The 282,500-nt window shown below is 35.3% G+C and overlaps 9 protein-coding genes and 1 non-coding gene across 10 annotated transcripts; 6 read left to right on the top strand and 4 right to left on the bottom strand.

Annotated features, from left to right (window-relative positions):
* Positions 1-46,230: 46,230 nt before the first annotated feature.
* LOC132565010 (uncharacterized) lies at positions 46,231-53,805 on the bottom strand. The gene is made up of 2 exons (XM_060229615.1): positions 53,784-53,805; positions 46,231-47,777 (listed from the first exon to the last, which is right to left on the bottom strand). Exons 1-2 carry the CDS (start codon positions 53,803-53,805, stop codon positions 46,231-46,233), a joined length of 1,569 nt encoding a protein of 522 aa, XP_060085598.1.
* Positions 53,806-98,943: 45,138 nt separating this feature from the next.
* On the bottom strand, positions 98,944-103,943 carry LOC132565013 (rRNA 2'-O-methyltransferase fibrillarin-like). Its single transcript, XM_060229618.1, has 9 exons — positions 103,870-103,943; positions 103,197-103,403; positions 102,944-103,009; positions 102,628-102,722; positions 102,005-102,175; positions 101,293-101,425; positions 100,780-100,892; positions 100,143-100,288; positions 98,944-99,625 (listed from the first exon to the last, which is right to left on the bottom strand). Exons 1-9 carry the CDS (start codon positions 103,880-103,882, stop codon positions 99,607-99,609), a joined length of 963 nt encoding a protein of 320 aa, XP_060085601.1. The 5' UTR covers positions 103,883-103,943; the 3' UTR covers positions 98,944-99,606.
* Positions 103,944-104,451: 508 nt separating this feature from the next.
* Positions 104,452-104,580, top strand: LOC132565059 (U4atac minor spliceosomal RNA). Its single transcript, XR_009554916.1, has one exon. It is a non-coding gene; the product is annotated as a U4atac minor spliceosomal RNA (small nuclear RNA).
* Positions 104,581-120,664: 16,084 nt separating this feature from the next.
* Positions 120,665-207,044, top strand: LOC132565053 (dynein axonemal heavy chain 8-like). The gene is given in 89 exon segments (XM_060229659.1): positions 120,665-120,817; positions 122,265-122,399; positions 123,779-123,869; positions 126,450-126,601; positions 130,240-130,435; positions 130,762-130,931; positions 131,538-131,714; positions 132,246-132,359; positions 132,738-132,845; positions 133,041-133,289; positions 134,143-134,340; positions 134,510-134,586; positions 134,899-134,992; positions 135,562-135,681; positions 136,619-136,754; positions 137,046-137,236; positions 139,991-140,071; positions 140,316-140,432; positions 140,824-140,943; positions 141,320-141,499; positions 142,652-142,824; positions 142,934-143,042; positions 143,723-143,927; positions 144,730-144,899; positions 145,172-145,298; positions 145,639-145,874; positions 146,684-146,788; positions 147,111-147,224; positions 147,525-147,587; positions 148,253-148,491; positions 148,748-148,988; positions 150,888-151,087; positions 152,147-152,300; positions 152,682-152,845; positions 154,627-154,729; positions 155,055-155,159; positions 155,780-155,941; positions 156,149-156,373; positions 162,545-162,717; positions 164,156-164,334; positions 164,717-164,904; positions 165,267-165,461; positions 166,320-166,454; positions 168,027-168,188; positions 168,479-168,725; positions 168,978-169,219; positions 169,426-169,566; positions 170,825-171,056; positions 173,951-174,093; positions 174,794-174,928; positions 175,741-175,863; positions 176,207-176,420; positions 176,956-177,062; positions 177,437-177,600; positions 177,843-178,035; positions 178,354-178,476; positions 178,687-178,817; positions 181,301-181,454; positions 182,021-182,185; positions 182,425-182,651; positions 183,076-183,298; positions 184,648-184,824; positions 185,164-185,331; positions 185,820-186,035; positions 186,531-186,668; positions 187,445-187,572; positions 187,887-188,055; positions 188,400-188,555; positions 189,150-189,305; positions 190,999-191,088; positions 191,474-191,566; positions 191,921-192,025; positions 192,530-192,668; positions 192,898-193,012; positions 193,464-193,654; positions 194,121-194,242; positions 196,953-197,071; positions 197,610-197,812; positions 198,257-198,330; positions 198,973-199,125; positions 199,971-200,126; positions 200,630-200,746; positions 201,526-201,627; positions 201,767-201,927; positions 202,995-203,151; positions 203,778-203,930; positions 205,427-205,616; positions 206,003-206,124; positions 206,757-207,044. Coding segments are annotated over 89 exon segments (13,908 nt in total).
* A 1,226-nt stretch (positions 207,045-208,270) lies between these two features.
* Positions 208,271-215,140, bottom strand: LOC132565024 (BAG family molecular chaperone regulator 1-like). The gene is made up of 7 exons (XM_060229629.1): positions 215,101-215,140; positions 214,541-214,675; positions 214,173-214,255; positions 213,779-213,892; positions 213,276-213,446; positions 211,948-212,003; positions 208,271-209,286 (listed from the first exon to the last, which is right to left on the bottom strand). The coding sequence occupies exons 1-7, from the start codon at positions 215,138-215,140 to the stop codon at positions 209,271-209,273; spliced, it is 615 nt and encodes a 204-aa protein (XP_060085612.1). The 3' UTR covers positions 208,271-209,270.
* Positions 215,141-222,066: 6,926 nt separating this feature from the next.
* On the bottom strand, positions 222,067-223,755 carry LOC132565058 (CST complex subunit TEN1-like). The gene is made up of 2 exons (XM_060229663.1): positions 223,667-223,755; positions 222,067-222,454 (listed from the first exon to the last, which is right to left on the bottom strand). The coding sequence occupies exons 1-2, from the start codon at positions 223,753-223,755 to the stop codon at positions 222,181-222,183; spliced, it is 363 nt and encodes a 120-aa protein (XP_060085646.1). The 3' UTR covers positions 222,067-222,180.
* A 268-nt stretch (positions 223,756-224,023) lies between these two features.
* On the top strand, positions 224,024-237,527 carry LOC132565020 (ubiquitin carboxyl-terminal hydrolase 2-like). The gene is made up of 13 exons (XM_060229625.1): positions 224,024-224,075; positions 227,038-228,063; positions 229,087-229,143; positions 230,698-230,824; positions 231,700-231,811; positions 232,154-232,267; positions 232,471-232,535; positions 233,147-233,250; positions 234,146-234,223; positions 234,426-234,504; positions 234,944-235,042; positions 235,318-235,444; positions 236,334-237,527. The coding sequence occupies exons 2-13, from the start codon at positions 227,164-227,166 to the stop codon at positions 236,422-236,424; spliced, it is 1,953 nt and encodes a 650-aa protein (XP_060085608.1). The 5' UTR covers positions 224,024-224,075; positions 227,038-227,163; the 3' UTR covers positions 236,425-237,527.
* An 11,127-nt stretch (positions 237,528-248,654) lies between these two features.
* LOC132565032 (uncharacterized) lies at positions 248,655-250,072 on the top strand. Its single transcript, XM_060229638.1, has 3 exons — positions 248,655-248,760; positions 249,106-249,284; positions 249,465-250,072. Exons 1-3 carry the CDS (start codon positions 248,675-248,677, stop codon positions 249,557-249,559), a joined length of 360 nt encoding a protein of 119 aa, XP_060085621.1. The 5' UTR covers positions 248,655-248,674; the 3' UTR covers positions 249,560-250,072.
* Positions 250,073-253,960: 3,888 nt separating this feature from the next.
* Positions 253,961-256,370, top strand: LOC132565034 (uncharacterized). Its single transcript, XM_060229640.1, has 3 exons — positions 253,961-254,074; positions 254,618-254,781; positions 255,438-256,370. The coding sequence occupies exons 1-3, from the start codon at positions 253,992-253,994 to the stop codon at positions 255,566-255,568; spliced, it is 378 nt and encodes a 125-aa protein (XP_060085623.1). The 5' UTR covers positions 253,961-253,991; the 3' UTR covers positions 255,569-256,370.
* Positions 256,371-261,506: 5,136 nt separating this feature from the next.
* On the top strand, positions 261,507-262,718 carry LOC132565052 (uncharacterized). Its single transcript, XM_060229658.1, has 3 exons — positions 261,507-261,607; positions 261,808-261,959; positions 262,474-262,718. The coding sequence occupies exons 1-3, from the start codon at positions 261,537-261,539 to the stop codon at positions 262,698-262,700; spliced, it is 450 nt and encodes a 149-aa protein (XP_060085641.1). The 5' UTR covers positions 261,507-261,536; the 3' UTR covers positions 262,701-262,718.
* Positions 262,719-282,500: the final 19,782 nt, after the last annotated feature.

Genomic DNA, 282,500 nt, shown 5'->3' with positions numbered 1-282,500 from the left:
TATAAAAAAAATACAAATTTTGAAAATAAGGAAATAAATTAAGATAACTGTATATATTTTTGAAAATTCTTTTTTACGTACAAATGCTACCATCAACCTGTAATTCGACTTCAGAGGTAACGAATAACTATGAACTGAAAGTAAAATATATTTTGTGTTCTTCTTTTTAGAGTTATTGAATATTAAGAACCAAAATTAGGATTTACAATACAGGATAAAGTTACTGAAGACTACAAACTTTACACCAATAATGGTGTCGTTAGGTAATAATCTACCCATTGAACAGCTTCGAAGGCGAGGTTTGAGGTGTCATAAATATATATATATTTAAAGATAAGATTTCCTAGCACATTAGGGACAATGTTAACAAGGTCTAGTAAAAAGGATTCCCCTCTTAGCATTATCATTTCTGTTTAAATACTTTTTACTGTTACAAGTAAGTACAAATAACACGGATGTATTCCACCTTCTTCCGTATCAAACATTTATATATAAAACCTTCGTGTCATATCTTCACTCTTATTTTTTTTTAAATCGTCTCGTGTTCCTTTAAGGAAAGTTCACTCACGCGTATGAATAAATTAGGTACATGAAAACAAAATCTATCGGTGGATGTTTTACGATAGTTGTGACAGCTATATCTGTATTATAAACCCTATATTACTGATCTACAGATAAGGTCGGTATCGTTATGATAGGTATTACACACCAGTTGTTATGATTGTAAACAGTGATAGCGTCAAATGTCAGCTGTATCGGAAGTGCAAAAAGGGACCTGGGGGATGTGACAGTTTGTACCATGTAACCCTGACGTTAAAGTACTCGTGTTATAATTAACGTCATTTTTCTAGTTCTTTAAGGATTTTTAATATGGTGTCTGTGTCCATTTTTGATAATCTATCAAGAAAAATGACTTGTTTGTTAATATAATAGTTTTTTTTTTCATTTCTTGTTTATTGTCGATAACGAATACATCACGTACTTCTCTTTGTGGTGTAGTGACAGCAGAAAATCGTGTTTCATTTGATAGATTACTTCTGATGAAAGATTTCATTTACTTGTGTGTCTTTTGTATATCTTTGTGCTGAAAGGTACTCTTCAATTGTGTGTCTTTTGTATATCTTTGTGCTGAAAGGTACTATTCAATTGTGTGTCTTTTGTATATCTTTGTGCTGAAAGGTACTATTCAATTGTGTGTCTTTTGTATATCTTTGTAGTGAAAGGTACTATTCAATTGTGTGTCTATTCAATTGTGTGTCTTTTGTATATCTTTGTGCTGAAAGGTACTATTCAATTGTGTGTCTTTTGTATATCTTTGTGCTGAAAGGTACTATTCAATTGTGTGTCTTTTGTATATCTTCGTGCTGAAAGGTACTATTCAATTGTGTGTCTTTTGTATATCTTCGTGCTGAAAGGTACTATTCAATTGTGTGTCTTTTGTATATCTTTGTGCTGAAAGGTACTATTCAATTGTGTGTCTTTTGTATATCTTTGTGCTGAAAGGTACTATTCAATTGTGTGTCTTTTTTATATCTTCGTGTGTGTCTTTTGTATAAAAGGTACTATTCAATTGTGTGTCTTTTGTATATCTTTGTGCTGAAAGGTACTATTCAATTGTGTGTCTTTTGTATATCTTTGTGCTGAAAGGTACTATTCAATTGTGTGTCTTTTTTATAATGTTTGTGCTGAAAGGTACTATTCAATTGTGTGTCTGTTGTATAATGTTTGTGCTGAAAGGTACTATTCACTTGTGTGTCTTTTGTATATCTTTGTGCTGAAAGGTACTATTCAATTGTGTGTCTTTTGTATATATTTGTGCTGAAAGGTACTATTCAATTGTGTGTCTGTTGTATAATGTTTGTGTTGAAAGGTGCTATTCACTTGTGTCTGTTTTGTACAAAGTTTGTATTGAATGGGGTCATTCACTTGTTTGAATTTTGTATAATTTTGTTTGAAATGAAACGATAAACAAAACATTAATACTGTTTTCTTTTAAATAAATAAACCTTCATATATCGAGCTTAGAATGACTTTATAACAAAGGATCCTTAAGGATAATAATTTGACAAGATCACCAACAAAACATAAACACATGCGCTATTAAAACTATGGCAAAATATGATAAATGGAAGATTTATACGGAGATTCCACTAAAGCACTAGGAGAATAAGACCATGTGATCCGGAAGAGTAAGCGTTTTCTGCTCCATCGACGACACCCGCCATGTAAATCCGGTTCAATTGTCACATTCTCCAAATGTGAACAAGCTATACAAAGTAAAAAGGTTACTTCAATACAGATTCGTCAATATATATTGATGCACATATCCCTACCGTGATACTGATAAATGTATACAAATTGTTTGTCATTTTTATTATATTTCGAAATCTTATATATTTGCATTACATCGTTTATCAGGTTGAGACAAAAGCTGATTTTTTTAATAATGCAGAGTCTGATGCACCTGTTGTTCTTGATATTTAATGTATATTCTTACTTTCGATTTTAATGTTTTAGCCTTATTCCAATATTCTCCTATTTTAGTGTTTAAATATCTTATGAAATGATATGTAAAATAAAGTTACTTACCCATATTTAGTGGTGAATTCTTGTCCCGTAACGTAAGTCGAAACATCAGCTTAGATTGAAAACAATCTACTCTGGGCCGCCATACATAAGGTATTCTTGAATGTTCAAAATTATTCTTTAACGTTACCTGCAGTCTAGATCACGGGGCGTGTCTCCATTGAGTAGCTTTCAATTTATGGGGAAAAAAGACGGTTAAGTGATTGTCAATTGTAAAAAGTCATCATTAACAATCATTCTCTTCCTTTGTTTGTTTTTTTTAGAAAAGAAACAAGTAAGAGTAGTTTAAGTAACAGCTGCAAACAATTAAACTATTGTCGGTGTGATATCACGTGGTGTTCACCTGTTGTAGCGGGGATAATTAACCTACAATTGTTTAATGTCTCCGTTTCCTGTTTTTACATCAAACAGGAAGCATGCAATGCACGTGATTTAATATTATAATCGTTATGACACACATATCACGTGCACTTTTCAAATACAAATCACTTTTTTGTTTAAAATGCAGCTGTACCTAGGATTTCAGAGAGAATAAGTGAAAATCATTCACCAAGCAACTCTAACGTTAAAGACGTTTTCAGATATGTCTCATACCTTTACACAAGTATCATCAAAGATCCGAATTCTCTTTAATCTTACGACTGAAAACATTCAGATAAAGGCAAAACAGATTTCGAAATTTCTGTTTGAACGTCTAAATCAAGATTTCCGAGTAATAGTAATGAAGAACTTTATAACCAATCTGTAATATGATGTTTCACATTTGCATTTAAATTGATTTAAAATAAAAATTTTAAGTCAACATCACTGCTTATGGTAAGTCGATAATATCAGCCTTGCAGGTTTTCTTGTTCTGAAAGTCCAAATGCTGTAAACGATTCTCCAGTAGTTATCATTTTTATAATCTGTGATAAAAAGAACTTTATTTTTTGTTAAAAAGCTGGCATAGCAAGATGACTCGTCAAAAGCTTAAATAAAAGAGGAATTGTTTATACGAAGCAACCATGGGTAGCGAGCATGCTAAAAATTTAACGAGCAGAGTTGACGATCATCACTAGGTCTCTATCTCCTGACTTTTACTATTTCATCAACTAAGTCCCTTACCTTTTGGTTTGAAGCCGAATTAATGTTCTTTAACAAAGGACTGTGCTTTATTATGAATGGAAATTAATGTTAAGCGTATTTGTTCTTTTGATGTTTGTAGCATGGCGTTAGAAATATTAATGGATATTTAATCATTGATGATGAAATGTGATAAAATATTTCTACAGAGAGACTCTTCTTTTCTATAACTGTCTACAGATTATCATGATTGTGACAGGAAAAGATAGCATTTTTGGATTGAAATTTAAAAAATAGGAAAAGGCTGTTCTGGAAAAGGATGATTTTATCTTTTCCCAAAGGCACTGTGTTTAATTTTGACATTGTGAGGCACACCGCCTATCCTTTATCATCACCATGACATACGGTATGATACAGATTTGACACAAAAAATGTGAGTTTTCGCCCCAAAGACATACAGTAAGCGTGCTTTATACACGGAAGTTGCAGTCAGCTGATGACCTTTGACTTTTCACTTTAGTAACAAACTGTCAAAACACCTCGTGTAGTAATCTCTATTATATAGCAACGCGTCTTAAAATAATCATTCAAGAAATCTGAGATAAGGAACGTTATGTTCTAATATTTGTTTTTTGTTGTTGTCCTCCTCCTTGTGTGTGTGTGTGTGTGTGTGTGTGTGTGTGTGTGTGTGTGTGTGTGTGTGTGTGTGTGTGTGTGTAGGTGTGTGTTTGTGTGAGTGTGTGTGTGGGTGTGTGGGCGTGGGTGTGTGTGTGTGTGTTTGTGTGTGTGTTTGTGTGTGTTTGTGTGTGTGTGTGTGTGTGTGTGTGTGTGTGTGTGTGTGTGTGTAGGTGTGTGTTTGTGTGAGAGTGTGTGTGTGGGTGTGTGGGTGTGGGTGTGGGTGTGTGTTTGTGTGTGTGTATAGGTGTGTGTTTGGATGTGTGTGTGTGTGTGTAGGTGTGTGTTTGTGTGAGTGTGTGTGTGGGTGTGTGGGCGTGGGTGTGTGTGTGTGTGGGTGTGTTTGTGTGTGTGTAGGTGTGTGTTTGTGTGAGTGTGTGTGTGTGTGTGTGTGTGTGTTTGTGTGTGTGTAGGTGTGTGTTTGTGTGAGTGTGTGTGTGTGTGTGTTGGCGTGGGTGTGTGTGTGTGTGTGTGTGTGTGTGTGTGTGTGTAGGTGTGTGTTTGTGTGAGAGTGTGTGTGTGGGTGTGTGGGTGTTGTGTGTGAGTGGTGTTTGTGTGTGGTATAGGTGTGAGTGTGTGTGTGTGTGTGTGTGTGTGTGTGTGTGTGTGTGTGTGTGTGTGTGTGTGTGTGTGTGTGGAGGAGCTGTCTCTCCTCCAATACCAGATCGGTTTTTCTTTATCCTTCCCGTTGGTGTGTTAAAATACAGTATTGTTATTCGTTTTACCAATTTACTATTTCTCTTATCACAGGTATCTGATATTAATAATTAAGGGCCTATATTATGGAGCCTCGAAAGCTCGGTCTGTAGAACGACATTCCCCACCCGCGGTGGTCTGTGATTCTCAGAAATCTAAGAAACGGGCCAGTGTGTGCTACCGTGGCGGTGTCCTTGGGCGTGGCACTTTACCCTTATTTGATATGCGAGGAGCCTCCCGTTTGTTGTACAGTGAGTTATCTACGAGCTACTACAAGGAAAAAGTAACCTATCATGAACTCTCTAATCATAGGGACAAGCAACCAAGCCTTAACCTCTTGTTCCACCTTGTTTTATTTACAACGTGCTTGCTGTATTGACGTAGATATGTGTATGTTCTTTAACCGACATTTAAATCTTTAAAACATTACTTTGCCTTTTCATGTCTCAAGGACACCGTTACAAAGTCATAATAACACATCGACTTTCCTTGTAAAAATTCATGGTCTGATGAACCGTAAGAAAAAATGGCTTTGGAACATCTTCTACTGGTTGTGTTATGAGAGATTCTATTCTATGACAATGTGTATATTTCGGAACATCTTCTACTGGTTGTGTTATGAGAACTTCTATTCTATGACAATGTGTATATTTCGGAACATCTTCTACTGGTTGTGTTATAAGAACTTCTATTCTATGACAATGTGTATATTTCGGAACATCTTCTACTGGTTGTGTTATAAGAGATTCTATTCTATGACAATGTGTATATTTCGGAACATCTTCTACTGGTTGTGTTATAAGAGATTCTATTCTATGACAATGTGTATATTTCGGAACATCTTCTACTGGTTGTGTTATGAGAGATTCTATTCTATGACAATGTGTATATTTCGGAACATCTTCTACTGGTTGTGTTATGAGAGATTCTAGATATTTCTATTCTATGACAATGTGTATATTTCGGAACATCTTCTACTGGTTGTGTTATAAGAGACTTCTATTCTATGACAATGTGTATATTTCGGAACATCTTCTACTGGTTGTGTTATACTTTCTACAATGTGTATGGTTGTGTTATATGACAATGTGTATATTCTATTCTATGTGTATATTTCAATGTTGTATATTTATTCTATGACAATGTGTAACATCTTCTACTGGTTGTGTTATAATATTTCGAACATCTTCTTGGTTGTGTTATAAGAGATTCTATTCTATGACAATGTGTATATTTCGGAACATCTTCTACTGGTTGTGTTATAAGAGATTCTATATGACAATGTGTATATTTCGATCTTCTACTGGTTGTGTTATTTCTATGACAATGTGTATATTTCGGAACATCTTCTACTGGTTGTGTTATGAGAGATTCTATTCTATGACAATGTGTATATTTCGGAACATCTATGACAATGTGTATATTTCGGAACATGGTTGTGTTATGAGAGATTCTATTCTATGACAATGTGTATATTTCGGTTGTGTTAACAATGTGTATATTTCTTCTACTGGTTGTGTTATAAGAGATTCTATTCTATGACAATGTGTATATTTCGGAACATCTTCTACTGGTTGTGTTATAAGAACTTCTATTCTATGACAATGTGTATATTTCGGAACATCTTCTACTGGTTGTGTTATGAGAGATTCTATTCTATGACAATGTGTATATTTCGGAACATCTTCTACTGGTTGTGTTATAAGAACTTCTATTCTATGACAATGTGTATATTTCGGAACATCTTCTACTGGTTGTGTTATAAGATTCTATTCTATTGTGTATTATTTCTATGACAATGTGTATATTTCGGAACATCTTCTACTGGTTGTGTTATAAGAACTTCTATTCTATGACAATGTGTATATTTCGGAACATCTTCTACTGGTTATGTTTTAAGAACTTCTGTTCTATGACAATCTGTATATTTCGGAACATCTTCTACTGGTTGTGTTATGAGAGATTCTATTCTATGACAATGTGTATATTTTGGAACATCTTCTACTGGTTGTGTTATAAGAACTTCTGTTCTATGACAATCTGTATATTTTGGAACATCTTCTACTGGTTGTGTTATAAGAACTTCTGTTCTATGACAATCTGTATATTTTGGAACATCTTCTACTGGTTGTGTTATAAGAACTTCTGTTCTATGACAATCTGTATATTTTGGAACATCTTCTACTGGTTGTGTTATAAGAACTTCTGTTCTATGACAATCTGTATATTTTGGAACATCTTCTACTGGTTGTGTTATAAGAACTTCTGTTCTATGACAATCTGTATATTTTGGAACATCTTCTACTGGTTGTGTTATAAGAACTTCTGTTCTATGACAATCTGTATATTTTGGAACATCTTCTACTGGTTGTGTTATAAGAACTTCTATTCTATGACAATGTGTATATTTCGGAACATCTTCTACTAGTTGTGTTATGAGAGATTCTATTCTATGACAATGTGTATATTTCGGAACATCTTCTACTGGTTGTGTTATGAGAGATTCTATTCTATGACAATGTGTATATTTCGGAACATCTTCTACTGGTTGTGTTATAAGAACTTCTATTCTATGACAATCTGTATATTTCGGAACATCTTCTACTGGTTGTGTTATGAGAGATTCTATTCTATGACAATGTGTATATTTCGGAACATCTTCTACTGGTTGTGTTATGAGAGATTCTATTCTATGACAATGTGTATATTTTGGAACATCTTCTACTGGTTGTGTTATAAGAACTTCTATTCTATGACAATCTGTATATTTCGGAACATCTTCTACTGGTTGTGTTATGAGAGATTCTATTCTATGACAATGTGTATATTTCGGAACATCTTCTACTGGTTGTGTTATGAGAGATTCTATTCTATGACAATGTGTATATTTCGGAACATCTTCTACTGGTTGTGTTATGAGAGATTCTATTCTATGACAATGTGTATATTTCGGAACATCTTCTACTGGTTGTGTTATAAGAAGTTCTGTTCTATGACAATCTGTATATTTCGGAACATCTTCTACTGGTTGTGTTATGAGAGATTCTATTCTATGACAATGTGTATATTTCGGAACATCTTCTACTGGTTGTGTTATAAGAAGTTCTGTTCTATGACAATCTGTATATTTCGGAACATCTTCTACTGGTTGTGTTATGAGAGATTCTATTCTATGACAATGTGTATATTTCGGAACATCTTCTACTGGTTGTGTTATAAGAACTTCTGTTCTATGACAATCTGTATATTTTGGAACATCTTCTACTGGTTGTGTAGATTCTATGACAATCTGTATATTTTGGAATATGTTAAAATGGTTGTGTTATAAGAACTTCTATTCTGTGAAAAGCTGTATATTTCGGAACATCTTCTACTTGTTGTGTTATAAGAACTTCTATTCTATGACAATGTATGTAGCATATAAGCAATGGTTGTAATATACATTCAGACAAAAAGTGAAATTAATCAATGATTTACATACTGTATAGTTCGTAATATCATCGGGGGATTTAATAAAGCCATATTCACGTTTAACAAACATTGCATGAGCATTAAAACCCAGTTAACTTTTAACATAAATCATAATATAAGTATTTGTTATTTACCTGTGTACACGACTACCTAGGTACAGACAGGTGCGAAATTTGATACCCATCAACAAGTCAGGACGTACACGTGCTGATACAGCGGATTCTTAACATAACAGAGGTAACAGCCAGTGACTTGTGGAAAATACAACTTTTTCATTTCATTTATTCTTTGTATGTAATATTACGTCTATTTATTAACAATACTTACATATGTATATTAAAAAAACAACACGAAAATATCAAGATGTCAACATAATCAAAACATGAAATCACTAAAACTACAAAGGAAGATTTGCACAGAGACTTACGAAAAAAAATGCCCGTACATACATTTTTCATCAGCATGTGTTTAAACTTTCGTGCAGGATAGAGACATATATAACGAACAGAACATGACAGCATGCTACTGAAAATATTTCTAATTTATTTTCAATTGTGAGTAAAAAAAACATTAATGTAACACTTCATTAAAACACGTACTTCACAGCGAGTTGATAGATCGAACACAGATAAACACTTGTTCTGTGCACGTGTTTGTGTAAAACAAGTAGCGCCCGCCCGTTTGTAAAATACAATAACTGCTCTACGTCCTAACAATTTGCTGTGAAACCTGAGGGAAGGTAAGACCCTTAGGTCAGATTTACCAAGATAAACAAATATTTCTGGTGCAAACAATATTTCACAAATGTTTGTTTAAAGTATAAAGACTTCAACCTTCCCTGACAGTATATTAAACCACACAACATCAAAGCACTCTAAAACAGGTACTGGGAACCTATAGTTAAGTATACACAAGGCTACTCGGAGACAGCTCCCGGCATTACACAGCAGAGAACATGTCTGATTAACTTAACAAAGCAAATTCATTCTCGTTTAATACACATTTTGTAACCATGCAAACCAGATCACAGTATCACTATTAATTTGTTATACACGACTTCTCATATTTCATTTTATTGTAAAATATAAAAGAACTGTAGACTTGACATGAAATTAGTCCATGTCTTACAATTGTAAGATAACAAGACTAAAACAATTAACTGGTAAAACACACCTGTGTGTTACCTGTGAGTTTATTTTGTAATAAAGACCTTTTACATGTTGGTTAAATCCAATGCTCACTTTACAATTTGAATAGTGCGACTTGTTAGCTTTTTGAACAAGAATTATTCTGAAATATTGACTTGGATATTTCAGGTGTGCACCGGTTCTGTAGTGCATAAAATGAACAAGTGACGTCAGCAAAATAGCGGCCATGTTAAATGTACAAACAGTGGTAATTAGGAAACGTTGTTTGTTTTCATTTCCCATGTGTGTCATCACATAAATACAAAGATTAAAAGAACACACGTGATGATAAAATAACAAAACTACAGAAATGTCAACAGAATCTTATTTCAAATTTAGCTTAGACGAATCAAGAACAAAATATGAACAAAACAAGACTTACATGGAGACATCTACAAAGAGTACAAAGAGAATAGAAGAAGACCCGATGTTCCGGAAGGGTGAGCATTTTTAGCTTCATACACGACAACTGCCTTATAAATCGTGTTCAGTGAGTAATGATACGTTTCCAGATGAGAACAAGGTATAAAACAAGATAATATCAAAATGTTAATATATTCTCTATCCGAACTCAAATTCAATAAACCAGGCCAACAGAACTGCCTGTTTCAATAGAAAAACATTGATATTGGATTCAAATGATCAAACAAGTGAATGAAATATTTCAAACAACATTAAGCCGATATATTCTGAAAACGCAGCTCGGTAGGAATCTTAACCCAAATTCATATAAATAAAATCTAGATTGTAGAAAAGACAAACAGTAGGGCCATACAAAAACTAAAACTGCATCATACAGCTGTTTCGTCACTTTTAGGACTCGTCATTGATGTTACAGACTTGAAGTTGGAAGTCCAGGGGGCGACTCTGGAAAAATAAAAATGAGAGCTGCACTAGCCCCATAACTTAAAAAAATACAACAACTGAGAGAAGCCATTGTTTATCTCGATTAACAGTAAAAGTTGAAAACAATGTAAAGTGGTTGATGAGAATAAAAAGCAACTCAATACCAAATATACATCATACACAGATTTTAAAAATTAAAACGAAACGTTAACACATATTTTATTTGGCATTTTTTTTCCTTGGTTTTTTTTTATTATTATTTATTTTCTCTTAAAGTTTTTGATTTTCGAAAATTTTAGATATGGAATAAGATCGTGTGTTGATATCCACGAACTGGAAAAAGTAGATTTATTTAGCTCTAATAAACCACGAAACCAAAACAGGTGTCCACGGAATAGTATTTCTGTTGAAAAACTATGAAATCTCAGCCTCACGAAAAAGGATTATTCTACAGTAACTTCCAAATAATAATATTCAGAATATATTAAACTTCAGAAATTCATTAGAAAGGCTTTTCAAAATTTTAAAAGTTGTACAAAGCAACATTTTATACAAATTAAGAGCTAGAAAGCGTAGAGCTAAATAGTGTATAATACTTGAGAATAAAAACAACATGAATAACAATTGACGTTAATTACACTTAAGTAATGGAACATATCTTATCAGGGTAATTAACTGAACCGTTAAGCAATCTAAGTTATAGAATATTAAAGTAAAACAAAATTAGCAGTTCCAATGTGTACTGACTAGACTTTGTAGGAGGGATCTTATTTCGTGGTACTAGTCAACATTCAGTACAATATGATATGCTAACAATCAGATATAACATCAATATTGACAAACGATGGTTTAACCAATATTTGGATATACCCACGAGCAAAAAATCGAACTATGGACCAATTTTCAACAAGTAGAATTAGTTATGTATACTTCCTGTGTATAAAAATAACGAAAACAAGACAATTATTTTAAAAAGCATTGCTAATATTGATATTTGGTATAAATATAGAATAAATCTGGATTCTACCTTCGGTGACTATGGAAAAAAGTGGATCTAGTGACGCATACTTCCTGGTCACTTTTTTATGATTGATGACACACTGACATTAAGTAGATACACATAGGATAGAAGTTGTTGATGAAGGTGGCCGTGTAGTCATCGTCACACTCTAATCTTATACTGGTTGTGTTATAAGATGGACGTGTCCGTGTAGTCATCAAAACGTCACACTCTAATCTTCTACTGGTTGTGTTTAAGAACTTCTATTCTATTGACATAACCAACCTGAAGAAAATGTCCCAAAATGTACAGTAGATAAGTGTATAAGATATCGTCAGAAAGACCATTGAAAATGCACCGATGTTTGAAAAAACATATTAAATCATTAATTGTCGAGGGAGATTCATTTTCATCGGTTTCATGAGCACTCTTAATCCACAAATTCACAAAATAAGTATATTTATTGGTATGTCTTTACCTACCTAAGTCAGTATCGACAAAATAGATATTTAAAATATATATAAATTCTAAAAGCTGAAAATTAAGTCCCACGAAAATATATGAATATACAGTATTTTCATTGATTTCATTGATTTCTAAATTCAGAAATTCATATGATCAGAAAATTTCTAATTCGTTAGACTTTATCTATATTTATCCGTGAAATGAAATGTTCACAAAACAGTAATTATTTTGGAGAAACCCCACGAAAATTGAGCCTCACTAATATAAGATTTTAAATCATTGCGATATACACTGTTGTGTGGGTATTATCTTAAATAATTATTGATATATTGAATGTATGTTAACATACGGAATATTTATCTTTGGTTCTTAACATTACAGCTGGTCTTCAATGATCGGTATCGCAAATCTACAGAAAAAAAAGGATATTACAAGTTTCCTGTATATTTATTTGGCGTTCTAACAACAGATAGTAACCAATGATGATACGTGACACATAAATATCAATTTGATTTTCTACATCGTGTCAGAAATCAATCAACACCACTGTTAGGCTTAGCTGTCTCATCTGATCTTATTTACTACAAAATTTGAATTTCTCTTGAGAAAGTATCGAATATATTATTCATGTTTATATGTCTTAATTGCGCCTATGTACTGACATCTGTTATTTACTGCGGGACTATTTCAGGTACCACTTCCGGTTTCAGAAATAATCATGTATGCATGAGATATACTGAGTGCAAATGCCAAAAATGTCTTGTTTTTAGAAGTGTGTTGCTATTGATCGACAGGTTATTCTGGCACTGCACGAAACCAACCGTAACTCTATCACATTAAGGAGAATTGAGTTGCAGGATTACCCGTGCTAGTCAATGTGCTTTTAGCGGTTACACAGTCGTTCTAATTAATACATCATGAGATTCAGCTCTTCATTCTCATATCGAGTATATCTACTCAGTCTTCCGAAGGGATTGTCCAAGAGACCCACCAATTAATAGCAGTGTTCGATACAAATTTAGAATAAGGAACAGTAGAGCCAAATAACGCAACATTCAGTTTTGGCCTTCCGGGACTCGTCAATACTGATAAGGTCTTTAGTGATGAAGCGATTTAGGAAATAAAAATTAAGAAACAGTGCAAATTATGCTAACAACATACTATTAAGTTAATACAAAATATGAAAATCACAGAAAAACTTATTGTTAACTTCAATCTTACAAATCTAACCATTTAGGCAACATGATCATACTAAAATTTCAACTCTTTTAAAAACTGGCTTCATGTCGATGTATTGATTGTTCTTTTGTCTAAATTTTACTTACCATCAAAAACAGCATTTTTTCTTTACACAAAGTTCGGGAGAAACCAAGTATAAGAACTTGCAGTAAGCTGCATGTTTTAAATGAGTAAAAAGGACAAAACGCCTAAGTTAATTCTAACAAAATTACAAATACAATTTCAAATAGTTGAGTGTTTTCTGCGTTATTAACAGATAGCGAAGAGATGTGCCAAATAAACAGTGTGTAACTAATGAACAAAAAACACAATATTCTTAGCATCAATGCAGAGGAATGTTGTGTTGTAAGAAAAACTCGAAGTGAGCAGCTAATGTAGATTCTGTCATGTCCGAATCCACATACTTAATTCATTTGATTTTCATCAAGGAACTCATATAATTTTGTTTATTTAAAAGTGGAATTCAAGGACTTGAAAAGGTATATGGCAATTTGAAAATTTTACTGACATTTTTATTTCTTTAGAACATATAATATATATACTCTATTAACTAGCTAGTATTGTGAATAAAAGCAGAATGATTATAGAATAAAGATATTGTATCCGGTTTCTAGTATCAGTCTGTACATGTTGGTACCTTTTTAACGTCGTTATCTGTGATATTTTGTTCCGAGACCTGATACCATGATTATCTTTCAGGTAATTCACTGTCTTCGATGACCAAGGACATATTTCACCTAACACCTTCAGTTCGATATCAACCAATCGATAGGTAATTTTTATACCAACTAGAGCATGCCCTGTATTAGAAAGGCCGTCACAAACTCGCACATTATAGCTCTGTTATCGCCTTTAAACTCTTCCGCTTTGGAGGCGAAAAACAGGAAAATGTCATAAAGAAAAAACAATGGCGTCAAACCAACTTCCGTCGTCAGATATTGTAATTTGTGTTGGTAGTGTGCGAACCTGCCATTAATAGTGAAGTATTGTCGATAGATTCTTGTTTTGTGGATATAATCTTGTAACAAAATATCGACTTTTTTCTTTTTCTTTTCAGGGCGGGAATTAAGTCTACCTGTATTGGTTATCTCCACATGTAATCGATGCTGGGTAAGGGATAATTCTGATTCATGGTCGCAAGGTCCGTGACTCTAGAAATAATATGTAAATTTGTACAGAATTAGACATAGTTCAAATGGAAATTAATGTTTAATGTTATCTGGTCTTATATTGATGTCGGGAATGTTGCCTTTATTTTGATGACAAGGAAATGAAATTGGAACATCTGTTTTTTTCAATTAAATATTTCGTCATCAAACTTTGAAAGCATATCAGTCACATATGTTTCAATATCTCCTGTATCACTGTAGAATGGAGGGAATTAATTAAGATTGTCGTCCTTATAACGCACATTACATTTAACAGTAAGATCAGTCTGTGAGACGTTGTAATATCTGAAGAGGAACACCTGGTCATGTTCTCTGTGTAAATCATTCTTCTGTTCATATTTAGCCTTAGTTTTATCAGATTTGAGTTTCAAATAGATGCATCAAACGTATTTGAATATCAAATAAAAGGATTCGTTATAATTCCCAGACAGGTTCATTCAGGAGGGCAGGGTCTGGTTCTACTGTGTATTAAGTCTACCTAAAGTGAAACTAAAACTCCTTTAATATCCCATTACAAGACATTTCTTGATCATCCATGCTGGCGTTCTAGATTTGGCCCCACACGGTGCCGTTAAACATGACACTTTTTAAACAATGGTGTATGTTTATACTTTCGGTGTATTAACAATAATATTTAGCCGTCGTGTTTACTTAACCTCACACCATTGTCAAAAACCAGGCAAACATGCCACTTGTCTGAATGTTTAATAGTTAGTACAAACCACATGTAAGTTTTCCTGATTCACGTTGTTATCGCTAGCAGTTTGTCATTCACAACACCCTGTAGATCGATAGGGGAAACAACATAATACTTTACAGGATGATGTGTTATGACTGGACTTTCAATAGGTTTCAGTAATATCAATTACTAGCCATTAATACCATATTTGGTGGTATATACAATTACTTAAAGATCTTAAAACGCAATGCAGTCGTCAGTGAAAATGAAAATAAGTCGAGATCAATTTTAGATTTTTTTTAAATTTTTTTTTCTGATTATGTTTATTTCTGATTATGTTTATTTCTGATTTTGTTTATTTCTGATTTTGTTTATTTCTGATTTTGTTTCACAGTGATGTCATATTCTGCCTTTGCACATCCTACTTCTTCGGACATACATTTCTTGCATATTTCCTTCTAACCAAACAGAAATGTGGGAAATGAGACATTTCTTGCGGGGATTTACAAAACTTTACATGGCAGGTGACAACATAAGACGCTTACCATTCCGGAGCATGTGGTCCTATTCTCTTGTACTTCAGGGGTTTCCATGAAAATATACCGTTTGGTCATTTTTCTATTGTTGACATGTCGGTATATTCTCTATTGGTCGTGTAACCCATCCCGTAGTTGGTAATTTTGGCGGAGGTGATATTTTCGCTATTTCGCGGTATATTAACGTGAAAAATTGAATCCGTGAAATAATGAGATACTGTGTGTATGAGTCCGTTTACATATATATAGTGAAAATTTTTATTCGTAATTATATGATTCGGTAGTTTTATTAGAAAACCGCGAAAATTTCGACCCGAGAAAATTAACAGCTATTTCGTAATAATACACGAAACGTTTGTAATTAGATGGAACAACGGAAAAGGTAGACAGAAAATGTCGTCAGATATCTGTATCACACGCAATGCAAGAGCACAATATGTTTGTGTTTTGTTCTGGTACCGTCCTATTGTTTAAGACATAATTAGCACTGAACATCCGGCCGTACTAGATTCGAGGGTTAATAATGTTACTGAAACTTGTGCCCAATCCTTTTGCTTAACGGCAATAAGATTTATTTAAACATCATGAGACATCATGTATATTGTGGTCACTTTCCGTCCAACCTGTCCTTCTTAATGTAGTCGTTTGTAATTTGTTTATAATTTGTCGTCAAAACACAGGCAGTTTCCAACAAGTATAGAGATTATCAAGCTTAACGATATCCTCTTTCAAAATATTGACTCATCCTTTCAAGAACTCTTCACTAAAGATATAGAAAGCTGAATCACTGTTACGAAAGTACAAGAATTGTACACTAATAAAAATCAACTCGTGAGAAATGTGAAAACAATAGCTTCTAAGAATAAATAAAGTTTACAAGGCGTTTTATAGACGTCTACGCTGAAATTACAGCTTTAAATAAACACTAAAGAATTATATGGTGTTTAATCAAAGAATTAACACAGAAATAACACATCGCGTCTGTATCTCTTATTCTTAAAGACATGTAAAGATTAATTATAGCCAATATGCTTTAAAAGGAATCTTCAATGCTATACCATACCTTTAAAATTTGTACGAAAGTACGGCTAAACTAATTTATAATTATACATAAATTTGAAATACGTGCAATTTAATAGCTATGTCGCTATATAGTCATTCATTTATCTCAATACCTGCCTTTTGAAGCCAAGTGTATAATGAAATAGTTTATCGTCTGATTTTGAAATCATGAAAAGATATAAGGAAGTCATTTTCTAAATTGTAGACTAGGCTATCAGCAGATTGTACGACATAGATTAACGATAAGGTTAAAGTTGAACTGGCATGTCGACATCTGGTCTCCCAGTCACAAACACAAAAAATAAACATTGTAGTCACGGATTCTATCGGCGTCCGAGATTAAAGAGCAAATCTTTAGTAATATCAGTCAAAAGTTATTATAACTACAGCAGAAACCATGATAGTCACTGAAAATATTTTGTTTAAATACATTTAATATATAGTTGATTTTATATATATAGTTAAAATATATATCATAAAATACAGTTAAAAATTTTATTCAAATATTGATTTTTTTGTAAAATTTAATCCAGACTTAATTAGAATAACCATTTTCGTGTTTTTATTGGCGTGTTTTGATATCTAAACAACACACGTGTTTGAATTGAAAAAGTTATAAATATTTATTTTTATCAGTTTAAATCAATAGATAGAATATCATTACTGATTAATTAAACATTAAACTGTGCAATACAGGATTTCCTAGACAATATGAACGATATAAACTTTATTCATTGTACAATTGACAAGCTATTGATTCATGTTAATCAGTCTTGTTTGCTGAGATTGAGGCGCACGAGGGATCATATTGTTGGAGGTAACTGGAGTACCCGTTGAAATCAACGTGGTAAGGAATGTAAATGGTTTTTTTTCTTCATTTTACAACAATTGCGAAACAATTTTTAAGCTTATATCAGTCAATATTTGTGGCATGGACGGGACTAACCAGATTACCCGTGGAAAACCTAGTTGGTCAAATGTCCCCCCCTTTTTTTTAAGTTAGTTCTGGGAAAGACGAATGTGTTACCATTGCACGATTAAACCAATACACCCGAGTCAAGCATACATCGGAGATGGTTTATAGTTAAACTTCATATTTTCTCTAATGGTGAAGTATTCCTTATACGGTTGTATATCTGCTGTAGTATAGACAAATGAACAAACTGCCCGGAAATCAGTAATTTTTAACTTGTATGTTTGGGTTCTTCTTCTTCTTCAAAAACAAATGAAGCACCCATTTTGCCGACTTGTGAACTTGGTTTTCACAAATGAACAAACTGCCCGGAAATCAGTAATTTTTAATTTGTTTGTTTGGGTTCATCTTCTTCTTCCAAAACAAATTAAGCACCCATTTTGCCGACTTGTGAACTTGGTTTTCACAAATGAACAAACTGCCCGGAAATCAGTAATTTTTAACTTGTATGTTTGGGTTCTTCTTCTTCTTCAAAAACAAATGAAGCACCCATTTTGCCGACTTGTGAACTTGGTTTTCACAAATGAACAAATTGCCCGAAAACAGTAATTTTGAATTTGTCTGTTAACAGAACAGATAATCATTTTAAGAACTAATGAACTAAAATAAATATTAACAAATGACTTCTCTTTGAAATAAATCAAAGGAACATGACAAAGTATTCAAAACGGTTCCTGATTGGCTGATAACTGCAAATAATACCACGTTATCAATAGGAGAACCGTGTTAACAATAAAACTACCTGGCGTAAAATTTCCAATGAGATCACAATGGCATTTCTGTAAAATATAACAACGAAACACAGAAAATATCTACTGCTTAGAAATGAAAAATTCACATATATAAGTAGACATCCACGCGTTATTGTTTGGTTGTGTTGTCAGTAAAATAAACGTCTGTCGTGTCACTGATTGAAGTTGTGGATAGTATGTCTGGTGTACGTGATCAATTCATTTTTGTAAAGTAAATACATTTTTTTCTATATTTGATGGTAAAAAGAATCTCTTTTGCATTTTAACTCCATCTGATAAGTTCAAAGGAATATGTATGTACTGGTAATCCCGAACAGATAATAATTTGCGAAGAGAGAATTACATTTTTTTTTTAATTAATTTTTTTTAACTAATGTAAACAAGCAGTAGACTAAGAAAATGCACAATATTGTCTTTTCAATTTCATTCTTATTATTTTATTATTGTTATTTTGACTGCATGGCTGTCCTTAAAGAAACATAGAAGTTGTTGGTTTTCTGTTCCATAATGTTTTTAATAAAGTTATAATTAATAATAATTAATTAAATGTCATCCTTTTAAGTACGTTGGCCTGTGTCACTTCTAGTGAAGATTGAAATGCTTGATTCAACACTCCCTTTCCATTTCGGTTTGTAACTCACAAAAAGCAGAGAAATGGTCTGGTCTGTGTTATTGTGTATTGCTCTGAATGGCTTTAATGGGCTTCCATATGTTGATTCAGAGAGGAAGCCAGCAGCTACCATAAGGAGACCCCAACTCATTATGACCCTGTTCAGGGGGCGATAAAAACAAAAAACCAAACAATCCATTCTGATATACAGGTAACTACTTTTAAAACGAGTACCATTTATGCTTCTTCACTGTATAAATAATTATGTCATGTCTTCGTGGCGGTTTTTTTGTTAACCCCACATTGACTTTTTATAACTACTAAAAAGGTTGTTTTTGTCCATTTTATGGTTTATGTAACTGTGAGATATGTTTTTAATTTCATGAATAAATACAAAGTCGCCCTCTCAAAGGGTGGTTTTTTTCATTCATCATCATTATTGTGTCGTTTCTTGTCGTAGTGTGCAGATACATAAATAATCTTACATTGCTTTAATAAGATAATCTGCACTACTGTATCATATTCTAGATTCGTATGAAAAAGTGCTATTCATTTGATTTGTGTGTTTTTGTACAATCTTCGAGATTGCAGGTGGGAAACACTGCTGTTGAACTATTAGTCCTCGAGGTTTGCCGTAACCTGTATGTCACGTTTTGATTTATTCCAATAGATGCACGGTTCAGAATATAAACATGTGCTTGACGTTTCTCAAAAATTATCAGACAAATGAAAATTAAGAAAGACATTCAATTATGTGTCAACAGCATCTCCTTATCAATATTCTAATCGATTACTTCGGACTTCTGAGTCGCCTCCGCGGATTCAAAATTTAAGTCCTTAACGTCACTGATGGGTCCAAGAAGGACAAAACAGCTGTATGGTGCAGTTAAATTTAATTGGCTGTAATGAATCTAAATGTAAATTTTTATCAAATATTTTCTTCTTTTGTGCAATATTAGATAAGTACCTGTGCTTTTTACATCACGGGAATTTACTCAATCCGGGTATTTTAATCCGAATTCCATTCAGCTTTATCCTATTCATGTATCCTAGCTGTCCAAGTGTACAGAGTGACCATGTAAGTGTTTTATTCTGAATTGCTGTTTTGATGACGGATAAAATTTACTGCGTCAGTCTTTAAAGTGGAAACGTGTTAAACAGTCCCTATCACTTATTAGTTAACATTAAAATGAAGTGCACAAGAAACCCTGTAAGGGTCTTTAGTCTCAGAGAGTGAATAGATGTTTAAGTATCTATAAGTACATTTATAGTCAATACTTGTTACAATAAACAAGTTTTAAGGACATCCAAATTTCGTCATTCCTGTTACTTCTATCAATGGACACTTTCTCAAGTTGGTATCTACCACTTGGCTCAAAGACCAGATTAAAAGTCCCGCTAAACCAAAGCGTCTCTCTATATTGAGTGTTCAAATAATTCAAGCATAGTTAGCTTACTAAAACAAATTCTGCAATTTATTTTACAAGGGTTTCTAATTTTATTGTTTTCTTTTTTGTCTTTGGAACCAAATATTAAGACTATCTTGAACATTTGCAAAATTTACACCATTGAAATATCGTTTTATTATAAAGATTTTGATTTTTTTCTTTGCTTTAACAATAGGAAGCTAAACTAACTTTACGCTGTAGATGTTGAATAGAAACTAGACATTTTAAGGGAATGAGCACGAGAACTTATTGGGTGGTAGAGAATGTAAACAAAGCATTAGAGAAAGTCGTATCGGGTTATAGTTTGTATAGAATTGTGTTTAACCACATTTACAGAAGGTGTGAAAATAAAATAAAAAATAAATATAGAAAGAGAGGGAGTTGATAGAGTGCCTTACCAAAGTCCTCTTCAGTCTTTTCACTCACACACATTGAAATAATACCTGTATACTTCCTTTTACATATGGAATAAAACATATTTTTGTTGTACTGACTTCAACGATTTTCTGTCAAGTCAAATTGTGAAAACGAATAACACAAATATATGCTTATTTTTTTACAAATTCTTTAATCTTTTCTATCATTTTTTATTTATTTTTTTTATTTTGAAAGCTCAGCATAATTAGAACGAAATCTGTATGAGAAGTGCAAAAAGTAGTGTACAGGACATACAGCTGACTTTGGGGTTAGTTTTAAACTTAAAAGGACAAGTTTATCATATATCATTAAGAAATAGGCTAATCGTCTGCTAAGATATAAATCATGGCGATTCTTTTATGTATCTTTGGAAGAAGCCTGTAAATGTTAGTTCTGAATTACTTCGTTACGGTATTTGGTGTTGGAATTTCCACGTAAGTGTGAATGCTTCAGTCCTACGGCATTGGCCTATCGTCCCCATAATAACTGTATCTGTGATTTAATATGTATGACTGTAAGTGTGTATGATTTAGTCCCTATATGATATTGACCGGCCTCCATACCTTACTGTGTGTGATTTTGTCCTAGTATGATACTGACAGGCCTCCTTACCTTACTGTATGTGATTTAGTCCCAGTATAATATTGACCGACCTCTATACCTTACTGCGTGTGATTTAGTCTCTGTATGACACTCTCAGGCCTCCATACCTTACTGTGTGTGATTTAGTCTCTGTATGACACTATCGGGCCTCCATACCTTATTGTATTTGGGATGAAGCTGGAGTATAATATTGACAGGACTTCACAACTTTACTGTGTGTGATTCCCAGTATGACATTAACTGGCTTCCATACCTTATTGTGTGGGTGGTTAAATTCCTGTATGGTTCTTATCGGCCTCCCTAGTTTACGGTGTAGGTGATATTACAAAATGGGCGTGACACTTAACTGGTGCTTTTTGGTCAAAGTGAAATCAAAAACCGTGGTTAAAAATACTTATGTCAATATAGATATAAATGGGACGATCCCGAATTAAAACGTGTCGCTGGTTTCCAGAAGCGTATACACATAATGTGATATAACGAACACTCAAATAGATTGAATAAAACCAAGGACACCAGCAAAATCTGGGTTAACACCAAAAAAATATCATAGTGAAAGCAACTTCCATTTTTTAAAGTATGATAATCATTCTTATATTTACAAGATGACAAAAATGATGAATATTTCGGGTATCATGACGGCGAAAACAACCTGTAAAGCCCGCCATGTTATATACAGGGTTCTAGAGGATCGTTTGTAAGCTGCATCGGGACCTTCATCGTTGTATGTCGCCTGAATCGAGGGAACAACACCTCATAACACCTGCTTCATACAAATGGACAAGGTTAAGGTTTTTAAAAGTCTAGTTTTCCAAAATACTTTTAGTAATTATGTTTTGTTAAAAATTCGAAATTGTGAAATAATTCATTTTCGTGTGGTTGAATTCCGTTTGATTTCGTGGGTAATTTTAATCTACTGATTTATATGTCCGCTAACAGTTATAAAAACTAGTGTAAATAAGACCTGTTCAGCTTAATTATCCACGAAATCAAATGTCCACGAATAACGAAAGGGGAAAATTAAGCCCACGAAAAAATATGATTTTACAGCACTTCTTACTATATGTAGAGGATGTATAAACAATTATAATAAAACAATAAAACCATTGTATATTGTAATTTCATTTCAATTGTTTCATATTGGAAAACATAATAAATATATACCGTGCTGAATACTATGGAGTTAAAAAAGCAGGACTTAAAAGCAGGGCACGATTTAAATATTCAGTTCGGACTTAAATTATGGTTACTACTCTCAGGCCCTTAGCACTGATAAGAACGAACTAAAAAGAAAAAAGAAAAGAATCTACACTTAAAAATCGACATTCCCACCTATGTGATTCTCTATAGCTCTTAAGGGATAGTAAATAACACTTAATGGCTTGAAATCACGCCAAAATAAAATGGAAGGCAACAAGGACATAGTATGTTTTTGCGACCTACAACTGCACGTGTACATAGTGTACGGATATTCTAGAACATTTAATAAATACGTATATTCAGGACGAGCTGGTGATTCATTTCTACTTATCTATACTTACTATGAGGTAATACAGAAATTATTAATCCATTCATGATTGACGATAGGTAATTGCTGTACCGGTGAAGTGTGTGGTGATTTTGACAATTAGCATACCTGATAAAAGGCAGGTGGTATGTCTCTGTGTAATTGTCGGTTATTCAACCTATAGATTAAATACTGTGTGAACAACGATCTATGTGGCCATCAGACGTCCCCTAACAATAGACCACTGAATACACATACCTAATCCAGGCTGGAATTAGATAGGTCTACAACAAAATTTATATAAAAATTGTACAAAGACATTTTTGGGTGAAAAATGTGGATTTGTATCTTTAAATTTCATATTATAAATTTTTCTTACACCATTTCAAGAATATAATTTCACGTAGACTATTTAAACTTGAATTAGTTGCGTCAAACGAATTTTCTAAAACTAACTAAACTTTTGAAGTGGATAGAATGTAATTGGTATTGCAGGTAAGTCGATATTTAACACCAGAAAATACACTAGACAGAAATATAATGACTAATACTGACGAGATAATGCTGATCTTAGATATAATTGACCCACATTCAGTTCAGAATTCCATCTTAAACAGTCACTCATTACCATGTCACAGTGTAGGGAAAACTCAATAGAAACGATTCATTCATAAAACCCGTTAATTTTCTCACAAACACACCTGGCTGTCAAATTTTGTGCAATGAGTGCTAATGACAGTGAGTGTTAATGCGCAGTGTGTTCTACTTTTAGTTTCCTGGCGAAATCAATCCTGTCTTTAGTGTTACCTGTTTCATTGCTCTGGTTATCGTTTATGTCGGTTTGAATGAATTTAATGAAATTCATCGTACTAGTTCACCTCCCCATTTAAATATTAACATTTTCCTCAGTCGCCTTCCAAGTTTCAAAACTAGGCCCGCATCATCACTGACGAGTCCCAGAAGGACGAAACAGCTGTATGATGTATCATCACTGATAAGTCCAAGAAGGACGAAACAGTTGTATGATGTATCATCACTGATAAGTCCTAGAAGGACGAAACAGTTGTATGATGTATCATCACTGATAAGTCCTAGAAGGACGAAACAGTTGTATGATGTATCATCACTGACGAGTCCTAGAAGGACGAAACAGCTGTATGAGGTATCATCACTGACGAGTCCTAGAAGGACGAAACAACTGTATGATGTAGCATCACTGACGAGTCCCAGAAGGACGAAACAGCTGTACGATGTAGCTAGCACCACTGATAAGTCCTAGAAGGACGAAATAGCTGTATGATGTATCATCACTGATAAGTCCTAGAAGGACGAAACAGTTGTATGATGTATCATCACTGATAAGTCCTAGAAGGACGAAACAGTTGTATGATGTATCATCACTGATAAGTCCTAGAAGGACGAAACAGCTGTATGATGTATCATCACTGATAAGTCCTAGAAGGACGAAACAGCTGTATGATGTATCATCACTGATAAGTCCAAGAAGGACGAAACAGCTGTATGATGTATCATCACTGATAAGTCCAAGAAGGAAGAAACAGCTGTATGATGTGGTTTATTTCATTAGTTGACTGTACTGTATCTTACATAAATTGTGTTTTAAAATGCCGTTCAATTTTGCACGATCTTTCTCTTTTTGTCTTCCCTTTTGTTTCGGTTGTTGGCATTCTTGTGGTTTCCGCTTTTCTCTGTGCTAACTGATATTGACTTGTCTATGATTCAATTACTGTCTTGATTTTTTACAAAATAAATTCTCTGAAATTGTGATATATGTTGTTTTCTTTAAATATAAATAAATAATAAAATTTATTTGTTTGACAACAATCACGAAGCAAGGTTTTTTTCCAATTTGTATCAATCACTCCGGTTGGTCACCTACGTCACCCGACCACCCTTTTGTTATGAATCCATATTTGGCTGCTATCCGGAAAGAAAAATCTTTAAAAGCGATGTTCCGAGACGATATTCTAAAGTTTAACATTCTTGATAAAGTCATACTGTAAAATAATTCATTTTCGCGAGGGATTATTTTGTTGACTTCAACGTTACTCATAATCCGCGAATTAATTTTCGTGAGGGATTATTTTGTTGACTTCAACGTTACTCATAATCCGCGAATTAATTTTCGTGAGGGATTATTTTGTTGACTTCAACGTTACTCATAATCCGCGAATTAATTTGACCACAAACTGTCAAAATTAGTATAAGTAGCTTTCTCATGTATCTTAATCACGAAATCAACAATCCGTCGTTGAATAAAAGTATTTGCGTTATTTTTTTGTTTTTTTTTTTTTTTTTTTTTGAATTCGTAGAAACTCTTAATCCACGAATTTATATATTCACGAATCACAAAAAGAATGGCTAGGTGACATGGATTTTGTGAGCAAGATTTAGTCACGAAATCAAATGCCAATAAAAATGTACATTGTATTACCACGAAATTTTAGCTCTACGAAAATATATGACTTTGCAGTATTCTACGTCTACACTTCGTGCACCTGGTAAATTTTCTGATTGGTCAGTTGCATTAAGCATTAAACATCAAATAAAAATGATTCAGCAATTTATCTTAAAATAGAAGCATCCATTTATTTATAGAAACGCACCTCATCAATGATGTGGCATGCAGATGGTGTCTCTACTGAAATCATTGTTATTACGCTAATTTTACATTTGTCTGTATTTGATGTCATTTGGTGATATCTTATCATTCAAGATACGAAAGACAATCTACTACTTCATCATTACGTTACGATCTCTAATGTAAAGTTCTTTGTGAAAAAAATCTAATGTTCACTGATAACCTTTAGCTGCACATCAATTGACCTTTCACCTCACTCTCTGTATCACGTGACATTATCAACCTTTTAAGTCACATGACACAACTGTGTCATGTGATATGCACCGACCACCCATGACTAGTTTACATAAAACGGTGGTATATTCATGTAATAGATATTGGAATTAAGATGTATTCATTTCTAATGCGAGTTTTATGACCGGAATCAAATTTTCAAATCTGTACCTTACACTTCTATAATAGGAAGCTTGTATGACACGCTCTGTTCTGTCAACCGTGGATTAACTTACATGTTTGATCATGAATACATCTAGGTGCAGTATAGTGCAGTTTGATTTCGGTTTTACGCTTGGAAACATTTTGCTGACATTTCAAACACTAATTTATGCACATATACAAAAACATAATTATGCAGTTTTTTTGCAATGTTCAGATTTACATTTATTTGAAGTGAAGGCGAGAAGATTTTTATCAAAGACTTTTATATATAGACGAATATATCAAACACCATTTGTTATGTAAGATTTTACAATGGGTCTGTGTACAACAAGTTTGCCGTACGTACTTGTGATATTTGATGGACGAGGATTAATTTTCCATGCGATCGGTTTCTTTGTAAATAGAGTTACTAATATTTCAACTTATAGTTAACCTGAGATTTTTTTTCTCAAAAACTTGATATTAATAAATACGCCATTTTTTTTCTTCATTGATATAAAACAGGCGTCTTTGTATGGGATATTTGTTTTTCTTATACAAATTCTAGAATTTACTAACCTTCTCACAGGACGTTGATTAAAAAAAACATTTTATTAAAAATACTATTTCCGTCCTACTGTCTCCCTTTACACTGCCTCACTGTTGCCTTTAGTTGAGGGTTTGCCCCTTTGTGGAAGGTTTCCGGCTCAGCCCCCTAAAAGGGACCACAATCTTTTTTAAAATGGTAGAAACTACTTACAGGTTAATCATAGGTAGCATTGTGGTAGTGCAATGACTGATTTGCCAGTTTTCAGAATGAGAAGATACCCCACTGGAGGCCTCTACGTCAGTGTGGTAGCATTATAACGTCGATAGTTCTGCAATGTCACAAAACAACCACGAACAAAATGGATCCTCCAAAGCAGCATATGCACATGCACTCATCACGTGACATTATATGTTTACATGAAATTAAAATCAAACCAAACCATGTTATTTTCTAGGATAAATGACGAAAACGAAGTGAATCCCATTAATTTAAATGACCAGATTTAGGTAATTAAGACATTTGTTTTCTGTTCTGAACGTAATTATAAAAAAAATATATTTTAATCGATTAGTATTGCCTAATAATGAAACAATTGAAAAGAAACATTCAACCTCTTATCATCCCCCAAAACCCATCGCCAGAAATCCACGAGAGACTCTAACGACGAGTCGAGATGGTTCCCGGTGGTGTCTAAAACCATGCAGCATGCTCTCGTTTCTATGATCTCAGCCAAACACAAGAAATAAATATCTACTATGATTTAACACGGATGTCCTAGACTGATACTAATTTATTAACGAATTTTCTATCTTTCATTTTTGTACCAGACGTTTTTGTTCCCTGTGTGTACGTTCCACATGAACGCTATATAATGACTCGAACTATATCGTCCACGTGCAGCGTTAATTAATTTCATATCACTGAGCAGTTACAAACCGGAGTCATTAAAGGAAAAAAGATCACCAGGGGAACAGCTATTGGAAATCAATTGTTAAAAACCCGTGACCACATTCTATTACATTAAAATCAGCAGGGTGTTAGAACTAATGACGGTGGATAGATTTGGCTTGTATAGGCTGGCATCGTAATCTATAATCTAGTTGGTATCACAGTTTTACAAGCGTCTCCAAAACACGGATTTATAATCTGCTTCTTTCGAGCTCTTGATGCTGACAACTGCTTCATCCCATTCATGGACCATCATTGATAGGATGTTCATTTTGTACACGAACTCGTTACAATGCTTTCATTATGTCAAAGCATCATTATGCTTTCTGTTATTATACGCCACTGTTTACCACTAAATATAACATCGAAAAATATATTTCCGTCTTTTTTCTTTCTTAAAATGTCAAATGCGAATATGTGTTGCTGATAGAAATCACGATTATCATCATTTAAATACTGTTAAGAAAGTGGGGGATAAGATAAAACGAACAGACAAAAAAAGAACAAAAACAAAAATTATGATAAAAGGATGGACCACGTCCTCTGTTACAACAGTATCATCGTTAGGCTCCAGGTTTGTATCATCTTCCTGACAACCAAACTTGCACTGCGAAAGGTCAATACTTTTCCTTCACGGTTCTGTTGTAATAAACAGAGACAGTTGTTGGTATGTTGTTCTTCGAGTCGTTTGGAAAGTGACGTCATTTATAATTTATCTATTAATAAAATAAGAGATATAGATGTGAGTCCATGGTGTGATGAGAATTGTTTGTTATTCTAATGTTACGATTGCTCTGCAGGTAGGGTGTAAGAATTGTATCTACCGTCCCCATAGCATGACCATAAGAGGCGACTAAACATGAGATATCTATATTTTCTCTCATTTCTGACGATTGTTCCTTCTACTAATGTCTCCGTTGACACTGTCTCATTTTTACCTTAAGTTGCTCGTTCGCCCTTGTAAGGAAGGTTTTGTGTTCTCTTCCCTTGCCGGGACAAACTAGAGTATTTTAAAGTGGTATTTACTAGTTCCTGTCTAATGTTCAGTCCTGTGGCCGATGTCAGTATAAAGTAACCGAGTGGTACGCTTCAGTGTGATAACACTATAATCGCAGCATCACAAACGCACATGCATATACATCAACCTCACGTGCATCGGGAGGCCGTACTTAAATGACCCCGAGAGAGATGTGAAGCAGTATACCAAACCAACCAACAATGGGAAATGTTTGGTGCTCATTAGTATGCCTGGTAGTTCCTTACTTTGATTGACCAATATTTCGAGGCGAGTATTGGCGACAAAGCAGGAGACGCTTACTCTTCCGGAACCCCTTGTACTTTTACAGGAGTTTCCGTGTAAATCTTTCTTCTTTTTTATGTTTTTTTGCCACGGTTTCATAGGATTGTTCAAAAAGATAGTCCAAGTCAAAACAGTACAATGAGAATAAGACCAGGTGCTCCGGCAGAATAAGCGTCTTGTAAACTTGTTCAAATTTTTTTATGTTAAATATATCTTATTTATATAGTAATACTTTAACGTATATACAAAAACACATTTAAAATATAAATGAGATGTGTTAAATTTAATCATTAAATCACTTATTGTATAAATGTGTGTTTTTACCAACCATTTGTGCGTGTATTTTGGGCTCACGGAAATCAAGCAAGTTGATATACACATGACATACGAATTTCATTGTCGGTAAATGGTGTGTTTAATGAGCTAATCATAAAAACGATTTATATTATATAGATAATAACTAGAAGTATGTATATACAATAATTCTACCTGTATCGTTCTTCAGCTTTCACCAACCTGTTCACTTGCTCCTGTTAATTTGGATTCTTTTTGGGGACAACCCTGAATCAAACAAAAAAATGAAATGAAGAATATCGTATTGAGAATGACAACGATGACAGCCCATTGTTAGAAATGTATATTACTACAGTACAAAAGATGCACTGAGTTGCTCCATCCTACATGTATTTTCACCTGTGGCTACCTGTATTTTACCTATGTTATCTACCTGTAAAATCTTGACATCGGTAATCACGTATCAATTTACCTTACAATGTACATGTTAAGGGTAGTCAGGTACAACGTTATTTGTAGAATACACCTGGGCATTGTATGGTACTTTGGCGATAACAATAAGAATAATTAATGATTTATATGTATAATTAATATGTATGTGGTGTTTTAAACGAAGTATTGACTTGTCGAGATACAAACCCTATGAATATTGGTTTTTAAAAATCGTTAAATTATACACTTATCTGCTCTAAGTATCTTGTTTATAATTACGTGTAAAGGTGGGAATCGGCACATAGGTATGGTTCCTGTCCATGATATTGTGACGTATTTTATTTTTTAGGTCATGGTAGGATCGGGCTCGTAGGAACAGGTGTAGTATGAAACTACCGATAATTTAATTTGAAAACCTATGTACGCATTATCATTCAATTTTCGAATTGATTCCACAAAAGTATTTGTAAAAATACATTTATCATCAATTATTTACTATGAGCGATGATTGCGAAATTGTTTGCTTAGGGAAATTGACTTAAAGACAAGATTTTGGTTCGGGACATCATACACGCATTTAGAAGTGTTTTAAATGGAAAAGGTGGAAATTTGTTTAAATATTGCCTTAGTATTTTCCGGTTTTTTTTGTTAAAAATCCATTATATTTTTCATCATATTATGTAATATCTCTGTGTAATATGTAGGTTACGGTGCTATAGGTCTGATTTTTTCCATTAAATATTCAATTTATTGACTGCAAAACTGTACATAAATCTCACAGTATACCACATATGATGTATGGAAACACATTTTGCAATAAAGATATGATTGTACAACACGCGTAAATGTTTTTCAAGCATTAATTGTAAATAAATCATTATTCGCTTAGATGAAATCAAATAAAACAGGATTTAAAAAAACTGAACAATGCAATGCCTGACTTCGCTACCCTACAGGGGATTTTACTGACTTATGTCACTTCGTGTTAAATCGACTTCACTACCGCAAGCACGTGCTCTGCATGGGTATTTGTAAATCATATGTAATCACATTATGTATTGTGACGTCATGAATATCTGCCGGCAGAACCACATTAATTCGACATTAGTTTATCTAACCGCCAACGCGGGCAAACAAATCAGCTTACAAAAACCAACGTCTACGAGCAGACAGACTGAGAGGCTCCGAGCCCCTATAGAAATAAAAAAAAAGGTAAAAAATATTTGACTTTATGAACGATAACTTTATTTTCAATATGTTTCGTGTTACTGGGTAGTATACAATATATACTATACTGTACGTTAATAACTAAGGAAAACAAACGACAGAAAGGCGAGAAAGTATGGATATACCTACCTCTAAAAAGGACCTTGTTTTTTTTATAAATATGGCGGGAATCGATCCGTGATTAATGAGATTAATTCGTTTGTTGGCTAGTCCGGAAGTGACATCCGGTTTTCACCTCACTAGAGGGCGCTCGAGTCAGGACCTCATAGAATCTCGTCTTTTGACATTTTCCACGTGAATAACTTCGACACTAAGTCAGACACATCTCTTTACAAATTACATGAAAACGATGTTAAGACGAAGTGAAAACGAGATAAAGATAGGATTAGGTTTTTGGAATTTTTGTTCATTTTTCATTGATTAATTTCGGGTTGTTTTTTTGTCATCTCCTTTAACTATACAGAAACCAATTAGACATCTACAAAATAAAGCATTGAATTAGGAAAAAACACCTTACGGTGGGCGGCTCGAAATTCTCTGTAAAAATCATTTTTATATTGGCATGTGGCAATTTAAAATGTTTTTGGCGTTTTTTTTATAACACCAAGACAGCTTGGACTTTGTTTATGATGTGATGGCTGTATAGTAATTCTAAATTAAGATCAGGGATCGTCCCTTGTCATTGTGTAGACTGATTTCGGTATTCACAACTCCCTTGTAGGTGTTCCACACTTTTTGGTCCTCAGCAACATCGGCTGTGTGAACCAGTATAATTCATTGTACAGCATATTCTACATACATGTATGTTAGTAAATCAGTATAGAAAATTGCTATTCACGTGAATGTGTGTACATTTATTTAAATTCTATTTCACTTCCGTGTTATTTATAGTTACAATTTAACAATACTGAATAAATATGAATTACCTACTGACAAGTTAAAAGTGAACATATTTATCAAATAAAATTAAGGTGTCAAAAATTTTCAAATCCGTTAACTTTAATGTGTAATTTGATATAAACATGTACTTAATTTGGAAACTCGGGGACCATGAAAAATTAATGAATAATTACACTTGTGGAGCATATATCTACTACATTTTAAAGTTCTACTTTTGAGTGTGTTTTTTATTAAAAAATCGTTTGTCTTGTTATGAACATTGAACACTATTCCCCTGTATGATATAGTCACTGAATACGGCATTAGTTAACGTTGTTTACAAGTAGTCCACATCACAATATCTAAACATATTTATTGTTTAACTAAAACGATTTATTGGTTTTTTTTTATTAATTTATCAAAAAATGAAAAGTAGTATTGTAAAAACTCAGGCTTAACTCTTGAGAATATATGAAACGTACCACAAAATGTTCCAGTGTGTGTCAAGTGAATTACAAACACTTGTAATTAAAGCTGACAAACATTTGAAAGAAGCATACCTAGATAATTATCATACCTCTACACAGATTATGTAATACCGATGAAGTAACAAGATATCCTTTCAGAAAAGTCTTCCTGCCTTTAGAAATATCTACATTCTATAGAATCTAGTTTCTTGTACTACATGTATAATACAGTAGATTCCGGGGGTTTTTTTGACCAGACAATTCATACACTTAATACAAGTTGGCAGACAGTTTGTTTCAAGTGATAGTAAGTCGGCTTCAGTGAAACACAAGGAACAAGATTACATTTTTCTGGCTAACTGATACAGAAAAATGATGTATTTCAGAAACAACAAAAGATTTCGTGAAATGTACACCGACCATATTTTTCTATGATTATGTCCAGGCGTTTTAGTCTTCAAACGAAACACTTAACACAGCTAATTGTACTTAATGGGACAGCAACAGCCTTTTTGGCAGCATTAGGTTTGTAATAGACAAACCTTTCACCAAAGTCAAATGTTAATAATTCTCTGCACTGCTTTGTTTGGACAGCTATAAGAATAACAGATTATTTGAATCAATCCATTTACGTTTTAGTGGGGAGTGTCAAAATGAAATTGTGAAAGACGAAGATATGTCAATAAAAAATCACGTGATTTAAATAGAAAGGAACCATATAATAAAAGTCGAAATTCTCGGAGAAGAACCAGCGACCTGCGGCCAGTGCCTGGCGAATGTCCCACGTAGGTCTCGAACCCGTGACCAAGAGGTGGAGGGCGAGTAATTAAGACGGTCAGATGCCTATAGCGGTCCATAAATACATTTTATAAAGGATACAGCGGAAGGTGAAACGTGTACATATATATATATATCGAGACTACAGAACCCATTTAGGAACAGTAATGTTATATTTGTAAACGTCCTTAATCATCACTTTTCAGCAAAGTAACACGATGAGAAATTATATCAACAATATGCAGAAACTGTAATTTGCACAATTGTAATACGATATTTTCTGCGATAAAAAAAGCTAAAGTAAGTTTACCGCTAAAATGTGTGCGTTTTATTAATCATTACCCACAAACGGGTGCGGCTGTTAGGTGTAGCGTGCCAGAATATGGATTTCTTTCAAAAGCTGTGACATTTATAACGACAATAAAATGTCAAATGGGAAAAAAGTAATTGATTAAGCTCACAGTTTCCACATTTTTGGCTGTTTGAAGCATTTTTATAAGATCTGTTCCAGCTCTTTACTAAGACATTAAACGCTTAAGCAACAATTGTACAACGGTTACCATGGTTATAATACTGTAGGAGATTGATTGATTGCATTATACAATAAAAAAACGCTGTTAAAATGTGGATATTATTCATTTCATTCACGAATTCATATGTCCACAGACTTTTAAAATATTTATCCACGAAATCAAATGTCCAAGAAATTATGTTTTGGAATACCGCGGAAATTGAGCCCCGCGAAAATATCTAATTTTCCAGTACTCACGATATTTGTTCATTGGCTGTGCTGTCTTCATTTTTATCCCTTTGTGTTGGTCATGCACAGGATAGTAAGCAGGACTCGGGGTAAACTTGTAAACCTCTACACCGTCTCTTAATATATACGTGTTTTGTTTAACGTATAACCTCAGTCTGGAATTAGTGTTCCCCCAATCAATTAACATGTATGTAAATTCAAATTAATCTCCGTTATTTCCTTGTATAAATAAAAAAAAACCAGCGTTACATATATACACCATCTTGAATAAGTTTTCATGTCATATGAGATTTTATGAAATGAGTCTAGCTTGTTTCTATTATTGCTAGTCTTAACGGACAAAAATTAAAAACTGAGTTTCACAAAATTATATATTAAATAAAAAATAATTTAATATCACTTTTTTACAGCACAAATCAGGTAAGTGGCATTTTGACAAGTTTTAACGAAGAAAAACAGATGACAAAATCAAACGTATGCAGACATTTTTTTCCGCCATTTTCAATTAATGCCGTAACGTCATTATCCATATATGGCGTGACAATCGATTATTGACTGGTACAACCAATGAAAAACGCTACAGGGCATATTACACTCGTGACACAAACACAATACATGGGAGAATTCACCGGATAACACGTATTAAGTGATAAATACATTTACTGCATTCAATAGATATCAAATTTCGCAGCATACGTGAAAAACATATAGAATAGTGTTTATGCATTATTTAATTTTATTAATTTATTCATTTCTTTATCATTACTAGTCTACGTGTGCAACATGCATTTTATTCCAATAGAATACCGGATCAATATAGCCCGCGTTCCGCTCTAAAATTATACTGAGTATATTGTATGATGTCGTCAAGAGATTTGTCGTTTCAAATTCACCCCAAAAAGATAACAAAATTTATCAAGTGGTATCACATTCAATAGAGACAGCCGTGTTGTTATATAACCTGTGAAATCATTAACTAAAAGGATACCGGAGATTTAGAAACGGCACGAATACATACAAATGTTCCTTTTGTGAGGGGACGTGAGCAGAAAGTGTGAATATGTCAAATTCTTTTATCATCATAGATTAATTCAAAATCTTTTTATCTGATAAATATTATGTCTAAGACTCTCTCCTAGCGAATATTTGATAAAAGTTAACAGGTAAGCAGTTGGCGCTAAGATAAGACAACAGCGTCCGCGGAACATCCAAAATATACGGCATGCTGCTAAAATTTCAAAGTAATATCGACTTAATATATAACAAAGACAAAAGCTACCACAGCGTCAACACACCAGGACAAAATATACCACAGCGTCAACAAACCAGGACAAAATATACCACAGCGTCATCACACCAGGACAAAATATACCACAGCGTCAACATACAAGGACAAAATTCACCACAGCGTCATAATACCAGGACAAAATATACCACAGCGTCAACACACCAGGACAAAATACACCACAGCGTCAACAAACAAGGACAAAATACACCACATCGTCATCACACAATGACAAAATATACCACAGCGTCATCACACCAGGACAAAATATACCACAGCGTCAACATACCAGGACAAAATCTACCACAGCGTCAACACACTAGGACAAAATATACCACAGCGTCATCACACCAGTACAAAATAGACCACAGCGTCAACTCACTAGGATAAAATACACCACAGCGTCAACACACCAGGACAAAATATACCACAGCGTCATCACACCAGGACAAAATATACCACAGCGTCAACAAACCAGGACAAAATATACCACAGCGTCATCACACCAGTACAAAATAGACCACAGCGTCAACTCACCAGTACAAAATATACCACAGCGTCATCACACCAGGACAAAATATACCACAGCGTCAACACACAAGGACAAAATATACCACAGCGTTAACACACAAGGACAAAATTTACCACAGCGTCATCACACCAGGACAAAATATACCACAGCGTCAACATACCAGGACAAAATATACCACAGCGTCAACACACCAGGACAAAATAACCACAGCGTCAACACACAACGACAAAATATACCACAGCGTCAAGAACACCAGGACAAAATATACCACAGCGTCAAGAACACCAGGACAAAATAACCAAGGGTCAACATACTAGGACAAGTATTTGCATCTATTCAAAAGTTAAAACAAAAGGAGGGACATCCTGGACATTAATGTTTTATTAACATATCTGAGTTGCGACCCTAAATGTCTCGACTCCTCCCTGTATCAATAACGGTCGTGTTTATACCAACAAAAGATTTATCTGTCTAAATAGTCCTATCCTTGTCTGTCCCAATACTTGCACACTCTTACGTCGTTACATAGTGAAACAGAAAGGTAAATAAACTACAAGTCCGGATAACTCGGGAGTTTAGACACTACACGGTCATAAATTCTAACATTGAGACCGGAGGACGGCACGTGAATCTCCGGATTTGTCACAACGGGGTACACAAGTACCATTGAACCGCCGAGTGTCAACAATGCAAAACTCGTTTATCGTATACATGTCCGAGTGTTGGTTGCACCAGTCTGAATTTGATCCGGCAGTTTCATTTATGCTAGTGAGAAAGTCATTTTATAAATAGTGTTTTAAATTATGGGAGAGGGGGGTGTATTTTACCTATCTCTTACGTATATTTCGTAACGTTATCTACCACCTGAAAATCACTCAACATGTATAAATGTGATATTCATAGTACAGTTTACCAGATCTGGTATCCTTATACCGAAATCTACTGTGGTGTTGATATTTACTTATTTATCTATATGTTTACAATGAGGAAGTTTTAAATTGAACATTATATCCTATCGCCAAATCAAAACGACGTCTAGCATCAGGAACTAGTGTTATGTGCAGACTACCAAAGAGTGAAAGGGTAACGAACGAATGTTTTATAGTGCTGTCACACTGAAATGTCATAACCTTGATACGGTATCATGACACCCCTTCCAGTTATATCATACTGACAAAGCCAATGGTCTAATGAGTATGAATTAACGTTGCAATGTCTCTATAATTTTATGTTTAGTTTCCATTTTACGAGCTTTCAACTGGATCAGTTGTGCTTTGCTGTATGTTTTCTCGACGCCGAGGCAATTGATGATAATTATATAGTTATATAGATAACTTTGAGATTATTAATTTCGGGGACGCGGTGGGGAGTTTGGAGGAGAAGGGAAAAGGGGGAGATTTTCGTCCATTTCGTGTGTACTTATCCTTATACTCACGAACTATGAAAATTTGTATAAGGAGATTTATTTAAATATGTTTATCCACGAAATGAAGTGTCCACATTTGTTTAAACCACGAAAATTCAACTCCACAAAAATATCTGGTTTTCCAGTATTATCAAAAGACTCGATGAATAGGTGTGCCGTTAGTTTTGTGTGACATAAGACACGTGGTACAAATTATGTAAATTATAAATAGATTAAGGTTTCTTTTGCTCCATTTCATTTATAACATGAAATTTCATTTATACTTGTCAACTTTTTTTCGTCCCATTTCTAAGTCATCATCTCATTCTTACATATGCTTACTTTGTTAATGGCGTCGTAAAATTTGTCATTGTCAAATTCCGTAAAAATGACAACGCTGCTTATTTAGTGTCGTCATTGTTAAAACTAGTACGTTATAACGACAGTGCAGGGGAAAGATAACCCAGCCACTAGTCGTTCTGTTGTTACAGTAAGTGTCAGTCTAAATAAAGTTCACGAAAAAAAATGTCTCTGAAAAATCACGTGACCTTAAACTTCTGTTTTTCCCCCTGGGCGCAGTTAAACGGATTACTCTATACAAAAGTGTGTCACAGTTTTGAATGATGGCAGTCGTCAGTCACTCACGTGAGCACGAGGAACATTGTTTCTAAGGGTGTTATATAGTTAGATATTTGTGGTAAATACACACTGACTGATCAGTCTTAAAGTATTTCTTTTTCCTCTGTGTTCTGTTCTTGTTTCACATATTTACCATATCCTCAAATAAGAAAACAGACAGAATTACTTCAATTTCTTCATGAACGTAATACCGTAAACAAATAAGTATGTGATGATGTACAGACTATGCAACTGTAGGCTCCATTGACCTAATCAAGTATCTAGCTCCACATTCACAAGTTGACTCTCAAAATATATCAATTTGACCTGCTACAGCAAATCTGCAGAGGTGAAATGATAAATAATGTTCTTTGTTTTGTTCAATTCATGTTTGAAAAATTCCACTAACATCTGATAATCTCAAACAGTCTTTTTAACAAACGAGATTTCTTGTAATCAGGTTTTCTTCTTTCTTTCTTCTACTCCTCTTTCTTCTTCTTCTTGTTCATTCTTTTTCCTCTCTTGCCTCGAACATCTTAAAACGGAACTAAAATCGATAGCTTTCCTATAACTTCAAAGATATCATTTTCTATTTGGCCATTGGTGAATTTTCCTATACTGTACTGTAACACTTCTGCTTCACCAATCTATATGTTCACAATTCGTGTTTGATGCGACCAGTTCATGCCGACTCTCGGGACAGTACATGGTCGCCTCTCCAATCCTATTTATAAATCCTATTTATAAATATCTGACATGTTTTGGCGAGATGAGATTCGGTTGACAGATATCTGTGCTTTCTCGTTCTTCACCCTTTTCCACTCAAAAAAAGACCCAGCTAGCTAGGCATTTTCCCTAATTTTTCATTAATCAACCACTTGCTTTCCTATGTTGAATGGTTGTCATAGTATATATATAAATCTACTGTAAGACACAGACGACGAAGTCTTCCATCTTCGAAGACACGATCCTGCAAACATGAGGAACTTAACTGTAGCAGATTTAGTTAGACTGTCTAGTGGCTTGTTAACATATAAATGTGAGTGTTAATTAAATTATCCTGTTGTTTATAGCCTTCGTGTAGTGTTTTGAAAGGACACTTATGAAATATGTAAATACAACGTACTTTAATTAATACGTTTTCTGTCCTCATTTCCATAATTAACTTAGGTACACGATCTGAACTTTCTTGTCAATAGGTTACCTCCCCTGCCTGTAATTAATTATTGGCATTAAGTTTACAGATGGCTGATGACAGCTTTTTCCTTTTGTACAAATTCGTTTCGTCTTTTCATAAGAATGACTGAATGGACCAAACGATTTTACGATTTTGTCTTCGTGTGTCGGTAGCAACTCAAAACCTAAAAAGACAAATCACGTGACGTTATATTCATTCAAAGTGACCTCTATCAAGGGACAGTCAGTGAAAACCTCACCCCTGTCAGACACACCTGTCAAATCAGAATCACACAGTGGGGAATCGTGTGTCTTCAAATACAAGCATGTAGTCCAAAACGTTTTAGAAAGCTGTGCACCTTATCTACTTGTCAGATCTAAAAGCACATGGTATCTTATTTATGCTGTAAAATCAAACCATTTCACGGGGCTCAATCCTGGAAAATGATATTTCATGGACATTTGATTATGTGGATTGATACCTTCTGGTATTACTTCTTTAACCATAAAATACCGCGAAATCGCTGAAAATAAATCCCCGCGAAAATTAATGATCTTGAAGTAAGTCTCTAATGCCATACCAAGTGTGCGTATACAACTAGATTTGACGGAGCGACACGATACCACCGCCATGCAGCCGAGGACAAGTTTGAATTTTTCAACGTTATTAGCTTTAAGGGGTTTTAATAGTAACAACTGGAGTTAGACAAGCCACTTCAATATTGGTTTTACCGTTTTTGTTTAAATTTTAATTAAAACTGTCAGTTGTGAATTGCCAAAACATATACAGTAACTCACTTGTGTCGAACACGCATGAGTCGAATACATCGGATGAGTCGAACGTTTCGTTTGGTCCCGATTTTTTCTCCTCTTTATCTTCGTAAATTATTCAGACATAAGGAAATAAGACAAATTCTGTATATCATCAGTTTGAAACTACATCCAACAGTTCAATATCTACATCAGCATTAGAGTGAATGAGTGGAAATGAAATTATGATGGAATGATGGCCAAAGGACAATTTATGACCAAGACCATGAAGTGGTGGAGGCATAGTCCCGTCTTTTCGAATATCTGCTCTTGTTATCAGGTATTGATTGTCACACCATTTGTTATTGAGAGAATGACGTCAGAACTAATGACGAAACAATCAATACCTACAGACAAGGGGAGATAATTCTGCATTCTATATGAACCTTTATGGATCACATCTGGCTAAATTAACCTGACAAGTCTTACAACCTGCTTATTCTGACAACAAGACTATTCCGACCCCCAAAAGGACAGAACAAATCGGTCAATTCAACCTCTCATATCAAACCCCATGTAAAACATGACACGTCTGTAACGTTTACCTGTAACGTTCACCTGTAACGTTTTCCTGTAACGTTTACCTGTAACGTTCATCTGTAACGTTTACCTGTAACGTTCACCTGTAACGTTCATCTATAACGTTTACCTGTAACGTTCACCTGTAACGTTCATCTATAACGTTTACCTGTAACGTTCACCTGTAGCGTTCATCTATAACGTTTACCTGTAACGTTCACCTGTAACGTTCATCTATAACGTTTACCTGTAACGTTCACCTGTAACGTTCATCTATAACGTTTACCTGTAACGTTCACCTGTAACGTTCATCTATAACGTTTACCTGTAACGTTACAGGTAAACGTTCATACAGTAGAACACATTGTATTGACTTCATTTTTTTCTAATTCGACAAACCGGGAACATCAAAAATTTCATTAGACGAAACAGGAAGTCGAAATACACCGGTTGTGTTTTTTTAATATGAATTTGTATTTAAGTAAATCGTTTTGAAATATAAAGATTAAAAGTTCGCTGGAGTGCGTCCAATGTATTTTTATTTTTTGTCTTTTTATTTTTCAGACTTAACTTTAGAGCTTCTCAAATATTGTAACATACTACTGTTGATCACTTTGAGGTGGGGTCTCCTTGTAGCAGTTGTTGCCCTATACATTCAAAGCGAGGCTTGTCGCTTTCCAACCAGAGTATAAACATAAAGAATCTTGCCCATAGACATTACAGACCGGCCCGTTTTTCATCTTCTTCAGAAACGCAAACCGCCACGTCGAACCACTCACCTAGGATCTTCACCTGTAGGTAGGTAGGCCAAAACGACTGAGCAACCACTGCATTTAAAACAGACACCGTTTAATGTCACGTGTAATTTATCTGATAAGTTCAGAGGTTAAATGTAGATCACAAATAAATCAAAATATAAGTTTGCTAATTTGAAAATAAATACCGCGAAATCAGCGTAGAATTTGATTTATCAACCCTTTTCAATAATTCTTTTATCAGATGATCTGAAATTGGGGACATAAATCACAATAGAATTTATACACTGTCTGTAACTTCATATAAATGAAACTTAATCCATATAAAATATGACCAAACATAGGTAATAATGAATTGTTTCTACGGAAAAAAACTGGTCTCAACTTGTGCTAGATATGGCTTCATAATTTGTCTTCGACCCAGTAAAAAACTGCCTGAATTACAAACCGACACTTTCTTAACCTTTTGCTTTATAATGATTGCTACTGTCACAAAAGTTTATTTCATTCAAAATCATCTTTGACGCGTGATCCCGTGTCATCGCGAGATATCGTCACGTGATTTGGAGACATCACGTGCTGGTATTCAAGGGAGTTATCGAGTCTGGAGAATCTTATTTCAGTAGATCTATTACCAGAATTATTTAATTGAAAATCCTTGTAAGGACATCTTATCTAAAAGACGGCATTGATCTTTGTCATATGAACGGTTTGGGATTTAAACGAAACAATAAAATATCGCAATAAATGTGTATAATTTTATACACAGCTCATATTATGGTTCTTTCGATCAAATATCTGCTTTATACAACAGATGTATAGTAGTACATGATATCTATATCATTTGCTTATCTTTGTATATCTAAAATCATTCATCATAAGATGTCTTAAGAAAATTAAAAATAGATTTATAAATTCTCTTACGATTTAATTTGTTTATTTAATCAAACTTGGATTAATTTGATATTAATTATTTTCTTGATATGTTTCCAAAAACGACGGGATGTTGACGGGATGTTTTAACTTTGTGGAAAACATTGGGAAATGTCTGTAATGATCACAATACTCCATACAGCTGTTCCACTACGTTTCTGCTGTCACTATGACTACAATGTAAGTAAAACCGGTGAAACTCTATCTATCAACAAACAACACTTTTTAGCTTGATACGACCAATTTGATTTTATTAGTATATACTGTACATATGATATGATCTAGCGGGGTTGTGAGAGACTAAAGTGTCCATTGTGATGTCATATTATTATGACGTCAAATGTATTATTACGCCACAAAGAAGCGTAGATATCGCCAATTAAGATTTTATATAGGCTGTTCTTAAAAAATATATGAAAAAATACTGACGTTCTGTGATAAACAGTTTCCTTAAGGAGTGTAAAAACATTTTCTAGGCAGCAAAAGACATGTCTTACATCGAATAAGAGGAGAGAATGATCAAATTATAATTTTTTTAATTTCAAATTATATAAAAAAAAAAATATGAATAGGGGAAAAAATAGCATGTTATAACTATATCAGGTAACCCTTAGAAAATAAGCTTTAATGTTCTCTCTCCTGTTTTCCTGCTGTTTTCCTGATCAGTGAGTGTTTGTTTTGCCAAAGTACTTTTTATCGTACTCCGCCGTATCGAACATATCCGCAAAATAAGGCCTCCCTCCCACTGTTATCGTATCATCTCTATTTGTAGCCGAATCAATAGGCAGGACAACGGAACAATAACACAACCATTACACGTAATCAACGTAGCAAACACATCTCGCGATAACGAGATCTGATGATTTGAGAATTTAAACATGGCCGCTTTGACGCATATGATTTTTACGCCGACAAAATTGAAAATGATAATGGTAAATTATAACACGACAAAAAATTACTGATTTTTAGATAAAAAATTCATTTACGACAGAATTAAATTGTAAAACGTATATTGAAATTGAAATGTTTCTGATAAAAATGTCTATCTTAGATATGCGTTATAGTTCCGAGGTCATGGTAACATTTAAACACATAACCTGACTAGACTTTTTTGTCCCGACCCTGTAATATTGTTAAGTATAACACTAGAGGTACATTAAACAGGATCAGATAACTGACAAGTCGATACAAACAACGATTAGAGAACCCACTATAACACACTAACACCTTGTACAATTACTTCCTGTCGCTACATTACAACAATTGGACATTTAGTTTCGTATCTAACTCTGGCTTATTTGATTTTAGCGATATTTTACTACCTCAGACATTTAGTTTCGTATCTAACTCTGGCTTATTTGATTTTAAATATTTTACTACCTCAGACATTTAGTTTCGTATCTAACTCTGGCTTATTTGATTTTAGCGATATTTTACTACCTCAGACATTTAGTTTCGTATCTAACCCTGCCTTATTTGATTTTAGCGATATTTTACTACCTCAGACATTTAGTTTCGTATCTAACTCTGGCTTATTTGATTTTAGCGATATTTTACTACATCAGACATTTAGTTTCGTATCTAACTCTGACTTATTTGATTTTAGCGATATTTTACTACATCAGACATTTAGTTTCGTATCTAACCCTGCCTTATTTGATTTTAGGGATATTTTACTAGCTAAGACATTTAGTTTCGTATCTAACTCTGGCTTATTTGATTTTAGCGATATTTTACTACCTCAGACATTTAGTTTCGTATCTAACTCTGGCTTATTTGATTTTAGCGATATTTTACTACATCAGACATTTAGTTTCGTATCTAACTCTGACTTATTTGATTTTAATTTTTACTACATCAGACATTTATTTCACCACCCTGCCTTATTTGATTAAAAAAATTTTAACTGCCATGGACATTTAGTTTCGTATCTAAAACTGACATATTTAATTTTAGTGATATTTCACCACCTAGGACATTTAGTTTCGTATCTAACTCTGGCTTATTTGATTAAAAAAATTTAAACTGCCATCGACATTTAGTTTCGTATGTTACTTTATTTGATTTAAGCGATTTACTGCTGTGTGAAAGAAGTTAAAAATCTGAAACTTCTTTGTCGTGTGGAAGCTGGTGAATAGTCAACATGAAGACTGTTGTTGTAAATGATAGGTTTCGTTCGAGGAATAGACAAAGTTTGTAATATGTTTTCCCCAATAACCAGAGAGCAACAGCTTATTTGTACAGCATTTAAAGTTACTTATAAGCAAACATCACTTAACGATGGTACACTCAAAATCCAAGGGTCCTGTTTTCATATACTTATATAATTTAACATCGTCGAAATTGGATGTCGTCAAAAGATCTAAAAAAACATTTTCCTCTTCATGAATCAGGACACATAAATAACGATCTGAAGACGGGAGTCTGTGTAAAATGGTCTGATTCGCTAGGCTGTATAGAAGCAAGAAAACAAATCACCGAGAGAACTGCCATCTCGGTTTGTTGGTACATTAATCTAGATTTTCATATTCTTGCAAAGTACAAACGATTTCCATAAAAAATAACAAGTGCAAATCGGACTTGAAATACTTAGAGCCGCGGTCGACCATAAAATAAAAAAGCCATGCGCTTCATATTAATTACAGATTTACGTATGCGTTTAATTTGTTATTATCCGGATCCCTAGACCAGACAGCCAGACAACTCTGTGATCTCGCGGCCATAAAACCCGACATAAAACAGTGACGTATTGATTCTTTGTGCAGGTGATCTTATTACGTAACCTGGCCGTGCACTTTTGCAGCTTCAGACACCAGCTGTGTGGGATTTATTGACTTTTTTCATGTAAAATATCTGCCCTGTCAGAAACAGCATTCAAGTTTACATGGACTAAGAATCTATGATATACCCGAGTTAGAAAAGTTGTCATTCACGATAAAAAAACCCAAAGACTTTCGTTCAGAGTAAATTACTGAAATTGCATCTTCAAATAAATTCATATTTTATTCACATTTTCTTAGGATGATATACTTAAAGGATTTTTTTATTAAATGATGCGGATTTAAGGAGCATTTTGTTATGATTATTGTTTTTTGTTTTGTTTTAAGGGAGTATGCTACTTTTTTCCAAACTTTACATTACAATCTATGCTAAACTTATGACGCAGTTTAATCATTTCCCATTCTATGATTTATTCAGTCTAGGTAATCAAGTGATAACACTTCATGAATTTTCATGACGTTTCACATCTTGATTGCATTTATTTACAAATTGTGACTCTGTTTCTAAACTTTATAGGATGTAGCATACATCCGATACGTTCAGATCATTTTGAAAATTATATTAGATCAATGGATTTTACATACAACGTACAACAGTCCTTGCTGAAAATTTAGTGTGATTTGATAAGATACAATGGATAGCTAGAGTAACTGTGGTAGAACAGAGGCATCACACACATAATTAACCCGCGAGGTCTCTGAATGTGTGATATCCGACAAGTCAACATCACGACAACCCTAAAGTTTCTCACAGTATAAATAATCACCAGATCAGTGTCTCCGAGATGTTATCAGTGTATGTGTAACTATATCACGTAAATCAAGATCTCCCCTGGTCCGGATCAACAGTAATTTAAAATTACTGACTTTTAAATATGTATGAAACGATACCTTGTCGAGCTGACTTTTGTTGCGTGGGTCGTGTAATCTTTCTTGTGAAAATCACAATGATTATGTGTAAGATATGAACACAAACCCGTCAGTGATCTTCATTTAAAACTTTGTAGTGGTTATTTAGAAAAGTTGTTTACCAAACACAACAAAGGAGTAATGAAAACAAAGAAATAAAATTTCAGTTTGATTTTTATATTTTAATAGCGTTAACTTCGGTCGCATTATTGCAATTAATATAAAACATTAATATATTACATGTATTTGTATACATAAATTCTCACATCTTCTATTAAGCTTTTTTTCCCTTCCCTTACATACATCCATACAATCACTACATGTTTTCTTTTTCGAACACATTTAATATTCTATTTCTCCAAAGTCATTCTCACTATCGTTATTATCCATTTAAATACAAACAATCCTGTAAGCACAACACCATGGTTAGACGTGTCACTTTGAGTGTAAACTAACAATACTTCTGAAGGAACATGTAGACATTTTTATATGTCTTCGGTATTTTCTGCTGCTATTCTTCACCGTATGTACATGAGTGATGGTTTGAATACTTTTCACTTTTAACCACAGAAGCACTTCAGAAGTTAATTTGAAAACGTAAAATAAAGTACTCCACACATGTTCATATCAATTTTCGTTGTCTGCATTAGTATAAAATAGATTTTAAAGTGTGGCTAATACAGCATTCCTTGCCAAAAATTAATTCAATTTTCGAGTTAAGTCTTTGATTTCAGTCCAAAACACAAATATCGGTATTTTCCACTGTTTCTTGCGTAACCGGGTTACAGCACGTGCTACCACCGGCCACACAACACACGTCACACGTGCATGTGCCAGCCGAAAGAAGCACGTGCAATGAAATTGGCCACACATCACACGCGAATCATGTGCTGTTTGTCATAGTTCATACGAATCAGATCCCCCAAAAGTCTATTTCCGTTTCTCGTTTTAGATCGGTTCGGATCCTGGTAAATCACTGTTTGTTGGGGAGGGAGAAGTAATGGCTTTCGGTACACTCGCACGTTATCACATTCGGAGTCTTTCTTACTTGATGGTAAAAGATACATTTCTGTATCTTCAAGTATTGAGTTCTTCACCACAGTTGTGTGTTTGTGTTTAGTTTTCTGTGATCTGTGTCTGTGATGATGTCTGTGAGATTCTGTTTTCGAGGATGTCTGTGCATGCGCAGAATCATCCGAACAACTGTTTCCATTTCTTTCCTCTGAATATTCATAATATCCACTACTATCGTCAGATTCTGATTGGTCAGCAAGTACATCCGGGTCAGACACTTCCCCACTACTAAGTGTGGGTTGTGACGACCGTCCGGACAGACTAGACACCGTTCGGACAGATTCTACATCCGAACCCCTTTCCAATGTATTTGAACTATCTTCCGTCACATTTCCACTATTACTGAGCGAGTGGATGATGTTCCGAACCTGCTCCTTGAGAATCAAGTTCTGTTGTACTTTGTCTAAATAAGATCGATATTCCTCCGCGATATCAGATTCACTTGATGTACTCATATCATACTCACAACAAGTATCATTTCCGTCCATATCCGGTCCAGATGACCTGGAAGCAATTGAACTTTTGGCAGAACTAGAGCTACACTCACTCGAGTTCGATGTGACGTAGGAGCGCGTGCTGTCGTGACGTTGTGTCTGGGAGTTGGATTTTTTATCACATGACTTTTTGCGACTCACGAACCGGACGGAACACGCACTCTCACTACTATCCCACGGCTCGCTATAATTTGACTCAGGCTTTTGAAACTGATTCCGACACTTGCACGTGCATCTAAATCTGTCCGAAACAATGGACTTATCACATACACAATCAATGCATTCTGATTTTTCTTCTGTCTTACACACAATGGGCACAACCATGTACGGTCCCTCTGTTGAGTTGACATTTGACCTTGTGGGTAAAAATCCATCCGCTGAATCATTTATGTTTGACCTATTTTGTATATGTCCTTCCGCCGAAATCCGATTAGATTGATTGTGTAAGGAAATCGAACTCCAGGAGTTAGCGTTCTGATTATAAACACCATTGTTTTGTGTTTGTGAATCTTTGTTATCTACTACAGATAAAGGTAAGTCTGGAAGATCAACTATTTCCTCGTAAATATGATAAGCAGGGTCACTGTTCACTGCCGGAACACCATTGATGGGAACTCTCGTTGGAACTCTCACACATGTAACTGGCCTCACGATATCTGTCGGTATTCTCATGCATGTCCCGTTGTTGAATCCGTAATCAGCGAGAAACTCGGGGAGAGCATCGGTTGGATTCCTGGTTTGGCCTTTTCTAAATCCATAATCGTCTTCAAGGGATTTCTCTTTGTCGCTCGACTTTCTGGGCTGTTTTTTCTTATCTTTTAACCAGCGAAACATCTTTGTGACTTGGAAACCTGGAAAGATAAATTAAAAATTAAAATCATTAATAATATTTTTACCGTGAAGATTATGATGACTATAAAATATGTTTCAACTCCTTAATCAAAAGTAAATAAACAGACAAATAATCACACAGAACTACAAATAATTCCCAGTCGTAAGAGTTACAGGTAACGTTAATCAGTCGGTAACAAGTCAGAACGTTTACCTGTTAGTTCATACATATCGACTACCGAGTGTTAGCCTCGAGTGTGTACACCCGTCCGATGTGCTCGCTCACTACAGCCCGACTGGTCTTACCTGGTCTCCAACAACGTATTTATACAGCACGTTACTGAATAGCGATAACCTACTCGCTTACTTAATTAGAGGTCGAGACTACACCTCGCATTGTGGAGATGAAAATCTAGTCTAGTGCTGTTCCTTCATCTGTAAAATACTGGGTGACAATGGCGGAGACAATATCTGTACCGTGTAGTAGAGTACTGTGCTGCACTGAAAGCATTGTGCTACCACTAATTTCTACCAAGAACATCTATTTATTTTGAAACATTATCTGTCTGCTTCTAAATTCAAAGATTTGTCAGCTTAAGTATCTTCTGTAAAATTAATACATGCTCTGAGATTTTTTTATTTTTAACGTCTTACGTGCGATAAATATCGCTTAAAACTAAATTACTACAAATATTTGTAAAAGTCGAACATTCAATTATATTTATCATTTATAACTTATAAAAACTAAAGACATGATTGTGTATGTGTATTGTGTGGTGAGTGAAAAAGGACTACCACAGTTTGCTGACGACTCAATCTTATTCATGCTACTATCCAGGGTTTCTTTGATCGTTTGGCTGGTGTGACACAAGGATGGATGATTTCTCGTCGCCTTTTGTGTAAAACACGAATGACTTTTTAAATGTAAAGCATGAGCAGGGTATTAAGCCCTGAAATAGTCGGGTAGGAGTGTGTGCAGTGATTCGTCAGATGTGGTTAACGAGATTTTCACAACAAAATTACTTTATTAGTTCAGACTCAAAACTCTCGATCATTTATATAACCTACGTTTATAAAGCTATTCAATATAATGACTTTTTATCTGAATTAAAATTTCATCGAAAATGTAGATAAACGTGTCTGTGCGCTCTACTGTTGGTTTTACCTTCTGAACAAATATACGGTTTACAGTACAATATCTGAAATTCGCTACGCAAACGTTTTCCTTTGGTATAAAACTACTGATAAAGTTTCCTTTTATCTCGGACTCAAAGATGAGGAAATTATTTCCTTAAATCATTTGCGATGACAATGCAGATTCTTAATCAAGAATATAAGGATAGGGGTAAAACCCGTTATAGGATGGAAAAACCGGGCATCGGTCACAATAATTTTTCCTCTTTTACTCGGAAATGGTTTTTAAATTTGTGGCCTAGTTATGTCGAAAATGGGTAAACAGCTGGATTTGAATTGATTATGATTAAGACTTAACTGAAATGAGTCGCTATGAAAAGTTTAACATACAACATAAATACGAGAAAATCTCTATATAATTCTCTACACTGATCACCACGTCCGTCTATCCCTCGGAGACCGGAAGTATCGCTGTTGTATCTATTTAAATGGACGGCGGGAATATCGGACGGACCGTAAAAGTGCAAATATCCTATAACGATAAAACACCATTCTACAAACAATGGCTCGTTTAAATAATGGTGTCCTTTAATTGTCAATACGGCACCCTTAGGTCGTATACACTGAAAGCGATCAAAATCAGCATTTAAGGGATAACGGCCAGCAACAATGGCTGGGTATCTGATCAGTTGGAGACCGTCGACCCGGAAATATCTGATGATGGGGGATTTGAGGGTCGATAACACACTAATATGACCTCTTCTTCTGTACAATGGCGAGCCCTTTAAGGCAGAATCGGGTGTAGGCACTTCTTGTATTGTTGGGTACAGTACAGCAGTTCCCACGAAATTTATCTATGGACTACAGGGGCAAAAAAATCCAAAAGTATACGTTTCCGGCTTAAATGGTATTCATACACTGTAAGTCTGTGTCGTATGCGAGAGAGCCTTTGTATTCCGTAGTCTTACTGGCCGGATCTCCGAACACAATACATATGTATAATCTAGACAACCTATTGACAAAAGGGAATCTGAGACCGAGGGACCAGGGCGTTAGCCATATCACTTCAAACACAATCAAGTACATATTAGTTAGGTTTTTTGGTGTAATAATGCGAATTATTTTTTAAAAAATGTAATTTTTATCGACTCAAAAGTACAAAACGACTATTATACCAATTGCCCAGACACTGATACAAAGAAAAATGTCAACTACGCAAGGCTCGGTTTTTAATTTTGAGAAATCTTTTTGTTTATTTTTAAAATATCAAATATTATTTCATGTCTTTTTTCTTTTTGTTACATTTAAAGATGCGTGTAAGGTGATGATATCTGAACTGTATTTAGTTGTCAGGTGCGTCTTTAAGACGTCTGGCTAGATATACTGGCGCTAACTGTTACCACGGAAGTATACATTTTCACAAATTCGTCGTCTACTCATAAAAGGATACATATTGTACAACATTGCGTATTTAGCTCTAACGAGACAGAAAACGCAGAAAGACTTGAGTAACAGACAAAAGCACGTGACTGACGCCTTATAACTTCCTACATGTATGACCAGGAAAAAAACTATGTCGTAATCTGTCATTCTGACAGAAGGTTGAACGGGTGGGGTGTCTCAATGTGGTTTTTCACCTGGCGAATTTTACCTGTATAGCGAACTTACCTGACAAGATATATATTTTTTTCTTGTCCTTTACCTGTAAAAACTGTGATCTGACAAGTCATATATTTCACACACGTCAGGGCAGATTTACAGGAAGAGAGATAAGATATCTTGACATTGGGTCATCTGTCATTGGCCCAATTATACTGCCCAACTGACCAACAAAAATTATGGCCATAGTTTTTTTTTTACCAAACACGTAACTCATTGACCTTAACTGGCCTTCAAAAACCTAGCCAACAACTACCAGTAAATGCCCAGGCTAAATTTTCTGTACATGTTTTATTTCGCAAGATTTAGAATCCAGAAAAATTGTTTGTCCTGAACAAACTTTTGAATAACCACATAATGTCCAGGCTACCGAAAACACAGGTGATCCATTTTCATGTCATGTTCGCTTGTACAAACGAAACCAATGTATACATGGAAAACTGTCCGTCAAATTTAGACAAGAAAATCACGCCGTATGTGACTACTTACACACTACTACAGTGAAACAGTGGTACAATGGGGTACCAGGTCCCCTCACACCCCTCCCCGTCGGATCAATATCGAAGGATTAACCATTACAAAGGGTAACCGGATTCCAAGTTCGTCCCACCGATACATTTTTATGCAAACTGGTTTCTTACGAAGTAGGCAGATATTGGTATGAAGGTCTAATTAATAGAAACGTTATTCCGGCTACCGGTGGGCACACAATGACATACTACCACCAAGGACAATAAAAGGTTTGGTGTTAAAGACAGTGACGGATCGTGCACGTGTTTCGAACGTTGACACGTGCACTGTGTAATTTTACATTTAAATGATTTATGAAAAACTGTCGTTAAATACTTTTTTGGATAACTGTGTTTCTATTGCCATGTGTTAGACACAAGCTTTTTCTGTGCCTAGTTGAATCGTACTTGAATGTGGGGTAGCATTTATGAATATATTTATCATAAGTAAACAAACTCATTTACTCTACTCAAGTCATAGACACCAAATTGAACGTAAGTGATGTCTCGGTAGTTTTATAGTACTTTTAAACTATCAAATTCCGGATCGTGAGCAGTAAATCGTTTCCTGCATTAGTATGTTTTAGCCATTTCCTGCAATGTTGATAATTCAATCATGAAGACATTTGAATCACTAAAAATGAAGTCATTAAATGAGTCTCGGGGATGTCACGGGATATCAGAAAGTTGATAATGATTCTAAAGAAGGGACGAGCACAGAAAAATGTAAACCAGCTTATGATAACCTTTTTTTTGTATATGCGAGAGAAGGACTGATAAGATAGAAGGTTCGTACCAATCCGTGCACAATACGAGTCCCTTACACACATTTACATCCTGTACTTAAACATATTCCCAGAAGCTTTAATGAATTAAAAAGTTTTATTTATAAAATGTATTTTCTTTCGTAAAGTGACCAGGATATCCCCGGGGTGTTTATAGAATTAGACAGTAGGTATACTGGTTAAGTCTGCATACCTCGAGGTGACTGTGAGATGGTTATATATTAGTTGTGTCGGTTTATTTATTTTTTCTTCCCATCTGATAATTTCCATTTTATAAACATTTCATTTCTAAATTGTGGCCGTAGGTGTTAGAGCGTTATCATATATATGCTTCCGAATTTCACCTGTTCCATTTTAAAGATTCACCCCGCGGGCACGCGTTTGATGTATTTTGAAAACTTTTCTTATCCTTTGAATCCGTCATTGTTTAAAAAGTGAAGTTATTTCCGACAGCCCGAGGAAACTATTGTTTCTTTAACTTCCATTTATTTATATTAATCATTGAAATCGTGATGTCATTTTACGCAATTTGAATATTATCTTTCAAATAATTTTATCAAGTATTCCTCTTAAATAGCCAAAAGCTAAATAGTTACATTTATTCAGGTCTTCAGTATACAAACGATAATACACATATTAAGGACAGGTTATCTTCAATAGTGTTTATATAAAGTGTATGCTTAAAAAAAAAAGAAAATTTTAAAGAATGTTAATTTTAAGTTAATGTTTGGTCTTTATCACACATGCGTAATAAGGTTGCTGACCCTACAGGTGAGAGACAGCGTGGCACGTGATGTGCTAGAATTTACACCCATCGTCGATCTGTCAAGACTCAAGTGACGCGGATGACACCGGATATGAATTACAGGCACGCGAGCGTTTGGTTTTATTGTTTTTTGTGGCAGATATAAAGGGCAATAACTATAATTATGGAGATGATATATATAATGGTAATAATAAACAATTATCCCACGAACAGAGAACTATTGTCTGCCTGTCTAAATATTTATTTATTTATTTGATTTCTTTTACTTATCAATTTAAGTAATACATCGTTATTGACAGGTAAAAAAAGAAAGAAACAAATTCTATTAATATTTAAGAGTACATTAACGAAGATGAAATTTTAAATGGAATTAAAAGAATAATTAAAATGTATGTCTAAATGTCAAAACGACGCCGGAGCCTGACTCCGGTCTGACTAGATGTCAAAATGTTCACTTTTAATTAATTAACCTTGTACTTTCTCACAATTAATCATTTGCCTTCCACACAATACATCGCTACTTTAAATAGGTAATTGAAAAATTGAGATGATTTTAATTTCCGGAGTTTTGTTACGGGTCCATGCTCTTGTTTAGTATGCACTTTGTGAAACTTCTCTCTATGACGCAAGACCCCCTTCCTGCTAACAATTATTTATCAAGTGCATTGGAAATCTAAACCCATTAAATTGTCCAGCTCTCAGTTACCTTCCTCTTTTTAAAGTACATGTGCCATTATATACATGCATCACGTAAATCTTGTGTACAGGATTTAACAAGTCTTAAAATATAAATAAATTCAATGTTTTTATAAGCAGTGTTTCTGTAGGTTTAATATATAGATACTATCAGGGACCTTTGGATTTTAGTGAGAAGACAGTACAGACAACCAATTTTACTATTTCCTAATACCAACTGCTTTGTAAATAAGGTTTAATTTCGATAGCTGAGATTATGCTAATGAATCAAGCGCCTAATTACGGTATTTGTTTTAAAATTTCCTGAAGTTGTAAGTATAATTTGAAACGTTTACACCTCCACGTGTGTAATGTCCACTTCACATAAACACATTGCATAGAAAATAGATATGGAAAAAATAACATACTTAAAACAGAATAAATAAAATGATTAGCCATGACATAAATATTTAAATTAAGTAAGGAATGTTCGCTTACCACTTTTCCTATTTCTTGCCATGTTGATTTTGCAAAGAAAAACAGAATTTTATAATCCTTGATGAATCGCCCCCAATGTCATAAAATATCACATACAGGAGCTGGTGTGTTAACTAGACCGGTCTGAGATAGAATGATGGAGCACCTTCTATCTCTAAATTTATATATACATAATAACGGCCATAAAACTGTGTTCAGCTGTCAGTCACATCCGTGTCAAACACGCTCTAGTACCAGACCCCGAAGCATTGTCTATGTCTCTCAGACTCTTACTGCTACAGAAACTAACCAAGCGCCTTGACGATTGGGTTTTGTAAGTCTGGAGTGCACCATATGCAATTTGATGTCTAGCGCTCTGAAGAGTGTGCCCTGGGGTCAGAATAAATTTAACAGACTGTTTTAATTGAAGGCAACAAGTTCTAATGGAATCTGTTTACCCCCGAGGTAAAACCATAGGACAAGAGTGCGCCATTTCTAATATTTACAATCTGTGTGGAAGAATTTGACCTTAAGGGGGACATAATTAGAAATTTTCCTGATGTCCAACGGGCTTAAAACAATATTGGAACGAGGTGCGAACCAGTCCGCGTACAAGTGTCACAGCTGATAGCATCAAGATCGATAATGACATATTTTGTAGTACAATAGTCTTGTCGTAATATTCATTATATATAACATATTTTGACAATTGTGACACAGTTGTCGTCTTAAATTAAGACATTTAGAAGAAATAACATTGAACCTGACCTATACAACATCATATACATTCGAAGTGAAATTTGACATTCCGAACACGTGCCAGGTGTATAGAGGTAAACCACTAAAGTTTCAACATGACAGCTTTCCTGTCGAAGGAAACTAAACAGACATAAGAAAGCAGTCAAAAATTTTTTCTCTAATTTTTTCAAACCAAAAATATACATAAATAATATCCAATAATTCTTTACAACACTTTTCAAACATCGTATGACACTTTTCAAACATCGTATGACACTTTACAAAGTTTTTTAAAGTTCATTTTAGATCAAATTTGCACCATGGAGATTGGGATGATGGTTTGTACTCAACACTTACATAAAGTAACACGTTGCATGATAAGTTATATTTAGGCTCATGCTACTAAGTGGCCATGATATGTAATTTTTGAACTGACAGTTTTACGTGGTAGTGATGACCTTATGGACAACCAAGCAGAACAACAATTTTTTTCCTGTACCAAACACAACGTCGAAGAGTTGAACTGACATATATCGATCAGACAAAAGCCGGATGCTTCACGTCAAACACTTACAAAACTGCAAAGCAAGAAAAATACGATATGTTGTTTACGAATGAAATTTAAATGACAAAAACATATATCTTGTCAGTATGTCTGACAGTGCGGTGTGTAATATGATATTTATAGAAAACCGTTTTCGTATTTGTTTTGTATTTTCCGAATAAACTGTAAAAAAATCAATGAAAACATTTTTTCATCACTAGATCGCGTTACAATACTACGCTTATAAAACCTTTTAACACCTACACAGGACATTACTACATACGATCTTATTCTCATCACATTGTACAATACACCACGAAATTTTTTTTTATTTGTTTTGTACTGCCGGACTAATCCTATTTAAGAGATGACGTCAGTCGGAGCTGTGACGGATGCCAGACACAGCTGCTGTCTGAGAGATGATAAGACCAGCTCATAATACCATTACATAACGTGATATCTGTAACATCTGGTTCATATAAAACTGGTAATAGATACCACTAGTTCTAGAATTTTGTTTTTTTATATCTGTTGTAAACTAATTCTTTAAGAGTGTATACTCTCTTTTCGAAATCCCAAAAAATAATGCTGAAAATCATTAATCAAATGCTTCTAAGATTTACTACTTTTCAAAATCCGATAATTCCCAAAAAGAGCCATCCAATTTAGAAGCAAACTAGTCTTATCATAAACGTTTTCATGCCTGAATAATTTCGTTTCGTTTACATTTAAGAATCATTATTCAACCAACACTCCAGACCAATCCCATACAACGCAGACAGTTACGCCATAAGTTATCACGAGAAAATTACGTCGTTGTTTCATGACCTGATTCTCACTTATCAATGACGTAACAACCAATACCTCCACACAAGAGCAGATAACTCTGTATTACTAAAAGACGGGATAACAAACGACAAAACCAGAGCGGCGATAAGATTATAAAACTCTTAGTGTCATTTTTATTTTTTTTTTATTTTTTCCCTGATCCAGCCTAACCAGAACTCCAGAGCGATAACACAGGTATTTCATCATGTCGCTTTATCCTATATAATGTATTGACTGTTATATTGTGATTGACTATGAAATAACGAGTAGGCGAAGACGTATCTAACAATCCCTACAAAGATTGTAGAAAAGAAAACGCTGCCATGACCTTTATAAAAATCCCTGATAATTCCAAACAAATAGACAACAAATTGTTGAGGTAAGTCCGAAAGATTACCTGACTTCCGGTTAAGAGAATTCGAGGAGCATCTACAATCTGGATTTCAAGAATAAAGCACAGCCATAAGTTTGAAGTGTTGATTTAGATCAACAGAGATAAATACAGTCTTTTTATGGTCGTCAAAATGGAGAAAGCCGATTTACATGTGTATGCGCTATCACCGGGCACCACATATCTGAGAAGTCGAACTGTTTGAACACAGCACTGAGGATTTGTTATATGGCAACTGCTCTTTTATTGTCTATTTTTAAGTATATTTCGTTTCGTTTTTTCTTACATTTTGCAAATTGACTTACATTACATAACACCAGTAATGGTGTGACGTCACTTCGGCACTGATAAGTTGGGAAAGACTCCTTTTATCATAAAAGAGAACTACTTGCTAAAGTTCAGTGTTAGTTACATAAATTATCCTCTATTTCCTGGTGTCCAACTTCGCGAGTTTCAATTTCGCATGATAATGATAATACTCCACTATCTATGTTAGAAGTGTAGTGTTCTTACATGCGCGAGTTCATATTAAACACAACACATCACAGCAACTTCCTGTTTTTTGGTGGGTTTTTTTCTCATTTTGGCGATTTCCCCACGCAATGATAACGAAGACAGTTAAAGGCACTACCGGACCATCATTCCGAAACAAAACATATGTTATTTCTTTATCGAAATACTTATTTTCCGTCCACAATTTAAGATATGTTATCAAAGGTAGTTGTTTTTATTTTTAAAAAATGGAATGAGGGGGAGAGGGGTTTGGCTAAATAATTCGTGATATAAAATTGTCAGCATTTTTCAACTTTTACGCAGACTGGAAATATATTTCCTACAAGAGAAAAAAAAATTATACATTTTATTCACAGGCAAATTTCATTGAAACCGAATCAAAATACTTTTCAGATTGTGTAAATCTTCTCTGAAACCATTTCGTTACAATTTAGGCCGCAGTAAAAATGTCTTCCCTGAAATCTTAAGTGTAGTAGTTTCACACAGCGCTTATCAATGTGTGTCGGTTTTAGAGGTGAAGAGATCACAGACTAAAGACGTACGGCGTAACCAGTTGATTCGGAAAGATTTCGACAGGTAAAAACTGTCAGGTAAGTAACGTGTCGCCTGTCATACACAGGTGTCCAAATATGCAGATGTGTAAAACGAGGGGAGTGGAGACTGAGAGGATTAAAGTAAAGCAGGGATGACGGGTTTTCTGAAGGCAAAAATTAACAAGTGTCGTTCCTAATTAGGAGTATAATATTATTCATTTACATATATATTAACACTGGATATTCTGAAAATTTAAAAACGTAATTGTCCTTAAATTGTTAGTATCAAATTTATTTAATGGAGAGGAATGGGGCGACTGGTAAAGAAAAGGGACTGTACTTTTGACAGGAATATCTTTGACTGCACATGCGCATGTCGATTAATCCAATCCATGCACAATGCTGCACTATATAGATTTGTGATCTATGCCATGAATAAAATATGACCCGACTGATCTTGGTATTCATTGATTCAGTCTGTTGACACCACGCGTGATTTATGATTTTTTTCAACACGTGCATTTGCAAGTGAGATATTTAGCACGTCACTATTCAAACTACATATAAAGCATAGGATTTAAATCTTATTTACATCTCGTCAGCTTAAAAAACTATTCTATCAGTTATGTACGAGGTTTCATGATATAAGTCAAAGGAGATAAGAAGATTATACAATATCTATTAGTAAAGTCGAGCCTCGTTACCTCGAAGTCGTGTAACTCAAAAACCCAGTTTAATTCGAAGTTATTCGTCAGTTCGAATGAATTTTCACACCGAGGATTCAATAACTCGAACACTCGGATAACTCGATATATGTATATTATATACTTAGGCATTGTGAGAAAAGGAAAGGTGCGTCTCTCCAATCTGAAGTCAAAAATGTGCATTGTCATTGCTTAAGTTAGCAGGAATCGTATGTCATTTTTTTAAAAATGCTGTGTTTTAATTTTTTCCAAATAGTAGCATCAGATGCATTTCAATACAACTAGGTATGAGTAGACATATGTGAACACAAGCTCAAGCCTACTTTACCTGTGTTACACCAATATCTGTGTATCGTAAATGTATCTACATATTAAGCCCACTTAAGGAGGCTGTAATTATTTTCTCCAGTGACGTTATCTAGATAGGTTTGAAAGCCTATATATTTTCACATTCACAGGTGTCCGCTATCTCAGGAGATGAGAAGAAGAGGAGTCAATGATTTTATAGATGAAACACATTATGAGATCACCCGGGAAATAACCATAGAAAATGATGAAAATTTGCCAGTTTTCACGCCTCTGTGAACATTGACAATGACGGGACGAGACCGTAACTGGTGCATATATATGTTATAAAGTATCTACTCATAAAATCGTAAACGTCGGCGTGTAATCCACTTAAGACTTTTCCTATAAAATCATTCATGTACACACTGCCCGCGGACATTAGACAGTGCGGGGGTCTCGAAACCTCGGATCCAGATGCGTAGTGATACAAGGATAGGAAATGATACATATATCAACAAAATCTTAATTCCACGAAACTGGTTCAAAATATAAACAAAAGAAAGATTTACAAGGAGAATAAGACCAGGTGTTCTGAAGTGGTAAGCGTCTTCTGCTTCATCCACGACACCCGCCACGTAAATGTTTGTCAATCCAAGTAAGTAATGTCACGTTACCAAACGAGGACAAGTTAAACAATACCAGAGCCAACCACTTGGAATACTGATGACCATCAAACACCTCAGAATACTCAAGGAAGACAGGGTGGAATATGTTAGACGTTTGAAGGGCGTGGTTAAAAGAAACGATAAAAGTAAAAAGGGTACAAGATAAGAGCTGTATCCCAAGGGTTGGGAATACTGAGTTGGTGTCCACCGTTCGGGCCCCTGTAGAATGAAAGTCGAGACAACTGCCTTAACTAAACGCATAAACAATACATAGTTAAAAGTGGGTTAGTTTCTGTCACACAGGATTAGACACCTGATTTACGTTACTTAAGCACAAAATGACAAATTTTACTCGTAACTTGACACGGAATCACAAGTAATTCTTTGCCCTGTGCACATTTCATCAGTCCCATAAAGTAACCTGAGATATACGTTATTTATTACGATAAATCTCAAGATTTTTCAGGCTTTGTTTGCAAAGTTTTCCAAAAAGGTATAAATTAGATGTAATATGACTTGACAGATACCTAATAATTTCTTTTATTCGCGATAAAAAATGATTTGCTTTTTTCCAATGAAATGAACACAAGATTAAGGTAAGAGAAATGACGTATGTCCCTCCCCTCTATCCCATCCAGTTTACCTGAGTTATCTATCTGTCAAGCTATTACACCTACATAAAGGTAAGAATGTAAATGTGTAATACACTTAATAATTTACCTGTTTAACACCTGAGTTAGTCTTAATGACAACGGAGCGTAAACCAAGGAACAAGAGAGTCTCGAACGACTTGATAGTACACTCCGAATGTCTACAATCTGTTATGTGAAGAATATAACGACAGAGGAAGTCCGAACGTACCAACATTTACTTCATAGATATTTCAAATACTGTGGAATTTTCCATATAAAGTAACAACAAATTGTTAGATACACACGGTTGCTGTATATTGGAATTCAACATAAGTCAGCGCCAAACCTGATCCGCTAAATATCGACAAAATTGACTAGAGAGCACCGGATGCTGTTTTGTATAAGATGCTTGAAGAGGGATTCCGAACAGTCGTGAGAATCGCTCCACTGAGCTAAAATTACATGTTCAAAGTACGACTTTAAATGAAATTTCCTGAATATTGTATCTCAAGAAGTACAAAAATATTGTGATCACTGACAACTCTTATTATATTTAATTTAATACTTATGTGGAATACCAATTTGTATGAGTCCGAGCATTGCTCGCCATAAACCCCATCCCTGCCAAATGATGAACGAGACAGGTAAAATCCTTCTATCTGTTTATTCTATTTATTTTTTTTTTCATTTCTTCTCTCGAATGAAATTTAAACCAGGTTTTAGTATACACTGAAGGACTAGTGTATAGAGGCAAGCATTCACACTGTTATCGGGATCATTATCATAATTGTTAACCTCATTTCTCCTAACCTTCACTTCCGTGACGCTGGCGACGACGGCAAGTTATTACTGGGTTTGGCGAATTGTTTTCAGCACAAAGTGTATTATTGGTGACAAGATCAAGTTCCAAAAATTACCCCCAATACACCATTATTTTGTAGCAAAATCCGACAAGTCGCCAATAATTTGTTACGTTTAAAATATTTTCGCATCGAAAAGTACGAAAGTTTTTTTTATTTGTAAAGCATTGTATTTTTAAAAGTACTCACCGAAATTCGTAATTATATCTATTCTCTGTGTGTGTGGGTTGTTTTTTTTTTTCTTCTTTTCTTTAATAACCGTTTTATCGGTCAAATAATTTGAACTATGTAGGTGTTTGATGAGAATACTATAGAGCGCAAGAATTAGCATTCATTTTGAAGTGTCTATATTTGGCGAATTTATATATAAGTCACGTGTACTCTTTTGTTGGCCTAATGACATTTAACAAAGCAATAATCATGTTACTGCTGTTATTATGTGTATGGTTACGTGCTATGAAAGACTTCTTCTCTAAAACGACTGGTGTTTCATTAACAACACTCTATCTACTCTTATATACAAATACGCACAGCAACGCCATCTGTCTTTTAAAATTGCACTAGGTGATGCCTTTAAAACACACACACACACAAATCATTTGAAATTGAAGTTGGATTTTAAAAAGGACAATAAATCGCAGATTAATATCATTTTTAATAGCCGGGAGAAAATATCAACCATAACATCTAACAGATATAAATTTCAAAGTCGAGAGGAAATTCGAACCATTACAAATCTATTAAACGAACACAAAACGTTCTTTTGATGACGACGAACTATATAGGATAGGCCAATCATATTCTACACATCTATTTGAGGTAGACACCGCATCCTCAACATCTTAAGATATCTATCTCTCCATTACATTCTGCAGATTCCGGAACATTTTTATCTGTTCAATTAAGAAAGTTTGAATATTTTCTATCCATCATCTTAGTTTTAAATCATTTTTGAATAAGAGGGTGGCTAATGACAAAGGTGGGGTAATATGTAAACAGAAAACGGTATTACGGATTCCGGAATCATAACCGCATCGGTCTAGATTGTAGTAATACAATATTTTGTACTCAGGACATTTAAAAAATAATAATAATACAGATGATATATTTAAAATCGAATTTAAATAATTACATAAAGAACAAACTAGCATATCAACAGATTTTTTTCAATATTTTATATTAAAGAGTAAATGTTTTAGGGGAGGGACCGTAAAACTTCGCTATTGAGGAAACTCTCTCTATTCCATAAATAAGTAAGCAGTCGCGAGTGCTGAACTTGTCTGTGATCTGTTGATAAATATAAAACATATAAATCCAAAACTACATTATACGGTGTATATACATGAACGCTCGTCACAACATACTACCAAGCAATATTAATATCCAATTTCATGCAGTACAATTCAGCTAATGACACGTCTATAGCTGAAAGCCCCGGGGTGAAAGTTTTTTTCAAACCACGACTTGAAAATTGCAGCCTTGTATTATTCTTACAAAGTTATGACCATAATTACAAAAATCATCAGACCGACTCATTTGATCTTTATCACAAAAGTGGAACCTGCTTTCAAACTCTACTTGCCTATAAAAACGATAAAATTTCGACAGAGTACATATAGTTTTACCGCAGGGACACATATGGACTCGTAAAGAGCGCAGCTGGTCAATATTAACCGACTTGTAACCTAGGGGTTGATAAATATATATGTCCATAGGTTACCGTCTTGGTAATAAGGCATGCGACAGCTTCAATAGCTATTAATAGCCACTAGTGGTCAATGGTCAAGTGTCCATAAAAACGTTTTATTGATGTGAAATCAAAATATTTCCAGATCAGGGATTTATTGCTACGGAGACGAAAGTGTTTACGCGACTAAATTTAGATAATAAACATGATTTAATGCTCTTTTTCAATTATTTCATTCATTATTTTCAGTAACGCTTTGTGAATAAAGAAAGTTGTAAATGTACGCACGTGCGTTTGCATCTGTAATGTGTAATATTTTGGGGATGAAAAAATATGTCACTACCAGGACGAAAATGAAATTCTGTACATGTGTAGATATCCCAAACAGAAACCTATATAACACATTTCTGTCCTAAATAGAACCGGAAATACTTTATCACGTGACGTAATAATCTCTGATTTAAGCTTAAATAATCTAAATTACTATCAGGTTACTTTTGTGTTAACAGATTTGACAATTTCCTATCCCGGAGGAAATGACCTCCTGTCTTATCGCATTACACACACATCACTGCAGAGGTTTATGATATACGTATATAAAAGCTGGGAATTCCTGGCTTTACACAGTGGCAGTTCCGCAAACCTCCTCAAGTGGATTGTAAACATACAAGAACGGCACAATATTACGAGGCCATTCTTTCCTTAAACAAGAAAAGGCCACGGGAGAGCTTCTGCTTCAGTGTTGGTTTACATGGCTTCAGTTTGGGGGGTTGTGTCTCCTATCTGACAAGGCATATAGTACAATGACCCAGTGTTGACAGAGATCAAGAAGGGAGATAATTAATGTAACGAAGGGAGATAACAACAGATTATCAATAATTTATGAATATTGTTTATCATACTGAATTAATTTATATTTCACTTTTAAAGGAATATGTTATATTAATTCATTACTGTCCTGCTAAGAAAGGAAGATAATTCCATATTCATATCGATCAACATTTCAATTTAACATCACACTTGTAGATATATATAAAAAATCCACTAAGACTTAGTAAGCTGAAAGATCTCAACTCTTAATCTTTTCTGACAAAACAATATTTAGGGCCGATTTACAATTTCAGTGTTATGGTCCATCACTGACCAAAAAGTCGAAATCATCGCGATCATTTTTGTCCGTGCTAAAGACTCTATTTCAGTGTTAATAAATACATTTCAAAACGTGATACCCCATAAATTCCCCCCATCTTTACAAACACGAAAAGTTCATAACAGACAGACGTGTTTTATAGGTCTGTCAGGTGAGGACAGGACGGATCATGATTTCAAATCAAGACAACTCACTTTACACAGGACAATGCTTGGTCATGGCTTTCCCACAGAGCTTTAACACATTAGACTGACCAATTCACGCGCGAGTGGTCATCGCTGACCTTAGGGTCGAGTGGTCACTTCAGTCCATTTAAACAAATCCCAAACCTGTCTTTTACCGACTTTATCCTTACAATTGACCACTTAATTGAAATCCATCGACGTATGAATTTGAGCTAAAAGTGTCTCGAGTTTTGATTGTTGTCACACCAGACTGGGTGTTCTACAGGAAGGACTGACATTTTTACGAGAGTGAATACAGAACCTTCTCTTACATGGCAAAGAAAACATTACATTCGATTGCGTCAACAACGTAAACACATACAGGTGACGTGGAAATGAACGATAAAGAAATCCACCATGGAAATTTGAAATAAACTGATTAGATGACACAAAATGTGATTGATCGCGCTACTTGCATTAATTGCCAGATTTATAGCACGTGACTGTTAATTTCATTTTATCTATAACAGAAAGAAATGTGGACGCTTCACGTAATATTAGTCTTGGAGATCAACGTTAATTTCTATCTCGAATTTAATTGAATGATTATCACAGAGGTCATTTTGAATTCAATGCTTCCAACATGATTCGAACTCGGGACCCTTGGCTTACTATTCCAACCGATCGAGCTAAGGAGAAGTTAGCTCAAGCCGAGCAAAAGACGTTACACACATGACATTTTCAGACCATCTTACTCTGCAAAATTTTGAAATTCTAAAATGCCGTGACATGAATATCTCATTTTATTTGAGATTTATATATATACCGCAGTACGCTGACTGACACCGCGAAATGTATCGACAGGATTTTTTGTTTTCTTAATTAGCCTTACCTTAATTAACGTAAAATACACGTTTATTGCCTTTTTAAACTTTAGATTTTTGATAGCTGAAATTGGCAACCATCGCAAAGATATATTCCAGGTGTGTATGCAAATCATTTACATTTTATATTTTGAGGGCGCTTTGTCGCCATTTTTAATTTTAATTTAGTGTCCTTGACGGAGACGGGTGATGACGATTTACTGGTACGTTTGATATTTTGATAACTCCCGCAACGTGAGAAGACAGCTCCGAATCTGATTCCGGACGTCTATACAAACAGATGTAAAGTTGTTAAAATCGTAACAAGATAACCTACGTCACGATGACATTAATAAATCTCACAATTATTGCATATTATCACAGCAAGATTGCACTTTACAGTATTGTCCACTTGTATTCTGCAATTGGAGTAACCACAAAAAAATATATGAGAGCGCTTTCAATCCGTGTTGAATTTTAGAGTTCGCCCATTTTGAGTTTTTACCCTCATTCATGGACAATGCATAACAATAAATTAATTTCTGTCATTCTTTCTTTCCTATTTTTCTTTCTTACATCCAAAAATGTTGAAAATTGTTTATCAAATTTCATTTCTCGGCGAGATAAATATATATAGATCTTTGAAAATAAAGGAGGTATATCGTAGCGAAACTATCCAATGCAGGGCTGTGATTTGATCCCGTATATACAGGCAATATATTGCCATCTGACATGGGTAAGGGCTGTTAAGTTTACAGACCCCTTTCATAGCCCTGTTAATACTAACACAAGGGTTCCACAAGGTGTATTATTGCTGCTTATCCTTTTATAGCCCGGTAGTGGGTCGGGTTATTTAACATGTGATAAAGGTAGTCTGGCCACGTTACCTAAGAATGAAATCGATTTGGTGTGCAGGTGTGTCGTTATCTGGGTTATTCAATGGTCAAGTGTCGGTTGACCAATGATGTTTATCAACCTGGAGTTTTATTCTCTCTCACTGTGTTAATTGGTAATGTCACACTAAATGTCACACTAATTTAACACTTGACACGAGTCTTGATAAAACTTTTTCGCTCCTTATAAACGGACTTCGGCATCCAACCGAACGAAGAGATTATCAAAACACTTTACACTATCATTCTCGATTACAGATTTACGTTTCACGTATGCGATGCAAATTATGTAATATTTTGTGTCTTGATAAAAGAGCTGATTAGCTCGCGAGTACGACTTTATTGAACACTGGTCTAAATGAATGTATATATTATGTAAAAGGTTCCATAAATGAATTTCTTACGGATTTTCCATAACTCAAGGCATTGAAATGGATATCAAAATGTGTCGAATTTCCTGAACACACATATATATTATTTTAATATTGTTAACAAGTCTCCTGTAATAAGTCAATGTTTCATCTGTAATGTGGCGGGGGAAGTAGCAATTAACTGACTGACGTACCCAAATAAAACTCAAATTTTCAAAAAGTGAAAGTACAGAAAAGCGATGACGTCGATAACAAGGGGAGATAACTTAGATGTATACACTAAGCACTAGAAACGTACAACAAATGAATTAGTCAAGTTAAGAACCAAACTTCAAAGAGGCTTCCTGATGTAAACCAGATCTATTTTTAAAGGTTCATGAGAAAATGATTCAAATTAATATCACATTAATCTGTTTTAAGATTTAAAACTCTTATGTCGATTTAAACTTAAGACTGATTCATTTAACTTTTTAATCCTCCGACAGCTTTTTAAATCGATTTTCTTTTATATTGATTTAACCTTATTAAAGTATTGACTTGTGATGTGTTTATTTCCCACGCACCTCGTGGATAGTGATTAAAACTTAATTCTGTATGTCCTGGTTTCATTTTGAAACCTACCATGCAAACAGGGATGTTTATATTCGATTATGATGCAAGACAAAACCATATGACATCCATTAAGCGCGCATGGAACCTATTTTAACATTCAAGAAAATAATCCACGAGTTCCATTGTATTTTTAACTATATAGTTGCATCTGAATAATCCGGCTTTTTATGATTTCCTGTATGGAAACTTAACCACTTGTCATTACATAACGAATTGGTGAGGGGGCGCGATAGCCACTTTGAGCCTAACGCGTTGACTTTTTTGCCTGATTCGACGCCTACCCGAATTGGTGTTTCATCCGTATGCTGAGATCAGCATAGTCTTAGGTTGTTGCTGTTGTGCACTTCGACAAGACATTTTTTCTCAGCAGCTGATCTGTGACATGTTCACGACGTGCCGTTATACATAGAGTGACCTGACACACATAATATGAAAACAAAGACGGACAATATATCCGGAGCAGACCATAAAATATGAAACCATACACACAGTATATAATGAAAAGTTCCGGAGAGGATACAACACTGAAAATTACAGATGCTTATATACTGGCCGGGTCTAATAAATGCAAATAAGATACGGTTATAAAATCTATTTGGTATAAATTTGAAATCAGATCCTTGTGGTGTTTCGCAAATGAAGGATTTTATATCTGTTGACCAGTATGCGGGACAGGTGGTTTTGTTTGGCCAGCTGTTCGTTGTTCTAAACACCCACTAAACAGAGCCATTCACTGGTAATGTATGAAAGATAATTTGTATCCTTATCAACGTACTAGGATCAAAGTGGTCGATTTCCCGAGAAAACAATCGGTATGTAATATTGCGGTGAGACATATTGACAAGAGATATTGGGTAACACAAAACACAAACTGCGATGTGACTCAATTTATAGGATTGGACCGTTAACAATCAACAGATTTATTTCGATTGAATTTTTTAAATGTATATGTAGTGACCAGTTATTTTCGTTAAAGCTTTTGATTTTTTTCAATACCAACTATTTTTTTTTTTTTACTGATTCCTCGTTTGATTCAATTGATATTTGGTTTATCTTTCTATGAGATCTCTTGTATAATTACATAATTTCAATCTTCCGTTTTATTATAAATTCGTCAAGGCATTCAAACTCATGTGCGTATTTAATCTCTTGTGTGGTTAACAATCAGTCTTGGGGTTTTCACATCTTTTCATCACAGTACAACGCATATAGGTACACACAGGACATAACGATATGCTTATCTTTGTTTCTCGAGACAGGAAGGATATATATACATGTGTTTGTATTGTATAGGTAATTTTGTGGTCGACTAGTGATTCAGACTCGCCGATATCCCAACACTGTCACACGTATCTCAAGTTTCAACATACACGGGGGTAAAATTCCAGTCTTACCAACAGAAAAATGGTAACCTTTCATTGTAATAATTCAAAAGTATTTCACACCAAATGTTTCAGTGATTCACAATCAGTCACTGGGAAATTCAATACACATTCTATCTGATGTGATAAGACTGATCATACAGGTAGCATGTCAACACTGATTACAGGTAACAAAAGTAGAATTAGACATATCTTACCTGTAATGCTTCCTTATACCGAGGCTAAATTTATGAACTGTACAGTAGAAATGCGTTGAATTAGCAATTACCACATTGAAACTGTTTTATCCTTAAATGACCTTGAGAATTCTCACCCCCACCCAATCCCCATCCCAGCCCCCCAACCCCACTCCTGAGCAAGATGGAAAGAAAAGGTTTGTTTTCGCATTTGTCGTCTATGTGAAAAAAACTTCGGGAGCAGAAAAAAATCAGGAATCAAGACAAGAAAGAAAAAGATTGCTCTCTCAAATATAAACTAGACGTTTAAATAATAATTGAATGGTTCAAAGAGAAATACGACAGTGAATGATTATTTCCCGGTAACGTGTATGTAGGTAGAAGACAGGTATGGTCATTATCACACCTGAGAACATTTACCTGCCCAGAGAGGTAACAACTAGCGACCTTGTCATGTCCAGAGTGTCCAGTAATGGTCATCTACATAACTCTATGTCTAGTATTGACCATTAACCGGACAACGAGTTCATTACAAAACGATAAGGTAATTATACCTTTGTTTACAGTATATATAGAACAAGGTAACTTAATTAGATGTATAGCCGGTTTACAGGTGAGTATCAAATACATGTATATATCTACATAGGATGTACCATCGGACAGGTGTGTACAATTTATAGGCAAATAACAAATACCACTGCTGAATCTAGCCTACCGTTGAGTTTACGCACATAAGGTTTCTAGGCAGGTAAAATGAAAGCTGATAGATTCTGTGAAGTATTAAAGGACTGTAGGGGTAGAGGCAAGACTGGAGCGTGTCTCTTACCTTATACACCTGTAAAAGGCATATTAGGTAAGGTTTTTCGGGGAAAGCAGAATCTTATCTGTACATGATATATACAGTACACTATGGACTTCTGTGTAACACGTATATCTTACATATTACAGGGATATGCGAATATACACTTACAAAATATATATCTACCCTGTAAGATATATAACATATTATTAATTCCAAAGTGATATTGTGAGGTATCTGTGTCATAGACCAGGGCAAATCCATAGTTATCTAGACTATAAAGAAATGATCGGGTCCCTGTGTTACAGACCAGGGTAGGTCCATATTACCTAGACTGTAACAAATTCTCGGGTCCCTGTGGTACAGACCAGGGTAGGTCCATATTACCTAGACTGTAACAAATTCTCGGGTCCCTGTGTTACAGACCAGATTAGGAAAGAATCTTTACGTGTCTATACTATAACGAATGATCAGGTCCCTGTGATACATACGACCAGGGATGTGTAATATAATAATTGCATGTTCCTGGTTTGACGGATCAGTGGTTGATTACATATATTATTGTAATACATGTTTTACGTTATAAAACATGTACTGTAAAATTTACATTACAAATGTGACCGAGTATGTAGATTTGATTTGTGTTTGTATTTGGAGCCAGTTAACACATATACGAGCTGACAGGTGATCTATTACATACATTTTTCGGTAAAGAACGTTATCTTAAATTTTACCTGTATTTCTAGCGAGAATCGACGAGATAGGAGAAACCTACATATATCTCAATAAGGGGTGACGAGAATTCCCAGTACAACACCATAAGGTCTCCCAGACATTCCGTCTTCATTATCAACATTTCAACGTCGTTTAATTAATTAGTCACAACTTAATTTAAATAGTGCAGCATTATGTCGTTAGAGGCATTTCCCTAACTGTCGTTAGCGATATTTGTCTTATAGTAGAGAGATATTGTCTATCGTAGGAGGTATTTGCCTAACTATCGTTAGAGCAAGTTGTCTTGCTGTAGTTTGGGGTTTTTGCCTAACTATCGTTAGATATATTAACCTACCTTTGATCAATCTGCTGTGTGTAAATCCATGTAAGGTTTGGCTTCTCAAAAATCACCAACATCCATACGTAATATTGTGTCATAGTCCAGCGTTTACCTGTACCGTGGTTAGATACGTGAACGACACACAGGTAACACACAGGTAATAAATCGATAAACACCTATTTGTCCGTATTGTTCCAATACACAGATGTAACAATGATAGAACACAGGATAACATCCTCATAAAAAAATGTGAAATATAATTAAGACTGATAGACAACTCACCTTCCATGCGCGTGCAGTGCACGAGATCCCGACACGAAAAAGTCCTCTCATAAGACCGTTATTCCGTGCTGTATAATATCCGATGCACGACAGTGTCCCACAACTATCTCTGTTAGTGTAGGAGATAGGTTTCTGTTTTTAGTTCATACACAATCTAAGGTGCCACGGTTGAAGGAGTACAAATAAGGGCGGGACTTCGCACGCGGCTTGGCCCATTAACGGCTCGCGAATCCTGATCTGTCCCGTGATTGACGGCGTGGATTAGCACCGCCTTCCAATGGAGACAAGAAGATTGTAAAGAGGGGCCTCAACACAGTGAGATTGTTATAAAGTACTGTAGATAATTAAAGGACATTATAAAACTACATAGAACTATTTCCTAATGATAACGCTGTATATAGGCTATAGATAAGACTGGTATCTGTGTTCTTATCGTAACGCAAACCTTTATATATAACATTGTAACGGCCATGTTTATATAGACCTATATTTTCATGTACACATGTAAAAACAAAACAAAAACACACAGTTCATTGTAGTTTCAGTCAAATGTCCCTTTTAGATCGTAAAACACTGGAAAACATATATTCAGTAAGTCTTCTTAAAGACAAAAACATATTTTAACTAAAAGGTGTTCCTATTTCTTGTCTGTGTTAAATACAGGCGAAGACACCATGGTGCAATAGTGTTCCTTTATTGTGACGAGAGAACGGATCAATGTAAAATCTTTCATAATAACGAGGATTAGCGGGGCGAAATACAGACGATTAAGAAACAATAAAAAAATCATTTTTTAGATTCCCCGTGAATACTCGCTAATTGGACCCACCACTGCGAAGAAATGACGTTTAACAAGGTTGATTCAGGATAACTTCCGTTATTTAGTCGCCAAATATTGAAATGATGCCTATCAGGCTCCATACGGTCACGTGATCAGTACACCCGAGCTGATGAAACCGACGTTAAGAATCATATTTATTTACATTTACGACAATAAAGGAAACCGTGAGATATTCGACAAATTTCCAGCCCTACTAGGGTCTCCTATCGGCTTGTATGCTAGGCGTTGAATGTTTCAGTTTTTAACGGGCGGACGCTAAGATTTTAGATTAAAAATAGTAACGGAAAAAAATGATAAAGCTATATGCAAGAATGTTATATTAACTAGATAATTGAAAAAAATCACAACACAGGGTTTTGAAAGCTACAAGTTTTAAGGATTGTAGTAACGTTTTATGGTCTCCGACATTTAATTTGGAAATACAAAATGTATCCTTTTTTCTATTACTGTGTGTCGTGAAGTTAGTTGAAGTCAGTTGTGATAGTTGGGGGCGTACGTCCATTTATCTATGCATGCCACATTGGAAAAAAACTATTTTTGTTTCGGAGGCACATTTACCTGTCGTACAGGTAACCTGGAGAATGCGGTACAGATACAGATGTACAGGTAGAAACAATCTGTTACAGGTGTCTTGTGATGGGTAACGTGACACTAATGTCGCGATTTGCCGGACACTTGGTGTCACCAGCATCCGGGACGAAATGACAACGATGTTCTCATCATCTATTTATATCCTGACATAAATATGAGTGGTGTAACCGCGGATTTCTTCCTAGTAAAACAGAATATAACTTATCTTTAATTCAACGATGTCTGTATGGCTTTGGTGTAGGTTTTAACTTAAGAGATATGATTGTAATTGATGGGAATATTAATCAAGATAAAATCGTCCTGGTTCGGGAAAGTTTCGCGAAGATTAAGAGAGGTTTTCTCATTTCATTTCCTCGAACAACGCAAAATGAAATTGAGAATAAATAGAATAAACAGCTCACAGTGTAAGTATGGTGTGTTGATCGATCTGTTTGTTTGGTTAGTTTATCGCCCCAATGATCAACTGATGGTTACCTCACTGAACAAAATACGGGAGGTTCGCCTACCGACACAACTTTAACAGAGCGGTCCGTTTCTTAGTTTCCTGTAAAACACAAACCATCCCACATTGAACAAAATTATACAACAGGTTTCAGGGGGTAGATCATTTTTACCGAATATTGGTCAATATTGACCTAGCTTCCACCACCAAACATCTTAAAATTTTATAAAACTAGTCAGGATATGTCTAAATACGCATATAGCTTATTCCCACGTCTCTGTGATAACCGAGAGGACACACAAACCTTGTACAGAAACAAGCCAGGATATGTCTAAATATTCCCACGTCTCTATGATAATGAGAGGACATACAAACCTTGTACAGAAACAAGCCAGGATATGTCTTAATATTCCCACGTCTCTATGATAATGGGAGGACACACAGACCTTGTACAGAAACAAGTCAGGATATGTCTAAATATTCCCACGTCTCTGTGATAATGGGAGGACACACAGACCTTGTACAGAAACAAGTCAGGATATGTCTAAATATTCCCACGTCTGTGATAATGGGAGGACACACAGACCTTGTACAGAAACAAGTCAGGATATGTCTAAATATTCCCACGTCTCTGTGATAATGGGAGGACACACAGACCTTGTACAGAAACAAGTCAGGATATGTCTAAATATTCCCACGTCTCTGTGATAATGGGAGGACACACAGGCCTTGTACAGAAACAAGTCAGGATATGTCTACATATTCTCACGTCTCTGATAATGGGAGGACTCACAGACCTTGTACAGAACAAGCCTGGATATGTCTAAATATTCCCACGTCTCTGTGATAATCGGAGGACTCACAAACCTTGTACAGAACAAGCCAGGATATGTCTAAATCGGACACACAGACCTTGTACAGAAACAAGTCAGGATATGTCTAAATATTCCCACGTCTCTGTGATAATGGGAGGACACACAGACCTTGTACAGAAACAAGTCAGGATATGTCTAAATATTCCCACGTCTCTGTGATAATGGGAGGACACACAGACCTTGTACAGAAACAAGTCAGGATATGTCTACATATTCTCACGTCTCTGATAATGGGAGGACTCACAGACCTTGTACAGAACAAGCCTGGATATGTCTAAATATTCCCACGTCTCTGTGATAATGGGAGGACTCACAAACCTTGTACAGAACAAGCCAGGATATGTCTAAATCGGACACACAGACCTTGAACAGAAACAAGCCAGGATATGTCTAAATATTCCCACGTCTCTGTGATAATGGGAGGACATACAAACCTTGTACAGAAACAAGCCAGGATATGTCTAAATATTCCCACGTCTCTGTGATAATGGGAGGACATACAAGTTGAGTGTGTTATGCTTTACATGGTCCTCATCTTGAGATTTTTCCTTCTTTTCTTCTTACTATCCGTTCTGTTCGTTCTTTCTTTTGAAAACGAAAATGACCACAACTTGACTCCATTAACAGACTCACGCGCACAAAATTGATACAGAACTAGGTAATTCTTTGATATTTTGTTATAATTTTTATCGCCAGCTAAAGTAAAATAGACTGCGATGCTGAGAGAGAATCTAGAAACAACGAAGAAAAATATCTCAGTTTATGACAAATCCCACTCTCTCCTATCACTCTCTGCTTTTCCTTGTCTACCCACTTTTTAATCGTCCAATGAAAAGTCGAATATTGGACGTAAATAAATAAATACACGGTCATAATTCATTTGTATTTCACCACAGATCAGAATAATTTCACTCGTATATTCGGGTATTACAGAATAAAAAAATCTGTAAAAATCTATTTGTGGAATAAATTTATAGTGTGGTATCAGAAAGTATTAATCGAGTTTGATTCCTCATAGACGAGGGAAACTTGTTGAGGTATTTAATATACATTTTCATTCGTATATACAATCGTCACGAGAAGCCAAACACATCGCATTGGCCTTCGTTTTGTATAATAATAGGCCATGTTTTGCCGCGTATGGACATAAGATTACATGTTTAATTATGAATCAGCAATGCAGTTGAATTAAGAATATAATATTGCGCTTTTGTCGGGTATTTATAATGGACAAAGGTGATCATTTTATGTACCTATTGTATATATAGTACAATGACCGTACAATGGGTGGGCGGGGTGTTTTTATAACTGATCGTCGCTTGTTACGGGAATTAATTTATCTAATTACTGTTTTCTTGGATATATCCTAATATTGTGTCTTCATCGCGACAACTCAAACTATAGAGTAGGTGAGTTCTTTAAGCCACGTTACCGCACAATCGTGACGTATCGAGGGACTGGAGGATTCCACGCCCACCCTCTAGGTACCACGGGGCTTAATTATAAACTCATGACATTATCAGACTTTCTAACATACTGAGTAGTCTTGTCAAGGTATTTATATAATTACTAACGGGTTCTGAATAATCAATTTTTCACGATAAATATTGACTTTCAGTATTGGTGGGTTTACTTGCAAGCCTGGTGTTGATACGTCGACCTGCATGGCTAATATTGACAGGGTTTACTTACATATTTTAGTTACACCTGTCAGAAGTAGACATATCTGGGTAGTTATCGTTTATACTGGACAGCATATAGACACTTAAAGGTCATTAATAGGTCCTTTCAAGGACACATTCTCATTCCCGCGGCTTTTGTCATGGACAGAAAACGCTCACAATTGCCTGGCTCAATTCCACAGTGATACCCGTCCTTGTCCCTCCTCTTCAGTTTTAAGCACGGCTTTATGTATTTATAATAATACAAATATCCAGACTTTTTAAGCATGGATAAATCACTACATCCCCAATATTTTCTCGGACTTGAGCAAAACTACCTGTCAAATTTCAGTTTCAAAACGTGTTAACACTTTTGCTAAAATCGTACTACTTTCTATAGAGATCTGGTCAATACAGGAGAGACAACACAGATTATCTACAAATAAGTGTGGAAGCACTTTTCGCTAATTTTTTGTTTATTTATTTTGTAATTATAAGTAAAAACTTTTGTATACAAAGGTTGCTCATGACGTTACAGGACGCATTTACAAGGGCCCTTAACCTCAAGGTCCATAAAATGGTTCAGAATTGTATATCAAACTGGGTTTTACCAAATACTGGACAGGTATAGAGATAGCTAAATGGAGCTACGCTTAGTTCTCTGATCAGCCAGATTTTTATATCATATGCTTAATGATGTTTTACTTCTTTTTTTAAATCAAATGCTGAATGATGCTTACTTTATTTTTTAACATGATTTGTAGAAATCTGTGGGTCTGTCACACATGTTATCGTGTACAGTAAGATCCAGCCTGCTAAGAGTCTACCAGTTATCAGCGAGGTGTTAAAAGATTAATTATGGTCAATTTATATAGTCTTCACGTGCATGCAAGCACGTGTCATTACTTAGATTCTAATAAATTATGTTAATGTTCAATAAAACTGCCAGGCGTGCCTTTTATCAATGTCCTGAGAACAACTACAGGAAAAGGAGGGATCCCTGACTGACTCTACAGCTTGTTTGCAATTGATTGCATAATGTTCTATCTAAATTGTATCATAAATTATTGTATGTAGCATTTACTTTACTGTTTTAATTATACTGTATACTCACGTTTTCTAGGAGGAATAAAAGAAATTCATCCCCTTAGAGGCAACACAGATGGATCTCACCCTAAGGGAAAGGATTGTTAAGTTAGCAAACACGAAACTGCTAAGTTATTACAAGTTAAACATTGTCTAACGGCTTAGATCGCTCTCATCAACAAGGGGGTGAATGTAAAGGATAGGTTTTCTCATTATTTTTCGTATGTGGTTTTGTTGTGCTAATGCCTCGCATCGTTCACGTGCTTTAATTGTTGACGTCAGTGAATTGTGACTCAGTACTCTGACATCATATCAGTGACAGGAGAATCCTTCCTCCTCCTGCCTCAAACCTAGACTAGGAAATACCAACGGGTTCAGAATTTAATGCAGTTGTTTGTAAGCAATTTATCAAATTCATGTTTAATTTTTACACATCTGATTATCTAAATTTCGCATTATCATGCAAATGATACCTACGATTCTTCACAAGTAGGACTGAAATGGCCATTTCATTTAAGATTTTTCTTTTGTTTAATTTTCACCAATAAACTCCTTCACAACATTTGGCCGATATTTTTCCCGGGGTGGGGACTTGTTTGCGGTAAACTAAGATATTAAAATGATATACACCAAAAGCACGAACGAGACTTATTTGTAATAATGGCTTAAAATAAATTTGGCTAAAATATCATTGCAAGATTTGAATTAAGAGCAAGTTGTTTATTTTGTCTTTACACATGTAAAATTTTTTTAAAATTTCATTAAATCCAGTTTAATTCTGATACGATGATGTATTTATGTCTGTGTGTGAAAATATAAAATATTTAAGCTTCTCTTTATAAATATATTTGACTAAAATATCATGGCAAGATTTTCATGTCAATTTAAAACTATAGAAACCGTTTTAACGAGTGAGCTGTTTTTAAAAGATTAATTACTCTCTAATTTCATCGATACCACACTGCTTTAATTTTATAAAATATCAGAAAAATTGTATTGCGCCAAAAATTCAAGTCGACATTTTTGGTGTATATTTGGATAAGACGTTCTCCTGACATTAGTCGCGCCTTTTGTCCGAGTGTCAAGGCGAATGTTGGTATTTCGTCTTAGCTAGGTTATAAGAGAACAATGACATAATCCTTTAACGATCTTCAGCAGACATCGGTGATAACGTCAATGATCAGGTAAATGTTTGTCGTAAGTGGATTACGGCGATAAGAGAAAGAAAGACGGAAAATTCCGATTTAAAATTTATGGCCGGGTTCCGGAATGTGTCGAAAGAGACATCTGGTATTATATACTTCTTGAAGAATGGGCGCACGTGCCATGACGTCGATTTATTGACAGACTGTTTTGTTATTTCTTACATAAGAAGTAAATCTTGGATAAGTACTTGGTATAGAAACGATATCCGGGGGTCTGAAGTTGGTTTCCAGTTCCTAGTATCTAGATCCCTTTAACAAAAACGTAGATGTTGGCAAAACAAAAAGCCCAACGCGCATGAATTTTTGAAAATTCAGAACAGAAATCGAGGCTTTCAGATGGAAATTAAGACTATCATAGCTTTTTATTAAGAAATTGGTCTTATACGGAACTGAATCCAAATTTTAGTTACGTTTTACGTTAGACCTTAAACGGATTTGGGGGCCTAATTCTCAGTTAAAGATAAAACTGAACTAGGATCTAGTTCCCGGCTCCGTTTTTGTTAAATGGAACTAAGAACGGGGAACAAGCGTCAGGCCTCCACGATGTTCAACGCCCTTAATTCTCTTTTCTATCTATCGTAGTTCTCGTCTTCCTGTCGTTTTATTTTTTTCACTGTTCTGAGCTCTTTGTCTTGGTTTTACTGACATGTTGTATATATCCATTTTTCTAAACATCTTTTCAATGCTGTTTCATTTTTACTAGTTATATTTTTCTGTAAATATCATTGCTCCAACACAACCAGCCTCCTTATTTTTCTTTGCTTAAAATAATATATCTGGTTTGAAATGAGTTTTAATTTCATGCGATATTTAATAAATCGATTCTTAGAAAGTTTTATCTTTGTGAACCTTGGCGAGCAAAAATTAAAACTTCGAGGCGAGTTTCATAAAAATCTCATATGAAATAAAAACATATTGAAGATTTTTTTCATATGACTCAGAATAGTTACATTGTGGCAGATTTCAACATAAAAATAGAGAAAACAAAATCAAACTGAGACAGCCATTTTGTTTCGTTATTTTCAATTCATGACGTAACGTCATTATCAATATTTTGACATCACAATGGATTTCAGACTGACGCGACTAATGAAAAAGGCCGCAGAGAATATTGCACTACCGACAAATTCACCGGACAACAAGGCGGTTGATGTGACAAAAGTGACTTTTCTGTTTCATTATAACCTCAGACATAGTGAAGTCATATATCCCCGACATGGAAGTGTCTACTTGTTATTTAGGAATGAAAGGTTATTGAGTTATCAGTTTCATTTCTCGAATAATTTTTATCTATAAATGTACAAACACTGAAATATGATCTGGCACGACCCCTTTTTACTCCACCTGAAACAGACAAGCCGCTACCCTACATCACGGGTAACATGTATAAGCGGCTCTAATGCGTTTCATTTTATTCTGCCGACGAATCCGCAAAAATATATATATACTTCACTTCTAAAGTCAGTGTCCTCCGGTAACATCTCCCCATAAACCGGCTTCAAAATTTCCGGCTTGCGTCCGGTTTTTAATTAGGGTATATCGCCTTTGATCGTATCTTCAGAACTCTTGAAACTCAGCTAGCGAGTAAATAGCGTCCGTGACAGGAGTTGTACAAGTGGATGATAAATTTGAAAATAACACGCTACTTAAGATAGAGACGACAGTGTAATTGAAAACACATTTTAATGAAAAATCACACTTTCGATCTGCCTCTCACTTTTAACAACGATTGGTAGTGTCAGTACTTCAAAAACACCGATAGTGTTAAAGTTACCTGTTATCAACAATGTCTTTTTTCCGTTTTTAATTCTTATGCAAAATACCCACATGCATACTTAGTAACATACTGTTATACATTTTTATACAAATTGTAACGTATTGATTTTAACTTGCCAGGGGAAGATAGATAAATCCACAGCTATGTAGGATCAGATACAGAGTAAAACCCCTTATAAACAAGTAAATGTTATCGGAGGAAGTGAAAGAGCAATAAACAAGGAGAACAAGACAACAAGCTTCATCGGCCACGTCATTTATGTTAATCCAGATAAAATACGAATAATATCGCGCTCTCAAAGTGAGCGCCGTGTCAGTAACGACGACGAAATTTAATCAACAATCTTTATGTAATATCTGTCATAAAACAGACTGGAAATAACCTGCACACACTTCTTGGAAACACTATACCAGTTTTAGTCGATAAGTATTCTTTAATTGTGTTAATTATTTGATATTTTGTATCAACCTTTAAATATTGAAACGACAACACGTGAGGAAAAATCCGATAAATTAGTGTTCCAGAAAAAATAAATTTAAAAAAAACACACACAACAACAAAAACAAATAAAGAAAACAAATAAAAAGATAAGAAGACACACAAACTTTATTGATTTGGAAGATCCTAAGATGTTAGCCAAGCCGTAAGTCAAGGCTCCGACAAGTGATTATAACAAACAGAATGCAGTATTTTTCGATTTCGAGCAGATCAGCTGAACATGAAACAAAAGACTGTGAAATCATTTTCATAATTCATGAGAAAATGTCTGGTTTTTACTATGACTGATTAGACCCTTGATAAAACTTTAGATTCTGTTACGAGTCTGTTTTAGCTAAATGACTAGAGTTCTGTATTATTATGCTAATAGGTACATTAAGAATTTACAACAATAAAATGCCTCATACAATAAACGACATATCACACAGCAGAATGATTACATAAGTTCGGCGTTCCATAGTTACTTGTAATGTGAACCTCCGTCAAATATCGATAATGGTACACAAGAAATTTACTCTCTGCAAAATGACCTGTGATAAACAAGGACCATAACTCTGTATATTGAGTAGAGCGAGAAACTAGATCATGTACACAAGCAGATATTGAGTGACACGAAGTAGTCCTGACCACCCGGGGTTCTGTAGGGCAATTCTTAAAAGGGGGCTAAATTTTCACTAAGCAAATGAATATCTATAAATTCCGGTTTTTTTTCTTCTCAACCGTCCACGAGTGTTCAGTTCAAAAGGAGCGGCTGGATTTCACAAAAAATGTAATCACCGACTAAGCGTCCGAAGATTTTAGCAAACAGAGTGTTCATTTCAGTACGACGTAGTTTAAGGAAAATTGTACTCATAAAAAAATCGTTCACCGCAGATCTCGAGGAATTCTAGACAGGCAGTGTTTTTAACCGGGAAACGGAGATATAACATGGGCTGTAAATCGATCGTACAGATCAAATAAAAGAAAATCTCAAGACTTGTGAAGTTGACCCTTGTTGACCCCTAGGCAGGTTACGTGAGCAGACACCGGAATTACACATTAAAACGAAACACGAATCTGACGCCATGTTCAAACAAACAGGTAAAATTGTGTAAAGATGTTTTTCTCTCTGATAATTTAGTTTTTAAATTCAAACTCAATTCTTGAGGGTTTTTATGTGATAAATTACCAATATTTTAAGCACGTAAATCTAGTATTGGAGTGAATTACATTACAACAAATATCGATAGAAATATTTTAAAACAGAAATCAATAAACACAAACTCTCCATTAATCTAAAAGATTTTCACTTGCTTAGATATATCCGTCAGATAGAACCAAACTACCGCCTACGGATTATTTGTCATCCCAATGATTATATAGTGATCTTTATTGTCAGTAGACAAAAAATATGACTTCAGGATTATAAATTCGATAGCACACACTCATTTCCATTCCAAGGCACCCGGTTACATCCATATTTATGTATGTAGTAAAGAGGATTTCCAATGATGTAAGCTACGTCATTCACGAACCAGTCACAGATCATATTCCGTCTTTTCAGAATGTAGAGTTATCTGCTCTTATGAGCAGGTATTGATTGTAACGTCTTTAGTTTGCGCGCGGAAATGACGTCATTTTCTCCTCACCTTGCACTTGAGAAAAACTGAAGTAGCAATCGGTACCTTCTCACAACAGTAGATAAACCGATACCTTCTCACAACAGTAGATAAATCTATACCTTCTCACAACAGTAGATAAATCTATACCTTCTCACAACAGTAGATAAACCGATACCTTCTCACAACAGTAGATAAATCTATACCTTCTCACAACAGTAGATAAACCTACCTTCTCACAACAGTAGATAAACCGATACCTTCTCACAACAGTAGATAAATCTATACCTTCTCACAACAGTAGATAAACCGATACCTTCTCACAACAGTAGATAAACCGATACCTTCTCACAACAGTAGATAAATCTATACCTTCTCACAACAGTAGATAAACCGATACCTTCTCACAACAGTAGATAAATCTATACCTTCTCACAACAGTAGATAAACCGATACCTTCTCACAACAGTAGATAAATCTATACCTTCTCACAACAGTAGATAAACCGATACCTTCTCACAACAGTAGATAAATCTATACCTTCTCACAACAGTAGATAAACCGATACCTTCTCACAACAGTAGATAAATCTATACCTTCTCACAACAGTAGATAAACCGATACCTTCTCACAACAGTAGATAAATCTATACCTCACAACAGTAGATAAACCGATACCTTCTCACAACAGTAGATAAATCTATACCTTCTCACAACAGTAGATAAATCTATACCTTCTCACAACAGTAGATAAACCGATACCTTTTCACAACAGTAGATAAATCTATACCTTCTCACAACAGTAGATAAACCGATATCTTCTCACAACAGTAGATAAATCTATACCTTCTCACAACAGTAGATAAATCTATACCTTCTCACAACAGTAGATAAATCTATACCTTCTCACAACAGTAGATAAATCTATACCTTCTCACAACAGTAGATAAACCAATACCTTCTCACAACAACAGATAAATCTGCATTACGAAAGAACTTAATAAATTATCGGTTCTTGTCTTTAGCCATTCATAGTCATATGAATACATTTTATCTGGTGCTGATGATGATATCGAAAGGAAAACTGCAATATGCAAATTTAAAACTGGTTATTCCATTAAATTATAAATACATAATTAGATAAATAAATAAATGAAATAAACGCACATTTCTGTGACTGTACAAGTTTATCTTTTCCAGACTTATCTGCAGTTTTATGCCTATCATACTGTAAATCTTACAAATTGGCTGTTGACATTCAGCGTTGAACTCGGACCTAGTTTAAATCGTCTCTAATTGCGCACCTGTTCTGATAAGAATATGATTTATAGCTTATAACCCTTTCATTTCATGGTCATTAAATACAATTACGACTAGAAAAAAAAATCAATACAGTGTAGTAATAGATACAAGTGTTTTACTTGTGTTATCTGTAGGGTATGTACAACATAGACGTTGTTGGGCAAACGTATAGGTAGATATACGTAAGGTATATGATACGTAAATCCGACAAACGATCGACGGCACCAATTGATAAATAGGTGTGATAGCAAATCTTGTTGGTCCCAAAATAAACCCTGAAGTGACTAGCACAACATATTTAATGATTCTGGCGAAGACTTTGTGTGTTAGTTTGCATAAAAGTATTCGAAAACATGTTATTTATATTTTAATATCATATTACTAGATGTTTAGGAGAAGTCTTAAAGCGAATAAGAATGTTACACAACCCTGCAGATCGCCCATAACGTATAGAGCGTTTCAGACACAAGTCAATTCTGTTTAACATGCCGGGTCCAAGAATGTTTAACAATCCTGCAGATCGCCCAAGAGATACAGCGTTCTACAGACCAAGTCTGTCGAATCTGGTTAACCTGAAATGCTATAATTTCGTTCTTTTTGTGTTCACATTTGTGAGAGATTCTTCAACATTAATGTATCGAAATGAACTCAAGATGGTATTATTTGTTATTTCATAAGATAATTTGTTATTTCATAAGATAATTTGTTATTTCATAAGATAATTTGTTAGTTCATAAGATAATTTGTTAGTTCATAAGATGAATGTAACAATATTTAAGAATTATTCGAAGAAAGTTGATAAACTCGCAGACATCTGAAGTTAAAGACCCGTCCTTTTTCTGAACCCGTTTGTCTTTTAGGTGACCAAAACCGCGATAGTTTATGGGTTTATAATTTGCCTCTAAAGTACAAGACGTTGTAAACAATATGTTAACATTTCGTTTCTCGCGGTGTATCGGTAACAAGTTTTGTAACTTATGTATTTTTCAGTGAAATTTAAGTCAGCTTTTCATAAAAATATAATGCAAAAACAACTCCTTCTTGAACGAAAAATGTTGATTATGCATGAAACTGTAACATCCAAAGCATTAAATATCACACCAAAAGAACTTGTCGCTTTTGTGTCTGTGAAACAATTCACTCATCTTTTTAGTTAGAAGTCTAGATAAGAAGTTAAGTTTCACCAAGATGAGATCTTTTTGTCGGCGATTTCTATCTGTGTTGTGTTACGTTAGAATGCATGATACAATTTCTGTTTTATAAGACATGTGGTGAACATCCCCTGGACACAGAAAAAAACACGACGAACCATGTGTTTAAAACTTGCTATCAGCGATGATCTCATTGTCTGCGAGATCTCGTCACAATGACTTCGCAAGATTAGCAGTGTTTATCGCTTTATCTCGCACGCCATCAATTGTTTACAATATGGCGGCTCTTTTCAAATCACCGGAAGGCAGGGCTACGCAGTGAGATTTCTTTGTGAAGGTGATACAAAGTTATATTTTTCGATTAATGAACCCTTTGGGGTATTTATGAATGAACGTAGCGAACCAACATTTTCGGGGATGCTTCGGGTTATCTGTTTGTGTAAAGGTCAAATCTCAAACACTGGGTGTAAGGTATACATTTACACATGTATGTGGCAAAGTATGAAAAATAGAAATAAAAAACTTTTACAGTCGTCTTCAAGACTTTCAAATCAACCAGTAGTAGTACTGATTTCACAATTTTTTTTAGATTTTTTTCCCCAAGATATTTTCAATACATCATCGTCATCATCATCGTCATCGTCGTCGTGATAAACATCATCATCGTCATCTGCATACTCATCAGTATGTAATTTATTCATTTGAAAATCCAATGATCGAGATTCTGAAAATATGTTGTTAAAATCATAATCCAAACTCGAATTTCATAAACGTAGATAAAAATATGAACAATATAAAGATTTACAAGGAAAATAAGACCAGGTGTTCCGGAAGAGTAAGCGTCTTTTGCTTCATCGATGAAACCTGCTGTGTACTAATCCAAGTAAGTACTGTCACGTTTTCAAATGAGAACAAGGCATTATAACCAACGAAAAAAAGTACTGTTTCACTAATAAACTCAACTGAGATACCAAAACATGTGGTACCATTTAGACGTGAAAGGTTTGGGTGGCGGAGGAAAGCTCGAGTTCCCGGAGAAAAATAACTGACCAGCGGCCAGTATCCGGCGACTGATGAACTTATGACGTTGACGAGTGACATTGTTCAAAGTACATTCTTATAGATTATATGAAGATTCCTGTCCCGTATGTCCAATATGGCCTGATTTTCTACATAAAAACTTGAATCCTAATGTATGATTGTTAATCGATTGTTCATACGTGACACGTAAATAAATTACTTTATTAGTATTATTTCTGCCCCACCTAGGTCTAGAACCCGCGACCAAGAGGTGATTGAATTTGGGGGAAAAACTAGATTCCCGTACACCTCTGCACGGTAAGCATACTCTTTACCCTTACCTGTTTAAAAAGATAGAACACTCCCTTTTGTACATTCCGAAAATGCCTTTGAAGTGTCGAGAAATTTAAAAATGTCTAACTACAAAATATAAAAAAAAACTTCAGACGTTCCTTTGTAGAATAAGTATATGATATGACTGCGAAGGTATTTCTTCTAACATCAAAAAGGCCAAGAAAATAACCCTGACCGCTCACTCTTACGTTTTTCCTTGGAATTTGAAACTGTTTTAAGCATTCATGTTTTCTTTTATTACTAGTCATTTGGAATTTGTCCGATGTACGATAACGGACGTCTGACAGATGAATCGTATTTAACATATAATATAATGTAATCTCATCATGTCTGTCGGTAATGTTTAATTCTGCTGATCCGATCCATTCTTTATTAACATTACATCACCGTCTTAAAAGTGGCCGACGTTGGTTGAGTTGTCTAACATCCGCTTTTAACGGTGTCATCAGTGTTTAGGGGTTGGGGTTGTCCTTTATCTCCCTTTTGGCGAGACAGGGCCCTGTCTGTCCGGTACGTCTGACAGTTTCTCAGGGACGGACTGACGAGCAGTAGAAATCGGAGGTCATGGGCCATTTATATAGTCTATCTATAGCCTACAATACCTCTCAACATTCGCGTTGTCGTCTTTATCTTCAGTTTTTGTCATCTTTCGCCAATCCTAGCGTTGTCGTCTCCCTCTTCCGCTTTTGTCATCTTTCGCCTATCCTCGCCTTGTTGTCTTCTTCTGCCGCTTTTGTCATTTTTCGCCTATCCTCGCGTTGTGGTCTTCATCTGCCGCTTTTGTCATCTTTCGCCTATCCTCGTGTTGTCGTCTTCATCTTTCGCTTTTGTCATCTTTTGCCTATCCTCGCGTTGTCGTCTTTATCCGCCGCTCTTGTCATCTTTCGCCTATCCTCGCGTTGTCGTCTTCATCTTCCGCTTTTGTCATCTTTCGCCCATTCTCACATTGTTGCCATCTATTTCGCGTTGTTCAGACATTTCCTCCTTGTCGTCCTTACAAAAATGTATGTCGACGATGTACGTGACTTGTAACTAAGCCAGCCACTTGTCCAGCACTTTGCCTTATAGTGAAAGCCATAATGGTTATTTCAATCTTACTGCTAACTACTTTGTAAACAAAAATATCCACATCAAGAATTCGTACTGAAAATCCAGATGGAATGTTATATTGCTGTGTTCTATAATTGACTTCCGGTACACGTATACCTATAAATATATAAAATCAATTTCGTGTTTTCTTTATATATCTAGAACGCCTACCAAGCGCTTTTGATCAGCCTCGGTGTGACAACTGCTTTAATGCCGTGTTATTAAAACGTCCAGCGGAGTTCGATTTTATTCGCCTTTCAAAAAACCCGTTGTCGTTTTTAAGATTAATGCAGTATCCCGAAAGTCTTACAGTATAAAAAGACCCTGATGTTTTGATAAAGATTGGATATATTTGATCACTGGATTTGTAAGCAAGTAGTCATAGTTAAAAAGGTGCTTATAAGGATCAAATCTTTAAAAGACACGCCAGGATGAGTTGAACTCAGCGATATCGTTAATCGATTTCATATCTGACAGCACATCGAGGAAGAGATGCTTTTTTTATAAAAAAAGAAAACGAAAAAAGTAAATAAAGTAACATTACGTTCGTGTCATTAAACGCGATATGTTTAACATATGTAACTAACAATATATATATATAGAATACATGGTCAGTGTCTTTAAATATAAGCTGTATTTACTTTTGGCGAGGGTGAAACGAAACAAAAGAGGCGAGACTATGTTTGTTTTTCTGTCACGAGACAAAATACAGCTTATATCTTAAAACCCTGACCATGTATTCTATTTACTCTCAATCAATGAAAACTTCAACAGTTTTGTTGTGCAATCTTTGTTTACCTGACGTTGACGTAATGGTGAATGTTGCGTGATGACGGACGCCAAAATTATTGCTCAGCGCAGATATATAGTTCCAAACTTCAACAGATATGACAGCGATTTTATGAATTTTCGTAAATAAAATCGCTAATTTCAACAGTTATTTTCATTGTTAAACGTAATTTTTGGTAATTTTAGAACGTAATTCTGTCAATTAAAACGCACGTGCTACGATACAGCTGTTTTCCACCAGAGCCGAACACAGCAAAAATATATGTGGCAGGTTTTATTCCGACAATGGCAATGGCAGGATAAGACTTTATAACACCATGATGTGGGTTTCTGGACTAACAAATGTGGTGTTAACAAAATTCTCAATAGATTCAGTAGTCAATGTCTTGTTCCTTTTATCAGGATTCTCGGCAACTGACCAAGAAACTCGCCGCACATGGTTTTGAGAGATGAAAGTTATGAAGGTAATGGAGAAACGTCACGGTTGTCATAGTGATCTCTTCGAGGAATATTCTGTTTCTTTGTGCGATAAGAAGCTAGGTGTGTTTGATACTCGTTAGTCTGACTGTTGGTTCCGTTGTTCTGTATCTGGTTCTCATCTGAGAACGTAACATTACTTACTTGGAATGACCACGGTTCACATGGCGGGTGTCTTCAATTAAAACAGAAAACACTCATATCTTTGGAAAACAGGATCTTTTTCAACACTTCCGAAACTCAATTTAAAGAGGAACATACATTTTTTTGGATTATGAAGAAATCATGACAATTCTGGTTATAGGGATTAAAAATAGATCAAGCACAACAACGCGGCAAATAAGCCGTCTTATACATGAGTGACATGTTGAGCTGAAACTAAATCAAACTAGTTAAAAAGCAAGCTTGATCATGTTATCGACAAAAGAAATCTTTGTAAGCAGAGACTAAAAATAAAACCCCACAGAAACACGAGATATCAGACACCGAGACACAGAATAGCATCTGATCTGGAGGACGTGAATAAAACTCCAATCACCACGGATTGAATTATACCTCGATTTGCAGGGAGTCGAAACCAAGATTTTATGATGGGTACACAAATAGTTTCAGCTTTCAGGTCGCTGATAATCTATGATACTGGTCAAAACAAATCGATTCATCTGCATGGAAACCCGTAGCAGGAAATCGCGTTCATAAGAGCGGTGACTCTTTGATCTCGGCTTTCATAGAGCCATGAACGACATCTGTATCGGGATATAATTATATGTTAATGTTCGACTTCAAATCAAAATAACGCACGGGATTCAATTAACAGGTGAGAGTCATTTAACACTCGAAAGTCATCATTTAACAACTTTTGTCAAAAATACAAACATCAAACATATCCCTTTAATTGGGATCGAGTGTGAGAATCCAATTGTCGTGTTATCTGATACTACAAGCTACCAGATAGGTTACTAGTATCAAATTCCAGGCAATTTCGCCGACAACGTAGAAACATTTATATAAATAAATTAAACGGTTCCGGAGGATGACAAATCGCTGTTCTCGTTTGTCCAATCATCAAATAATATCGTCACTGTGCCGAGTACAATTACTCGGACAGTATCCAATAAGGGGAAATTTTATCACTTACAGTATGGGGACAGATGAATCGAGATGAAAGGGGACCTCGATCACCGTTACCTGACAGTATATCTTTGTTAATGCGATGGTCATGGGCTGTAGACAAAGACGGCAACGGTAAAACGGTCAACATATGGCGAGTCTCTACGGACAATCGCTTCATCTAGATTTAAATGTATTAAACCAGTCAACGCCAGAAGACCAGCTTTTGATGTGATCAAGTATGAATGATGAAGTTTTTATCATTGTCACTTAACTTGTAACAGCAGGGGTGTTAGGCTTTAAGTGCTGGTCATTGTCCGAACTACGGAATGACCACCACGTTTGAACGGTCACGTGTGACAATTAACCCGATGAGGATTGTGAGGATACTAAAGACATCCATCTGTTCCTATGGTGACCCTAACGGTATGTCTATTCATTGGTCACGGTCATCAGCACGTGCTGAGGTGTCCACTTAGGAAGGGATTTATGACCCCGGTCATTTTGTTATCATTATTATCTCTCGTGATAGATAAACACCTGTGGGAGAGAAATGTTCGATACAAAAGTCCATCTGTTGTAACATTCTATTATTCATCTTTCAGAGCAAAATCGATACGATCACAACTACTAATCGATCCCGATGAAACCTAAACAGATTTTAAAAATACATGGCAGGCAAAGTATGTACTAATTTAACAAAGGGTCCAATGGGCCTGTATCGTGTGATTTGCAGATGAAATAAAGAAATTCATGACAGGGTCTCTTGGCTATTGAGAAGTGAAGTCGACATATTTTACATCTACATATGACATTGAACGTCGATCAAGGTCATCCAACTGAACAAACTGGGTTCAATATGGTTTCTAACGCCATTTATCATGATTCTACTACGTCTTCGGCTTAAACGGGAAATATGGTGCCATGTGAGAAAACCAAAATAACAAGTTAAGAGATCGCCTTTTTGTGGCCAGTTTTGCTTGCTTTTATATGTTGTTTAGTGTTAGAAAGTCTCTGGACGAAAAAGAACTGAGCCGAAAACATTCTATATTTAGACATGACAATAAGGAATCTGGTCAGTGTAGACTCCGGTCACCATCTCTGGTATGTTGGGACCTGACCTATGCTATCTTTAACCAGTCCGTGTGAAGTTTTCTTGTCTTTATCTTCTCCTCGTCCATCATTTTCACGTCATACGGAATCCGAGATCACCAAGCCGAATGAACGTTGTCATGACAACACTAGACAGCTCGTCACTTTTAACTCGGTTGTTCGGACAACGTCATCCTAGTAGTTTAAAAAGGATTCAGCAAAGTTGGTTTGACTGAGATAGCCTAATTACAGTACTTGGTTGTTGGGTCGTGGGTCTCGTACCACTATATGATATCCCGGATGTACGACCTCGAATGACCCTACATGTGACCTTAGAATAGCTGTGTTATCTGACACAATGAAATAAAAATGTTTCACTAGACTCTAACGAGCCACATAGATCAGCCGTTTGACCTTTCAGCCAAACATTGATCAATAATATTGCCTCACTCGGATTTTAAAATCTCGCAATCGGCCATTTTCAGAAGAAAATGACATGTTTATGACGCAGATTTTCATACTGTGTGGGTCTTACTCTATGACATAGGTATACACTAAAAGCTGTTCAGAATCAGTACATAGCGCGTCAAACGAAAGAATATTTTCCGGATTCACTTCGGCGACGCTGCGCGTGCTTATGTAGTTGAGATATGGAGGGGGTGGGGTAAAATTAGGAAACGATTGCCTTGAATCATTTACTCTCGGTTGAACTGCATTGTAAAGCTGTTTCGTCTTCCTAGGTGAACTCATCTGAAATGATAGGGGCCTAAAGTGTTCACTTAGAATCAGGTGACTGAGGGAAATTAAAATTGGCAGAAACAGACATCAAATTATTGAGTAAAAAATGCACTAACTGCATAACAGATAATACAGTTGATAGGTTATCTGTGTTTGTTCTGAATTGTACTTTTGTTGATATGAATTAACACCACATACACATCACCTGACATGAAAATGGGTCTTTGATGTTTTTATTTATGACAGGGTACAATGAAACATTCCCGTGACTAGTTGCGAAACAAGTGTAAGATTCTGTTTAACACATAACATCTTAGCGAAAATTCGTTTAACCGCATTTGCTAGACTAATACAAAATCTAAATTTCTCTATATCTTTCTTTGATAATGTCACTATGTATATGACGTCATGATGTTATGGCGTCACAATGAAAATATCGAGAATATCCAGTCAATCATAGTGTAATTTATACTGAATATATATCAGTTATGTTAATTTACTAAATGGTTGTAAGTGGTTCTGACACATGAGCTATTATCACTGCGGTGAATACTTAATTTCTTTGAATTTTCTGCTTATATGAATAGATCAAAAAACACCGCAGAGGGATTAACGACGCCATTGAGAAAATCCGAGGGGTACCGATTAAGTCCCACGCGGATTATATTGTAATCATATAATCGTCGAAATCTGATCGGGACACCTCATATGTAATCTGACTTACTGGTCACTAATCATTAAACTCACAGCTCACCATTGTAGCCATTTAGTGGTCACACGCTCTTCATGAATGACCAAAATCACTGACCATTCACAATGTTAAGTTGACCATAATTTTGCATTGTAATTGTTGGAATAAGTTGTATTTTTACCCACATCGGTCTGAATAGAATGACCATAATCACTGACCATTCACAATTTTAAATTGACCATAATTTTGCATTGTAATTGTAGGTATTTTCACCCACATCGGTCTGAATACAAATCTAAAATATTTTCTTCGTAGGACACAACTCAATCAGACAAGAATAAGAAGATATTTGTTATTAGTTCCAATCTTATTCAACTTTTATCGATCTTGATTTTGAATTGCAGATTTATTGGTGTCAGTTCTTTTACCTGGTTGTTTTGTGTTTAAACGTTATTGTGTATCTATCTATGGGTAAGCTGATATAATTGGTGTCTAGTCTTTTTGCTGCAGTTATGGAAGCAATGAAAGAGATAATATAGAATCTAACCTCTCACTAGAAAACATTGTGTATCGTCCAATTTTGTAAAACAATACAAAATATTTGTTTCGCTTATGTTTTTGTTAACGAGAGCCAATAGACTCAAAAACGATTTTGAACTAACAATGACAAACAGAATATGTTTGACCTAAAAATACATTTTACTACATGACAAATAAATAAAACATATTGGTGTAAATATGTCTTTGTGAAAAACAAGAAAAAGTGATGTCAATAAATTCTTTAATTTTATCATTGATTTGATCACGTGTAACTATAATTGATACGATTTTTAATCAATAATTAATAATTATCGATAATTAATCAATAATCTCTTTGATTATATTATTGATTTGTTCCCTATAACTGATACGGTACGCCATTCCGGGGTCACACCGACAAGTTAATACCGTGGACATTCATATACTGACTCACGAATGAATCAGAAGTTAGTCTAAATATGCCAACCTTTTAATTTATTCCAGTGACCTACTTCTTAATTCCCACGATCATACAACAATGGAAAATGCAAATACAGTAAAACTGAGAACGTTATAGGTATATATACAGTATATATACAAACATGGCATATTTGTAGCGTAAGTAAGATACACTCGGAAGTACCGAGTAAATTACTTACACCATGTTCGATTGGGGGTTGGGGGTGGGAGGGGATGTTGTCTTCAATTGTTTTTCTTTTCTTTTCCTTTCTTCCATCAAGAAGTTAGAAATTTCTTCCATTTTTTATATTAAGAAAAAGATATAAGATGATATATATTACTTCCGCTGGTTTTAAATACTTGCCAGCGCATATTTTCTCGTGTCGCACTTCGGACGAAATATCGCCACGGCAAATTAACAGTATCTTAAACATCTTTGCTATCACTCACGGAAGCATGAAATTATTCCTGGATCTCGAGGCGAAAATTTTACAGAAAGCAGGGAAGGATAATACGTATCATTTACCTACGTCCCTGTATAATGGGTTGACGACCGACTATAATCGGAGTTTGTGTTGTCGCCATGTCTGTCAGTTGTTAACTAGTGTCGGATGGGCCGGAAAAGATTCACTCACTCAACATATAGCATTATTGATTAAACTCTTCCTGGTTTTGGTAATATTCTATAAAAGTGAACTTGAGGGAGACCTCCGCTTTCCCCCTCCCTATACATTTCCTTATTCATTTACACCCCTGTCTCTGCCCTACACCCCTGTCTCTACCTTACACCCATGTCTCTACCCTAACTTTTCTCCCATAAAAATAATTCATTTGATATATAGATCTATGCTATCTTGTGTGAATATTTAAGTGTTGTGTATTATTTTTGAGAGAGGACTTCATATAAGTTAAACAACCCGATCTCTATTGTATTTATTTGACTTGACAAAAAAATGTTAATATGTATCAAATGGCAATTTCACACCGAATTACTGAAAAGAGACCTAAAGGTGCATGGTTCGACACTGGCTGTTTCTCAGGAAGGAGAGAAACGGACCGGTCTGTGTTGTGTACATGTGATAGACATTTTACCTAAGAGGTTTGTCGTGCGACGGGCATTCCGTATTTTGTTCAGCGAGGCAGTCACCAGCTTCTACAAGGAAATAACCCTATCTACACAAGGATAACTGTAGTAGACTATAGACATTATTGTATCCACAACTGACTTCGCTACTCACCCAACAAGCAACCTGTGTGTTTTTTTCTAAGTGACGGTATTCAACAAAATAAATACTGCTCGCATTCCGTACTTGAAATTTTATATTTTCTAATTTTTCTATTATATTTGATATTATATTTTTGTTTATCATTCCAATATGAGATATATATATATATGTTTACCGTATTATCGATGCAACGGCATTATGTTGATGGAAATACATGAGACATGAACGTGTATTTAAGTTAAAGTTTTCTGATGGTGTGTGTTCCATGAAATAGTGTACCACATGATATGTTTCCGTGGAAACAAAATTGAACGGAACTCTGGGAAAGCCAGGCCACGGTATTTACATTTCATATCGTTTGTCACATTTTTTTTTTTTTTTTTTTTGAACCTGTTGGCAAATCAGCGGACTTATAATATCTTCTCAACCTTTAACATGCCTGTGTCAGTTAAATTAGAAATATTTGTTAAACACAGAAATTGTCCGGAATTCTTCGTACGAAAGTCAATCAAATTATCTAAATATTGACACAGTCACGGTCATGATTTCAGACATGGACAGTCCAATATCCAGAATCGCCGGGAGTAAATAAATTTATTGTAAACAAGATTTGTCTCCAACGATGACCATCAAATGAAAAACAAATCATGTTACGTGTTTCTTTATTGACACGAGCCGTCATTGTTCTGTTCACAAAGTTCCGGTCTGAACACTTGACCACGATTCTGCACCGGACTGTGATATGGACACAACACCAGGCACTAAATCCTTGACCAGTGAGTCAATATTAGACCTATCACCCACGGCCTCCTCCCGTATTTGTTTAGTTACACTGTTATTTACATATAAGATCTAAACCATTGTTCGCAAGGAACTGCCCGGATGCTAGATTAAAGGGAGATAACTCGCAATGTTTACAATCGTAAGGCGGAGAATGAAATATTTGGTAAACATTTGGTCGATGGCATGATAATTGGGGCTTTATTAGAGTTGAATTGGCATTATCGACTATTATACAGGTATTTGTGTCAGCCTGTTGACCTTCGACAAGCTTAACTGTGTGTTTGTTTTCGTCAGACACAATTAGATTCCTAAGAAAAAGAAACGGACAAAACATATCAACAGAAAAGTGGTTAGTTGAAAAGAAAAGAAAAAATAAAGCCAGTTTTACGGAAGAGCATAAGGACTACGTAGAAACAATTTTTTTCTGTAAAAATTTGAAATTTTGAAAAAAAAACACTAACAAACAAAACCAAACAAACATACGAAATTAATTTTGTTCTCTTCGTTGCTCTAATGCTTTTCTGTACATTTGATTTCTTGTGGTGAATTATTTTTGATGCACAACAAATAAAAAAGAGTTATTATCTTTTTTATATCACCTTAACGCCTTTCGAATTGTGACCCCGACAACTACACGTTTATCCGTCTTATAGGATTTAAAAGATAACTTACAGTAATAATAATACAGTTACAAAAATGTTTTGTATGACATAATATCATTTCTGCATTGAAAAATGTAGTTTCAATACCAATAATGCATTTGGACTCCTCAGGGCCCAATATTTACACTACGGTCAATTTTGTATGCTCTACGCCAAGACAGACACAATAATTGTCTTCGTTCGTAATTTTTGTTTCTACGTCAAAATAATCATTGATTAAACAATGCATCAGATTAATCACTGACCAAAAGACATATTTCAGATTTTGAAAAGAAGTCAAATAAAAATATCAAGACATTTTTGAAAAACACTTCGCCCTCCTCGAGGGGAAGCCATTCAAGACGTTTAAGATAATCAACTGAAAAACTTTTTTTGTAATATGTAGGTGAACAAATAAGTTGTATCCAGTGAAAGGTCATTAGAAATGTGCTAAATAAGAAAGTGTTATCTGAGCGTGTTTAAGACGCGGATTGACATGGAGAATATGTGATGTTCTTGGTTTCAAATTATAGGCCCATATCATTGAAATCTAATTTAGACAAAGTATTCGAGAGAAAAAATACTTAATCACATTTCTTTTAATAAAAAATTTTTTTTAACAAAGCTTTCACTATCTTTGCAAACTTTCAAATCTTGCATAACTCCAGACCAACCACAATCCTCAGTTTAGTTACAGAAATCAAATATATTAGATTCATGACCTCTTTGTCAAATGCTGTAAATGTAATTTGTTTTGGTTTAAATGATTATTGATACTTATGGCAATAAACTATGTTTGAATCGATCGCTACAAGTTACTGAACGAACTGCGACAAAAGTATGTATTGAAGACGGCAAACGAAGAATGGGACTTGTCATTTTTATCCAGTTTCTTTTTATTATTTTCATTATTCATATCCCATTGCCCTGGTAAATTATGGATCTCATTTATAATCTCACTCAGATAAAGCCATTTGATATCAAATTTGTTTATAATCTAAACGTAAGAAATAAAGTTTTTAAAAGGGAAATGAAAAAATCATCAAGAATTTTAAAGTCACGAAACTCTGGAAAATGTTGACGGATTTTGTTCAATTCATCTAAGATTTTATATGTATACAGCAAACTACGAACTTGGTTAAAATATGATGGGAAAAAAATAACTCAAAGTTTTCCCATGGTAACCCTAAAACAGACAAAGAGACAGATCAAAAACAATCGCCCCACCCCTTCCCGATTTTCCCCCCAGGAGCATAAAATATATCTATTGTATCTATTGTTATATCTGTACTGTGCCTATCTATTTAATTATTAACCTGTAAGTAAATAGACATTTGACTTAATATATTAATTAAACACATGGATGAATATTTGTTTTTCACCACAATTAGCTAGTATTGTAGAGCTGAAGTATAAAGCTGGGACAATATGACTAATCAGCGGTGTTGGTTTCTACAAATGATAATGCCCTCGTGTGAAAGAAAGAAAAAAACATGCGATGACTTATTCATCTGTTTTCGGCGTGTTTGAAGATGGGTTCCAGGTTATCCTCCCTGCTATGCCTTCACACCTGCGATTTTTAATCCGTTATATCCGATATCTCACCTGGATAATCAACAGGTAATTCACGGTTACGTCACATCCAGGATATACCTGTTCAAACATCAAAGTGATTGACAGATATTTAGCACGTAATAATTATGGGTTTCATCATGTTTGTTTTGGAATTTATAGTTACTAAATTAAAACTCTGGTATTCCTTAGTTTGTTTTTGTTACAAACTTATATAATCTTACACAACGTGATCGACTGATGAGTGAGCTGATGATAAATATCCCACTTTTATTGATGTTTTCTTCAACGTGTACGATTAACATAATAAACTGCCAATCTTTATAATCACCTCAATTAAGTCAATGTTCTAGGATACAGGTGTTAGGAAACAACCGCGTAAAGTTACGTCACACAATCATGCATTTCGACCCCCTTCGGCTGTCAAGCATACCATTTAAGAGTGAAAACAAGGGCAGTAACTCTGGGAGATCAGAATGACAATCCTAGTACAACCCCTTTAAGAACTCCCCCCACCCCATCACCTTTTCTTTAAAAAATAAAAATTATTGACCACAGAATTCTAATATCCTCTATATCGCTATTTCGTTATATATTAGATATGGATAGATAGCGACAAATAATGTCTGCGTCCGTTTTTAACAATGAAGATTTGCCATGCTTATTTAGGTCACTTCAGCCGTGGATACAATGGTAAAAGAGAACAGATTTTCTATCTTAAAGTCAAGAAAAGGAAAAAAAACGATACGACAAAACTACGAAATAAGACTAACATAACCCGACCAGCGGATACACTCTAAAGTTAAAAAAAAATGAGAAAACTATTTAATTGAATCTCGTAACATCTATTATAAACAATGACTGTTAGATGGGAGATAACTCGCGATCGTTTTCCTGCCTTATAACATAAAAAGCCGCTCTGATCTAACTTTTGAAAAACACACGTCATGTATAAATCATAATCATCATCAAAACAGCAAAAAACTTTTCCTTACTATGTTTTATATTTTACATGTATCATGTATTTTATTAACATTGGTAGTAAGCCTCAATATATTAAAATTGCAGTACTTAAAGCTATTGTGAACAGTTGAGAATGTTTTTGCTGATATCAGTTATTCTTATCAAACCTGTGACCTGAAATGAGCATCTCTAAAATTCCAGGCCCCAAAACATGTCAAAATTGGAATTTCATGAAAAAAATTAATCCATATATGTACCATTCAACGTAAAAATATCACCATACCTTGTAGATCCAACATGACCTTGTGCAGTCTATGTATTTCAAAAAATATTCAGTGGACAGTAACATGCACACTCACATAAATATTTTCTCTAAATGGAATACTTGTAGCTTCCGTGTACTTTCTTGATGTTGAATAAACTCCAGATGATGAAAAGTGTGAGAAAGTCTTGCGTCCGTCATAGTGATCTCATTAAGCAATATTCTATTTCTTTGTTGGATAGGAAGGTGGAGATGTTTGATGTTCATTAGTGTCTTTGTTGGTTCCATTGTTGTAAACCTTTTCCTCATTTGAGAACGTGACATTACTTACTTCGGTTGACTAAAATTTACATGGCGGGTGTCCTTGATGAAGCAGAAGACGCTTACTCTCCAGAACACATGGTCTTATTATCTTTGTAGTGTTTAAGGGGTCTCCATTTGTAAACCTTCCTTTTGCTAATAATTTGTACTAGTTATATTGATAATTGTGTTGACTTGTTGGCATTTTCTTGATGTATTTTCCCCCGTAATTTATGGCGCTCTATAAAATTACAAATTAATGTCACTGAAGAATTTCACTTTGTATATATTTATTAAACAATAATGAGAGAGGAACTGTTCAAACCTAAGATATCATTGTTTAATTATAAAAACAACACCAACAGTTTATATAGCAGCATAAAATTTATTTCTCTATGATCTTTCCCAGATATTTATAATGAGTAAACATAATGAAACAATATCTAAAAACAAACAATAGATGGATCCTAACATGGCCTTACATTTTAATTTTACTGAAGTACTGCCACACAGATTTAAATGTTATGAAGGGACCAGAGCCATCATGCTTTTTGGTCAATATTTTGTGACACTAACCTCACCTCTTTTGATACACCAGTATCTTTATTCCTTAACTTTGATAAATTAAGATATTTTTGTATATCCTTTGTTAGTTAAAAAATGAATTTAAGGTTCTTCATGGTTAATATCTGACTTTGTGGAATTTCAATATCAGCCAAAATCCTTAACTGTACAGTATGCATTTGGCTTCTGTTACTTGATTTTCTTTTTTTGGGTCGAGAGATTTTTTTAGCGTGAAAATTTATGGGATTTCTAAATCCATATGTCCACCAAATAACAGATAAAAGTTTACACACCTTTAAGAATAAGTGAATATTATGAAAAAGATCTATCTGCAAAATCGAGTGCCAATGATAATATTTTTTGAAAACTGTGAAAATTTGAGCCTCACAAAAAGGTGATTTCACAGTAAAACTCAGCCCCATAATTAATAATTTACAACCACAACATCAAGCTTATATAACAATGTCCATGACCTGTGTAATTTGTTCTGGTATGGATACATAGGTTGGATTATAAATGAAATTTTACAGAGAATAATATCTCAGCGTCCCTGTTGCTGTATTTTACTTGCCTGTGATTTGTATTTTGTAATTTTATTTGTAAATATTACATATAATCTTCAATATGTTATCAAGAATACAATAAAGCCAATTCTTCTTCTTGTTATTTTCATTTCATGTGAGATTTATGGAAACAAATCTTACAGGTTTAAATTGCTAGCCTTAACAAGTAAAAATAAAACTTTGAGACAAGGTCAATAAAATCTTATATGAAATGAAAACAAATTCAAGATACTTCCTATCACATCAAAATGTTACATTTTGAAAGGTTTTAAAGTAAAAATGTGGAGAACAAAATGTAAGGGTGACAGCCATTATGTTGCCTCATTTTCAATTTTGGATGCAATATCATTGTCCATATTAGCATATCACCGACTGGTGCAGCCAATGTTATGTTACACAGGTGACTGATACGTAAGAACAAGGACCCAATCTCTAACAGGTAAATTTTGTGGTAATAATACATTTATATTTCAAATGCATCAAAAAAGTTTTAACTTTTTAAAATTCAGAACTTATAAATGTTTGCAGCTGTTTAAAACAAACAAAAAAACCTGTTATACATCCACTTTGAAAGACTTATCGTTAATAAACACAAAGCACTTGTTAGCTTTCACTTCAACATGAAAGGACCAAAATATAGCCATGATAAAATCAACATGTTATCACACTAATATAAAGATACAACAGTACCAAAGATTGATAAATCTTAAAGTTTGAGAATTTGGAGTTAAGGCGGTAAACCACAGACAGACAATGTCAGACATCAGACAGACAATGTCATGACCGTGTCACAAAAACAACAAGTATGCCGACACAGATCTGAAGGATTTATTGAGGCTTAATAATAATTTGATATATCACTGCCAACTTTACTAACGTATTTCTGCATTTAACAATTTTTTCTAGATCTGAAAATGAAGACTCTTGGCAATGCTAAAAGTCACAACCCCTTGGTTATGATAATAATTCAGTCCAAACTTCAACATGACACATATCTACTTTATGTGAACAAGTGTAATGCATCCAGCTCTCCGATAAAATAGTTATAACTACATCACTTTATTTCACAGAAATTCCTTGTTTACATACAGATACCACACAGATAACTAGTCAAACTGGAGATATGAAGTAAAACTCACACCTCCTGGAGGACAGTTTAACGCGTGTCTAATGGTGTAGAAGCAGCTCTGTTAAATTCTGATTTGTACTGTTTAAGTCTTGTTCAGTAAACAAAGGACGTCATCTATTTCAGAAGCTCCAGTAAAAAGGAGCTGTACAGTCGAACAACTTGTGAAATGAAGGTTTATGTAAATGAACACATGACTTGGTACTTTCACCATCCTTTTCTTGGTAGGAATACTCCTGCATTATCCTTTCATTCTCACCAATATCACTTCCAATTTCTCTCTCACACAATTTCATTCATATTATTGCTTTCTGTTCTCTATTTACAAAATCCTTTCATTCCAATATCTGTTCACTTCTTGGGTGGAGGTCTGAAAAACAAAACAAACAGAAAAACTGTTAAACACATAAAATTATTTTACATTTTTGAGTTTAACTGTCACAAATATAAACAAAGTTTAACTATATTGAAGTTGAATTGTCACAAATATAAACAAAGTTTAACTAAAGTTTAAATGTCACAAATATAAACAAAGTTTAACTAAAGTTTAAATGTCACAAATATAAACAAAGTTTTACTAAAGTTTAAATGTCACAAATATAAACAAAGTTTAACTAAAGTTTAAATGTCACAAATATAAACAAAGTTTAACTAAAGTTTAAATGTCACAAATATAAACAAAGTTTAACTATATTGAAGTTGAATTGTCACAAATATAAACAAAGTTTAACTAAAGTTTAAATGTCACAAATATAAACAAAGTTTAACTATATTGAAGTTGAATTGTCACAAATATAAACAAAGTTTAATTCATTTTAAAATATTTTTTCAAATACTACAAGCTCTATTTACGAAGACAGCATATTTAAATGGAGACTCAAACCTACCTGTACATGCCCACTACGACTGCGTGGTCCCTCTCGTAAGGCTCCAATGTCAGCTGTTCTGTTGGTTTAATCTTCTCTGCCTTTAGTTTATTGACCTCGCCAGCGAACACTGCCTCTGGTTCTGCTGTAGAGTCTATACAATTTGCCTGAATCATAAACGGTCGATATAATGAGGATTTCCATATAAATATATCAGAATATGAATAAGTAATACTTTGTAATTTTTACAAATTCATTGAATTCTAATCAATTAATGTTTACATGTCAGACACTAAGCCCATTCTTGGTAATAAGGCAGTTAAACTTTGTTTCACTTCCCCAAAGGATGCTTCTGACCATTTGGTTGAATTCCAACAAGTGCATATTTAAGGAAAAAAGCTAAAAGTCATGGATGTTGCATTATACAGTAAGCTCACTTGGCCCTTTCAGTCAAGTCTGCTAGAAATGTTGAAATAAAGTGAGTTTTGAGCACAGAGCCAATGCAATTGTCACAAAAAAACTTTGTTGTAGGTAACTGAGCTGGGTTCATTTTGAGGCATCTGGTATTTACCTCATTGAACTATTTATATCCGATATTATGTGAGTAAAGGCTCCCCCCAACCCCATACTAGCTGTGTAAGTGAGATACAGTACTTACCTTGATGGATATGACAATGTGTCCTTTGTCCTTGAGAAAGTTGTGTGCGTTGATAGCTACAATTCTTGCTTGATCTGGCTGGGCAACATCCGCAAATATCACGTCTACCATTCCTGTAAAAAAAAAAAAATACACTGTTTGATGTAACACTTGTGATGGAAAGTTCATGTATACATAAATCCTGTAAAACAAAATATTTTTGTGGGGCTTAATTTTTGTGGTTTTTCAAAAAATTACTATTTTGTGGACAACTGATTTAATGACAGTTATAACTCAGTAAGTCTAATTTTAACACTTTGAGGACATTCAAATTTGTGGAATAAAAGCACCCACGAAATGAACAAATATAACAAAGGACATCTTGTTATATCTTGAGACACTTTTGTCTTTCTTCACCCTTGCCAAAATACTGCTATTAATATGTTAAGACACTGACCATGTATTCTCTATATTAACCACACTGGTATATTTCAACATATGATGGTAAACAGAGAGGTTGTAGTTTGGCCTTACCCATAAGCATTCTGTACTTGTGTGGATGTCTCGCATCCTCTATGATGGGGATAATGTTCGTCCTTTTCTTTGCTACGTTAATGAGATCTCGTCCACTTCTGTGGGAGAATTCAACAGCGTACACCAACCCTTCCTGAAAATCATAACAATTTCTGTGAATTTCAAAACACACTACAAACATGGTTCTTACTAATTACTTTCAAAAATAGTTATTTTTTTAAATTTTGGTTCGGCCAACTGGAAAATTACAAAACAGTACTAAATATAAGAGACACAAAAATCACTCGTGAGTGAGATTGTTAATTTTATGGTTTCAAAGATTGAACTATACATACAGGGGTTATTTGTCTAGTCTATGAACTTTCCCCATAAAAAAGAATAAAAATGAAAATTTAATACATCCAGTTCTGCATCATGAAAACTCTTATTTACAAGTTGTGTGTGAGAGGTCTATTACATCATTTCTATCCATGGTTTGGGTTTCTATCATTTCTAACTAAATCATTAATCAAGGTAGTCCATCCCTTCTGATTTTATGGAATAAATCTCGATTAAATTACTTTTATTTTAATGGTAGATATACTTACACCACAATATATGCATAAAACACTTACGTCACTATATTACATTTACTAGAAGTACGTACTTATATAAGTACAAAAGAGGATGTACGACCCTTTACTTTCCCTGTGACAGAAGGATATCAACTCACCGGTCCTACGATATCAGACACATGACTGACTGTTGTCCCAGAGGCTGCTCCAAGATATAGAACTTTACTTCCAGGCTTCATGTGAATCTGGTCAACACCACCCAAAATGGCAGCAGCCAACTTTGATCTGAAGGGGTTCCAGGTTCTGTACTCTGTCTTGGTCTCGCCGATCTACAATAATATCAGAAGTGACATGGTACAGATAAACATAAGGACTATTCCAGTAAAACATCTACCCGACCCCAGGACTTCAATATATATCACTTTTATCCATGGCTTAGTTTACTGCCTATCATTTCTGAGTTAATTATTAATCAATTTCTAAATGTGGCACCAATACATATAACCTGGAGTGGGAGAGATGTTTTACTAGCACTTCCACCAAGGAAACTGTAACAAGCATATTGCTAAATGGTTGGTGACAGGTCTTTTCAATAAAGAAATCAGTGTTCAGCTGACATGAAGGGTTGGTCTTAACACATCCCTCTGTCTACTAGATATGTTGCAAGGACTGTAACAATACATTTCAGCTCTGACATGATGCACATCACGATACACACACCCTTCAATCTGCTTTTATCTGATACAATAACACAACTGACAGACGAAGTCTCATGACTTACCTCTGTACTAATCCTCTTCTCTCCGTAAACTGCTTCCCCCGGCACCATGTTCAGGGTTACCAAGGCATCCTCCTTCCCACGGGCAATGAAAACTCCTAAATGAAAACAATACAGGAGGTTTTTACATCCATTCAAGCAGCAATGAAAACACTACATAAAATTAGTGCAGGCTTTTACATTCTCCCCATGGGCAATGAAAACTCCTACATAAAATTCAAATTCAAAGAAGTGTGAAAAATGTTCAGTAATAAATGTCATATCGAGTAATAAAGCACTTCATAACAGATGATCCTGATTCATATCAATATCACAGTACCTTGATGTCTGTGAGGCTCCACAACTACAGTCTTGCCACCTCTCATTCCGCCACGGCCACCTCTACCTGTATTTAATATAATCATCAGTACAACTCAACAACAACTATTGACAAACAATGAAATCAATAGTACAGCAAAATTTAGCTTACCAAATCTCAATTTTTCATGACGTTTCCGCATAAGAGAAATTTCAGATTATTTCATTCACAAAATCATTTTCAAGGAAAAACAATCGATCAGTAGTGAATTTACCTCCTCGGCCTCCTCCTCCTCTTCCGCCTCTACCACCTCGTCCACGGTCACCAAATCCTCCTCTTCCCCCTCGACCTCCTCTTCCCCCAAATCCTCCCCGTCCTCCTCTACCTCCTCGGTCTCCTCCTCTACCCCCTCGGTCTCCTCCTCTGCCACCTCCTCCGAAGCCTCGACCTCCTCCGAAGCCTCGACCAGCCGGTGAAAAACCTGAAGAAAATATGCACCAATTACTTATCACTGTTAATACCAAACAAGAAAACATGTTTCCTGAAACATTTTTTTAATCTGACAAACAATTCCAGCATCAACTTTTCTTAGTAGTAAAATACTCATAAAAATGCCCCCCCCCCCCTCTCTCTCTCCAATCATACTAATACAATCATAGTAATAGTCATGAATAATCTTGTTTATTGACAATCTCTATGATCATAGCTAGTCTGTCTGAAACCGAAGCAGTGTTATTGATTTAAAACATTATTTGTATTTATTTTATAACGTTTTTGATAGAGCCAGCACACGCACCATAACTAATCTGTGACTGGCATGATCCATGGCATCCATTTGCCTTAAAATCAGAGGATAGTTAATCATGCTACACTAATCGTCGCGACTGAAATTATCAAAGAAATTATTGTTCAAATGAAAAATACTCATATGGTTTTAGATCACTCACCAGGACGTCCCATGTTTAATAATTTGTTGTCACGCTGCCCAGAATCTTTTAAAAACACGTGTTTCTTCTGTTGGATTTACCCACAGTTCTCTCCGAGAAAACTTCCGGTTAAAATAGGGGAGATAATTAAATAGGTTTGATATTGCAGCCCACGTGCATAGTAAAACATTGTGAACTAAATAAATATATTTCCCTTTTTGCTTATTTAGTTAGCTTCAAACATAATTGCTAATAATACATTAAAAATTAATTAAATACATTAGAAATCAATATCATATTCATAATGCAGTATTATGTGAGATACGTTTGAAATTTCATACGAGTTACTCCCCTCTAATGCGTGAAAAGAGTTTTGTAACAAATTGCAGTCTCAAGAATCCTTCTAAATTCTTTATAATTCATGACTGGAAACATTATATAACTCGCTCAGCTCTTGTTTTTCTATAAATGAAATATTGTTGAAAAATTGTCTGAACGTAACATCTCCAATTTATCATAAAACACAAATATCTTTATCATTTAGGCACCTAGAATATTCTACTAAAATCATTTTAAGATTAATTCTCTGACGACCCGCGTTCAACCGTCTTTATCGAGGGGTTGAGGGCTTGTCCAATGAAAGCTAATTGAGGGCAAGACTGCTAACACCCATGATTAACATTTCCGCACCGCTTGTATGAAAATACGAGTCTGGGTGCAATTTTTGGTAATTCTCGATATTGAGAAAGATAACGTGACAATAAGAAAGAAGGGAGATAACACTAACAAGCCAATCAAAGTCATGGTTTAGTTGTAAAATTGAGTCTGGATTATTTTCTTGTATTTTCGAAGACAAACAAATTTGATATGGGCAAACCCTTTTACAGTCTCCATGATTCGTTTTACTCTGTCATCTGATTCAAAAGGAATTATAAAAGATAAGATAAACAGCCTTACCGGAATGTCATCATTACCATGCTCTGTAATACCTTAGCATGTCATCCTTCCGATCAATGGCATTAACTAAGGTAGGATTTTTTCTACTAGGACCATTTTAACCAGGACCGACATGGCCAATAGCTTTTCATATTGGATCATAAGATTTACATTAAGACTTTTTTAATCTATGGTTATGGACATTGTTTCGCCATCAAAGTGGAAAACTTTCCGTATATATCAAGATTTAGCCAGCTGACGCAAAGCGTGACATTATCTCCTGCGCCCGCTGTTTAAATAAAAGCGCACAGTCATATATATGTTAATATTACAACAAGTTTAATTTCTATTTTTATTTTAAATTGTTCTGTACAAAGTATTGAAATAGAGAATTTCTACTAGAGTACTAGCTTGATGCCTGTACAAAGTTTTGAGTATCGGGTAATCAACTTGAACGATTTAAAAGAACTGGTCTGAAAAAACTGAGTTTGTGATTTGGCCTATCTGTTTCCATAACATAAAACGTATTTAAATGAAGAACTTTCCCATAGCAAACGATACTACAAGCTTAATAAGTGTAAAAAGTTTCGAGCAATCATCTTGAAAGGTTTCAGAGCACTGGTACAGAAAAATTGAAATTTGTGATGAGGGTTACCTAATTTTGTGTGGTTTTTTTTACTGTTTCCATGGTAACAGAAAAATATAGAAATGAAATGTCGTCAATAGCAAAACACACAACTAGGGCACTAACCTAATATATATACAGAAAATGTTGTGGAGTTGAGAGGCATGGTTTCAAGGTTGTATCCCGGAAATGCTTCCGAACAGAAGAACACATGCACGGACGGACGGACGGAGTCCAAATTAGTATCCCCCGCAAACGTGTTTCGTGGGGGGATATATAAAAATATGGATATTAATATCTTTATCAATTCATTATCCATGAACAAGATATCAGTGTGTAATACCAGGTTTTTTACCTAAATATTACCTGCCTATTATTTGTTATATTTATACATTTTCCTGATAAGTCAATGCCTCGTGATATTAATTTTAGCAAAAATGTTAAAGTCCCCAGTGTTATAACATATACTGCACATCCCACCAGTCAAAAGCCAAGAATCATTAGTGACGGAAAATACAGGAGGCCCCTAGGGGGGTTGGGGGTGGTTTAATGCCTGTTTGAGCATGTCTTTAATTTTGATGTAACACTTCCGGTTATGTATATTTTGCTATCGACTGTGTATAGTTTCGTTTGATTCCTAAAATATATCGTATGGAGCTATCATTGGATATTTTTATTAAATAAAAATGAAAAAAATCAAGGCCAATCTAAGATAATTTATGACCAAGTATATATCATTTGTTTTCATTAATCAGTGAAATTGAAGTATAAAATCGAGGAATTATTAAAACACATTTTCAGCTCAATCCGTTTTTTTATGACGTGGTATTCCAATATGCCCAGAGCCCAGCAAACTGCAATATGATGATTTAAGGTAAGACAGCAGTAGAGTTAAGGCATTTTCGATAGTTTTCTTTTTTCTTTTTAAAATCTAATTAAGATTTTCATTGATAAGACTTGTAAAACGTAAACATTACACTACATAATTGCTCTCAATACATTAGTCCTATTAGCTAAAATGTTTTCAAGGTATAAAGGTCACAGTTAGATTTAGTTGGATCTAATGGGGCCTGGGGGATGGGAAAAAGGAAGCTAAATTGAAAGAAAAAATAAATAAAAAGAAAAACGCTTCTTCTGGTTTGATATATACTTAGCACTGTCCAGCTAAAATCCTTTAGTGTCTATAAAAGGTGCGTAAATCTTGAAATCTTTACCTAATAGTCGCATGAAAAATTCTTCGTGGGGTAAAGTGTTCAAGTGATCAGCAAACTCCTTGCCGTAATTTTCTATGATCGATATCATATAATCAATCCTGAGACAATAGAAAATACTAATTCCGAACATTAGGACTCAAGGTTTGGTCGCTACGATCAAGCAATAATGATAGCAGGTAGTAATCTTCCCAATGACTAAAGACGTCGGTGGGATAATAGGACACATACAATTATATAGACCAATAGATATTTAGTAAAATAAAACCGTAATGATTTGTATACGACGTTCATTACTGGTGGTTTTGAATATCATTTTCACCAAAGAGTTATCAACTGAATTCATTAATTCACACGCTGATCAGAACTCTCCAATTCGCGTATATAGGGATCTGGAATAGGGATATTCATTTACCTTTAGGGAGCCCTCATCTCAAACGACCCCGATTTTTCAAGGGGCGATAACCCAGAAAATAAACATACAGGATTTATTAGCTGCGACAAAAATAACAATAAATGATTCCACAGGAGACATCAGGGATCAATTTAACATCTTAACTCTCGCGTGTCTTTAACTCCCTTTCTGGTCTTTTTTTCTGATTAGTCGAAAGAAATCTTACGCTTTCTGATTATCAAAGCCTACAGAACTAGTAAGACGGAGCTTCATAATAATGGCAATAATTATCTACGACTGTACCAGACAGGCCTATACGTGTAATATAACAGTCTATTTATCTTCTCACCTTTATCTAACGTTTTCCTCTAAAATTACTTGCGAAGACTCGCCTCGGTTTGAATGCGTGCAAATGTTTTTTTTTTATATTCGTCATGCGCCCAATCATATTCATTTTTCAACTCGAACACTGGAGTGGACGATTCTGTCTGTGATACTGGTAGCACTGTGTTGTTGTTACCTACAGATATATCACTGGAGTGGACGATTCTGTCTGTGATACTGGTACCACCGTGGTGTTGTTACCTACAGATATAACACTGGAGTGGACGATTCTGTCTGTGATACTGGTACCACCGTGGCGTTGTTACCTACAGATATATCACTGGAGTGGACGATTCTGTCTGTGATACTGGTACCACCGTGGCGTTGTTACCTACAGATATAACACTGGAGTGGACGATTCTGTCTGTGATACTGGTACCACCGTGGCGTTGTTACCTACAGATATATCACTGGAGTGGACGATTCTGTCTGTGATACTGGTACCACCGTGGCGTTGTTACCTACAGATATAACACTGGAGTGGACGATTCTGTCTGTGATACTGGTAGCACCGTGGTGTTGTTACCTACAGATATAACACTGGAGTGGACGATTCTGTCTGTGATACTGGTAGCACCGTGGCGTTGTTACCTACAGATATATCACTGGAGTGGACGATTCTGTCGGTGATACTGGTAGTACTGTGGTGTTGTTACCTACAGATATAACACTGGAGTGGACGATTCTGTCTGTGATACTGGTAGCACTGTGGTGTTGTTACCTACAGATATAACACTGGAGTGGACGATTCTGTCGGTGATACTGGTAGCACCGTGGCGTTGTTACCTACAGATATTACACTGGAGTGGGTAAGTCTGTCTGTGATGCTGGTACCACCATGATGTTTGCTACAGTCATTACACTGGAGTGGACGATTCCGTCGGTTATACTGGTACCACCATGATGTTTGCTACAGATATTACACTGGTGTGGACGATTTTGTCTGCGATACTGGTACCAATCACTTCTGCTGTATGCATAGTGGCTAATGTCACCTTGATTGCAGGACTCAAGACCCGTGGCGATTGGGATACAACTGATATCATTTTCTTTGCGTTGGCCATTTTGGATTGTCTTTTCGGGATATTCTCCCTTGTTGGAGCTTTTACAAGAATTCTGATATTCTTTGACCGTTCAACAGGCGAAGTTCTGTTTCCAATCATGATGGCAACGTTTCATTTTTTTCTTTACAACCTGCCGCCATTAATTTCAAAATCACTGACAGCATTGCTAGCATTAGAACGAACGATTGCTGTTTATTTTCCACAGAGTTTGAAATGATCTGGTCAAAACGTCGAGTGATAATCATGGTGTGGTGTTTAGTGATTTTGATACCAACATCAGGAATTCCAAGGATTTTTCAACTGAGAGGAAAAGTCCGCTATAACGATACAACCCCGTCAGCGTTCATTGTAACTCAGCTGGTAGGCAATAACGAAGACGTTTCGTTCCTTTATAATGTGGCCTACACTAACATATTTGGCACAGTACCAATATTCCTGGTATTCGTTCTTAGTCTGGCCACTATTGTTGGTCTTCGTAAGAATAACAAACGAATTGCTTCTGAAAGAAGAAACAAACAAATTGTGTGTGTACCCGATCAGTACAGATTGCAGACAGACTGGTCTTACGTCGTGACCAACATTAAAAAACCAACCCGATGCAGTTTTGGCTGTAAAACAACCCCATCATTTTCCTTACAGCAATGACAACCAGCCCTCTGTGACTGAAATTCCCAGTACCTCTGACCGTCACACGGGTTCTTCTAGAACGCTGCAAGCGTCTGTGGCAGAATCTTGCATCTCTGAGTCGAGAAGTGGCAGTAAAAGTAAGCAAGATTCCCTGTCAGTGAGTAAGAGTCACGTATCTGCGGTCATGAGAACAAATCCGACTACACATATAGATACGTCAGGAAATGGCGAAGAAAATGCCGCTCTTTTTACAAACCAAATGAAAACAATGAGAACGATTATCAGACAGGAACGTGTGAAACCATCATCCAGTGGTATGTTCACAACTCAGAAAAAGGTCACTGTCACTCTCGTTTTCATAGCTACTGTTTTTGTCGTTGTCAATCTACCTGAAGTAATAATAGAACTATTGTACATCCGAAATAGATTATTAACGAAAATACAAAAACATATTTTTCAGATTGGTGATTTTTACATTGGAATCGGTAAGTACCTAGGACTGGTGAATTCTATTGTAAATTCTATCATTTATGTCATGCGCAGTCAGAAGTACAAGACAATTGTCCGAGGAATGTTTAAATGCTTCAAATGAACTCAAAATGAAATTAACATCACCTGTATAGATTGCCGATTCGTTTAGAGTGAACTATCTGATGACGTCACTCGACAATGTCGTAGCTATGGAGATATTGATTGTTATATGTATAATACTTTATTTAATAATAAAAATGTACTTATCAAGTTCAAATAATACCAGAGTGAAAATGTAACCATACTTCCCACTGAGATTCGGAAAGAGTGATGAGTGATCTGATTCGGATGTTATCTCGGCTTCTAAAATCACATATAAAAAATTTATGATAAATTCTAGCAAAATTTTCTCGGGTTGAAATCTTTAAAGGAATGTCTCTAAATTAAAATGAAATGTAATGTGTTTGCACCATACCACTAAAATTGAAATTGATAATAAGTTGATATTTAATTCATTTCATCAAATGTTAATTGAAAACAGTTTCATCGAAGAAACACATCTTTACTTCCATTTTGATAAGAGCTCTTTAATAATTATAAGCTCACCTGCATGAAGGGCAAGTGTACTTATGTTAGTGCGACTTCCGTCGTCCGTCGTCCGTCTTCCATCCGTCGCTAGCTTGTCAAAATCGTCAGTAACCAAAAATCAAGACTACCGATACTAGGCCTTTTGTCAGCTGATAAAAAGAATTTCCAAGTTTTTGTTAGAATGAAAGACTGTCATTTTCAAGGTCACAGAGGTCAAATGTATGGATGAAATGATACTAATACCAAGTTCTATCAAAGAAATTGTCTAGATCCACTCTAGCGATCACAGGGGTCAAATATGTTCAGAACTATGTTAAATACATTAAAGAACTTTCTGAATAAACACGAGATCTATGGTACACAGACCCATTGGGCCTCTTGTTTTTAAAAGACGTCGGTATGTGTATATCATGTATAAGTTCCGTATAGCAGTTTTGGGAGCCAGTGAGATATAAAAGGTTCTTTCAAGTCGACCGACGTTTTCAGAAAAATATTTGATAACTATTAATAATGACCATGCCATACCACGACACGGTTCGGAGACATGCAGGCTGATGAAGGTTACAGTATCAATGTCACCAGAATGATCTCGTCCGGAAACATCTTGTTTCCTTGTTAGATATGAAGTTTTCTCTCAGCAGAACGTGTTTAAAACTCGTTGTTATAGGCAGTGGTTTCATTTTTGTATACCTTGTTCTTATTTAAGAACGTGACATTACTTACTTTGATTTGCCAAATTCAAATTGCGGATGTCATCGACGAAGCACAAAATATGCTTACCCGTCATGTAACTGTGGTCTAATTCTCTTTTCATCTTTTTTTTCTTTTTGGAATGATCAGTTTCGGTTATGACGCAAAACAAAACATGCAATAATAAAAAGAATTACACGTGTAATAATGAAAACTAAGAAAACAAAGATATCTGCACGAGAAAAATACAAAGTAGATGAGTGGAAAACTGAAAAAATGTCTGGATTAAAAGATCAAAGGGCAATAACTTCTTAAAATATTGTTCAATCCAAATGCTGTTCACAAGAACTCAGTCTGATGTGGTTTCAAGGCCTAACAAGTTTCAAAGAAATTCCTTAAAAACTGGATATATCTGGATAAGATATAAAAAATGTCATAACAACAAAGGCAATGACTCTTCAAAAAATTATAAGGTCACAATGCCTTCGAGGAAAGACAACTGTATGTAATGGTTATAACTTACCAAGTTTCAAGCAAACTAAGGAAGGAGATTTCCAAACGAAACGGAAGTACTTTGTGAACTTATCTTTGAAATTATTCAGATATATTTATATATTCACGTGTCCATGACAACGGTCGTAGCAACACATAAAAGTTGTGTTCAGTAATGGAAATTCTTCGGACTTTCAATAAGGAGATGCTGTACAGATACCAGAAAAAACGTTTTCAGTTCCAGTATACGACAACAACCTGAAGTACAGATTCATAACCTTGTTATCCTTATACCCACTCTGATAAACAGAACGTAACTGTTTCATATAAACAAGTCGATCGGCTTCCGGTTAGAAATCGCATTATCACTGTTTTACTGTTGCTAAACGTCAGACACACAACACATATATGTTTTTGTATGAAAGTTTGCTCATTTTTAACTTTGTATGATAAACCATAATGACTAAAGGTAAGATTTGACATATACCGTTGTGACGTCAACCTATTAAGGAAAACTCCCGCGTCTGACGTCATCGATTCAGGCATTTGCTACATTGTATACTTGCATGAAAGAGTGAAGCTTAAGGCGCAGCATTAACAAACATATAGGATAAAGTTAATGGAACTTAGCTGAAGAGATTATCAGGTAACGACGACCATTTTATGGTCAATATTTAATGAAATTTTACTGGCAATCGCGGTTTTCTGAATGAGTGTAACAGTGAAGAGTGGTTAACCAGTGTTTCCTTTTTTTATATCTCGTAATATATAGATAGGGTTTCCTTCATTATTTCTTATTTTTGTAAGCAATGTCCGAATAAAAAGTTATAAGATGCCTTCCCTGGGGGTATTATAGCATATCTATCATGTACATCATGACTGCCGATTTAACATCAGGATCAAGGAATAGACTGCATATTTCAAGCTGCGTCATCTTAATCTTAGCTTAACAATGCTTACAAGAATCTATAGACCGGAAAGACAAAAAGGGGACGTGCGTCATTCTTTTCCCTTTGTATCCCAGGAGACGAGTATAGATATGGAACCCATGATTATGAATAAATTTCGCCGAACAAAACGAAAAGCTCTCCATATATCAAGATTTACTTGGTTAATAAGACTAATTATCCATGAACAAAATACCGATATACAATGTCAGTCATTGATACTTTTCTTAACGTTTCCTGCCTACTATGACAGTAATCTTTGGTATTCTTCTGGGCGTTTCCTGTCTGTTCTAACATCTATCTTGGTTACCATGGTAATGACAGGTCAACGAGGAATGAAATATAAAACTGATGAAACTTGATACATGACACTTAAGTAAAACTGGTACCAGCAGGATGTTACCTACTCTAGAGTGGGCGATTTTGTTTACGATATTGGTACCTATCACTTCTGTTGTATGCATAGTGGCTAACATCATCTTGATCGCAGCACTCAAGACCCGTGGGCATTGGAATACAACAGATACAATTTTCTTTGCGCTGGCTATTTCTGACTGTCTTTACGGAGTCGTCTTTCTTATAGGATCCTTGACTCGATTTCTCATATTCTTTTACCGTTCAATTGGCGAAGTTCTGTTTCCAATCATGATGTCAACGTTCTATTACTTTCTATTCAGCATTCCACCATTGGTTTCGAAATCTCTGACTGCAATGCTTTCAATAGAAAGACTGATTGCGACTTGTAACCCTGTAAAATTTAAAACGATCTGGTCAAAACGTCGAGTGATAATCATGATGTGGTGTTTAGTAATTTTGATACCAACATCGGGTTTTTCAAGGATTTTTGAAATCCGAGGAGAAGTGAACGGTAACGACACAACCTCGTCAGCGTTCATCGTAACACTTACGGAATACACAAACGATAACCAAAACGTTTTACTGTTTTATAATCTTGCCACTAGGTTTGTGTTTGGCAACGTGCCAGTACTTCTGGTATTTGTCCTTAATCTAGCCACTATAGCTGGTCTCCGTAAGCATGTCAAACTAATTGCACCGGAAGGAAGAAAAAAACAAAATATCTATAAATGCCATGACAACAAAATACAAACAACCTGTTCTGCCGATTCAAAAGACACGGTGATCAAAGGGGGGAAAGCACAGTCCTCGGCAGATTTGACTTTAAAACAACTTCATGGACAGATTAAGTGTTACCGAGTCGGCAACCACAAACAATCCTCTGTGGCTGGAACTTCATGTATCCCTGACCGACAAACAGGAATTAGGAAGCAGGAGGAGTCAGGGGCTGGATTGTCTTGTACTTCTGAATCACCAATCTTAAACCAACAAGAGTCTGTGGTTGTACCCAAATCTCCACAAGTCTGTGTGGTAAATACTACACCACAGCCAGAATCTGACGTCAGAAGTACGTCACCATCTACTTCAGGAAACGGTCAAGAATCCGCCGCTATTTCTACAAACAAAATGGAGACAACAAGCACGCTTATCAAACAGAAAAATCTGAAGCCTTTATCCACTGGAATGTCCACGGCGCAGAAAAAGATCACTGTCACCCTCGTATCCATAGCTACGGTCTTTATTGTCCTCAATCTACCCGGACAGATAGTCGAGATAATATACATACAACCAATGTCGACATTTATCTTTCGAGATCTTGATTTCGATTACGGGGTCGGTAAATACCTGGAACTGATGAATTCAATTATAAATTCTGTTATTTATGCCATGCGCAGTGAGAAGTATAAGACAGTAATTCGAGGAATGTTTAAATGCTGCAAATGAATTCAATATTTAATTACTAACGCTTGTATATATTGCGATTTCCTGTTCGACGTTACGAGTGAATTATATGATGACGTCATTTGACTATATCGTAACTATGGAGATGATGATTGTTGTAAGAATGTTTTTTTTTTATTAATTTCTCGTTACAATACTATATAATAGACGCAGCAACATGATAACTTAAAGGTAAGTGCGTTTGTTTCAAATTGATGATATACACATATTGGTGGAATCCGTTGAGTGTTAGTCCTATACACCTCAGCTTTAAGAATAACATTTGAAACAGATTTGAACTTATGGTATCTTTTATCCGTCACTCGTCCTTCCCTCCTTTCGTCCTCAACGTTCTCCTTAAAATCGTGTATCTTTAATATCTGAAAGGCCCAAGGGTGATATTGGGTTTGTAGCATACTGAGATGAAAGCCACCGATTAAAATATGTTTTTTATCTTAAGTTCTGCAACTTGACCTTCATACATCTTTAAGGCGAAACTTTGTCTGGTCACCACGAAGTTCCTGTTTCTTTGTGGGGAAAATCGTCATCAAAATCGTGGTTCTCGGACAGAGATAATTTTTCCTTATCCATATCTGTTCATCTGATAAATATTTCAATGTGGCATTAATTTTGTCCGGTCTATATAAACACTAAATAGCGTTTAAGCGGAGAAATTCGAAACTACAACTCGGGGCCGTATCTTACGTAAGTGTACGAACAACAAAGTAGTTAGAAGTCGAAATAGACAAACTGATGCAAAATATGAATAAAAAACGCTAGTCACGAAATAGTACTGAAAAATAAACTAAGGTGTTCAGAAGGGTTTTAAATACTAGACTCCTCAATTTCATAAACTAATTTCAATGGATTAAATCTTATATTTGTACATTTTTTCGCTGATGTTGTTAAGACCGATCACATTTACATTTCCGTGTTCAACTCTCCGTTCCACACGTTCATCAGACTGGTCCCAGTGAGGATTCGGGGTAGGACTTGGAATGGCAATGAATTAAAAATTAGAAAGATAATACTGATTAATACTTGTTAATGAATATCAAACTTTTCATGTTTATAGTACATATTATCAAAGGTTTCGTGTTTATAGAACATATTATCAAAGGTTTCGTGTTTATAGAACATTTTATCAAATGTTTCGTGTTTACAGTACATTTTATCAAACGTTTCATGTTTATATTACATTTTATCAAATATTTCATGTTTATAGTACATTTTATCAAACGTTTCAAGTTTATAGTACATTTTATCAAACGTTTCAAATTTATATTACATTTTATCAAATGTTTCAAGTTTACAGTACATTTTATCAAACGTTTCGCGTTATTTTATCAAAGGTTTCATGTTTATGGTACATTTTATCAAATGTTTCATGTTTATGGTACATTTTATCAAACGTTTCATGTTTATAGTATATTTTATCAAACGTTTCATGTTTACAGTGCATTTTATCAAACGTTTCATGTTTATATTACATTTTATCAAACGTTTCACGTTTATAGTACATTTTATCAAACGTTTCGCGTTTACGGTACATTTTATCAAATGTTTCATGTTTATGGTACATTTTATCAAACATTTCATGTTTATATTACATTTTATCAAATGTTTCATGTTTATATTACATTTTATCAAAGGTTTCATGTTTATGGTACATTTTATCAAATGTTTCATGTTTATGGTACATTTTATCAAACATTTCATGTTTATATTACATTTTATCAAATGTTTCATGTTTATAGTACATTTTATCAAAGGTTTCATGTTCATATTACATTTTATCAAACGTTTCATGTTTATAGTACATTTTATCAAAGGTTTCATGTTTATATTACATTTTATCAAATATTTCATGTTTATAGTACATTTCATCAAACGTTTCATGTTTATATTACATTTTATCAAACGTTTCGCGTTTACGGTACATTTTATCAAATGTTTCATGTTTATGGTACATTTTATCAAACATTTCATGTTTATATTACATTTTATCAAATGTTTCATGTTTATATTACATTTTATCAAAGGTTTCATGTTTATGGTACATTTTATCAAATGTTTCATGTTTATGGTACATTTTATCAAACATTTCATGTTTATATTACATTTTATCAAATGTTTCATGTTTATAGTACATTTTATCAAAGGTTTCATGTTCATATTACATTTTATCAAACGTTTCATGTTTATATTACATTTTATCAAAGGTTTCATGTTTATATTACATTTTATCAAATATTTCATGTTTATAGTACATTTTATCAAACGTTTCATGTTTATAGTACATTTTATCAAACGTTTCGCGTTTACAGTACATTTTATCAAACGTTTCGCGTTTACAGTACATTTTATCAAATGTTTCATGTTTATGGTACATTTTATCAAACGTTTCATGTTTATATTACATTTTATCAAATGTTTCAAGTTTACAGTACATTTTATCAAACGTTTCATGTTTATATTACATTTTATCAAACGTTTCATGTTTATAGTACATTTTATCAAACGTATCATGTTTACAGTACATTTTATCAAAGATTTCACGTTTTGATATTAAATTTTGTCAAATGCGTCAGGTTCTGTAAATTTTGTGCGAATAATTCATGTTGGAAATTTTATCATAATAAATATTGTGATCTTAAGTGATTTTATTGATGGGTTGTTCTTTGATAGAGGTCAATGATTCCTAAACATTACACCATATCATCTTCATTTTGCACAACGAATTAGAGTTACCTGCCCTTGTTATCCTGAGGCCAGGAGAACAGAAAAATGTTAACACCACGAAGGCGGAGAATTACAAATAGAAAAGCTGGGGCTACTGGAGACCCGGTAGGTTCTTATAAGTGAGTATGATATTAATTTTAAATTATAGTTGAAGTGAGTGTTAAAATAATAGTTTCTGATTTTAGACTGAAGTGATACGGGAGTTTTTAGTTTAGCAATCCGGTGTCGGGGGAAATTTGTGCGTGAAAATTGTAGGACCATAATCAGAGACGTATATATCGCTATATGTATAGTTCTATATTCAAAATCCCCTAATTAAAATCTTGAAAACATTGTCATTGGAGTTGTTCTATTATTTCAGCAAGTAATCACAGACTGCAAAGTCAGACTGAGACTGCTGTACCCCCATCATCTGTTGTACCTGAGACTGCTGTACCCCCATCATCTGTTGTACCTGAGACTGCTGTACCCCCATCATCTGTTGTACCTGAGACTGCTGTACCCTCATCACCTGTTGTACCTGAGACTGCTGTACCCTCATCACCTGTTGTACCTGAGACTGCTGTACCCCCATCATCTGTTGTACCTGAGACTGCTGTACCCTCATCACCTGTTGTACCTGAGACTGCTGTACCCTCATCACCTGTTGTACCTGAGACTGCTGTACCCTCATCACCTGTTGTACCTGAGACTGCTGTACCCTCATCACCTGTTGTACCTGAGACTGCTGTACCCCCATCATCTGTTTTACCTGAGACTGCTGTACCCTCATCACCTGTTGTACCTGAAACTGCTGTACCCTCATCACCTGTTGTACCTGAGACTGCTGTACCCTCATCACCTGTTCAACCAACTCCTTCCTGTAAGGAACCTTTGGGGAAACTTTTTACAGACAAGGAAATTTTCAAAGCTAACTTTAATACCGCATTTGAGAAAAGTATTGCAGATATTCAACAAGATCCGATAAATATCTTTTTTAGTTGTGACATTGTTGAAATTGCAAAATTTGCGGAGGGTAATTCAGTCATTGAGTTGTTTTTTCTCGACTCAGTGTTTTATCTTTGTTTTCTTCTGACATAAACTTGTGTCTCTTAGAAGATCGTGAATCTTTTTTAACAAATCACATCAAGCTCGTGTTTGTAAGGAAACTGAAGAGCAGACCAAGGAACTTTTTTCTTGACAAGGTTGTTTAGAGGCTGATGCTAATGTTAATTCCTTCGTGCAGAAACTATCTTTAGACCTTGTAGAAAAACTACTCAGCTTATATGTTTCTCATTATAAAGACATTTCAACTGCTCAGCATTCCAAGTTTTCAGAATCCGATCAATCTATTTTGTTTTATATATCAGGTTATATTATTAGAGCGAATACGAAAAATACACAACATCACTACTGCACCTTTGTCAACCTACCCAGTTTCTATTTGAAAACAGTAAATACGTACACCCGCTTGCGCTGACGCCCAGCAACAGAACGAATAGTTGGCGGGACCGAAAGCCAGAAGAGGCGTGACGTAAGCAGGTGTGGAAACGAATTAACCATGTAATGCAAGTGCATTTGATTAAATGCTGAGCCTTGACGAAGATTACTAAAGTAATTGGTTTTATAACTAAACATTATTTTACAGTTCGCTTGAACCGTTGTCCGCCACAACTGCAAAGTCGTAAATCGCATGAATTTTTATTGTGAATAAATTTGATGGCAGGATGCATGCGATGGTGTTTTACTAAACAGTATTCTAAAATGTCAAAATTTTATATGAAGTCATTGCATTGAATTGTAAAAGAACTGATAACTAACAATATTATTTCGATTTTGGTTTTGCATCGAACGCACCCAACAATAGGAATCAGTTCCCCTTGAGGCGCCCCAACGGACAGAAAATGTTACACCGCCTTTATCCTGTCGCATGAGAAAACATAGTGCTGATGTAATGTGTGTCAAATTTATCTAAGACAAAAGTATCAGTGATGCATAAATAAAGCCTAATTTTGCAGAGAAATACATTGTTTTATTAAGGATAGAATATACGAAACTATGCCATGGTTTTCCACTGTCAACTGCGTAGATATTTCAGTTACAGATGTTCGAAGAAAACGAAGATGGACGCCGGTATTCAAATGAGAAACGAACATGACATAGGCGTATAGGTAGCTAAGGAAACGTTTCTGAATATAAGATAGTGTTAGAAATAGTTTAAAATTTACTTTTTGTTAATTTTGCTCATATTAACAAGATATAACTGATGGGGTAACAAGAAAAAAACGATCTTTTGAAAGGTGATTGACGTCTGTCAGATGTGCCTGTGGTCTTGCGCGGGAAATTCAAAGTAATCATGGGCAGTTATTCAGCATTTTTGCGAAATCACTTTACTAGACAAATATACAAATGGAATATATGTTTTATTGTTAAATGGCATATTCTCGCCAATATCCATCTCCACGTAACTTAACAGGATCAAATTTTATTATTAAGATAAATGTGACGATTTTTAACCGTTACGGTGCTCAAATTTTATTTTCTGAAAATATTCTGATTGACATATACTCTACAGTCATTGGACCAAACCAAGTCTTAAGCGTACACCTGTAGTAGCTTGGAGTTGTTAATGTCACCAGAGACGTATATACCACGATGATCATGTGATATATACGTCTCTGATGTCACGGAGCCCGCTTTACACTTTTGAAAGAAAAGAAAATCGTGGGGATTTTGTAGTTGTACTTTATTACATAATATCGGTTATTTTCTATTAATCACAGATTTAAGATATATGTAAGTCATCAGGTCAGCTTTACCTTTCATGTGGTGCATTTTCAGATTTTAGACTAGGTTCATACAAAATTTTCTATGGTGACATTGCTGTACCATAAATTTATTTAGACGTTTTATGAACTCACATTTTTCAACATGCATGTCACTTATCCAATAAAATATTATTCATAATTTTTGTAATTCTTGAAATATGCCAGGAATTTGTTCAATGTTTTAAAAACATTTTTTTTACATTTTGGTATTTTGCTCTTCAGAATTTTGAAATATAGTTACTGAGCAACTTTCAAGGGTAGATTTTGCTCCAAGTGTTAAAATTTAAATGCGGTAAAGTGGTCCATGTTTGGTACAATTTCAGTTTGGGTTGTAGAAGATTATGGAACCGTTATAGAACCAAAGTGGCAGGCAAAATACAGGATGTAAAAAATGTGTGGTAAATTGGTCCCCTGTGACACAAATATCCTGCCGTATTAAAAAAAATTGGGGGGAAATTGTTGAAATGAACACTTCTATAGATAAATGGTTTATAAGTTATTTTAATGCATGAAAGTTTTTTTTCGTTTTTTTTAGGGAGAAAAATAAATCAAATATTGTAAATTAATTAGTTAAAATCAACTTACTAAAGCCCCAGCTTATGGGAATTGTCATTTGGTAAAATGGTAGAGTATTCTCCTTTAGAGAGCAAGAGGTTACTGTAGTTTGACACACAACAGAGTTAGAATATGTGATGGGAAAGATTAGTGAAAAACATGTTTTGATGGATGGAAACAGTAGGGTTCTCATGTACATGACTTGGAAACAATATGAACTATGGACATTGGTTAAATTGTGTGAAATGAAACCTGAAACAGCAAAAGAGACAAAATTAAAAAGGTTTCTACCTGAAAGTGCCATTAGAAAAAACTTTTTTTTTGTGACACGAAACTGCCTTCAGTAATACAAATTTTCTGATTGTCCTAGATAAATCTAACAAAAAATTTTCAAACATCCTTTGAAACAAGTTTATTTTCAATCAGTTGATTAGCTCTTTAGACACTGTATGATTCTATCTATGTTGTAGACACCGAAATTAGAAGATGTCAGGATTTTTAGATTCCCCAGGAAATGTTGGGTATGAGAGGAGGTCCAGCTTTAATGTTGGAGCTCCTGGTGCTCAAGGTTCAAGGGGCAGAAGAAGAAGTACAATGGGAAGTGTTTTAATGAACACAGAATCAATCAAGGAAAGACAGGTAAATCAAACAGCACTTTGATAACCCAAAATACTAAGAAATAGGGCATTTAATTGTACCTTTATACCTGGTCACATGAATGTTACTAATGCATAAAATTAAACTTGTTGCTTTTGATTGGTTATTCATAACCTGAAAAAAGATAGAAACACATGCAGCAAGAAGCTTTTTGAGTATGAGTCGTCATGCTACACATCGGTTATCAGAGTCAAACAAAAAATTAATGAAACCTATGTGTTTTGCAATAGATGCATAATAAACGGCAGAAAATTGGGTAACATGAAATTGACAATGGTGACAACATGCTTCCAAAGACATGATTACTAAAAGTTTTTATAACAAAAAGCTGGAATAGGCATTTGACAAGTTTGTTCAAATAAATGACCTTAGACCATTTTCAAGGTCACAGGGGTCGAATGTATTTAAAGCTTTCAACAACCTCTCAATTACTAGAAGGCTCGGGGAACTGATCTTTTAGCTGTAGCATGCTGGGATGAAGGGCTTTCAAGTTTTATCAAATGAATGACCTTGACTCAATTTCAAGGTCACAGGTGAAATACTTTGAATTCTTTAAATGACTTCTTAGTAACCATAAGACTTAAGGTTCAGGTATTTGACCTACAGCATGCTGTGATGAAGGGCAATCATTTTTGTTCAAATGAATGACCTTGACTCTCTTTCAAAGTCACAAAGGTTAAGTGTGTTAAAATATTTAAAAAAAATCTTAATTATCAAAACCTCTAGGCTAGTATTATTGGTTCTGTTCATTAATTGAATGATGGACTACCAAATTCATTCAAATGATTGATCTTAATCCATTGTCAAGATAGGGTGTTAAAAACTTGATATTTCTTCCATCAACAAGCAATAGATCCTTGGTGATGGTATTTGTATATTAGTATATATGAGGATCTCAAGTTTGCAGAAACTGACTTCATGAACTGACAAAGTCTTCTTTGTAAGCTGTGGAACAGGTGAGCAATTCAGGCCCATGGGGTCACAATCATATGTAGGTCTTTATAGTCAGGTCAGGTGACTGTTAAGGTCCATAGGCTTCTTGTTAATAATGCTTGTTAGATGGTAAATAATGCAACAATGTAGGCCAAACTATGACTGTCTGAAAGAGGGAAAGTACCCTGGTGGTGAATTGTTTGGTCTGATAAGCCTCAGTAAGTTTTGTACATGATGAACCTGCTCACCAATGATTCATGAGCTTTTATATTGATTGATCATGCAGCTATTTTTTATGAACAGGTTGTTTCCTAGCATCCTCTAATGCATCAAGTTGGAGCTCAAATTAATGATAGAGATAATCTGACTTTTCAAATTTCATTGTGTGTAGTGCTTTTATTAGTTCAATTTACTTTCAGCTTGTAGTTATTTGCTTAATGTTAACTTAAGTACATAACAATTGGCTGTTTATTGAAATGTGTTTAATTTTCCATAGCAAAAGGCTCGAGACTTGAGGGAGGTGAGAAGATCAAGACTTCTGCCTACCCACAAATATGTGTTAGTGATTGTGTCCAATCACCTGAACCTTGACTACACTGTGATTGAGGATTTTGTCCTGGATTCTGAGAGAGTAAGTTCTTCATTTGAGGTCAATGAGACATTTTTGTCATCTTTTCTGTTGTTTTACCAAAAAAACTTCCTGTAACAAAGTTTTGAGGATGGATGGGGATCAAGGCAAGCAGGGTTGGGGATCACTGGAATCAAGGTGACTTTCAAAAGAGAACAAAATATGACATATGACCCAACTGTGTGATGGTTGGGTAGAGTACATATAGTGTTACTCTTAACCACCCTTTCCTCATTACATTATCAGTTTGTTTCTGTTTATTTGCTGTTATGTAGACATAATTTGGTAAACAGTTGTATTGTGATAGTATACAGTTAAGTTCTGATTTGGTTATGATCACTTCATTTTTATATGCCCATCAAAATTTTAACAGGATTATTATAGTATGGCATTGTATATTCATGTGTTCATTTGTTAACTTTAAATTTGTCCACAGATCTCCTCCCAAAGATTTCAACTGATCACTTCCAAACTTTGTAGTCTTGATCAACACAAGATGAGTTTTCCTGAATAGCACTTTGATACTACTGCCTCCTTGTTGTTTGTTTGGAGATCTTCTCTCTTAGTTTTCAACTGATTTCTTTCAAACTTTGAAGGCATTTTAACTATGACATATTATGTTTTCCTTTCCTGAACAGTAATTCAATTCAGCAGTTTTCAGGAGTTATTTCCCCTTCGGGTTTTTTCAGTATTTCAATCTTATATGAAATTCTCCTCCCCCAGTTTTCAACTGATTTCTCTGAAACTTGGTAGGCTTGAAAACAACAACATGAGATTGTGTTTTTGTAACAGCATTTTGGTTGAAGAATATTTCAAGAGAGTTATTGTTCTTGGTTTATTTAAGTTTGTCCAGAGATTTCTTTCAGTTTTCAACTTGTGTCATAAAAACTTTGCTTGCTTTAGTTCATCATCAAAACATATAGCACTGATTTCCTTTTCAGCATTTTGACTTGCTATTATGACCAAAATTGGAGAGCCTTTTCAAAATCCAGTGGAACTTTAAAACACCCCTTAACAAAGCAAATACCACTGAATAGTTCCAAACTTCTTGATTGTTAATGGGGCATCCAGGTTGCTCTGACACATCTAGTTTCAACAACTGTTAAACCCACATAATCTGACAGGTAGCTTTACTTTTTCACATTTGATCAAAGAATTGAACACCTGTTGCCAAGGTGAAAGCGAGGTGCAAGTTATCCCCTGTGCCTCCTGATCACCCAAAGTATGAAGATTACTTCAATGTGGAGTCGTTGCCATTGACTCTATTACAGTATTACATCTTTGTGATCACATCTTCCCAGTCAATGATAATGTTTATATTTTCTAACGTTCACATATTGTTATCACTAATGACTCATCAAACTGCATTTGTTTATTTTCAGAACCTACAAGTGTTTGACCTTTTTCTGCAGAAGGATGGGTGTAGGAGTTTGAAGTTTTATTATCAAGATGGAGCAACACCAGGCTTGGAAGGTATATACAGTTGAACAGTGCTCCAGATAACTTTTTGACATGTGGGGTTTTCACTCCTACCTTTATAAATTGAGGGGTTTTTTCACCCCTGCCTTCATCAAGTGTATGGGTTTTTCCATATTAGGGTAACACTGAATTTGTAAACATTTTTGACAGCGCCATATTTGCTATGCGACTGGTTTATAATCACGATCAAGAAAGCGCTTGTTACGAGTTTCGTTTACTCGATAAGTGTCTGTTTGACTTAGATTATTGAGTTTTCTAACTACGTAATGTTGGAGCCGGACATTGACGCAGAGTCCGGATTTCGCACGGGTTAATGACGCAAATCTTATTTTTTTCCTAGCGTGAAATTAGAAATATTGTGCGTGAAAACGCATTCACGCAGGCTATCTGGAGCACTGGTTGAAACTTGTTATTTTGAAATTCCAGGGACCATGGGAAATATTTAAGACTTATGATTTCGACTCAAAGTGTCCATGTTAGTTTGATGATATCAGTTTCCTTACATTGATTACAGTTGAAAGAAGTGTGGGCTATGATGGTATGATCCTGTGTTCTTCAAACAGTGTAAATTAATACGTTATTTGAAAGGGCTCTAAATAAACAAAAACAAATAGATATTTACTTTCTCATTTGATTGTTTATTTATCTAAATAATAAAACATGTATGAAGATTAGCAATCAACTACTGACAGGGTTTTCCATAAGAGCCGGTCGCTGGGCAATTTGACCGCCTACTTTGATCATTTGGCCGCCTACACCAATCCAGTTCCGTAATAATGTTCCGTACACGACTACACGTACATGGCAGGCCAGCCTCCTACTTTCACTACACAGCCTACTACTAACAAAATTATGGAAAACCCTGACTGACTTAGTTCCGTCTCGGTCAGGTGTACTCTCACCTTATATAGGTCATAGATTTTATGGAATGTAAAAATGAAACTAAAAATTTGCTTTTAATATGCTTCTAAAAGCCATGTTTGAAGTTACAGATCATGTCCAAATGACTTTACTAGAATAAACTATGAAATAAGCAGCACTGATAATGTTTTACTGGGGTCAACCTGTACATATTACTGTACAACTGCTCTTAATAAACCACTTCTGTTTTTAACTCACCTGGCCCCATAGTCAAGGTCCGTCTTCCGTACGTTGTCTGTCCGTCAACTTTTCATTTAAACAACTTCTTCTGAAATACCAAAAGGCGTAGGGTTATCATATTTGGCAGGAAGGTTCCATTGATAAAGCCCAACAAATTTTGCCAATAGAAATGACCTTGTCCCATATTCCAGATCACAGAGGTCAAATATGGAAAAACCTTTAAACAACTTCTTCCAAAATACTGGAAGGCCTAGAATCATTGTATTTAGCCAATATATTCCTTTTATGAAGTCCAAGAAAGTTTGCAAAAAGAAATGACCTTGTCCCATAGTCAAGGTCACATGGGTCAAATGTAAAACATGGAACATATGCACAGATAGAGTACTGTTTGTCATAAAGATCCAGGTGAGCGATACAGGTCCTTTGGGCCTCTTGTTATTTCTTCTTAAAGAAGCATGCAGTCTAGTCTACTACACATGTTTCAGGTCTAGTATGCTGATTTTAAAATATGACCAGTTTTCATGTCTTATGTAAACACATGTTTAACATACAGGTAAGTCACTGCTTTACTTTGGTGACACTGATTAAGAAGCCAATTTTTCATTGGATAATTAAACTGGTAATTAATTGTCAGAGGCCAAGTGTTGTATATAATATGGACAAATACACTGTGATTAGCCATGTATTATGCGCAGGTGACTTTCTATTCTATGTATGTATTGATCAAAGTCTTCAGAAGATATGCCCAGGTTTTTACAGAAAGTAATTTCAAGACAATTGACTTTTCACTTGCTTGACAGTGGAAGGGACTGGAAAATCATTTCAACTCAAATGAAATTTCAGTCAGTGAAATTCAATTCATCCAAACTAAAATAACAAAGATGAAGAAAGAACAAAAACAGAAATTATTTTGACTCAAACGATTTTGATTGTGTCTGACACCAGACATTTCAGGTAAAAACCCATTTTGTCTGATAAAAAATATCAGATTAGTAAAGACAGAGAAGAAATATTAGAATTTTCCGCTTCAGTCTGATTAGGCCTTTAAAAGGATAAACACACAATGATGCCATTTTAGATATTTGAGTTTTACTCTGCTAAACTACTTCACTAGGTACAATTTGGCGAAATTTTATCATATTTGGATATTCTTTAGAGGGTAGGAATTTTGAATGGACAAATTCAGCTGTATATAGCCTAGATTACAGAGAAGCTTACAGTCCATTTATTGGATTATACCCCTTCCCTGTATCTAACAAACAGTTGTAAATAAAAAGACTTTTCCCAGTATGCATAGTTTGAAGGAGTTCATTGTTTTTTGTATTTAATAACATAAATTTTACTAATTTTTTTAGATTTTGTGCTTGTGGATGTATGTATGTTCATTTCTTTGAAGCATTTGTTTTCTTGTTTTTCATTTTTCATGTAATCTTAAAGAGAACAGGTGCAGGAAAAAGATTGTGTTGATTTCAGAGTGTGGAAGAATTGTACAAGGAGCCCCTAAAGGCACAGTTGTACCTCGCATTTTAGTGACAAGTGGTTCGGGAAATGCTCTGCATGGCCAATGTGTATACTTCCTGCGCACAAAGACTGAATCAAATCTAACTGCCAACAATATTGGCGAGGTAAACAAAAGTTCTAAGAATATTCATAACTGTTCAGTCACCCTTTTTGTGTGGGTCAAACCTGAAAATTTACAATTTTGTATGAAATAATCTGCTTGAAGACAGTGACAAGAGTGGGACTGAAATTTCACAAAAAGTCTATTTTACACCTGCTGAAATGAAATATGTTTATAAAGCACTGTTACTTTACAGTTCCAGTGACTGGTATTGCCAATTTTTGTCATAACAAGCCCTCCTAACCCAGACACTGAGCCACGTAAATTGGCTCCCTTAGGTCAAGAGGATGCCCACATCTAGCAATTTGATTGACACGGTTAATTATTAATTAGGCTGTGATTATAATCAGAGTATATCACTTCAAAAACAATCACTGGTTATTGCTGTCATTCATTTATTTATTTGAAGAAAAGAATGCTCTTAACATATAGCATTTGTAATTTGTATATTTCTTGAAGGAAAATGAATTTCTGATTAAAGCACTTGATCCAGAATGGTAACCATTTTATCTGTGTGATCACTTTGTTCAGAGCACATCTCGTACATTCTTTTGCCTGTACAGTTGCAAACAGTGGCAATAGCACATGCTAAAATTAAACCTGTGCTCAACTATGGCAACAGAGTTATGGCTTTGCTGACCTGCCTATACTTCTGGAGGGTACAAAAGAGATTGACACTTCCTCAATTTGTAGTTCACTGGTGTAGCACTCTAATCACCTTGTGTGGAACATGATATATAGATCTATTATCATAAACATGTGGCATGTAGATGCTCAGATATAGAAGTGTCATACTAAAATTGTGTCCCCTGTCAGGCCTGTGTCATTGTTTTCACTTCAGATCACCATTACTATATATATATAAAAAAAACTTTAAAAACTGGAAAACATGATGAGCTGTAAAACATAAGCACTTTCATTTCTTCTTCAGATGTTTTACATTGTGTACACGTAGAATTTACCATATTTTCACTATACATATATATATATATATATATATATATTATTGATCTTATGATCAGCCTACACTAAATGTGATACTCAAAATAGGCATAGGAGTTTATTGTAGGCATAGCAGTTTATTGCAGTCATAAGAGTTTATTGTAGTCATAGGAGTTTATTATAGGCATAGGAGTTTATTGTAGTCATGGGAGTTTATTATAGGCATAGGAGTTTATTGTAGGCATAGCAGTTTATTGCAGTCATAAGAGTTTATTGTAGTCATAGGAGTTTATTATAGTCATGGGAGTTTATTATAGTCATAGGAGTTTATTGTAGTCATAGGATTTTATTGTAGTCATGGGAGTTTATTGTAGTCATGGGAGTTTATTGTAGTCATGGGAGTTTATTGTAGTCATGGGAGTTTATTATAGGCATAGGAGTTTATTGTAGTCATAGGAGTTTATTGTAGTCATGGGAGTTTATTGTAGTCATGGGAGTTTATTGTAGTCATAGGAGTTTATTGTAGTCATAGGAGTTTATTATAGGCATAGGAGTTTATTATAGTCATAGGAGTTTATTATAGTCATAGGAGTTTATTGTAGTCATATGAGTTTATTGTAGTCATGGGAGTTTATTGTAGTCATAGGAGTTTATTATAGGCATAGGAGTTTATTATAGGCATAGGAGTTTATTGTAGTCATAGGAGTTTATTGTAGTCATGGGAGTTTATTATAGGCATAGGAGTTTATTGTAGTCATGGGAGTTTATTGTAGTCATGGGAGTTTATTATAGGCATAGGAGTTTATTATAGGCATAGGAGTTTATTGTAGTCATGGGAGTTTATTATAGGCATAGGAGTTTATTGTAGTCATGGGAGTTTATTGTAGTCATGGGAGTTTATTGTAGTCATGGGAGTTTATTGTAGTCATGGGAGTTTATTGTAGTCATAGGAGTTTATTATAGGCATAGGAGTTTATTATAGGCATAGGAGTTTATTATAGGCATAGGAGTTTATTGTAGGCATAGGATTTTATTATAGGCATAGGAGTTTATTATAGGCATAGGAGTTTATTGTAGTCATGGGAGTTTATTATAGGCATGGGAGTTTATTGTAGTCATGGGAGTTTATTATAGGCATAGGAGTTTATTATAGGCATAGGAGTTTATTATAGGCATAGGAGTTTATTGTAGTCATAGGAGTTTATTATAGGCATAGGAGTTTATTGTAGTCATGGGAGTTTATTATAGGCATAGGAGTTTATTATAGGCATAGGAGTTTATTGTAGTCATGGGAGTTTATTATAGGCATGGGAGTTTATTGTAGTCATGGGAGTTTATTGTAGTCATAGGAGTTTATTATAGTCATAGGAGTTTATTGTAGTCATGGGAGTTTATTATAGGCATAGGAGTTTATTATAGGCATAGGAGTTTATTGTAGGCATAGGAGTTTATTATAGGCATAGGAGTTTATTATAGGCATAGGAGTTTATTGTAGTCATGGGAGTTTATTATAGTTTATTGTAGTCATGGGAGTTTATTGTAGTCATGGGAGTTTATTGTAGTCATGGGAGTTTATTGTAGTCATGGGAGTTAATTGTAGTCATGGGAGTTTATTGTAGTCATGGGAGTTTATTGTAGTCATGGGAGTTTATTGTAGTCATGGGAGTTTATTGTAGTCATGGGAGTTTATTGTAGTCATGGGAGTTTATTGTAGTCATGGGAGTTTATTGTAGTCATAGGAGTTTATTGTAGTCATGGGAGTTTATTATAGGCATAGGAGTTTATTGTAGTCATGGGAGTTTATTGTAGTCATGGGAGTTAATTGTAGTCATGGGAGTTTATTGTAGTCATGGGAGTTTATTGTAGTCATGGGAGTTTATTGTAGTCATGGGAGTTTATTGTAGTCATGGGAGTTTATTGTAGTCATGGGAGTTTATTGTAGTCATGGGAGTTTATTGTAGTCATGGGAGTTTATTGTAGTCATGGGAGTTTATTGTAGTCATGGGATTTTATTGTAGTCATGGGAGTTTATTGTAGTCATGGGAGTTTATTATAGGCATAGGAGTTTATTATAGGCATGGGAGTTTATTGTAGTCATGGGAGTTTATTATAGGCATAGGAGTTTATTGTAGTCATAGGAGTTTATTGTAGGCATAGGAGTTTATTGTAGTCATGGGAGTTTAATGTAGTCATAGGAGTTTATTATAGGCATAGGAGTTTATTATAGGCATGGGAGTTTAATGTAGTCATATGAGTTTATTATAGGCATAGGAGTTTATTGTAGTCATAGGAGTTTATTATAGGCATAGGAGTTTATTGTAGTCATAGGAGTTTATTGTAGTCATGGGAGTTTAATGTAGTCATATGAGTTTATTATAGGCATAGGAGTTTATTATAGGCATAGGAGTTTATTATAGGCATAGGAGTTTTTTGTAGTCATAGGAGTTTATTATAGGCATAGGAGTTTAATGTAGTCATAGGAGTTTATTATAGGCATAGGAGTTTATTATAGGCATAGGAGTTTATTATAGGCATAGGAGTTTATTATAGGCATAGGAGTTTATTATAGGCATAGGAGTTTATTTGAAGGCAATGATGATGAAACTGCAATAGATGATGGTAGGCTTATTTATCAGGCATGGGCTTATTGATGGAGAAATACTCAAATTTTCAGGGAAGCATTTGATGTTGTTATTACAGGAGGTATTGTTTGGAGTGCTTGATGTGTCTCACGAACCAGGTGTGTTGTCTGCTTTTGAGAATGTCATGTCTAACATCTACCAGTCAGCCCTGAAAAATCTGGAGAACTGGGGAGACTTAATGACTACACCTCAGGGCAGAAAGTCCAAGAAGCTTTTCCTCGACAATTTCGAGAACTTTTTACAATACCTTAGAAGTATGTAGAATCAGTAACAATAGCTATTAAAAGAGAAAGTGGACATTTTCTGGGAATTTCTTCTTCTATTGTACTGGGCACATCTTCTATCCGTGCTCCTAGCATGAACTGAGCTAGAAGTTTGAATCAGATACACTAAGTTACAGGAGAGCAAAATGACAATTTCTGAAAAGACTTTCTAGCTTTAAGTATATCAGTGTTTCACTTGTTTAAAAATGAATTGCAGGTTAAAAGATACAGTGAATTCCTTTTTCTTTGTTTAAAGGTATGTACTAAGCAAAGTTTTTGTATTGCACATAAAAGCATAACCTATTATGGTCTTACAGGTGCCCAGGCCAATGCTGGAGAGGGTGTACACCTGATTAAATGTACCAGTGACAAAGTGAACCTGTCTGAGATCTCCACTATCAATAACTGTATCGACGTAGCAGCCAACCCAGACGTTGTCAGTGACATGGAAGACCTGGCAATGGCTTGGTGCAAGCAGATTGAACAGGCATGTGTGATCATTACATGTATTTATCATTGTTTTGGTGTACACGGATGACATCTAATCTCTTAGTAAGAAAAAAATGTTCAGATGATCTGGAGTGAAACAAGCACTCTTAATTGATATATATATCTACTCTGCACAAGCTTTTGTATAATTGATTTTGAAAGAATTTTTGATGGGAGAAAAATGTTGTATGTACCTGTTCATAATTACCTGAATAGATTGATAGGGTCATGTTGTTGATAAAAAGAAATACTTTATCTAAGATAAGCTTTTTGGCTCACTGCAGTGATTGGACATATTCTCATGTTTACTGGTAGCATAATTTCTCACTGCAATTTTAACCAATTTTCCATCACATGTGTTGTCAATCTGATCTGAAAGTGAGGATGATCTGTAGCCATCATGTTTCATACATGTGTCATCTACTGTCTGCCATGTGTAAACTTTTTACATTGTAATATTCTCCTTAAGTTCCACTAGTGGAATTGAGATGAAGCTTACCTAAAATGATTTTCAGATGGTCCTGACTGTTATTTTTTGGGTCAGACCAAGCTTAGTGTGACTATAGAGAGACACAAATTGATATTTTAGTTGGCACTTTTACAGATTCTAGCTGAGAGTGATCAGATGAGAAAAGAGGCTGACGACACAGGTCCTCTGGCTGAACTAGACCACTGGAGACAGCTAATGGCTAGATTTAATGCACTCTTGGAACAAATCAAGAGCACCAAGTGCCGCATGGTCATCAACATTATCAACATTGCAAGGTCCAAAGTTCTAAAGGTAATAACTGGACATACTACAGGCTTTTCCAGGACATAAGTTAAAGCACTTGATTTTATGTCCTAACTTTAAAAGGAATCCCAGATCCAAAGATTCATGACTTTGTTTTAAAACATAAACAACAAACATAATATTGGGAACATGGTGTTGATAAGGACCATAGATACTGAATGCTTAGATATTATATAATAGTTTGCACAAGCAATTAACAAACTTTCAACTAGGGGAGTTTGTGCACACCCTATGCAATCACACAGTAGGCGCAATCATTTCACTCCAAATTCTGTCATTAGATTATAGATATAAAATCTGCATAAAGGATCTAAATGAAATATGTGTATTTGTTCTAAACAGTAATCTGAAGGGAGTATAACACCAGATCTGTGTTAAACACTGAAATAAAGAATTGTATCTTAAAGTTGGGATCTGATGTAGGTTGTCTGTTCAATTGTTATTTCCATATAACATCCTGGATAAAAAGATTATTCTGTCCTGAAATGTCTTAATTTGATACACGATTATCTTTTGTAGAAATGGAAAGAATTGGACAAGAAGATTACAGACAATGCAAATGAAGCCAAAGATAATGTGAAGTTCCTTTATACACTGGAGAAGTACTGTGCACCACTCTATCGATGTGATCCGGTATGTTAACTGTTGGCTCAAGGCGGCCATGAATTGTTTTAATAAAGGTCTATTTCAAAGGTAAAGGTTAGATATTTTCTTACAGGTCTACAGATTTCTTTGTTGTCTTTGTGTTGAATTTGCCTTTGTTCAGTTGGCATTTATATGCCCATGAATGCTAACTGAAGCAGTTCGATGCTTATATACACAAATTTCTTATGTCACCCAACTTTCTTACATTTTTTCCAGCGGAATTTAAATTTACATCCCATAGGGTGGCAGTTATCAAATGACTTTACTTCTGTTATAAAAGTGTCCGCGCCTGTACTTGGTGAATATAATGAGAACTATTAACAAAATGTGGTAGTTACTCTTTGTTTGAATATCTCTGATGGACAGGTTTCAATGACAGACTCCTTGCCTGGTCTTGTTAATGCCATCCGTATGATCCACAGTATTTCCCGTTTCTACAACACTTCGGAGAGGATGACCTCCCTTTTCATTAAGGTAAGTGACTTGACAGTTTTGCCTGGGAGGATATATTGCAGTGAAATAGTTTTTCTGTCCTGACTTTATGTCAAAATCTATTCAATTTAAAGGTATTTGCCAAGATATGGAGTGAAATATTTATAAGGAAAGATATGAAAATACTAAAGAATTTCTGTCTCTGAGAAGTGGTATATACTGAATTTTTCACTGCAGGTGACTAATCAAATGGTGACAGCCTGCAAGAACTACATCACTGACGAAGGAGTGACTAGGATCTGGGACCAGCCCCGACAACCGCTCATAGAGAAATTGCAGAACTGTGTTACCCTCTACAGAAACTACCAAGCCATTTTCCAACGCACCAAGAAAAAGATTGAAGCAACCCCTGGCGAAAAACCATTTGAGTTTTCAGAGATGTACATTTTTGGGAAATTTGAGACTTTCTGCAAACGTTTGGAAAAGGTTGTCTTTTGGCTATGTCTTTTAATTAATGTTCTTTTATTCTCCATTTTAGTGCCACATTTTAAAAAAAATTTAAGCCTTGTATTTTTATTTTTTATATAAAGTAGAATATTTATTAGATTTTCCTCTTTTTAACAAAAACATTTCTACTGATTGTGTTTTTCTGTAAAATTTCTGGGAGGCCCAATAGTCTGGTGAATGTTTGGTGTATTTCTGTAGTTAGAAGTTTCTTTATAACTCAAGAGAGTCCTTCCCATTATTACAGGCTTTTGTAGATCATGGCTATGAGAAGAGTTTTAGCTTATCTGTCCTTGTGAGCTTTTGGCAGAGCGTTTGCTGTTTCCATAGAAACATTTTTATGCTCCCCAAAGGGAGAGCATATAGTCACGGCTTTGGCCGTTCATCTGAAATTTGTCTAGAGCATAACACAAAACTATAAGAAGTATCAACATAAAACTTTCATAAGAAGATAGATTACAACAATGGGAAGTGCAGTGCACAAGAACTGTCACTTTCTTTGACATAATTTAGGAGTTATTGCCCTTTGTTATTTGGTCATTGACATCCTTTGGGTGCACAGAAATTGTTTTTAATTACAGATGTTGGGTCTGATCCCTCAGGAGACAGAGGGACATAGCTAGATAGGGAAAATATAGGAAAAGCTTTTTAAAATCCTTTCCCTTTTGCAAATAAATTACTATGGGGGAAGGGGCCAGAGAGGAGGAGCCTGATGGGGAAAGTATTATAAAGGGAAGAGAAGTATATCTGTGGATAAAGCAATTTTGACCAAAACAAACCAGTTGAATGATACAAGCCCTATAGGCATCTTGTTTTTCTTTTTTTTTTTTGACAGATTATCAACTTGCTGAATTCTATCCAGGCATTTTCAGCTCTGTCCGAGTCAAAGATAGAAGGCATTGAGTCATACGCGTCCAGATTTCAGCAGATTTATTCCAGCTTGAAGAAAAAGCCATACGACATTTTGGATCATCGAAAACTGGATTTTGATAATGATTTTGATGACTTCAAAAGACAACTTGGAGATTTAGAGGTTTTTGGTTTTTTTGTTTGTTTTTTGCATTATTTTTTCAAAATTAGATATGTCTGTATTCAATTATTGCATGGGTAAAATATTTTCGAAAAAGTAAAACACTTCGTTTTATATATTTTCATTTCATTAAGATATTTTGATAGCATTGAATTGTAATTGTGCTTTTCAGTCTGGAATTCAAAGTTTCATGGAAGGATCGTTCTCAAAAATGACGTCCGCCACCCAGGCTCTCACTCTTCTCACAAGGTAATCTCTGAGATTTGTAATTAAGATAGTCAGGACTGAAAAAGTATTGTTATAGTATATTAATGTGATGACCTTTTAAACGTGCAAAGACTATAGCACATGTTACTTTCAAGAAAAATGGATTTATTTTAACTCCGAATAAAATTGATATGAATTAGCACTTTTTTCATCGTTCATCATATTATGCTAAATGATAACCAATAATTCATGTTGTAAAATTGAATGGAGGTTGTCTTGACAAGTCCAAGGAACTACCTTGAAAGGAAAATGATGATTTATAAATTATAAGTGTTGATATCTTTTTTATCACAGATTTGAGACCCTCAACTTACCACGACTGAAAATAGAGGAAAAATATGCAACTATTATGGTGCAGTATGGAGGAGAAATAGAGGAAATCAGAAAGGTACATCACCTTGTTTGCAATGAAATGTGATTATATAACACAAATAAACCAATACACATTAGCACTGAAGAAAGTATACTATAATCTCATCTGTCTTCTGTGTGCACCCTATCAATGACATTTTTTTTTTGTATTGGTTTTGTACGAAAAAAGATTTGGAACAGATTCAACTTCATCAAAGTGAAATTTTATTAAATTTGAGTAAATACAATTATACTGGAATTTTAAGTGTCATATTTATGACTGTACTTCCATAAATTTTTTTAAAATAAGCACAATATTCTTCTTTTCCTTGTATATTTTTTCACAGATTCATTTGCTGTTTACTTTTATGATGAAGTGTTTAGTAAATATATCAGAATTGAAAAAATTTTGGTTTAAACCAAGTTTCAATATATGGTCTGGATTTCAGTGTTGTTAGCATTCATCTTCGTTTGTTGATCTTTGTTGATTAGTTTGATATTGATTGATTGCATATTACTGTTGACTTAAGATTTCAGTATTTCATACTCAAGATCAAGTGATCAGAAGTGGTTTGATTGAGCATAATGTAATTCTGTATTACACAGCTGTATATGAAGTACAAAGAAGATCCACCTATTCCAAGGAACATGCCTCCTGTGGCGGGCAAGATCACATGGGCCAGACAGCTATCACAGCGGATACAGGATCCAATGGACATATTTGCAGTGAGTATTATGTGGCAATCAGATCAAAACTTTCAGTACAAGTACTTTTCAGTTGCTACTTGGAAAACTAGCAGCTAGAGGAGCGAGTAGATTCATTAAAATTTTTTGGATTTATTAAACATAACTTACAAAAACTGGTTATGTGAAGGGAGCTATGTTTTGAAAATTGAGCGTTAGTTTTTTTAACATACATTGAATACAAGTCAAAGTTTTTTTCCCGAACTTTGTTGGGCTTCATTCTAGGAAACATATCAGCCAAATATCATGCCTCGACACATTTTAGTTCATGAGAAGAAGTGGTTTGAATATTTCAATAAATTTGACCCCTGTGACCTTGAACATAGGTCAAGTCTTTAAATGACTTCTTCTCATGAACTGAAAGGCCTTGAGGCATGATATTTGGCTGGAATGTTCCTAGGATGAAGCCCAACGAAGTTTTATGTCCCTTGGTGGTGAACAGGAATCATTGCCAACAGCTTTTGGGCATGCAGCTATTATTTGTTATTTCACAAAATGATTTAAGTATGTTAGGCAAAGGTTCCAAAATAATGAATATATAGCTACAATGAAACTATGCACTTCATTCGCAACTTTATAAAATATACGTCTGACTTTGATCATCTGATCTATGGCTTTGATAGTCAGTCTGCCAGTCTTTAAAACAAAAAAATCTGACAGATTTTCTGCTGTTCATTTAACTTGTACAGAGTGCAAAAACCACATTTTGAAATTCCCTGTTATCAGTGTGTAGTTTCTCTTGTGTTAATTGCAGTTATGAAAACCTATGGTATTGATATATCATTGTTAGGGTATATCTATCATTCAACAATAAATAAAAATTTTATGTTAAGAAAACATTGAGAGGCTTTACATAATGACTTTACCAACACCTGATTATTGTGTCGTCTAAATAGAGTTTTGAATTTATTCTTGAAAGCTGCGAGCAAGTTGTTTGAAGACTGAAGATGCTAAGAGGATCATTCGTAACTACAACAGGATGATGCGAGTACTCCTAGAGTATGAGATGCTGTATCATGATGCCTGGAAAAAGTCTGTAGCTGTGGCTACCAATTGTTAGTAATTTAGAGGTCAGATAATTGATACAGCACATTTGGAAAAATTGATTAATAAAGTGATTTGATATTCAAAATCAGGATTTGTTTACAGAAAAATGGACATTATGGAAACATTGATAGCAATCAAATTAGTAAATCTAAGGACGGAAATTAATCTTAGGTTCTGTACTGTCCTGTGTTGAATTAAAGGTCATATTATGTAGATACATATTTTATATTCTGCTAAAATTTGGAAGCAACCTAATAATTTGTAACAATATAGCTATAACAGGTTGTAATATATTGCAGTCCTACAAGCCCCTGTGCTAGTGAGACATCCTACTAAACAGGGATTATTGCTAGTGAACTTTGACCCCTACATATTTGAGGTGATAAAGGAGGCAGAGTACATGATGAAGCTTGATCTGGAGATCCCTGAAGCAGCTACAGTACTTGTCCATTCTAGAGACACCCTCAAGACACACAACAACAGACTCCAGGTGATATTGTTGATGATTTCCATAATTTTGTGATTTCTGTAACCTATTGAAACTGCATTTTTAATACATGAATTTCTCAAACCTATTGAGACTTCAGTTTTAATATATAAATCACTTTGTTCAGTGATTTGACGCTGTATTTACAGAATTGTTTCAATCAATATCGATAGAGACTTTGAGAATTGAGATTCCTGTCAGCTCTTGATGACCTAGATAAATGGCTATGACTTGAGATTTTAATCACATTGTTCATAGTGACAGGAGAGTGTTGTAGTCTATCAGAATTACTAGAGCTGTATTGATTGGTTTCACCAGTTTATTTTAATCACATTGTTCATAGTGACAGGAGAGTGTTTTAGTCTATCAGAATTACTAGAGCTGTATTGATTGGTTTCACCAGTTTATTTTAATCACATTGTTCATAGTGACAGGAGAGTGTTTTAGTCTATCAGAATTACTAGAGCTGTATTGATTGGTTTCACCAGTTTATTTTAATCACATTGTTCATAGTGACAGGAGAGTGTTTTAGTCTATCAGAATTACTAGAGCTGTATTGATTGGTTTCACCAGTTTATTTTAATCACATTGTTCATAGTGACAGGAGAGTGTTTTAGTCTATCAGAATTACTAGAGCTGTATTGATTGGTTTCACCAGTTTATTTTAATCACATTGTTCATAGTGACAGGAGAGTGTTTTAGTCTATCAGAATTACTAGAGCTGTATTGATTGGTTTCACCAGTTTATTTTAATCACATTGTTCATAGTGACAGGAGAGTGTTTTAGTCTATCAGAATTACTAGAGCTGTATTGATTGGTTTCACCAGTTTATTTTAATCACATTGTTCATAGTGACAGGAGAGTGTTTTAGTCTATCAGAATTACTAGAGCTGTATTGATTGGTTTCACCAGTTTATTTTAATCACATTGTTCATAGTGACAGGAGAGTGTTTTAGTCTATCAGAATTACTAGAGCTGTATTGATTGGTTTCACCAGTTTATTTTAATCACATTGTTCATAGTGACAGGAGAGTGTTTTAGTCTATCAGAATTACTAGAGCTGTATTGATTGGTTTCACCAGTTTATTTTAATCACATTGTTCATAGTGACAGGAGAGTGTTTTAGTCTATCAGAATTACTAGAGCTGTATTGATTGGTTTCACCAGTTTATTTTAATCACATTGTTCATAGTGACAGGAGAGTGTTTTAGTCTATCAGAATTACTAGAGCTGTATTGATTGGTTTCACCAGTTTATTTTAATCACATTGTTCATAGTGACAGGAGAGTGTTTTAGTCTATCAGAATTACTAGAGCTGTATTGATTGGTTTCACCAGTTTATTTTAATCACATTGTTCATAGTGACAGGAGAGTGTTGTAGTCTATCAGAATTACTAGAGCTGTATTGATTGGTTTCACCAGTTTATTTTAATCACATTGTTCATAGTGACAGGAGAGTGTTTTAGTCTATCAGAATTACTAGAGCTGTATTGATTGGTTTCACCAGTTTATTTTAATCACATTGTTCATAGTCACAAGAGAGTGTTTTAGTCTATCAGAATTACTAGAGCTGTATTTACTTATTGGTTTGATCACTTGGACCAGTGTTGTTTGTTTATGAAATGAGGACAGACATAATGATTTTACTTTCTTGCCAGACTTGACTGAGCCTTTAGAGGCTTTTGTGTACATTTTCAAGTCTTTCCTCTGCTCTGTTTTTAAAGAGGTCATTAGTCTGCTAGGATTCAAACCAAGAGCCCCTGGCTTACTGCTCTTGTGCTAAACTGATCAAGCTAAAGAGAAGTTCTCTATAGTGGAGCAGTATAATGGTGCTAATATCAGCAGATAAATGGTCATTGTGTTTCAAGGGATTACAACAATGCTTGTGAAAATAATGCTAAGTATTAGTCCTCCAGTCCTGACATAGGCAGCATTGTAACAGTGGTTAGTATCTATTTCAATACCTCTGCTAAGAGGCAGCATTGTAACAGTGGTTAGTATCTGTTTCAATGCCTCTGCTAAGATTTAAACCGGTACCCATGGCTCACTAGTCTTATGCTCCACAGATTGAGATAAAGAAAAGTTCTGTCTACCCGAGCAGTATATTAACCAGAGTTACCTTCTCTCTGGCTGATTGGTATATTACAGCTAGTTTTTACCATGGTTTACGTCCTCTCTATTGAACAATGTATTGTGGGTATTATTTACCAGAGTTACCTTCTCTCTGGCTGATTGGTATATTACAGCTAGTTTTTACCATGGTTTATATCCTCTATTGAACAATGTATTGTGGGTATTATTTACCAGAGTTACCTTCTCTCTGGCTGATTGGTATATTACAGCTAGTTTTTACCATGGTTTATATCCTCTATTGAACAATGTATTGTGGGTATTATTTACCAGAGTTACCTTCTCTCTGGCTGATTGGTATATTACAGCTAGTTTTTACCATGGTTTACATTCTCTCTATTGAACAATGTATTGTGGGTATTATTTACCAGAGTTACCTTCTCTCTGGCTGATTGGTATATTACAGCTAGTTTTTACCATGGTTTACGTCCTCTCTATTGAACAGTGTATTGTGGGTATTATTTACCAGAGTTACATTTCTTTATTACTTAATTACTTACAGTGATTTTGAGCCTTGATTGGAGCTTTAGTCTTTACAGGAAGGAGGTTGGTTTTTGTCAGTTTTTACATGTTGTACTTTAATAGTCTGTGAGTCTTATTCTTTTATCTTTTCTTTTGCTTTATAGCTGCTGCTGGATGAAAACAATAGTTTGAGAGCAGATATTCCACCCATCTTTGTGAATCTCCTGAGGCCATCATTGAAGAAGGTAGATTTTTACTTTTAAATCAAAAGTCTTGCCTCAGTTTTGTAAAATTTCAATTTCCTATTTGAGAATAAACATTAAACAATAACAATAAGGCATTGGTTGGTTGATAATTAATGCTACATGTACTGCAATTTTCTGAAACATGAGATGAATCATACTGAAACATTTTGTACTGAGCTACTATTAATTTGAGTAAAAAAAAAATCAGTCCCAACAACAGGAATTCTTTTCATTGTAAAACAAGGTGGATGTGGCAATACGGCCTGGGTTAGTAAACCACACATGGACATCTCTCAGCCTGCCCGTCTACTTTGATATTGTGTCAAATGCCCTGAGTGATCTTGGAATAGTTGTCAAACAGGTAAGGATTTAAGGAATAAGGCTTCTACAGAGATATAATCCATGAGCTCAGATTATAGAATTAGAGGCTAAAATTATGATAGTGAATATCTTTTGATAACTGACTTCTGTAACATTTTTGGTCTTTTATGCTTTGAATAACCTATGGTTTTATTTGAAACTTTCAAAAATGAGTTTTTTAGAAATTATAACTTAAAATCTGTTACTTGGTAGCAATTGAATAATGGTGATTGGCTGTAAAATGGAGAATAGTTGAACAGATTTTTGTATGTTTCAGGTATATGACCCGCTCCCCCAACCTGATTTTCATTTCATATACTAACAGTTCTGTTATCTCTGATATCCTTTGATTAATACTGTTTAGAGAGTACTGATTTTTGTGTTTGCTAAAGGTGAATGACATCAAGGTGACAAGGATTGACAGCATGCTTAAAGAAATCAGTGAGACCTTGCTTTGTGACCTCCCTGAGCGCACTCCTTGGACAGTTAATCAGTTCCTCAAAAAGATGGAGGTTAGATAACTTAACTTGTTTGATGTATACCATTGAATATAAAATGTTTGTGGGTAGAAGTTTGGTTGTTTTGATGGTTGTAAACAAACCACAAAAATTAAAATGCAATAAACAATACATTAGATGACAGAAATGCAGAGAAAGATTTGTTGTTTTATCTCTTATGTTTCATTTAAGAAAATACCTAAGACCTTTTTTGATGCTATAGAGGTATGTTTTGAAAGAGTTCAAAATTTTTCACAATTGTATTTGAACAACATTATATGCATAAGCAGATGAAAACACTGCAAACAGCATTGACCAACTTGTAAATATATGTGATGTCCAGAAAGTTGAAGAAAATTAGATATGGAAGTTTGTTTTGGTGTGTTTTCAGGGATATTGCAAAGACATGGGACAAGAAATCAACAAGATGAGTCACGTTATTGAGGATGCTGTGGCTGAGCTGATTCGGATTTTCTTACACAGAGCCCAAATGGGACAGAGCATTGGTGATATGGAGCCAACTGCAGATATTGGAAGTAAGACAGCATTTTGTACTTTGTTTAAAGGGGCTGTTTAGTCAAGTTTGTTAATTTTTATACGCTGCCAGAGGCGGTCATATATTGGCGTCATCTTCTCCGAACGTCCGTCCATACGGCCATTTCTTGTGAACGCAACTCCTCCTAAACTAATCAGATTTTCATGAAACTTGCTCAAAGTCACTGCTACAATGGGTAGATATGCATGTAGGGGCAATTTTTTGGTTCTTTGATTTTTGTAAGATTTATGCTATTTTCAACTTTGTATCTGTAGCTTGCTCTTAGTGGTGCCTTGTGAATACAACTCCTCCTAAAATAATCATTTAGATTTTAGATTTATGATACAGACATGTTAAAAGCGATAATTAAAAGGGCCAATCTTGATCTTTATATTTTGTGGCGGCATATATTGTGTCCACGGCACTCTTGTTTTTTTCTAGTTACAAATTCATCCATAAAAATGTATTTCTATAATCCTTATGAACTATCCTCGCCGATGTTGATACAAGTGTGTGTTTTCCATTGGTTTTTTAATTAATTATATGGGAAATTTTAATCGTCTGTACAGACACGATAAATGCAAATGAGCAAGCCGCCTTTGCACACTTTGACCTGTGGTCATGCACAAACGCGTCTGAAAAAACTAAACAAAAAAGAGTGTTCGTGGCAAACGGGTCACGTCATTGCACACAAAACATAGAAAAGGTCTGAAAAAAAGTGCCTGTAATGGCGGGGTGGTCGTAATTTTGAGGTTGTCGTTAGGTGAGGTTTCACTGTATTTTGCTATTCATCAAGGTTGCAGGTTAGTTATAATTTCAATGGTATCTAGTGAACATTGAGGTCTTAGAGTGGAGTTAAGGACTGTAGCTTCATTCTTTAGTTTGACACAGATTTATGGTGAATAGTGTTAAATGTGTTTGATTACATATGAGAAAAAAATTGATTTGCTGAAATACATTTAAATAATGCTGTAGGAAAAATGATTAAAGTTCCTCATAAATTTGGGATATATCTGTTTGCTCTTGTGTTTTAGATATCTAACATCTTTCCAAATAAAATTAACTGACAGGAATAGTTTTCTAAGTGCCTGACTAGTGTGAGATGCTTGACAAGGTATTTAGTCTGTTGCTGAGCTTGCTCACCTGTGTGTTACAGTCGATGTGACAACCATCTTTATTTCGAATGAGGAAAACTCGGATGGTCAGAGTGTGGACGACAGTGTCAGTGACATGTCTGATGAGCAAAACATTCGTGAGGCATGCGACGAGCTGAAAGAATCCTTCAACCACAGACTTGTCGAGGCTCTGCTGAAGGCCACAAGGCACTCTCTAGATGTGATGAGACGGCGCTTCTTTTCTGGGTAATACGTTTATAATGTTTATAACGTTTCATGCCATCTTAGTATCTATGAGATCTTAATTATCATAAATGTGTCACTGTTATATCAGTCTCATTTCTTGATTTTGTAGAGGAAGAAGACATGGCATGATGCATTTTGATGAAAGTGTTGGAGGTTCAAACAGTGGCAGACAAGTTCCTTTCTTCACTGCCAACATCACTTTGTCAATCCCTCATGTGGTGAGTTTTGTTATGTAGACATAGAGAAAAGGTTTCATATATGGATACAATCTACAATAAGATTCATATCTTTATTTTCGAACCCTGAGGTAGGAATATCTTCTCTTTTCATTAACATTTTCTGGAAGGTTACTTTCCAAATATGTTGGAATTAATTTCAAACAAAGTCTTGAACTTTGAACAAGAGGCTGTAAGCAGGAACCAATAGTATAAAATCCTTCTTCCTTATGGACAATAGGATTATAGTTAAACTTGATATGATAGTACTTTTAATAGGTGAATGAAAGATTTAGTGTTTTTCAATAATTTGTGAATGAAAGTTTTAGTGTTTTTCAATGATTTGTGAATGAAAGATTTACTGTCTTTCAATGATTTGTGAATGAAAGATTTAGTGTTTTTCAATGATTTGTAAATGAAAGATTTAGACTAAGTGTTTTTCAATAATTTATAAATGAAAGATTTAAACTAAGTGTTTTTCAATCAGCATTCATGCTATGAAGCATCTATTTGTACCAAAAAGTTGCATGGGCAATAGGAAGATGGTTTCAATAGGTACAAAGGTACAGAATCCTGTATGAGAAACGTCTTTGATTATATCACTTATTAATGAGAATATTTTGCCAAGAATTTAAAAATACTTCAAAGAGCAACAGTTAAAATAAAAAAAATGGTGTGTACAGGTGATGCAGCCAGGGCTGGAGGACATACAGCACGCCTTGAACAAAGCCACACAGATGGTGGTGGATATCAGTAAAGAGGTGTACCAGTGGGGACAGGACCGGTCACGTCAGTTCCAAACAGATCACAAGGAAACCAACTCCTTTCATCCACATGGTGAGCCAGGATTTCAGTTACTTATAAACAACACCTGACAGTTATTACAAGGGTCTTCAATTCTATTTCATTTCCTTCAGGTTAGTTGGGATTTAACTAAGCACATGTACAAAATATAAAATCATATTATTATTACTATTAATCATGATCAGAAACAATCATTAAACTCTCAAACTGTTAGGTCGTTTTCACGTACGTAGTTGAAACGGGTGGAAATGTCGAACCTACACCAGGTACAGATCGGCACTGAGACTGGACTGAAATATTTGGCACAAGCAGATCAAGGGGTCCAACCATACTTGTCCTAAACTAACTTGCTGAATAGCATTAGTCTTCAGAATTTCAGTATAAAGTAGGGTCGTTGCACTCACATTTCTCATTGTGCTGTTAAGTAGGAGTGAAATGGATGGTATTTAAGTTAATTGTTTCATGCTTGACAGCAAACTCCGAAACTGTTTGAGCTTTACATATATCAGTTCCAACATCTGGTACATGTGTATTCGAGTATAACGGAATAATTCCAGACCACCTGAACCATTTCAACTAGGTAATCTGAAAGCTTTCATGGTAGCTACACTATTCAGGAAAGTATTTCCACAGGGTTCCCCCATCGCTTGGGTTAAGACTGTCCGTTTTCTTGCAAATACTTCAAATGTGACAAAAGTTTTCCATTATACAGTAGATGAAAGGATTAAGAATGAAACTTTTGATTTTTTACAGGTAAAGAAAGATTTATTGCCAAATGCAATTGATAAGATGTGATGTGATTTTAATCTTCCAACTTTTTCTGGAGGATACTGTTTGTTTTTCCTTCCAGATCCCTCGGCTTATCTGACAAAGCTGCTGCCTCCACTGCCGTTAAAGAACTATCACAAGAGTATTGCAGACAACAAGGATGTGTCGAAGTATGTAATGATGATGTCATCTGCACTCAGCACATTGAAAGCGGACATCATGGAAGCCTTGCAGAGGTACTCGGACTACGCCTTTCTTTGGGAGAAAGATCGTGAAGAGGCTGTAACAGTCAGTATCACTTTTCTAAGTATTCAGACCTCACTTGATTTATCTGGTTAAAGGATATATTGTGCTTAACTCTTTAACTGTAATTTGAAATGTTCAAAAGTCATCAAATTCCATTTCCTAAACTTTTGTTTTAATAACCAATAACCTGTGTAATAACATGCTGTAGGCATGGGGTTTCAAGTTTACAAAAATTGACTTAACAAAGTGACAAAGTCTTGTTTGTTAGCTGCAGAACAATTGAGTGATTCAGGTGTCTTGTTCAACTATTGCAGGAGTTCATAGCAGAAGATCCCATTCTGTCAGAGTACAAAGCAAAGGTGGCTATGTTCAAGAAATTAGAGGACAATATTGAAGACATCCATACTTCAGAACAAGTTGGGGCCATAGAACTCTTTACTGGTAACATTCAATACATGCAAACAAATTTAAGCAATGAATGTGATAGGAGCAAAAATCTCACCTGACTGTTAGTATCAAAGTTTCTATTTCAATTTCCTCAAGAAATAATGCCCAAAGTGTGTATTTCCCAAGACACGTCAATGTTTGTTCCAAGGGTTGTTGTACTAAGTTGAAGGAATTTCAGTTCTGTTGACTTGATACAGGTATGTAGAAGATATTTAGAATTTTAGATCAATAAACATAATGCTGTTAGTTTTCTCACTTTAGTATTAATATAATAACAGTTGAGGTTTACCTACATTATATAGCGACAGTTAAGTGTACATTTATCATATTGTAGAGCCTCTTAAGCTGGCCCTGCGAGTAGAAATCAAGGCATGGAAGCTGCTGTTTGGAAAAGAACTCAACCGAAAGTATCGTAGTAAAATGGAGGAAGTCATCAACTTCATAGATGATTATAGCAAACGCTTGGCTCGTCCAATCAGAGATCTTGAAGATGTAAGGGAAGCCATGGCAGCTCTGACTGACATCAGAGAAAACACCATACAGATAGATATGACACTAGGGCCAGTGGAGGTAAGATAAGAGACATCTGGCACTGGTGGCTCAAAAGTTAACCTGAACAAACAGGAGTATCAAAGGCAAAATTAATACTCTAAATATATCAATCTGACCTGTCTCAACAAACCACAGCTGTGAAGTGATAAAATGTGTTCCAGTTATTTTTAGTTCACATCTGAAAAATTTCACTAACCATTGGTTATCTTTAACCAGCCTTGCACAATTTGGCATGTCACCTTTATTGTTTCATTAAAGGTCAAACAAGACTTGTAGGTATATCAACGTTGTAACATTGCAGGAGGAATACATGTACGTGTTGACTGCTGTTTAGAAGAACAGTAGTTGTTTTGAAACATTCTGTTTATTCTGAAAGCAAATCCTTGATATCTTTACAAAATACTTTCACAACTTTGTTAGGAGTGTTAGGTTATTATGTCAATGTAAGCTAGTCGTGGCAGTTAATGATTTTAAGGCTTCTCTGGCATGGCCGATGATGTATGTAGAAATAAACAATAAATTGCTAAGGAAATACTAAGTAACATTTTCAGCCCAGCATCATCAGATTAGTATTGTCAAATCAACATTCATCTCTTGTATAAGACAAATAAAATATGTAGGTGTGTTGTATGAAACATCAAGAGTTTTGTGGTTTTCTCAAACTTGATGTGTAGGTTCACTTGGTTGTCTGGAGACCATCTTGAATTTTGACAGTGGAAGTTTGTTATTCCAATAAAGGTAGAGAAAAGATCACTAAAGATAATTCAATGGTGGATGCCATGTCCCTCTGGGATCTCTTGTATAAGACAAATAAAATATGCATCAAGAGTTTTGCTCCTATGCTGCATGACTTTGAAGTGACCATTCCAAAAGAGGAGACAGACAAAGTGGATTCTGTTAGATATTCCTTCCACAAACTCATTGCCAGCTCAGTAAGTTGTAGCTTTCATGCTTATTTTTTGTTGTTCCTATATAATTGCAACTCATTGGTTATAGAAAAAAAGGGGTTGAGCTGAAATGCTTTTTTTCATAAAGCTAGTTAATGTATCTGTTAGATCAGACGTAATATATAGATAGAATGGTGACTTGTCAGTTTTGAACTTTATGATAATTATGAAGTAATATTAGTATTTACTGAATCATTCTTATAGAAAGAGTACATGACATTGCTGAAGGAATTTTTCACTGATTTGGTAAGGATAAGAATGTTGTCTGAATGAGCAGATAATTGTGATTTCATGAGTTGATTTTCAGAATCATGTGCAAGATGAGCTTGTCAGTGTTCAGCCAGGCTTCAAGAGTGAGTTACTTGTGTCTGTCGAAGTCTTTCATAAAGATGTTGCAGACTTTGGACTCAATTATGACACTGTAGGTATTCATCATGTTCACTGAAAGTTGTGGTCACATAGTAGTATAGTGCTTTATTACTACTGTGTATTCATATCAGATACAGATTGTGTCCTAAGTTAATTTTCATTTGATATATCTTATATATTATTTTAGTACCCGTAGTTACAGTTTTTTCAAAATATGATGTTGTGAAATAAGTTTCTTTGATTTAAAGTAAGATTAATAATTATCTTATTGGTAAAAAATTGGATTCCTGAAATGGAAAGTTACAGTTTGATGGAAAAAATGATGCACATTTTTTTTTTTTTTTTTTTGTAGGATGGTCCTATGTGTGAGGGTATCACACCTACTGAAGCTAATGACAGATTGCAGGCTTTCCAGGTAAGCAGACTGACTTGTTTCTTTCCTGTCTATATATGTATAGTTAAGAGTGTGAAAATAGAAAAATAAATGTAGGTGCATTTCAATTATCCATAAAGGAAATGCCATGATAGAATGCTTGCAAACACGGTTATAAGATTCTTTGTCTTGTTTTTGGTGCAATTACTAAAACAGTGATAATGTTATTATGAAGCATTTTATGTTAAATATTTCAATTTTTTGCTATAAACTCTAAAACTACACAACAATAATTTCCCCCTCCCTCCCTCAAATTTCTATGTAGGTTCATCTTGGTCCCTTTTGCTTTGTCTGATTTTAGGACTGATTGGAATACAACATGGTGCTTAGTTGTGCCTATTTGACTCGGAGACTAATCAGAAAAATTGATTTTTACGACGAAAGTCATTGCTATTTCTTGAGAAGGACTAGACAGATCTTTCTCAACTTTCATTTTGGTTCCTGTAGGTCCCTGGTTGTGCTATTTTGATCTTTGGACTTATCAGAAAAACACAAAATGACTGATAGATTGCTGTCATGGATTTTCACAGTGATAAATTGCTATTGCTTGAGAAATTCAAGATGGATTTTTCTCAAATTTTATGTGCACGTTTCCCTTTGTCCTGAGTTGTTTTCCTTTTAATAATGATATCATATTACGTTTACAGAGTCAGTTTGATGAACTGTATAACAAGTACGGTATCTACAGTGCTGGAGAACAGTTGTTTGGTTTAACAGTGACAGAGTATCCCAGTCTGATGAGGATCCGTAAGGAGCTTGGCCTGTTACAGAAGCTTTACAGCCTCTACAGTACTGTGATGTCTGTCATCAATGGCTATTTCGACATCCTGTGGACAGAAGTGGACATTGACAAGATCAATGGAGAACTCAGTGATCTGCAAAACAGGTAGAATATCATTTGATTAGCATAATATGATATTGTTTAGAGAGATGTGATCTTGTTAACAGAGATTTGCCTGATATAACAATGACCAGTATTCTTAATTAATTTGTATTGAATTTGTTAGCAGTGAGTTAAGTGTTAAGATTCAGTGTTTTGATGTTAATATTTGTTCCAGTTCAAGCACTTTACATTGTAAAGCTTTTGAATTGGAAGATATGAAGGATATAGATTCATTTTATCTGCTTTTTTGTCAATATAGATGTCGACGACTACCGAAAGCATTAAAAGAGTGGCAAGCCTTTCTGGAGCTTAAGAAAAAGATTGACGACTTCAGTGAATCCTGTCCTCTTCTAGAACTTATGTCAAACAAGGCAATGAAGGAGCGCCACTGGGACCGTATTGCCAAGCTCACTGGGCACACATTTGACTTTGACTCAGAAAATTTCACGCTCCGGGACATAATGAAAGCACCTCTTCTCAAGTACAAGGAAGATATTGAGGTATCAGCTTCATTTACACTGGATGTATTCTAAAGTAGCTGTTAATGAGATTGTATTTTGTGTTTTTATATCCTAAGCAGTGACACAATTATTTATATTATTTCTGACTATTTTTGATTTTCCTATTTTTTGCTTCTTAGAAAGAAAGATACAGTTTTAAGTGAAATGCAAAAAAGTATTAAGATGGTATGTCTCCAAATTACTTGTGTCTCAGTATTTAAGTGAGGAAACATTTTGGGGTTGCTTACTTGAAGTTGAACAAAATAAGTTTTTATGCTCCCCGAGGGAGAGCTTATAGTCGTTGCATTGTCTGTCCGTCCATTTGTACATCCATCGTAATTTTGTCACGAGCATAACTTAAAAAAATCTGTAAGAGGTATCAACATCAGCATCAACTTCAAAGGTAGGTAGATCTCAACCAGGAGGAGTGCAGTGCAGAAGAACCATCACGCTTTTTATGATGTAGGAGTTATTGCCCTTTGTTATTTTTTTCATACTTAAATTTTGTCAAGAGCATTAAACTAAAACTATAAGAGGTATCAACATGAAACCTCATAGGTAGATTGATCTCAACAAGAAGGAGGGCAGTACACAAGAACCATCACTCTCTTATTACCCTTTGTTATTTTTCATGCTTTAATTTTGTCTCATTCAGGTAGTATAAGTCATTTCTGATGGCCCTTGTGTTAAAACTTAAATTATTTTACAGGATGTCAGTATCTCTGCTGTAAACTAGATTACAGGATGTCAGTATCTCTGCTTTAAATTATATTACAGGATGTCAGTATCTCTGCTTTAAATTATATTATAGGATGTCAGTATCTCTGCTGTAAATTATATTATAGGATGTCAGTATCTCTGCTTTAAATTATATTACAGGATGTCTGTATCTCTGCTTTAAATTATATTACAGGATGTCTGTATCTCTGCTGTAGATGAAACTTCATAATTTCTGTATCTCTGATATAAATTATATTACAGGATGTCAGTATCTCTGCTGTAAATTATATTATAGAATGTCTGTATCTCTGCTTTAAATTATATTACAGGATGTCTGTATCTCTGCTTTAAATTATATTACAGGATGTCTGTATCTCTGCTTTAAATTATACTACAGGATGTCAGTATCTCTGCTGTAAACTAGATTACAGGATGTCAGTATCTCTGCTGTAAACTAGATTACACGATGTCTATATATCTGCTTTAAATTATATTACAGGATGTCTGTATCTCTGATGTAAATTATATTACAGGATGTCAGTATCTCTGCTGTAAACTAGATAACATGATGTCTGTATATCTGCTTTACATTATATAACAGGATGTCATTATCTCTGCTGTAAATGAAACTTCAAGATATCTGTATCTCAGCTGTAAACTAGATTACATGATGTCTGTATCTCTGATATAAATTATATTACAGGATGTCTGTATCTCTGCTGTAAATTATGTTACAGGATGTCTGTATCGCTGATGTAAATTATATTATAGAATGTCTGTATCTCTGCTGTAAATTATATTACAGGATGTCAGTATCGCTGATGTTAATTATATTATAGAATGTCAGTATCTCTGCTGTAGATTATATTATAGGATGTCTGTATCTCTGATGTAAATTATATTATAGGATGTCTGTATCTCTGATGTAAATTATATTATATAATGTCTGTATCTCTGCTGTAAATTATATTATAGGATGTCTGTATCTCTGCTGTAAATTATATTATAGGATGTCTGTATCTCTGCTGTAGATGAAACTTCATAATGTCTGTATCTCTGATGTAAATTATGTTATAGGATGTCTGTATCTCTGCTGTAAATTATGTTACAGGATGTCTGTATCTCTGCTGTAAATTATATTACAGGATGTCTGTATCTCTGATGTAAATTATATTACAGGATGTTTGTATCTCTGCTGTTAAAGAAAAAGACATAGAAGCTAAACTCACTGTTGTTATTGCTGACTGGAATGGGCGGATACTGAGCTTCTCCAATTTCAAGGCTCGTGGAGAGCTGCTGTTGAAAGGTGGTGAGACTGCTGAAATTATTGCCATGCTGGAGGACAGCCTTATGATTCTCAGTTCTCTTCTCAGCAACAGGTCAGTTCTTTCAGGAAACAAGGCCATAATTATAGTAATCACACAGTCCATGTAACTGTCCATCATTTCTGCAGTCCTTGGAAATTGCTGGGCAAATCTTCATAATACTTTACTTACTATGCCTAGATGTAAACAACACCATTCTGATTCAAAAAGTTCAGGTCACCTTATTATGACACTGGTCACTATACCTAGGTTTTGGATTGGTGTGGTGATTCATTAGTAACATTTTTCTTATCTCACAATTTTCTCCAAGCATTACAATGGATGTTTATAGACAGACTGTGCCCTTACTGTCAGTGTTTTACTCCATCCCAGGTATTGAATTGTTTTCTCCAAGCATTACAATGGATGTTTATAGACAGACTGTGCCCTTACTGTCAGTGTTTTACTCCTGCCCAGTTATTGAATTTTTTTCTTCAAGCATTACAATGGATGTTTATAGACAGACTGTGCCCTCACTGTCAGTGTTTTACTCCTGACCAGGTATTGAATTGTTTTCTCCAAGCATTACAATGGATGTTTATAGACAGACTGTGCCCTCACTGTCAGTGTTTTACTCCTGACCAGGTATTGAATTGTTTTCTCCAAGCATTACAATGGATGTTTATAGACAGACTGTGCCCTCACTGTCTGTGTTTTACTCCTGACCAGGTATTGAATTGTTTTCTCAGCACTCTTCGTGCCACCTGTATGCTATACTATAAGGTCCCCATCAGACTAAATTGTGTTAATGGGCAAAGATCAATTATACATTCCTTTTTGTGGTTTTGAAGTCTGCCACACAATATGTCTTGTTACTTCTTTATCCAGACATGCTTTACATAAGAACAACTTTCAGGGAGAGGTGAACTCTAGTTTCTCCTAATAATCAAAAACCTATAATCACTTTCATGTTTATTTAAGATGGTCAGGACATTTGCACTTTCATGTCATAGCTTCTTTAAAAAATAACTGCTGTAACAATTGGCACTGAATTCAGTCACATGATGAGACTTGTTGTGATATTTTCATATGATGTAAGATAATTCCAGTGAAGACTTGAGTTTTCCTATACAGGTACAATGCCCCATTTAAAAAAACTATACAAGAGTGGGTGGCCAAGCTGTCCAACACCAATGACATTCTAGAGAATTGGCTCATTGTACAGAACCTGTGGGTGTACCTGGAGGCTGTGTTTGTGGGAGGAGATATTGCCAAACAACTCCCACAGGTCTGTACTTCTTCAATATTGTATTACTTTGTGATGTACTTGAATTAAAGTTGAAGACTATTAGTAGACACTGTTTGAAAAGCACCTTTTGATTCAAATTCTGTATAATAATTAATAAAGTGTTTGTTGATAAAAAAATATATTGCTGCTAATTTCGCTCCTCATTATGTGATATTTTCACACAACCCCATTACATTCTTCTTTTAAGTCACAACTCTTCAAAACTGAGTAAATTAATGTGTATTTGTGGCAAAAGAATAGAAATTTTAAGTCCTTTTTTCAAACATACAAAACTTTGGGTATGTATAATGTAATATAATTATAAATGAATGTAATAATTGTAAATATAACTTGTAAGACAATAAATCACTTTACTTTCAGGAAGCAAAACGATTCCAGAACATTGACAAGTCCTGGGTGAAGATCATGCTACGTGCACATGAGGTCACCAATGTAGTGCAATGCTGTGTAGGGGATGAGACTTTGGGTCAGCTGTTACCTCATCTATTGGAACAGTTGGAGCTCTGTCAGAAATCTCTCACAGGGTTTGTATTGTTAGTCAGAAATCTCTCACAGGGTTTGTATTGTTTGTCAGAAATCTCTCACTGGTTTTGTATTGTTTGTCAGAAATCTCTCATAGGGTTTGTATTGTTTGTCAGAAATCTCTCACAGGGTTTGTATTGTTTGTCAGAAATCTCTCACTGGTTTGTCAGAAATCTCTCATCGGGTTTGTATTTTTTGTCAGAAATCTCTCACTGGGGTTGTATTGTCTGTCAGAAATCTCTCACAGGGTTTGTATTGTCTGTCAGAAATCTCTCACTGGGTTTGTATTGTCTGTCAGAAATCTCTCACAGGGTTTGTATCTGTTTGTATTGTTTGTCAGAAATCTCTTACTGGGTTTGTATTTTTTGTCAGAAATCTCTCATCAGGTTATGTATTGTCTGTCAGAAATCTCTCATAGGATTTGCATTGTGTGTCAGAAATCTCTCATAGGGTTGTATTGTGTGTCAGAAATCTCTCATCGGGTTTGTATTGTTAGTCAGAAATCTCTCATCGGGTTTGTATTGTTTGTCAGAAATCTCTCACAGGGTTTGTATTTTTTGTCAGAAATCTCTCATCGGGTTTGTATTGTTTGTCAGAAATCTCTTACTGGGTTTGTATTTTTTGTCAGAAATCTCTCATCAGGTATGTATTGTCTGTCAGAACTCTCTCATAGGATTTGCATTGTGTGTCTCTTCATAGGTTTATTGTGTGTCATAATCTCTCAGTGAAGAAATCTCTCAGTGGCTTTTTTAATGTCTGTCTGAACTATCTCACTGGATCTCATTCGGTTTGTATAATCAGTGAAGAATTTCAGAGCTCACAATAGGTTTGTAATTTTTATGGTTATCAGAAATCTCTTGTTTACCTACATTTTTAAAGATTTCTCTCTTTCAGTTTGTAATTTATGACTTAATTCTCTCTCATTAATTTCATAATGTGTCAGATTTTTCCCACATTCAAGTCATAAATGTGTGTGTATTCTATGTTGCTTAGTTCATAATGTCTATCTAGATTTTCTCTCACTCAGATTGTAATGAGTGTCAGAATTCTCTCTCTCAGCTCGTTGTAATGTGTGTCGGAACTTTATGTAATTTAGTTTATACTCTCTGTTAGAATTGAACTTTTGACATGTTTTGCCAGGCAGGTCTTTCAGTGTACTAGGAATGGTGTTATGTCTTGTATAATGATTTACGGGAGGGTTTTTTTTTTCCATACAAAAATTTGTTTGTACATTGCTTGTATGGGGCAAAAATTGTTTGGTTTTTGTACATTGCACTTTGTATGAGGCAATGGACTAACTGGGGTTTTTCGTTATGCTTTGAGTTATCAAAATTAAATTTAGTATATGGCTTCTTGTTGGAAGGGTACAGATTAAATTTGATTTTGGGCTGTCTGTGACCATTCTTGGCAGAGTAATGCCCCTTTGAACTTAGAAAATTCTCTTGGAATATTGTTTTCCAGATTTTTTTGGTTATTCTTTGAGCTATTGAAATGAAATTTGGTATATGGCTTCTTGTTGGAACAGTACAGACTAAGTTCGATTCCTGGCTTTCTGTAAACATTCTTGGCAGAGTTATACCCCTTTGGACTTAGAAAATTCTCTGGGAATATTGTTTTCTGGACTTTTTTTGGTTATGCTTTGAGTTATAGAAATGAAATTTGGTATATGGCTTCTTGTTGGAAAGGTACAGATTAGTTTTGACATCCAGTTTGATCTCTGGGTGACCGTAACACTTTATGCAGGCAACACATACAGTTCCGAGGAACTCTTGTTCTATTACAGGTATTTGGAGAAAAAGAGATTAGTGTTCCCGAGATTTTTCTTCATATCTGACCCAGCTTTGTTGGAAATTCTTGGACAGGCCAGTGATTCCCACACAATCCAGGTATGAAAAATTGACAGGTACTTCAAGATTACTGATATGTAGTGTCTCATTGACATGTCCCGTGTAACATTGTTTTATTTAGACAGATGAAATTGTAGCACACTGAATTCATCACAAATTGTCAGCAGCAAATAAACTTTATCTCTTGTTTTTTATGTATATGTAAGATTTGATTTTTCTTTAGATATAAAACTTATTTTGACCATATCAGATATTTTGAATAGTATCATATATCTAAATTCTGTTTAAGAAGCCTATGTGTGTTTTGTATGAAATGATATACAGCATTAAGAGCATGAAAACCATATGTTCTTTGTTGTTGTAGGCTCATTTGCTGGGAATATTTGAGAATGTTAACGAAGTGGAGTTCCATGAAAAGGATTATGATAGAATGATTGCTGTAATTTCAAGGGAAGGAGAAAAGATTATGGTAAGTGACAGTCATTATATATGTCCTTAGATGTAGTCATGGATAACACACTAGTGCATCAGTTTGTTTAAAAACATTCTTTTATACATTTTTGATAACAGTATATTGAGTTAAAATCAAGTGGAGAAATGTATTCATATTATGATAATTGAAATTATCTTCAAAGAAGATGAAAAATTACAATAAGAAATCAGCAATTTTTATGCCTTGGCACTTTATGGGGACTATAGAGTTACTCATGTCGGTCCATTATGAATCAATGTCATATCACAAGAACCTCATAAGATTTGGTTTATATGTACCCCCTAATATCATAACATCAAGTTCTATAATACTTGATGTGATTCTGGTTTACATTGGGGACATCCATGTTTACCTGCTAAATTTAACAGCAAAGAGTGTGAGGCATCTGGTAGATTAGATCTGATGGCAGTGAAAAAGCCTATTGGATGATTGTTTACAAGGAATACAACAACTAAAAAAATAAAACAATAGTAAATGAAAAATGAGCAGACCACAGAAAGGAAATAAAAAAGCATAGCAGTGTCAATTTTCTGAAGATTCTTCTTGAAAAGATGTATATATATATAATGATCATATTTAAACTGTTATGTTGACAGTTGGAGTCAGAGATCAGTGCCAAGGGAAATGTGGAGATGTGGCTGGGAGAACTACTCTATCAACAACAGAGGTCTTTACATGGGGTCATCAGGGATGCATTCCGCAATATCAACACCCCAGAGTTTGAACTATTGGGATTCCTCGCCAACTTTCCTGCTCAGGTTTGTTTAAAGAATTAATGTGTCTGTTGGTTAAGTAGGCATGGCAAGTGATAACAACAGTGGAAATCCAGTGTGAATTGGTCATGTGACAGTTATTACATGGAATTTTTTTTAAGTACCATTAACAGTAGGTAGAAAAATTGGCTGTAAGATTTGTCTAGAGATGACAGCATTTGATGGTAAAAATCTCTCTTTGTTTAAATTTAGGTTGGGTTATTAGGCATCCAGATGATATGGACCAGAGATGCAGAAGTTGCACTGCAGCATGCACGCAGTGACAAGAAGATCATGCAAACAACGAACCAGCGCTTCCTTGATATGCTCAACAAGCTGATTGAGCAGACCACACATGACCTCACCAAGGTTGAAAGAGTCAAGTACGAAACACTTGTCACAATTCACGTCCACCAGCGTGACATATTTGATGACTTGGTGAGTTTTACTCGATTGTGGTATTTCATTTCAGTAATAATTACCATAACTTTAGTATGCAAATACAGTACCTACACCCATCTTTGTATCCCAACAACAAAAGATTCAAAAGAAAAACAATTCCGCCCTCCCTACGATCCATGAGCCATCACGGCAGGAACGCAGAGTGATCTCCCTTTCTCTTACCTTTATGGCAGCCGATGAGTGCGGAGGTGTCTGAGCTAAGTGCTTTTCTTACTCCTTCTCTTCGTACTGCCATATATTTTTACTCTATTAGTAGTCTATAAACCCATCTCCCAACTTATATTGTGAAATTAAGTATTGTCATTTGTTTATTTTGACCGTATTTCCAGCCGTTTTTTCCTCCACGTATTCGAGTGCGTGACTACTTGTCTCGTTGCTCGGATTTGCGTGAAGTTGAAATTGTTTTCTTGCTGCTTTGTCGGCCGTTTCGTACGACCGTTTTCTTTTTTTTGCAGTACAATCTTGCTGCGTACAGTAGGCTTTATGCTCTCGTTCGTAGTTTTTTGATTGTTAGAAACCTTTTTGTCCTTGTTTTCATTGTTACAATTTTTATTGTTTCGATGATGGATAATAGTGCCGGGTTTACGTCGGGGGTCAGCACATGGATGTTCCTATTTCTATAGATAATGGGAACCCCATGATACCTGTCCCATTTGCCGACCTTGCAGCCAGACCTCGCTATGTGAACTTTGTTTGCACATGGAGTCTGCTGCTTAGGCTCCCATGCCTTTCCAGCTAACTTGCCGCCGGAAGAGGGATTCGTCCTCTTCTTCCGGTAAGGGAAGTAAGCTTTTTAAGACCTCCTCCTCAGGTTCTGAACCAGTAGGTTTTTTGGGCGTTCCTGCTGGGGGTGCTCTCGTTCCACCGAGCTCCGCCCTTCAGCAGGGGGTGGCTCCCCCTGTCCAGGTGCGTCCTGGAGTAGGGGGGCAGCCCGACCCTGACTCGGCGCAGTCAAGGGTCGAATTGACCGGTAGTTCTCGATAGCCAGCGGTGTAACCGTCGGAAAGGGACTTCCGGTCGAGGTCTCTGATTCCTTCAGGGACCTCGGCGCGCCAGGTGGCTTCGTTGGTGGGGGCCGCTTTGACTCCGGAACTGTGCCTTCGGGTATAGGGTCAGGGGCCACAGACTTTTTGTCAGGATTGTCTGTGGCTACGGGGATTAGTGACACTTGAGTTCACTAATCCTGGTGTCAGCGCGGGGTCTGTTTTCCCACCCTCACAGGCTTCTGGCTCTGGGACTTTCCGTCCCAGTCCAGATTTCCCAGTCCAGATTTCCCAGTGCAGGGTTTCCCAGGGGGTTTTCCCCCAAGGGTTTGGGGCTTCAGTCCAGGAGTCCGGTTTCCGGTCTCCCTTTCCCCCGGGCTCAGGGAGCAGGGGTGCCTGCGGGCACTTATTCCTGGGTTGCCCAGGCCAAAATGCGGATGGTTTTGGGTACCAACAGTTACTCAGCAGTTACGGGCTTAGTCCGTACATGTCTGGGTTTCCACCTGGTGGGAGTGGCGGTTCATCCTGGTCCTTTGAACAGGGTATCCAGCCCCAGACTCAGGCAGGCCATCTTGGCCAGTTCTGGGGTCACTCCCGGGCCGCTGGACCGTTCCCATTCCCTCAGGGGTTTGGGTTTTACCCCATGGGTCTTCACTCGTGGAACCCATAGGGGTTGGTCTCTCCTCTAGGAGATGTTATAGCAGTGCGGAATCCCCCCAATGTACTTCTGGGGCCTTGTTGGCTGGTCCTATAAAGGTTTGCCAGACCTTAAGGACTTCCGCCTCCAGCGCGGACCCGTCGGTCTCCTGTTCCCAGGGGTCGGCTTCGGGTCTCCGACCCAAGCCTACAGCTACGGCTGTTGGTCGCACTGCGTCTAAACGCCATATAGAGGAGTTCCCCTCTCCGGAGATGGCTCCTCTGGCGGCCCCTGTTCCTCCCAAGGGGACTTCGGTCTCTATTGAGGAGGAGATGGACATCGAGGGTGCGGGCTCGGCAGAGGAAGACAATGTCTTTCATCTTTCTCCTGGGCCAAGAGGGTTCACAAGGGGAAGATGGCCCTGAGACTGCTGAAGCCGAGGCTCAGCATGTGCTTTCGGGGATGCGGGTCCTTCGGGCCAACATCTCCCAGATTCTCAGGGCGGAGGTTTGCCCACCGCCTCAGCATCGTCGGTGCCTGAATCCACCATCCTTCTGGGTTCCCTGGTGGCTCCTTGGGCTTCCGTTCGCTCAGATCGGTCTCTGCCAGAAGGCAATATCATGTCTTCGGTTCTGGCCACGGCCCGGGCTCCGGTTTTAGAGAAGGACTCCTTCTCTACCCGCATTCCTGGGTTTGTCGGTCTGCAGCTCAGTGTTGGTGAATTGTCGGAGGCTTCAGCTTCCGACTATGCCACACATGACGGGCAGCTGGCCTCTCAACCAGCACAGCTGGAGTTGAGACAGCTGGCTGCCTGGCCCGGCAAATCAGTGGACCAGGTGGTGCTCGATCCCAAAGAGCACCACAGGATGGAGAGAATGTTGCACCTCTCCATCCAAGTTCTGTCATACATAGACTTCCTGACAGTTTGTCTATACAGGGTATCCGATTGGCCTGAGTGTCGGTTATCCGAGACAGAACAGCCGACATACAGGACACGGCAGCCTTGCAGGTTTCTCTGCTCGTCAATGCCGTGTTGGCTAGGCAGTTTTCAGTTCTGAAATTCCGCCCAGTCCAGTAACCCTACCGTTTCCGCTTGTTGAATGCCCCCTTCTAGGGCTCTACCCTGTTCAGGGGAGCTCTTCCTTGGGTTCAGAAGGATATGAAGGAGGACTCGGTCGCCTCAGCACTTCTGGTGAAGAGGTTTCAGGCTGAGAAGGCCAGTGCCTCGCAGGGGTCAGTGCCTCAGAAGAAGAAGGCGAAGTCTTCGGCTGCTCAGTTTTCTGCACAGCCCAAGTCCCAGCCTCACTTCAACGGCAACAAGGGGAAGGGTAGGAAGGGTAAGAAACCTCCTGGGGGCAAGAAGAAGGGTTCCTGACTATTTCTGCTTCTTGGCCGCGAAAGGCGAAGGGTATGGCCGGGTGGACGGTAGTTCTCCTGTCCCGGGCTCATGTCCTTCTCCCGCAGGCTCAGGCTCCGAGTGGGCAGACGATTTGCTGGTCTGGCAGGGGCTTGATCTGCCCCATCCGGAACTCCCTGTGGGCGGACGTCTCTCTGCTTTCCTTTCCCAGTGGCAGGATATTACAGATGACGCTTGGGCTTTTGTCGGTGGTCAGGGAGGGTCTAGGTATTCCCCTTCTTCAGGATTCGTCCCTCGCCTCCCGGCCGTTTTTGTTTCTTTCCTCCTCCGGGGGATTCGGAAAGGGCACGTGTGCTCCAGGAGGAAGTAGGGACCATGCTGCCAAGGCAGCGATGCCCTTGGGGCTCAGGACAGCTCCTTTGGTGTTTACCAAGTTGCTGCTGGTGATTTCCTTCACTCACGCAGAATGGATGTCCACATCTATTTCGACGACTCCCTCATGCCTCTTTTGGTGTGGGAATCGTTAGTGAAGGACACTCGTCTGGTCCTGAAACTTTTGCTCAGAGTCGGCTTCATTCCTTCCAGAGAGAAGTCAGAGGTTCCTTCATCTTAGGACTTCGTCTTCCTGGGGAACCATTTTGACATGGTTCGGGGCTTAGCCCTTCCACCTCTGGAGAAGTTCGAGAAGGTCAGGGCTCTGGCTCTGACTTTCATCGCTTGGTCGCTTGTCCAGGTATATTGGTTCCTCAGTTTTCTGGGGTATCTCAATTCCTTGGCAGATGTGGTCCCCCTAGGGAGGATTCACATCGGACCTCTCCAGATGTTCCTCCTGTCTGACTGGGTTCCGCCATCCAGGAGGCCTGGATCCCGCTTACCCAGTCGGTCAGGGAGTTCTCTTGCTGGTGGACCATTCAGGAGAACGTTTTCCACGGGGTACCTCTGATCAAGCCTATCCCGTCTATGATCCTGTTCATGGACGCGTTCATAACAGCTTACCTCGATGGCCAATGCCGCTCAGGGGAGTGGTCTGGTGAACAGCTCTCGGAGCACATCAGTGTACTCGATATGAGACTGTTCATTTGGCTCTGCAGTCCTTTAGGGGTATCCTGCAGTCCAAAGTGTGGCTACCGACAACAGTTGTCACGTATCTGGAGAGACAGGGGCCACCAGGTCTCATGTCCTGTGTGCCCTCTCCATCCACATCCTTCTTCTCTGCCAGGACATGCAGTTGACCATAGCAGTCAAGCATCTTTCTGGCAGGCTGAGTGTGTTGGTGGACACTCTCCAGGCGCCACCAGCCGGTGTTGACGGAATGGCAGCTGTGTCCCTTGATTTTCAAGGGGAATTGTCAGGCATGGGACAGACCTATTATAGACCTGTTTGCCACTTCCCTGAACAACCAGCTGCTAACCTTCGTCTCCTCGGTCCCGGACCTTAAGGCGTGGGCTGTGGACGCCCTTTCTCTGGAATAGGAAGGGACGTATGCATATGCATTCCCTCCCTTCAACCTGGTGGGCAGGGTGCTACAGAAGTTCTGGAAGCATCACTGCTCCTTACTTCTGAGAGCCCCTCTGTGGCCGAGGCAAGCTTGGTTTCAGGAGCTCTTGTCGTTTCTGGTGGAGGAGCCCTTGGCTCTCACCACCAGAACGAATCTCCTTCGCCAGCCTTGGCCCAGAACGACACACTCTTGACCAGAGATCCTCCACCTTCACGCGTTGAGGCTATCTCTGGAAGCCATGCCAAGGCAGGCTTTTCTCAAGAGGTGTCGGATTTCTTTGAGCAATCAATCAGGGCTTCCTCTTCTGCCGTCTACCAGTCACGTTGGATGATCTTCTGTGATTGGTGTGTCGGCAAGGAAGCTTATTCATTCAAAGCCTCTACATTTGATTGCGGACTTCCTAATCTCTCTGTTTAGGTACCGCTATCTGGCACCTGGCACTATTGATGGCTATCGGACAGCTATTGCCAGAGTTCTTGCTCGTTATGGCAGGAAGGAGATAGGTTAGTCCTCCTCTCTTTCTGCCCTAATCAGAGGCTTTGCTCTGGATAGTTGTTTTTAGCGAAGAATCAGGTTCTGGGGTTCTCGCACAATCCCATTAGGCTCTCGATCCTGTCTGCTTTGCCCATCAAACAGGGACAACGAGATATCTCCTCCCAGTCGGTTTCCAGGTGGGTTTGCCAGGTGATTTAGTATGCTTACGAGCATTTTGATGATCTGGCTAGGGCGAGAGCGAAAGCGCGGTCTCACGAGGTCAGGGCCCTTGCTTCATCCTGGGCCCTTCGTTCAATGGGTCCTCCTTTCAGGAGGTCATGTCTGCAGCATTCTGGCAGGGCAGGGATACCTTCACAGATTTTTATCTGCGATCCCTAGCTTCCCACTCAGAAGGCCTGTATTCATTGAGACCTTTGGTGGTGGCAACAGTGGCTGGGCCTCCTCGTTAGCCTTGGGCCATGTCTTTCCGTACGATGGCATGTGGGTACACATGCTCTTTCACAGAGAGGTCCCTTCCTTCACTTTGGCACTGTGTTCTCCCTCCCTACTAGTTTGGTTGTGCTGAAGGGGCTGCCTGGCTTCTAGTCACCACTACGGTAAGACGAATTCGCATACTTAAGTTATGGTAATTATTACTGAAATGAAATTGAGGTTTTTTTTAATGTAAAACCAATTTCATGGTGTAATACTTACCATAACTTATAGAGTCCCACCCTATCCTCCCCTCTTCCTTATCTGCCTGGCTGCCCCTCTGTGGGGTACGCCATAAAGGTTATTAGAGGAAGGGAGATCACTGCGTTCCTGCTGTGATGGCTCATGGATCGTAGGGAGGGCGGTATTGTTTTTCTTTTGAATCTTTTGTCGTTGGGATACAAAGATGGGTGTAGGTACTGTATTTGCATACTAAAGTTATGGTAAGTATTACATCATGAAAATTGGTTTTACATTAAAAAAACCTCAAATTTTGTTAACTGCTCAACGTACAAACTGTTTCACCAGGATAATAGAAATCAACTGTAGAAAAGGAAAAACCAATCAAAGAATTCAATGCTGAAGGTTTTAATACATAATACTGTCTATTGTATCATAAAGTAAGAGTATTTTGAATGGTATGATCATCAGAACATCAGTGTATGAAATGTCCTTTCTATTCTTTTTCTCTGATTCACCATTTTAGACGAGAATGCACATCAAGTCAGTGACAGACTTTGAGTGGTTGAAACAGGCTAGATTTTACTTCAAGGAGGACACGGATCAGTGTATCGTCCAGATAACAGATGTAGACTTCATCTATCAGAATGAGTTCCTTGGCTGTACTGACAGACTTGTTATCACCCCACTCACTGACAGGTATGTGGACCTCACAAATGTCTGAATATATGAACTTTATCTATCAGAATAAGTTCCTCGGGTTTTTGGAATACAGTGAAACCTGCTTAATATCATGTTCCATTTGTCAAGGGGAAATGTGATGTTAAGTGGAACGTAACATTTACAGTTGACACATTTATTTTGCTAGACATCTAAACCCCGAAGTTCATTTTCAGATGTGCTAAACTGACTTGTTTCTAATAAAAATTTGTGATTTGATTTTTTTTCCTGTAAGAACACTGATTTTCGTTACCTTTTGTTCCTTTAATCTTTGAAATATCTTAACTGCTATCATAAATTATCGTAAAGGTTCATGACAATTCATGTCATGTTCAGTTTACACCTGGTCAGATTCGTACTCGACACCTCAGTGTCATTAGCTGATGTTTTGCCATATAATTTATTCCTCCATCACTGTATAGGCTTCATAATGATGCTTCGTCATGTGACCCACTCGGCTTTCTTTGTAATAAACCGAGTGTGAACATGTTTATAAACAATAGTCAAGATAAACAATGTTACAAAGCCGAAAATATGTACAAAAACAACAAATTTGATGTTATAGACGCATGTATCACTTAATTATGGATATATTTTATTATTCATAAGCCGAATTCTCCATTTCTTGATGTTGAAATCTAAGGTAATAGCCACTTTAATATAGTGTGTTCTGAAGATCACAACTCTGCATTGCCGACAAAAATAATGAATAGAGTGTGCACTGTTCACCTTTGAATCACCATGTTTCATTGGATGTTCAATTAGAAGTTATTTTATATGACCAATCAGACCTTTTGAAACATGGCATGGGGAAAACCAGGTTGCAGAACATTTTACTGTCACCTTACCAGTGCTCATGATAATTTAAGCAATAAATAACAAATTGTCTGAGAAAAATTATTACGATATCAGCAGAGATGTAAGTCACCCACTGAAGCTTTTCTTGGCACATGTAATAATTTTCTATGACAAATTATGCATAATCGAGATTTTATTCTGCAAAACATGAAGTTCAAATTGGTTATTTTAGCATTTAAGCTATGTATCAGATATATGTTCTTGTAATTCTAAAGATGGCGACATTCGTCATTGATATATCTGGTTTGGTGTCCCAAATAAAAGCAAAAAAAAAAATTCATCGTAAACTACAGTTCATAGTTGATTATTTTCTCAAATGTCTTTTGCAAAATAATCTTTTTTGTTTTGAAATTGATCCTGGTGTGCGTACGGAAGAAATAATTCAAGAAGTTTTGGCAGCACGTAGCAGATGTCAAAATATACAGAAAAAGATTTCCAAGTTCTTTTTCAAAATCAAGAATAATTTCATACAGCCTTAATTTAAATTCTCATTGGACTAGATTTGTTTTGACTAGCTTTTGTTTAGCTTCCAAGTTGTTGATTTGTTTTGTTTGTGCAGATGTTACATTACACTGGCCCAGGCTTTAGGAATGTCCATGGGTGGAGCACCTGCAGGGCCAGCTGGAACAGGGAAAACAGAGACCACTAAAGATATGGGCAAGGCTCTCGGCAAATATGTTGTGGTCTTCAACTGCTCTGATCAGATGGACTTCAGAGGCCTTGGTCGAATCTACAAAGGTACAGGAACAGGACATCAAAGTCAGAATTTGGAACTGCTAATATGTAATATAACATGATTACTGTCTTATTTAGTGAATTCACCAATTTCATATATTGTATGATTTCATATCATATTATCTATTCTTTCATGAAATAACTTCATTAACTTGCAGGTTATGTTATAACACCACAATGAAGACCATATAGTACCAAGACAATTGAAAGAATAACATGATAAAGGCTACAAATTGAAAAAATACATCTTTGACTCACTTTATTAATCTTATGTTAAATGGAAACTCTTTTAAGATCCTTAAACTATAGAATCCTTGTTATGCAGATTTTTTGTTTTTTATTATTATTATTGTTTTGATTTTACAACTTTGTTTGAATTTTACAGGACTTGCCCAGTCAGGATCCTGGGGATGTTTCGATGAGTTCAACAGAATTGAGTTGCCTGTATTGTCGGTAGCTGCACAACAGATCTATATTGTGCTAGTTGCCAAAAAGGAGAGAAAGAAAGAGTTCATCTTCACAGATGGTGACAATGTTGATCTCAACCCAGAGTTTGGCCTGTTCATTACCATGGTATGGGGTATTTGTATGTTAAAGAAGAACAACAACAACAAAATACCAACATGTCAATATATAATGATCCAAACTCAAATTAAATAAGACTAGGGCAAAATATTAACAAAAAGAAAGATTTACACGAAGACTCGTGAAAAAGTTCAAGGAAAATAAGACCAGGTGTTTTGGAAGAGTAAGCATCTTCTGGTTCAATGATGACACAAGCCATGTAAACCTGGGTCAGTCCAAGTAAGTAATGTCACATTCTCAAAAATTGTTACATTGATGATACAACCAAATTTTACCATTTTGTGAAATATCAAATTGTGATGAACTTCAAAACAAAACATTTCCTGCACTCAGAAATTTTCTTTTGACAGAACCCTGGGTATGCTGGTCGTCAGGAGCTGCCAGAGAATCTGAAGGTCCAGTTCAGGACAGTAGCTATGATGGTTCCAGACCGTCAGATCATCATGAGGGTGAAGTTGGCCAGTTGTGGTTTCCAGGAAAACATCATTCTAGCCCAAAAATTTTACACTCTGTACAAACTGTGTGAGGAACAGCTTTCCAAACAGGCATGTTTTTTTTTGCAAGGAAAAATAGGATAAGTCTGAATATTTACATAAAAGCTTATATTGAAAAAAAAAACCATTTCTGATATACAAGTGTTTTATCACAAGGTTAACCAACAGATTTATCAGAGAAGAACAGCATCCAATTCAGTTTTTTTATTTAGATGTGTGGAATACTGGAAACAAATTTTCTCTCACTTGTGATTAATTTTTGTTTCGGTCTATGAACAGGCCATTGCTGACCCATATCCTTTGAACAACCAAGATTAAGCTCAACAAAGTAAAGGCCTGATATGGGGCTTCTTACATGGTTTATATGAAGACAGTGTACTTTGAATTTTACAATAGTTACTCAGAATTTAGGAAAGTCAATTGCTGCTAATTTGTTATATTACTGAAATTGTGAAAGTTAGTAGCTATAAAAGAAAGTTTGTTTACAGTATACTAAACCATTAAGACCCTCAATGTTCTTTCATTCTGTCTGCATTCTGTCCAAGAACAGTTAGTATCAATTGATAAAACTTGTTTTACAATTGTTGTAAAATGAGAATATAAAATCAGTCGATATAAATGGTAGTACTGAATAAAGATCAAGCTTTATTGTCCTTCTATAGGTCTCCAGTTATGTTATGGGGCCAGAAGTGTGAATCTCCAAATCTTGGCCTCCGTATGAGGAAGTGGCAGGGTCCAATAGGGGAAATATAGAAAATTCTTTAAATTCTAGCCATGTAGGAATGTTTGGATTTTTCCCAAATTTGGTCTTTGTCGAAGGGAAATCAGTTCTGTCTATTGTACAAGTTTGGTCTGAAGCCATTTTCTTGAATAGTAAATCTTTTTACCAACTTTTTTCTGTCTTAACAGGTTCATTATGACTTTGGTTTGAGAAACATCTTGTCTGTGTTGAGAACACTCGGAGCCAATAAGAGAGCCCGGCCCAATGACACTGAGAGTACGATTGTGATGAGAGTACTGAGGGACATGAATCTTTCCAAATTGGTAATCATTTCACCACATTTTTCAGGCATCATTTCTAGAAATTTAGTGTTAATCCAAGATGTAGTTTTCATCTCCATTTTAATGTTAAATTTGATGATATGATACAAATAGAAAAGTCAGTAATAAGCACTGTTTAATTGATTTCCCTTGAAGATGAGCCAGACTTGACATGTTGCAATTTTCACCATCAATACAATCTTTTGGTATTACTTAATTATGATTGCAAATTAATGTCAATGCATGTTTGTCATGACAGATGATGGGCATCATTTGTGACAAAGAAAAATTCCTTCATGATAAATGTACTTGCAGGTAACTGCAATAATTTTCTCAAGTGAGCAAACTTTTCTGTGTTAGTCTGATGTGAAAAAAGAAATTAAAAAAAAAACAAGAAACGACTGCCATGTCAACAGAATCTTAATTTAAACTTAAAGATAGTGTAACATATGAATAATGAAGAGATTTACAGAGTGATTCCTGAAAAAAATACAAGGATATTAAGACTAGGTGTTCAAAAAGGATAAGATTCTTCTGCTTCATCTGAAATATCTTTGTGGTGAAGCAAGTCATTTGAGAACATGGTTAACAGCATCAAAACCACCAGGCATATTATAATTAGGCAGGAAACACATCAGACTTGAGTTGGGCAAGTAAACATCGTGTTTCCATTGAAATATAGGGGCAGCCCTAAAACTTTCTCATAGCCTTCATTAACACAAATATTAATATCTGGCTTCCTCCAAGCCCTAGTCCTTCATCCTCATTCCTCGTCACAGTCAATCAATCCAGCGGTGATTTCACAACACAATTCATTGCATATTAGTATTGATATGTACACAGTTTTGTAAGATAAACCATATCTGTTGATTTGTTTCTGAAATCTTAAAATTTTACCTACAGTTTCATTTATTATCAGATTTTTTGGGGAGACAATAGCATTTAAAGTGACTTTCACGATGGAAAACTTAATTCTTTTCCAGTCTCGTGAGATTCAGTGACACCTCAAAAAATAAATTCAGTATCATTTCTCATGCTTTCACTTAGTGTTAGTTTCTATTTATTTAATTACTGTTTATTCACTTTTACTGTTTATAGACTTTGACAAAGGCTGTACAGCATTTTAAAGTATTTAGATGCCATATTCAGAAACACAATTTGAGATAACATCCTGCATGATCTGCCATGGCAGCCAATCACTGTGTTTTGCTTCATGAATAGCTAATCTTGCAGGAAATCTTTTAATATTATGAAAAGGATGCATTATTTCATCAATTTGTTATTATAATTATAATGAAATACCAAAACAAGAACTTGTGCTTTGATATGTAGTTATTTAGAATAAATGATTATGATGTGCTGTAGTAGAAGCATGTTGGTGCATTGTAATTAACACAATATGAATGATAAAATCACAATATTGTCAGAGCTATGATATTTCAGCTAAATCTTCATCAACCTGCATCTCAGGAAAGCCTTTTTTGTAAGACAGTTGTTGATATCTGAACTGTAAATTGTGATAACTGTTGTGTTCTTAGCCCTATTTATGATATCTATTACTGTCCATACCAACAGGTAGATGAGGATGAGCCACTGTTCATGAGTCTGATTGCTGACTTGTTTCCGGGAATCACCCTTGACAGTGCCACATATGCTGAATTACAGGTTGCTATTGGCAACCAGGTGGATAATGCTGGCCTCATCAACCATCCTCCATGGAATCTAAAACTTGTGCAGGTAAACATGTATTATTGCAGCACATACTTATGATTACTGACCAGTTGTAAAATTTGCTATATGGATTGTACAGGAAAGCTACAAGACTGCAACAAGTAGTTTGTTATTTGTGATGTCGGTAATATAATCAGGATACTCCCAAAACTTTTTGGTTCATCAGACCAAAATCTACAAGTAGATTACCGCACCTTAACCATTAAAATATTTTTGTGTAAGGTGCACTGTACCACAATGATCAATATCCAATATTAGTCCTGTTACAGTACAATATGTGTATGTTGTGTTGACAGCTGTTTGAGACCCAGCGTGTGCGTCACGGTATGATGACATTAGGACCCAGTGGTGCAGGCAAGACCTGTTGTATTTATGTTCTAATGAAAAGCATGGCTGACTGTGGCACACCTCATAGGGAGATGAGGATGAACCCAAAAGCCATTACAGCCCCACAGATGTTTGGGAGACTGGACGTGGCTACCAACGACTGGACGGATGGTATCTTTTCCACGCTCTGGAGAAGGACACTTAAAGCCAAGAAAGGTTGGTATGCTGGTCTGTTCATTCTTTTCGAAGAATGTATCTAGGTGAATTAAAATATATATTTTGTTTAAAATGTTGAAAATAACCAAGGTTCTGTTTGTATTTTTCTGAAATGTGAATGAAAAGATTGTCAAGCTGTTTCTGATGCTGTTTACTCAGTGCAAAAATTGAAGAACTTGTCTATCAAATTGATAATTAAAAATATTAGATTACCCATAATAAGCTTGCCCAATACTTATGTGTGGTATTCAGGTGAGAATGTTTGGTTGGTACTGGACGGCCCTGTGGATGCTATCTGGATTGAGAACTTAAACTCTGTCTTGGATGACAACAAGACCTTGACGCTTGCTAATGGAGACCGTATCCCTATGTCACCCTCCTGTAAGATTGTATTTGAGGTACACAACATTGATAATGCCTCCCCAGCCACAGTCTCCAGGAATGGTATGGTCTACATGAGCTCCTCTGCTCTTGATTGGAGGCCAATTCTTCAGGTAACCAGTGCAATTTTAAACCCATAATTTTCTTTTCTCATTAGAAGAAGAATAAAGCATTTTCTCTCTCCAAACATAAGAGGACAGACTCAGTATATATAATGATTAATATAGGGAAGTTAAAATCAACATTAGTTGTGAGAGACTGGAAATTAGAGTTTAGTTATTCACATTGATTTGTTGAATTTTGCATACTTTTTATGTAGGGTTGGCTGAAGACACGGACCCCACAAGAGAGTGAAGTACTAATGAATCTATTTGACAAAATCTTTGACGATCTGTACAACTATGTCAACAATAGTCTTGTAAAGAAAATGGATGTTCTACAGTGTAATCAGATAAAACAGGCAAGTGTCATTGTTATACCCTTTACAATAAAGTTTTGGAGGGGATGGGGTAGTACTTGAGTCAGCTTGTCTGTCTGTAGACAAAATTTGTCTAACTATGCTCTCACTCAGTTTTCAATGGACATTCTTAAAATTTCATGTGAAGTGTGGGTACAATATGGAGTTGTGCCCTCTGAAGTGGACCTTTGATTTACATTAGGCTGTGTCCTTTTAGGCTTGTGACCTACATGGTTGTTACAGGTCTGTGACCTAATTTTGGTCTGATATGTTGTTACAGACTTATGACCTACATTTGATATGTTACATTGTTTTTACAAGCCTATATGTCCTACATTGTTGCTTTTCAGGTCCGAAGGGCAAAGTCACTCTTACTATAAATTAGGTTGTTTTTTTTTCATAACTTCAGTTCCTTTTTGCCAATCAAGATCAAACTTCATTCATTGCTTCCTCATCAAAAATGCTTCTTTGGGATTACTTTTGAGGTTTGATGATCAAAAGTCAAGGACAGTGTTACCAAATATAGGAGAATGGTTTTCATGTGATAACTTGAGGTTTTTTTTTGGACAATTACACTCAAACTTCATGCAGTGCTTCCTTACCAAAGAGGCTTGCTTGGGATTGCTTTCCAGGTTTGTCCCTAGTTGTGCCCATTTAATTTTGGGACTGATAAGAAAAACAAAATGGCCAACAGTTGGCCATCTTGGATTTTGACTTTGAAAGTTTGTTATTGCCATGTCTTGAGAAATACTCCATAGATCTTTCTCAAATTTCGTAGATTTGTTCCCTTTGGTCTCTACTTGTGCCTGATTGATCTTGGGACTGATCAGAAGAAACAAAATGACTTGCAGGCGATCATTTTAGATTTGGCCACTAAAGATTATCATCGCAATTTCTGGATATGAATGTTCTTATCATTAAGAACAAAAGAAGAGAAGAGAAAAGAAGAGAAAAGATCTAACTTTCAAAGAACAAATTAAGATCCAACAATGGTGGTCGCCAAGATCCCTCTTGGACCTTTTGTTGTCAGAGGATTGTAACCTAATTGTGGTATGTTATGCCATTACAGACATGTGACCTTTTAAATTGCTACCCTTTATAGGCCTATGACCTACTTTTCATTGATTGCATTGACCTGTTACATAGTCACAAGCATGTGACTTATTTTGATATATGTTTTATTGTTACAGGCATGTGACCTCTTGATTTGTGATGTTGTTACACACCTATGACCTAATTTAGACTTATTATATTGCTATAGGCCTGTGACCTGCTAGAGGGCCTGATCCCCAAAAGAGATGACAAGAGTGCTCTACCAGCCTCCCAGTTGGAGAAGTTATTCATTTTTAGTCTGATGTGGAGTCTTGGTGCCCTGCTGGAATTGGATGGCCGTGCTAAAATGGAGGAATTTGTCACAAACCATGAGTGTTCCTTGAACCTCCCTCCTGTCCAGGAGGATGAAACCATCTTTGAATTTGTGATGGATGATAAAGGTTAGTCCAAGGGTGTTGGTAAACTGCTGAAAAGTTGAGTTGTTACTGCTGTCCTCCAACAATTGAGAGTCTTTTTGCAAAAATATACATAAGACATCAATATACTTAGCAGATACAGTGGCATGATAAGATATTCAATCAAACTGATTAAAGAGTTGAGAAAATAGATTGAGAAAATAGATCATAATTCATTATTGCAGGATGAATGATGATGGAGATATGAAATCTGAATATGCAAATTGTTATGTGTTATTTGAAATATATGTTTGATATGGAATGTGCCACTGTAACATTTCAAAATGACACTGTACTGTTAATTATTATTATAATTTCATAAAGCCTACATGGTCACAATGAATGGCTTTTCTTAATTATGTCCATCTAGTTTTGTCTAAAAATGTAAGGAACAAAATATACATATTTAGAATGGTGTATTCTTGTAATCTTTCAGTATTGTTTGATTGTGTTTGATGTAGGTGAGTGACTGTGATTGATATAGGTGAATGTGTTTGATGTACTTAATTTATAGTGTTTGATGTAGGTGATTGGCTGTGTTTGATGTAGGTAATTGATAGTGTTTGATGTAGGTAATTGACTATGTTTGATGTAGGTAATTGATAGTGTTTGATGTAGGTAATTGATAGTGTTTGATGTAGGTAATTGACAGTGTTTGATGTAGGTAATTGACAGTGTTTGATGTAGGTAATTGACTGTGTTTGATGTAGATAATTGACAGTGTTTGATGTAGGTAATTGATAGTGTTTGATGTAGGTGAGTGACTGTGTTTGATGTAGATAATTGACAGTGTTTGATGTAGGTAATTGACTATGTTTGATGTAGATGACTGTTTGATGTAGGTAATTGACTGTGTTTGATGTGTTTGATGTAGATAATTGACAGTGTTTGATGTAGGTAATTGACTATGTTTGATGTAGATGACTGTTTGATGTAGGTAATTGACTATGTTTGATGTAGGTGATTGACTATGTTTGATGTAGGTGATTGACTATGTTTGATGTAGGTGAGTGACTGTGTTTGATGTAGGTAATTGACTGTGTTTGATGTAGGTAATTGATAGTGTTTGATGTAGGTGATTGACTATGTTTGATGTAGGTGAGTGACTGTTTGATGTAGGTAATTGACAGTGTTTGATGTAGGTAATTGACTATGTTTGATGTAGGTAATTGATAGTGTTTGATGTAGGTAATTGACAGTGTTTGATGTAGGTAATTGATAGTGTTTGATGTAGGTAATTGACTGTGTTTGATGTAGGTAATTGATAGTGTTTGATGTAGGTAATTGACTGTGTTTGATGTAGATAATTGACAGTGTTTGATGTAGGTAATTGACAGTGTTTGAATTAGGTAATTGACTATGTTTGATGTAGGTAATTGACTGTGTTTGAATTAGGTAATTGACTATGTTTGATGTAGGTGACTATGTTTGATGTAGGTAATTGACTATGTTTGATGTAGGTGACTGTTTGATGTAGGTAATTGACTATGTTTGATGTAGGTAATTGACTATGTTTGATGTAGGTAATCGACTATGTTTGATGTAGGTAATTGACTGTGTTTGAATTAGGTAATTGACTAGGTAATTGTGTAGGTCGATATAGGTAATTGTTTTAAAATGTATGAAATGTAAAATGTTAGATGTAGGTGATTGATGTAGGTAATTGACTGTAGGTAATTGACTATGTTTGATGTAGGTAATTGACTATGTTTGATGTAGGTGACTATGTTTGATGTAGGTAATTGACTATGTTTGATGTAGATAATTGACAGTGTTTGATGTAGGTAATTGACTGTGTTTGATGTAGGTATTTGACTATGTTTGATGTAGGTGATTGGCTATGTTTGATGTAGGTGACTATGTTTGATGTAGGTAATTGACTATGTTTGATGTAGGTAATTGACTGTGGTCTATATAGGTAATTGTTTTAAAATGTATGAAATGTAAAATGTTAGATGTAGGTGATTGATGTAGGTAATTGACTATGTTGGATGTAGGTAATTGACTATGTTTGATGTAGGTAATTGACTGTGTTTGATGTAGGTAATTGGCTATGTTTGGTGTAGGTAATTGACTATGTTTGATGTAGGTAATTGACTGTGTTTGATGTAGGTAATTGACTGTGGTCGATATAGGTAATTGTTTTAAAATGTATGAAATGTAAAATGTTAGATGTAGGTGATTGATGTAGGTAATTGGCTATGTTTGGTGTAGGTAATTGACTGTGTTTGATGTAGGTAATTGACTGTGTTTGATGTAGGTAATTGACTGTGTTTGATGTAGGTAATTGACTATGTTTGATGTAGGTAATTGACTATGTTTGATGTAGGTAATTGACTATGTTTGATGTAGGTAATTGACTATGTTTGATGTAGGTGACTATGTTTGATGTAGGTAATTGACTATGTTGGATGTAGGTAATTGACTATGTTTGATGTAGGTAATTGACTGTGGTCGATATAGGTAATTGTTTTAAAATGTATGAAATGTAAAATGTTAGATGTAGGTGATTGATGTAGGTAATTGACTATGTTTGGTGTAGGTAATTGACTGTGTTTGATGTAGGTAATTGATTGTGTTTGATGTAGGTAATTGACTATGTTTGATGTAGGTAATTGACTGTGTTTGATGTAGGTAATTGACTGTGTTTGATGTAGGTAATTGACTATGTTTGATGTAGGTAATTGACTGTGTTTGATGTAGGTAATTGACTATGTTTGATGTAGGTGACTATGTTTGATGTAGGTAATTGACTATGTTTGATGTAGGTATTTGACTATGTTTGATGTAGGTAATTGACTATGTTTGATGTAGGTGACTATGTTTGATGTAGGTAATTGACTATGTTTGATGTAGGTAATTGACTGTGTTTGATGTAGGTGAATGGGAGCACTGGTCCAGGAGAGTGGAGGAGTATATCTACCCTTCAGACTCTGTACCGGAATTTTCATCCATTCTTGTTCCAAATGTGGACAATGTCCGCTCTAACTTCCTCATAGACACTGTTTCCAAGCAACACAAGGTTAGTTCAATTCTTATTTAAAATTTTACTGTATATAGAATAGAATTAGAATGCTGACAGCTCTATTAGTAGCGGTAATTTATCTTTTATTTCATGATGATCCTTTTCCTTATGAACTGATGCAGTCAGTTACGTCCATTATAAGTAACTGCATTAGGGTGCAATAGTAATTTGTGGTTGGAGACATAGTTGTAAACAAGAGTGATCTAGTAACTGATAGTCCAGTTCAGTTATCAATCTGTTATCTTACAGCATTAGGTACTTTCTTTACTGAAACAATATGATGTGTATGCAGAAAAAGGAAAAAACAATGAATACTTATCTATGGAGTCATTTAATAAAATAATTCACATTACACAGAAACAAGTGTGGTATTTATTATGTCCTGAAGATGACAACCAGTTGTCACTTTTTTTATGCTGGATATATCGGCATAGAAACCTAAATTTGAATGAGATATGTAGTGATTCAATTTCCCACACATTTATAAGTCATTGGACAGGTGAAGGACTGTCTTGAATCCTATTTTCAAGACCAAAGTCAATTAACTTGAAGTTAACAGTTTTCAGTGACGATTTCACCAAATTTTTGGAATAAAGATTACGTTAACAATAATAACCACACATGTTATCAGATATATCTTATCAGTACAATCCCGTATATATAAGGAAAATCTAACAATTGAATTGGCGTGTTGTAGGCTGTGCTTCTTATAGGAGAACAGGGAACAGCTAAGACAGTGATGATCAAAGGTTACATGGCTAAATATGACCCTGACCTTCACCTTGGAAAGAGCTTCAACTTCTCCTCTGCTTCCACTCCTATGATGTTCCAAGTACAGTATACTGTAAAATTGTTAAAGTAGAGCAAGTAAATGAGCCTTGCCTATACATTTATTGACTAGGATATCTGATCCTTGCATTTTCCTTTGTTGTAACTAGAAGATGTGTTATCTGGACACTGTCAACTTTAAAAACCTGTGTCGTATTTCTTTTTTTGGTGTGTTGACTCAATACTTATAAAAAAAAAATATATATATATATTCTTGTACATACTTTTTGTTAGAACATAATATAAATATGTTCTAGTCACTGTTGATTTTGAGGCACAATTAGATGATTTATCTGGTATAATGATCCAAATTCAGATATTCTGTTCTCTTGCTAACTCTCTGTGAAAATAGAATGATCAACTGGCATTTGTATGGCAGTGGTGTTTGTAGTCAGACTTGGAGTAGAACATAAAACAACTTGTATATTTGTAGTAATGGTTATTAATTTGTTAAATTGTATTTAATTTGTGCCCTGAATGTTTTCTTGTTTTCTGTCATGTAAATACAGGTTCTACACATTGTATTTCATTAGCAAAGATATACCTACCCTGTTTAATGTTTTATAAAATGATCAGTGATGTTGGTTCTGGTATGAAAACAGATTATACTCTATAGTGTGGTATATGAGTTCTCCTGGATGACTTGCATGCCACTCTGTTAGTGCTGTAGTAAGGAAGTGTTACTAGTGTGGAAATTCCTTTTTCCAAATATGTTGACATATTTGACATGTAGCTATATTGTTACAACTTGTAGTAAACCAGGATATGTATTTACATTTGATACCAAGATCTGATGTAAATATTTGGTGATTTCAGCGAACAGTGGAAAGTTATGTGGACAAGAGAATGGGAAGTACCTATGGTCCACCAGGGGGCAGGCGTATGACTGTGTTTGTTGATGACATCAATATGCCTATCATCAATGAATGGGGCGATCAGGTATGACCAGAGCCTGAGGCCAGGAATGAGATAGCAAGCTTTCCTGAAAATATAGATGTTAGAAGTGAAGAGAGCACCAACATTTCAACAGAATTGTATTAAAAAATTAAATCGAGCAAAATGTGAGCAATAGAATAACAAACTCCTGAAAAAGTACAAAGAAATAAGTTTATCAACAATACCTATCATGTAAACTTTGGTTATAGCCATTCGGAGGTGTACCTTGCTTTAAAATGGTTACTTAATTGTTTTCCTTTAAATTGAAAATTTAGCTATTGATTGAAGATATGAAACTTAAAATAATGAAATTGTATTTTGTATTAAATTGAATAAATGTGTACAGATAACCAACGAAATCACACGTCAAATGATGGAGATGCATGGCATGTACAGTCTTGACAAGCCTGGTGATTTTATATCCATTGTTGACCTCCAATTCGTGGCTGCCATGATCCATCCTGGTGGCGGTCGCAATGACATCCCTCAGCGTCTGAAACGCCAATTCTCGATCTTCAACTGCACACTGCCATCCAACAATTCCATAGACAAGATCTTTGGTAAGATTTGACAGGTTCATAATTCAATCTCTTTTTACAGGGTTTATTGAATTTCTCTCTCCTTCTATGGTTCAGGATTTGAAACCAACATTCTGGATGGGAGGCATAATCAACTGAAATTAACAAGTATTGTAAAGACAAAAATGCCACAACAAAACAGTGCTGAGTTTTTGCCAAAAGCAGTGGGCCATTTCTTTGCTCCATACGATGATGCCTTTTCTAATTTATATTATCACACCTCCAGAACATAGGTACAAATCTTTATTTACCTGATATGCCTAGGACATACTCTCTACTATAGTTTATAATAGTGCCTATTGATTCAGCTTTACTTAAACATTGATGATGGTATTTTTTGACAGAAAGTCATGAATTTCTACAGATTTTTTTATTTCTTTTATTGCTTCAGATTTCTATTTTATTCCACAAGAGTGGCAAGAAATTGAATCTATAAGATCAGTCACAGAACAGATTATTAAATAAATTGGGAAAAAATATGTGTTTGACAAAAGTATGGTGATTTTACATGTCACAGGAATTATAGGGTGTGGTTATTTCTGCCCTGAGAGATTTGCAGCTGAAGTTTGTACCTTGACCAAGGACCTGATACCAGCCACTCGTACACTCTGGCAGATGACAAAGGTGAACGTTTTGGCTGGGAATACTTGATTTCCTGTTGACAATTGTCATAGACAAAATTAGAATGAAATCAACTGTTATCTCAGAGAAATCGAAGGGATGAGAAACAAAATAATTTGTTCTCTATCAGCCAAGCTTAATCAGTTTATGGATTCAATCATATTCTGCAACATTTTAGCCATCTATTGATTCCAAAACAAATACTGATGTTATAACTTAATTAATTGGTGTATAGGAATTGTACCCATGACCTCTGGTTTATTAGTTGAATTCTCCTTTCCTGAGTTTGTAGGAAGCAGTTTGCTTTTGATGAGGCTCCTATTTATTTAGCTTCACTTGTATTTAAATTTGAAATTCAAGAGGTTTTCCATTATTAGATTAAGATGTTGCCCACCCCTGCAAAGTTTCACTACATCTTCAACCTGAGAGATTTGTCAAGAATCTGGCAGGGAATGCTGACCATACAGGGAGAGGAGTGCCAAAACGAGACCACTTTACTGGCTCTGTGGAAACATGAGTGTACTAGGGTCATAGCAGACAGGTAATCATGGTTCTGTGGAAACATGACTGTACTAGGGTCACAGCAGACAGGTAATCATGGTTCTGTGGAAACTTAAGTGTACTAGGGTCATTGAAGATGAGTAATCTCTCTGCTACATGTAAAATATATTAGGTTTCTATGTATATATATCTAAAAATGTATAACTTGTATAGTTAATTAACCAAGTTCCTGTGTTATATTGAAATCTTACTGATTTGTCTGATGTTCATTATCTGTAACAGGTTCACCAATCATGAGGATAAGTTGTGGTTTGAGAATGCTGCTGTCAATGTGATGAAGAACCTGCTGGGTGAGGAGTATGCTGCTCAGTGTCCAGATGAACCCTACTTTGTAGATTTCCTGAGAGACCCTCCAGAACCAACAGGAGAAGAGGCTGACGATGCTGTCCTTGATGCTCCAAAGATATATGAGGCAGTAAGTCCAATTTATTGCCTTCCATACACCATGTGAAAGGGTTGACTTAAAAATGTTAGAAAGTTGTATATGAGACATAAATTGTAGAATCATGTATATAATACAAGTATAAAAACCAATGGTAGTCAAGGCCTTGAAATAGCCTGTACAGCAGGATAACAAAATGGAGTTTCCTGAAGTACATAACAATTAGCCTGCCCCACTTTCTGTTAGAGTTTCATCAGGAATTGGAATATAAAAGTATAGTATTAAATGTATAGGACGGCAATTCTAGCATTTAGAAACTATTTAATAAAAAATGTTCGTGCTGTCATCAAGATTCCTGACTACGACTTCCTGAATGAAAAGCTGCTAGGCTACATGCTACAGTACAATGAAATGGTGCGAGGAGCACACATGGATCTGGTATTCTTTAAGGATGCCATGGTACACCTCATCAAGGTAATTATTACACTCTAACAACATTAAAAACTCATTATAAACTAACATGTATATAGTGTGACAGACTGTGTAATGTTTACTGTATTGATTGAAAAATTGCTTATTTCCTGTTTCCTGTCTTTCCTTAAAAAGAAGAGAGAAAAAAAATTCAAGAGATGAGATGTACATGAGTGTGAAGCACCAATTCTAATTTCCTTTTTGTGTGTGCAGATTTCTCGAATCATCCGTACCCCCCGAGGAGCAGCCCTGCTGGTAGGAGTAGGAGGATCCGGTAAACAGTCCCTCACTCGCCTGGCTTCCTTCATCGCAGGCTATAAAATTTTTCAGATCACACTTACAAGGTATAATACATCTAACTTTTTCTTGGCATAACAGGGAAAAGTATCACATTCATTAAAAATGATAACGCCAATGTCTTGTCCCTGACTTTTCTGTTTTCATAATTTGTAATTTTGATAGATTGATCTTAAAATGAAATTCATTTATCGTCCAGTTCTGAATTATTTCTGACACAAAGACAGTTTTACCTGATTTTGGATGTTTTAGGAATATTATATTTTTTCACAGCATCGGTCTTGGCCAGTGATCAAGTGGTAAATACTGTGTATAGATGTGCATGCTTTCCCTTTAGCTGTGGTCATCACTCTCACTTTTGCACCTTTGTATAGATAGACGCATGTATGTTGCTTGCTAATGATTTTTACATAATCTAGTATCTTTAATATCACTACCATATTGATGCATTTCTTCTTATCCGAAGTACATACTGCACATTTGGAGAGACTTAAAAATTCCCTAGGTAGAATTCTTGAATACAGAGATTTTAGGACTAGGGATGTGAGGTATTATCGGTATACCGGTATATCAAGGTTCGTCATTAAAAAGATACATATCGCGATATGATTTAGATGTATCGGTTCACTTGGAGCCTCACGGGAATCATCTTTAGTTTCCGTGAAAAGTTTGTTTAGTAATGGAAATTTTAAATATAAATTATTAAAATCATTTATACTTTTATTTTTATGCGTAAATCTCTAATACTATGATAATTCATTCGAATTTATGATGTTTATGAGACGATAAGTATTGATGAATCCATCGTCGAGTGCTTAGTAACGTATCCTAAATGGCGGCCTTCATAGGCATGGACGATAGCATAGTGAAAAACCCGAAGGGAAAGGCTGATGTTTGGAAGCACTGCGGCTTAATTGTTCGGAAGGGGGGAGCTACAAGCAAAGAAAACGTTGCTGGATGCAACATTTGTTGAGCTGTAGTGAAGTGTAGCGGCGGAACAACTAATCTTACGACGCCATCACCCGACGAGTGTTTATTATCAAGAGTTTATGATATGAGTTTGAGTTTGGATATCTAATATCTAAAAGAAGTTATAAATTAAAGATCCATTTTATATTTTGATTCACTGACAAGTTAGGACACAAGGTCTGGTTTTGCAAACTTATAGCAAAGCATTAGAGTGGAAAGTATATATATCATGTAGGTAATTTTACATATTTGATTAGGCCATTGTCATTTCCATGTGTATCATTGTATATTATTCTTAGACTTAAAATTTCAAATGGGATGTTATTATCTGCTTGTGAATGGGATCAGTCTTATTTGGCTGATGGAGAATTAAACCGTCATATAGTGCAAGACTTTAAACTGTATCTTGGATTCAGTGAAGCATGTTGTTTGATTTAGACAAGCAGTTAAGCAAATTGTTCTTCGATGATGATCAGAATCAATACTGAAGAAAGCAGCAGAACAGAATCGGTGTACAAATAAAAACATATTTGAAATTTTGACCAACTTACCATAAAATGATACTTAAATGGTAAAAGTCCGAATTTGTGCTCCAAATAGGGCTTCCCCAAGAGTGCCATATTTTGCCACAAATGAGCCCCCTTCTCCAGTACAAATATGCTTACCATGATTAAGGAGGAGGTTTTTAAACCATATCTGTTTTGTAAAATGGCAGTAGATTTTAAGACTAAATCTAGGATATTCACTGAATGCATATTAGGGAAGAGTAGATGTACTTATTAATACAGTATGTACTTTGATTTTCTTTCTCTTGTGCTCTTTTTTTTTACACTGAATGTGCAGATGCATTAATATCTGTAAAATATGTTTACCTTACTGCTGCACAGACCATGTAGATACTCACCAACCCTAAATGTTGTAATTTCCACTAATAGTAAAAGTATTGTAAACAAATATTTGGTGTTTCAAGTTGTTTTGGCTCAATCTGACATGAAACTGGTTTTAAGCTCAACTGCCCAAAGATGCTGTGTCCATCATTTGTGTCATCTGGCTTCAACTTTCTCTTTAAATGAATATTTCTCAATAACAAAGAGGCTCAAAATCAAAATATATTTGACCAGTTGTATGCTGGGATGGGTAACAAATTTGTTTAAGGTCACAGGGGTCAATAATGATATTGGGCTAGTTGCACGCTGGGATGAAGCATTACAAAGTTTGTTTCTAATAACCATGACCCACCTAAATGGTCATAGCCCTTGTTTCATAGTATTTGTGTAGTAGTATGCTTGGAAAATCAGCTTTCTAGTTTTAGAATTCAATTTAACAAACAAAGTCTTTTTAAACTGAAGGAGATGTGGCCAATTAATGGACTTCATGTCTAATGTCTTTTCTTCTTTTACTCACAAAAATATTATTTCGTCTGATCGGTATGACATTTACATTGAAATAAATGAATCTTGAAAAATAATGTTGTTTTGAATTTCTGGAACCTTTGTTGTCATGTTTTATTGAATTCACAAAATGTTCAAAATTTCCTGTATGTGCCATTGTGTTAACACAGATCTTACAATGTCACCAACTTGATGGAGGACCTGAAATTCCTGTATCGTACGGCAGGTGGCCAGGGTCAGGGCATCACCTTCCTCTTCACAGACAATGAGATCAAGGATGAGTCCTTCCTCGAATACCTCAACAATGTTCTTAGCTCTGGAGAGGTAATATTCGTAGCTCAGGAGAAGTATTGTTCTTAGCTTTGGAGAGGTAATGTTAGCTCTGGAGAGGTAATGTTCTTGGCTCTAGAGAGGTAATGTTCTTAGCTCTGGAGAGGTCGTGGGTGTAGCTCTGGAGAGGTTATGTTCTTAGCTCTGGAGAAGTATTGTTCTTTGCTCAGGAGAGGTAATGTTCTTAGCTTTGGAAAAGTATTGTTTTTAGCTCTGGAGAGGTATTGTTTTTAGCTCTGGAGAGATAATGTTCGTAGCTCTGGAGAAGTATTGTTCTTAGCTCTGGAGAGGTGATGTTCTTAGCTCACTTCCAATGGGCATTTCCAATAGCTAGATTTTATGGTTGTGCAGTTGAGTGTTGTGTCAATGTTCTAAAGTTCTGCAACATCAAGCCTATCAATACTCACACAATATTACCATGGCACATGACAAAACTTATTTTATTTGTCCTGATTTCTCCTAATTTCATTGTATTTTAATGTTGTTGCCTATATTTTGTAGAATTTCCTTTATGCTTACATCTATCTTACTGATTAGTTGTTGATGTTGCCTACTTACAGGTCTCTAACCTGTTCGCGAGAGATGAGTTAGATGAAATAACCCAGGAGCTGATTCCTGTGATGAAGAAAGAATTCCCTCGTCGAGCTCCCACGCAGGAGACCCTCTATGACTATTTTATCAGCCGGGCTCGCAGTAATTTACACACTGTTCTCTGCTTCTCTCCTGTAAGTAAACTCCTACACAGCAATGATGATTGATCTGAGAGTTTTGGCCAGGGTAAAGTAGATACTTCAAAACGATGTAATCTAAGAATTTAGCAGTAGTTAAGCAGGTTATCATGGAAAAGTTAATCTTGTTCTGAAATTTCAAATTGTTATTTGTTCAATATAGATTTAAAAATTGTTCTGTGAATATATGTTTTAGACTTTTCTCTGTTTGTCTACTTTTACTGGTGACATTCTAGGTAGGAGAGAAGTTTCGTAACAGATCTTTGAAGTTTCCCGGACTGATTTCTGGTTGTACCATGGATTGGTTTAGTCGCTGGCCAAAGGATGCTCTTATAGCGGTGTCTGGACATTTTCTCAATAGTTTTGACATTGCATGTACAAAGGAAACAAAATCCCAGCTTGTCCACAGTATGGGCTCTGTCCACGACAATGTTGCCTCTGTTTGTGTGGACTATTTCCAGAGGTAAAAAGAAACTCAATGATAAATAAGCAATAATAATATTCAGAAAAGTTTCAGTTGAATATTACAGTGACACTCTTGTGTAATTATAGACTTAACTTTTTAAAAACAATGTGCAGGTAGACATATGACACTAGAAATGTCCACTTTGTATTGTTTGAGAAAGTCTTCCAAGAAGGACTATTTGCCAATGTTATGTACTGTCTTAACTGGTAATTCATAAATACAAAACCATAAAGTATTGGTTTACTTTGATTTGGAGGATGAGACTGAATACTAATTAATATTTCTACATGGCAAGTGTGCAATAGAACAGAACATTTGTCCAGAGATTGTGGGACCAACAAAGTATGCAAAATAGAATGTGCAAGGCTAATTCTGCCTATTGTTTATCTACCACACACCATGACTTTGTTTTGATTGTAAGGTATCGACGTCAGACACATGTGACTCCCAAATCCTACCTGTCTTTCCTGGATGGCTACAAGAATGTGTACAGTAGTCAGCATGCTGACATTGCAGAGATGGCAAGAAGAATGAACACTGGCCTGGAGAAACTGATTGAAGCAAGTGCATCTGTGGATGTTCTGTCCAAGGAGCTGGCTATCAAAGAGAAAGAGTTGGCTCAGGCTAATATACGGGCAGACAAGGTATACCACTACTACAATTAACTGATATTCAAGTAAGGAAAGAGAGGGAACTTGTAGTATAGTGCAAGATATTACAAGTCAAGTAAGTCTTTAATATCACAGCTCTGGATTAAGTGTTAATTCTATCAGTTCCGAAATTTCAACAGGGTTTTTAATAAGAGCCGCCTACACTAATCCAGTTCCGTAATAATGTTCCGTACACGACTACACGTACACGGCAGGCCGGCCTCCTACTTTCACTACACAGCCTACTACTAACAAAATTATGGAAAACCCTGTTCAGATTTGAATGGTTTTGGCTTTCAGGAGTAAAACACATTTCAGTTCAACCTTGGCCTCCATTGTGATAATTCACAGCTCTACCAACCAATACTAAGGGTTAGAGGTCTTGTGCCTTTTTATTTCTCCCACCTCTGCCCATGTAGGATAGGCATGTCCCATGTGGAACACCCATGGAGGATAAATCTATCCCACATGACTGCACTCGGTGACCTCAGTCGGCTATCACAACTTACTCAAACCGACGAGTGGATGCTTTGTTTGCAGGTTCCGTAATGCGCGACTGTAACATCACAGTTAACATTAACTATATCAATCCTTGTCCAGTGAACACAAATAAACGTCGAAGGATCATCTATGGCTCTGATTCTAAATGAACACACACGTGACACTCTCACCATTGCAATTTTTCGCGCGCATAAACAATTGACGTCATTATAAACTGGGAAATCCCTTTTTTGTCCGTGACATCGCAGCAAGCCTACCCTACCTTAATAAATGATACAGAGTTAAATGTTGTTCAATACAAGTATTTCCATGTATCTATCTCTAATTAAAACATTTAATTTCCACAAAATTAATATTTCTAATGGTTATTCATATTGCGTTTGTAGTCTGTCATTTTGCTCTCGCGGAAGAATGTAGGGTAGGGGAAGATTCTATTTGTCCCGGTCATTTTAAAAGGGGAGGGGCATATGTTCTATTAGCTATTTTTAAGTCCTTTTCCAAATCTGTCATATCTTGAAAAATCTCGGCAGATCAGTTCAGATATACTCTATAGTTTCTACACCTGATCAGGTTACAGGAGTGGGGGAATTCATATCTTTTAGCCACTCACTTGTTTTCTTTAACTTCAAACAAAGATCTGTCTTTTCAACTTATTCCAAGAAAGCCCAAAGAATTAATTTGGCTGTGAAATGTTGAATCAATGGTTTCTTTGAGGACAAAATGTACATATTTCAGGAAAAATTTTGTACATTTTGTAGAAGCATACATCTCTGAAATATACAAGTGAACAATGAAGATTTTGAATGCTGCTGTGTTTTACAGCCACTGATTTGCAATTTCAGGTATTGGCAGAGGTCACAGTTAGTGCTCAGGCAGCTGAGAAAGTGAAAAGTGCTGTACAGACAGTGAAGGATCGTGCCCAGAAGATTGTAGATGAAATCAACTCAGAAAAAACAGTGGCTGAGGCAAAACTTGAGGCTGCAAAGCCTGCTTTAGAGGAAGCAGAGAATGCACTCAAGGTAGATTATATCATTAGACAAGGCAACAGATGGCTTTCAAAATTTGCAGACTTAATGACCATGACATGAAATTGTGTTTTAATGAACTGCATTTTGGTTTGGTCAATGATTTTGAAGTGTTATTGCCCCTTTCCCTAACCATTTTTTTCACAACATTGGAGTCTTGTCCACAGATTGCTGCTTTCGGTTTTTAGCTAATTTCTTTAAACTTTCTAGTAGGCTCTATGAACAGTGATTTTAAACTGGTGTTTCCTCAATGACATTTTGACAAAATATCTTTTATTTCTTTCACTTCAGTATTTCATGTTGACATTAGTGTGTTTGCTTCTTTTTCTCCAGACTATTAAACCTTCTGACATTGCCACTGTGAAGAAGCTAGGAAAACCACCTCATCTCATCATGAGGATTATGGATTGTGTGCTGATTCTGTTCCAGAAGAGAGTAGATAGTGTTACACAAGACCCAGAGAGGATTTGTCCAAAACCATCATGGAGTGAATCTTTGAAGGTGACTATAAAATCAGAACTAAAAACAGATGTTGCTGTTGGAAACTCCTGTACATTGGAGCCTACTTATTATATCCCAATATGTTTTCTATGTACCTTTTCCAGGTATTGAATATTCTCTGTATGAGTCAAATAAAACTATAAAAGTATCATTATGAGAGAATCCAACATGAAATACCAGTTATGCTATTTTAATGCTCCCCGAAATTTTATGTGGGAACATATGTTTGCCACATTGTCCATCCCCCTTTTCATCTATTCATCTTGCTGTCCATCCATCTTTCTGCCCTTTTTGTGTACGGAGCACAACTTTTCCCAAAGTAAAATAAGGATCATATATATTATTCACACTCAAACAATATGCAGTGTACTAGATTCAAGACCCACAACCTTTTATTTACAGAGTTATTGCCCTTTGATAAAATTTCATGTTGATTATGTTTGCCGAGGCAATTAACTCCAGAGACTTTGTATTATTTTGCCCTTTAGCTACTGAGCAGTTCATCCTTCCTGACAACACTGCAGACTTTTCCCAAGGACACCATTAATGGTGAGACTGTGGAGCTACTGGCACCATACCTCAACATGGAGGACTACACCTTTGAGACTGCTAAGAAGGTGTGTGGCAGTGTGGCTGGTCTGCTGTCCTGGACCACTGCCATGTCCTTCTTCTTTGGTATCAACCGTGAAGTTCTGCCATTAAAGGTAAGCTTCAACACAAACTGCTACATATATGGCATGATGTATGGGTACGCCAGCAGTTTGAAGCAGTGACTATATTCACTGTGGCTAGACTGAAGGAATCTCATCTTGATGAATTGATACAGCTTGCTATGAATTGAGTGAAACTAGTAGGCACATGTTCTGCTGAGTTAACACAGATTGTACTGATGTAGTACTCCTGCTCATCTTTAATTTATTGCTATTTTGTTCACAGACTGATACCTTGATAAGCTTTTCTTTTCATTCTTTCACATATCAATATCTGGTTTTAAGTCTGGTGCCGGCTCATACATCACAGTTTTAGTAGATTTGTTTTAACAAAGGCTATTTCTATGTACTGTACAATTGTAAGTCTATTCACGTACTAAAAGTCAGGAGTTCAAAAGCAATTTCTGGATAGCTGTGATTGGACATGATTTGTGTAGTTACATTCAAGAAAGCAGAATTCATGGTTTTGCTTTAATTTATATTTGTCAGGCAAACTTAGCCAAGCAAGAGGCTCGCCTCCAGGTGGCAACAAAAGAGCTGAGTGAAGCTCAAGGACAGCTGGACGATAAACAGAAAGAACTGGATGCTGTTCAGGCTATGTATGATGCAGCTATGCAAGAAAAACAGGTACGGCAATTACTATATCCCTATCACGACAAGATCGTTTAATTGGTTCATTTGTGTGTATGTTAATTTATTATCTCTCACTTTTCATTGATTTTAGGGTATCTGTTCATTTGTCTTATCTGTCCCGTTTTATTTTCCATTCAAGAAGACTTTGCTAAATGTGAATGGTTTTCAAGTGTATCTTGGTATCCTTCAGCCTGAGTTTGGCTACCAACACTGTCCCTTAACATTTATGCATAATTTATTACGAAGTACTTCATTTCTGATCAGACAGTAAGTTTCACTGCATTACCTTTGACAAATGTCAATTTAAGATCATTTTACAAATGCATTTTACTCTCCAGGGTATATAGATACACTGTATAACTTACTTGCCTATTGTCATTGGTTAAGAAGGAGAATACCTCAACCAAGTTGCCAAAGTCAAGGTCATACAATTTAATAGTATGTGGCATACCTGAATTTTGAAAAAGGCTTTAGTCTGAGGTGTTTCCTGTAGTTTGAGATGCCAGATATCAGTATGTAGTGTTCCCTGTAGTTTGAGATGCCAGATTTGAGTATGTGGTGTTACCTGTAGTTTGAGATGCCAGATTTGAGTATGTGGTGTTACCTGTAGTTTGAGATGCCAGATTTCAGTATGTGGTGTTACCTGTAGTTTGAGATGCCAGATTTCAGTATGTGGTGTTACCTGTAGTTTGAGATGCCAGATTTCAGTATGTGGTGTTACCTTTAGTTTGAGATGCCAGATTTCAGTATGAGGTGTTACCTGTATACAGGACTTGCTGGATGATGCTGAATCCTGTAGGAGGAGGATGACTGCTGCATCTACCCTTATTGGAGGCTTAGCTGGAGAGAAAGTTCGGTGGACACATCAGAGCAAGCTGTTTAAATCACAGATAGAGAGGTACAACATCAGTGTAAACACATTAATCTTTACTAAGATTTTGTTGTTCAGATGGTTAAGTTGGCTGCAAGATATGGTGTTAAAAACATTGTTAAATGAGTGTAGAATTTCATATTTGTTAATGTTTTATTACAATAGTCTGAAATGTATGCCAGTATACATGCGCAGGCATTTAAGAGGAAACATTAGACAATTAGTTTGCAGGAGTGCAGAGATGTCATGTTCAAATATTCAATAATTTAATCTTTAATACTCAAAAGTGTGGTACGTTTTTCTTTTCCATACAAATAACAGAACAAATGTTTACTTTACAGATTGGTTGGTGATGTTCTGATGTGTACAGGTTTCCTGTCCTACTCGGGACCATTTAACCAGGAGTTTCGCACCAAGCTACTCAACAATTGGCAGAGGGAACTGTCCAGCAGACACATCCCCTTCACCAGTGACCTTAACCTCATCACAATGCTTGTTGACAATGCCACAGTGAGTACCACTTTCATTTATTGTCTTTCGTAATTAACAGAGAAGTTACTATGAATGTATTCATAGAATATCCAATGAATTCAGGGAATTGTGACAAGTTGGCAGAATCAGTGGCTGAATATTTACATATGGTAGCCATGATGTCTTCAGAAATTAATCTTGGGACTCTATTTGGCTGGTGCATTACATTTGTATTAATTTTGGAAGAGTGATTAGATAGGTCTGATGAATAGTTTACTACTGGTGGGTCATATTTTTGCTTGAAAATGTAGATTGGTTAGTTTTCACTTGTGAGAAAAAAATTAGATCTTTTGAACTGATGTCAAAACTACTGTTGTCAATAGATAGGTGAGTGGAATATCCAGGGACTGCCTAATGACGAGCTGTCTGTACAGAATGGAATAGTAACTACCAAGGCGTCCCGTTACCCTTTACTGATTGACCCACAGGGCCAAGGCAAGACATGGATCAAGAACCGGGAGAAAGAACGTGACCTACAGGTGTGTTCTTCATTATCCTCTCTTTTTTCCCTCTTATTTCCAACCATTTCTACAAGCTCTGTCCATTGTTTTTGACCTTAAGTACCAAGTAATAAATTATTTGTTTCCATCCCTGACATATCACCACAAATGTTTTGTTTCCATCCCTGACATATCACTACAAATGTTTTGTTTCCATCCCTGACATATCACCACAAATGTTTTGTTTCCATCCCTGACATATCACCACAAATGTTTTGTACATGGATGTTGTTTTTGAAGAACTTCCTTGGACTTCAAGCCTTAATCTCATGGTCTGAGTCAAGTTACAGTTTTCCAGGGGCTACAATGCTGGTTAATTTACACATGATAATGCTTGATCTCACTAGATGAGATTATTTTTGCATGAAATATCAGGCAATGTTTGTAACTAGGAACTGAATGCTACACTATTATGATTAATTGAAATGTAAAATTTTTTCTACATCTGTTTAGTAATTTACTTTCATGATCACTAAGACTTTTATTGTTATAAAGTTGCACGTTATTGACCAGGTTTTCATATTGATATTGTCACAGGTTCCTGTCATTAACATGGTAACAAATAATTTGTAGGTGACTTCTCTGAACCACAAGTACTTCCGTACCCACCTTGAGGATGCTTTGTCCCTAGGACGTCCCCTTCTGTTGGAGGATGCTGAGGAGGAGCTTGATCCAGCTCTTGACAATGTCCTTGAGAAAAACTTCATTAAATCTGGATCAACATTCAAGGTCAGCTGAAATGCAAGACAATATATTTCACTCTTGTGGACCAGTGCAGTGCCACATCCTTTTATCAATCTTTGTAATTGAGTTTTGACGTTTTCAATGTCACTCTGTGCTACCGTATTGTCACATTATTATAGACATCATTTCTTATCCTGTGTAACTTATTATACGCCTACCCCACTCCTACAATGAAGTTAAGTAGAGGTGAGTATACTGGAATCAGCCTGTCTCTCTGTCAATCCATCTATAGAAAAATTTTGTCGAGACATTTCAATCTAGACTTGTGGAGCAATTTCAATGAAACTACAAAGGAATGTTTGTCACCATGTATAGGTGTACATACTTTTTCTTTTCTCCAAAAATTTGGTTGCCATGGTAACCAAACTATGGTAACCAATTACTATAAACGACTTTTTTTTTAACAAATTTGTGTCCAGACAACTCCTGTCTTGTGGAGCAATTTCAATGACACTACACAGAAATGTTAGAGGAATGCTAGTCACCATGTATATTTGCATTTTGGTTATTTTTTTCACAAAATGTAGATGCCATAGTAACCATACCACAATAACAGATCAGGTTTTTCTATAGATGTTTGTCCACACAACTCCTAAACTTGTGCAGCAATCTTTCAAACTTCACCTGCAGGATGTTGTTGACATAAAGTAACCAAAGTATTATTAAATACTGAAACATTGGACTTACTTTTATATTGTGTATGATTAGTTGTGATAGTTAGTGATTGTCCCATTAATCAACTCTGTCCAGTATTGTCTTGTTATGCCAAGTGACTAGTTAACGCACTGCAATATTTCATGATCGATTGTTGCTGAAATGAAAAGTGACATTCATGTTTCCCTATCTTTAGCAGAAAAAAAAATCTCAAACCTGTCAACAAACATTACAAAGTGATCAAACATCTTGCCGATTGATCAAAATTAACAGCATATGGCACAAATTGAATCAAAATGGTGGAGTCCATTCTTCATAATAGGGCAAGAAAGTGCAAAGTACAAAACACTCTTAACTTTTAAATTTTTCTTCATCTATGTATGGTGTTATTAATATCTTATTGCAAAAATGGAAATTTATGTCCTTCCCATACTCGATCAGTTGATCATTGATCAGTTCAGATAATCTGAGGATCAATCATGAAATTGCAACTGATTCCTATCAGAATCATAGTAGCTATTTGGTGAGGTTTATAGCATTCATGAAATATTATTAGCTGAAGCTAGGAATTATAGTGACTGCATGATGTGATACACATCGCGATACATGAACAACAATCTGATATAGATCACAATCATTTTGACAAACCCATTTAGGCTTGTTGACCATGAGGTTTGGTTTGTTTCAAAAGACCTTTTATGAAATGCTATATGATTGGCTTATTGGCACCGGAATCTACCAATCATATAGCTTCATTCATTCTCCATAGTAATTATATTCCTGGAAATTGATAGGCCTCACACTAGTTTTTGATACTGCCTGCATTTAATAAAGATGCCAGTTGTTTGAAAATGCTGGATATAATTTGTTTTAATCATTATCAACAAAAACAAGAGAATTGATACAGGTAATGTAATATTTTATTGGATGGGTACATATATTGGTGTATGATGTGTTTCACGATTCACCAATTTATCGTCATTGGCTGTATGTTTTTTCTTTTATATTTTATGATGATTTTTAGGTCAAAGTAGGTGATAAAGAATGTGATGTGATGAATGATTTCTACCTGTACATCACAACCAAACTGCCAAACCCCTCCTACACTCCAGAAGTAAGTGTTATGAATAGATAGTCCCTGAATAGTTTAGAGTGAATTCCTTACAAAAGTTTATATATCCCTATTTTAAATGTTCAATAAAAAACAATTACAATAGAGAACAATAATTTAGTGTGATACTATAGAGAACAAGTGGAAGACTTAAAGTCTAGAGAATAGCATTAAATAACTAAAGATTTTTCTGTCTGTAAATTATGTATTTATAGTGTTTACACTAGCATTTGTTGATGTTTATGTAAAATAGAAAATACCCTAAATACATTGAGACATATGCTGGATTAGGTAAAATGTGAGATAATTTCTGGATGAAGTCTGATTTCCTTGACAAGTGGTGCTGATATAAGGGAACCTATGTTACTGATTGTTTATCTGTTGTTAGGTGAGTGCCAGGACAGCCATTATAGACTTCACCGTGACCATGAAAGGTTTGGAGGATCAGCTACTTGGTCGTGTCATCATGACGGAGAAAAATGTAGGTAATCCCTGGCGGTAGTGAAGTCAGAATCTGCCAATATTATATATGTAACTGGTATAGATATTTTGCTATGTCTGTTTATCATGTGATTTTCCATCACATTTTTATGTTATCACTCTGGCAGTCTTTCTTGCTTACACAAACTGCTATGAAACTAAACAATGATGGGCTATCTTAGATGAGCTCTGTGACCAATTAAAGGGCTATGTTACCAAATAAAGGATTTGAAAATGACATTCATCGTCATCACTCTTGCTTCCTCCATTTACAGTATTGTCTGTCTTTCTTTAAATTCATTTGATGCATGTCACAGCAGATGGTAACTTTAACAGTGGTATGTTGTATGTACAGGAACTAGAGGCTGACCGTGCCAAGCTCATGCTGGACGTTACTGTGAACAAGAGGAAAATGCAGGAATTGGAGGATAATCTCCTGTACAAACTCACCAGCACAAAGGTCTGTAGGTTATCACCACAATCTTGTGTGTCTGATAGTAGGCAAATTAAGTCTAGCTCGGCCGAGCAGCTGGCAACTTTATAATAACCAAGAGGTCCTAATCAAGATATTTGGCCAGCAGCATGTTGGAATGAATGACTTTGACCAAATTTTAAAGTTACCAGGTCAAATAACATTTTTTGTATAAATTGAAACAATTTCTCAATAACAAAAATACTCAGGGTCATTATTTTGTGCCTGTAGCATACTTTAGTGAATGACCTTGACCTACTTTTAATGTCACGATGGTCACATTATCAAAACATAATAGGCTGGAATAAGGGGTGATCAGTTTGTTTATATGATCACTTACTTTTTAGATGAGTAACACTGGTCAATTGGATCTCTTGTTCCAATAATGCTAATTTCAATTAAATTTCTATATTGAAAATCAAAGTTCAAACTAGTTAAATGTATTTTGTATACAAAAGTTTAAATATGTGGACTTGCATCAATATTTGACAGGGCTCTCTAGTGGATGATGAGTCCCTCATACAGGTACTGTCCAACACGAAGGTTACTGCTGCTGAGGTCAGTGAGAAATTATCTGTGGCAGCAGAAACTGAGATAAAGATCAACGAGGCCAGAGAGGAGTACAGGCCTGGTAAATTCTTAAAAGGACTTAAAAATTAATTTCATCATAAAACCTACAGTGTACAGGCCTGAGTCAAAAAAATAACTGATCTGATACACAATGTACAGGTCAGAAATTATAAATTCTAAAACTGAATTATCATATATTTGATTTTAATTTGAGAATACTGACCATGGTACTTCACAAATTGTGATGATTTTGATAAGTTTGGTGATGGACATGTATTGACATTTGACAGTGGCCACAAGAGGTAGTATCCTGTATTTCCTGGTCTGTGATATGAGTATGGTGAACAAGATGTACCAGACTTCTCTCAAGCAGTTTCTTGGTCTGTTTGATATCTCCATGCAAAAGTAAGACCAGAGTTTTATCTGCAGATGTTTATCAGGTGTCCTATCTTTTCTTAATTGTATGATAGTTTATATTTATTAATTTAAAGTGTCAAAGTTTTATGTCCCCACATGATAGTGGACTGCATCAATCTTAAGCAGTGCAAACTCATGTCTTATCTGTAGGTCTTTGTGACCTGTTTTTGACTTAGACTTGGCATCATGAATATCATGCGTAGATATTGGACATTATTTCTGATCATCAAATGTGTATCTTATCAAGTATCACTTGGGGCCATGCTTTACTAGTTTACTTGTCAGAAACCATGCAATAACGGGATACTTCATCCCTGTGTTTTGCTTTAAACTTTGAGTCCAATTCTGTTGTTGTTGAATGAAGAACTCTTTTCATTTTATCTTGATCTGAAATTACATGGCTTCTTAATCACACGCTTTTGTCTTTGCTGTACGACAGGTCTGAGAAAAGCCCTGTACCAGCCAAAAGGATCAACAATATTATAGAGTTCCTGACATATGAAGTATTCCGCTACACCTGTCGTAGTTTGTATGAGGAACACAAGTTTCTCTTTACAATGCTTGTTACCTTCAAAATCAACATCCAAAAGGGACAGATTAGAAATGAGGAGTTCCAGACATTTATCAAAGGTAATTTACCCAGATGTTTATCTAAGGTAATTTACCCAGACATTTATCAAAGGTAATTTACCAGGACATTTATCAAAGGTAATTTACCCAGACATTTATCACTGTGCATTGCATCTTATAAACCCCTCTTTGGTTCAGGTTGTGATATAACATCTAGCTCTAAACCTGATTTGGTGGTAAACAGTCAAGGTTAGGTCACACTTGATAACTATGGAAATCAAAAGCTTTAAGGTTATTTAGATGTTTCATTGATTCATCTTTAAAATTGTCAAAAATGTCTGCTGTAGGTTTACTTGTGAGATAAGAATATTCTGTTTAAACATAACAAAAACACTACAATATTCAGTATTGGAATGAATATCTGCCAAAGTAAGCATGAGAAATACTACAGGTTAAGTATAGAAGATGTTTCGAGTTCTTTCTTGTCAAAAGTTTCCATAACATAGAGTTATGTGCATATTGACAGGTGGTGCTGCATTGGACCTTAATGCTGTGACACCAAAACCAGCACGATGGATCATGGACATGACATGGCTCAATCTTGTACAGCTCAGTGGTCTTCCTCAGTTCAGTGAAATTCTAAACCAGGTACAGATCTATATTCATATTCTTGTTTTATTTCAATGAAATGAAGTCATTGCAAGTCTATGGTATTGTCCATCCATCCATCCTCCTAAAGGCAAGAGAATAGCACCTTTCAGTAAAAATTTGAAGTTGAAGTAGAGCTAAATAAATTGCATTGTATAGCTATTTCCTCCTAGGACTCGTCATTGAGGCAAAGAACTGAAATTTTTAAACCTCGGAGGCAACTGAGGAAAATCCAAATCAGTGGGGAAAAAAAACTAAACAAACATCTAGGTTTGGAGGTGCACTAGTGTTAATTTGAACAGAATTTTCCCACAGTTTTCAACCAATCTCTGCCCATCTCAATAACATGGGGTTGTGTTTCCAGACTGATTTGACTACATTTGGAAGAATTATTGTCCCTTATTTGTTTCATTATCTCTATCTTGTCCAGAGAACTCCCCTCTCAATTTTTGAATAATTTCCTAAATCTTTGTAGACTTCATATACTCTGAATTTCGTATACTTTATTATCAATACATATAAGACTGTTGCCCTGTTGGGAATTTTGACTTAAGTTTTGGAAAGAGTAATTGTATCTATCATTTTATCTGTTGATTTTGCTCAAATTTAAATACAATGGCAAAAATTTGTACTTTCACATTGGCGTTTTCCTTACCTATTTATTGTTTCATTTCTATGTTTGTATTTATCAGGATGCAATGTGTTTTTTTTCCCTTAAGCATGGTTTGAGCATATATCACACTCCACCCCAAAGTACTTTGTTTTTATCGAAAAGTAAAAACAGGAATTTCGGACTTGAAGGGACTAGATGATAACATATCAAAAATTGCCACACAAGACAAGGATAAAGCAGATGTTTTGGCTACATTTTTCAGTAGTGCATTCACAGAGGAACCACCAGGCGACACACCAAAAATGCATAATAAAATAATAAAATACCCATTTCGAGATATCATATGCTCTGAAGAAAGTGTCGGAAAACTCCTCTCAGACTTGGATGGCCAGTAAGTCTCAAGGACCTGACCAAATGCACCCAAAGGTTATGAAGGAACTAAAATTGATCATAAACAAACCGCTAAGTATTATTTTCAACAAATCATTGGAGGATAGTTCCATCTGCATGGAAAGAGGCCAACATCACAGCAATATTCAAGAAAGGATCAAAATCGGACCCAGGGAATTATCGTCCCGTAAGCCTCACCAGCATAGTTGGAAAAACCATGGAAAAAATTGTGCGAAATTCCATCGTTAATCATATGGAAAACAATGATCTTTTTAGCAACAAGCAATTTGGATTTATCGCGAAACGGTCCACAGTTCTCCAGCTCCTTATGGTGCTTGAGGATTGACGGATATACTAGATCACGGTGGGGAAATTGATGTTATATATATGGACTTTATGAAGGCCTCTGACAAGGTACCACATCGCAGGTTAATTGAAAAATTAAGAAGCTACGGAATAGCAGACCAAGTCTTCAACTGGGTAGAAAACTTTCTACACGAAAGGAAGCAGAGAGTACTAGTTAATGGAAAAGCATCCAAAGACCACCCGGTATTAAGTGGGATCCCCCAGGGCAGCGTACTTGGCCCAATTCTATTTGTAATCTATATAAATGATCTGCCAGATTATACTTATTCGAACACCTCCCTATTTGCTGATGACACTAAGATTTATAGAGAAATAAAAAGTGATGAGGACAGGAAGGCAATGCAACAAGACTTGGATAAACTGCAAGAATGGTCTAACAAATGGCTTCTAAAATTCCATCCACTAAAATGCAAAGTATTAACAATAAAGCAAAAAAGGAAAGAAACATGGACATACCATATGGCAGGAGCAGAGGACAACGTGGTGTTGGAAAACATAACTTCAGAAAAAGATATTGGCATAACGGTGGATAAAGATCTTAAATTTCTCTATGCATATGCAACAAGCTGTAAACAAAGCCAACAGTATTGTTGGTCTTATTAGAAGGTCCTTTGTATACTTTGATGAAGTGTCTTTTAAACAACTGTTCAAAGCATTAGTCCGCCCACACTTAGAATATGCCGCAAGCGTCTGGAACCCATACAAAATAAAGGATATTGAATCAATAGAGCGCGTGCAGAGACAGGCAACTAAGCTTATACCGGGGCTGAAAGAACTATCCTACAGCGACCGTCTCAATAAACTCGGACTCCCGACATTGGCATACCGTAGATTGAGGGGAGATATGATAAACGTTTTCAAAATTATGGATAAATTTCACGATGAAAAAGTCACCAAAGGCATGTTTGATCGAGACGAAAATTCTAAAACAAGAGGCCACTCAAAGAAACTGAAAAAGAAATCATGTAATCTGGACATTCGGAAATACTCATTTGGACTAAGAACTATAGACCTATGGAACAGTCTACCAGAAAAAGTAATCCAATCATCAACAATCAGAGACTTTGAAATTAATTTGGACAATCATTGGAAAAATCTCGAACTGAAATTTAACCATCTGGCTCGTTGCAATTCACTAATCGGAAGTGACTATATAATTTAATTGTATGATTATGATTGATATGGATATAGAGGCACTGTGTGCCTGCGTCCATTAAATATCCTAATAAATCCTAATAAATCCTAATTATCTAAGTACAAAAACATCTCTAAATCCTAATACTTTTGATATTGCTCCGTATGACAGTACTTCAGGTATATAGATGTAACATCTTTGTTTAGGTATCACGTAATGAGAAAGCTTGGAAGGCATGGTTTGATACAGAGGCTCCTGAGGAGGAGCAGATCCCAGATGGTTACAGTGCCTCGCTTGACTCGTTCCGCAAACTGCTGCTCATCAGGTACATCTTACACCCCAGAAACTCTTCAACTGCTGCAGAGAGAAAAATCCTTTAAGAAGTAGAAAAATGTTGACTTTTTTTAAGCTCACCATTATTATATGGTGGACTGTCCAAGTCACCATTTGTCCTTGATCATCCTCCTCTGTCCTTAAATAATTCTTGTTATTGCTATTCTTTAAAAAGTAAGAGATGAATCATTTTTAGATTTCATACCAAAGTTCCCTCTGGTCTCTTGTGCCCTTTTTCAAAGGATCAAAGAAACAAAATGTGTTACTGGTGACCATCTTGGATTTTGACTTTGTAAATTTGTGATTTTCTTGTAAAGTAAAAGTTGTATTTTTCTCAGATTTAGATATTGGTTTACAGTACAAATGATGATCAGACAATAGCAAGCACCAAGATCCCTTGGATCTGTATTGGAATGATATCTTTTCTAAAGATCCCTTGGATCTGTATTGGAATGATATCTTTTCTAAAGATCAATTGTTTCTGATGAGAAGTGAGATTGAAATGATTCAGTTAATTGGGTTTGTTTTAGGTCTTGGTGTCCTGACAGAACCATTCCTCAGGCCAGAAAGTTTATTGGGGATGCTATGGGTCTGCAATATGCAGAGTCCGTCATCCTGAACATGGAAGCAACTTGGGCAGAGAGTGACAACAGAACACCTCTCATATGTCTACTGTCTATGGGTTCTGACCCGACCAATCAGATAGAGGGGTTGTGTAAGAAACTTAATCTAGGTATGTTAGTTATCCATGAAGTTTCAAATGATAGCAATGAGATGAGGCCTGAAGTCAAGCTCACTGTTCAGGGGAAGCCATTCTACATCGTTAATAAATCTGCATATTGCGTTTCATGTATGTTACAATTGAATTCTCTATTTAGTTATATTGTAGATCGTTCCAACAGGCAAGATTTTGAGTGTCAAAAGTAAGGGATCTTTGCTCAAAAAATAGCCCAAACTATCTATGTTGACACTAGACAGTAGCAGTGGGAGAGCAGGTTATAAACAAAGGACTGTTGACATGTTACAAGTGCTGGGCTAGCCCGGTTCAATGTTCCAAGTTGATTTTGCATTCCGTAATTGTTGCTGCTGGTTCACCTCCTGTGTTTCTAAAATTTTCTTTGAAAATAGAACACAATGTTTAAAAAAAAATAAAAGATGAGGTTAATGTATGTTTCAGAGTTCCGAGCTATTTCCATGGGTCAAGGACAGGAAGTCCATGCAAGGAAACTCATCAGCCTTTTCATGCATTCTGTGAGTGATAAATGTTGTGTGTTACATAGAATTTCACTAATTGTGAGGCAAAACTTTCTGTATTAATTTAAAATCACATAGTTTCATGGGGCTTTTGTGGTTTTTATATAATTATTTCATTGACACTTGATTTTTTGTGGCTAAATATAGCTCAATAAATCCAGTTACACAAATTTTAACAGATCGTGGACATATATGTCAGATTAATAGTACACACAAAACCAACCAAAATAAATCCTCCACAAAAATTAATGATTTCAAGTATTCTATACTACTCGAATATTACCCATTATACTAAATTATGATTGAAATATCATCATTAAATGACATCATTTATCGGTTTATTTAACACAATATATATTTTAGCAGTATTATAATTCATTTTGATGGTAAACAAAGTGTAGTAACAATGAATGTCCAGATTATGATAAAAACATGAAGACCTGAGGGAGTGTATATAAAATATGTGAAACCACCTCTCATTCCTCTACATGATTTAGTCATTAAAAATCACATTCAGTACCTGTAACTGAAGAGTGTGAAAGCGTACACAATTTATTACCGCGTCTAAGTTTGTTAGATTTTAAGTTAATAGAATTGATGAACTTGGAACAAATCTATAGTTTTATAATCTTTTGACAGGGTGGTTTCGCCATGCTGCAGAACTGCCATCTTGGACTAGATTTCATGGATGAGTTACTGGAGACCATTGTAGAGACCCAGCAGGTCCATGAGGAGTTTAGAGTTTGGATAACAACTGAGGTTCATCCTGCCTTCCCCATCAGTTTACTACAGGTACCCCTCAGTGACACATTGATTGTAATAGTGTTAACTTACTGTTAAAGTACAACTAAAATATAAGTGGAACTCTACCTTGAGGATGTAACAGGCATGAAATACATTTTGTGATTAAATCTGATCATTACTGATGATTGGTTACTACTGCAATGAGTCCATGAGTGTACTTTTAGGATAACCAGTTTTTAGGTCATCAGGATGACCTATAGCCATGTTTCATCCACTGTTTGTATTAGGCCTGTTGCATGTTTGGATGTAGGGCTACAAAGTTTGTTAATATAATTGACCTTGACCTGCCTTAAAGGTCACAGGGGCTTGATATGTTAAAATCATAAAACAACTTCCCAATAACCAAAAGGTTCAGGGTGCTGATATTAGGCTTGTTGCATGCTTGAATATAGGGCTACAAATTTGTTAATATAAATGACCTTGACCCACTGTCAAGGTCACAGGTGCCAAATATGTTAAAGTCTTAAAACAACTTCTTCTCAACAACCAAAATGCCCAGAGTGCTGATATTGGACCTGTAGCATGTTAGAATGAAGGGCTACCAAGTTCATATAAATGACCTTGACCTACTCCTTTAAAGGTCACATGCATCAAATATGATAAAAATGACCTTGACCTGCTTTCAAGATCCCAAGGGTGAAGTATGTTGAAATATTAAAATTTCTTCTTTTAACAAGCAATAGGTTCGAAGTCGTATTTTTATAAAACGACAATGTCTTCTTTATAAGCTGTAGATTAGTTGAGCAATTTATTTTAGGCGTCTTTCATATATAGGTCTTTATAGTCAGATGACTGTTTAGGCCTTTGAGCTTCTTTTTTTTTTTTCTTTCTAGTCTTCCATCAAATTCACTAACGAGCCGCCACAGGGCATTAAGGCAGGCCTGAAAAGGACTTACGCTGGCATCACACAGGACTACCTGGACATCAATACCATGATGCAGTGGAAGCCAATGTTGTTTGGGGTCTCATTTCTTCATACTGTGGTACAGGTAGGCAGCACTGTACAGCATCATATCTTATTACTGGTTGAGGAAACATATTTGTACAGGATGTACTGAAAAGGAGGTGCTTCAACTGACATTTTGTAGGCAGTTAGAGAATATTACTGAATTCAGTAGATTCCTAAAATGTGCTTTTTCATCATTTTAGAGAATGTAACAGTAGCTGAATTTAGTAAGTTCCTGAAATACAATGTTTTAGAGATCAAAGATTATTAAATATAGAAGGTTTGTGAATGTTAAACTTCTACGCATTTTCAAAAATAGCAGTAAAACTGAATTTACAAGGTTTTGAACTGTGATTTTTAGGTGTTTCAGAGAATATTACTAAATTTAGTGGGTTCCTTAACTTCAGTGTTTTAGAGAAAATTGCTAATTACTGAAGGTTCCTAAACTAATTTTGTAGACATCAAAGCATAAATTAAGATCTGCCTTGTGCTAAATCATCAGTATAAACATACAAGTAAAAAATATTTTGATGGTCTGCTTTGTAGGAAAGGAGAAAGTTTGGACCACTTGGTTGGAATATTCCTTATGAGTTCAACTCTTCTGATTGGACTGCCAGTGTCCAGTTTGTTCAGAATCACCTTGATGATATTGACCCAAGAAAGGTAAAAAAAGAGGAAAAAAAAATTCAAGCTGTGCATTGGAACTGAAAATATGACATCACATGATTACATGCTGTCTCTTAATTAGTGAACTTAAGCCTTTGATGTTACAGCATTTGTCTTTGGTTTGTCAATTATAATCCATAGATTTTGTCTTGAAAGTACATCAGTCCAGAGTCCAGAATGGCTGGAAGGATTGGAAAAGATTTGTGATGGATCTTAAGAGTCCATCAGGGTTTACCCAATCTTGTAAGGGCAAAGCTCACTGTGAAAGTAAAGCAGTGCCTCATCTCTCACTAAATGGACAAGGTTCAGTAGAAAAAATAGTTATTAAATATTTCTAGCTTCCTTTTAAAACAGTTCTGATGGAACAAATCTCAAAACTGCAATCAGGACCAACAAAGCCATTGTTCAACACAAAGGGATATTTATTATTGTATTTTACAAGATGATAACAGTATCCTAATACACAGCCAGGCTAGCTTTTATCATTTATAGATATATCTTTGTTGTCAACTCTGATTGATGAGTCTGCATTACATATAAAGTAGACAACACTACACAAAAAACATAAGGGCATGACTTTGTGGAGATTTAGGAGTTTTAAAATTGTGTGGAACTTTTCTTTGTTGTGGACAGTATCAACATGACATCATAATTAACATTTTTGGTGTCAACATACTCTGTATTGTTCAGAGTATATTGGCCACCATCAAGTACATACTGAGAGAGGTCCAGTTTATATCATTGACTACTGTGTCAATATTTTCTGTGTTGTACAGGGTATATCATGGACTACAGTGAGGTACATGTTGGGAGAGGTCCAGTACGGTGGTCGAGTTACTGATGATTATGATAAGCGCCTCTTAAACACATTTGGAAGGGTAAGTTATTCAAGTAGTAGATGAATGAACACTGGGCTGAGACATTCTCATTCCAGATTTTAAGCTTAAGTATTGATGCTACATACCTGACTTTTACACAATATGATATCATTTGAGATCCTGTTTTGTTTACCTGTAGGTGTGGTTCGGAGACTTTATGTTTCTCGACAGTTTCCAGTTCTACATAGGCTACAAGATTCCCAAAGTGAAGAGCATTGATGACACCATGGGCTTCATAGAAAACCTACCATTGGTCGACTCACCTGAGGCCCTGGGTCTGCACACCAATGCTGACATCACGTACGATAAATCAACATCAGTAAACTTTCATTAAGATTGTCAAATTATAGTAAATTTATAATTGTCATGCTGTATATGTTTGCCAGTAATTCAAAGCTGTGTCCTTTCAAGGAAACATTGAAGGGACAAATATAGATCTGATGCCTCCATTGCAACATTATAAATCACAATTTTTCCTGTCTGCTCTTTCTCTCTGTGTTTTATTTTCTGCTCTCAGTGTCCCTCTGTATGTTGATATTTCATTTTGGGCCACCTTGCTTTTCGACAATCATGATTTATTATTGTTGTTTCAGTTGTTACTGAAAAGATATTTCCCAAATTTCAGATGTAAATTTTTTGGTTAGGTCCATTGTACCATTTTTATTTTTTGGACTGATCAGAAAAACAAAATGGTTCACAGGTGACCATCTTTGACTTTAGCAATGAAATTCTGATGATAAATTCTTGAGAAGAACTGGATTGATCTTTCTCAACTTTTAAAGATTCCCCTTGGTCCCTAGTTGAGGAAGAATTTTCAAACTTCATGTAGTGGAAAAACAGAAAAATGAAGGAAATGCCGACTTTTAAAACCAGATCACTATCAAACAATGATGGCTGCTAAGATCCCGCTAATATCTCTTGTTTATGCTGGAGTAGGAAAATTTTCTGACTTTGTTGTATTCACACTCATAAAAATGTCTAGTTTTTTCATTCAAAACATCTTCCTTGATTACTTTTCATTGTTAAGGTATCATATCAACTTGAGTACTGACCTTCACTGTTTAGGTATCATATCAACTTGAGTACTGACCTTCATTGTTTAGGTATCATATCAACTTGAGTACTGACCTTCATTGTTAAGGTATCATATCAACTTGAGTACTGACCTTCATTGTTTAGGTATCATATCAACTTGAGTACTGACCTTCATTGTTAGGTATCATATCAACTTGAGTACTGACCTTCATTGTTTAGGTATCGTATCAACTTGAGTACTGAACTTCATTGTTTAGGTATCAAATCAACCTGAATACTAGCCTTAATTTTTAAGTATAAGACCATCCTGAGTATTGGCCTTCAATGTTTAGGTATCAGACCAACCTGAGTACCTCGGTCTTGGACACAATGATGAGTATCCAGCCCAAAGACAGTGGTGGGGGTGCTGGGGAGACCAGGGAGAGCATTGTATACAAAATGGCCTCTGACATGCTCAGTAAACTGCCAGGCAACTACATACCACATGAGGTAGGCAATTTTCAGATTTCAATAAATCAACATATTTGGCAGTTAAACTAATTTGATTTTTTCATTTACTTTTAATGGGAAAATAGTTATCACTTCAATGTCTGTCAGTGTACTGATATAATAAATGGGTATATAGTTATCACTTCAATGTCTGTCAATGTACTGATATAATTAATGGGTATATAGTTATCACTTCAATGTCTGTCAGTGTACTGATATAATTAATGGGTATATAGTTATCACTTCAATGTCTGTCAATATACTGATATCTCCAGATCCCAGGGACAGATTTAATTCATATTTGCACTATAACATCACACCATCAAGTTGTACACCTCAGTAGAATTTACTGATCATTGGTCAAAACAAAAAGTTAAACTCATTGAATTCAATAAATATACACCAAACAAATGATATGTTGTGAGTCTTTCAACAGATTCCAATCAAAAATGTCAAGATTTTGTTGTTGGAGTATTTCTAGGCGTGTACCTGATCATGTATGTTATAGAATAGTTGAATGTATTTAGAAATCATTCACTGTTCCTTTTTATGACATGAAAATAGTTTAAATGGTCACAATTACTTACATATCCAAACAAGTCCTTGATGATGCTTTGTATGTACAGGTACGTGACAGACTGAGACGCTATGGACACCTGCAGCCCCTTAACATCTTCCTCAAGCAGGAAATTGACCGAATGCAGAGGGTCATCCATGAAGTAAGAGTGACACTGACAGATCTGAGACTTGCTATAGATGGAACCATCATCATGAGTGAGGTCAGTTTTATAGTCACATCTTCCTATTGTAGTAGTTCTAATCTGCTGTAGATAGAAAAATTATCACCACGATAGTTAGGAAAGTCATCTTGAGTGAGGTTAGTTTTACTGTCCCAATTCCTATATTTACTGTAGTTTTAATCCTTAATTGATCATCTTTTTTCTCTTGGTCCATCCAGTACGACACTGCAATTTTTGACCGGGTTGCACATAGTGCAAATCCAGGTTATAGTATGGTGAATGTCGGGCGGGCGGAGAAAAGGGGTACCAGTTTTGTAGAATCAAATCCTCCTAGAGTTTTTGACGAAGAAGCTTGAAACTTTGTAGGATGTTTATATATATGTTGAAGATGTGCACATCCTATTTTGGATTAATTCCAGACATTTTCCTGGATTTTCCAGGCTTTGGAACTTAGTCATTTACCACAGTTTGGCTGGGAAAAAGGGTACCAGTTTTATAGAATCAACTCCTCCTAGAGTTTTGACGTAGAAGCTTGACACTTTGTAGGATGTTTATATATATGTTGAAGATGTGCACCTATTAACTTAAGATTCATTCCGGACATTTTTCCTGGACTTTCCAGGCTTTGGAACTCAGTCATTTTCAACAGTCTGGCGTGGAAAATCCAAGATGGCAGCCTTTGCCTCTCATTGGTTGAGATGTTGTTTTGAGCGTGATAGCCTCTCTTTGGCTGAAATGTTGTTTTGAGCATGATATATAACATTGCACTCATCCCGCAACCCGGCCAATTGTGGCTTTGCCCCATTTTTTTAGGGTGTCTTTCAAATCAGTGCTTTATTGTTCTAACAAGTACTGTGTAGTTAATGTAATTATCAATATTACTATTTTATAGAAAATTACCCTATTCAGAGATATCACACTGACTTCACTAAGAGGAGTCCTTGTGTCAAGGTTTGAAGGTCAAGATCACCATTACTATTTCCAGAATATCAGAAAAATCATGTGAAATTTGGTGATATGATCACTTAATGGTGACTTTATTTCTCTTGGGATTCTGATAAAACAATGAGGATTCCTTAGTATATATGTCCAGGTTTCAAGGACAGTAATAGTATAATTGAAATTTGTCAATGATCATACAAATAAAGTGTTTTGGAGAAGGCATTTACATAGAACATAAATAAAAAACAAGAAAATATTTGGAAATGAAAAGTTTATCAAGATTTTCGGAAGCACTGGATAGTTTTACTTAAAAAGTTTAAATGAAATACTTTAAATGATCAGAATAAATAAACTTGAACAAACCTCAACTCAAATCAGATTGCTTTTTTAGTACAAGAAATAAATAGCCAAACATTTCTTTGATTTCCTACTGCTTGGTTCACCACTAAAGCCAGTAGCTAGATCGCTACTATCCCTTCCTGATTTTGTTTATTTTACAGTTTAATATTTTCATTTTTTCCCATTTCTTGACCTTAAAACTAAATATGAATTACTAATGATTGTGAGATCATTCCACAAATTGGCTACAACAGAACTTGCGTGATGCCCTGGACAACATGTTTGATGCCCGAGTTCCAAGTCTATGGAGGAAGATCTCCTGGGAGTCATCTACTCTAGGCTTCTGGTTCACAGAGTTACTGGAGAGGAATGAACAGTTCTATGCCTGGGTATTTGTAGGTCGACCTGATGTATTTTGGATGACAGGATTCTTCAATCCTCAAGGTAGATATGCAGAACAAAGTGGAGACAAGAACTTGGAGTTCTGATAGGAAAAATGTCTATATTTAGAACCATAGATGGTTGATTGTTATTCTTGAGGCTTTGAGATGTCTCGGTCTTCATCCATCTTTGAGAGTAAAAGCATGTGTCGGCTGTCTTTTACCTAGCAGAAACAGGAACATACCTGTAAATAATGGAGATTCAGTCTTCATCAATCTTCTGTAAATAAGGGAGAATGATTTATCATACTTGGCAGTGACACCAAGTACAGGTCTGCTTTGATCTGCACAGCTTAACAAGTTGCTAGCAATAATCAAATATGAAATAAAAGGATTCCATTGAAAGCTGATTTTGTGACAAGAATTTAATTTTGCTGTGATTGTTATTAGGTTTCCTGACAGCTATGAGACAGGAGGTGACCAGGGCACACAAAGGATGGGCCCTTGACTCCGTTACTCTTCACAATGAAGTTATACGACAGAACAGGGAGGACATTACATCAGCACCACCAGTAAGTTTGCATGATCTCAACTCTATCATCACGTGCATTGTCAGAAAAGTAGGTCATGGGTCAAGTTAGTACAGTTTGTATTATTAGTCCCCACTGGAAAGAGAGGTTTGGGAGGTGGGCAAAACTTTGTCTTGTGTCTGTCCTTCGTCTTTCTGCTTCATAACTTTAAATTGTGTCTGTCCTTTGTCATTCCACTCTCTTCTCCGAGCTCAATCTCCTTCACTACTTGTCACTGAAACTTTATACTTTGGGTATGGTTTAAACTTGACAAGGCAGTGTGTCAAGTATCAATAGTAGGTCACTGTGAATAACATTTTGACCTTCAAATTAAAAAATGTTTGCCACAATTCAATCTACTACACTACAAGTAATTGGAACTTAATACTTTGGATATGGTTTGGATATGTAATTTAATGAATGGTCTTGTTTCATTCTGCATTAAAACTTACCCAGCCAATAACAATTCCTATGTTTTCTTTCATTCTATTATCTCTTTGCTATCCACATATTTGTTTAATGAAATCATATCTGTTTGATTACTGTGTCATACATGCTCCTACATGCAGCATATATCTGGACTGTCAGTGTCCTTATTCTAAAGTACCACTGTATCACCTTTTTCTACCTCACAGGAAGGAGTATATGTTTATGGTCTATTCCTGGATGGTGCTGCCTGGGACAGGAGGAACAGTCGTCTGTGTGAGTCAACACCTAAGGTACTGTTCACTGCCTTACCAGTTGTCCACATGTTTGCCATCAACTCCACCGCACCCAAGGATCCACGACTTTATCAGTGTCCTATTTACAAGAAACCAAACCGCACCGACTTAACCTACATCACCTTCATAGTACTCAAGACTAACCAGAACCCAGATCATTGGATTCTCCGTGGAGTGGCTGCTCTGTGTGATATCAAGTAATTCCAGCCAGCCAAGTAGACATCACAACACCTTGCAGAATACCATTGACTCTGTGAAATAATCAGGGTTTATAATCTCAGATTGTTTAAAGGTTATACCAGCAGGAGCATGATAGTTCTATAATAGCACAGAACCTTTGAGAGACTTGATAGTAATGTCTTGACATGGATAGCCTAAAAGTTGTTTTTACACATTTTTATTTATTTCTATTTGTTTTTACTGATCTAATTTTTATCATGAATGTTGAATAAAATTATTCTGTTATCACGTCTTTGATTTCTGTTCTGTGATTCCAAGTTCATGGAATGTAGTCGATACCAGCCAACATTGAAATTTTCATGCAGCTAAAACTGTCGCGGTCACTAACACACCGCAGGCTGCCTTCCCCTAAAGGAAGAAAAATAGTAAAAATTCAGATTTATCAGGGGTAAACTCTGGTAAAAAAAAAAAGGATAGACAAACTCTATTGCAAAGACACGATTTCATATGGTGCATATTTGGCCAAAGTTATTATAAAAAAATCCATGTATGAACATTTCAGGTGTATCGGGTCAAATGTTTTGTGTACTGCAATTCATCTGTGACCTTTGGTTCCATGACCTCTATAATCTGTCACAAATATAACTTAATCATGCCTACATGCCCTGATGTACATGTATGTATATTGTGCAGAATGATTATTCATTTAGTGACATCACATGGCATAATTTTGGTAAGAATTGACAAAAACCAAACGAGACAGGGAGACGCAAGAACATGCCTGTATTACATATTATGTGCCAAGGTTCCTCAAAATCCATGCACAATCCTGGAAGGAACAGGTCGTACAAAATGGTGTCTACACACAAACAGATGGACAGACACACTACTTTTAGTTTTAGGCACCCCCAACTTTGTTGTGAGGGGTATAAAGAGAGGAAAATGAACTATTGATGGGTGCTGTTTACGACACCACACAGATATATGTATAAGGAGCAGGTAAGTGTGACTTTGTACATAGTGTTAAATATTGTCTTCATCACTCAGCTAACAGAGCATGTGTTTTGGCTCGGCCAGTAGAGATGCAGATTATTACTGGTTTGGCACTCGGCAGTTAAGTTATTCCGTATTTCACACTGCAGTAATTAAATCATCAGGCATTATAAATAGTTTTACAAGACGATCAAACAGATCAAATTCAACAAACCAAATAAGACCAGTGTATAATATAGAATATGCACAGTTTAATGTAAAGCACCACAACAAGGCTTAAAACATAACCCTGTCTTATACTAAAATACATCTTTACTCTATAAAGAGCCATCTACAGTACATGTTTCAAAATGAGGTAAGGATTACGAACTTCGCTGAAGAACTGGCTTGGGATTTTTTCAACATTAAAGAATTAAATATACAAAGGAAGGAAACCAGCAAATTGGTCTTAAAGGTATTTACCCCTCATATTGTTTTTCATGGACAACTTTGAAATATTAATTGTTTTATTATATTGCAATACCTGATTGTCTGATTATACCAGATTCTCTGTCTATATCTAGATACTATGTCGATATCAATCCTTTGGCTTCAGCTTAAACATGACACTTCTTTCTAGAGACTAAAAATACCCAACTGACATAGTCAAATAACCTTGGAAATGGCTCGTCTGTAAAACAGCTGGCAGTGTATGACAAACTTTTTTTATAAGTCATGTGTGCTGTCAGACGATATTGGCAGGTAGGCACAACTTTGGTACTTCTGCATTGCATTTTCTTCATCAACAGTCAATGGTTGTCTTTTTTCTGAATCATTAATGTGGAAAAAGTCTTTACTCAGTCGCTGCTCCAAGTTAAACGAAATTCCTGATTGGCTGAAATATCTATTTGACTAACAGGATACCCAATTTTCCTATTTCAAAATAATTCAGTGGCTGTTCTCGCTCCAGAGTCTGGGCTGGAACAAGTGTGTTAATTGGCTGAGCTATCAGCCTGTAACAAGGTACCTGAGTGGCTGTCCTGAGATTCTTCATGGATAATGCTATTGGAAACATGAAGTTTATGTTACAACACGTTTTAGGGTAATTTCCTGTCACTGTATTGTTCCTGTTCACCACACTCTTCATGATCATCAGTTTTGTTTCTCTAGGCGAGCATTCACTATGATTTGATCTGAATTCACACTTTCTATTTATTACTATACCTTTGTACAAATATAACTATTTAAAATCTTGTTATCTCCTTTTTCTTAGCGTCAACTCTCCTCTTCACTAGAAAAGAAAAGCAGATTAAAATCATTTATGAATCTGTAAATTTACTTGCAAGATTTCAAAAATATTCAAAGAAATTTACTGAAAATTCTTTCTTTCACTTAAACTTGGCATGAATTTTTTGTCAAGTGTCCAATATATTCCTTTTTTCCACCGCTGACAAGGCCCAAACATTCATTATCATGTAAAAAAGATAGAAGAGAAATATTCTAAAACATTGACATTATTTATTGCAGTTAAAACTTAATGTAAATAAAACCAACACAACAGTATACTGTAACAATGAAATAGGTAATTTGTCAAACCACACAAAAGTTGGAATAATTTACTGTAATACTGTAATGGTAACCATCAACAGTTCTTAAAACTGTTTCAAAAATAGAATATGATTGCAAGGAGACATTAATTAAACATCCACTGTGTATACATGCATTATTTAATCCCTGGTGTTTCACTTCTCAAATCTCAATCAATTTCTAAAAGAACTTTCCCCGTGCAGTAAGCGAAAAAGAATTGAAGGTGCAGTGAGCATAGTTGATCATAACACACAACATGCAAACAAATTATACTGTTATACTGGATAATCAAACTCATTGGACAAAGACTCCTGAAAGTTTCAAATTTAAAAAAAAAAAAAATTTCATTAATACTTGCAGCAGAAGCAGTGACCAGTATCTATTATGTAAAAACTTGTCTCCCTTATCAAACCTGTTACAACTGAACCATGAAATTTAACTTAAACTATTAGCTATGAGATTTTTTTTTTTCATATTAATGTGAATATTCAACCACATTGAAATTAATTCAGAATCACATAGATATTATGGGTTTAAATTGTGATTTCTGGAATACTTCTCACATTATAGAAGAGTAAATGTCATACTTTAATCAAGATCAGTCTTGTCTGATTTTACCATTATCAGTCATTAAACATAAACCATGTTGAATCTGGTATTTATAATTACAGAGACCTTGAAATTCAAACACCAAAATAGCCAAAAATCTTTGCTTTCAAATTCATGGGTGATATTTTTGAAACTTTTACAAAATGCATGCAAAATTATAGAAACTAAGTTACCTAGAAAATCAAGAGTTCCACTGAGGATAAACATATTTTCACTGCACCATGAGAAAACAGTCTACTTATGAACTATCACAATGTTTCTTAGAAAACAACAATAGGGACAAGTACAGAGTAGAACTATTGGGTTTTGAAGGAGTGGGACCCAATCCTTTTCGATTTATAAAGATTCAAAATCTATCCAGGGTTCACTAGTCTGCATATCAGTATTTCTATTGCAATAGTAATGAGTGGAATCTAATTCTAAGGTGTCCCACTAAAACTTGTGATTAAACAAACCTCTACATATTTTTTTTATAAGTAGGACATTATCTATGTCAAGCTCATATCTTAGATATAATTTTAAGATATACATGTATAGTTAAGCAAACTGCATCAAAAAAAAAAAAAAGAAGAAGAAAAAAACCATGCATTTTTGACACATTTTCCAGACGAGAGATTCCTAGGTATGATTACAGTAATACCTTAATATAGAATTCATCCTTTATACATATAGAATAACGCCTTGATATCATGGTCCCCATTTATACAACAGTTAGAAATCATATGATATATTGTCTGACAAAAAGCCAGAAGTAATACTGGGCATTAAACCTGTTAAAAGATTTGTGTATATGACTCTCAAGATGTAATGACCAAACCTTATGATGGTCTAATTTCAATGGGGAAAGTGGGCAGTATAACAAGGTTTTAATGTATAAGGATGGCAGTATAATAAGGTTTTACTGTTGAGCACAACACCAATATTGTTTGCTGATCATTTTGAGAGCTACCACTGACAGCTAACAAGATTTTTTTATAACTTTTATTTGGTAAATACAAATAATGTACAGAAAATTGGGAAAATGTGTTGATGTATTTTTAGCAAATTTGAGGGTAGTAATGTTAATCAGCAAAACTTGAACATTGTATAAATTTGGAAAAGATTCAAATTTATAAAATTAATAGTAAAAAGACAATACGAATTGTAATAGTAATCCTTTAAACAAAATATTTCTCAATTTACAGTTAATTTTATGCTTTTTAAGTCTTTTCTCTCCATAAAGTAAACTGAACTGAAACAAAGTATTGCATTTCTGATTTTGAGTGACTTTCTGCTCACAGACATCCCAGGCTTCAAAAAGATTTCAATTTCTAAAGCAGACAATGAAAATATTAACATGATAGATAAAAATAGTCTTTCAAATAAATAAAAAAAAATTTGGAACACACCCTGATCACAGTTTTTTGTTTACAATTTACTGATATTCAACAATTTTCATATGATTAAATACTAGAATACATATCAAAAGAAAAAAAACACTTGTGTATATACATAAGAAAACTCCCAAACCCAAACTAAATGATACGACCCTCTAAACTAGTTTCAAAACTTTCCATTGCAATTGATTTCTATTCTTCACTGAAGTAATTTCACAAAAAATGTATCTGGAGAAAAAAACCAACAGCGTTCCAATTACGAGGAAAAGTGTTAATCCAAAATTTTGGTGCAGGTTAAGGTTCATGCAGGTGCAGCGCCAAGGGCAAAGGGTGAAAGTTCAGAGTTGAGTACAGAGGTCAAGGATCAAAATATGGCAAACCTGGTTCTCATGTCTTTCACACCTTTCACCAAGCCATCACAGCGAGCTAGGAGTGTCTGTAACAGAAAGTACAGAGATGATACAGCACATCAGATGATTATTCAGTAAAGAGAAATTGTATATCTCTTTAAAATATAACGATAAGGTGATGACAATGTGACAAGGACAAAAAATTGGAATTTTGGAACAAGACAAGTACTGCAATGCTGGACAAAATACAAATTAAAAAATAGCTCCGCAAAGGTGGGCAATACCCCACAGCCTTATTATAAAGTTGGGTGCAGGGCTGAGATTGTGAAGAACCTCAATAGGCTGTGTTGGTCCATAGGCCCAACATACCCAGCGAAAATGGTGATCGCTGGTGATGCCGTTCTTGAGATAATGAGCGGAATGCAAATTCAAGATGGCGGCCGTAACCGCCATATTGGATATTGGGTGACAACGAAAAACAATAGGGTTGTGTAGGTCCATAGACCCAACATGCCCAGCGAAAATGGTGATCGCCGGTGATGTCGTTCTTGAGATAATGAGCGGAATGCAATGGTGGACAGACAGACGCCGTGCATGATTGCAATACCCCACACCCTTTCGGGCTGTGGGATAAAAATCACATATTAAAGTTATGAACAATCCTGTATCAAAATAAGGATATCATAAAACAATGTTCATTTAGAAATCTTGTAAGAAAGCTTTATGCAATAATACTGCCTAATTAATTTTCTAATAAATTGTTGGAAAAAAGAAAAAAAAAACATCTGGATCAGTTTAAAAAAAAAGAAGTATAAAAAACAGAAGCATTAAATTCAATAAATTTTTAACAAATCTTAACAAAGCATATTTTGTGACCATTCATGATAACAATTCCTGGTAAGTTTCAAACATGTTGAAAAACTGACAGATTTCAAGTGAAGAACGAGACGAGGATACATGGCTGGCTAACACTGTATCATACATCCCATCAAAATTTCGACAGAGCATAGTGCATAAATAAGTACGTAAGTTTGGATATTAAGTACAGTCTCTGTAACAAATTTGATCAGTGATTGGTGATTTCACATTCTACTTATAGTATCAAATTCTGGACCAATTAATCATTAAATGGAATATGGAATTACATTTTAAATAGCAGGTATAAAGGCATACCATTTTATCATTACCAAAGTGTAAAGATTTTCTGCTGTTTGGTATCAATTATCTGTAAACAAAGAAATCCTAGTTAGACATTTTGCTGTTTCCGAAAGGATTTAATTGATAAAATTTGTTTGTATAAATGTTAGTAAAAGTCTCTTTCAGGAAATGATACTGACTAAAGTATCAAAAGACCCTACCTGGATTCTATCTACAGTGCTTTTTCTCTTTGCACGTCCCTCTTTATTAAACTCGTCAAATCGGAGACAGTCAAGGGACTCCAGCATACGTTCAAAGTTTTCTATAATTTGTGCCAGCTCTTTATCTAACTGGACCAGTGTATCTCGCTTCTTCTGCTCATCCAGGAAACCCTGCAATACCATGTCACTGTTTTAACAAGACAATTTGCCAACCCCTCCAACCAAAAATTGATTGTCAATATCAGGATTGCAGAGAAAGGTAATTAGAAGTGTACAAAATATGTACGACCAATAAAAAATTAATGTTTTTACCCTGATGTCCTTTTAAAATGCCACACATTAGGCTAAATAAGCTGCTTATCCTCTCAATGCTTGTAAGTGTCAATGTGATTTCATTGTTATGTAAAGGGAAATCCCCTAAACCTAAGTCTATCATCAGAAAATCTTACACAGGTAGAAAGTGTGGATACATCTGTCTTTGGTAAAAGTTTTTCATTTCTTACCCTGTGTATTCCATCTAGCCTATATATGACGACACTGAATTTTTCCTCTTCTTTGGCAAGACTAGTCTCTACTTTCTTCAGACCGAGCATCTCTGGATCATCTTTGGGAACAGGCTGTGAAGAAATGCACAAATAACTCTTTTGATATAATATTATCAAGCAATGTCTAAGTTTGGGTAATCGCAAAATATAATGATAAATGCACACTGCAAAGAATTTTGGGGTGTCAATATTCTTTTAAAGACAGATTTCGGAAATGTCACATGAAGATCTGCTGCATTTGATTTAATATACATGTTCAGTTTCATTCTAATATAAGAAAAATTATTAAATAATACTTTCTTGTGAAAACTTCATATTGATACAACAAACTTTCCCCCAAAAGATTGCTTACCTTTTTGCCAATCAACATCACCTTTACTCCATTCTTCAGGCCAAACTCAGACAAAGATTTTTCTGAATCGGTTAAAGACTTGCCTGTGAATAACAACATAATCAAGTATTTATCACTCATATCAGTGAGGAAAACGTCCATTGCAGAAGATATTTTTCTTTCTATTCAGTTTTATTTTGCATAATCAGCATTGAGCATATCAAGTGATTTTTGTATTTTCAAGTAACTTAAATTAACTCGATAATTCAAAACTTACACTGTCATCCAAAATGTCACATTTTGCTTTGTAAGAACTTGACATTTGTCAATATGTAATAATTCAAATGGAATTTGAAAATCTAATTTAAATCAGAAATCGGAATGTAAACCTTTGAATATCAGCTTCTGATTTTCTGCTGGAACGTCTGTCAATTTTTGGACCTCTTCCCGAAGATGGCGAACTGTCAATACATCTCCAGCCTGCCCTGGAGGAAGGCTGACTTCAACTTGATGCTTTCGGGACCCTGAAAAAACCAATGACAGGCCTACAATTTCTGTATATCCAATCACCGTTCTATTCTGTAAATAAAAAAAAATGGTGAGACAAAGTAAAAGCAAAGGATGTGCAATATATTAAAGTACGGGGTGACACAGTAAAGGTTAAAAATGGAGATGGTGCGACATTGAGGATGCCTGATGAATGTATATCGTATATTACTTTGGCTTTCCCTAAAGTAGAAAAACTGGTCCGATCGCATAAAATTTTGGTAATCATTCATCCAAATCACAACCAACGGACAAACTCACATAAACCAATGAATGTCTACGTAAAATCTAGTGACCTGGCGCTGCGAGTTGACCTCAGCTACAAGCAGACTAACATGGCAAACAAATACAAAGATGATTTCGTACATGCCAATTTGTCATAATTAAATAGTTGTATTCTTACCATAGACAACTTCTAGATTCAGTCTTGATATCGCAGCCATCTTGAATCCATAAGCAACAATTGATCGTTATCTGAATAGCGCTTAAAAACAGACGCTCAGACAAACGTTTGACTGATTTAGAATGAAACTAGTAAAATTAAGGAATCCATAGCCGAAAGTTTGATATCGACGGAGCATGATTTACGCAAACTTCAGCATTATCAGACAATTCGCAGATTTTTTTTTTAAATCTTAATACCTGACAAATGTTATAACCAGTTTCGGCCAAAATGGGCTGATTTGAACAAATAAGAATTGTTATGTACCTACAACGTCAATATATGCAGGGACGTCCCTGATATATGCAACATGTACCGTGGCGACGTAATTAAAAAAGAAAATGTGGAGAGGGATTTGGAGGTGGGCAGGACGATACTCATATAAGATCAAAATGAGCGTCTGCATGAGTGACCTTTTGTATTATTCTCTTTATTGCCTCCAGAGATGAAGATTACAGAAGAATGTTGAACATATATACAAAGCGTACTTTATGCTTTAGGAGTAGGCATATCAAGTGCAAATTAAGCGAAAGGGGGTATTTTAAGGTATACCCAAAGAGTTTCAAAATACAATTTTCTGACACAAATTAGGTAAATTATAATGAATTGTTAAGTCACATGACTCCTACAAAATGTACATGGACTATTTGTTATCCTTATCATTATGTATATTAATTATAATATAGTTTACTCATCTTGAACACACAAAAACAGGATTTTATCCTGAATTCAATCAGCTCTTCTGCACTAATTTGATAGTTTACATTTCCTCCAATCAATATATGTAATAACTGAAGGTCTGGGAGAGAGTGTAAATAAACACTAAACAGTATATCTGTGGTATTAATTATACAGCACCACAGTTGGTCCCTCAACTCGGAAGTATAAATACACTGTAGCACTAGATGTGTCATAGGGTCTTGATATAGAAACCCACATTTGTGACATAATTCCATGGTAGTCAAGCTACGAATGGTTACCACTATTTTCATTATGTGATGTATATATTTTCTGTATTGAGGAAATCGAAGTGCTAACTTCCATAAAATACTAGGTTTGGGTTGGTTATGTATTTCTCTAAACCTTGTAAAATCATCATCAAACTTCATGCGTTCCTTTAGATTGTACTCTTCATATTTCATTACAGCATTATATACTGTTGTTTTCCAATGGCTTTTCTTTCGAAAAATTCCAGTTTCTACAAAAGTATCTAGATTTTGAAGCAGTGAATACTTTTTTAATATTTTGACTATGTCTGGGATGAAACCGATCTGGTATGGTCTACCTAGTCGAAACAAAAATAGTCTGGTAATGAAAACTTTATAAACAAAAGACATTGTTTTCAATCTACACAATCTTCCAATAAATAACAACTTTCTAATGTCTATATATGCTTCGATAGATGTCCAACTAAGTAAAGATGTACACATATCTGTTCTGGTTCTCTTTTCAAACCCTTGAATAGATTTAACAATAAAATGTTGCGCCCTTTCTAGCATTATTATTTCGGTTTTTGTCAATTGCCAAAGCTCACATCCGTATAAGGCTGATGGATAAACTTTAATTTTGATAAGCTTCGCCACTGTTAAAGGGTTTAGAGCACAAGGATGTGCACCAGAACGAACAAGGGACATCGTACCCGATCTTAACTTATTACATGCACGTGCTGTTCTCTCGAATGAGTTCTGTTTACAGTTTAATAAGATACCAACATGTGTAATGCCATCAGTCTGTGGTATAATACAATTGTACAGATAAAGCTCATTATACACAGTGCAAGTTCTACTATTTGGGTTTGTGAAGGTAACAATTTTGCTTTTTACAGCAGAGAATGAAAAACGCCATCTTTTACTATAATTTTCACTTATTGATATCATTTTCTGAAGACTTCTAAAACTCGTACTGACCAAACAGATGTCGTCTGCTTGAGTAGGAACATTAACATTTAAATCAACAATTACTGCTCCTAGGCCAGAATTCTCTATTTCATTTAGTAAATCGTTAATAAATACTAGGTACATTTTGGCAGACAATGCCCCTCCCTGTAATATTCCACGTTCCATTTTGTGCATGGAGGATTTTAACCCATTGAATAAAACACAACTTTCAACATTTGTATACATACATTTTAGTAAAATCCACGTCTTCGCATTTAATCCTAATTCATAAATTTTGTACAATAGTCCAGCGTGCCACACAGTGTCGAACGCTTTGTTACTATCTAAGAAAGCAACATGGACGTTGGAACCATATTCAATATTGTGACTTATACATTCTTGAAGACTGAATGATGTGCATAGACTACACAAATCTTTTTGATAGGCAGACTGTTGTCTATTTGGAAATACACGGGAATTTAAAACTCGTTGGATTCTTTGTGCTAAAACCATTTCAAACATTTTTAAAAATACAGGTAATAATGTGATCCCCCTGTAGCTGTTGGGGTCTTCTTTCTTTTTACCTTGACCTTTATACAATGTTATAATAATGCCTTTTTTCCAGTCTTTTGGAATGTATTCGTTTTTTATGACATTTTTAAATAAGGTGGCGATATATTCAAAAAGTACTGTTCCACCATGTTTAATGTGTTCGTATACTATACCGTCCCACCCTCCTGCTTTTTTAGATTTGAGACCTCTAGACACCAAGGCAATTTCTGAAGTGGTAATGCATTCGTTCAGGTATATGTCTACCTCATTATGAACTTTCTTTTCAATTTCGTTCACGCGGTTTATGATTTCTCTTTGGAACGTGTTGTCCAATTCTTCATTCGGTTTATCATGGAACAAATTTTCGAAATGTGTCGCCCACGCTTCGACGATATTTGTGGGGTCTCGTAAATTTACATTGTTGTATTTCATTTCAGTCTGAAGTGTTTTGCTTTTACAAGATTTACCTTTGTATAAAAGCCAGAATAAATTCTGGTCAAGTTCACTGGATTTTTCTATTTCATTAAATTGTTCAGACATATACCTATTAAATGCATCACGAAGTTTTCTTCTGAAAGAAGTTTTGCTCTCTTTATACTTCAGAAAACTATGAGAGAAATTTCTAGGTTTTCCTTCATTTAGCCATTTTTGCCTTTTAATTTGCACCGAAGTGTGCATTTCTGACAATTCTTTAGACCAATATGGTTTTAAATAGCTTTTGTACTTTTTTATAGGCAAGGTAGAGTTGGAGGATTGCAATATAGCTGAAACAATATCTTTGGAGAACTGGTCTATGCATTCGTTAGACATTTGTCCGGCAGGCAATTTTATTAACTTTAAATTATTTCATCATTGAAATCCAGTAGTCGTGATCCCGTCGCAAAGCAAAATCTGCGACTTCCAACGCGGGTGGGCAAAATTGTCATATTAATAGACCAATGAGTTGACCAATCATCTATTACTTTTTATATGACGTAGAATATTTTCTCTGTATTTCAGCCAATCAGATTTCGGGATATTGATGTTAAAATACATCAGTATTTTTAAGCTGTTCTACATCAAGTGTTCCTCGGTGTGTCTCCCCTGAATCAGGTTTTTTATGACTGCTTGTGTCTTCGCTTCCATCTTCTTCAAGCTACGCTACGAGTTCCAAAAGGGGGAGATAACTCTGCATAACACTCCGTTATGATCTGATACGTTAGTAACGGCATTTTACCTACACAAATGTACGTGATGTTCACTACCTATAAACTAATTCATTTAGATGATATATTTTTTTGTGTTAAAGCTCAGATGCTGAAATCGGACACTATCCCGAGCAATATCGCCTGGACAACGTAACAAACAACAACCTACATTATACACAACAGTGTTCTTGCATCAATATCAGGGACGTATATGTCATATACGTCCCTGATCAATATGTAAATGCAGTTTTCTTCTGCCATGGTATTTTTTTTTCTTTTTCTTTTATTAAAAGCAAATGGAATCAAAAGGATCTCAAGAAGTAATTCAAAAGTTTGAAGAAAAAGTCGAACTTTGATACATTTCCATATCATTGTTTCTACTTCAGTCCTACTGGAAGGTATTCAAGTCCAGAATTGATCAGTTTTATCTTTATCGGCATATATGCTAAATACTATTTGCCATTTACCCTCTGATGTATAGAGAGGACGGATCCAAGTAAGTTTCAACGATTCAATAGAAGATTTTGTATCAATCATTTTTAGACCCCATTCAAATAAATTTCAACGATATCATAAATTTTCCATAAGAAATGATATAGTTCCAGGTTTAGTTTTTTTATTGAAAGTATCATCTGGATTTGGTAAGGACATGAAAAGGTGATAGAGTTGTGATACAAGTCTCTGGATATAAGTAAAGACTTTCTATATCTAATTTTCTTACGTGTTACAATTCTACTCCAGATTTTACTTAATGACTAAAACTGTTATAGTCTTCCATGGTAATTCCGTATGAATTTACAAAATCTTTTTCATCACTTTGTACGCTAGGTCGGCACGCAAAACCACCGATTTTGCTATATATACTGGAATTTCTGTAACATGATATAGCAGTTTAGTAGTATTTAACAGTGAGATACTGAGGACAGTGGTCGATACAAAATAATGCATAATTACTCAGATTACCTTTCGTACTCACCTGCCAAAATATGCCAAATTTCACACACACGTGGCGCCCCATCCTTTACATTTGAATTTCTTTACGACCTCATTGGTTTTTTCTGTATTTCCATCATTGTAAAACCATTCTCTATACGTGTGTTTTAGTAAGTGTCCGTCTGGTGTGGCAAATAAATATTTCTGAATAAAACCGCGTTATTCAAAATCACAAAGTAGGCGATGTGTGGCAGTCGTGAGTAGTTTGAAAATGTTGCTAGTGATAATATTCGCGGGTTTCTTATATAATAAATGTTGGGATTTTTATGCGACCGGATAATTTTGTGTGCGACATCCTGATCATAGGATGAATGTATATATAATAAAAGGTATCGCTTACCCAAGACCGGAGACTATGTAGGGAGTGTCTATCACAGTCTGCGATGGAAACCCGTGATAGTCAGTAGCCAACACTTTTCCATCGAGATTAAGTAAATATGCAGGATAGCATATTTTGACTAGCATGATACTTGGTTATGTAGAAGTTTTCAAATGTTTGTTTGACATGATTTAACTTACCTAAAAGAGCAATTGAGCTGATGCCATAGCTCTGCGTCCGGCGTCAACTCTCTCACGACTTCTTAAGCTGAAAGGTTCGAGGTACTTACAACAGCCCGACAGCATAAAGGAATGAAGGGCTACTAAGTTTCTTCAAATCAATGACCTTCACCTATTTTCAATGTCACATGGGTCAATTATGTGAAAATCTGTAAACTCCCAATTACCAAAAAACGCACAGCATATAGAACAGCATTTTGATCTCCCAGAGTTACTTCCCTTCATTTCATTCTGTCAATACACATGGCTTAACTGTCATACTGGAATGAATGGCCTTGACCCATTATCAATGTCACGACAGTGTTAGTTGCGAAATCCTCAAATAACTTCTCAACAGCTGAAAGGTCCAGGTTCTTGAAATTGAGACTACGATTATCGCGAAAGTTGTCAACAGTCAATTGATGGACAATTTGTAACATAGGGGTTTTCAAAAAACAGTTTATGAAAATAATGGGGTAGTTCTATGGTTGCCATAGTGATCTCATTGGGAACTACTCCATTTCTTTACGCGATATAAAGCTGGAGATGTTTGATGCTTGTTGGTTCCGTTGTTGTATATTTGAGAACACATTACTTATTTGGAATAACCAAGGTTTACATGGCAGGTAAAGTGGATGAAGCAGAAGACCCTCACTGTTGTCTTATTCTCTTCACACCTTTTCAGGAGTCTCTGTGTAAATCTTTGTTTTGTTCATATTTGCCCTGGTTTTATGGAATTTGAGCTTGGATGATGATTATGTTGCCATTTTGGAATGTTCTTGATGTGCAAGAAATTGAGCTTTCACATTCGAACAATCAAGAGAACAAGCCTGATCTGTTAAGATCCAACGATCGATTGGTTTAAAGGTAGTGGTCTATCCCATTTGTTGATACTCTCAGCATTAAAGCTGATATCTGGTATCCAGTTTAGATACCATGTTGTGATGCTTCAATATTTTCCTGGAAACATCTTTTCAATGACCATAAGTCATATTTGTCAAATATCTTTCTTTTATTATGCCCAATGGAGTCTGCAAAATGAAACAACATTGACCTCACTTCAAGGTGGCTAGATTTTTTTACAACATTAAAATTAATTCTTCGTATTCACTAATAAAGATTCCTTGGATGAAGCCCAACAAAGATGGCAAAACAATAGTCTTGTCCAAAATTCAAAGTCAACATTCAAATGTTCTAAAACACTCAAGCCTCTGCTGCAGATTACTGATAGGCCTAGAATCATAATACTTGGCCTCACGAGTTCCTGATGTAAAGCCTAACACAGTGTGAAAAGGAAATGACCTTGACATTCTAGGACAGACTTGCAATGTCTTAAAATACTCATATGAATTCCTGTGATTAACAAAAAGGCCTAGAATGATGATATTTACAATAAATACCCGAGTTGGAGCAAGACAAAGTTTGAGAAAAGAAAATCAAGGTCACCGATGTAAAAAATTTGTAAAAGCCTTCAAAGTACTTCTGATGAACCAAACACAAAAATGTAATGTCATGAAACTGGAAGGTGTTTTACAAAAAGTCAAGACATCTGTAATAAAAAATGACCTTGACCTAAATTCAATATGGTAACCTGGGGTACAACTTGAATTACTCGGGTCAGGTTTAATGAACAAATAAATAAATAAAAGAGAGCAGTGTTCACTAGAACTCCTGAATGAGGGTGCAAAACCCACCAAATTGTTCAAATTTGAGACACATAATACCATTTACATTGTTGGGAGTACACTACATCCACAGATTCAAAATAAAAAACTATCACAAGTTTGCCAATTTACATAAATATCATTCTCCACTACACAACTTTAAGTATATTTCTTCAATGTCTGAGCAAGTACACACACTTAAAATAAATTCTTTATTCAAATTAAAATAACTTATGTATCAGAACGAGAACTGATGTATTTCCTCTGAGCAGTTATCACATTTTTATACAAAATAAAGTCTATTCCATCCACTGAACGAATCACTCGAGTCCGCATCACAACAGTACAATCTGTCTCACTGTATTCAAGCTCTCCAATGACTTGGAATATGGAACCAAGGTGTGTATCGAATGGTTCCACGAGAGAGGTATCAAGGATCACACTTGAGCAGGTCTGTGGGTCAGACAGAGTTGCCCGACAATCTTCAAAGTTGTGATCATCTAGTCTGAAACAGTGGAGTACAATTACTATAGATCATGTAACAGTGTGATGCACTTCATTTCATATCAGGGTTTTAACTTTTTTAAAATAATGAAATATTGTCCTTAAGATCCATTTCAATCCCAAGTTACTAAAACTGTAAAGGGAGGTAAGTTTGTGTATTTTAAGTAATTATAGCTTTCATAAAATTTCTAAATTTTTTTTTATCACTTTTCATAGCAATTAAATTTTTTATCTCACAATGCCAGACTTGTTTTACAAACAAATTAACAAGGATTATTTATAAGTGTGTGTTACTTATTATACTGGTATGTTGACATTCATTTGCTGCAACAACTTGAAACATTTTTATTGAATATCTGCTCAGAGTCCAATTGTTCAGTAAAATCACAGTAAGTAGAAGTGTTCACTGTGTCACTCGTATTTTATTACTCAATTGTCACCTCATTATTTTGTTCCATGCACAAATTATCTACTTTACTTTTCTCGTTTTATCTTAACAAAAAAACTGTACTCAATTAAATATCTTACAGTTTTTGATGGTTTAATTGTTTTTCTTGTCATCAATGCCTCAGAAATCTAAAAGTAGAATCCACGTCAACCAGTATCTTATATACTGGTGATTTTACACCAATTTTACAAGTGCTTCCACGTCCCCTATCCCATTTGCTTAAATATTTTCGTGCTCCGTGTGCTAAATGGGTCAAATCAGAGACGTATATATCACATATATACGTCTCTGGTCAAATATTGTATGTTCAAATTTGTTTTATGTACATTACAAGTAACATTCATTCGTTCCTTTCAGGCTTTCACTACATTGAGAAGTTCTTTTTAAGTGTGTATATAATAACGTAGGTTTCATTTCATTGCAATTATTAACCACTGCTGTTAATCGAATAATTCTATGGTTCATTTAATATGATGTAATACAACATATTTAAAGGACACAGAAAAAATCTTTGTATCCATATCAATTACGTGTATACAAATATAATTTGTTTACTTCTGGTGTTCACTGATCTTGACAAATCCAATATTTCAATATATCAGAGCCGTATATAACCTCTCTGAATATATCCAGTAATTAACGACGAACTATCGTATTTCTTTTCTTATTTGTAGCGATTCTTCAGTGATATTTAGAATTAACATTTTTGAAGCCAGACATATTGTCAGTTTATACGTTGGCATTATACAGTAAAAAAACTGCCACCTTCCACACAATCTGACAGATTTCTCTCCCACGCCAACATCTTCCTTCTTAATCTCATCAATGAAAACGACTTCCCCATGTTCCAGCATACTTTTCCCGCCAAATGATACAGAGTTGTACTGCAGCAAATATTGTTTCGAATGGGGATTAGCGTAATTTTTTTCGAAGGTTTTTACTTCAACAAACAAAATGTAAGCTTTGAGTATTGTTAAGAAAGTCCTTTACATAATTTATTACATTTCTTGTACACGTATAGTATATAACACAACAGCAGATAGTGCAAACATTCCTTGTTACTATGCCAACGGCTAGAAATAGTCACTATCGCGTAATCAAAATGGCGTCAAGTTGATTACTTTGCCCGGAGTGATATGTGCAACAGTCGGTGTTTATGTTGATGAGATGATTGGTAAGTATTATAGTTCATTTTTGTCGTCTCATTTAGGTAAATGTGTTCAAAGCTTATTGACTCTATATAATAAAGTCGCTGGTACTTTCGCAAACACTGACAATATCAACAGGAACAGTTAGTTTTCATTTTGCTCTTTGCATTCCTATATAAGGTGTGACCTAAATACAAGAGGTTACGTTACGCTCGCCTAAGCGTGTCATATGTGCAGTTTTGAAGTTTGGTTTGTTATTTAATCGATTTCTGATATCAGATTTCTCATACATAAGTTAGTAAACTTAAGCAATTGTCTGTAATATTCGCTGAAAGTTAACGATAAATGTTCTGCTGGCAAACGTCCAAAACCACCGGGGAAGCCAAATACACTGTAGAAGGGATGTGTGTCTTGGAATTTGTGACGAGTGTAATTGTATATTTGAAGTTTGTGCAACCAACTGTAACACTTCATTATCATATATGCTACGACGTTATTTCGACGGTCAGTTAAATCAGAATACAACTGAGTAAGCAGGCTTGCTGGAATACCTGAGGAAGACGTAAGAAAGAACCTCCCAGCCTTCAGGGGGTTACTGTAGCACATGACGAAATCCGAATCCGACCTGTCTGATTCACTTTCTGGACATGTGAACAACTTATATCTGTCCGTTTTGTCCCCGTCGGACAGATTACATTGCAGTACACATTGAGGTAATATAAATTACACAAGTGTATATGTATGTCAGTCAAGACGTCATTACACATTTCACAAACCTCAAGTTAATATATACATGTGTATACTGCAGTACAGTGTATGTATATGACCCTCACAGTTGTATTATTGTAACCACCAAGTAAGTATGTAAAGAACATTTTTATGTGATATTCAATATCAAATATGTCATAAGATATTTTCCTCTTGAAAAGCTTAACTTGAAAAAATAGAAACTGGGAATATGTTATGGATGTATGACAGTGTTTGATTTTGTTTTCTGTATCACAAGGTTGATCCAAAATCTGTTACAAACTTTCAGTATGATGATATTTTCTTGTTTATTATCATCAATGACATTTTGTTTTTTCCAATGCATGCCATAACGTTTGATGAATTTCTGTTTTTTATGAAGTAGAAAATGGTTTAAAGAGCTCTACATGGAATAATTGAAATAACATCGACCTGTTAACAACCTTAGTGTGATTAGAATGATTGAAAGTATTTCAGTTTATGTTAATTGTAACTTATTTACTCATTAATTAATGTTTAATCTATCTGTGCATTAGTAACTATGATTAAGTACTTGTTAATAACAATTCAACTGTGTATGTAATAGTGAACTTTTTAATTTTCCCTTGTAAATTAAAAGTAGAGTTGTGTATCAGAAGTAACTTCACTGCTCATGCTTTTAAATACAGGCTTTCGGCGTCAATCAGCCAAAGGGATTATATAGATACCTAAATTTACACTACTAGTCTTGATTTAGATTATAACTTTGTATTTTTTTGATGTTTTATGTATGTGATGTAATTTATGTAATATTTGTGTCTTGATAAAGGGGCAGGTTGCCTTGAAAATTTGACAATGTCTATACTCTGTACTGGTGAAATTACGTTGAGATTTTGTTTGATTTTCCGATATATACACAGACATGTACACAGATAAAGCTAAAGTCTTTTATTATTGTAGTCATTAATTATTTGAACGGACATTAACACAAGTTTTCACAGATTTGTCGTTTTCTGCTAATTGATATATATATATAATAATGCTGTAATTCACAAGATGCTGTCACTCCCCATGTCAACACAACTGTTTTCTGTCCCTGTGACTCCTCCCATGGTGACCATGGTATATATTGCCAGGGATCAACCTAACCACCTGTTCAACTCCATATTTTTAAAAGATCAAAGAGATTTTTTATTCGTCACTAAATCATTCTTGTGATGGATATAGCTAAAAGAATTCAATTATAAACGGTGTCTGTTTTCAGAAGAAATCACAACCAGTTATGCTGATCATGTTTACAGAATAACTTTAGTAAATTATTTTATGCAGGGAAAAACAAACAAGCAGCAAAAAGAATAGGAAGCTAATATTTTTTGTTGTCTTGTCAATGGTGCAGTGTGTAGTGATCAGTTGCTGCACTTGACTTAGTAAACATGACGACTGAAAAAAAATAGGAAAGTTGCACATGTGTCGAATTGTACAAAAGTAACCTGACAAAAGCATTTATCATAAAATTTACAAATATAAGTATTGAAGTTTGTCGTTTGTAACTCAGTTGGTTATGAATATATTATATTAATCTCATTTTCAACAGGAATAAAATTACGGAAGGCTATTTTTTATACACCAGTCGAAAGACGGACGTATTATTGTATGGCACTGTCCATCCGGCATCCGTCGTAAACTTGTCTGGAGATCACCTCCTACATTTTCCTGCGATCTTTATAAAACTTGGAAGGCTTAATCACCATGATATGAAGTTGTGTTTTTGTGAACAGGGTTTTGATTTGGTGATTTGAAGAAGAGTTTTGGCCCTTTCTTTATTTCACTATAGAAATCTTGTCCGGAGATCTCCTCTAACATTTTTCAGCCGATCTTTATGAAACTTGGTTGGCTTAATCACCATGATATGAAATTGTGTTTTCCTGAATGGGGTTTTGATTAGACGATTTGAATAAGAGTTATGCCCCTTTGTTTATTTCACTATAGAAATCTTGTCCGGAGATCTCCTCCAACATTTTTCAGTCGATCTTTATGAAACTTGGTAGGCTCAATCACCATGATATGAAATTGTGTTTTCCCGAACAGGGTTTTGATTAGACGATTTGAATGAGTTATGCCTCTTTGCTGTTTCGGATATTCACAGGCGTATTTTATACCGCTTTGTGGTACTCTTGTTTCATATATTCTGCATGTATCTAGTTTTGAATTTTACTTTCGAAATGTCAAGATCTATTAAAAAATGTCTCTTTTTGGTTTCAGGCCTTAGCAATCCAAAACATGATGGATTTTTTACTGCAGAATTTCGCCATTTTGATCATAAAGGACCTTGTTAGAATTATTTGATGTGTGATGAGGATGCTGTCCCAAGAATTCATGGATAACTAAATGACGTCAATTCGCCTGTACAGTCACTTACCACCAGCTGGTAAAATGCCAGGACTGAGTCGTACAAGTGATTACCATGGGTACCCACCAAGTGGAAAAGGCTCAAGCTACCAGACTTCGACCACTGTGCAAAGGTCCAGTAGAGCATCCAGTGTTCCAAGAAGTCCTGCTTCTTATGGCAGTACTACTACTAGGTCAAGACCTTCCCTTTTTACTAGTACTACTACTAACCATAGGCCAACGTCGCGGACCAATATCACAACAAATTTAAGGTCATTACCGCCGGGACCCGGGCCTTTGGACTCATCAGGAAGAAAGTTGAGTAACTTCACTGTGAATGGACCTTCGACTCGTGACTTTAAGACCCGTTCAACAAATAGTTCCTCAAGTATTGGTGGAAGCAGACCTTTGAAAGTTGACCATAGCAGCACATCATATTCTAGTGGGTATGAGTTTGGATCTTCTACAACATCAACCCTACCAAGGGAACGTCCTTCTAGTGGGCTGAGAGGTCGAAGATCATCAAGTATTGCTAGCCTTAGTGAGAAAGCTTCTTCACTCCGAATGGATGATGAACTTAGTTCATGCACTCCAAGGTCAAGGATATCGGACACACAAGATTTGTCGTCTTCACGTACTTCAAAGCGTGACCAATATGAATCGGAAAGAGATACTCGGGAATATAGAAGGAACAGTCGTACTACTAGTATTGAACCGAAAGACACAAGTAGTTCTTCAGACTTTTTCACCAAGAATTTTTCATCTTCAAATTCAAGATTAAGTAGTCCCTCCCATGAAAAGGAGTCAAGTCTTCCGCCAACAGGACGGAAATATGAAAATGGTTTAGATACGTTGTCAAAAGCAGGACGCAGCTCTTCCAACTCATATACCTCTTCTGTGGTGAGTAGGATATATTTGTTCATCTTTTAACACTTCAATATAACTTGTTAGTGTTCGATGAGGGATATCTCCAAGCGATGAGCCGATGATTGGATAAAATCGATGATCGTTTAACCTCATCTGATGCGATGATCAATTGTGATTTTTCATAATCAGTCATCAGTACTGTAGTATTTTCTGGTGTTAGCAAAAAGAAAATTCATATTATGCATAATAGAGATGTCAATTGCCAATAATATTCATCCTTATACAAATTCTAGGAAAATAAATTATCTTAGCTTCTGGTTACAAACAAAAAAAGAAAATATTAACTTAATGAAGAATGCATGGAATTTCTAAGAATATAGAACACAGCCAGCCAATGATGTAATTGATATACTGCATCAGAAAGCCTATCTGATAATAACCCAGAATAAATTATGGATTTTAACAAATTTCCATTGATCATGGATATCTCCTAAGAAAATACTCGAGTACGGAGTAAAATATCGATGTTGAAATAACAAGCCGCATGCAGACATAATACAAATAAAAAACCAAGAACAGAATTAAAATGTTTATGATCATTACCCTTTAATGTCTTGGAGGTTGGATGGCGCAGTTGTAACACACTCACCTCTCACCAATTCAAGGTATCCTGGGTTCCATTCATGGAATGGACACGAAAAAATATGTGGTCACCTGCCCAATAACGGTGGCTTTCACAGGGTACTCCGGTTTTCTCCCAAAGTTAAACAATTTTAATCAGACCATGTCAGCATGAAGAAATATTGTGGTTTTAAGAATTGGCACAAAAAACATACCAGTTACTACACGATACTTCGAGCAATTCGATTTTACTTAATCATAATTATAATATATGTTTTTATCACACCCTGAACATTTATATTCTGAGTTTGTGAGTTTAATTTAAAAATTGTCCTTATTATTATATGTAGTAAACTGTGATAAAATGGTAGGTATTACATCAGTCACGTGGTAAGTTCTTATGTTCTTTATTAACCCTTAATATTTTGGTTGCAGAATAGTAGCAGATACCTAAATGCAGGGAAGACTGGTCTCCGGAATCTTGGAAACACGGTAAAAAATTATTATAATTATGAAGATTATCATGAAATTTTACTTCTTGTATATAGATTTAATATTCCATTAACCATCAAGGTTTATAGAAATAAAAAAAATAAGATGAAATAGGCAAAAATATTTAAGTATGGAATTGTACTGTTGCAAATTAGCAGAAAAGCAGTTGTAAGTTGTATCAGAATGCGAAGCTGTCTTCTTACTATATAAAATAGATATATTAGGTACTTACCTCTACAAAATCTTAGATAGAAAATATTTAGATACACTGAAAGTATATAAAAATAATAAAGATGGTATATATTTTATGTTCTTACTTAGTTGCGGTAGAGATTTCATGGAGAAATATTCCATTTCTTTGTGCAATATGAAGCTGGGTGTGCTTAATGCTCATTAGTTTGCCTGTTGGTTCTGTTGTTGTATACTTTATTCTCATTTGAGAACATGACTTTACATACTTGGATTGACCAAGATTTACATGGCGATATCATCAGTGAAGTAGAAGACACTTGCTCTTCTGGAACACCTGGTCTTATTCTCCTTGTACCTTTTTGTAAATCTTGCCTTTGTTCATATTTTACCCTAGTTTTATTGAATTTGGGTTATGATAATATTGACATGTTGGTATTTTCTTCTAGTTTCTTTGTTACACTGTAACTTAATCCATTCTAAGAAAGTAAGGTACAATTATAACATTTGTGATTGCGATTAAAAATAATATTCAGAAAGACTAATAACTATATAAAATTTAACTGAGAAAGTGATATTTAGTTATATTTGAACTTTGACCTATGGTGGATTTACTCTGATACTTCACATAGTAAAACAACAAGAGGAATGCAATATTGATAAAGACCTTCTTTATATGTTTTAAAGTAATGTAGGTGAAAAACTTTGATGATGATGATGATGTGTTCTACACAATAAGTGTATATTGATCAAAAGGTTTCAACAGAATTCCTTGAAATTGCTGATACCTTCTTCACAGAGGTGGAACTAATACAGAATGTATATCTTTTAGCCTTAAACAACTTGGGATTTGGCTTTTGAATAATTTACCGACATTGTCTGTCTTTCTTCATGACTAGACCTGTATACACAACAGAGTTCTATAAAAACTTCATATAGGCCCAAAGGTCATGCATCCTACTGATAATGTTTTTAACAACAAATTGTGTTAGTATTATTTTGTAAACATAGGTAAATGTATACACAGAAGAATTTGTGTTGATGTGTGATATACATTATATAAATGTGTTTCATGTCATATACAGCTATTGCAATACGATTGAAAAAGTCTGATATGGGTGTTATCATCTACTAATATTGTATCATAAAATTAGTGAAAAACACTTGCAGCCCCCTCCTTTTATTTATTTATTTATATTTTTTTTTTACATTTTATTTCTTCATTTCTGATTTGTTCTACAAAATTATACCAAGGGCATATCCAGATTTGGTAGGAAAAGCTCCCGATTCTTGTCTTCAATAGATGCTCCAACGTTTTCTGTTGAAGTTGATTTAGAAGAATAATGAATAGCGCTTTTTTTGCAGTGTTTTATGAACTCAGTGCTACAGTGCCTTAGTAACACCAAGCCTCTGATTGAGTTCTGCCTGAATGAGGATTACTTGTCGGAGAGAAATACAACAACCAGCTCAATGAAGGGACAGCTGATGACAGGTAACTTATCAGAGTCATTCATAGGCTTGAAACACTACTGGCAATCGGTAACTTATCTGAGTCAGTCATAGGCTTGAAACACTACTGGCAATATCAGAATTCCAAATTAACAAAGATATTTGGTGTCACTGTGTAATCCAGAGTGTCTAATTAGTGATTTTTTTTATAGCTACATATCTATAGATTGTCAGTAGAGTACCAATTGACAGTGTTGAAAGTGATTGATTGTTAAAATCCCATAGTTTTTAGTCCTAAGTATTAATTCTGAAGTTTTAGTAGACAAAGATTGCAGTAAAAACGAAATGAATGCTATGAATTATCAGTCCAGAAAGTTCCAGATTAAAAATTCTGGATACTTTAGATTGTCATTTAGGACATTTTCTGTTTATAAAGAGATTTCTGGGTGATTATGGTTTTGCAGATCCTACAGATGTCACTTTTCACAGCTTCTTTGTATAAATCTTCATCAAGAAGAAAGATTTCTTGCATCATATAAATGTTGATTTTGGTGATATTTTCCAGCCTATTTGTGATATTTTCCAGCCTATTTGCGATATTTTCCAGCCTTTTTGTGATATTTTGCAGTATATTTGTGATATTTTCGTCTCTTTGTGATATTTTCCAGCCTATTTGTGATATTTTGCAGTCTATTTGTGTTATTTTCCAGCCTATTTGTGTTATTTTCCAGCCTATTTGCGATATTTTCCAGCCTTTTTTTGATATTTTGCAGTATATTTGTGATATTTTCATCTATTTGTGATATTTTCCAGCCTATTTGTGATATTTTGCAGTCTATTTGTGTTATTTTCCAGCCTATTTGTGATATTTTCCAGTCTAATTGTGATATTTTCCAGCCTATTTGTTATATTTTCCAGCCTATGCAAATTTAATGACCTCAATGTGGAAAGACAATGATGCTTCACATATATCGCCGAGTGCTTTCAAGATGCAGGTCCAAAAGTTTGCTCCAAGGTTCACAGGTTATGCGTAAGTAACACTTGGCTGAGATCATGTCAGGATTCCAGTAGTGTTCTGGGATTCCAGTGGTTTTCTGGGATTCCATATCAATTACTCTTACAGTGAAGACTCTGGAGCGTTTTTCTATTGGTAAAAATAATCACTTTTTGAGAAAAAAACATAATTTTATTTAACTGTTATCATAGAGTCTATTTGTATTAGTAGTTTGTGCTCCCATGGTACTAATGATACAGAATAGTCAGCTGTTGAAATAGACATCTAAAACTTGTGTTGTGTGCTGATAAATCAAGGATCATTTCATTAAACATCATGGTTTTGTTTGCTGATGTGTATCTGTTCAATCTCATACAGACAACAAGATGCCCAGGAATTTTTACGTTACCTGCTGGAGGGTCTACATGAGGATGTTAACAAAGTGCGCTCCAAACCCAAACCTGTCACTATCAAGGATGAGGACTTTACAAAGTATGTACACTCAAAAATAGCCGACTACATTAACAATTCTTTGTAGATCAGATTTTCTTTAAATTTCAGAATGACATGGTACATGTACAACGTTTCTTTATTTTTCATTTTGGTATAACCTTATGTTGGTACACAGATTTGTTTACCAAGTATTTACTCTCAGGAAATATCTGATCACATAAAAAAAATCTTTTTTTTTTCAGTGACAGTGAAAAAGCGGAGGAGTACTACAGAGTATACCTGTCTTATGATAACAGTCGAATAGTGGGTGAGTCACCGATCGTTAATTTAATAGTGTCTCTTTTCGTCATAAGATTGTTTTTTCTTTGGAGTTTGATGGCTTCAAGAAAAATGGCGTCATATAGCCAAGAATTAATTAAATTTTTACCTCTTGGTCCAGGTGTCTGTATTAACAAATGTTCAATAAATTACAGTGTCTGGGTTTTCCGTAAGATAGATTCCACAATATATAAACTTGTTTGACAAATTGACAGAAATATCTGTTATGAATTGGAATTGTTTTACCCTGTTAGTGACAAGAAATGTTATAGAATGAGACGTTATATATGTGTAGTCTAAATCTCATTAAGGTATTTGATTCCAAACACTGTATCGAGGTGAAAAAATCCTTGAAAAAGACGTTCCATCTCTATCAAATGAATTACCAGTAGATGTTGATCTTAGATGTCCATCTTTTGTATCTTTTGGAGTCACTGTGACCTACATCATATCAAAGTCAGGTCACTGTGACCTATATAATGTCAAATTCAGGTCACTGTGACCTATATCATCAAATTCAGGTCACAGTTCATTGTGGTCCAGTTCATTGTGGAAGACTTTGTAAGTTTGCCTTCATTTCTCTGCATGGTTGTTTTTCAGAAATATTTGTTGGACAGTTGAAAAGTGAGTTGAGATTCAAAGATTGTGGTCACAAGTCAACAACATTTGATCCATTCTGGGATTTATCAGTTCCAATACCAAAGGTACGTGTCAGAAATCATCCATCTCTGGCTAAATTTATAATGATCTGATTGTTCAGGTTTCATAAAGGAGTGCTGAAATTCCAGGGGCTAATGACCAGGGCCAAAAAAGGGGTCAAATTGACTGAAATTTCAAAGATTTTCTCCATACCCAGAAATGATAGAATTAAAATATTGTTCATGGATGGATGAGTTTATCTAGGGAAACTACATTTTAGGGTGTAATTTCATTGAATTCAAAATTGGTTAGAAGCCTTAGCATGGGACAGCAGTTAATGTTATGTACAGTTTATATTTGCATTATGTGTACAATGTACAAGTTATCTTATTTTTTTTAACAACATCATTTCTATGACATGTTACAAGAAGCTTTGTAACTCAGGTGACCTTGGGGCCTCTTGTTATAATACTTGTCATTACATCACAGTTGCAGTGTTAGATGAAATTGTGTCACATTAAGGAGGATGCATGGCAAAGCTACAACAGTATTTTCTTATTAGTGGTTATGGGTCATGGACAGTGTAAACTTTGTTAATTTTTCAACAATTACTAACAAGCTATCAGCTTATGAAAACAACTGTTTTGGCCTAGTAGAAGCATCAAAGTGGTCTTACTGTGGGGGGGAACCAGAGTACACAAGTAAAACCCACTTAGTCGGGCAGGTGACCCTATACATTTTCATGTCTTCCTAGGGAATCAAGCCCTGGACGTTTAGGTGAAAGGCGAGTGTGTTACGAAACCACCCATCTCTTTAGCAGTGATCTAATTTTTTCGTTCCTTTTTTTTGTGTCCACCAAAGGTTAATCTTGTAAAGCCCAGTTGTTATATCTACTTCTATTCTGATGACATGAAAGAAAGCTATCACATTTACATATGAGATATTTTCTTATCTTCTCAGCGAGGGTCCCAGGTCAGTATACAGCAATGTATCAACCTGTTTATGAAGGAAGAGGAGCTTGATCATGATGAACGACCTGTAAGTACTGACCTTTCCATTACAAATTCTATAACATGTTTCATCATGTAGCATGGTTTTTACCTTTAATTATTGGTGCTTGCATGGAGATTAAAATCATTCTCTGAAACTTTTGAAATGAAGACTAACATATCAAGTTAAAGTAAATTCTTTCCGTATGTTTTTACGAAGTTGAAATGATTAAAACATCATTGTGTTTCAGACGTGTGAGCAGTGTAAGAAGAGGAAGGCCTGTACAAAGAGTTTTAGTATACAGAGATTTCCTCAGATCCTCGTCCTACGTATCCTTTATCTATAACTCACTGCCAATATCAAAGTTGAGAGTAACAGGGTTTCTAGAGTAGTATACTTTCGTTGCATGACAACGTGCTGTGTCAAACGGTGAAACACTGAATAGTAAGACAAATGTCAAACATATAACAGAGTTGCTGAATTCAGATATTGAATGAGAAAACAAATATATCTTTCATTCAGTATATACATTTTGGAATAAGAGATTATTGAGCAGAGTGGAATCCCTTCCAATCTGATCAGAATAATTTTTTAAAGTCATGAAAATTCCTTTATATTTTCAGTCATCTGGGTGTTTGTTTAACAGAAAGTTAATAAATTATCAATTTATTATAAAATTTCATGTTTTTAAGAATCCATGAAATCAAAAGCTTTGCTTATTTAGCAAAGAGTTGGGTTTTTTTTTTTAATTCCTTATCTTGTGTTCAGATTTGAAACGTTTCAGTCAGGGCCGATACAGCCAGAAAGTGTCGTCATGTGTTGATTTCCCAAGTACGCTAGATATGTCAGACTATGCTTCTGAAAAAGGTATGTTTAACTGCTTTCAAAATTTTACTGGGAGTAAAAAATTGTTGAAATAAAATATTATATGTAAGAATTATTATCAATTTCTTCATGAAGTTAAAACAATTACATCTGTAGGTAAATACTTCGAAAATAATATGATGTAAGATACTTCAATTTTCATCATCTTTCCCAAATTGTACATCACATTAAGAACTTGAATATGGATTAATTTGATGAGTTGTCTCCCTTCCTTTATATTCAGTAGAATATTTACTTTAATGTACTTCTCCACACAGGTGCATCACGAGTTATATACAATTTGTATGCTGTCAGCAATCATATAGGAAGTGTCTACTCCGGCCATTATACAGCCTACTGTAAACATCCCTATTCCAACGAGTGGAACTCCTTTAACGATACTAGGTAAGTCACATAGACCAGAACAGTAATCCAACGAGTGGAACTCCTTTAACGATAACAGGTAAGTCACATAGACTAGAACAGCAATCCAGCGAGTGGAACTCCTTTAACGATAACAGGTAAGTCACATAGACCAGAACAGCAATCCAGCGAGTGGAACTCCTTTAACCATAACAGGTACTAGTAAGTCACATAGACCAGAACAGCAATCCAGCGAGTGGAACTCCTTTAACGATAACAGGTAAGTCACATAGACCAGAACAGCAATCCAGCGAGTGGAACTCCTTTAACGATAACAGGTAAGTCATGTAGACCAGAACAGCAATCCAGCGAGTGGAACTCCTGTAACGATACCAGGTAAGTCACTTGGACCAGAACAGCAATCCAGCGAGTGGAACTCCTTCAACAATACCAGGTAAGTCATTTGGACCAGAACTGTAAACATCCCTACTCCAATGAGTGGAACTCTTTTAACGATACCAGGTAAGTCATGTAGACCAGAACTGTAATCCAGCGAGCGGAACGCCTTCAACGATACCAGGTAAGTCACAAAGACCAGAACTGTAAACATCCCTACTCCAACGAGCGGGACTCCTTTAACAATATCTGGCAAGTCTCTTAGGTCAAAACTATAAAATTGCAGAACCTTCAAGTCCGTGACAGCTTCACATTACAGTAACATTTCAAATATAACAATTTGCTTAAACCATCAAAATTGTTTTTTTCTGATGACACACCATTGACTTTTTCTCATTAGAGTTCAAATTGTCAAAATGTTTTACTATCAGTTTTTTTTACTTCATGACTCAGTATTCACTTTCCTTAAAGATCGGATGAAATGTAAATTAACACCCAAGAACATCTCTAATAGTAAATCTGTTTATATTTTCAGAGCCACTTCAACAAGTTCTAGTAGTGTGATATCCCCTGAAGCCTATGTTTTGTTTTACGAATTGTCAAGCCAAAGGTCTGCACGCCTATAACATCTTTCACCAGAAAAACTCATCTAATGCTATTGTGATTGGACTGTGAGAGTCTCTAACTTAATGAATGATAACACTGTCAGGAATTTTTATATTTACTCACTCACACTTGGATAGAAGTATGAGCTGAGTGATCATCCATAACAAATTTGGTTTCACATAATTAATTTTTTTTTTTTTGGAAAGAACAATTGTGAAGTGAATATTGTTCTATAATAAATTGAAGATTAAAGTTGGTAGGTATCATATTACATTTATTCATGCGAATATTTATGGATGATGTGCTTCATCACCAATGAAGTTTATTATAAGAAATAGATGAAATGAAAATTATATGACCACAAATGTCCAAAGAATTATAACAATTCAAATTAATTTCATTTCCTATTTTTTCACTTCATTATGGCAAAAATATATAGATAGCTGAGAATTAAAAAGGATAAAATTTGAACAGGAATTCGTTCTTTTGACAAAAGAAATGTAAAGGTAAATACATCCAATGCTTACCAATTTATACATAATCCTGGGTTCTGTACTGTCAAATAATTAATTTTCGTGGGAGATTAATTTCTCATTGCTTCCATGGGTAATTTAATTTTTTTAACTTACATATCTTTGAACTGTTGAAATAAGTATACACTTGAAAAAAGTGTCTACAATTTTTTTTTTTTTTGAAAAACCACGAAAATTAGGCCCCGTGAAAATTTTGATTTTACAGCAGATTATTAATAGGGCAGGTGATCCTAGTTGTTAATTGTGTGGTGCAGGGTTCACCAGTAGTTAAATGGAATAGAAAATGTATGATAGGACAGGAGAGATATTTATAGTGTATAAGGGAATAAAATGTGTTATTTATTGACCTATCTATATACATGTGTGGTTAACTATTTTTATAACCATATAGCATTTTCTTGGAGTTGAACTTTTACAGTTGCTGTAGTACAACCAAATTACAACTATTTTATATTGGATCCTAAAACTTAATTTCATTTAATTTTAGTTAACAGAAATATAACAGATTGGATATTGCTAAAATTAGAACTCTTATGAAATGTAACAAAAATGAAATTAACTATGGAAACTGTATATATGGTAAGTAAAAACAATCTACAGTAAATATTGTCAATTATTGTTTCAATTTTTTTTTTCAAAGCAAATTTTTGAGGTTTCAAAATTTACTCTAAAAAAGAATTCAGTCTTTTGATGTATACTTTTGATAAGTAAACTCTGTAGAAATGCTAATGGGCTGAATATCACATGTGTATGAACGGTGTGAAGATGAGTATTTTGTATTTTATTTGCAAGATGTTTTATATTCAATTTAAATTATTTAAGTTGTGAATTTAATTTATCTATTTTATTTGTGATATTATTTCAATAGAACAATGACACTGTTGTAAAAGTTTTGTATTGAAGGGCAATAACTCATCGCACAAACTCAGGAAATATGGCAACCATATCTACTGTGATTACACCACATTGGAATAAACTATAGACAAATTCACTAAGAATTTTATAAACCTATTCATAATTTAATTAAAATATCAAGTATTTACATAAAAAAGTAATAATGACCCCCTGACTGCTGATCCAATAGAACACAGGAATTCTTAATCATACTATCATTTTGTCCCTTCTTTCTGTTGGCCGAAGAAATATTGTTGTATCTGTACATGGAAGAAATATACTTTGAAACCTTTAAAATACATTGTGTGGATGGTATATGTTGTAATAAAGAAAGATAAAGGTTGTATTAAAATGGATTAAATGCTTATGTAGTACATATATTGTAGATAATTTTTCCACATAGAATCACATTTTTTACGGTAATATTATTTATTGCTTTCTCAGAGATTTTTCATGTGATCTTTACAGTTGTCTGTGAATCGTTATTGACAATTTGTTATAGATTTCGATATTTTTTGTTTTTTTATGTATGATGTGAGAAAATGACGGCACTGTAAAGCCCTGTCAACTGAAACCTGTGAGAAATCTGAATTCACTTCATAATTTAAACATTACAAATTTAAAACTCAAATATTTGAGTTTATTTATTTCCTAGATCAGACTGATTTTTACAGGTATGTGTAGTTGAATGTGTTTATTGATCTCTGGGAGTCAAATGCAAATTTTATCCCGAGCCAAGATATGGTCGACTCGGATACTCATATGAAAAGAGTTGTCTGCCCTTCCCTTAATTCATTGTTTACTCTACCAAACTAGTTAAGAGTTAAGAAAAGGGCAGTATACTTCTAGGCATGTTCCTGACAAAACACGGAAACCTAACAAAGACTTAACATAAACAGTGATTGGTGATGTGTAATTTAGAATGATGAAGTATTCATCATATATCTAATTGTATCTAATGTACATGATACACGTACCTGATACTGTCCACACTTGTCAATAAGGCAGGAAGTGTGGTCCCTCTGAATACCTCATAACCTTACAACATGATGTGTCCTTAGATAAGTATTTATTCCTTATTATGTAATACAACGAAACATCATCGGAAATAATTTTAACACTCTATAGACTGATCATAAAGGGCATTTCCTGGGTTTAAATCATACTCTTTAACTTCTGTCATCATTTTTGAGATTTTCCCCGACTTTTGCTTCTGGTAATTTTTTGTGGTCTTGCAGTACTGTTGATTATTTTCTTTTGCTTTTTTTTGTCCATGTTTCACCGATTTTTGAGATTTTAATGTGTTGGTATTTCAAACTGTTTTGACAGCATAATAAAGTAAGTTGAGTATGTCATATACACAGGTATATCATCGATTAAAAAATATACATCTAGGACATCATTGTTATCAATCTAAATTTAGACAAAAATGATATATATTTAACCATTCAAAACTTAATTAACAATTTACATTTTATTGATAAAAATGCTAAGAATTTGCTATAATGATTAATTTTCTCCACCCCAAAAAAATTGTGTGATACTGCTTGCTTTAGATATTGACCACCATAAATTTCACAAATTTTCAAATAGATGGTTATAAGGCAGTCACTTAACTGCCATTTTGCTTTCATTACAAATACAGTAAAAAATTTTTATCTCAAAGTCTTTGGAATTGTAGGGTCTCAGGTTTAAGGGAGTTTGAAGGTTTATTTGTGAAGTTTGGTTGGGGTCGACAAATTACTTCAAATCAGACGAGGTCTTTGAGATAAGAAAGTTGACTGTATTTGAGTTTTCGATGTTTATATGTTTTTTATGACTGGTTGATTTTTTTTCTCTATTAAATCTAGACTCACACGGTTAATGTTTCATGGACTTTGCTTTCGCAGAATTCATCATGTTGTGTAAAGGGTTATAGAACTATCAATCATTGACACCTCACAATAACATGTAGTAGAGGTTCGTCTTTTATTGAAAAAGCAGTTGATAACAAATTACATTTTTATATCGTTTATTTTTTGTCTAAAGGCCACCATTATACCATAAATTTGTGTACATATAAAAATACTACATTTATATGCAACACAATTACTGACCTTGACAAGGGTTGCTGACCTTGAACTTTCATGCATTTTTTTTTACCTATGGTAACGGTATGATGTATTTAATAACATGTATGAGGTGCATTCGTATTTATAAAATAATGTCTATGTTTTGAAGTGACACTTGCATGTTGTGAACCAATTCTGTCCAAAATTTTCATGTTATGCAAACTATTTTGATCTTCTGATACCAATATCAGTTTTAAAATCACTGTCTTTCAGTGTAATATAATCATTTTCTGAATCATAGAATTTTTGGATTTATAATATTTGTGTTCAGTTTTTATACACAATTTGGAATGATCACATTTGACACTTAAATATCTTTTACAGATGAAAGTTATTTTTTTATCATCATTGAATGTACTTAATTGTTTAAATGTCTTTAATGCTATCGAAAAAGTTAATTGTGTGGCAAGTCTTGTGCTCTCATGTACTTACTCGTAATTACTTGTCACTCAGCTTCTCGTAAATAATTTCACAAAAATTGTACATGTAACCAGGAACTTATTAACCACACAGTGTGTGCAGTGCAGTAGGACTGTTGTTATTGAAATGTGAAATTTCAGCAGTATTACTGTTGGAACAAACATGCACTTAATAGAATTCACTTCTGTGAAGATGAATATCAGAATATAATTTATTAAACTAAAACATTAAAATGTTTACTTACTGAAAAATCATTAATTTTTGTGGGGGACTTATTTTAATCAAATTTGTGGGTCTCTAAATCCTCAAATTTATATATGTCCACAAAATGATAAAAAGTTGGATTAAAATACGAGTAAATTTTGTGATCAAGAGTTATCCCGGAAATCAAATGCCAATGAAATGTATATTTTAGGAAACCATGAAATTTGAATCCCAGGAAAAATGTATGGTTTGACAGCAACTGATTGCCAACTTCTGTAATGAAAAATTGATGCCGAGACCCCACGATATATTCTAATGAAAGTTGATTGTGTTACAGTTCAGGGTGATGTGGAGTATGAAGTTTTGTGGTAATCATCATGCCTGGTTATATTAACACAGAGGGTAGTAATATGGTTATAAAGCTGACATTTTAAAAAATTATGAATATTATCATGGCAATCGTCATCTTGATACTTTCTGCTTCTAGAACACCTGGTCTTTTGTTTATACATATTTTTTTATGTTTATGCGTAAACATTTTATTTTGAAATGGTTGTAGTAATTCTGAATTGATGTGATTTTTCTCTGCTATCAATGATATTACAGGATTCACCAAGGAATTACTGCTTGTTGAACAAGTTAAATTAGTAATCTTATTTGTCTCATTGATTTCACATATTTACATAATATTAAAGCCTGGAGAAGTAAATACTTGGGTATCTTGTGTCCAACTTCACAGTCTGTTATGACGTATAATTTTGTGCCACTTTTCCTCCTTGATTTCTTTACTTGTCATGTCAGTATAACAGAAAATAATGACTGATTTTTGGCTAAAATTTAAATGCTGTTCTAGGTTCTAGCTGTTGTCCAAGAAGGTTTATTTGAATTATTTCTAATTTTAAACTAAATTAATGTTTAGAATTGTGTATTCATTTTTCTAGATCTACATTTTCATGGGAATTTATCGGTTAAAAACGTTTTGAACATACTCTGTAAGATGAAACTGATCTTGTTCTTGCCTAATTGCAACTCGTCAGTTTTTTTTTGCTCAGAAGGTTATGTTTAGTAGAAGGTCAAGCTTGGTCTTCATTGTTAACTGTTGATGGTTGAGGTACTGTTAACTCAACATGTATAGCCTAGTCATTTGTGTATTATAAACATTTTAAACAAATCTGTGATATCAAATAAAAGTTTATGTATGGACTGAAACTTTAGGTAGTTTGGTATGTACAGTGGTATATATATAACTTATTAAAACAGACCTTGTCTTGTTAGTTTTACCGATGTTTACGGTCAGTTCTTATATTTTATTGACCTATTTTTATGTGGACAGTTATTGAGACAAATTTTAACATGTTGGTCAGCTTCAAATTTAATATATTTCAGTATAGCTTTATTTAATGGGTCAACCCTGAGAACATTACTTGCACACAAACAGAAATATATGATATAGCTTGTTGTTATTACCTCTGGCACGTGTTTAAAACGGGAAATAATCAACACTTTTACATCAAAATCTGATGCATACCAAGAAATCCTTCCATGTGGTGGATTTTTTAAAAATTTATTTGTGATCAGGTTATATAAAAATCCCTTAACCAATTGATGAAACATTTCTAAATTTCCATTACAAATTCTACTTTGTCTTGTGTCTTGTAAACCATACACAGAACTGTACATCAGTTATCCTGGTATGTTTCTATAATTTGATTTAGATTTTTACTGCACATTGTCTAAACCTATCACAAAAAGCGATGAAACTGATTAAATGATGGGGAAAAATCCTTTTAATGTTTGAAAGATATGGAATTAAACAGGTATTGTGGCTGATCCTAGCATTAAAGTGGGCGACTAATGATAGGTCACCCTGTCATGTCAATCAGCCATATTCAGAACACAGTTTGCAGTCGCTTATATGACAGGTCAGTCAGATACGTGTGGTGAGGGGTGACGCATTAATAATTACAGCTACTGATCCATCATACTAGTGAAAAAGATTGTGAAAAATCTGTTCTTTAACAGAATGAAATGGTTGCCCCCTAATTGTTATGATATTTAAATCTATTTTGATATATGTACAGTGTTATTGAAAGGTTTTCGTTAGTGCTATGTAATTAAAGATCATTAACCCTCCAGCAATTGAAGTGTTTTTCTTTATTCACCAGAGAATTCGGGCAGTCAGTCTGTCCATATCTGTTCATCACGCTGTTTCACCCTACATACAAAACATTTGACAACTTGTCACATCTGTCAAGAGAAAGGGTAGGTTATAACATTTGTCTCATTTGGGTTATAACTTACTACATATACTAGATCCAATATTTAAATTGTTGGACCCAAAGTTTTTTTTCATCAACACTTCGGCTTCACAAGTTCAAACCAAGAAGAAGCACAACTTCGAGTGGTTGTCATCCCCATTATATTCGATAATATGAAATCTCTCAGTGTAGTATGAATGAAGTCTGTACAAAACTCACGGTCCTTTCACTAAACAAATCTTTTGTTCATAATCACCTCATTTGAATTTGAGTGAAGATTGTGTTGACTTTCTGGTGTCTTCTTTGTTGGTTTACTTACGAGGTAGATATGAAATGTCATTAAATTTAATGGTTTGATAATTACATTTTAGCACGTAAATGTACTATTGTTTAGAGTCTTCAAAAAATTAACTGCCATATTGGGTCATACATTGCATTCCTTCATCATTTTTTTAACATGATTTAGCAATTTTCTCAAAATGAGAAATTTCATAGACCGTTATTAACACAGTACCCTTTCACTTGATGACAATGGACCTAACTCATTGGTTTCCAAATCCATGAAGCATTCCTGAAATATTGTCATATTGATTTTAATTGTGGTGAAACGGGGGTACATGGTTGATAACGGGGACATATTACTTTCACATTATCTTAATTCTGCTGAATAAACACGATAAATCTCGTATAACAGAAAGCAGATAACCACTTATGGAATTATTACCGAATCGTACAGCACCATTACATTTTAGTGGCTCCAATAATTTGTGATGAAAACAAGCAATCGAGAAATTTGACAAACTCTTATGATTCAAGCACGTTGCCGGATATGACGTTTCACGTGGCCTTTACAGTTGTTGAAGTAAGACTTAGTAAGTAAATACTTAGTGTTACTCTGTCAGATCCACTGACAGAAGCTCTAATAGCGTCGTAAGTAGTCACCATGTCTGGAGTTTGTCGTCACTTCAAAAATCATCTAAATATCTCGTGTTGGTCCATCAGGCTTCTTCCGGTAGGATTAACTTCCTGGTAAATTACGATCGGTCACACGTGTAGAAAAAGTAGCACTCTATTTTTAGAATAGATGTAAATAAACATGTAGGCACCAACTGCATTTTGTCTATGTTGGTTCTGTTATAATACTAGTAATCTGTCTGTGTAAACTTATTTTTGTGTTCTAGATAAATTCCAACGTCAGGCCAGAGGTGTGAAAGAGATATTTACAATCTAATTACATTACAATAAAGAATACAGGTTGATAGGATTTAATCAGGGATGTTGATTAGTTTTAACATCCAATTCTGATACCGACTCTCCTTAGTGTCTAAACTAGTCAACATCCAATTCTGATGACGACACTCCTTAGTGTCTAAACTGGTCAACATTCAATTCTGATGACGACACTCCTTAGTGTCTAAATTAATCGACATCTAATGCTGATTCTGATGACGACTCTCCTTAGTGTCTAAACTAGTCAACATTCAATTCTAATGCCGACAATCCTAAGTGTCTAAACTGTCGACATCCAATTCTGATGCCGACACTCCTTAGTGTCTAAACTGTCAACATCCAATTCTGATGCCGACACTCCTTAGTGTCTAAACTAGTCAACATCCAATTCTGATGACGACACTCCTTAGTGTCTAAACTGGTCAACATCCAATTCTGATGACGACACTCCTTAGTGTCTAAACTGGTCAACATCCAATTCTGATGACGACACTCCTTAGTGTCTAAACTGGTCAACATCCAATTCTGATGACGACACTCCTTAGTGTCTAAACTAGTCAACATTCAATTCTGATGACGAAACTCCTTAGTGTCTAAACTGGTCTACCTCCAATTCTAATGCCGACACTCCTGAGAGTTTAAACTGGTCGACATCCAATTCTGATGCCGACACTCCTTAGTGTCTAAACTAGTCGACATCCAATTCTGATGTCGATTCTTAGTGTCTAAACTGGTCGACATCCAATTCTAATGCCGACACTCCTTAGTGTCTAAACTAGTCAACATTCAATTCTAATGCCGACTCTTCTTAGTGTCTCCTTAGTGTCTAAATGGTCAACATCCAATTCTGATGTGTCCGACACTCTGATGTCTTAGTGTCCAATTCTAAACACTAAACTGGTCGACATCCAATTCTAATGCCAATTCTGTCTAATGCATTCGGCACTCTAAACTGGTCGACATCCAATTCTGATGCCGACACTCCTTAGTGTCTAAACTAGTCGACATCCAATTCTAATGCCGACACTCCTTAGTGTCTAAACTAGTCGACATCCAATTCTGATGACGACACTCCTTAATTCTGATGCCGACACTCCTTAGTGTCTAAACTAGTCGACATCCAATTCTGATGACGACACTCCTAAGTGTCTAAACTGTCGACATCCAATTCTGATGCCGACACTCATTAGTGTCTAAACTGTCAACATCCAATTCTGATGCCGACACTCCTTAGTGTCTAAACTAGTCGACATCCAATTCTGATGACGACACTCCTAAGTGTCTAAACTGTCGACATCCAATTCTGATGCCGACACTCCAATTCTGATGTCACACTCCTTAGTGTCTAAACTAGTCGACATCCAATTCTGATGACGACACTCCTTAGTGTCTAAACTAGTCGACATCCAATTCTGATGCCGACACTCCTTAGTGTCTAAACTAGTCGACATCCAATTCTGATGCCGACACTCCTTAGTGTCTAAACTAGTCGACATCCAATTCTAATGCCGACACTCCTTAGTGTCTAAACTAGTCGACATCCAATTCTGATGCCGACACTCCTTAGTGTCTAAACTGGTCGACATCCAATTCTAATGCCGACACTCCTTAGTGTCTAAACTAGTCAACATTCAATTCTAATGCCGACTCTTCTTAGTGTGTAAACTAGTCGACATCCAATTCTGATGACGACACTCAGTGGAGTCTCGTCTAGTCGACATCCAATTCTGATGCCGACACTCCTTACATCCATCCAATTCTAATGCCGACACTCCTTAGTGTCTAAACTGGTCGACATCCAATTTTGATGCCGACACTCATTAGTGTCTAAACTGTCAACATCCAATTCTGATGCCGACACTCCTTAGTGTCTAAACTAGTCGACATCCAATTCTGATGCCGACACTCCTTAGTGTCTAAACTAGTCGACATCCAATTCTGATGCCGACACTCCTTAGTGTCTAAACTGTCGACATCCAATTCTGATGCCGACACTCCTTAGTGTCTAAACTAGTCGACATCCAATTCTGATGACGACATCCAATTCTGATGCCGACTCTCTTAGTGTCTAAACTGTCGACATCCAATTCTCCAATTCTGATGCCGACACTCCTTAGTGTCTAAACTAGTCGACATCCAATTCTGATGCCGACACTCCTTAGTGTCTAAACTAGTCAACATCCAATTCTGATGCCGACACTCCTTAGTGTCTAAACTAGTCGACATCCAATTCTGACCTCCAATCTCTGTCGATGCCGACACTCCTTAGTGTCTAAACTAGTCGACATCCAATTCTGATGCCGACGACTAAACTCCATCCAATTCTGATGCCGACACTTTTGATGCCTTAGTGTGTAAACTAGTCTCCTTAGTGTGTGTAAACTAGTCAACATCCAATTCTGATGCCGACACTCCTTAGTGTCTAAACTAGTCAATATCCAATTCTAATGCCGACACTCTTTAGTGTCTAAACTGGTCGACATCCAATTCTGATGACGACACTCCTTAGTGTCTAAACTAGTCGACATCCAATTCTGATGCCGACACTCCTTAGTGTCTAAACTAGTCGACATCCAATTCTGATGCCGACACTCCTTAGTGTGTAAACTAGTCGACATCCAATTCTGATGCCGACACTCCTTAGTGTCTAAACTAGTCGACATCCAATTCTGATGCCGACACTCCTTAGTGTCTAAACTAGTCAACATCCAATTCTGATGTCATCCAATTCTGATGTCGACTCTCTTAGTGTCGACATCCAATTCTAATGCCGACACTCCTTAGTGTGTAAACTAGTCGACATCCAATTCTAATGCCGACACTCCTTAGTGTCTAAACTAGTCGACATCCAATTCTGATGACGACACTCCTTAGTGTCTAAACTGGTCGACATCCAATTCTGATGACGACACTCCTTAGTGTCTAAACTAGTCAACATCCAATTCTAATGCCGACACTCCTTAGTGTCTAAACTAGTCGACATCCAATTCTAATGCCGACACTCCTTAATGTCTAAACTAGTCGACATCCAATTCTGATGACGACACTCCCTAGTGTCTAAACTAGTCGACATCCAATTCTGATGACGACACTCCTTAGTGTCTAAACTGGTCGACATCCAATTCTAATGCCGACACTCCCTAGTGTCTACACTAGTCGACATCCAATTCTGATGTCGACTCTTCTTAGTGTCTAAACTAGTCGACATCCAATTCTGATGTCGACTCTTCTTAGTGTCTAAACTAGTCGACATCTAATTTTGATGACGACACTCCTAAGTGTCTAAACTGTCGACATCCAATTCTGATGCCGACACTCCTTAGTATCTAAACTAGTCAACATCCAATTCTGATGCCGACACTCCTTAGTATCTAAACTGTCGACATCCAATTCTGATGACGACACTCCTTAGTGTCTAAACTAGTCGACATCCAATTCTGATGACGACACTCCTTAGTGTCTAAACTAATAAACACACTTGATTAAAGCCGATCAACCCAACCAGATGTTGCATTTCTCAGTGTTTCAATGTTTCAGGTTCTCATAGGCCACAAGTAGTGTATGCTATAGCCATCTTGGCTAAAAAATATCCTACTATCGACTTTCATTGTCTATTAATGAGCAGCTAAGGAATGTAATTAAGCAATTAAAAATATTGAGAAAATACACAGAGAAAATTTATCGAAAATGTACAGAAATACCAATGTTGACCACTGGTACATGGAAAGATCCCACAGGATGAATGTCGGTAACACTTCTGTATTACAAACGAGGGAAGTATACAACAATGAGGGGAACTAACAGCTATTTCACAACACAGTGGAAATATACTCCATAGAGAAGACATTTATAAACTTGTGTAATGTTATATCATAGAGGAGTATATGGTGATCCTGGATATCATGGCAAAAAGAAACTCTGGGACTCCGTATAAGGAAAGGAGAAATCGTGTAGTCAAGGAGAGGTTTCACACCAACTGGTCCGAGTTTGGTCACCTAAACCTGATGGTTTAGATTAAAGCAACAGATGATAAAATTAAAAAAAAAACAAAAACAGCAAACAAACGATACAAAACCAAAAACTCCCCCCAACCCCCACCCTCTCTCCAAAAAAACACGTTTAATAAAAACACCAACTCCACTGAAAAATTGTATCCATGATAAAAATTTCCGACATTTCAGTTGTGAAACGTGAAAATACTTATAACTTTTTTTTTTTTTGTAAATTATATCCCAGACAGTCAAAGTTTTGTAATTTTTTTCCATTTACCCCAAAGGTGGCCTTTATTATTTTTAATGTATTTGTAATATTTCCTGAAAAAAAAATAATAAAACGTCAGAGAAGACAGGGTTTTTATCATTATTTTTTAAGTAAAACTTTGCGATAGTTAAATGCAAGCTGATGATGATTTGTACGTAACATGTGGAAAGATACAAATACGATGGGGATTTCTAGAAAGTTATTTTAGGTAATGACACAATTTGTAAGTGGGCTTGGGAAACACGTCAGCCGCGGCTGGAAACTGAGTGTGTATTTTTAGATCTGTATGTGTATAAATACGAGAAGACACAGAGAAAGCATACTACAATTTGAGACCACCAGACCGAGACCAAATACACCATGAACGCTGCGCGTGTTGCAACAGAACTAGTGAGACCTGCCACCAAACTTACTCAGAGAACTCTAGTCAGGAATTTACAGTCTATGTAAGTATAACATTATATGTATATAATCTAATAGCATATTTTTTATGGAAACTATGTTCAATAAATGTATATAAGTATTTCATTAACTTCAACATGGCGATATACAGAGGCGTCCTTGATTGAATTATGGTATTCAAAAGTGAAAAAAAATTGATATCGATCTACAAAAAAGATTATCTGATTTGAATGATTTTTCTTTTTATGTCATTAATGTTTCAATACTTTGTACCAGTCACTAACCTCTCATATCAATTACTATTTCATCTTTTAGATGGCTGTAAAGACGGTGATATGAATCTTTATTTATTTTCCATGAAAATAATATTTATTTTGTTTTTTTTAAAGGGCACAACACAATCATCACATCACACCAGCATCGGGGACCCCGCCCCCACCCCCCTCCGCTGGGATGATGAGGGCTTGGCAAACATTGCAGGAGGAAAACTGGGTCACCACTAAAGGTCATTTGACCCCACAACCTCTGGAAACATTCAACCTAACACTAACAGAGAAAAGTATTCTAGGTAGGCATACAAATTATTCTCATAAAAAAGTCAAATATGTCGATTTTAATTTTAAATTAAATTAATTGATTCTTAATGAAGAACGAACATGATTTTATTTTGATGAAAAAAGTTCATGATACCTAAATTTATTTCTGTTTGGCTTATGTATTAATTTCTATTTTTATATCTTATTTTTAGGATCAAGAAACCTTGGAGTTTTCGAGACAAGCTCAAATTCTGAAAATGTTGGATCTAGTGTAAGAGCATTACTGACTGGATTCAAGTTTGATTAAAGTGTCCTTCCAGAGAAAACAGAAACTTGATTGAACGTGTAAAAATGGCGAAGAATTAGCGAAACATGTATAACTGGAGATGAATTAGTGACGATTTTGATAGGTTGTGTGATAAATCTGCAAGTACAGCTTTGTGTCATATACATCATTTTGTGTACTTGGGTGTAAATTAAAGTAAGTCTATAGTTTTGACTGAGTGAGCTTTATCACCAATATTATGTGGCATTGAATGTAAATAATAATAAGTTATAAATAGATATCATGTATTATGTTGTAACGAGAGAACAATGTTGTAAGTTGTGAAATTATATAAGTATAATGTATCATTTTGTAACGAGAGAATATTGTTGTAAGTTGTGAAATTATATAAGTATAATGTTTACGGTTGTAACGAGAGAACATTGTTGTAAAATTTGTGATTAATAATTAATTTGACCATGGGTTCATGGTTGTGCCTTTTTGTCAGGTAAATTATGAAAATTGCAAATCAAGAATAAAATACGATCAAATAATTATCAGAGTCGCTTGTTGTTGTTTACATGAAGGAGATATCGTATTGACGGAATCAGCTGAATGTTGTTTTTGTTTACATGGAAAATGACGTTTTAAAATCACGAAAATTCAAGCGTTTTATGCATGGTTGGATTCAAAAGTAATTATTTTTATTAATTTGAGAGAAAAAATGTATTAATTGCTTGTTTGAAGATCTAACATCATTTCTTTAGCCAAGAAAATGAAAATGTGTATCTTTTCACGGATTTACCCACTATAAAGAAAAAATACCCCAGAAAGCATAGAAAGATGGAGAGTTGCTGTGCTGATAGATATGTGTTATTCGTTTAACACAGGGACTATCAAAACATAAGTGTTTTGTACATCATACGACGGAAATTATAGCTTCCGGTCGGGAAACCAGTACGGAACGTCTACTTGTCAATAACTATTACAGATGTGAAATAACACCAACTTTTACAAACAACATGATATCACCATGACATCACCATGACACACCACCACTCAATATTTGTGATATAATATTGAAAATTTAGATATAAGTGATTCTACACATACTACAAGGCACAGTGGCTCGGTTTCGGGATTTGGGTAATGTTCGATATTAGTTGATAACAACAACTACACTGAAATCCCAGTATCTATACAAGTTCCGAAATTTCATAAAAATTGAGGTATGTTGTACACATCCATATCACCACTTCACTAGAATTTTAGTTTTGGGTAGATTAACTTATCTCTTACATTGCTCAAAATCTCTCCCCCCCCCCACCACTCCCCGCGCTGTGTTAAAGAGATGATACTTTACAAATGTGGTAGAAATGTAACTTTCATTCATTCCTTTCTTTATTTCCATTAAATTCTTCAAATCTAAAGAGTTATAAATGATTAAAAAAAACAAGTTACCGAGGTACAAACAGCTATATGTTAACCAAGAAAATAGGTAAAGTGAATTAGATATAAAACATGATGTACAAAGGATAGTTAAAACACTACAGAACGACAGAAAGCACGTGTGTAAAGAGGACATGTTGAATTAACGTTAGTTTGCTTGTTGGTTCCGTTGTTGTATACTTTGTTCTCATTTGAGAACGTGACATTACTGTTTTCCTTGTCCTTTTTCAGGGGTCTCCGTGTAAATTATTCTTTTTTTCATATCTTGCACTTGTGCTATTTTATTAAAGTTTAAATTGTGATTATGTTGACATAATGGGATTTTCTGATTGTTTTGACCATGATAAAATATATAGAAGACCGATGACTTTTATGTTTAATAAACAATCTCGTCAATTAACATAAATTAACGTTTAATTAACGAGCTAACTTGAAGAAGATACAATACACACGGTAAATAATGTACATGTGATTTAGGAAGATGAATTACACACAATAGATAATGTGCCTGTGATTAAGGAATATAAACTACACACAGTTAATAAAGTAACACTAGTGTCTGTTATTTTTATTTATGATTACAAGCACTTACACATTGTAAATATTCTGTTTATTATGAATGGAATAAATACATTAAAACAACACACATAAAAACAACTTAACGCCCATTTAGAATTGCAATAAAACAAGTCTCGGCATCCCAATCTCAATGTAGATCTATATTAAGGCTGGGAATCCCAATCTCTATGTAGTGTAGATCTATATTAAATACAGGGAATCCCAATTTCTATGTAGATCTATATTAAGTACAGGGAATCCCAATTTCTATGTAGATCTATATTAAGAACAGGGAATCCATTCCAGAATGTTGTTGATAGTATTAACGAATTAACGGGAAATCCCCTGGTTACCATATTATCAATGTTTGTATGTACCAATAGATTTATGTTGATCTAAAACAACAATAGACACTAAGACATATTAAATATAGATTTGAACAATTTGATTGATTGAAATTATATCGCTATTTTTTTTTATGAAATTATATAACAGATAGAACTTTTCCTATCATAGCAAGAACAACACCAAGAAAAAAAAGATGAATTAAAGATAGCCAGCCAAATATTACATAATTATATTTTACCGGTGAAGTTAACACTTGGATTCTATAATTACACGTATAACTAACTGAAATAAAATCAAAACAATGATTGCTAAGGATTGTGTGTCCTGAAAATAACTTATTGCTACAAAATTACTTTCCAGGCTAAATCAGAGCTTCCATTCTTCTGAACCCCTCGGAATACATTATTGATCAAGACTGACTTTCCAGACTAAATCAGAGCTTCCATCCTTCTGAACCCCTCAGAATACATTATTGATCAAGACTTGACTACCCAGACTAAATTAGAGCTTCCATTCTTCTGAACCCCTCGGAATACATTATTGATCAAGACTTGACTACCCAGACTAAATTAGAGCTTCCATTCTTCTGAACCCCTCGGAATACATTATTGATAGAGACTTGACTACCCAGACTAAATCAGCGTTTCCATCCTTCTGAACCCCTCGGAATACATTATTGATAGACTTGACTACCCAGACTAAATCAACTTCCATCCTTCTGAACCCCTCGGAATACATTGTTGATAGAGACTTGACTACTTAGACTAAATAAGAGATTCCATCCGTCTGAATCCACAAAATAGTTTTTTTTATTCTAAAAAAAGCTCCACTGAAACACCAATTTTTAAAGCGACTACATGTATAATGTTAAAAAAAACCACTACGATAAAACGATATAAAACGTTATAAAACGTTCTATTTTCCAATAGTATGTTACAAAACTAAGACTTTCTGTTTACTAAAATTAAAAGTCACTGCAACTATTTTCTTATTGATATCTAATAAATAAAGAATGTAAACATTGCCGTCCTGATCTAATTCATACATTACCGTTCGTAACCCTGATGCTGCGCATGCGTATATGCCTAGAAAGAAGCAATATGGCGAACGCAAATACGAAAAGGCGACGAGGACCTAAAAGTTACCTTACAGAAAGTGCCAGGAAGCGTAAGAGGAAGGAGTCAGACCAGAAAAGAAGACAGGCAAGAATCTATATGACATATGCGTTTGTTTACCTCGTAATCCATTTTTTCTTTGCGACGGATGTAAATGACTTCGTCACGTGACAAGCCATGTGACCCACTCGGCTTCCTTCGTAATAAACCGAGCGTGAACATGTTTATAAACAATAGGTAAGATAAACAATGTTCCGACGCCGATAATATGTACAAAACAACAAATTTGACGTTATAGGCGCATGTATCGCTTTATTATGGACATATTTTATTATTCATAAGCCGAATTCTCCATTTCCCGATGTTGAAATCTAAGGCAATAACCGCTTTAATGTACTTGTTTTCATAACCATTTATGTCGGAAAATGAGCAATGAATTATTTTTGAACTGAAAATGTTGTTAATCAGATCTTCTTTTCATCGTTAATTGAAATAATTTGATTTAAACAGCATCTGATGTCCATGCAAAATTAGTTCATTTTTCTTTGTCTCAAAGGGTAGGTCATTTGCTTTTGATTTGAACTGTGAGTAATCTAAATTTAGAATGGGGACCCCTTCCAAAAATAGGTTCTACAGATTATAGAAAAAAACCCTATCTGCGAAGTTACATATAAATAGATACATATTAACATGTGATATTTCTTACACCTTTGCACCATTTGATATGAGCATTATTATAATATTTTGCCTCCTACAATATTTATAAAAATGTACTATCGCGTTGATTAGAAACAAAAATGAGAGAGTATCAGCTTTTTAGCAGAGACAGTCATTCGCTGATTCACACACATAGAATCTATTTATAGACAAAAATTTCCCAGTGTTTGGCGGAATAAGTGTATTGCTTTTAGGAGTAAGCTACACACTCTCCTCAGCACCAACAGATATCATTTCGACTGAGAACCAACTGACTGAACCACTGTTAGGATTTATATTTTCGCATAATGAGCACACAACGAGTTGCCAGTAGACTTTTTCAGAAAGTTTCCATGCCTAAACAACACAGCACAATTAGTGTACGAACGATGTAAGTATACAGTTAATCTTAAGTTTATCTGTGACTTCGTTTCCATGACAACGTAGCTTTTTCATACCGACGTTTTTTATATGAGGATTTGGTGTAACTTTTTATTTCTATTTTGCTCGTGTATGTTGAAGTTGTATTAAATAATCTGTGCGCGTGGTCCTAGGGTACAATCAGGATTGTACTAAACACTACACATTTGTCACACAATTGTAATGTATCGACCATGTTGTCCGTTTGGTACTCTATAAGAGTCGATTTATTATCCTGTATGCAACTGAAATGAAATCCGCCAAATCATTTAACTAAATATACATCACTCACGTTTTGTCAATTTAAATCAAGAAATTATAGTCATATTATCATTCGAGTGTTATAGTTACAAATTCAGTTCGAGTCATCCGAACTAAAATTACAAATATATAGATTGGAAAAGATCGGGACTTGAAAATTATTTCGACTCAACAGAATTTCGACTCAAGCGATTTCGAGACAACGAGTTTCAACTTTAGTTGTAAGCCAGTATGTATTATTTTTTATCAACAGGGCGCTTGTCAATTACCCCGTCGAGGCCGCGCCCCCCTCTTCAGGGATGATGAACGCGTGGCGAACATTACAACAGGACAGTTGGGTCACCACTCAAGGTCATGCGAAACCACAAATATTGGATACGTTCAGCCAGTTCAGCACATGTGGGAAAAGTGTTCTAGGTAGGTTATATCATACTGATGTCAAGTTCGACATTCACTCATAATAAATATTACAGCTTAAGACTATACAGCACATAAAACGGTCAAAGAATGCTTAAGTAAATCACAATCTGTCGTTTTAGCGTGAAATCGATAAAAAAATGTAATTTTTACATCAAGTCGAAAAAAGAGGAAAGAAATCGGGAAAAAATCTCATTTTAACATAAAATCGATAAAAAATCAGAATTTAGCATAAAATCGACAATAAAATGTCAATTTTTCATAAAATCGATAAAAAATCTCAATTTAACATATAATTCATAGTCATATAAAACGGTGCAGTCTGTAACTGGTGAAGCCAACATACATACATGTTAACAATCAGAGGTTGATCAGACAAAAGAAACTTCAACATTACCAAGCTCATGTAATCAAACAAAAATAAATATAAATGAATATCACTTTAGTAACGACATCACCACTTACAAATATGCATTCTAGATGGCCACTCTGTATATCTGAGATTTTTTTTTAGATTTCAATTTTTGATTAAGAACGATCTCATTGTTTTATTGGAAAATAACTAAAAATTTTGAATGAATACACGATTAAAAGAATGAGTGAAACAAAATATTTTTATTTACAACTGAGTAAATTTTCGTCTGTTTATTTTTCAGGAACGAGATATCTTGGTGAGCTTGAAAATATTCCTAGTTTTGAGAAAGAGCAATCAATTGTTCAACCAATTTTCAGAAATTTGTCATTTAAATGTGAGACTTTTCTCACAAGAAATTATTTCAGCATTTAGACAACCATTCAATGTCTCTCTGGTATGGCATACCACAGAAGTTATCGCCCCTGACACGCGCCAAAGTCACAGTGTTAAAACTATGATAAAGATATAACGCGTCAACATTGGACGATTAAGACGAGGTACCAATACGGATTACAAGTCGTCGTGAACAGAAAGTGTTCGAATTTTTCAATGATTCGGGCAGCTTTTATATCACAGGTGTTCAAATTCTTTCAAACGCTTGGCCGCTCGAATGGCTGTCAACCCTAATGTGTTCAAACCGTGGCAAACATTTCGATGATTTCGACTTGCTATCGACATCCACAGACTGACGACAGTAAAGGTCAGTGACAACCTCAAACAGTTGTGAATTTAACTAAGGATTTTTATTTTGTTGTCAGCGACTTAACAACGACCACAAGGTGTGGTATGTAGTTGTGGGATTTATACATTGTAGATTGACTGTTTTAACTTCCGTGATGAACTTGGAGTATAGATCCGAGTCAACACTTGTATGAAGCCGTTTGTATAAACACAGTTGTGTATCATGCATTTAAATTAAAAATCTGTTATGTTTTATGTGTATGTTGATGACTTTCGGTTTTTTCACCCGGTGTATGTTGATGACGTTCGGTTTTATGTGTATGTTGAATGACATTCGGTTTTATGTGTATGTTGATGACATTCGGTTTTATGTGTATGTTGATGACGTTCGTTTTTATGTGTATGTTGATGACGTCGTTCGGTTTTATGTGTATGTTGATGACGTCGTTCGGTTTTATATGTATGTTGATGACGTTCGGTTTTTATGTGTATGTTGATGACGTTACATGTCTGTTACTTTTTCTGTTGTGATGTTTAGTTAAGTTTAAATGTTGTTTTCAGTTACGATTTTTCAAGGCAAATATACAGCTATGAAAAATTGTGTAGTGATTCATCAAATTTAGAATTGTGAAAAATTTGCATAAATGATACATATATTAAAAAAATAAAAATAAATTTTACTTGTTTTAATAGATTTGTTTTTTTGGGTACTCTAAACCAATGAATTCATATGTACATGGACCGTTCACATCAGTATATGTAGCTTCATTGGGCTATATCTATTCACGAAATCAAGTAACTATGAAAAAGTGATTTTTTGATAAACCACGAAAATCGAACCTCGCGAACATATTTGATTCCACAGTATGTTAGGAACATTTCCAAGTTTAAGCCAATAAGTTTTGACCACACCCTTGTAAAATGATTACGTATAGAAACAAAATGTTTAATGAGATATCTTTATACCACCAGAAAATTCAGGACGATTTGAATTGTGGGCATTTTTTTTTCTTTATTTATTATGGAACGTTTTTAGTTTTAATGGCTACTCTACCCCATTTCCATTTTGTAAGGGAGAGGATTTGATATTCGCCACCTTCACCTTATACTGTAAAATTTTTGATTTTCGTGGTGTTTTTTTTTTTTTTTTTTCTCGAAAAGACGAGATTTTACGATAATGTGAGCTATGGAATGTCATATCATTCTCTGTTAACTAGTTATTCCAGAGTTTCACTGAGGAGTTTTATTTATCCTTTTTAGTCCATTTTGACTGGAAATTCGCCAATCATGTAGGGATACAATTTTTTTCTCCCTTTAAAACTGTTACTGCAAGCAACTGAATCTTGTATTTGAGTCTACGTCAAGAAAACCTCAGTGACCTAATCAATCGTACTTTTTGTTTCCGCGCAAATTATTCTTCCGTGTGAATACTTTTGATATTAAGTTTCATTCTGAATCAGAATCGATGACAATTTTTGATAATTACTATGGGGATGAGATAATCGCCAGAAACAGATCACGTGTTGATCACGTGTCAATATATTTTGTTGTTCCATTGATTTCTGTCAAGCTTAATATACTTTATTTTATGAAAGCTTGAATGATGATATAATTTTCGAGATCCGTTAGTTATTTGGAAATATTCTAACATTGTTTTTGATAATTTACCAAACTGCTAATATCCAAACTTACTAAACAACTGAAAAAAGCAAATTATAGAAATTCATATACTCGATTAAGTCTTAAAAAGATTTGTGTTTCAGTTCTTCATTCCAATTAATGAATATACTACCGGTATTCGTAAGCTCCATACAGCTCGGAGCTGATGATAGATAGTCCTGTTCTGTCTGGCTCGGAGCTGATGATAGATAGTCCTGTTCTGTCTGGCTCGGAGTTGATGGTAGATAGTCCTGTTCTGTCTCTCTCGGAGTTGATGGTAGATAGTCCTGTTCTGTCTGGCTCGGAGCTGATGGTAGATAGTCCTGTTCTGTCTGGCTCGGAGCTGATGATAGATAGTCCTGTTCTGTCTGGCTCGGAGCTGATGGTAGATAGTCCTGTTCTGTCTGGCTCGGAGATGGTAGATAGTCCTGTTCCGTCTCTCTCGGAGCTGATGGTAGATAGTCCGGTTCTGTCTGGCTCGGAGCTGATGGTAGATAGTCCTGTCCCGTCTCGCTCGGAACTGATGGTAGATAGTCCTGTTCCGTCTCTCTCGGAGCTGATGATAGATAGTCCGGTTCTGTCTGGCTCGGAGCTGATGGTAGATAGTCCTGTTCCATCTCTCTCGGAGCTGATGGTAGATAGTCCGGTTCTGTCTGGCTCGGAGCTGATGGTAGATAGTCCTGTCCCGTCTCGCTCGGAACTGATGGTAGAAAGTCCGGTTTTGTCTGGCTCAAAGCTGATGGTAGATAGTCCTGTCCCGTCTCGCTCGGAACTGATGGTAGAAAGTCCGGTTCTGTCTGGCTCGAAGCTGATGGTAGAGAGTCCGGTTCTGTCTCGCTCGGAGTTGATGGTAGAAAGTCCAGTTCTGTCTGGCTCGGAGTTGATGGTAGAAAGTCCGGTTCTGTGTGGCTCGGAGCTGATGGTAGATAGTCCGGTTCTGTCTCGCTCGGAGTTGATGGTAGAAAGTCCAGTTCTGTCTGGCTCGGAGTTGATAGTAGAAAGTCCGGTTCTGTGTGGCACGGAGTTGATGGTAGAAAGTCCGGTTCTGTCTAGCTCGAAGCTGATGGTAGATAGTCCGGTTCTGTCTCGCTCGGAGTTGATGGTAGAAAGTCCAGTTCTGTCTGGCTCGGAGTTGATAGTAGAAAGTCCGGTTCTGTGTGGCTCGGAGTTGATAGTAGAAAGTCCGGTTCTGTGTGGCTCGGAGCTGATGGTAAATAGTCCGACTGACCGCGTTAATTTGCAATGAAGACCCTATCGAGCTGTTTATATATGGATCAGGGTGTATATGGAGAATACAGTCTTTTTCTTCAGCTGATCAAGATTTTACCTAATGTTACTTCGTTAGTATCTTGAAGCTTTGTTCAATAATTCTATAGTTTTGTAATTAATTAACAAATTAGTTCGTCCGTCCATCAGTCCGTATCGCCGTCCGTGTCTGTCCGTTCATTAATTAATTCATTTATTGTGTACACAGTATGATGATTTACCATTACAAATGACAAACAACATGATGGCTCAACGCTACAAATGACACACATATGAAAAAGTCAAGGGGGATCATCATTTTTGACCAATTTTATTCTAAAATGTATTTTAAATCGAGACAGCCTCCTACATATACGACTGTCTCGATTAACCTCCATGCAACGATTTCACAATGTTGATAATTCCCGTACTGATGAATAGTTAAGTAGTTATGCTTGAACAATGTACATTGCTCGTAAATATTGATGATTTATCAAAATGTTATCATGATTCATGCCATATTGAAGTTAGGCGTTTAAGTGCTTTAGATACAAGATTTAATCTTGATTAAGTGTCCCAACTGTAATATCTATTTTAATGTAAAATAAATGATTTTTAACTAAAGCCATAATCTGCCTCATATAATCCAGCTGATTTAACAGAAATATATTGTAAACAATAAAAATTATCTTTCCCATGAAATATTTGAAGTGATGAGATGAGAAACAGAAACACACACACCCACGCCATCCCCCACACACAATTATCTCGCTAATACAAAAATCAAGAGAGTTTTCACTTTTCCGATAGAATAATAATCCCGTCCTTACTTATTATCATGTTATAATAAAAAATGTATTACTTGAAAATATTAAGGCAACCAATTTATGTCTATTTTCTATCCCGCCCCTAGTTTCAATAGTTTCAAGAGAACTCGGTATTGCCGTTATTGCTCCAACTATTGACATTAAACTATAAAAACACCACGGGTGTTCCAACTTGTGTTTTTCGACACAATCATTCTTTTAAATGCCCTGTTAGCTAAACGTGTGTCTTCGTTTGCTGTCCATTATCTTCTATCTTAATAGAAGGACGAAACAACTGCATGGTTCATTTTGATCTACGTGAAATGTTTATATTGATAAACTTTTAATGAAAAATACTAATTTCTCTGTACAATATTGTACATTCATTTGTGTAAAATTGTTTTTATTTAACAAATACATCACTTTGTCCCCGTCTGTGAAATTTCCCCTCTCGCAGCAAAGACAAAGACCGACATTTTCCCATATTGTATTCTCACTGTTTGATACATTATTCAATCAATTCGACACGGGGACGTTCATTAGTGTTGTAATAATATCACCACGGCTACACTTTGCTTTGTACGAACATGAAAATGTAAATCTCGCGAAAAAAACCCATAAAACTTGTTGTATCAAATGTAAAATTTATGTACAGTATTTTGAAAATCTCGACTAAACTTGGAAAAATATACACAACGATGACCGAACGTTGTTTCAAAAACAAAAGTAGTTAGATATTTTCTGACATCGGAAATCTCAAAACTGGTATCACTTTGTTACTATATTTAACATTACGTCATTGTACAGAACATCTATAAATAGAATAGGAGTTCCCAAAATGTTTAGGTTCCACTAATACAGAATACAACTTCCCATAAATTTAGGATAGTATCCCAGGGATGAAATAAATTTCCCCAAAAAATTTAAAAAAAAAAAAAAAACTCTTCCAAAACTTCATCAGACTTCCTAAAGATTAAGTATTACGTCAGAAGATTGCTCTCAAATGTCGATTATGTAACAATAATATGACCATACAATTCTAAGACGTATGTTGCTTTCTAACAAAAGGATTTGTCGTAAATATAACCATAGTTGTTTGATCTATGAAAATAATCCCGTAAATTACTACGGAGTTTCCTTTTTATGATAACTGTAACTATAGTTTCTCAAACTATGTGAATTAAACGTTTGTTTTTATTTATTGGTGCTACTAAACAATATATTCCTTTCCTTTGTTGTTCCATTGTTCTCTGACAAAGATGATTGAAGCCTGATTATCCGTTTTAAAACGAACATTATATAATATTCTGACTTGACAAAAAAAACAAAAAAAAATTTGGTGACGTCTTGATGACGTCATCAATCGACATGTGTATCACTGTTAATAAACTTGAATTGAAAGACGTGACTTACTTGGGTTTATTTGTACAATCCTTTCACGTAATACATCGTGGAACTTAATCGATCCAGGGATGATCATTATTTAGATAAAGTCACATCCTTAACAACTGACTCCCGCTCTGATAGCTATACATCTTATCACTATATACTCCTGCTCAACAAAAAATATACAATGAATTTGATTTACTTTGTAAATTAGAACAAAACAGAAATTAAAAATATAAAGTCAATTATTTATAAGCTTTGATTCACGACCTCTTTGCTTGCCAAATGCTATTAAGGTAATATGTTTAGGAAGGGGACTGAAATAATGTGATAACTTCCGCCCAATGAATGATGTTGTGACAATTTATGTTTGTATAAAACTAAACTGAAAATAACCTATAAATAACTGACATTCACTGTGTGTGCGCGTATGTGTGGGAATTTCCAAATCTAAAAATAGTTACTGTTGGTTTTGTTTTATATCGTACGATCTGCCTAGAGGAACGAACAGTTGCTGGAGCACGTTGGTCCATACACAACACCAGAAGCCGAGAACCATAAAAATGTATAACGTTATAACGAGACATATGATCATGGCAACACGGAAAGAATTACATAGATGTTTTCAAACACTGTAAGTAAATCAATGACTGGTTAATTTAATTAGGTTCATGGTTTAGTAGTAAAACAGTAGTATGTACATACATTTCTCCTTTCTTATTGAGCAGTTTTTAATTTTAAAACGAAACAGACAAATTTTAAATACTTATGTTTTATATCTGTATAAGAGATTTGTATTTAACCTTGAATTAACGACGATTTTTTATAACATAGTGCTCCATTGAATGGCCAAGTAAAGTGTGTGAAATCGTCAGCACCCGTCTCTGAAGACATGTTGAGATTGTGGGGGACACTACAACGTAAGGATTCATCCACCCCTCACACCAGATCACGTGGCCTGGATACCATTAACACGTCACGTAGAGGTTTGTAATCAAAGTAATTCTAGAACACGTATTTTGTAGTGAAAGAATCATGTACTTTGGAAATACTTTGACTCTACAAAGCAGTAAACAAATTTGAAATGTTTGTTTCGTTAAAAGAAAAAAATTACAGAGAAAATAAGCCATTAAATAGAAATTAAAAAAACCCACCGAGATATTGTGTTTATTCCGTATTAACCAGTGGTACAAAATCAGCTTCATATCATCCGTTTTTTATATTTACACATAATATTTTTTTTAAAATGTTATAGATGATATAGGAAACAGGATTCTAACATTTTAAAAATTCTTCTCTGGTATGGAAACTTTGTGTTATTTGATGTTTGTGCAGTAATTCCAACATATTTAGAGATATTTAAGAAAAGACAAATTAACATTTTAATTCGCGTACATTTCATACTATATGAATCATTACTAGAGTTTTTCATATTATTTTAGTTCAACACTTGAACCCATTCACATGAAATATTTACAAATGTTTGATATTTTGTTTCAGGAGGAAAAATATGCGATTTATTTGGAACTAGATCGACAGCTGATAAAGACCTATTAAATAGACAACCAGTTTATGGAGATTTCATGGTTTCTCACGTGCCAACAATATCGAAACAAACACCAACAATTATACCAATAATTGTGAAAAAGAAAACATTGCAGCAACTTCGCAAGGGACGTTTACAACGAAATGAAGGGAACTTGATACGGTTTCTACTTCCGGTTTGAGTGAAAACGTTCATTAACATTGACGTGTACGTGAAATCCAGAATAGATGATAATTTTTTTGTTATTATACAATAATTTTTGTGAGGATTTAAAATATTTCATGTTTTTTTCTTTCGGAGTATTGAATACTCTAATGTTACGGGTATGTGCTATTTTTGGTCATTCTCAATACTACAGGGATTACAACCAATTTCGTTCGCTGCTGATTATCGAGGGTGACATATGTTAACATGTAAATGTATTTTTCCGTGACTCGTTGGTTGTGAGGTGTTCGAGAAATAAGTATATCTGTATTGTATAGTTTACAATTAGTGCGGGTAAATAGGTTGTTTGTAAATATATATGTAAATTATTGAAATGGGAGAAAAAATGCTGTGTTTTTCTATAGATTTATTTTTTATTTTTCGCCCTATAAGAGGAGGGTGAATTTGACATTGTATATCGAGAGTGTCTCGGCACCATTTGACTACCGTTATTTCGCCCTATAAGAGGAGGGTGAATTTGACATTGTATACCGAGAGTGTCTCGGCACCATTTGACTACCATTATTTCGCCCTATAAGAGGAGGGTGAATTTGACAATTGTTACCATGAAACTTTCTATACCGTAAGGATGCCACCATTTTCGTCGTCGAGTTTGACAGTGTTAATCGTTAAACTCTCGTTTCACAATTGTCATTCTTGCCCTATATGGAGAGGCGAGTTTGATAATGTATACCGCGGACCTTTCGGCCCATTTCGCCCTAAAAAGAGAGCTTATTTGACAATGTAAACTCCGAGAAACGTTCACTCTAAAATAATAATAAAAAAAGAAAATCGACAACTGTTTTCTCTTGTTTTTGTGGAATGGATTTGGTAATTTGCTGTGTTTTTATCACACTGATAATTGGTAAGTTATTATTATTCATCAATTTTGTTGTTTGTACATATTTTGATAGCTAAATATAAAGTTGACCTCTTTGTCAAGTATGTTTGTTTGTGTATTAAATATACTTATATATAAAAACGGAGGATAAGCAAGGCTAAGTGCAATGTATCTGATATCGTAAACAACGTGTGAGGAATACAAATGACGTCAAAATGTATTCATGTACTTGTGTGTGTTTGAGGAGATTTAATTCGCCAGTCAATGGATACTAACGGCAATAGGAAGTTTCACTTCAACCCGATACTGTTTTAGTGGTTTCCAACACTTCCTCGTCATCTATCTCCTTCTCTACCCCCTCCACTAAATCTGTACATCTCTAGTCACGATACAGTAAAACATAAACAGTAGGTTATATTTCTAAAGTTCATGCATTGTTATGGTAAATAATTTACTGAAAACTCATCTATTTTCGCGAGGCTCACTTCTCGTTGTTTAAAAAAACCTCATTATTGCGTGGACGCTAAATTTCGTGTATGATAGAGCTCTATCAAACACTTTGTAGTTAACCCTTTCTTCGTGGTCGGGTGGCGCAGTGGCAATAATGCACGTGAAAAGGTAAAGGGTCACTTGCCCGACCACATGGGTTTCCCTCGGGTACTCCGGTTTTCTCCCACAGAAAGACTCCGTCCTGGCCAACAAGAGTGATTAAATATAAATTGGAAAAAAACTTGTTTCTCAATGGTTGTGAAAAAAATTTTTTTTTTTTTTTTTTTATTTTTAAAGTTCTATAATACATTTTGTACTATTTTTTTATGAATAAAGAGTACCTACAAAAATAACAAATATATAATTTCCCACAAAAAATCAACGATTTTACAGTATATAGTTATTCATTTGATTAAAACTGTTCTTATTATACTGTAAATTAGTCATTATAGGGACATTACTTACCATAAGACTGTTCTCTTGTTGCAAGATCCCTGAAACTTTTGTAAAAGATTAAAACATGTACGGTATATTTGAAAATGAATATTGTTTAAACCAATCACCTATACTAATATAGGAACACTGTTTTAATTTGTTTGTAAATTCGTATTTTTTTAAACGAATACATCAACATAAAGTAGGTATTACGATAATGGACGCTGTTGTTTGGCTAAAGTCTTTTATCCCTCCGCCGCAAAAACCGGACTATTTTATTGGTAAACTTACGCACAATAAGTCACTCATGTGTTGTTGACTTACCATGAGCTAACAAAATTGACAAATTGATTTAACAATAAAAAATTAGACCGTGATCAGATTGGAGATTTTCGATGTATCATTGATATCATGAATGACAGTATTGATAAAACGTTACAAATTTCCTGGATTTATAAACAACGGCAGCTGACATGTAAAACATTGCAAATTTTCTGAATAGACTTGCTCTGAAACTTTTTATTATCATCTTGTAATATTAATAGTCTATGGACAATTTGAGTTCATCTAAATCTTTTAACGAAAATCTGTGTATGCACGGAACAAGTGACGTCACTTCCTGTTTATCATTCAATACACTATAGCAACTCTTCCTTTACTAGAAATAGATGTGATAATGATTTTGTTGATCCATGACGTGCTCTAGACTTTGTGGTCTCCGTTTGGTATTGTACAACAGGGACAATGAAACAGTGAGTCAACAATTGGGGCTATGTCCAGGGGCGGATACAGGAATTTAAGTTAGGGGGGGCGTTATAATTAACTTACTTAACTCTTTCTGTCGTTATGTGATCAACTATAATAAAGTTACTGTATACTTGAAAATTAGCCCAACTTAAGTCATCTATAGCTGTTTAGAACAGTGATAGTCATAACATACGACCAAGACCATCCAGTATACTTCGTAACTCACCCTTACTCTGCCAATTTTAGGGGGGGGGCGTGCGCCCCCCACGCCCCCCTCTAAATCCGCCCCTGATGTCACCACGCATCGCTACTTCCTTGTATTGTAAGAAATACATAACGATATTTTCTTAATTTTAAATGACATCTGCAAACGTCATCAATAAACTAAACGAATCATCTACGTTTGCCGGAAGTCTTTGATATTGTAGGAGTAACCTGGTGGACTTAAGTCCCCGAAAATACCAGAATGTCAGTATAATCATAACCCACACTCAGATTCAATAAAACTATGGTAAAATATGAACAACATGGTCATATTGTCTGGGACGGGAAAGTTCCATGGTCTGGGACGGGAAAGTTCCTTGGTCTGGGACGGGAAAGTTCTATGGTCTGGGACGGGAAAGTTCCATGGTCTGGGACGGGAAAGTTCCATGGTCTGGGACGGGAAAGTTCCATGGTCTGGGACGGGAAAGTTCTATGGTCTGGGACGGGAAAGTTCCATGGTCTGGGACGGGAAAGTTCTATGGTCTGTGACGGGAAAGTTCCATGGTCTGGGACGGGAAAGTTCCATGGTCTGGGAGAGGAAAGTTCTATGGTCTCATACAGGAAAGTACCATGGAGGATGTGTACATCGGGAAACCAAAATAAATGAGAGAAGTTTTCAAGGTAAAAAAGATTTCAAAAAAATTATACAGTTTACCCATACAAAAATGTTTCAGAATCAGATAATAGTTCCAAAGTTGTGGCTGTTCCACAATATCTGTCTTAATTATTTGCCATTAATTACGATATCATTTGCCATTAATTAGGAAATTATTTGCCATGAATTAGGAAATTATTTGCCATTAATTACGAAATTAGTTGTCATTAATTACGATATTATTTGTCATTAATTACGATATTATTTGCCATTAATTACGATATTATTTGCCATTAATTACGATATTATTTGCCATTAATTACAATATTATTTGCCATTAATTACGAAATTAGTTGCCATTAATTACGATATTATTTGTCATTAATTACGATATTATTTGCCATTAATTAGGAAATTATTTGCCATTAATTACGAAATTATTTGCCATTAATTAGGAAATTATTTGCCATTAATTACGAAATTACTTGCCATTAATTACGAAATTATTTGCCATTAATTACGAAATTATTTGCCATTAATTAGGAAATTATTTGCCATTAATTACGAAATTATTTGCCATTAATTACGAAATTAGTTGCCATTAATTACGATATTATTTGTCATTAATTACGATATTATTTGCCATTAATTACGATATTATTTGCCATTAATTACAATATTATTTGCCATTAATTACGAAATTAGTTGCCATTAATTACGATATTATTTGTCATTAATTACGATATTATTTGCCATTAATTACGATATTATTTGCCATTAATTACAATATTATTTGCCATTAATTAGGAAATTATTTGCCATTAATTAGGAAATTATTTGCCATTAATTACGATAATATTTGCCATTAATTACGATATTATTTGCCATTAATTACGAAATTATTTGCCATTAATTACGATATTATTTGCCATTAATTACGATATTATTTGCCATTAGTTACGATATTATTTGTCATTAATTACGATATTATTTGCCATTTATTACGATATTATTTGTCATTAATTACAATATTATTTGTCATTAATTACAATATTATTTGTCATTAATTACAATATTATTTGCCATTAATTACGATATTATTTGCCATTTATTACGATATTATTTGCCATTAATTACAATATTATTTGCCATTAATTACGATATTATTTGCCATTTATTACGATATTATTTGCCATTAATTACGATATTATTTGCCATTTATTACGATATTATTTGTCATTAATTACAATATTATTTGTCATTAATTACAATATTATTTGTCATTAATTACAATATTATTTGCCATTAATTACGATATTATTTGCCATTTATTACGATATTATTTGCCATTAATTACAATATTATTTGCCATTAATTACGATATTATTTGCCATTTATTACGATATTATTTGCCATTAATTACGATATTATTTGCCATTAATTACGATATTATTTGCCATTAATTATGATATTATTTGCCATTAATTACGATATTATTTGCCATTAATTACGATATTATTTGCCATTAATTACAATATTATTTGCCATTAATTACAATATTATTTGTCATTAATTATGATATTATTTGCCATTAATTATGATATTATTTGTCATTAATTACGATATTATTTGCCATTAATTACGATATTATTTGCCATTAATTATGATATTATTTGCCATTAATTACGATATTATTTGCCATTAATTATGATATTATTTGCCATTAATTACGATATTATTTGCCATTAATTACGATATTATTTGCCATTAATTATGATATTATTTGCCATTAATTACGATATTATTTGCCATTAATTACGATATTATTTGCCATTAATTACGATATTATTTGCCATTAATTATGATATTATTTGCCATTAATTACGATATTATTTGCCATTAATTACGATATTATTTGCCATTAATTACGATATTATTTGCCATTAATTATGATATTATTTGCCATTAATTACGATATTATTTGCCATTAATTACGATATTATTTGCCATTAATTATGATATTATTTGCCATTAATTATGATATTATTTGCCATTAATTACGATATTATTTGCCATTAATTATGATATTATTTGCCATTAATTATGATATTATTTGCCATTAATTACGATATTATTTGCCATTAATTACGATATTATTTGCCATTAATTATGATATTATTTGCCATTAATTACGATATTATTTGCCATTAATTACGAAGTTATTTGCCATTAATTACGATATTATTTGCCATTAATTACGATATTATTTGCCATTAATTACGATATTATTTGCCATTAATTACGATATTATTTGCCATTAATTATGATATTATTTGCCATTAATTACGATATTATTTGTCATTAATTACGATATTATTTGCCATTAATTACGATATTATTTGCCATTAATTATGATATTATTTGCCATTAATTACGATATTATTTGCCATTAATTACGATATTATTTGCCATTAATTATGATATTATTTGCCATTAATTATGATATTATTTGCCATTAATTACGATATTATTTGCCATTAATTACGATATTATTTGCCATTACTTACGATATTATTTGTCATTAATTACGATATTATTTGCCATTAATTACGATATTATTTGTCATTAATTACGATATTATTTGCCATTAATTACGATATTATTTGCCATTAATTATGATATTATTTGCCATTAATTATGATATTATTTGCCATTAATTATGATATTATTTGCCATTAATTATGATATTATTTGCCATTAATTACGATATTATTTGCCATTAATTACGATATTTTCGTTATGAAATTTTGGAAATTCATACAGAGTATTACATGTGGAGTGTATTATTGGTAATACACGTCAGTAATAACGATCACGTGACTGGTCATGAGCGGTACTGGTCAACAGTCAGTCAGTGGTCATGTACAACTGATCATCCAGAACGAAAATTTCATCCACAATTAGAACCACATGTTATAATTGTCTCAATTGCTACATGTAGGCTTTCGTTTCCGAATAATTTATGAATGAAAAAAAAATTGTGATGAGACTTGTTTTGTGGTTGTAGTGGTTTTTGTGGTCAACACTTTTATCATGTTTTCCCACGAATACTAAAAGTGTCTCATTAAACTACTTCAAAACACCAAAGTGGTGGGTGTATTAATTTCTTATTGATACTCCATGTGAAATTCTATGATGTTATACATGTGCAATACCTAATACGGTGTAAAATTGTTTTAATTATATAACAGGAAATCCTATTTTGACACTTGTAAATAAATGCTCGATTCTGATTTCCTTGTTTTCGTTCTAGATTTCCAAGCTTTGGCCCCCAGAGTATCGTTCACGAGGCCTGGCTTTAACCTTATGTATAATAACAAAGGGTAGAATATATACACCAGTTCTTTAAAAATTGTACAAGAGACATTCAGTTGAAAAGAAAATTTTAAAAAGATTTAAAATTGCGAATAATTGAGTCGAAGAATTAAACTACAATTTACAGTTGTTTCGTCCTTTTAGGACTCGTCTATACCGTTACATCATGCAGCTATTTCGTCCTTTTCGGACTCGTCTATACCGTTACATCATGCAGCTATTTCGTCCTTTTCGGACTCGTCTATACCGTTACATCATGCAGCTATTTCGTCCTTTTAGGATTCGTCTATACCGTTACATCATGCAGCTATTTCGTCCTTTTAGTACTCGTCTATACCGTTACATCATGCAGCTATTTCGTCCTTTTAGGATTCGTCTATACCGTTACATCATGCAGCTATTTCGTCCATTTAGGACTCGTCTATACCGTTACATCATGCAGCTATTTCGTCCTATTAGGACTCGTCTATACCGTTACATCATGCAGCTATTTCGTCCTTTTAGTACTCGTCTGTACCGTTACATCATGCAGCTATTTCGTCCTTTTAGTACTCGTCTATACCGTTACATCATGCAGCTATTTCGTCCTTTTAGTACTCGTCTATACCGTTACATCATGCAGCTATTTCGTCCTTTTAGGACTCGTCTATACCGTTACATCATGCAGCTATTTCGTCCTTATAGGACTCGTTTATACCGTTACATCATACAGCTATTTCGTCCTTTTAGGACTCGTCTATACCGTTACATCATACAGCTATTTCGTCCTTTTAGTACTCGTCTACACCGTTACATCATGCAGCTATTTCGTCCTTTTAGGACTCGTCTATACCGTTACATCATGCAGCTATTGCGTCCTTTTAGGACTCGTTTCACTGCTTAGGGCTTACATTCTGAAGCCCAGGAGGCGAAGGAGAAATATCGAAAGTGATCAAATGAATTGTCAAAATCTAGATAGGAAGGTGAACTCTCCCATAAAAATCATTTAAAATAAAAAAATGGAAATTAATAGTAAAGTGTATCTTCCATCTATATTTTAAGATATAAACACTTTTGGCCCCAGTTTTACCGGAGAGTCAAAGAAGAATGCATCAGTTGTAATGTCGCCTTTTATCTACGTTATACACTTATTTAAGAGTTCTTCAAAGGTTTCAGCTGAATTCGATTAAAAAAACGTTGATGAATTTTGTACCGATTTCTTTATCTAATTCTGATCTTTTTAAACAGCGACATTTAACGAGAATCTGTCTAAAAACGGAACGCGTGACGTCACTTCCTGTTTTCATTGAACGCAAGATAGAATGTTTAAGTACTTCCCTTTCAACAAAGACATGTCAATTTGATATTTTTCCTTTAATAAGTACTCTCAGAGCTATGGCAGGAAACACGGTCCACCTACATCTTCAACTCCAGTTTAGTGTATAACAGGAACAACATGGTGAATTACCAAGTCCTCAAGCGAATCCATTGATAAAATAACAGTTTCCGGGGCAATAGAAATGAAAATATAGTGAAAGAATACTCCAACGCTTCCGTTTCCGGTGATTTACGTGTTTACGGTTGGGCCTCAAAATATATTTATAATTCACTTTACACAATGCATGTGTTTTTGTTTGTTTGTTTTGTTTTTTGCTTAATTGTTTACAAGTTTACAAGATTTCCTGTATAACAGCATGATTTATTAAAGTATCTCTATGAACCAGGACTCAAAAAATTTAACCATCATATATTTTTTTTTATTTAACGGACCTCCTTTCTACATTATAGTATCACCTTAAGCCAATATTGTCTTATTTAAATAGATACACTTCGTGGTTAGCTTACGAAACAGGCACATGTTTATGATGAAAACTAGTTTGATTAAATGTTTTTGTTACTAAATTAGTATTTTTACGTCTTTTTGTATAAATCTTGATAAATTCTTTTCATCTATATAAATATACAAGAACGTTTCCTACACAAGCAAGTTAATTACACATTTCAATACAAATTCAGTATTTTAGATATGACAAATCACGAAAAAATTGAAATGCATCATACAACAATTATGTTAGATAGAACGAGGGTACCCTAAAATACTGTAAAATAATCTTTTTTTCGTGGGCGATTTATTTTCGTTGATTTCGTGGACACCCTTAATACATGAATTCATGTGTTCATGAACAGTGTAGTAAGTGTAAGTAGATTGACTGTGCTATATTTATCTATAAAATTAAGTGTCCACCAGAAAGTAATTAAAAAAACCCACCAATATTGAACCCCACAAAAACACCAAATCTTATGCTATTAATCTCATTTTCTTTAACACTGGATTATTTCAAAAATGACTTTTTCATTATTTTTCTGAACCTTGTCACTCATGATTTGAATTAAAACCTCGTCGGCATCATAACAGCAAAATTAGTCAATGATGCTAAGAACCTGAAATTTGGAAATCAAACAAACAAGAAAGAAAAAATCAATATTTGAGATTTCCCGCTAATGTTAAAAGCAGCATGAAATGTATCGTTCATAAAATCAGAGGTAATTTCAACATATTAAGTATGACATACCTAAAACATGTGAAAATCGTAACATTTCACACTGAACATTAAAATTCATCTAAAACAAGCACATCCACAAATTTGATATTTTGTCATAAAAATTTTAGTCATATATGGTGAAAATTACGACAAAACTTTCACCACAAATCTCGTCATTTATTTCATTTCGTTCATAAATGATTAGAAACCGAAAACAAAAACAAAAATACAATTGAGATATATTTTACAATGTTTCAAACTGAATGAAACATCACCGATCTGTGTGGGCACACCTCGACACTGACTTGTACCAAACATGACTAGTCATGTGATCATTATTACACATAATAGGCAATCATTATCATGTGACAGTAATTTCCTTGATTTGATGGTGAAAAATATCGTAATTACTTAAAAATAATTAATACCATGGAACAACTGCAAGTGTTATTTTTTCATTCTACTGTAAAATCGTATAATTTCACGGGATTCAATTTTTTAATAAAATTAATTTCGTGGACAGATATAGCTCATTAAATATCTTTACACTAATTTCAACAATTCTTGGAATTTGTGGCTGAAGAGTACTCATAAAATAAACGACAATGACTCCCCTATAAAACTTATGATTTTAGAGTATTCGTTGTTGATGACTTGACGAAAGGATGATCGAGTTCATTCTTATCAGTGCGTGCAATGTATATGATTATTCATTACGTGAATGTGTGTGTCCGCTGTGTGTGTCTCGTGCGTGTCTCCTGTGGGTTTCACCTATGAGCCCTTCGTGTTTGTCCCATGTATATGTCCCTCCTGTGTGTCCCTTGTATATGTCCCTCCTGTGTGTCCCTTGTATATGCCTCTCGTGTTTGTCCCTTGTATATGTCCCTCCTGTGTGTCCCTTGTATATGTCCCTTGTATATTTACCTCGTGTGTGTCCCTTGTATATGTCCCTCGTGTGTGTCCCTTGTATATGTCCCTCCTGTGTTTCCCTTGTATATGTCCCTCCTGTGTGTCCCTTGTTTATGTACCTCGTGTGTGTCCCTTGTATATGTCCCTCGTGTGTGTCCCTTGTATATGTCCCTCGTGTGTGTCCCTTGTATATGTCCCTCCTGTGTGTCCCTTGTATATGTCCCTCGTGTGTGTCCCTTGTATATGTCCCTCATGTGTGTCCCTTGTTTATGTACCTCGTGTGCGTCCCTTGTATATGTCCCTCCTGTGTGTCCCTGGTATATGCCGCTCGTGTGTGTCCCTTGTATATGTCCCTCGTGTGTGTCCCTTGTATATGTCCCTCCTGTGTGTCCCTTGTTTATGTCCCTCCTGTGTGTCCCTTGTATATGTCCCTCCAGTGTGTCCCTTGTTTATGTCCCTCCTGTGTGTCCCTTGTTTATGTCCCTTTTTGCCTTTAAACTCCCCATTGATTTACGTCAGTTCAGGAAACACATCATCAGTGTTTGTCTGCTGGTTGTATGGAATTTTCCAGTTATCAAGGGTTGCCACCACATACTTGATGTCATTTATTGACAAATTACAGACTTTTCTTCTACATTTTCAGTGAGAACCTTACTATTGTTTGGCTCCTATCATGACTGGAGAGTCACATGAAACAAAACAGCTGATCTATGCCAGTACAACAATGAAATACCAACATGTCAACATCATCATAATCTTAACTTAAATTCAATATAACTAGGTTAAATATGAACAAAAGAAAGATTTTATTGAAAAAGTGCAAGGTGAATAAGATCTGGGCCCGTATTCATGAAACCATTCTCATGCTCAAGCATAGATTTTGTGCTCAAGCAGACTTTTTTTTAAAAATTCACCTAAATCATACAAAGTAATACAAACGTCAAATATAAACATTGAATAAAACTTTGACTTGAAGTCCTTTCAAAATTTGTTTTAATCTTTGACGAAATCAGCCTTATTTATTAATATTTAGCTTAAACAAGACATAAGGCTTGAGCATAAAATTCATGCTTGAGCTTAAGAACGGTTTCATGAATACGGGCCCAGGTGTTCCAGAAAAATAATCGTCTTCTGCTTCATCGACGACACCCACCATGTAAATCTTGGTCAATCCGAGCAATTAATGTCACGTTCTCAGAAGAACAAGGTATATAACAACGGAACTAAAAGAAAAATTCAAATTTTGCAAAAATCTTAAATAAAAGGCGGATATTATTCCATTGCACTGTGTATGATACACTATATACAGAATTGTGTAAAAGACACAGAATTTACTTCAGTGAAAACAAAGTCCGAAGTAAATTTAGAATTAGACATGGTATATCCAAATTACTTTAACAGCTGTTTCGTCCTCTTAGATTCAACAATGATACGATGTGGACATAAGCCTTGAAATCACTGTTAGGGTAAAGATAGGGAGATGTTCTATACCAGTTAATAAAGAACTGTTCGTTATTTTTTCAATATTAGATTATTTAAAAAAATATGTAAATTGCATATTTTAACTGGTGTCTCTATTCATGTAAAAATGAAACATGATTGGCGAGTTTACGGCCATCGTCGGGTATTTTACGGCTGTGCAAAAGACACAAGTGAATATCGTCCTTTAGTATCAATTGATAGAGCCAAACAATGAATTAAACTGTATCATACAGCTGTTTCGTCCTTCTAGGACTCGTCAGTGATGTTACATCATACAGCTGTTTCGTCCTTCTAGGACTCGTCAGTGATGGGACATCATACAGCTGTTTCGTCCTTATAGGACTCGTCAGTGATGCTACATCATACAGCTGTTTCGTCCTTCTAGGACTCGTCAGTGATGGGACATCATACAGCTGTTTCGTCCTTCTAGGACTCGTAAGTGATGGGACATCATACAGCTGATTCGTCCTTCTAGGACTCGTCAGTGATGCTACGTCATACAGCTGTTTCGTCCTTCTAGGACTCGTCAGTGATGGGACATCATACAGCTGTTTCGTCCTTCTAGGACTCGTCAGTGATGGGACATCATACAGCTGTTTCGTCCTTCTAGGACTCGTCAGTGATGGGACATCATACAGCTGTTTCGTCCTTCTAGGACTCGTCAGTGATGGGACATCATACAGCTGTTTCGTCCTTCTCGTCAGTCCTTCATACAGCTGTTTCGTCCTTCTAGGACTCGCGTCAGTGATGCTACATCATACAGCTGTTTCGTCCTTCTAGGACTCGTCAGTGATGCTACATCATACAGCTGTTTCGTCCTTCTAGGACGCGTCAGTGATGCTACATCATACAGCTGTTTCGTCCTTCTAGGACTCGTAAGTGATGCTAAAGGCCTAAATTTTAAAGCCCAAGAGGCGACTAAGAAAAATTCTAATAGATTAAAAGAAATGTCACAATCTGGATGGGAAGGCGCACTGGCCTCATAATTTTTGATAATTTCAGTACATGTGTATCTTGTGAACCGTGCCAATATTTGAACGGATTAAAACGTCGCATACAAGATACAGTTACGACCTTACTCCGTCAGACTACAGGTCGAAAAAAATTGTTAATTGTAAGGGAAGGGAGATAACTCGTATATCACATAATTAACATTATATACTGATAGAATGGCCTTATACTGACTGATCTTTGATATAAAACAGGATATTGCTTGTATGAGGCGAAGAGAAAATATCCACGTATCTATTGTGTCTATGTAAAGAAGGATAAGACGAAACAGAAGACATAAATAAGCAACGGCTTGAGAATGTAAAAAAAAATATTGATTAATCAAAAGGAAAGTTATCTGGAAACGAAAGACAAAGAAACACTGACATTCTCGACCATACAATAGAAGTCACGTAGAATATCTTCATATGGATCTAAGACACCAAAAATGGCTTACTGGTAGGCTCTTCATTTCAGCATTGAATAATATGTGTGACCAGGGACGTATTATACTGTATTATACGTCCCTGGTGTGACAGTTAGTATCATCATGCCAGTTCAAGTGAAACGAAGATAGCGATATGGTATTAAGATAAGGCCATTGTGAGAAGTCCTTTGAAGGTTAAATAATGAAGGAACTGGTCACAAATCGGACAGAAAGCATTCCGAAAGAGAGCAACACAGATGATGCTAAAATCCTGGACTTGAGTCGGGATCAAAAGCCATAGAGGGGTGATGATAAGCTTTGTGATATTGATCACGTGATTCCACAAGTTTGACAACAAAAGAAATAAAACATATTCATACATCGATATTTCATCTAACACCACATGAAAGACATTTTTTTTAAATAATCTTGATTTATAAATCTTAATTGAAACTTTTAGATTTCTTTCGGTACAAATGAAACAGCGGGAGGCGTATAGGAATAATGGGTCTGATTTAACAGTACCGAGTTTACTAGGAAAATTACTGACGGTGTGTTCAGTTATCAACTGAGTGTGTAAACAAAAAAACATTAGTTTCATTTTAACAATTATTATCGAATTATCATACATACGTGGACCAGTATAGTTCCTTTATCCAGTCTGATGCTGACTTTTAACACCTACCTTGGTTTGGTACGAATATACCTCATCATCTCCAAGAGTAATGGCGAGTAATATGTATTTATAGAATCATAAACTCTCCAGAAATAGGTTCTGTTTAAATGTCTAAAAATTCTAACTCAAATTTGTATTTCAAAAACATTGAGCTTTGATATCGCGAGAAACACTGAAATGTGGACGAGAAATATTAAGAAAAAACTCAGTGACGTAAATGAAGTTAAGCTAGATTTGAAGTTTTACAAAAGGAAAAAAAATGGCGGCGATACATGTTTAATATGGGAAGTGATTTTTTTTAGTTTTTCTGGATCAAATTTTCGTCGATGTGACTTTCATGGAAGTCCTGATATGAACACATGGATCCCCGCACCCGCCCCCGCCCCACCCCCAACCCCATCTTCATCTTGTTTTCTATGATTGAATATCATCATCGTAAATGGCGAATTTTCATAGTTGATTTTTTCATTTGATTTATTTATTTATTATAAACATGTCCTTGCGCTTTGCTTATTGCAGGATTTGGTCCGAGGTTCTTTCCAAATACTTACTTGACAACAAATGAATTTCTGGCTTGTTGTTAAAATACTTTTTCTCTCTCTCAGAAAATACACATGCACATAACTTTCTAAAAAAAATTATCTGATTTATTATCCTCCCCTTTTATCATTTCTTCCGATCAATTTTTATTTTCTTCACCCGCCTTCAGACTTCAGAATTTAGACATTAAACATCACTGACGAGTCCTTAACGGACGAAACAGATGTGTCCTCCAGTTTTATCCCTAACTTGGTTCTCAAACAAACTATCACCTTTACGTTAATAGGGTTGGTAAGGACTAATTAATCTGTTTCTTCAGTTTATCTTTGATTAACAGTCCTGATTCTGTAAATTAAAAACTATGAATTATTAAAAAGGTTAATTAATTAATTACTTCGTTGATGCTTCTGACAGGTGCGGTGTTTCATTCTGGTACCTGGGGGGTAAGTACATGAATTGTGAAGTTGATCTTTAATGATGAAAAGAAGCGAACTTAGCCAACCCAGCATCCAAATACACTTGTATGGGTTATACATATTTCTCTTCTGACGTCACAACGGGTTCATGTTAAAGCCATCAAAAGTTGGGGATATACTAATTACTCTTAGATCGTCACATCCGGTCCATGACAAATTCGTGAAAAGTCGGGGTTATGATTATTACTCACATGACGTCATATCCGCTCCATGGCAACTTCGTTTACATGTGGGGTATGCTAATTACTCTTATGACGTCACATCCGTTGCATGGCAAAATCGTCGAAAGTTGGGATTATGCTAATTAGATTTGTCCGTACAGGTCAAAATGATGATATCAGTCAAAAGCACCAATAAAACATGACTTCCGGTTGTTGTATCGTCAAATCGATTTTTTTTTACATAAAGGTATGATTTTCCGCTCAGGTTTACCTTGAAATTTTGCCCATCCATTCTGTAAAGCAGCTAATCAACTATTCATAACCAAGAAAGTTTGTGCGTGTGTATGTGTATTTTTAATTGTCAAGACATCTTTTCTTTCGATGAATGAAATATTAAACCATAAAAGCTGAGCACGCGTACAACTCCTAAAACACATGCGCGAACATGCACACACGTGCACATAGGTTTGCATAATTCTGTTTTATTTTATTCCAGTATAAGGATAAAGATGGTGTCTTACTTATGTAAGAGCAACTACAATACAAAACACCAAGACCTCAGAAAAGTTACGGCCAAATCGTCTTGTTAGAAGCACTACTCCGATCAAGGAAAGTGTTACAGATGGTGTAACCTTGTCTTCAAAATCTGAGAATGTCACAGGCACTGTTAGGGGTCAGGACGAGCCTGATAGTACTAAAAACACATACACCGAGAAATCTACCAGCCAAGTTATATACTTACCAAGCACACTGGAAAATTTACTACGACGAGTCCTACGCTGACCACACTCACTGGCAAATTTACCACGGAGAGTCCTACGCTGACCATTTACCACGGAGAGTCCTACACTGACCACGCTCACTGGCAAATTTACCACGGAGAGTCCTACACTGACCACGCTCACTGGCAAATTTACCACGGAGAGTCCTACACTGACAACGCTCACTGGTAAATTTACCACGGAGAGTCCTACGCTGACCATTTACCACGGAGAGTCCTACACTGACCACACTCACTGGCAAATTTACCATTGCCACGCTTACTGATTTCTTTGGTTTACTTCGAAAATATTCACCTCGTCTTCTCGTCAACCTCCTTCAACTTTACATGCAGACAATATTTCTACATTCACTGATAAACCTGATCTGTGAACTGATACGGCGACAACACACACTAACACATCAAATACGCCTTCTTCAAACCTAACCACACCCTCTACCACGCTGAATACACCTTTTAATAACAGGACCACGCCCTCTGGTTATATGTCCACGCCCGCTCCAGTTGATGACTTAAGCACGACCATTACAACGCTGAATATGCCTTCTGGTGATCAAACCACGCCCACCTACCTTTTGGCTACACCTACAGATGGTGTCGTCACGCCCACAAATACCCTTTCTACTCTTTGTCGTGATGACAATATGCATTTGGAAAACAAGACATGTTCAACTGGTCGTAAAGTTTGCTATAAAGTACACGCTGTTCTAAATCAAGTGTCATTCAGACTAGATAGGATAGACCCTAAAACAACATCACAGTACCGAAGATCGCTGACAACAGTGAGAGACAACAGGCTGTCTGTAGTGATCACAGGATCGGTGGGCGCGGCTATAATTGTAGATCTATTGTTAGGAGTTGCGATTCTAGATGTAGATAATCTTGTCAAAATGTTTCAGTGTGCAAAATCTTTAATTAGACATCGTCCGCTGTTAGCTGAATGGCAAAAACGAAGTCTCGCACAGACGTGTGTATTTATCAATGTAGTCATGAGTAGGGGAGGAACCCAGGGTGACAGACGTGTGTAATTATCAATGTATTCATGAGTAGGGGAGGAACCCAGGGTGACGGACGTGTGTATTATCAATGTATTCATGAGTAGGGGAGGAACCCAGGGTGACGGACGTGTGTAATTATCAATGTATTTAGGAGTAGGGGAGGAACCCAGGGTGACGGACGTGTGTAATTATCAATGTATTCACGAGTAGGGGAGGAACCCAGGGTAATTATCAATGTATTCACGAGTAGGGGAGGAACCCAGGGTGACGGACGTGTGTAATTATCAATGTATTCACGAGTAGGGGAGGAACCCAGGGTGACGGACGTGTGTAATTATCAATGTATTCACGAGTAGGGGAGGAACCCAGGGTGACGGACGTGTGTAATTATCAATGTATTCATGAGTAGGGGAGGAACCCAGGGTGACGGACGTGTGTAATTATCAATGTATTCATGAGTAGGGGAGGAACCCAGGGTGACGGACGTGTGTAATTATCAATGTATTCATGAGTAGGGGAGGAACCCAGGGTGACGGACGTGTGTAATTATCAATGTATTCACGAGTAGGGGAGGAACCCAGGGTGACGGACGTGTGTAATTATCAATGTATTTAGGAGTAGGGGAGGAACCCAGGGTGACGGACGTGTGTAATTATCAATGTATTCATGAGTAGGGGAGGAACCCAGGGTGACGGACGTGTGTAATTATCAATGTATTTAGGAGTAGGGGAGGAACCCAGGGTGACGGACGTGTGTAATTATCAATGTATTTAGGAGTAGGGGAGGGGTTCCAGAGTCCAGGGTCCAGGGTCCAGGGTCCAGGGTCCTTGGTCCAGGGTCCAAGGTCCAAGGTCAGGGTTCAGGGTCCAGAGTCCAAGGTCCAGGGTCCGGGGTTCAGGGTTCAGGGTCCAGGAGTTCTTTGCCATGATAGCCAGTCTGTAATTCTCAGGCGTTCAAACATCCTCTAACTGAACACATGGTATGTTAAAAAAACACAAAAAGCAAAAACAAAACAATAGATAAAAAACAATAGTATGGGATTCTTAATTATTACCAAGGCCAATGCCTTCCGGTGTGAATATTTAACAAAATGTTATTTCATTGAATACAAAATCCGAACCACAAAACTGGTTTTGAAGTCAATATCGTATAGACCATCATTATGTTGTACGAATAAAAAATGTATATCTCAATCGAGAACAATGTGTTTGTGTTTTGTGTTTACACTGAATACTGTAAAACCATTAATTTTCGCGAGGGATTATTTTGTTGACTTCAACGTTACTCATAATCCACTAATTAATTTGTCCACAAACTGTTAAAGTTAGTGTAAGTAGCTTCGTTGAGGTATATGTATGTAATCCATGAAAATGAAGAGCCCGAGAAAAAATAGTTTAAAAAAATGAAATAAAATTGAACTCATCGAAAATACGCGATTTTACATTAAAGAAATAATCATACTCTTCCGGAACACCTGGTCTTATTCTACTTTTTGATATTTTGCCCTAGTTTTATTGAATTTGAGTTTTGATTATAATTATGTTGACATGTTGGTATTTTCTTGCTATTATGGTACGATAGAGCATTTACAACAATGTGGTTTAATTTTGATCCTGACAGAAGTTTGTAATACAGATGACATTTTTTAAAGCAGTAATTCAATAATTGTTATCTACTGACGAGTTTAAACCACTGATCACCGATAACTGCACATTGTCGACCTCTTCGAACGCGCCCGTTAAGATTTAATAGCCAGAATCAAAACACAATATAGAAGTATGACGAATTGGAAAACCCATACGAACAGTCCCAATACGTGTATGATTATTGTCAAGCCTAACACAATCCTGAAAAAACTTTCCAGCAAGTTGATAAAACCTTGCTAAAATATGACTAGAAGGTAATGATAAGATGGATACAATTCACTTGTAGAATGAACTTCGGATGAAGATTCGAGATGTGCGGTTCGACTCCTACCGGGGACGATTTGTATGTCTCGTGAATATACCGTTCTCTGCTGCCGAGGTTGTGTCCTTGAACGAAACGCTTGACTCCTATTGCACTGGATAACATGTAACGACCTTCCGCGTGGTGTTCAGTAAGGTGCAGCTACTAACAGGCGTCTCAAAATCATGCTCTGGGTTCACGGAACGATAAACTAAACGAGTACATTAAACGACAACTGATTATAAGAAATCTTTCACAACATTTTAAGAGCATGTACTTCATGTATCATACTTACTCTTGTTGCCAGAAGAGTTGTTACCTGTAAATGACAAAAAAAAAAAAAAAAAAAATGTGACGATCTTGTCATTTTTTTGTTGCCTGCACCTTCTGTCTCTCAATACACACGGTTCTTGTTTTTTAGAACTAAGCTCATGTTTGTGTTTCGGTTCAGTTCTTTTAAGAAATCTGGTTAGAGAGCTCTTCTAACGAGGTTTTCCATAATGGTTGATTGATCGATGGATGGATTAATTGACCGACCGACCGACCGACTGATTGATTGATTGACAAGGGTTCCATTACCTGGACGCACGCTTCGTTCGTGCCCACAAGAGTGTTTTATAGAAACTGGTATAATTTGTTTGAATTGGTAAATTTTAAAAGTTTATATATATAATCCGTCATGCGAGTCTAATTTGTCTCCGTGACACAGCATAAGAAAATACAGACTAAATCTTATTATTTAACATTTCTGAACAACCACAATTATAAAAATGGACCTTTTATAAATGAGAACACCTTTGACTTTTAAAACATTCTTTAAATATAAAAGAAGTCCTTTAATACATGTGTGTATCTGTATAAGTTACTATTTGTCAACTATATCCTCAAAATATGTTTCTAAGATTATTTAAACTGAAAAACTGGATTATGGAATCTTAAATTTCATGCCAATTTAGATTTTCCACACATTCTCTCTGAAGTTCGACACTTTTGAACCCAAGAGGCACTAAAGGAGACAGTTGTGCGAAGCGGTTTGATCAATTAATTAGAATATTATGAATAAGTAACAAGACTCGTGTGGAACAATCCAACATGTCATTTAAATATGCGCCATTTGTAAAA

Source organism: Ylistrum balloti, unplaced genomic scaffold (genome assembly GCF_031769215.1).
Source record: "Ylistrum balloti isolate Yb309-2 unplaced genomic scaffold, AGI_CSIRO_Ybal_v1 Utg369688, whole genome shotgun sequence".
Taxonomy (NCBI): domain Eukaryota; kingdom Metazoa; phylum Mollusca; class Bivalvia; order Pectinida; family Pectinidae; genus Ylistrum; species Ylistrum balloti.
The sequence above is the reverse complement of the archived record's forward strand: the minus strand, read 5'-3'. Positions and strand labels throughout refer to the sequence as shown.

Excerpts from the sequence above, each read along its gene's own strand:
- LOC132565024 (XM_060229629.1), bottom strand. The coding sequence starts at position 215,140 with ATGGCTGCGATATCAAGACTGAATCTAGAAGTTGTCTATG. Across the intron at positions 214,256-214,540 it reads TCAGAAGCTGATATTCAAAG|GCAAGTCTTTAACCGATTCA; the intron begins GTTTACATTCCG and ends TGTTATTCACAG. Across the intron at positions 213,893-214,172 it reads TGATGTTGATTGGCAAAAAG|CCTGTTCCCAAAGATGATCC; the intron begins GTAAGCAATCTT and ends ATTTCTTCACAG.
- LOC132565032 (XM_060229638.1), top strand. The coding sequence starts at position 248,675 with ATGAACGCTGCGCGTGTTGCAACAGAACTAGTGAGACCTGCCACCAAA. Across the intron at positions 248,761-249,105 it reads GTCAGGAATTTACAGTCTAT|GGCACAACACAATCATCACA; the intron begins GTAAGTATAACA and ends TTTTTTTTAAAG. Across the intron at positions 249,285-249,464 it reads AACAGAGAAAAGTATTCTAG|GATCAAGAAACCTTGGAGTT; the intron begins GTAGGCATACAA and ends TCTTATTTTTAG.
- LOC132565020 (XM_060229625.1), top strand. The coding sequence starts at position 227,164 with ATGACGTCAATTCGCCTGTACAGTCACTTACCACCAGCTGGTAAAATG. Across the intron at positions 233,251-234,145 it reads TATCAGTTCCAATACCAAAG|CGAGGGTCCCAGGTCAGTAT; the intron begins GTACGTGTCAGA and ends TTATCTTCTCAG. Across the intron at positions 234,224-234,425 it reads TTGATCATGATGAACGACCT|ACGTGTGAGCAGTGTAAGAA; the intron begins GTAAGTACTGAC and ends ATTGTGTTTCAG.
- LOC132565052 (XM_060229658.1), top strand. The coding sequence starts at position 261,537 with ATGTATAACGTTATAACGAGACATATGATCATGGCAACACGGAAAGAA. Across the intron at positions 261,608-261,807 it reads CATAGATGTTTTCAAACACT|TGCTCCATTGAATGGCCAAG; the intron begins GTAAGTAAATCA and ends TTTATAACATAG. Across the intron at positions 261,960-262,473 it reads CATTAACACGTCACGTAGAG|GAGGAAAAATATGCGATTTA; the intron begins GTTTGTAATCAA and ends ATTTTGTTTCAG.
- LOC132565034 (XM_060229640.1), top strand. The coding sequence starts at position 253,992 with ATGAGCACACAACGAGTTGCCAGTAGACTTTTTCAGAAAGTTTCCATG. Across the intron at positions 254,075-254,617 it reads ACAATTAGTGTACGAACGAT|GGCGCTTGTCAATTACCCCG; the intron begins GTAAGTATACAG and ends TTTTATCAACAG. Across the intron at positions 254,782-255,437 it reads ATGTGGGAAAAGTGTTCTAG|GAACGAGATATCTTGGTGAG; the intron begins GTAGGTTATATC and ends TTTATTTTTCAG.
- LOC132565013 (XM_060229618.1), bottom strand. Across the intron at positions 103,010-103,196 it reads AGGAGGAGGAGGCCGAGGAG|GTAGAGGTGGCCGTGGCGGA; the intron begins GTAAATTCACTA and ends TATTAAATACAG. Across the intron at positions 102,723-102,943 it reads GGAGCCTCACAGACATCAAG|GAGTTTTCATTGCCCGTGGG; the intron begins GTACTGTGATAT and ends GTTTTCATTTAG.
- LOC132565010 (XM_060229615.1), bottom strand. The coding sequence starts at position 53,805 with ATGGCAAGAAATAGGAAAAGTG. Across the intron at positions 47,778-53,783 it reads GGCAAGAAATAGGAAAAGTG|GTTTCCAAGTCACAAAGATG; the intron begins GTAAGCGAACAT and ends TTATCTTTCCAG.
- LOC132565058 (XM_060229663.1), bottom strand. The coding sequence starts at position 223,755 with ATGCTGGAACATGGGGAAGTCGTTTTCATTGATGAGATTAAGAAGGAA. Across the intron at positions 222,455-223,666 it reads TCTGTCAGATTGTGTGGAAG|ACTAGATGATCACAACTTTG; the intron begins GTGGCAGTTTTT and ends CCACTGTTTCAG.